The sequence below is a fragment of the Callithrix jacchus genome, chromosome 17 (assembly GCF_049354715.1).
Source record: "Callithrix jacchus isolate 240 chromosome 17, calJac240_pri, whole genome shotgun sequence".
NCBI classification, from domain to species: domain Eukaryota; kingdom Metazoa; phylum Chordata; class Mammalia; order Primates; family Cebidae; genus Callithrix; species Callithrix jacchus.
In genome coordinates, this window is record NC_133518.1 from 9427121 (window position 1) to 9668044 (window position 240924).

General features: G+C 43.6%; 1 protein-coding gene and 3 pseudogenes across 1 annotated transcript; 3 read left to right on the plus strand and 1 right to left on the minus strand.

The window, feature by feature from the left end:
• Positions 1–315: 315 nt before the first annotated feature.
• LOC103788701 (uncharacterized) lies at positions 316–121135 on the minus strand. The gene is made up of 8 exons (XM_078355020.1): positions 121031–121135; positions 120253–120322; positions 119026–119105; positions 118160–118574; positions 70065–70209; positions 10087–10215; positions 9756–9857; positions 316–8629 (listed from the first exon to the last, which is right to left on the minus strand). The coding sequence occupies exons 1-6, from the start codon at positions 121133–121135 to the stop codon at positions 10104–10106; spliced, it is 927 nt and encodes a 308-aa protein (XP_078211146.1). The 3' UTR covers positions 316–8629; positions 9756–9857; positions 10087–10103.
• LOC118148784 (adenosine 5'-monophosphoramidase HINT1 pseudogene) lies at positions 67814–68708 on the plus strand (annotated as a pseudogene).
• Positions 121136–178957: 57822 nt separating the features above from the next.
• Positions 178958–181289, plus strand: LOC100386720 (argininosuccinate synthase pseudogene; annotated as a pseudogene).
• A 36712-nt stretch (positions 181290–218001) lies between these two features.
• Positions 218002–229321, plus strand: LOC100387078 (NIF3-like protein 1 pseudogene; annotated as a pseudogene).
• The last annotated feature ends 11603 nt before the right edge of the window (positions 229322–240924 follow it).

Sequence of the window (240924 nt, forward strand, 5' to 3'; positions counted from 1 at the left end):
CCAACCTGGCCAACATGGAGAAACCCCATCTCTACTAAAAATATAAAATTAGCCGGGTGTGGTGGCGCACACCTGTAGTCCCAGCTACTCAGGAGGCTGAGACAGGAGAATCACTTGAACTTGGGAGGCGGAGGCTGCAGTAAGCTGAGATTGCGCCACTGCACTCCAGCCTGGGTAATGGAAGGAGATTCCATCTCAAAAAAAAAAAAAGAACGAAATCGCTCTGTAAAAGACGACCATAGAGGTCACCAACTCCTTCTTATTGCCATCTCACCAGAAAACACAGTAGTGCAATAACTGGGTTTAGCCACTCTATTTTTCAGCACATTTTGGGTTTTGTTTATTTTTGTTTTTGTTCTTGCCAATAAACAAGATATTTGGTGGCTGTCCCTGGCGCTATTATCCTTCCTGCGCCACACTGATTCCTTTGAACTGTTCCTCAGGGTGAGGATGACTGAACGATTCTTGATGTTTTTTCATTCCTCTCTCTTCTGTTTCTGCCTCAGTGCAGCTCCCAAATCCATATCTCACAAATAAGTTTTGAAGCTTAATAGAAACAGAGGATGCTGCCATCCAGCTTGTTTGCACAGCTAACCAAACATGCCTGTGTGATGTGCTCAGACCCCTCTGTTCTTCTCCCTGCTCCCCGGAGTCAGTGTCCTGGAGCTTGGAAAAGTCCAAAGTTCACTGCCCTAACTCCTTCATTTTATATGTAAATGCAGCAGAAAGGTTCTAATTGACAATGTGCTGCGGCATGCTCAAGGTACCTCTCAGCAGTTCTGTAAGGGAGATATCATTATAAATGAGCAAACAGAAGCCCAGAAGAGATGTGACCTTCCTGCAGTCACACAGCTGGCAGAGCTGGGATGAGAACCAAGGCCTGCTCATCCCTAGTCGAGCGTTCTGTTCTTGAGGCAAGTTTGCTGTTTTCCAGTTTTTCTGAGACTCTCTGTCCATAGTGCCACCATAGTGAAAGTGTCATCCATTTACAGCACAGGGGTGAAGCGATGTTAACTTTTCTCTCTGAGACTTTGTATCAGATAAATGTTTTATGGCCAATGCATGACTGACAGCACTTAGCCATCCAGCGAGGTCTCACACTGTGAAGCAAAATAAAGTCGTCCTAAGAGGTTCCCAAAGCTGTCCACACACTGACGCTGCACATTCGATGACACGGAAATTCTGCGCCATTGCTCTGGTCTCTCCAAGCGTGATGCGCTGGACCTGTGAGCTGGGAGCCCCGTGCAGCAGTGTGGGTGCCTGCGAGCAGCACACGTCGGAGGCTGAGCTCAGAATGGAAAATGCGAGGAGAAGATGGCAGGCGTTCTTACGAGCAACCATTTTCCTTGGGATAGATATATCAGAAAGAACCAATTACAGCCAGTCAGAGTCCACCAAGGGCAGAAAGATATGACCACTAGTGATGAGAAACTGGTTAACTGTTACCCCTAGCACCGTAAGGAGTATGCTACAGAACAATAAAATCATATAAACTCTCTACACATCTCACTGACATACTAGTAAGAGCATCCAGCAATTATAAGCCCCCAAAATCTCAGTTGTTCATGGAGACTATAAAATCAGAGAAGAACCTGAGGATTGGCAAGAGTAGAGTATCATGAGATTATTCACGTTATTGTTACCCTTAAACGTATAAATCAGTTCCTTCTCTAATGCGGGAATCTCCATAACAATATTCGCACCTAGGATGACATCGTCAAAGAGACCCCTTTTGACCCAGGCTGAAGGAAGCAGCATAATGTAGTTTCCCAAAGTGCAATACACAGTATTGCAAGTATTTTAGGAAACACAGGGATCAAAACTTATCATTCTTTGTTATATTGTACACGTTAGAAAAACACAACCAGCACTTAAATGCGTAATTTCACATCAATTACTATTTAGTATTAGAGTAATTTTTTTTAACTGAAAAAAATAAGTTGACTTAAAAATATTGAACACATAGAGTATAGACGGTATAGATGGTGCGTGGCTTTGGTGAAAACAGTGATTATTAAAATGACTAAAACTTGGGGAAACATTAGCGTTCTGTTTACAGAATGGGCTTTGGTTACATGATGGTTTTGGAAGTAGAGTGACTTGACTTTGAATCCTGGATCTGCTCTGCCATAATTTGGTGAGATTTAAGGCAGTTTCCCAACTATAAAATGATGACAGTGACACCAGCCTCAAAGGATGTTAGCAAAGATTTAATTAAATGAGATACTGTAGGTGAAGGGCCCAGCATACGTGCTGAGTGACTATCATTATTATTATTATAAGTTGAAATAAACCAAGTATTATCAAGAAAACTTAGTTTGTGTAATTTAGAGACGCACCACAACTAGACACTAAAAGGGAGATTGATCCTGCCTATAGTCTGCTTATTATCCTGCCCCAACTCCAGGACTACCACAAACCTCCCTAGGGTTTACAGCCAGCTCACAGCTACCATAGAGTTGAGTTGATCAGCTGGTGGACGCCATGGCTGTCATACAGAGATGCTAAAACCCTCCAGATGTAGGTGCCGATGCTTTGTAAAGCTGTCTTCCTGAACAGCACGTCTGTGTTCCAAGCACACAGCTGACAGCTCTGTTCCCTTGCTAAGCCAGAATGGCAGCAGCCTGCAACCTGACCACAGTGGGAAACATGAGCTGGCTCAGTCATGGCTTCCTTGCCTTGCCTTGCGCTTCAAACACTGCAATCCTGTGGGGATTTCTTCAACAACCTTGTGCTGGCAGAGGACTGCGATGAATTGAAGCAGCCATTACCTTCCCAAGAGAAAGCTTCTAAACAGGCAGACATCAAGCTCAGGATTGTCATCCAGCCACAAGGCTCAGCTGCAAAGCTGATGTCTGAGAGAGACAACCAAGGGCGTCCAGTCTCACCTGGCAGATTCAGGGGTCAGACTTACTGTCATTCTTCGCTTCTCATAAACATCACATGTACTCAATGAAGAAAACGTAAAAGGTACAAAATATTTAAATAATAAACTTTCCCAGATGCCACAGCCCAACAATTTCCTTCCAGACTTTTCCTATTAATTTTTTTTACAGTTGCAATTGCACTATTTATACATTTAACATTATGCTAGAATTTCCCTCATATCACTAGGTTTTCAAAATGTTTTTCATAATAACTAGATTATTGTGTCTTATAGTATATTAATACTAACTATAATGTCCTTGACCAATCCCCTGTTATTAAATGTTTAAACGTTTCGTGTTTATATTATGATAAATAATTCTGAAATAAATATCCTTCTGCATACATCTTTGTTAACATGTCAAATTAAGTGTGGAGTTACTGGATTAAATCGTATAAATGTTTTGAGTTTCTTGATATATACCATTTAATTGCTTCCCAGTAAGATTATATTACTTTGCAGGCTTACAACAGTCATAAGAAACTGCCATCTCACCAAATTCTTGCCAAAGATTTATCCTTTTAAAATTCTTTTCTAATTTAACAGACAAAAAGAAAATGTCTGCATCACTTTTCTCTGCATTTCTCGATTTCTTTCCATTTTCTTACATGTCTTTTGCCTTTTGTTTTTTCCTCTTCTGTGAACATTCTGGTCATGCCCTTTGCCCTTTAACTTTGACAGGTCTTTTTTTTGCTAAGATTTATAATTAAAAGCATTCTCACTTCACTTTCTCTCAAATCTATTATAACCAATTTTTCTCCCACTGAAAGAACAGTACATTGCATTGTCTTTTGTGGTGGGGTTAAAAATGGTTCCTCTGTCATTTTATTCCCGTGTAATTGGAATATAAAAACTTTTCTTTATGGAACGCAACCTGACACTTAAACTTGTTTAGGAAAATATATCATGGGTTATGCTTATTTTAAATTGCCTTGTGTTTATTACTGTTTGGGAATGTTTTACTTCATGAATTTAATTTCATAGACTAGACAGACTTTTGGTTTAAAGTACATGATTATGGTTTTTATGGAGATATTACAATAAGGACAGAAACATGGTCAGTTGATTTACTTTCAAAGATTATACCTCTGCATTAACTTCCCCCATAAACAATGCCTGAGAAGACCCAGGACAAAATACATTAAATTTTCCTTAGGTTGAATGAAACAAAAACTAACCGCCCCAACGTTTATAAAAGCAACATCTCCATACAGGTGACCCAGATAAACTTCTTTCTCCAGGGGGCCTCCTCCGAATCACACAGGCGGAATTCTTCTCTCCCTCAGAATACCCACAACTTACTGTCTGGGCTTCAGTGATGTTAACCATTAAAATCTACCTCACAGCCAGGCGCAGTGGCTCACACCTGCAATCCCAGCACTTTGGGAGGCCAAAGCGGGCGGATGACAAGGTCAGGAGTTTGAGATCAGCCTGGCCAACATGGTGAAACCCTGTCTCTGCTAAAAATACAAAAATCAGCCAGGCAAGGTGCTACCCGCCTGTAATCCCAGCTACTTTGGAGGCTGAGGCACGAGAATCACCTGAATCCAGGAGACAAAGGTTGTGGTGAGCCAAAATTGCGCCACTGCACTCCAGCCTGGGTGACAGAGAAAGACAATGTCTTAAAAAAAAAAAAAAAGAAAGAAACTACCTCAAACTGGCGATACATATGTGCATATCTGTCTCCTCCCATCAAGGTGATGAATTTCTTAAGGGCAGGAACAATGTTTCCCTCATCTGTGTATCCGTGTGTGACACCAATACGGAGCTTTTGGTGCAGTAGATGTTCAGTAAACATAGGTTGAGGTGAACTTTGAGAATCTGAGAAGGGGGCAATCAGAAACAGTAAAACCACCATAGGCTGTGGTGTCAGGACTCAGCTTGGAATCTGCCTCTGACACTTAGCAGCCATGAGACTCCAAGCCAGTTAACTTGGCCTCCTGAGCAGCTTGGTCTTCTAATGTGGTAGTGACACTGCCTATCGGGCAGGCCCTGGAGGTTGGCTACCCCAATACCCATCCCCAATGCATTTCACCCTTGCCCTCCTCAACCATGAAGACTAGAAGCTAAATCTCCCAGCTTCTCTTCTGCTGGGAAATTTATGGGCCGTACCTCTTGCCAATGACACAAAACTAGAAACAGTTGAGGGGGTCCAGGAAGGCTTTGCTCAGACATTCTAGGTAAAGTGTAATGTCACATGATCCCAGAGGTAGGTACACCATCCACCTCACAACCATGAGGCCAAAACGCGAAGACAATCCCCAGAGGGCAAAGGAAGACGGACTGACAGCCAGAGTCTGGGGCCTTTAGGGGCACCACTGAGAATGAATTTGACAGCTGCCCCCCTCTGGCTTCTTCTTCTGTAGCAGAAATCATATCTATATTTGTTTAAACCACTGTGAATGGGATATTTCTGTAATTTATCCCAAATACATTCCTAAGTGACACCTCTACCTTATAGGATTACTGTAACACTACACATAAGTCACCGATGTCAAGTGTTTAGCACAGAACCTAATGCATCGTAAGCATTCAATGGGGGTAGATTTAACAGCATGAGACAGAGGGTGACATTGCTTGTGGACCGCAAGGAATTCTGTAGCATGGGGTGGGTGAGAACTTCAAACAAGACATGGGAGCTAGCAGCAGGGAACGGAAAAGAAAGGACCCCATAAGCCACATTAAGGGTAGGAATATGTCCTGAGGGCAGCAGAAGGAAGTGAGTCAGGAGCGAGAATGTGACTGGGTGTGCTGGATGATCTCCTATTCTCTGAGCTCCCGGAAATGAAATCCCCTTTGGCAACCATCCACACCCCACCCGGACCCCACAGGGCTGGAGACTTTGCAAGAATACACGAGGTCTCACGTAAACTGTTCCTAAGCCAGGCTCCTTTAAAAATTGTTTTTTCATTCCAGGCTTCTCTTGAGTCTACTCATACTTTACTGCATCAGCCTCCCAGTGTCTAGTGCTCTAGGGCTGGGTGCACACCCCCAAAAACCATCCGTCTGTGGCTGGGTCCCCAGTATTACTCCCAAGTACAATATTGTCTCTGTCTCTACTTCTTCTGAGTACCTGCCTTCGGTACCCTCATTATGAAGGTACCCTCAATATGAAGCCCAGAGCTTCATAGACAGGCATCTTGGGTCCTTGGCTAACAAACTATGTGGCCAACCTGTCTTCTCCCCCTTCCAGATCCACTTTCTGAGTTTATATATCCCTAGAATAAGTTCCCGCTCATGGAACAAAGGATGCCAATGCTCTGGGATATTAGTAAGCACCTCATAACACGAAATCAAATCACAGTCAAATAAGCCAACCAAGTATGAAGTTAAACAGAGTTGAACAGATTTTTCTCCTACATAACTTCTCGGAGCTTCTGTGATGTTACTGCCTATATGTGAATACATAGAGACAAAGATAGTGCAATGTTTCCCATATTTGTTTGTCTGCAAATCTTTCAGTCCAAGAATATCTCAGGGGCTAGTGCTCCATGAGACATATCTGGGGAAATCCTGTGTTAGAAAAGCAGGCTTCTGAATTCCCACCCATAGTGGGACACCCCTCCCCTGCCCCTAAGTAGTCTCTTCACTCTACAGATTTTCCCTCACTCCTAGACACAGACTGGTCCTTACTTTTCTTCTCACACACACACATACCCACCACTAGAAGCCTCAAATCTATATTCCAGCCCCACTGGTTTTTTGCCACTGTATGGATAAGTCATGGTCCTCCCACCCTCAGGCCTTTCCACTAGTTATGCTCCCTACCTGGAAGGTTTACTCTACTAGGGAGGCTCTCGTTCACATTTCAAGGCCTGACTTGAACAGCAGACCCACTGTGAATTCTCCCCAGTTACTCAGGGCCAAGTTAATTACTCCCACCTCTATGGTTCAAGAGAACTTTGCAATTACTCCTACTGCAGCATTTATTACATTGGTTATACTGGCAGGCTCATCTTCCTTTCTGAGCAAGCTATTAATCCCCCAAGTCGTGTTTTTCCATAAGTCTGCTCCATGTAATCAGCAGATCATGAGTAAGCATAAGTTTAATGAATGAATGAACAAACAGCTACATGGAAGTCCACAGGGACTTCCTTCTCTATATCTTTATCAAGGATATTGTGGATTAAGGCCAGACTCATAACCACTGCAAATAATAAGGTCCTACTACAAGCCCAGGGAACAGGATCAGATGCCAAACTCCCGCAGCCCTCAATTATTTTGTTGCTTAAAGTGGAGAAAAATAAATAAATTTGTATTAATGGCTAACAGAGTAGAACAAAGCAATTCTAGTTTTAATATTCAATGGTAACATCAATAGCTGATCGGTATTTTACATGCCACATGAGTGATAGAGATTACCTTGTGTCTGGTCATTCCGTACAGACCATCTTCCAAAAAGGAACAGACCTTCTGCAAATATCCATGGAAAACAGCCACTGCTAAGTAGGCAAGGCAGTCAACTCCAGGCAGCTGCAACACTTGGACCCCAGCCTCGCCCACACCAATTACACCAGGAATGGGACAAATGCTTCCCCAGCTGTGAACACTGCGGTGGTGAATCATGTCATAAGCTCATCCTATCACACCAACCACAACCTCAAGGCTGAATCCCAGTCCCCAGTCCTGCCAACAAAGGCACTAATGCCTCTGAAATCATAAACACTTGGCTGACAGGATAGGCATGGAGGCAAGGTCCTGCCAGATCCATTCCCAACCCTTAGGGATGTGTATAGTGGTTCATGCCTGTAATGCCAGTGCTTTGGGAGGCTAAGGCAGGAGGATTGCTTGTGGCCAGGAGTTCAAGACCAGCCTAGGCAACATTAGTAAGACTCAAAAAAAAAAAGAAAAAATTAAAAATTAGCTAGGCATGGTGTATGCATCTATAGTCCCAGCTACTTGGGAGGATGAGGTGGGAGATTTTCTTGAACCCAGAAGGTCAAGGCTGCATTGAGTTTCGATTGTACCACAGCACTCCAACCCGGGCAACAGAGTGAGGCCCTGTCTCAAAAAAGTAAGAAGAAATAAAATAAAATCCCAATCCCTGATCTTGCTAGAAGATGGGCTGCTGCTCCCAGAATTTGGTTCTCTCCCCCGAGACAGATCCCCACCATTGCTAGATGGAAGCGTGCTGCCCTGGAATTCTATGGATAATAAGTGGTCAGACACCTGCTACGGGACCTGGCAATGATCTCTCTGGCCATTTGCCCTGACATAGCCAACAAAATGTTCCAACAATTTATTGTGTATTTGGTGACGAGGAAAATTGAGTTTGTCTGGTTGGTTATTTCCCTCTCTTCTTTGGTGAGAGAAGTGCCAGGTACACTAAGGAACTGGTATCCTCCTCTCCCCTGACAAAAGTGTGAAAGCTGGTGTAGAGGCAATGCCACCCAAGCAGGTACTGCCACCTTAAGAGTTAGGAAACCCAGCCAGGCACGGTGGCTCACACCTGTAATCCCAGCACTTTATGGGGCTGAGATGGGTGGATCACGAGGTCAGGATATCAAGACCATCCTGGCTAACATAGTGAAACCCCGTCTCTACTAAAATACAAAAAATTAGCCAGGCGTGGTGGCGGGTGCCTGTAGTCCCAGCTACTCAGGAGGCTGAGGCAGGAGAATCACTTGAACTCAGGAGGCAAAGATTGTAGTAAGCCACGATCGCGCCACTGCACTCCAGCCCGGCGACAGACCAAGACTCCGTCTAAAAAAAAAAAGAGTTAAGAACCACATTCACCATCTCCACTTCACATTCAATTTATTCATGCTAGCATTCACTGTCATTCACAACCACCAACACAGCACATCACAACCAAGCAGAGCTGGACTGGACTCTCCCTGAGAAACCCAGGAGCCCTCTGAATATGTAACAGGGAAGGAGCTGCACCAGGCTGACTGGACTTACAGACTTTGTATTCCTACTGACAAATAGAGGAGTTGATCTTTTGCACTCTCAATCACTCTGGAGGTTAATTTGCACCTCAGACTATGAAGTTGGACTCTGAATGTCGCATATTGAATCCCCAAGCAATATAATTTTGCAAAGGGAATGAAGCTAGCAAAATAATCATAAAGACAATTATTTATCCAGCACCTTCTATGTTCCAGGTCCTGCACTTAGCATTACTAAACGTTAGTCATTTTATCCCAAAATAGCACTTGCATATTTCTCTTCTGTTCTATGAATGGAGAAATTGAAGCTCAAGGAAGTTACTAGCTCAAAGTAAAAACAGCAGTGAGTGGCCAGGTGCGGTGGCTCACGCCTGTAACCCCAACACTTTGGGAGGCCAGGAGATCGAGACCATCCTGGCCAACATGGTGAAACCTTGTCTCTACAAAAAATACAAAAAAAAATTAGCTGGACGTGGTGGCACGCATGTGTAGTCCCAGCTACTCAGGAGGCTGAGGCTTGAACCTGGGAGGGGGAGGTTGCAATAAGCTGAGATCACACCACTGCACTCCAGCCTGGGCGACACAGTGAGACACCATCTCGCAAAAAAAAAAAAAAAAAAAAAAAAAGCAATGAGTTAAAAATAAAATGCACACCTCTCTGAATCCAAAATTCTTGAGCCTTCCTAAAATCGTAGCTGCTGGTATTAAAATCGTCACACTAAACTTACTAGAATATGAATTTGGGGGAGTTTTTGCCACAAAATTCAAATAACAGAATACCAGAGGCAAAACCTGAACTTTACCATTTTCTAACTGACTTTTCACATACCAGATTGTTATACGTCATTTCCATGCACTGGATTTACATGAATCTGTGAACCAAACTGCCTCCTTACGTGTCTTTTTCAGGATGATAATTTAATCAATGTGATCTTTACCTTTTTTCTTGTTGAAATCCAACGGATAGCACACATCTAAATAGCAACAGCAGACATGAAGGAAGGGAAACAGGAAGAGCAGCAGCAAAGTCAACCAGAAATCTAAAAACGGGAAAAACTGTCTTCACAAACATGTAAAATATATAATTAGAAATGCATGAAAACTTCTGAGATAGAGACAGTATCTCTGCTGATGTTAATTTGGTTGATGACTCATGTTGAAATAACAGCTGTTTACAACTCAATGCTCTTGTCCACGCTGTATTCTTTGCGTCTTTCTCTAATTCAAATCATTCTTAACACATCCTTCAGGACATAAGGTATCACTTACCAGGTTTCTAGGATGGGCTACTTCCATGGTTCTGTCACCACCAGGACTGATGAGGTTTCTGACCCTTCCTCGAACTGTGAGCTCCCAGAGGGCAGGCCCTTTGTTGTATCTTTCTTTCCTCGCCTGCAGCTGACACACAATGAAAAGCTGGATTAGCCACACTGGATTTTTTTTCATCTTTATAAATTAGTACTCAGACAAATGACATTTTAAAATGGAATTCAAGATTATGACTGGTTTAAGTTAACATTTTAATCTATCTACAGAAGACTATGCAGTTGCAGGTAGCAATGGCCAGCAACAAAACACTGAGAAGGCCTAACTCCATATTGTGTAAATTATGGCCATTTCACATATACACCATGGAATATTATGCAGCCATCAAAAATGATGAGTTTGTGTCCTTTGTAAGGACATGGATGAACCTGGAGACCATCATTCTCAGCAAACTGACACAAGAACAGAAAATGAAATACCACATGTTCTCACTTACAGGCGGGTGTTGAACAATGAGAACACATGGACACAGGGAGGGGAGCACTACACACTGGGGTCTGTTTGGGAAATAGGGGAGGGACAGCGGGGGGTGGGGAGGTGGGGAGAGAGAGCATGGGGAGAAATGCCAGATATAGGTGAAGGGGAGGAAGGCAGCAAATCACACTGCCACGTGTGTATCTATGCAACTATCTTGCATGTTCCTCACATGTACCCCAAAACCTAAAATTCAATAAAATAAATAAAAATAATTAAAAAAATTATGGCCACTTACACAGAATGAACTATCTCTCAAATGCCTGCCCAAGGGAAAGTTGATTCTGTTGCCTTTCTTATGTCATCAAACAAGAATTTTTAAGTCACACAAGTTTCTCAAATTATGTCAGCAGCTTAGTGTCACTCAGCACTTGCTGAGCACACTCTCCTTAGTTTTAAACGTCCCTAAATAATTCTAACCTCACCATTTTCTAACTGGTCTTTCTCTTTCCAGATTCTCCTGAAATCCGTTTTTCAGATCTGGGACTTTCTTCTGGAGCTGTGTGACCTTAAGCAACACTTAGCATCACCAACTCTCAGCTCTCTCTGTTTGAACATCTATAAACTCTGCCTTCATGTGAGAACACACAGAACCCAAGCACATGCCAAGATGCAGGTTGGCAGGACTTGTGCTGGGCTGATCCAGGCAGCAGCAATCCAGCTTTGGAGATTCCAAATATGAGTCCTGTAGACCAGAGAATATTTTATTCTTGAATACAAGTCCTTACGGGATGCTTGAAAATCTTGTCCATCAAATGTGAGCCAATCCTAAAAGATCCAATTTCCTATGAAGAAAAATTGGTAGAGTGGTAAATATAAAGGAAAACCTATTCTAAATCTCACTTGAGCGGTGGAGTGCACGAACAGCCGTGAGCGCAGAAAGCAGAAGGGAGACCAAGCACAAGGAAAATTACTCCCAGAACCTTGGGGAGCAAGGAAACGTACTAGGATCCTTTGGGAAGTCTTGTTTTGCTGAGTCAGTATTAGTTACTTCTGAGAATGTCCTAGAAGACTTTTTTTCCCATTAGTTCAATTTATTTCCCCAATGCTACAGAAGAATGTCAAAACACAGACAATTATTCAAAGGTCTGAAAGTCTCAAGTAACAGATCTGACTGCCACAACTCATCTCTTGAAACATGAATTTCATAACGCCACTCCCTTTTCCAGGACTTACGGCATCTCCCCCTGCTCTCATATCCATCAATCAGCTGATGCTAGCAGCATCCTGTTTGGTGCGCAGCCCTCTGCTACACACAGGAAAAACCCAGTCATTCGTTTTTTACTCATTCAAAAAATGTTTATTGCGCACCTACTAGGTGACAGAAGCCACATTGGACACTGGAGGGAGCATAGATGGATAAGGCTGGCCCCTGTCCTAGAGAAACTCAAACTTTCCTGGGGTTGGCACACAGGTAAACAACAATTACAAAACACTGATAAGTCAACAGTAAAAACATGTTCACAGAATCCTGCAAAGCCCTAGAGAAGGCATAGTGGAGAAAACACGCCAGCTGGGGTTTGAGGGATGAGCAGGCATTCACCAGAGGGCAGAGCAAGAAAAAGGTACCCCAGAGGGAGGGAACAGCGACCTGCTGTGTTGACCTAAGTCAAACACAGGAAATAATGAGAAAATCAGACTATTATTGTACATCATTCGGTGATTAATTATGTGATAGAGATTACATACGTTTTAGGATAGCAGAAATCAGGAAGTCAGAACTTGGGGTAAGAAGAGAAAAACCTCAGTCTTTTTCCAAGTTTTTTCGCGGCTCTCGCCGGGTAGAATGTTGAGGGGGCAAAGCACACAGATCTGAGAGAGATCTGAGTCAGAATCACAGCGCCACTAAAAAGTAGGTCAAGCAGGTTCTAACGAAATTAATAATGCAGGAATTTTCACAGCCTCCCCCAACTCACTCATTAAAACAGCTTCTTGCCTGACTTCTCTCCCCTTAGATCCCAGGAAAGTCTTTCTCTCCCAGACCAGTGGTTTCGGGCTTTGGAATGCAGAGTAGCGACTGGGCCCCCGGAGATGCAAACAAAGGCCCTCCAGCCAGTGCAGGGTGAGAGAAGTGGGAGATCACAGAAAGGAGAGGATTCCTCTTTGCGGCGTTCTGGAAACCCAAGGAAAAATTCAATTATTCTGAAACTCTCTTTTGATTATAGATGAATGTGGTTTTGTTGTTGTCTACTTTGTTCTGTATTTATTTATTTATTTTGAGACAGTCTGGCTCTGTCGCCAGGCGCCAGGCTGGAGCGCGGTGGCGCAATCGCGGCTCACTGCAACCTCCACCTCCCCGGTTCAAGCAATTCTCCTGCCTCAGCCTCCCGAGCAGCCAGGGCCACAGGCGAGTGCCACCACACCCGCCACCACGCCCGGCTAATTTTTGTATTTTTGAGTAGAGACGGGGTTTCACCGTGTTGGCCAAGATGGTCTCAGTCTCTTGACCTCGTGATCCGCCCGCCGCGGCCTCCCAGAGTGCTGGGATGACAAGCGTGAGCCACCGCACCCGGCCTGTTGGGATTTTTAACCAAAACACTCTCTGAGACTGGGCTGCACAGTTCGCGGCTTTACAGGCGCGCATCCCGTTAGCAGTGTAACGGCGGGGGTGAACTCTTGCTCTCCACTTTGCGTAACCGCAAAATGGGACCCTACGTATGGGAGGTTTCATGGAGATGAAAAGAAATAATTGATGTCGACTTCTAGTAACCAAGAAGGATACTTTCTTTTCCACTGCCCTTTCATTCATTTATTTATTCAATTCGTACATTTTGATCACCTGCTACATCCTCTGCTAAATTCTTTTTTTTTTTTTTTTTTTTTTTTTTTTTTTTTGCCTATAGAAATGCTGCCCAACTTAAGCATTCATGGTTGGGTTTTTTTGTTTTTTTTTTTCTGTCCAGCACCCTTTTCCCTCCTCTTAAGGAAACATCCCCATCTGGGGGTTGCCACAGCTGGCCCATCATGGTTTTTCTACTCGACCCAATACCTGTTCCGTGTGGTGGGCCCATCACCCCAGACAGGCCAACCAGAGTGATCCCTTAGCCTTTTTCAAACTGGAGCTCAGAGAATGACTTTTTTCCCTCTGGACTTAAGACTTTCAAGGTAGGAGCCTTAATTCCAGCCACAGCTTAGAAAATTCCAAGACAACGAAGAAAATAGAAGACAAAAAAAAAAAAAAAGAAAGAAAGAAAGAAAGCTCCCGCTTCAGTCATGCCCTGCTCCAACCCTGACCTCCCTAGGGCCTGATTATACAAGTCAATAAACGTAGCCCTATTTGCTAAGTTAATTTGAGGTGGTTTTCTCTAGGTGCTAATCAGAGTTCCAGCCAACACAGTACCTTCCCAGACCTCATGTCCTCATTCTATAGGCCAGCCAGACTTTCCTGGGGCGCGACTGCTGACACTATACAGCTTGCCTCTGACAATGTACGCTTACCATTGCTACGTGACTCTTTTCCCCGGACATCGCCCTTCTTCATACACAGGCCTCATTACTAATCATGTAGTAGAAACTCAAGTGTGTGTAATCCCAGCTACTCGGGAGGCTGAGGCAGAAGAATTGCCTGAACCCAGGAGGCGGAGGTTGCGGTGAGCCGAGATCGCGCCATTGCACTCCAGCCTGGGTAACAAGAGCAAAACTCCGTCTCAAAAAAAAAAGAAAGAAAGAAAGAAAGAAACTCAATTGTGTTGAGATAAAACGAACACCAACCTAAACTATAAGAGCTAGAAAGAGTCTTAGAAAATCGGTTTAAAATTCTCTGGGGCCAGGCGCGGTGGCTCACGCCTGTAATCCCAGCACTTTGGGAGGCCGAGGCGGGTGGATCACGAGGTCAAGAGATCGAGACCATCCTGGTCAACGTGGTGAAACTCCGTCTCTACTAAAAATACAAAAATTAGCTGGGCATGGTGGCGTGTGCCTGTAGTCCCAGCTACTCAGGAGGCTGAGGCAGGAGAATTGCCTGAACCCAGGAGGCGGAGGTTGCGGTGAGCCGAGATCGCGCCATTGCACCCCAACCTGGGTAACAAGAGCAAAACACTGTCTCAAAAAAAAAAAAAAATTCTCTGGAAACTCAGAAACATATAGTGATTTTTTTTTTCTTTCTCTAACAACATTTCCTGGGAGGAAGCAGAAAGATGGCCACATAAATGTGTACTGCAATTCTTCCTGAGTTACCTTAAAGAAGCGTCATATCAAAACAGTTCGCAGATAAACGTGTACGTGTAGAAATGCACCCAGCCATAACTTATTATAAGGGAGTATCACACTCAGGATTCCTGACTCCGAATGTAATTAATTGCCTCCAGAGACACAAAAGCATAACATATAATTTAAACTTTATGTGAATTTAGCAATAGATATTAAATCCTTAAGAAACCCACATACCTTTTAAACCAGCAATTCTGTTGCTGGCAATTTGCCCTAAGACAAGAATTTGGAAATGTTTAGAGATTTAGCCACATTAATTTTTATTCAAACATTGTGAAAAAATTGCAAGAGATTGAAAAATACCGAGTTAATCATTCATAGGGAATTAATTAGAGAAATTAATAACCTATTCATATAATGGGGTTCCATTTGAAAAAAAATCCTATTAGAGAATAATGCCCGCACTATTTTTAGGTGAAAAAAACTAGGTTGCAAAGTGACAAATATATAGAATGGTCCAATTTTGTATGTGTATATGTAAATGCATATAGGTATATCCATGAATGAACCAGAAGAACAGACAACCTAATGTTAATAGTGTGTATCTCTGGGTTGTAGCATTATACGTGAGTTTCACTTAGTCTTTTTTGCTTATTTTTATTTTGGGAGTTCTCCACCATAATCATTTATTTATGCAATTAGAAGGAAACAAGAAGGACTGTTTTTTAAATATACAGGAAAGTGTTCTAAGAAAACATCTAATCCCAATTCCTCATGTTGCAGAGGAAGAAACTGGGGCTCAGGGCAGTTCTATAGCTTGTCCAAGGTCCCACAGTTAGCAAATGACAAAATTGTCACCTTATGCCCAGGACAACGCTCCTTCCACCAGACCATTTGATCTCCACTATGGGTATTGCATTTCTCAAGTCCAGTTAGCCAGGAACAGTGGCTCACGCCTGTAATCCTAGCACTTTGGGAGGCCTTGGGTGAATCACCTGAGGTCAAGAGTTCGAGATCAGCCTGGCCAACATGGAGAAACCCGGTCTCTACTAAAACTACAAAAAATTACCTGGGCTTGGTGGCAGGCACCTGTAATCCCAGCTATTCAGGAGGCTGAGGCAGGAGAATTGCTTGAACCTGGGAAGCAGAGGTAGCGCTGAGCCGAGATCACACCATTGCACTCCAGACTGGGCAACAAGAGCAAAACTCCATCTCGAAAAACAAAGTCCAGCTAACTGCATTTAACTCTGCATTTGAAAAGGATCATTTTATGACAGCACACACATATACAGAAATGATAGCAAGCAGAAATACACCCTTGAATTTCATCTCATGCTTGGGTTTCAGTGCTTTACAAAAATAGTGCTGGCATTACCTCCTGGCATTGTATTATAGGATGGGGTTTATCACGAAGCTGGGACCAAATTCTTCAGTTTGGAACAATTAATAGGCATAACATAGGTTTAGAATTAGTGAAGTCATATTTTTGCAGCTGCTCGAGTTCTCAATTCTTCCACAGCTTAATTTGCTACCTTTGTGATTTTAACAAATGGAAAGATGTGTGTTCATTTGTAATAATTGGCTATAGGCTGCCACTAACTTAAAAAATTTGATGACTTTCAGGAATCATAACAGACCATGACCTGTGATTTCAATTTCCAATGGTAAAAATCCCCCGACCAGAGTGGATGTTGATGACGCGCTAATAACGTGTTCTGTAGCAATGTGTTTTGAGCACTGAATTGACCTGTAAGTGTTCCAGATACTGCCTGATGAAAACAGGTTTTATTATTTTCCATTAGTAGCTGCAGCAGCGAAGTGAACGGCCACTCCACAAGGGAAATAAAAGTGTTTCCCTCTTCTCAGTAGCCTCCGCTGCACACGCAAACAAAACTACCTTCTTGCTTCCCCTCCTCCCACCTCTGAAATCTCTACATTCAAGGACCGTGGCTAGTGAACCCTGCCTGAGTACCTGGCATCTAATTAAAGTACAATGGGCCACCTACTATGTGCTCAGCATTTTGCTGATGTGGTGCAAGGGTGAATGGAGAGCTTGCATGGGTAAGGAAATCACTAGAAAAAGTGGTCCCTGCCTTCAAAAATGTCATTAGACTTTCCAATCGGTTCCTTTTCATTAAAATGACAATAATAGTTCCATTAAGATAGACTGGACAAAGAAAATGTGGCACATAGACACCGTAGAATACTATGCAGCCATAAAAAACAATGAGTTTTTGGCCTTTGTAGGGACATGGATGAACCTGGAAACCATCATTCTCAGCAAACTGACACGAGAACAGAAAATCAAACACCGCATGTTCTCACTCACAGGCAGGTGTTGAATGATGAGAACACATGGACACAAAGAGGGGAGCATCACACACTGGAGTCCGTTGGGGGTGGCTATAGGAGGGATAGTGGGAGGGAGGGTGGGGGAGGGATAATGTGGGGAGAAATGTCAGGTATAGGTGATGGGGGGTTGGAGGCAACAAACCACCTTGCCATGAATGTACCTATGCAACAATCCTGCATGATCTGCACATGTACCCCAGAACCTAAAGTACAATTTAAAAATGATAATAATAGTTTACCATTGTAGTGGTCTGCTTTATCCTTGTTTCTAGCATTTATAAAAAGTTATTCAGTACCAAGTTTTCTTCTGCACAAGTCTTCTCTCCACTTTCGGCATTTGCATTCTGTGAAATTATGCTCTTTTTGGCAAATATATACACGCATATAGCGAGGTCCACAACCATTTCAAGAATTATTTCTCCAAGGAATTTTTATGTTTCCTCCCAGAGAGACAGAGAAAAATCTCACCAAGGTGTCACACAAAACAAACAAACAAAAACCCCTCCACATGCCCCTCCTCTTCTGGCATTTTTCTTGTTGCCTGCTAAATGAAGCCTTGACCCAATGTTCCTTTCCCTGCCCTCTTCTCTCTCACTACCATCTACGGTCTCCCCGGATGATCTCATGTAATTCCACAGCTTCAACACTCACACAGTACATGCGATTCCTAAATCCCTCTCATCACAACCTCTTTTCTCAGCTCCTAGTCTGCATTCTCAGCTGTCTGCCAGTCCTCTCCACCCAGACGAATACAGGATACAAGCCAGGAAGCACAAAGCCAAACCCTGTGTGCCCATCTACGTTCCCTTTCTGCTCACGGCACCAAGATCTTCCCAGTCTAGATCAGACAGGCAGACATCTTTACCTCTCTGTTCTCTCATGCCCTTTACTCGACTCTATCAATTCCCTCTATTACTTCATTGATATCTATTCCTTTCTTTCCATCTTCCTTCTCACTGTCCTAAAGTCTCTTATAGCTCATTTGAACTTTTACCACAACGTCCTAACTTCCCTATTTTAAGTCTTTCTCTATTCTAGTTCACTTTACACATCAGCGACAGATTAGCACAAATTCCAAAGTGTAGTTGTGACCATGCCTTCCCACCACTCACAAACTGTCCACAGCCACTGTTTACTTACAAAAGAAAGTACGCACTTAGAGAGGGCCTTCCATGGTTTGGTTGCTACTGACTTTGTTAGCCTTATGGCCCACTACGCATTGGAACAGTCCCACATTTCATTTATTTATTTATTTTTATTTTTAAAGACGGAGTCTTGCACTGTCGCCCTGTGCAATGGCACGACCTCGGCTCACTGCAACCTCTGCCTCCTGGAGTCACATGATTCTCCTGCCTCGGCCTCCCGAGTAGCTGGGATTACAGGTGCACACCACCACATCCAGCTAATTTTTGTATTTTTAGTAGAGACAGAGTTTCACTATGTTGGCCAGACTGGTCTCAAATTCCTGACTTTCTGATCTGCCCGCCTCGGCCTCCCAAAGTGCTGGGATTACAGGCGTGAGCCACCGCACCTGGCCACATTCCCATGTTTCAACTAAGCAAGACTATTCACCATGAACAACACAGGCTCTTTGTTCTCCTTCTTTCATTAATTTTCTTTCACATTCTTCCCTCACCTCGAAGGCCTTTCTTCCTTCACAGTGACATTTTAAAATTCACTTTACACATTCAGACCAACTCAGGTATCATTTGATGCCTGTGACTGCTTCTCCCTTACTTGTCCACTTTCTGAACTTTAATACTGCACCAGTGAGCTAATTCTGACTTCAAGTGATACTGTTCACTCCACATAAAGTAGAAGGACCTGCCTCTGGTTCATCTGCCTCCATTGCATCCTTCCCAAACTTTGTCCTATTTTGTCATATAGTTGACAAAATACACATTATAATTCCCACAAGACATGATTATTAATTTGGCTGTAAGCATTTCGATCATCAGTTAAAGACACCAAAATAATAAAAAAACAAGTCTTTACATTTGCTCACAATCTTAGTCTGTTTTGTGTGGCTACAATAGAATACCTGTGAAGGAGTAGTTTATAAATAAATGAGGTTTATTTAGCTCCAGGTTCTGTAGGCTGGGGAGTTGAAGGGCATGGCCCTGGCTTCTGGCCAGGTCTTTTATGCTGCATACTAACATGGCAGAGAAGGTCAAAGGAGAAGCGAACACGTGGGAAGAGACAAAACCAGAGGGTGGCCTGGCTTTATAACAACCCACGCTCCTGGGAAACTGATCCATTTCCATGAGAACCAATCGAGCCTTGTCAGAGCCAAAGCTCACTCCCCAACATGAGAATGGAACCAAGCCATTCCCAAGGAATCCACACACTTCCCACTGGGTCACTTCCCAGCACCACCACGTGGGGATCAAATTTCAACGTGAGTTTCACAGGGGACAAATTACAGCCAAACCATAGCACTCACATATTTCCATTTCTAATGCATTTAACCTGCACTAATTTTTCACCACCACGGAGGCAAATCCCTCCAAATACTCTACCAAAAGCCCCGTGAATTATGATGCTTTCCAGTCTGGCCAGCAGGAGCAGGAATAATATCAGCCTTGTGAGGACTCTGAAGATGGTTTCTTCTGCTTCTTTCAGGGAGTTCTTTCCCCAGCCTGAGAATATATTTCTCACACGCATGCATGGATTGGTATTCAGCTGAAGGCTCAAGGAGGGTCCTTGGCGGGTCTCCAGAGTCCTCTCTCTGTACAGTGCTCTCCTTTACAGCAACCTATCTGCAAATTCTAGTTGCCTTGGCCTCCTCAACTCAAGGTAAGTTCCAGGTTCTGCCTAGGGTCCCTCTCCCCTCTCATGGTTTGGACATTCTCTCCAGGGAGTAAGTCGGGATAATTACAGAGCTCAGTCACCTCATTTGTTGCCCATCTCTCAGGGATCACTGAGGACTAAAGTCTTGAAAACTGATTTTTTTTTCACATATTTGATCCATCTTTTCAGTTGTTTCAAGAAATAAGGTAAATTCAATTCCTTGGCTGGCAGGTGATGTTGTGTAGAATCACAAATTTAACGATTCGACTGTTACCTGGAGGAAATTTCTGAAAGAGTTGGATCCAGTTGAAGATCCAGGTGCCGGAAACAAGTAGCATACTTCACAGACAGTGCCAAAACGAGGTCTGATCTTATCTGGGGACTCCACAGTTGTCAGTGACAGTTTCTCTCAAAAAAAAAAAAAAAAAGTACACAGCTAAAAGTACAGAACTTTTGGAGACATACCCAGATAGAGCTTTGAGCCCTCAAAGCTATGAGATTCCTTTGTACGATCTGAGAACTTGAAGATTCATCTCCTTCATTACATACTAACTAGTTTTCTGAAATCACTCTTTCAAACACGTATATAAGAGGCTATCATACCTGTGATACATCTATTTTCCAATAAACCAGAATCCAGAAAAAAAAAGAGATTCTGTATATAGGTTCTATACAATGAAAGCAAACCTTCCTTCATTCCTTTACTAGCTCTTTTACTTTCTTCTTTCTATCTTTACACTTTAGTTCCCTTTCTTGTTCAAAAATTCTAACTCCCTAACTTTTTCCCCAAGCATGCCTGGGGTTGTTACAGTGAGAGAGTAGCATTCACAAATACGCCCTCTCAGATTCTATCCCTATCTCTCTGCACTCATCCTTCACTAAGCCAGCTTTGTAGACATCAAAAGATATATTCTTCAGTGAATGAATCAAGGAAAGAAAGAACTAAATTTTTCATTTCTGCTCAAATGGAAGGGGTAAATTCACCTGAACTGGGAGGAGGCTTATCTGTAGGAATCTTCTAATCTTTTCCAAACATAGAAGCAGAACAAAGAGAAACTGTAGGCCAGCTTTACATTAGAATGGAGGATTCGTGGGAAAATTGGGGCTGAGAAAAAAACATCTGACATATCTCCATTTTGAGTTTTATAAAAATAAACTGAAACTATATCTGATCAATGATAGTGGATCCCCAATTGATCACTTACTTAAGTTGGTGTCTGCAACATTATGGCCCCAGTACTTCTGGTACACAGATGTGAATTAGAGAAATTGTCATATAGCATTAAATAACACTGGATTACATAGTGAGATAGTTATTCCCTTTTAATTCTCTATTATCTGATTACATTACGATGAGAGAATTGCTTGTCGTTAGTATATCTTAACTTCTCCAACATGTGCTGGTCTTTTCTTTCTTTCTTTTTTTTTTTTTTTAAGACGGGGTTTCACCATATTGGTCAGGCTGGTCTTGAACTCCTGACCTCAGGTGATCCACCTGCCTCAGCCTCCGAAAGTGCTAGGATTACAGGTGTGAGCTACCACGCCCGGCTATTACTGGTCTTTTCATTGAGAAAAAAAGAGCTGTAGAGCATTAGGCAGAAAAAAATTCAGCTAGAATGTTAAGGTTTTTTTAATATTCTTTGGATTTATTTTATATATTTTTTTTTTTTTTTTTTAGACAGAGTCTCACTCTTTCACCGGGGCTGAAGTATAGTGGCAGGATCTCAGCTCGCTACAATCTCCATCTCTCAGTTTCAAGTGATTCTCCTGCCTCAGCCTCCCAAGTAGATGAAATCACAGGCATGTGCCACCACACCTGGCTAATTTTTGTATTTTTTTTTTTCAATAGAGATGATGCTTCACCATGTTGACCAGACTGGTCTCAAATTCCTGACCGCAAGTGATTTGCCCACCTCGGCCTCCCAAAGTGCTGGGATTATAGGCATGAGCCACATGCCTGTCCTATTTTATAATTATTTTCTATTTATGGCAAGTGATATTCCTTTTTCAACCCTTGATATTTGATAATATGAAGACTTTTTATTCATATTTATAAAATGTGCTAATTTGAAGAAAACTATCTCAATAAAAACCTTCCCTGAAATGCCAATATACTGTGTAATTTCAATCAATTAATGTTACAGGTGGGTTTTCCCGGAGGCAGACACTGAGACAGAGCTGAGGGGTCAGGAAGTTCATTAAGGATTAACACCCATGGAGGGAAGAATGAGGAAGGAAGATGGCTGCAATGCAACCTGGACAAGAGTCTGGCAGAATTTAGGGAGCACTGGAACAAGTACTACCATCAAATCAAAACTCTGTTCCATCAAACTGTCCCACGGTGGGCCCCGTGGCCAGGCCTTTCCACCTCTGGCTCATCTGGTCCACAGATGCTGGCTCCCTTAGGAAGGGAGAGACCTCAGTCACAGCAACTCTGCAGCAAGGGCAGAGCCTGAAGATGGCGACAGCTGGCAGTGAGGATGCCCACACTCCCCACAGCTGAACTGAAACTCCTTCCTTGAAAGGCTTTCTGGGCAGCGCGTGTACATGTCCCCCACAGTTGATCAACCAAAGATCTTTGTTCAAATCATTCTTTGGATCTCAGTTTCCTCATCTGTAAATGGAGCTGGTCTGGATTTGCAGATCTCATTCTGTGTTTCGAAAAAGATACTTTCTCCCCCAGAAAAACTGGATTATGGTTTCTCTTTCTACATGTAATTTTTAACCTTTAAAAACTATAACATAGTGGCCAGGCACAGTGGCTCATGCCTGTAATCCCAGCACTTTGGGAGGCCAAAGCAGGAATATCTCATGAAGCCAGGAGTTCAAGACCAGCCTGGCCAACATGCTGAAAACTCGTCTCTACTAAAAATACAAAAATTTGCCCGGCGTGGTGATGCGCACCTGTAGTTGCAGCTACTCAAAAGGCTGAGGCAGGAGAATCACTTGAACCCAGGAGGCAGAGGTTGCAGTGAGCCAAGATCATACCACTGCGCTACAGCCTGGGTGACAGAGCGAGACTCCGTCTCAAAATAAATGAAACTATAACTTATCAGTTATACATCAACTGTACTGCATAGTAAATTGTAAGGCATTGGAAATAACCAACACATTACTGTAGTACCTCATTAACCCACTGGTAAAGTGAGTGGATGCCGTCCAAATAACATGCAATTTTTAATTAATTTGACAGGTTTCAAACCCAACTGAAAAGTCCTGAAACCACTCTCTCTCATCTACTGCTTTCATGCTGTGAATCTAAGAAAAAAAGAACCATGGCAGAGACTTCGAATGCACAAAGCCACAGGCTCCCGCCATCTTAGTGAGAAGGCAAGGGATAAATGTTCAGAAAGATTAATAGCAAGAAAAGAAGGCCAGTGGAGGAGTGCTAATTACAACTCCCTTATGGCTTCAGAAAAGGGATGAAGGGCTTTACAGAGGAGGCACTTGAAACTGGAAAAAGCTGAGTAACCTGCCCAAGTTAACATATGCCAAGTGTTAAAATTCAGATTCTAGCCCAGTTCTCTTGCTTGCCGGAACCCATACATACACCAGACCATCCCCAGACTCCTTACTCTCGGGTGTACAGTGCCAGATGGTTTTAACTTTTAGACTCTCCAAATATTTATAAACGACAGTTGTGTGGACTACACAGTTCAAGTGGCCCAATATTGATGCACCGAGGAATTTTATGTTTTCTCTGAGTTTGGGTGGTGACGGTGGTGATGATGTTCTTAACGTGTGGGTTTAGGTGTGAGCCTCTGATTGTGGAGGAATCACATTTCTGGATAAAGTATATTCATTCAAAGGAACTCCTTTCTTTACCCAATTGCTTAATGATATGTCTTGAATAATAACGTTATCTCGGGACTGAAATGACATCACGCGAGGCGTAGCAGGCTCTTCTGAGTCATGAAGGAAGGTCTGAGAACTAGGAGTGAGGGGAACAAGTCTCCACTGAAAGCCACTGCAACCGGTGTCATTTAAACTACCCTGATTAGTGCCACATTTCTGTTTGCTACTACTTTGCTGATAATTCCAGGCAAAATCACAGTGCATTTGGAAAAAGAGAGAGACAGAAAGAAGAGAAAGGAAGGAAGGAAGGTGGGAGGGAGGGAGGAAGGGAGAAAGGGAGGAAGAGAAGGAGGCAAAAGCAAAGAAAGAAAAGGAAAATGAGAGAACAGATAAAGTCCTATTCAAGGTTTCAGAGTAAAAGAGAAAATCCCCAGGATCACAGCCAGTTGTCATGGGAGAAATTTTTCTTCCTGATCTATTTTTGGCAGTCAGTTCAATTCATGCATCATTGTTTTACTTATGGCATGTACAGTAGCCAGAGAGAAACCCATAATATCTTTTCTGTCTGGTGGAAATCTTGTATTCCTATGCACAGTGACAAATGGCTTGATGACAACGATTTTTTTCTCCTCTGGGCTTCGCAGTGTTTTAAATATCTCTAAATCCGTGGAACATATTTAAAAAGAATAAGACTCTTACAACATACCGAACACAGTAACCATGGTACAAATTAGCGCAGAGCATCGAACCGTTGGGATAGCACCGTTTTTACAGAGGCTGTGGATGAAGACGCAGCCATGAGGTGCGAGGAATGGGAACGAACAAAAGATACCCAGGCTGGAGAAGCATCCATTTGGAGGAATTTTTTTCCTCAAAGAAAGAATAATAAGAATCATGTTCAAATATTTAAGTAACAGCAGAAAATTAGATTTAATCGTGGGAAAAATGATTGCAAATGGCTTCAGTCAGCTGAAGACTTTCACCGCTCTCTCCTTTATTTTCATCTTAAGCTCCTGGAAATGGCCATGATTTGTGGCAGCAGCATTTCAATCACACCCATTCACTGCTTCAGTTGTTTTTATCCTTTAGTGGAGATCTTTCAAAAACATGAACTCCTCACAGGAAAATATCTGCGACATTAGAAACTGACTCACGTTTCCTAGTTTTTCATGAAACAATGACATTTTTTCCCTTTGATGCTCTCATCTAACTCCACAGGAAATTTTACTACGGAGCTGCTTTCATCTCTCCTGGTTTGAAGATAAATGATCCTTGGTCTCCTTTAGACCTGCATAAATCACAAAGCAATCTACTAAGAGATGCCTGTGGCAAGCAGCTTCAACTAGAATCAAAAGGACAGTCAGAAATATCCATACTGCTTACACAAGGAGTAACCGAGGCACACGAATCCAAACACTGCATCCCCTTTTCTTATACATACAAAGCCTGGCACACTGGGGCTGTTGAGAAACACGAATTCACCCATCTCTGACCAAAGCCTCAGTACCATAAGCTCTGCTACACGAAACTCAGAGTTCAAAGTTCTCTGCCCTTCTTCAGAAGAACGTGGCTTACTGGAAACCAAATTCTTATGAGAAGTACATCAAAGAAGGAAAGGTTACCACCTGTAGTCCTGGCATCCTATGAATATTTTATTTATTTTTTTTTTTTTTTTTGAGATGGAATTTCACTGTCACCCAGGCTAGAGTGCAATGGTGCAATCTCAGCTCACTGCAACCTCTGCCTCCCGGGTTCAAGTGATTCTCCTGCCTCAGCCTCTCAGGTAGCTAGGATTACAGGCATGCACCACCAAGCCTGGCTAATGTTTGTAGTTTTAGTACTGATGGGGTTGGCCAGGCTGGTTTCAAACTCCTGAGCTCAGGTGATCCACCTGCCTCGGCCTCCCAAAGTGCTGGCATTACAGGCGTGAGCCACCACGCCCAGCCGCGATGACTATTTCCATTTGCCTGTGAACATGTGTTATTTTTCCAAAAATAAAATGGCACCAGGTGATTATGTCAATATGTATTTAACTTTCATCCTGTTGGACCATGAGACTTCTAAAGACAGTATAGGCCAGGCGCAGTGGCTCACATCTGTAATCCCAGCACTTTGGGAGGCCAATGAGGGAGGGTTGCTTGCGATCAGAAGTTTGAGATCAAGCAACATGATGAAACCCCATCTCTACAAAAAAATACAAAAATTAGCCTGGTGTGTGGCACATGTCTGTGGCCCCAGCTACACGGGAGGTTGAGGCCAGATGATCATTTGAACCCAGGAGGTCAGGGCTGCAGTGAGCCATGACGGCGCCACTGCACTCCAACCTCGGTGACAGAGTGCAACCCTCACTTCAAAATAAATAGATAGTCCAGGCTCTGCAGTCAGACTGGGTCTGAATCCAAGTTCTGCCATTACTGGTCCAGGAAACTGAGGTTGGTTATCCTCTGTCTCTGGGCCTCCATTTTATCTGCATATAAAAATGGGAACAATGCTGGCACTCCCTTCAAAGGGTTATTGTGAGAAGTAAATGAGACAGCGCATGAAAAATCCTTAGTGTCATACCTCGGTCATCATAACCACTCAATAGATGTTGACTGTTTTATTATTTATAATAAATTCATTTTTAGCTAATACCATTGTGCAAGAAGATAAAAGGAAACCCTTCCATTTCCCGAACAGGGGTGAGATCTGACCTACAATCTTCTCACAGTTATGCAACTTCCCCACCCATCTCCTCTCTTTGCAGACACAGGGTTCATAGCCACAGCAGGGGATGGGGCAAGGCCCTGGGCTCTGATCTTGCATAAGAGAAACAGGGTCTGCTATTGGCCTAGTCACCCAGAACCACAGCACTGAGAGAGCAAACTTAGACATCAGCTATGCCCAACTGCCACACTGAGTTAAAAAGAAACTGAGGCCTTGAGAAAGGAAGAGATTTGCCTGAGGAAAGGGCTCAACCAGAGTCTCCCAACCCATCTGCCTTATTCATTGCTTGGGTGCCACAGCAAGTCTGGCCTCGTTTAAAGCACCTTGCAGCTTTCTACAGGAATTCATCCCATTAACTTCGCTTCCCAGCCCTGAAGGCTTCCGCGGTCTCCTTGCTTCTGTGCTTCTGTGGTGAGGTCACGTTTTCTGCAAATCCCTGTGATTTCTTTCCACAGCCCTCAGCCATGCATGTGGCAATGAGGTCAGCAGACGCCTTACGTAGAAATAAGTAAAATCTTGGCCTGAGCTCAGACAAAACCACATTCAAATCTCAAATGTCATTTTCTTATACTTCAAAAATAAAACATTGGGACCATAAGGCTCTCTTCTCTGTCACTCTCTTCTTTCTCTTTCAGCTGCATTCTGTATCTGAGTGCATTTAATTGTGCATTCTTTTCTTCTGGCACTAGAAGGACACACATTTTTCTAATAGATCATTTCAAAGCAGTTACAATTTGATCTAAAACAGGGAGTACTCAGTATTTCATAGTAAGGAAATTTATTCTCAAGAAGAAATCATAACATATCAGGGTGTTTTATTAAAGTATGAATGAGCATTTGAATTTCAGTTTATCTACAAATCTATCACTACTGTCAATCAAAACAAAACATGTTTTTGATAAAAAATTGTCATGTGAAGTAATCTTTATAAAAGCTTGAAAAATGGACTGGCCTCAACCCAGATGACCAGCTTTGCTCTACAGGTGTCTGTAGCTTCGCTTTTACACATCAGTGTGTTCAAGTAATGTGCTTTAGGCTCTGTTCATTTTTGGCAGAAGGACCCCAAGCTGTGTGAATGTAAATTTTTTTAGGATTTTAAAGAAAATTAGCTTCAGAAGCTCCTGATATCCTGCATCCACTAACTCAAATTATCGTAGTTGGGTGTTGCCAAGTAGAAGGAAATGAATGAAAATGATGTGCAATTGACCCGGCATTACTATGAAAATGAGTGCTTCAAAGAGCACAACATGCAGGGTTGTCTTGAAGAGGCTGATGGTTCACCAGAACTCAACCACAGCACGTTTCCACAGGTATCAAATGAGTGTCTGTTAATGTTGACTGGGTCTGCCTTTGTTCTTTTTATAACAGTGTTGGGTTTGTAGGAAACTCTTATTTCTCATGCTCACTCTTAGGAAGACTCATTCCTTCCTTCCTCTCCACGTGCCTCTATTTTCTACCATGCAGACGCATCTATTACCATTCCCAACTCACAGCCAGGGGAACGAAGCCCTGACCTGCACGGTATACATAAAATCAATACATATCCACCACGCAATCACTGTGTGCCCAATAGAATACAAGTTGCTATGAAGATGGAAAAACCTGTGCCTGACCCTGGGACTCACCATCTACGTAGTTCCTTGTGACCCGGTGAATCCAGCCCAAGTAATGAGCTCAGTGGGGCGTAGGGGAGAAGGCCTGCCTAAAACAACAGTGGGCTCTTTGCCAGGCTTTTCTGTCTTCCGGGGATCTGGAGCAGGTCAGGGCGGGGCCTGACTTTGAGGAGCCAGGTTCCAAGTCTTACACAGGAGCACCTCCCGATAGTAGCTGCCATTCACCACCCTCTTGCTTTGGGTCAAGCTGAGACATTCCGTTTTTTGCAACAATCTTACCATGCAGGTATTATGATTCCCATTTTACAGTTGTGAAAACTGTAGCACAGAAGGGTTAAATTGTTCAAGGTTAAATAGCTTTAAAAAGTGGCAAAGTCGGAATTTGAATTCAGGGCTACCAAAAATTCTTAATCAGATTCTAGTCACCTGCTTTGCCCGTATCCTTACCTCCACCCTCATCCATGCCTGCAAAATCCTTCCCACCCAGGAACATCAGACTTACTATAAAGAAACAGAAAGCAAAAGCTTTAAGCCAGAATGTAAACCTTAGTTATAGCCGTCAATAACCTCTCTTTTACTATTATTATTGCGCTAAGCTATATAACATGAAATGTTGTTGCCCAGAGTTGCACTAAAGATATATTGACTAAATATAAAACTAGCCCATTAACTTTTGAGAATTTTCTTCTCCAAATTCTATATGGAATGTGCAAATTAATTAAGCCCTGGTGCTATAAACTGAAAACAATCAGTCTTAACCAGCTGAAGAGCCACTACGTCACCCAGTAGTCAGAAACTACCAAATAATTAAGCAAATTCCTGATATTAGAAAGTACATAAACGTTTTATTATAAACTAACAATACTTTTAGCCAAATGACTAAATAGAGGTTGCTGCCTGATTCTCAATATTTTTTAACTCCGTATTAGGTCTGAAACTGATATTAGGTTTCCAGAGTCTGTCAGTTCCTCTGCTCCTGACTTAGCTGGCGAAAATGTCAGGGGAAAAACACTGTTCGCCTGATTTTCAAATGGATTATTCCTAGAAGATAATACAATAGCAATTATGCTACTCTAATTCGTTTGGTCACAAAGAGGATGATTTTGCTGTCCAGCAAACCTAGGTTTGTATGTGACCTGTATGATGTGGTAGCAAATGTTTTAACTTCTCCAAGCCTCATCTGTAAAATGGGGGTCATAAGGACTCTTCAGAGAGTCTTTGCAAAAGACTGCATGTGGGTACTGCATGTGGCACATCGTCTAGCGCACAGCGAAGCTCTTCAGTAAACAGGAGCTAATATTATATGGTGTTGACGGACAAGAGGAAAGCCGGTAGTGGGGGTTTTGAAGTTCGGGTTCCTCTGAAGGGCGTGGTATTCTCATCTTTCATTTTTTTTCAGGGGACTTGTATTCACTATCTCATTCATCACAACCCCATGCCCACGGTGTAGGCCATTCACACATGTGGTTCCAGCTCTGGTACGCCAATGGGGATAAGTTACTCAGTAGGAATTGCTGTGTTTTTATGTTTTAAGTGCTATCTTTTCCTGAGGCTTTCAGCATGTGCTCTATTTCAAAAACAAGTGGCTTACGTGTCTTGAAAACCATGTGCTGAGGATCACTGTCAGAGATTCTGTTTATTCACAAAAAGGTCATTAATGTGGAGAGAACCTTATTTTTACTCCAGGCTGGTGTGCATAACTCTGAAGACTTTGGGTGCTCAATGGCGCTTACTGCCAAGGTGTCCTGAGGTCAGCAATCCTTTCACAGCTCATTCATGAGCTTGACGGACATCACTGTGATATGCTGGTAAGAAAACCCTGTCAGTTCCCTAAGTAAATTACATCCATGTAGTACCATAGGACATGTACACTGAAACACTGAGGAAAAACTTGTTTTGTTATTCCTTCAGGAAAGACTTGTGACTTGGCTTTTTGGTCTCTAGACTGCTATTATCAAGGCCGGTTCCTACTTTATGGTCCAGAGTCTGCCCAAGCTAATTGCTGTATTGAGTAGCAACTCACTGAGGAACTCACCAGCCTGGGCAATAAGGAATCGCGGCGTCTCTACCTGGCCTGTGCCACTGCCCACTGTGTGACCTACACAAGGTACCCAAGCACTCTCCGCCTCTATTTTCCTATCCAAAAAAAACAACAACGTCATCTTTCAGATACTGCATCCCAGCTCTACAGCCCTACAATTCTCCACCTGTCCTTTTCCAATACACCTCTTTGTGATGTGTTTTGTTTCTCTAGTGATGACTAGTATAGAATAAATAATTGCTACCTAGAAGATGTAATTAAGTTCATATATTATTTTCTACAACGAATACACCACAGATTTTAATTTTATTCATAATTACTAACTTCAGGCTTAAAAAGTCTGTGTAGGCAGTGGGAATATTGCACCATTTTTATAGCCTCTTCTTCTCGTGTTAATAAAATAACGTAATAAAACGCCACCCACACAGATGATAAGCCTCCGTCTATCACCAGGAAGTATAATCAGCAAATTAAAGCACTGGACTTGCATTTACACTTAAAATCCAAGGTTTTGTTTCACTGAAAGCCTGTGGCCTAAACCACAGTGATTATAATATGGTGCTAGGTAAATAGCAGTCTGTCTGCCTTTCAAAATCATGCTTTAATTTCCCACTTTACGTTTTCCAACATGCAAGCTAGGTTTTGCTTACATTTTCATTTGACTTACTAAAGAGCTTTCTCCCATAAACTCTTCTGAAAACAGATGTGCAAGCGTACATATGACATGGATTTTTGCCTCCTGTAAGTGTTAGCTTGTGTCCAGTCTCTGCTGGTATCGTACACATTGAAATACCAGTGTTTTCAGTTGGGAGAATTTTAAACTTTCTCTACTATCTTCTTTCTTTGAAAGAAACGTTATTATGTTTAGTCTGGTTTCTTTGCCTGTCTCTGGAACAGCAGGATAAAAAAGTCCATTCTGGCGGCAGATCTCCAGAAAACACTGGCAATTCTGCAAAGAGGGGAGGCACAACTTCCTAATGAAAGTGCTCCCTCAAATCTAAAGGTCATCTGAACATTTTCATACATATACAATACAATGTATGTATTGTGTTTGAGTAGACGCAATAGAGGAGGCAGACCAAAGTTCAAATCCCACCTCTGCCACTTACTAGTTGTGTGACGTTGAAATCACTTACCAAATCTTTACAAGTCTCCGTTTCTTTATTTGTAAAATGAGAGAAATATTGCCTACCTCATAAGATTCATCCAAAAGTTAAAGAAGATAATGTACATAACATGTGGGCACCTAATCTTCACTGAGAAATGGTGTTAGTTATTTTTAATCATTGCTGTTTCTATTATTATTTTAGTATAATTATCACTGAATCAGAAAGAATGTGGCCCTGGGGGAGTGTGCACACCATGGTTTTGACCATGACCTTCAGTCAGCAACATGAGTTTCTCTCAGAGGGCTCTGCTGTGCCCAGGATAAGGGAATTGGAGCTTAATGACATGCAGAAAACTGACAGCATTGAAGACCTCTAAAGGATGCTCAAAACATGCTTCCCAGCCCTGCCTGAGGCTGCATTACTACCTACCAAACTTGTTTCTGCTCTCAGGCAATGCCAGCCTTCCCAGCTGACTTTGTGTCCCTTCTGCATTAGTCATTGTAACGCCCCAGTTCTGTGACAGATAAAGTGGGTAAGTCCCATTTGGTCCCTGCTCCTACAGTTGGAAGAAGAAAGGAATTAAGAAATGGACTCGAGCAGAGGCTAAGGTTAAACCCAGCAAGCCACGGACTGAAGCAGAGGTTAAGGGCTAAACCCAGCAAGGCACAGACTCAAGCAGAGGCTAGGGTTAAACCCAGCAAGGCACAGACTCAAGCAGAGGTTAAGGGCTAAACCCAGCAAGGCACAGACTCAAGCAGAGGTTAAGGGCTAAACCCAGCAAGGCACAGACTCAAGCAGAGGCTAGGGTTAAACCCAGCAAGGCACAGACTCAAGCAGAGGCTAGGGTTAAATCCAGCAAGGCACAGACTCAAGCAGAGGTTAAGGGCTAAACCCAGCAAGGCACAGACTCAAGCAGAGGTTAAGGGCTAAACCCAGCAAGGCACAGACTCAAGCAGAGGCTAGGGTTAAACCCAGCAAGGCACAGACTCAAGCAGAGGCTAGGGTTAAATCCAGCAAGGCACAGACTCAAGCAGAGGTTAAGGGCTAAACCCAGCAAGGCACAGACTCAAGCAGAGGTTAAGGGCTAAACCCAGCAAGGCACAGACTCAAGCAGAGGTTAAGGGCTAAACCCAGCAAGCCACTGACTCAAGCAGAGGTTGAGGGTTAAACACAGCAAGACATACACACACACACACACACACACACACACAAAATTAGGTGATTGTAAAACCAGTTTAGCTGATTAGTGACCAGTAGTAGTTTTCATGAAACAGAATAGAAAATATCAATATAGCCCCATGTAGTAAGCAAAGTTTATTTCATTAAACTTTTATTTCAGTTGTATGTGTGTGTGTGAATATTTGTGTTGGTGGGTAGATGTGTGTGGATTTTGCAGTATAAAATGTATTTCTGTTTTCATGTGGACTAGAAGACCTTAAAGGTCTTTTTTAACTAGATATAGTTAATAATTCTCCAAACTCTGTAGAACTGAATTCAAAACGTCAGTAGTTGCCAATGTTTTGGTTTTATTGGGTTGGTCCATCAAATTAGGAATTTTCTTCATAAGTAAATAAAAGTGTTAAAAGAATAAAACTAGAATCTACGCTCAATCACCCAGGAAGATGAGAGGTCTGCTGGGACTGAGATTATAGAATGAAATGAACACAGAGGTCAGAGCTTGAAGCCAGCTGTGGAGCCCAGGGCCAGTGGTCCGCTTCTGCACACAGCATCCATCCATGGGAAATGAGCCAGCTCCCGAGGATCTAAAGAGAGCAGTGACACTGCCACAGAGGAGGAGATGGGGGTTCTCTCCCAGCATGCACACACGCATGAGCTCCCACATTCACATAAACGTACATACAGAAGCCAGAAGATGTAAGGTGTGTCTGTGTGTCTCTCAAGCTTCCATGGGCTATGAAAGCACATTAGGGATAGAGAAAATGATAGAGCAGGCCTGAGTTTCCAGCCTTCTGAAGTCTGTTGTTCACTCTGTTTCTCCTTGGCACAGACTAAGTCATTTCATTCTCCCCTCTACCCAGACAGTGAGTTAATTTACATTGAGAACTATAACCGCCAAGTGGATGAACATGCCAAACAACAGTCAGTGAAGATTCTCCCTACTTGAAAACTTACATAGGAAACTTTCGTAGTTAGAAAGTGCTTTGCAAACATGAACTCAGAATGAGAGGAACTATCAGAGGATCTTACCTCCAAGCGGTCACAGCCTAATATTACCAAGCGGTTCCAAATGCTCATGCTGAGGTCCAGGCTCTCTCTCCATCTTCAGTCTCCTCAGCTCACCAGGCTCCCATTAACACACCTCCTGCTTCCCAGATAGTGAAATGTGGACAGCTAGGTTTAAGCCACCAGATTCCATTGTGCTACAGCGAGACCACGCCCAATCCACTTCAGCCTTCCTCACAAGTTTCCAAATCATGACCACATATGCATAAAACGACGTCTCTTCCATTGCTAAGAAAGATTGTTAGTCTTCATATTGGAGAACTTTCCATCTCAGCCCCCAGAGGGGTACCGTAATACAAAGTTCTGAGGATACCTCACCATGTGTGAACACAAAGCCAAGAAGGGGACCCCATCTTCTTTTTATCCTAGTTGATCTTGTGCCATAGGTTGCTACTAAGACCGCTATTTGCTTTCAGTTTAATTGTTATTCTAGGTTATTTTCCATATAAATAATGTATTAATCATTTGAACATGTGCCCTAGGAGAGTTTTGCAATTGGAACAATTCTTGAATCAAAGAAATAAATACAATAAACAAAGCAGTTTTTCAAGTAGCTTTCCAAGGCTTGTTGCAATTAATCACAGGCTTAAGAACACTCCTCCATTATCGTTCTCTCAAATGCACGTCACATGGGTTTGCGGCCATCATCTCAGATAAACACACCTCATTCTCCCTTGTAAGTCCTCAGTGTAGACAAAGGCCTCTGCTTCAGGAGTTTTGATTAGCAGTATGTTGATCATAATTTCCAAATGAAAAGTCTAGACACAGTTTCAAGATTAAATTTGGCCTAATGTTGTGAATTCTTATAAAAAGTCTCATCCAATCAAATTTTAGCGATTGTTCTGCATTTATTTCAATGTTAAAATTGAATTAAATCGAAATTTTAAGGAAAATAATTCTGACCCTCTGAAACAATTTCAAACTTATTTTAAATTTCCCAAGTGCATTCAGTAGCAAGTAGGAATAGTTACAGCTTCTCACCCCCATTACAGTCCATCACCTGTGCACTGCCCCTAATTTGGCAAGATTTTTAAAGTATAACATTCTTCGCCTTTACAGCTAAAACCACAGCACGTTCACAGACATAATCATATCAAATGTGGGCTAGCATGCACACGTGTCCTCATTAATCCCTGAATTCCTCAGCCTGTGACTCATTTTGTGTGTGTGTGACACAGGTTTTTATTGTATTATTGACCCAAATCATTTAGTTACTACATATCAAATACTGGACTTCTCTGTTATTTCAGTGATTTATGGAAACGATGGGTCAAAATATTTGAAGCTGAGGCTGTCTCAGAAAAAGAGACATATGGTGCACGAAAGAAGCAGGCGTCCCTCCGCAGGAGTGAAGGTACAACAGAAGGCAGGCCCCGGGCACCGGGTCCTGAGCATCAGGGAAGGCCCAGAGCAGCTGTCAATCAAAGGAGGGAGATTCCAGTGATCCTTGCCACCATCATTACATCTGTTGAGTACTTCTGCATGCAAGTATCATGCCAAGTACTTTCCGTGCACAATCTCGTTCGGCACTATACAAGCCCTTTGACACAGAAGCCTTTACTAACCCTGTAAGAGAGATGAGGAAATGAGCCAGAAGAGGCCACACAATCCCCACTAGACCCTCAGGAAGCTTCACACATTCCCTGGCATCCATTTTTACAACACTTACACCTGTCCCAGAATGAAGCATGTCTTGTGGGTACGAAAACTAGGAAAATATCTGCAGTAGGACAGGCAATCCAAAGACATCTCTTCATTTTTCTCCTGTAAATAATTGTCATAACTAATGCAATTTACCATTCCTGACTCCTCACACTTCCCCCCAACATGTTCTTTTTTGATTATTTATTATTATCATAATTAACATTTTTGGACACATCACTGTGCAAAATATGGAAAAAGACAGACTCCCCCATCCTTTTGGCTTATGATCCAAATATTTAGATCATAAACACAATGTTTTTGGCAGATTAACTCTGTATTAAGAAATAGAGCATTTGCAGGAAATGTCAGATGCTTATTTTACGATCAGAGTAAGGAGTAATTTACCCCACACAAAGATTTGGACTTGGCAGGCAAGCCCCTGTCCACCACAATTGCCAGGCAATGGACATTTTTTTTTTTTTTTTTTTTTGAGATGGAGTTTCGCTCTTGTTACCCAGGCTGGAGTGCAATGACTCGATCTCGGCTCACCGCAACTTCCACCTCCTAGGTTCAAGCAATTCTCCTGCCTCAGCCTCCTGAGTAGCTGGGATTACAGGCACGCGCCACCATGCCCAGCCAATTTTTGTATTTTTAGTAGAGACGGGGTTTCACGTTGTTGACCAGGATGGTCTCGATCTCTTGACCTCGTGATCCACCTGCCTCGGCCTCCTAAAGTGCTGGGATTATAGGCGTGAGCCACTGCTCCTGGCTGGCAATGGACATTTTTAACCCTCAGTAAAAAGCAGTAGCAACAAGGAGCAGGATTGGTGGTGGCTGCTGGTCATCAGGGCAGTTGGGCAGAGACTAGAAGAAATGGAAGAAATTGTGGTAAGTCTTTGCTTACCACTACTTAGAGGAATGGATAGATCCAGACCAGCTCTTGTGTGCTCAATGACTTTTAAGAAATGCAAGGAAAGTGACATAATTAGTCAACTTATCCCTTTTCCAGTGTGCATAATGAGGCTGGCAGTGCAGGAAGGAGGTCAACAAGTCACTACAGTACACTTGCTTGGAAACTTTCTGCTGATGTAGCATTTCTCCTTCAGAGGCAGGGTCTAAAGCCCAGACATTTAATGTTCCCACTTAAGAAATCGTGCCGATTTCATGTGACATGATATGGAAGATTATAAGATGGAAGAGAACACTGAATACCGGACACATTTTTTTTAGCTAATAGCGCTCATCCACGAGAAATGTAGATCTCGCGAAGGTTAAGCAAGTCAAGTCTCTGGGGTGACGCTGCAGAACATTCAGAAATCTCCACTGGCAGGAGACTCCACCCTCTCACAATTCAGAAAGCTGGAAGGTTTTATTAATTATCTCTGAGCAGGCATGAGTGTGAAGCTTAAATGAACTGTGGAGCAAAAGAGAATTTTCATCCAGTTCCTTCATTCTGTAGTTAAGTGGGAGAGCATGCGTGTTATCCACAGTCGTGCATCTGGCAAGCAGCAGAGTGGGGACATGAAAGCAAATGTTTTCGGTCATTTCATCCACAGTTCTTACTAACATCCATGCCATTCATGCTTGTTTAACCCATAGTACAAAAATATGCAGAAATGAACATGCAACGCCTGGCAATTCCCAGATTCAGTATCATCTGCACATCCTCCCAACCTTGGTGGGTTCAGACATTGAAGAACCCCAAATCCCAAGATGTCTCAGCAGAAGGCCTGGCAAGGCTTACATTCTGCCTGAGGTAAAGCATGCCAACCAGGATCCAATTCGATTGGTCATTTTGTATCTTACTTGCTGTTAAATAGTTTTAGTATCTCCTCCGCTTTTTGGGAGAGCCCGAAGGTACCAGGGCATCCAAATTTATACACAACATCCACTCCAATTGTATTTGCAGGAGTCAATATTTGTAGCTTGTTAAGGGCAAATTACTCAGGAAATACGGAGAAAATGTTAACGTTACTCTGAAGAAAGAAACAGACCCACCCTCTTATAGCTGTCTTCATTTTGTTTTGCCTTGGCTATAAATTCTGGTCACCTAAGCACACGGAATCTGGCAAAGGTAGACCTTCAAATGTTTGCTTTATGATCTCAAGTAACTATCAAAACCACTGTTGGAAACCATGAAAAGGACATGCTCTTTCCATCCTGTTCATCACATCATTCTGGCACCCTGTTTACTGCACTAACTGGAGGAATAAAAGAACAGCCCACTGGCTTATTCCAAACCTGATGTAGAATTCCATTATTGCACACCAGTTATTCAATTGAAAAAAAATCATCTAATCTCTCAGCCTATTGACGAAATAACGAACTCCTGCTGCTGTGTAATAAATATTGTACGTGTCAACTGCATTATAAGAGAGCCTGGAATTTTGCCCCTTGGCATCTGGCGTAGCCCTTCGGACTTAAGTTGCCCCATCTCCCTTTGCTGTAGCAAACTGCAATGTTGAAATCTAAGAGTTGACAGTTTTTAATTAGCCTCTAAGAATACACCCACAATATTGGCAAATGCCTCTCGTGGCAGGGGCCTTTTGAGATGATGTCACATTTTGCATGGTGAAAAATTGGTTTCTGCTGTGACAGTCAGATAATTTTTTTAATGGCTACTACATGAGTTTAGCAATTATGACTTTTATCATGTCTTATGCTTGGAACACCAAGTTTGCTTTTTCTTTATTCCTTGGAGTTTCATTGCTAATTTTTAATGACATGTTATTAAGTGATTATTTTTAGTTGCTTAATAAACACAGTATCTTCTTGGCATAATACGTGAGTGAGCTGGAAATGACCTGTCCCCTCTGCATCAGCCACCATGTGGCCTTGGAAGAGACCAGATGACCCTGCTCAAGGCTGAAACATGTAACTCCCCTAAGAGGTAGCCTAGCTTTTCATACCAGAGCATTCTCTAATACTAAAGTTATAAATGTTTCTTTTCGATCAGTAAATTCTATTTGCAAACTTACTGCATGTGTGAGTTTGCCTGCTAAAAGATATAATGACACTTCAGATTTTTAATCTATCTTCTATTTAAATCAGTAGCATTGTTCTTTTTTTCCACATAATTATCAAAGCAATGCTTAAGAGAATATCCCAAGAAAAGACTATCTAAAATGCATTTGAGAAAGGCTAAATGTTGGATCTCAATACTCCCTCCATGATTTGGGAAGGTGGGGCATCACTGCTAACTCTCTGAGCAGAACACTGCACAGCCTGTGTGGGTTATTTTCTAGCTGAATATTAGCCCAACTTCACCAAGCAATTCAGTTCTAAAGACCCGATTTAGCCCCAAAGAGTAGCCTAAATAGATACCCTACGTAAGAAAAAAGAAGAAAAAGAAAGCAAGGAAACCTGGTCAGTTTAAATTTTCTTAAAGGAAATGTTAATGTTCTCTAGTAAAAGAATATTTACAATGTGTTAAAGGAAATTTTTAAAACGTTGAGTGATGTCAACCCAAAGCGATGGGGGTGTGGCATATTGGCAGGAGAGCTCCTTTAAGAGTCCAGTGGTCTGGTCTCAGCCCTTCCATTAACTAGCTCGGGGATGTTGGGCAAATTACTTCCCTTGCTGGGGCTCAATTTTCTCATCTGCAAAATGATGGAGCTGGCCTTCGATCCCTAAGGTCCTATTCAATGCCAACACTTTTGAGGCCGCGTCTATAAAAGATTTGAGACGGCCAAAAAAGGAGCAGGAGGCAGATGGTATATTGGGCTCAAGAGCTATGACCAGGAAGAGCTCTGACTACTTCTTAAGAGTGATATGGTTCAAGAAGTGGAAAAAGAAATGCAACTTTGTATCCATAATGAAAGACACATGTTATATACATTTGTCAGAATCCATAGAATGAATACCAAGAGTGAACCTTAATGGAAACTATGGACTTTGATTAATAATGTGTTAAAGTTAGTTTGATTGCAATGTGTATTTTCTTTTCTTTTTCTTTCTTTTTTTTTTTTTTTTTTTTTTTTGAGTTGGAGTCTCATTCTACTGCCCAGGCTGGAGTGCAGTGGTACTATCTCAGCTCACTGCAACCTTCATCTCCCAGGCTCAAGTGACTCTCCTGCCTCAGCCTCTTGAGTAGCAGGGACACCACCATGCCCCATTAATTTTTAGTATTTTTAGTGGTGATGGGATTTTGCCATGTTGGCCATGCTGGTCTTGACTTCCTGATGCTATTTTCTTTTTTTTTTTTTTTTTTTTTTTGAGACAGAGCCTTGCTTTGTCACCCAGCTGGAGTGCAGTGCTACAATCTTGGCTCATTGCAACCTGTGCCCCCCAGGTTCAAGCGATTCTCCTGCCTCAACCTCCCAAGTAGCTGGGATTACAGGAACATGCTACCACGTGTTATAAATAAACCTTGAAGTCGTAAGGAAAACAAGCACTTAGACAAAGGGTTTTTAGCAAAGCAAATTTAATTCTGTGCAGAGGGTTGCCCCTTACATAGAACAAAGGAGGGAGCATGTTTTTATTCCTGATGCAAATCCTGCCTGTCCTTTTCCCCACTGGCTGGGGTCAGACTGCATAATCTGAACTAGACTTGATTGGCTAAACATTTAAACTTTTTTTCAGATAAAGTGGGCGCGTAAGGGAGAGAGGGGAGTGGGAGAAGGGGTTGTCTGTGGGGAGCAAGAGGGCCAGTTTCTTCTTAAATAAGGAAAGGAATGTGAGCTGGTTCTGATAACACCACGGTGCTGCGGCCTGCTTGGGTTGGGCATGTAGCAAAAGCAGAAAGAAGGAAAGAAAAAGAAAGTGGTGGGTACTGGGTATTAAAGAATCGGGCTGTGTGAAAAGAAGCCTTGCCATATCTCACAAACGCCCAGCTAACTTTTTGTTTTTTTAGTAGAGACGGGGTTTTGCCATGTTGGCCAGGCCAGTCTCGAACCCCTGACCTCAAGTGACCTCCTCGGCCTCCCAAAGTGTTGAGATTACAGGCATGAGCCACTACACCCGGCCACTACTCCCTTCATACAACACATCAATAAGCTTCTGGGGAGGGGGCGGGAAAGTTATAATAAAGGTATGATAAGAGATGTTATCTTAAAGATATTAAAGATGCGGGCCGGAGCGGTGGCTCACGCCCATAATCCCAGCATTTTGGGAGGCCGAGGGTAGATCACAAGGTCAAGAGATCGAGACCATCCTGGTCAACATGGTGAAACCCCATCTCTACTAAAAATACAAAAATTAGCTGGGCATGGTGGCGCGTGCCTGTAATCCCAGCTACCCGGGAGGCTGAAGCAGGAGAATTGCTTGAACCCAGGAGACAGAGGTTGCAGTGAGCCGAGATCGAGCCATTGCACTCCAGCAACTGGGTAAAAAGCGAAACTCTGTCTCAAAAAAAATGTTAAAGATGCATGAATATATTAATAAAAAACAATAATGAAAGACCAAAACTAATAACTAAGACTAAATTAAGCTTCCAACCTTAGATGGCTTCTTGTTGAGATTCACTCCACAAATTTGATTTCATGACTTCTAGAAGTCCAGGGACCCAGGTTAGTGCAAGAAAAGGTGTTTCTTTTAGTGGGCGGTTAAGGAATCAGTAGACTCTGAGCCTGCAGGGCCATGAGGAGGACAACCACAAAACCCCCTCTCATGGACCTGACAGTAGTTCCGTCTAGTGGGTAATAGGGGCATTTTATAGCTTGCATTTATGGAAGTATTTTATGTGCCAGGTTCTGTGTGAATTTTTTGGAGTATTTTTTACTTAGTTCTTACTATAACTCTACAGGTATATACTATCATTACTTTATTTTACACGTAGGGAAAGTGAGACACAGAAAACTGAAACGAATTACCCAACATCACAAGGCAAGTAAGAGACAGAGCCAAAACTCAAATGTGAGCCATATGACCCTGGAGCCTCTTGGCTTCTTCTTTGACACTAATAAGTCTTTAATAATAATTAATAAACATTAAAATAATAAGTACGTGGCCGGGCATGGTGGGTTACACCTGTTAATCCCAGCACTTTGGGAGGCAGAGGCAGGTGGATCACCTGAGATCAGGAGTTCGAGACCAGCCTGGCCACATGGTGAAACCTCGTCTCTATTAAAAATACAGAAATTAACCAGGCACAGTGGCACGCACCTGTAATCCCAGCTACTTGGGAGGCTGAGGCAGTAGAATAGCTTGAACCTGAGAAGCAGAGGTTACAGTGACCTGAAATCAAGCCACTGCACTCTAGCCTGGGTGACAGAGTGAAACTCTGTCTCTAGATAATAATAATAATAAGCACAGCAGAGAAAAGTCACCTGTCTTAGAGAGCAAAGGAAGGCCTCCCTGAGGAAGGGACCGGAAGAGGAGCAGAATTTAAGCTGCACAAAAGGGTGAAAAGCCTGAGGTGAGAAAGCTGCTCTAGGTTATTATCAAATAATTACCCTTTAATTTATTCACAAAAGCCATTGTACTGTTACCACACACATATGCCTAAAATAGCATTAAGTAAAGGCCATCTATCCATTATTACATACATTTGCAGAAAAGTGCACAGTTTTTAAAAATTATTTTAGAAAGTACAATGGAGTACAAAATTATCTTTTTATGTAAATTCAAGATTAGATGATTATTTCTATCTAGGCTGTGCTACAGAGGTATTCTCTCAGAAGCATTTCTGGATGCAGTTCCAGAAACCTGGAGATTCTGGTAATTAAACCTTCACTTCCAAATGACAGAAGTTGGGGGGAGCCAGGGAGATGGAGTTTTCGAGGTGCCCAGTTCAGTATAGTGAGAATCCAAGTCCTCTTATAAATGAACAAAAACCACCACCCCCCTCTAATCTCCTCCACAACCACTAGCTGGGTGCTTGCTAAGGGAATTGGGGGCAGGTAGGCTTCTCAGGCCCGGTTAAGGAGGAGCTCTCTAAATCAGGATGGAGCCATTCTTGGTCACAGAGGAGCAAAGGAAGCAGATGAGGTGGTCAGCCTCGGCCCTGCTCATCGGGGAGCAGCCTGCAGCAGGCTATGACTGATGGGAGCGTGGACGTGCCTGGGCACACATGGCTGTGCTGAGCCTGAATCCGATGAGCCTGAATCCAATAAGCCTGGGGGTTTTTGTGTGTGAAGAGACAAAATGGTACTCTATTTGTGTCAGGGCCGATATGTAAAGCTAGATCTAGAATCAATTCTAACACACATTATACAACTCTGAGTGCAGAACTGTTTTTATGCATTGGGCTCTTTCTTCCAGAAACTATTCTCCTATTCCTCAAAGAGAGAGAAAAGCTCATGTCCATAATTCTAGCCTTAGGTTTCTTTCTTAAAAGTTTAAATGACTGTCTTAGCCCAAGCATTCCTAGAACACTTTGGAAGTTATGACTTCCATTGCCAGCGATGAGTCTAGCAGGGACCCGTACAGTGTCACCTAACGACACTACAATGCCCCAGGACTCTACACATGCTTTTCCCTCACCTACCCTAGAGAAATCATCTGAGGTTGAATACCTACTTGGGGATGGAAGGGACAGGAACTTCTATTTGTTGAAGCCTGCTTTGAAACACGGACTTTCACATTTAGGATTGAACCCTCACACTGACCCCATCTCTCAGAGTCCCATTTTACAAAAAAGAAAAAAACACCATGGCTCAGCGGACCTCTATCTTGACATGATTCCCTGTTGCTAAGTAATTTTAGTACCTGTGCATTAAAGCAGGAAGAGAGCATCACGGAATTTCAGCTGGTTTTTTTTTTTTTTTTTTTGAGGAGTGTCTGTTGCCCAGGCTGGAGTGCAATAGCGCCATCTCGGCTCACCACAACCTCTGCCTTCTGTGTTCAAGCAAATCTCCTGCCTCAGCCTCCTGAGTAGCTGGGATTACAGGCACTCACACACGCCCGGCTAATTTTGCATTTTTAGTAGAGATGGGGTTTCTCCATGTTGGTCAGGCTGGTCTCGAACTCCTGACCTCAGGTGATCCACCCGCCTCGGCCTCCTAAAGTGCTGGGATTACAGGTGTGAGCCACCGTGCCTGGCCTTCACCAGCTCTTTCATGTGCTCAGCACAAATTGGTAGATGCTTCTAACAAAGTTACCAGGAGCAATGCAGATGCGTGTACAAAGCCCACCCTCCCTGGCCCAGCACAGGCTGCTGACTATATTGTGAAATGTTTGAGGATACAAAGGCCTCTGGGAAACCCACCAGTCTAACTTTCAAATTACAGATGTTCATCTACTTACCATGGGGTTCCGTTCTGATAAACCTACCCTAAGTCGAAAATATTGTGAAGTTGAACCATTTTAAGTCTGAGACTGCCTGTAGTAACATCTGTGTATCCTTCACCACTGAGCAACCGGACTTGAAATTAGGAGGAGGGGCCAGGTGCTATGGCTCAGGCCTGTAATCCCAGCACACTGGAAATCCAAGACAGATAGATTGCCCGAGTTTGAGATCAGCCTGGGCAACATGATGAAACCCAGTCTCTACTAAAATACAAAAAAATTAACCAGGTGTGGTAGGGCATGCATAATCCCAGCTACGCGGGAGGCTGAAACACGAGAATTGCTTGAACCTGGAAGGCAAAGGTTACAGTGAGTCAAGATTGTACAGCTGCACTCCAGCCTGGGCAACAGAGCAAGACCTTATCTCAAAAAAAAAAAAGAAAGAAAGAAAGACATTACGAGAGAAAGGTGGACGGAGGTGCCGGATGTGACAGCATAGCCAAGGAAGTTACGAAGAGGCATGGGGGCACATGGCAAGGGTGACAAGGAGGGTTGCAGACGGGACTGAGATTACTCTTCTGCAATGAGGCAAGTTGGGGAAAAGTTTGATGGAGTCAAGATGGGAAACATCTAAAATGCAGGGCTCTGCCTCTCCCAAAGGAAACTGCAGAGTGGATGATAATTGTCCTGTTAATTAATAATGAGAAAATTTACTTATTTGTTTCAGTTCCCAAAGACAAATAAATCAATAAATGGCCCAACCAACCCTATGGAGCTGAACTTGGCCTCGTATTCACCTCTGTCCCTAGATCCATCCTTTTATGTCCTTTTTCACCAACTTTGACATTTCAGTTATTAAAACATAACCCAAATAAAGCCTTAAGCAGCAATGATTCTTAATTCAGACTACTTTTTTTAAGTGTATTCATATGCAACATTTGTCTTAGTTCAACATTTTATTTCTTTCCAGTGAAGAAAGCAGCTTTTTTTCCTTTAAGAAGAAACTCACACACATTCCGAAAGGCTGTGCCTATTTCTTATCTCCTTGAGCGTGAGTGTAGTGCAAACAATAGAAATCAGTATGAGAACACGTGATTCCCCTCTTCAGTGGGGTCATAAATATGTTACAAGTAAATGCTGAAATAATGACTTTCTTTGGACATCTTTTTTAATTAGAGCTGAAAGAGTTTAGAAAAAATAATAACCACCTGGCAAGCCAGCTCCTCTTTGAAAGCTGAATTAAAATCAAATGAGAGAAATAATTAGGACAGCTGGAAATAATAAAAACAATAGATACCAGACATGTCTTTGACAAAACACAACAAACCAGAGAGACATTACAATGCAAAATCTTAATTGTGTCATAGCTCACGAAGTCTCTCTCTTTTTCCCCCTCAGTCCTTGATCACAATGAAAAAAAAAAAAAAAAACTATATTTCAAGATGTAAAGCCAACACTCTTATAACCTGAATGAGCATGACAGTAAACAGAGGTAGTTGTTTCAGAATATTTACCTTAATAGATACAATGCCACAGTTGGACTGAATTGTTGTTTCTCCTTTTTTGTTTCCTTGTAGAAGGTGCTAATTCTTACTTCTTGCAAATTCTGGATTAATATCTATTTTTTGATGTATGTGTAGTCTTAAATTTGGTTTTTCAAATATGAGGTTTTTTTGGATTCTGTTGTCCAGATTCAGAATTACTCCTGAGTAATTGCTAGACTGAAAAAAAAAAAAACCTCACCCGAGATGAATTATGCCACTTCTCTAGAATGCAGATGCTTTTTTTTTTTTTTTTTTTTATTGGATTATAGGTTTTGGGGTACATGAGCAGAGCATGCAAGACAGTTGCGTAGGTACACACATGGCAGTGTGCTTTGCTTTTCTTCTCCCCTTCACCCACATTTGGCATTTCTCCCCAGGCTATCCCTCCCCACCTCCCCCTCCCACTGGCCCTCCCCTTTTCCCCCCAATAGACCCCAGTGTTTAGTACTCCCCTTTCTGTGTCCATGTGTTCTCATTTTTCATCACCCACCTATGAGTGAGAATATGCGGTGTTTCATTTTCTGTTCTTGTGTCAGTTTGCTTTTTTTAATTGCATTTTGGGGTACATGTGAAGGACATGCAAGATTGTTGCATAGGTACACACATGGGAGTGTGATGTGCTGCCTTCCTCCCCATCACCTATATCTGGCATTTCCCCCCATGCTATCTCTCCCCAACTCCCCACCCCCTGCTGTCCCTCCCCTATTTCCCCCTGACAGACCTCAGTGTGTGATGCTCCCCTCCCTGTGTCCATGTGTTCTCATTGTTCAACACCCGCCTATGAGTGAGAACATGTGATGTTTGATTTTCTGTTCTTGTGTCAGTTTACTGAGAATGTTGTTCTCCAGGTTCACCCATGTCCCTACAGAGGACACGAACTCATCATTTTTTATGCCTGCATAGTATTCCATGGTGTATATGTGCCACATTTTCCCTGTTGAGTCTATCATCGATGGGCATTTGGGTTGGTTCCAGGTCTTTAATGCAGACACTTCTTTAGTCACTGCTGTTCTAAACAGCGTTTTTTTTTCTTTCTATTTTACAGGCCAGGAAAAGGCTAGATGCCAAAGTGCTAGTAGCGGTTTGCTTTGGGAAATGGGGTTACTGATGCTTTTTCTTTGTGTTTATGGTTTTGTCTGCATTCACTAAATTTCTCATAACTTAAAGCCAAACATAGTTTCGCGTTAATTCTTCAATCCTTTAAATGCATTCAAGACGGGGAAATGGCCCAGAAACATATTAACGACATTTAGCTATGGGAATGGAACACAGAGGAATGAAGTTCACCGACTCTGCAACTACATTAAAGTGCAAATCGCTTGCCCTGTAACTCAACTGGAAGGTAGGGAAAGGTCCCACAGTAAGTCAAGACCCTCACCAACAGCAGCGAGTGGAGCAGATAGCTCAGTGTGGATCTGGAAATCAGGTTATCTAGGTATTCTGTGAAGGACATCCTACATAGTGGTGTGAAAGCCACTTAATCTCCTCAGTCTCCTTGCCTTCAGACTATCTTCTTTTCCGCAGGCAAAGCTTCCGTTTAAAGCTAATGGAAACTGAGAGAATTAGGACACTCTGCCTTTACTTTTTCTCTCTGTCAAATGAAGATAAAGATTTTATTCAAACGTTTTATCTGAAGAGGAGCAGCACCTGAATGAAATATGGTCATGATCAGAAATCTTAAGAATTAAAAAATTTCCAGACACTCACATAAACGATACAATGCCTTAAAGAATGAAGGAGGAGCTTATTCTGTACAAAAACTGCTATATAAGCAATCTTCCTTGAAATAAAAAGGGTCCCCATATATATGCATTTATATAAGCAGTGTTAACCAAAGATTTAAAAAGTCAAAAAAACATTTTTAAGATTTAACTTATCAAAGTGATTCAGGTTTTTAGATTGCAGGACATTAGCAAATGCAATTTCTTTTGAATGGTTAAGGGCAGTTCAACGTTTTTTTCTGGAGGTTTAGTTTGGATCTGCCCCCTCTTTTTAAAAGCCTTCCTCCAGTATATTTAATAATTGGGTTTAATCTCCCCAAATCTGTCCAATTTGAAAGGCATAATTTTTTGCCCAATCCTGCAATTAATGAACAAAAATTAATGAGTAATCTTAAATAAGTTATTAAATATCTATGAACCACAGAGTGGTACTCACCACATATTTGTCTAATGAATGAATGATCAAATACGGCTCAGTGTTTTCATCTTGTCACTCAATGACTAACCTTCTGTGGCCTGTGAACTACAGACACAGTTCTCAAACACGAGTCAGCCAGCCAGCAACTAACATCAGGCTGTGATGAAATCTTTAACAGTTTGCACGGAGTGGGAGGAAGTAAATAAGGACAATATAGTTGGTTTGCATAAGGCTAAATCCTTTTAATTTGGAGAACTATTCTACAGTCTGTATGTCCTTTGCATTTCTTTGGACATTTTTTTGTTTATTTTATGAAATGATAAAAGAAGATAGTAATTGATAAAAGAAGATATTTACTTGGCAAAATATAAAATCCACACCTCTATTAGTCCTTGATTTTTTTCTAATTCTACTATTACACCAGCTCTCAAAGTCTGGGAACTACTGACTTAGAAAATGTGCATTACTGTCAGTACAAGAAAAAAGGCGCTTTCTCTTTTACCCCTTCCCACATTTGTATCCCCTAGGAGAATAGACTGACTGTGGTCTGTTGGCTCCTCTGCACCAAACTTCAAACTCTTCCATTCCCCACTCCTGTCTTCCCAAATGCAAAGAGGTAGCCAGATAACCACTTTCATTCTACACACGCACCATGTATTGTACAATGAAATGATTTCCCAAATGCAATTTCAGAGTCAGCCAACCTGCTTTCTAAACACTGACCAATAAGATCCTCTTTCTTCAAATCAGAGCAAACAGGACATAGAGATAGGCTGTGGTGGGTACTGAGCCTGAGGGGCTATGATGCAAACCTGGGGCCAATAGAGTCATGAAAGACGGGCAAGCAGGGAGAGTACAGCAGGAAAAACACCAGAGAGAACTTAAAGAAAGAAACAAACTCTTCAGAGATGGTGAAAGTAGCCACATTTCTGATTTCTAGTTCCCAGTTCCAGTTGGATTCTTTGAGTTTATTTAACCCTCATCCTCCACCAACTGCCTTTCTGTTCTCAAGCTAGTGGATTTCTATCCCTTGTCATTAAAAAAAAAAAGTCTCAGCCAGGATCAGGCCTGTAATCCCAGCACTTTGAGAGGCTGAGGCAGGCAGATTGCCAGAGGTCAGAAGTTCAAGACCAGCCTGGCCAGTATAGTGACACCCTATCTCTACTAAAAATACAAAAATTAGCTGGGGTGGTAGTGGGGACCTGTAATCCCAGCTACTCAGGCAGGAGGCTGAGGCAGGAGAATCACTTGAACCCAGGAGGCGGAGGTTGCAGTGAATCAAGATCACACCACTGCACTCCAGCCTGCGCGACAGAGTGAGACTCCATCTCAAAACAAACAAACAAACAAATTGTCTCAAATTGAAAGCACGGATTAACATTCATGTATTCACAGAAAAGAGATTTACCAGTGTTTTTTATCTAAGATTGTTTTTACTAGAGAATTTCCCTTCCTTATTTCTGCAGCACCAAAAATATGCAAACCATCAATCAGACTTCTTTCTTACGTTCCCTTTAAGTGCTGTGCAAAAAATATTTTTCAGGCATAAGGAAAAGCCCAGCTCTCAGCCCCTGTCTTCACCCTGCCTCTGCCTATCCCCATCATCACCATAGAGTAGGTTTGATCACATGTCCATCTGCAGCCTGGCCCCCTGCACAGACTGCATAATCTGCTTGCTAAGGCACAGCTCAGAACACCAGTGCCTGGTTCCCAAAGAGAGCACATCAGTGACCCCAGTGGGTGGAAGCACCTGTCATTGCCGTTTTCCCATTGAGATATAATCCAGAGAAGTGAAGGGATGATTTGATAACCTACAGGGAACAAGCAAGGGAAACAACATTTTATTTAACCTTCAGCCAACCTAAAAGATAAAGTATTATCCTAAAAGATAAAAATACAAACACACTGAACCTCACAAGGCTTGCCTATGCTTTACCAAAGGTCATACATCCAGTAAGAGGTGAGGCCTGGCTTTGAGTGAAACTTATTAAACTCTAAAGTCTATACTCATTTAATAATACATCCTTCTGCCTCCAAGTTTTTAGTGGTCAAAGCATATTTAAACCTAGATCACACTACTCCCAATGCCTAAACAAGGGTTCTCGCCAGTCATTTTTCTGGCGTTCTCCAGGAACAGCTCAAAGAAAAAGGTGTGGAGATGTAGCACTGGGCAGAAGACAAGAAGGAAGGCAGCTGAGGACCTTGTTGTTGCTTCAGCCCTCTCTCCTCTTTTTCTCTAACATTTCATCAAATGAGGGCATGATTTATAAGCCATCTCCAGGTGTGGCCCTGAGTCACTGTCCCTACCCAGTCCAGTTGTGGGGGAGGCAGCCTCTAAGATAGCCATCAGGCCAGGCGCAGTGGCTCACGCCTGTAATCCTAGCACTTTGGGAGGCTGAGGCCGGTGGATCACGAGGTCAAGAGATCAAGACCATCCTGGCCAACATGGTGAAACCCCATCTCTACTAAAAATTCAAAAAAAATTAGCTGGGCATGGTGGTACATGTCTGTGGTCCCAGCTACTCGAGAGGCTGAGGCAGAAGAATTGCTTGAAGCTAGGAGGCAGGGGTTGCAATGAGCCAAGATTGTGCCACTGCATGTCAGCCTGGTGACAGAGCAAGACTCCATCTAAAAAAAAATAGCCATCAACGACCCCCCACCTGCAGGATTCATACCCTGGTGTCATATGCTCACTGTACCTGGTTGGTCTGGGTAACCAACAGCATGTGGCAGCAAGACTGATAGTGGGTTAGTAAAAGCATGCAACTACCAACTTGGGTACTTTCTTTCTTTCTTCCTTCCTTCCTTCCTTCCTTCCTTCTTTCTTTCTTTGTTTCTGTCTTGGATCACTCGCTATGGGGAAAGCCAGCTACCATGTCTTGAAGTTGCTTAAGCCACTTCAGAGAGGCACACGTGATAAGTGAGGAACTAACATCTCCAGCCAAGAGCAAGCAAGGAACTAAAGCCTGTCGGCAACCATGTGCATGAGTTACAAAAGGATCACGCCCCAATTGAGTGTTCGTGTGAGACCACAACTCTGGCAACAGCTTCAGAGCAAACTCACGGAGACCTTAAACCAGAACAACCAGCTAAACTGCTCCCAGGCTCCTGATTCACAGAAAAAAGATGTTTGTTGCCTTAAGCTGCTAAGTTTGGATGTATTTTGTTACATAGGAATGGACAGCAAATTCACATCCTGGGAATTTCCTCCAAATACTAAACATTTCTCCTGCCTTGGCTTACTCAGATTATTCCTGTTGAAGTAAGTCATTTTCCTCTGTCTCCCTAAACACATCATTGGTGTTAATACACTGACTCCCCTTTCTGGCTGGGGAATAAACTCTGTAGCTATCTCACAAATACTTCACTTGAAATACACCTATGGTTCTGGGTGGTGACATCTTCAGAAAACCACTACTGTCTGCTTCCTTGGTTTTGCCATTTCTGTAATCCCTTTAGTTTTCTGAGTCTTTCCCTCACAATAAGTCAGTCAATAGAAACCACAGAATTTTAAGGAAGAGTTTGACTGCTCTCCTGGGCAGAATATTTAAATCATACATTATTGTTTGTTTTCAGGTCAACCAGTAAAATTATGCAACATAAATTCTTTTAAAGCATCTGGGACTTCAGTTCTATTTAAGATCCTGTGGGCTTTATTACCAGAATGAATGATTATAAAATATATGCATGCAAATGAAGAGATAAAAAAATTAAAGGGCATATGAAATTTAATGGCTGCTACTTGTAATTCCATACCAAAATTGTTGCAAAAGACAGTCGCTATGCAATACCATGTAAAACTGTGGTTTGTGGTATTTATAACTTGAGAATGTGGTTTTAATATTCTAGGGCCATGGATATATGTTGTAAAACAGAGTAGAGAATTAAGTTTCTGGTATGAACATGTGGGGGAGGGGAGAACAGTTACCCAAGGCTGTCGCCAATTTCACTGCCAAAATAATGAGCTTGTTTTGACTAAGGTGATTCACTCCAACAGCACACCACAGTGAAAGCTTTGTGAAAAATGGAGATTCTTTTTTTTTTTTCTTTGTTTTTATTCTAAGAGCTCAGTTGGGACTAATCTAATTCAGTCAATATTTATTAACTGCCAAAAATGTGAAAACTAATATATTCACAGTTCTAGGGGCTGGGAGTGGAGGGAGTTAAAACTGAATCTCACAATCTCCGCTGTTGAGAGAATCACAATCTAGAGAAAGCAGTGGGCAGGTGTGTGCATGAAGAATCTGAACCTGGGTTGTGTAAATTGTCAGAGGAGCCACGTAACAGGCTCCCACCTCTGGACTGCTCTCCTCTAATCCAGCATCCACATTGCTGCCAGAGTTTTACCCAAAATATAGAAACTTTTCTCCATAAAGTTCTCCATTGCTTATAAAATACAGTCCAAGCCAGGCATAGTGGCTCACACCTGTAATCCCAGCACTTTGGGAGGCTAAGGCAGGTGGATCACCTGAGGTCAGGAGTTTGAGACCAGCCTGACTAACACGGTGAAACCCCATCGCTACTTAAAAAAAAAAAACAATAATTAGCTGGGCGTGGTGGCAGGTGCCTGTAGTCCCAGCTACTCAGGAGGCTGAGACAGGAGACTTGCTTGAACCCAGGAGGTAGAGGTTTTAGTGAGCCGAGAGCGTGCCACTGCACTCCAGCCTGGGCGACACAGCGAGACTCAGTCTCAATAAAAAAACAAATACAGTCCAGATTCCTTAGTATCAGCTCATCAACATTTGGTCTAAAATTACCTTTTCCTACTCAAACAACACTCTAAAGAGAAATGCTTAGAGAAAAAACGACTCAGCTTGAAAAAACTAAGGCTTCCAGTACAGTTCTTCAAACAATGCATGGCATCCACTGCTTCTACAGGACTCATCTCTTTCTAATTTTTGCTTCCAATAAGAACAAACTTCTAAAGAATGGAGTCATGAGGCAACCAAGAAGTGGCTGGGACATTTTCTCGCAGGGACTGGTACAGAGGAAGGAAATAAAAGGGTGTGTTATTATGAGAGAAATTAACTGATATTAGCACCTCCTTTTCCTAACCCTTCTCATTCCAGTCCGAGACCCCCAAAGAGGGGAGTGTTGTATTTCTAAATGTCTCAGGTCTTTGGATACTTCACCCAGAAAGAGAAATTTCTTCACCCATGAATAGAGAAGGGTTGGTGAGATTTGGAGACAGAGAAAATTGCCTTATTCATTAGGCTGAGACAGCAAGATCGAACACAGTGGAGACAAAAGTTGAGGAGGTTTAGGATGGGAAGGCTCTTGTTTGTTTGGATCTGAGTTTTCTTAGTGGGTGGAAAGCTCCTCCATGATACAGACACAGGTTCTTCTTCCATGCTTCACCTCCGATCCCTTCACCACAGGATCCCTGTAGAAGGGATCACTGACAGCACAACAGGAGATGAGGTCACAGCAGTCAATGGGGAGCAAATGTCTGCCTCAACTCCCAGTGTCGCCAAGTGACCAGCCCCAACATCAGCATTAGTAGAAAGAGCAAGAGTCGAGCAGTTGCTACCGAGCTAGCTTTGAAATGTATCACTTTTTGTCAAAATACACGCTTCAGCTAATGCTTTCTTCCAGCCGGTTATCTTCCTGCCTGCCCTGTGTCGTAAAATGGGAGTCCCTTACCATATTATCAAGGGGAAGGCAAAACGGGGACGTCTAGCCCACAGGAAGTCCTGCACCACTGTCGCCTTCATACAGCTTAACTCAGAAGACAAAGGTGTTTTGGGTAAGCTGGTGGAAGCTACCAAGAGCAATTACAACCACAGATACGATGAGATCCGCCGTCACTGGGGAGGCGATGTCCTGGGTCCCAAGTCTGTGGCTCGCATCGCCGAGCTCGAAAAGGCAAAGGCTAAAGAACTTGCTACAAAACTGGGTTAAATGTATACTGTTGAGTTTTCTGTACATAAAAGTAATTAAAACAATACAAATTTTCCTTAAAAAAAAAAAAAGAAAAGAAAGCAAGAGTCAGGACAAGAGGCCTCACGACAGCCTAGAAACTGTGTCTCCAGGCCGGGCGCGGTGGCTCACGCCTATAATCCCAGCACTTTGGGAGGCCGAGGCAGGTGGATCAAGGGGTCAAGAGATCGAGACCATCCTGGTCAACATGGTGAAACCTCATCTCTACTAAAAATACAAAAATTAGCTGGGCATGGTGGCGCGCACCTGTAGACCCAGCTACTCGGGAGGCTGAGGCAGGAGAATTGCCTGAACCCAGGAGGTGGAGGTTGCAGTGAGCCAGGATCGTGCCTTTGCACTCCAGCCTGGGTAACAAGAGTGAAACTCCGTCTCAAAAAAAAAAAAGAAAGAAAGAAAGAAAGGAAACAGCATCTCCAAACAAACCTGATTTCTTACATAATCCCAAAAAGAAAGAGCAATCAGAGATTGAGCTTTCTAACAGTCGCATTAGCATGGGTTCAGAGCAAGTTAGATTTGATTTAGAGATACAAAGGAAAGTACCCGGGATCATATTCTAAAACCTTTACTAAACATAGTTCAGAAGCTGTTTCCAGATAAGAACGCTCAGCCCATGTGTTTCCAGATTCCTAGAGACGCTTTTGCATGCTAAAGCCCATACGCATGGGTCCACAGAGAACATTCCATCACACTTTAAGGGAAAAAACATTTCCCCGTTCCTTCTTCCTTATTTGTCCCTTTTAAAGGCACTCTAACGGGGTTTACAGACTTGGCCACAGGCTAACTCCAGCCCACTGACTGTTTTTATACAGGCTGGGAGCTAAGAGTGATTTTCACATTTTAAATGATTGAAAGGTCATAAGAATATTTTGTGACACATGAAATTCAAATGTCCACAGTCCCTAAATAAGGTTTCATGGGCACATCCATGACCATCTCGTCATGTGTCATCTATCGCTGCTTTCACTACAATGGCAGTCAAGTCGTTGTGACAGAGACCATCGGCCCTTTGCAGAAATGTTTGCTTTATCCATGTCAAGAAAGAGATGATTTCTAAGACTTAGGAAGGAGGGCCCTGCTTCATATTAGTAACCCCAGTGCCCAACTGAGAGGGGGAAAGCAGACTGTAGGCCTAGTCCAGAACTTTCTCCTTCACCCTGTGTCAAGTGAGGAAGGAGCAACAGCCCCCAAATTTGCCTGGCTGAAGAGCTTCTGTCTCCCATGCAAGGACCTAGAAATGCGTAGACAACAGAACAGAAGGGGAAACATTTGCAAAGAAACCAGAGAGGGACTAACCCATCCCCAAACCTGCAGGCCTATCTGCTTCACAGGAACAACCAACCAAGGAGCCAGCCTCACAGGGGAGGAGGCCAGCCAGCCAGGCTGCGAAGGGGGGCCACAGCTGCCAGCCCCTTAAAGCCCACCTCTCTCCTCACCGTGGAGGTGTGGAGATAAAGAAGGAGGACAGTTTCAGATGGACAAAATGACATTTTAACTGAAAAATAGGGGAGGATGGCAGCAGGAGAGCAGCCTCCTCCCCAGGCTTCAGAGAGTGCTTTTCAGAACTGAAATAAGACCAGGGACAAGAGTTCTAATGGAACATGCCCTCCCAGCTGAGCAAAGCAGAGCTTGCTGCTGTTCCTCCGCAACTCCATTCCACTGAGACTGCAGCTAGTGTAAACATCTGGGGCAGAGGGAGAAGGAAAATGATTTGGCAATTACAATGTATACCTCAAGAAACTGTTTCAAAACATGTTTTAAGCCTTGCCTTTTAACTGAAAACATTAGAAATTGATGTGAATTCACACTAACGTCACTTTCCATGTGCCTCACCTGGTCATCTTTTGTTTTAAATTGAATTAGGAAAGCTGCTGAAACAGAACAATACCTAATTGCTTTTGCTATCCCTTTCACTCTACCAACATTTATTAAGCACTTACTGTATGCAAGACACTGTGCCAAGTACAAGCAGGGAAAAAACAAAATGAATAATACCAGCCCCAGAGAATTGCAGTTCCCTAGGAGAGATATAAAGTATGATTTAAAATCACAAATATTTAATACTGCATATAAATGGCATGCGTATGTGTGCATCTGAAGTGTAAAGCGTCAGAGATACTGGAGCTGTGAAAAGTGAACAGTTGAGCCTGAATAACTCAAACAAAATGAACCTTCCCCTCACTGTCAGTATGCGCTGGTAGAAGGTTTTGGAGGCAGCTGCCTAGGTCAAGATTTTTCAAAGCCTGCTGGAGGAGCTTCTCCATCAGAATAACCTGGGACATTTGCTAAACGGCAACAAGTCAGTGCTGCCAAATCTGAATCACCAAGACAGGACCCACGATTCTGCCCAATTAACAAGCTCTCTCAGGCGGCTTCTCAGATACTCTCAAGTTTGCGACAGAGGGCTGGATGACTAGCCCTTACATTTTGCTATTCATCATCATCACCTGAACCCTAAACCAATTCAATGAGAGTATCTACGGTGAGACTCAGGCATCAGTAGCTTGTGACATTCTCCAGGTGATCCCAATATGCTACCAAGTTGAGAACCACAGTGCTAATGTCATTGCTCCATAACTTTACACAAAGAATAGTAGCTCCGTTTCAAGAGGAAAAAAAAGGGTCATACTTTTCTTTTTCGTTCATCTAAGTAGACATCATCATTTAACCTGAAGTAACCCATTTCTTCCTTCTGCTTCATACGACCTCTGAGATCTTGGGCTTTATAACACAAACTAGGTCCATTCATGTAGCAGTCACTGCAAGTGTGTATGTGGACATGTGCTTGTGTGTATGTAGGCACGTGTACATGTGGATGTGTGTACATGCACGCATGCATCACACACCACACGAAGAGCTAGAGAAGAGATGAACAATACAGGCCAACAAGGTCCCTAGGAAAGCAACAATGTGAAAGTGCTAACATTCAGTGTCCTGGCCTTTGGGGGCACAGAAGTGTCTAACCAGCCAGGAACTGGAGGTGACAGGGGTAGTCTGGGTGGGAAGGTCATTGCAAAGGCATCTTAGAGAAGGGGATGCCCATTGAGTAATGAATAGAAGTGAGCCTCACAGAGAAGGGACAGCCAATTATAAAGACACAGCCACATCCAAGTTGGGAATATCTGGAGTATGATGTGGCTGTGGGGTGCCTCTAGCCTGTAGAGAGCATGTGGGCCATGCTACCAGTCTCTTCAGGGCCAAGAAAAGCCATCATTCTGGCCTAGTGATTCTCACTCCCAGCACGGATTAGAAACATGTGAGATATTTTAAGTACCACTGAAGTCCAGGCCTCACCCCCAGAGATTCTGATTTAATGAGACTTGAGCATCTCTATTTTTAACAAGCTCCCATGTGATTGGAGCGGGTGGGTCTAAGTCACATTTGGAGTCTTAGTAAACAGACGGCTGGCCTTGGCCACTGGGTACATGGATTCTCCTGGTTGGGCTGGAGCAAGCTGGGACTGGAGTCTGCAGGCTGCCTGCCCCATCCCTCTTCCTTCCTGCCTAGGCATGTGGCCACTTTATTGCCTTCAGAGGGAAGAAACCCAGGCTGCAGAGTTTTCAGGCTGGCTGCTCACCTGGTACAGAGGCAGTTAAGTGATGCCTGGCCACTCCCAGGTGCTCAAGTTGTTGCTCCAGCATCCCTGCATTCCTGCACTGCTGTGAGCATTTCTGCAAGCACAAGCACATCCACATGGGGGGAGCAGGGGATCAGGATTATTGGGAGTAAAGGGGAGCCATGTGGTACACACCCTAGATGTATCCCCAGGAATACAAAGTCAGTACTTGTCAAAAGCCTAGATTCATGAAATTTATCATAGTACATAATAGAATTTCTCCCATTAAACGCAGTGAAATGAACTAAAACATTGTAATTAGATGCATAATGAAAATAACAGAATATGTAAGAAGAAATCAAAAGAGTGAATTTGCATGGCAGGGCTGCTGGTCAGTCAGCTAAGTGTTCCACCAGCTAAGTGATTCCCGGGCCACTGCAGCCAGACAGCGTGTGATTCAAATCTGTGCTGGAGCAGAAGAACAAATTGCTCCATGTCATAAATCTTCTGGGTCATCTGCAAATAGTGGAAACCAGGAATGTTAAATCTGTGAATGCCAAGGGTGCGTTCATACATCAAAATAAACATTTGTACAGACAACACAAGTCCAAGTGGGAGAAATGTGTAGTTGCTTTTATGCATAAAAGGAATAGCTAAGAATCTATCCACTGAATCTTTGAAACAATATTTCTATATCCCCTCCCATATTTCCAAGTCAGCTGTAGGTACAATAAACAGATTTTTCTGAGTCAAAATCAGGACATGTGAGTGGGGAAAATACTTTTTTCTGAGTTGTAAATGTATTTATAAAGAAATATTGCCTTGGGCTCCTAGGAGGACAAAAAAAGCAATGCTGAGAGACGTGCTAAGGCTGGGACAAGTGCCATGTAGCAGAAGAAGGCGGGAGGTTCCCTTCACACAGCAGCAGATGAGGTTGTATCTGAGCAGGTTTCTCACCCCAGGGAGCCCTGGGAAGCCCATTGCTGTCCTAGACTGTCCAGGTGGCCATCAGAGAAGGTGTCTGGAGTGACAGGACAGCAAAAGTCCAAGACAAGTCACGAGGAGGCAGACAGTGACCTCCCCTGAGGACAGTGAGGCAGTTGCATAAACATCTAAGAGATTAGCATATACGCCAGGAAGGTGGGAGGGGGGACTAAAAAGATCAGAGGGGAATTTTAACATGAATGTGACTGAATTATAAACCTGAACTTGCATAGAAAATTCTGAACTAGATTGAGTTTACTTGGAAATGACTAAAATCAAAACTTTCTGCAGAGTCAGAAATTACATTTACTATAAAAAAATAAAGATTACAGTTCTGCATATCTGAATGTGAGATTGAAAAGGACAAAGCCATGCCATATGCTTTCCTTTATTTGCTCCTCCTCATGTGGGCAGGGTCCCTTCTTTCATGGAGGCCTGGGCGGGAACGTGGCCACTCCCTCAGACCCGCTTCCCAAGCCACTGGTGTGGGAGGTGGCAAGACTGAGGCCATTAGCAGAGGCAGGTGTATCTAATCATTTCTTCATTCACTTCTTCAAATGCTATTTTCTTTGATTTCCACTCCCTGAAGCCTTGGAATTCTGGGTCACAAAGTCAAGGGGAAGTTTGGGTAGCCAAGAGCAGTAATGCCAGACTCTCCTCTATAGGAGTAGCCCCCTTTAAAAACCTGCCTTAACAAGAGTTTTTGTTGTTGATGTTTTTGGGTTTTTTCTTTTTTTTTTTTTTAATTAGAACACCAGGGATTGGTGTCAGTTCCAGAAAATGCGCATAGGCACCCACCCCTATACTGGGAATAGAGTATAAACCTGATGAGACTTTTTTCTGGCAGGCAACTGGATATTATGTTTCAAAAAGTCTTTAAAATGTGCATACCCTTTTAACCAGAAATTCCAGTTCTACGAATCTGCTTCAGGAAGTAATTTAAAGATCAATGTGGAGCAGTGGTTAAGAGCCAGTCCTTGATGTCAACAGAATCTGGGTTCAGGTCCTGATGTCACTCAACAAAACTTTGACCAAATTACAGAACGTGAGCTTTAATGACCTGGTAGGTGAAATAGGGGTAACAGTCATGCCCAACTCACAAGGCTGTCATGAGGTTACAATGAGTTCAAACATGTAAATGCTCAGCACTATGCCCAGCAAGGTATGAGAGTCTGATAAATATCACTGCTGGTCTTGATCTATATTGATAGTACTGAGAGGGGAGACCCCATTCCCCTGTCTGTTCCTGCTCGAGCTGTATATGAACGAGCAAATTAATAAAGCCAAAACATTGTAAGGTCAGATGTCCAGCCAATGGACAATGGCATAGTTTCACCTCAGTTTCTCCTTTAGCATTGTAAGCCCACAAAAGCGGAAAGAAGCTGCTTCTCAGGGAGCTCGGTGAATGAGGCTGTAGCCCCCCTCAGCTCCCAGCCAAATAATAAGCCACTTCCTTCCTCAGTCTGGTGTTTGAGAGGTTTGTGTCTCACCTTTCCTGCTTCAGTACAAGGATGGGCATCACACCTAAGTGTGCAAAAAGGACAAGTGAAAATCGAACCAAAATATCTAGTAAGTGATTCATTTAACAAATGATTACATTCATAGAATAACCATTAGGCCATCCTTTAAAATGATGTTATGGAAATGTATCTATTGCTATAAAAAGATGTTCACAATGTATCATTACGTGAAAGAAGCAGGTTTTCAAACTAGCATGCATGGCATGATCTGCTTTTCGTTAATACATGCATAGAGATGCATGGAAAAATAGATGCTAAGATGTTAAGATGGTTGTCTCTGGGTGAGATTATAGGTTTTTAAAACCCTACTATCTTTGGCTTTTTGTTTTTGTTATTGAATTTGTGTTTCATTTGTAATACGAAAAAAAGTGTCTTAATGGAAATGTCACAATTAAAGTATAAATGCTCCTTGGGAAGTCACAGGTAAATTTTGTCAGGTAATTCTCAAAAATCAAGATTGTCCCTTCCAGAAGAATTCCAATTCTGTCAGAAGGGGAAAAGGGAACAGAAAATGACTGTCAGAACAGCTCTGGGCTAATCACCACCATGGACAAGCTCCACCAACAGATGCTGAAATTCATGGATGAAAGCTGGAGGAGCAGCTTGAACAGTCTCAAGGTATCTCTCCCAAGGTAGTTATGAATTATTAAGGGGAAAATAGTAACTTGGCAGTGGAGGACTCTGGCAGTCAGCCACATAATTTAGTGGTCAAGGTTAACGTCACCAGCAAGGAAACACATCAGCATCACGAACCCCTGATATGATGCTCAGCATGAGAAACACACAAAACTTTAATCTCACCACAAGAAAACAAACTCAAATTGACAGTCTCCAAAATACCTGACCAGTGTTCTTCAAGAGTGTCAAGGACATGAAAGGCCACCAAAGACCACAGATAGGAAGTAACTAAGGAGACATGACAACTAAGTGTAACACTGGGATCCTGGATTGGCTCCTACAATGACTAAAGAACGCTTACAGAGCAACTGGGAAAATCCAAGTCAAGTAAGTAGTTTGGTAAGAAAAGTATTGTCCTAATATTAATTCCTAGTTTCCATACTTGTTATATGGCTACTAAGATATTAATGTGAGGGTGAAGCTGGGTTAAAGGAATATGGGAACTGTATTATTTTTGCAATGTTTCTATAAATTTTAAATTATCTCAAAATAGGAAGTTTAAAATATAAAGAAGACTGGACGAGCCTAGGTCCTTTGGGGTAGGCATCATTGGGAAGGTCCTGAAAAGGGCCCCGGCAGGAAAAGTCACAGTCCTCATCTCCTCATATTTGAATAGAAAATGTTACTTTTACAGCTTGTTAGGCTAAAATTAGATTCACACAAACATAGGGGAAGGCAGCATCTCAGTTTTCAGCATAAACCACAGAGAATATTCACAGATATTATCAAAGCACAATGTTTCTCTTTTGAATTGTCACTCTTCATAATATCCCCATTCCAGCATTGGTTCAATTCTTTTTTAATCTCAACGTATCTCTTTTTTACACGTCATACCTGTAAGTCAACAATAAATTTAAAAGATCAGTGATCTTTGAGTTTTAAATATCCCAAAAGATGTCTTTATTATTGCCCCATTTCTTTTGTTTGCCCTCTCAAAATCGATTATGAAATCTTTGTGTTGGCCAGATGGGGTGGCTCACACCTGTAATGCCAGCACTTTGGGAGGCTGAGGCAGTGGATCACCTGGGGTTAGGAGTTGGAGACCAGTCTGGCCAAATGGTGGAACCCCGTCTCCACTAAAATACAAAAATTAGCTGGGCATGGTGGCAGGCACCTGTAATCCTAGGTACTTGGGAGGCTGAGGCAGGAGCATCACTTGAACCTGGAAGGCGGAGGTTGTGGTGAGCTAAGACCATGCCATTGCACTCCAGCCTGGGCAACAAGAGCAAAACTCTGTCTCAAAAAAAAAAAAAGAAAAATGAAGAAATGTTTGTGTCCTTAGTGCCTTAGAAATTGGTATGGGATACAGGAAGGCTGGTAGACCTCGTGCCTCCTGAGAGAGCAGATGTTTAATCTCCCATTCCAAGCCTCTTGGTAATTAAAACAAGTAGCAACTACAAACACAATGAAACTTATTGGAGTTTACTATGTATTTACTTACATTATCTCATTCATTCCCACAACAATGTTCATCTTCATTTTACAGTTGACAAAACTGAGGCCTAAGGAAATGAATTGTTTTTAAGGACATAGAATAAGTGGCAGAAGCAGGTAGTTCCCAGATGCCAGATACTCTATGATTTATTGAGCATTTTCAAAAATTGTGAATATTCATTGATGACTACCACTGGAATTAGAGGTCTGCCTAGAAGCTTCTGGAAATCTAAAACTATGGGTTGAGGAAAGGATACGTATTGCATGAGAGGGCCTGCTGGGAGAGATCACCCTTTCTATCTCATATAAGGTAACTAAAAATATGTAGATCTGATGACAACAGGGGAAACAGAAACTGCGCCATGCAAATCAATTCAAGGACAAGCAGGAGCCTACTAATCCAGGATTTCTCCTTAGCTATACAGGGATTCCTTTCACATTTTAATATGCAAAATTTCAGTTGACTTAGGATGAAGACTTCATTTGCCAATCACTATAATTCCACAGGTGGAGACTTCAGAGGGAGTACCACTTTTTTGTGAGTACGCTCTTCCCTTCCATAAAACATCCTACATACATCTGCCAGATTAATCTCCTTAAAATTACAATCAATTATTCCTCAGCTGAAAAACCTTAAATGGCTCCCCCTGCCTTTGAAATATTATCCTCAATAGTCTGGCTCCAACTTTTCTTTTCAATAAAATGTTATCATTGGTTAGGATATTTTTGTAGCAACTAACAGAAATCCCAAATTAAACTGGCCTAAACAAAAGGAAAATTATTTTCTCATTTAACCAGGAGGACAGAAATAGAATAAGGTTTCAGGTTGCAGTGGTTCTGATTCCACGTCCCTAAGAGTCTCAGCCTGCCCCCCGTGTGTGTGTGTGTGTGTGTGTGTGTGTGTGTGTGTGTGTGTCTGTGTCTGTGTGTATGCGTATGTCTATTTCTCCTTGCAAAGCATTCTATATTCCAGCAAAATGAAAACACAAAACTTTGCTGTTCACACCCTTTTCCATGGGATACACCCTTGCCAGCATCGCTACCCATTCTCCAAGGCCCATGTCTTCCACAATCCATCTCACATATCACTTATGATTGCAACTAAAGCCTCGTTACAGCAGGTGGATCCAAATCATCCCTTGACTCTCCTGAGCCAGAGTGGCCAACATAACACCAAATTTTGGGGGTTCCCATGCTGGTGGACACATGGCTGAGAAAGGTAACTACAAGTGCTGAAGAGGAGATACCAGCTCTTCCATCATCACCATTCATTCAGGAATTGATTCGTGACCCAACACCTTTGAGGAGCTTCCAATTGCCAGGTTCTCTGCCCCTGAAGAGCTAAGAGTCAGGGAGATGGAAACATAAATTAAAAACTGCCACATACTAAGATCAACATTATGATAGCAATAAGCACAGAGTGAGGACACAGAGAGAGGAAGTGACAAACTCTGCCTGAAGAGTCAGAGAAGGCTCAGAAAGAGGTAACGCTGGATCCATGAAGGATGTAAATACCAAAACTATTCCAACCCATAAGCTGTTTCCCAAACACCTAAAGTCAATGCAAATACGATAAGATATGTAAGTAGTTCCATTTTAAATACAGGAATTGTTGGGAAAGGACAGGTTAGGACTTTTCAACTAAATATGGGGATAAATTAATTGCGTAAAGACAACCCAATCATTTTTAAATGGCAATAACAGCTTCTTTCCTGAGCTTCTTTCCCTTCTCTGTCTCCAGTTCCCTGTTGTTTGCAGGTAAATATCCACCCACTATTTTACAATAGTCTTGCTTCATTGGCAACCAGCTGCCTCTAAGAAATAAGATATTATGTTCAAATGTAAGTATTATTTTCCACCCCCTCTTATCATTGAAAAAAAGACTGACTGAGTACAGGAAATACGTTCTTAACATAGCATCTTTACAAAATAAAACAAGCAACGTGACATAAAGTTCATGCTGAGGATTCTCTCCCTTTTCAGATGTCAGCTCAAGGTAAGCAAAGACTGTGCGATCATGATTTGGTGAGTTTTATCGCATTTCCCAAAGCAACAGGGCCAGTGCTCGTCATACTTCAGTGGTAACTTTTAAATTATAGAATTAGCTGCTCCCTGAATTACCTGTCTTGAGTGTGTTTTTACTAAAAATCTGTATGGCCCTTGAAACATTTGAGACTCTTCAGTAGAGAATTTTTCTAGTCTGGGAGCTGGGTTTCCGGGCAGTTGGATGCTGCCTCCCTGCTCATTATAATGTTGGCCACGAGTGCCAGGGAGCAGGAGCATGCTGGGACAGTGCCCTGCATACATGGTTGGATACAGGCATGAGTAAGACCACCATGACCGTTAAAGGGAGGAAAACAAAAACTCAAGCCATCACTAATTAAACGGCAGCCCTAAGAAATAGGGAAAGCCCAAAAGCAAATAAATGAATCATGAAATTCCAGGCACCTCAGTCAATGGATTGGAAGAGATTTGCTGGCAGGCGACAGGATGGGGGAGGGAGTGCTACTGAGTGTTGCTTGCTAAGTCAACTCTGCTTCTCGAAGTTCCTGTCACTAACATTCATGTTAACAAATGAAACAATACAGCCATGCACTGTATTCCAACAGTTCAGTGAACAATGAACCACATATATGGCGAGGGGCCTACAAGATTATAATAGAACAGAAAAATCCTATTGTTACAGCATCCTAGCACAATGCATTAGTCATGTGATTTTAGTGATGCTGGTATAAACAAACCTACCACACTGCCAGTTACATAAAAGCATAGCACATACAATTATGTACAGTACATAACACCTGATATTAATAAATGGTTATGTTACTGGTTTATGTATTTATGATCCTATAGTTTTACGGTTAGAGTATATTCCTTCTACTTATTGGAAAAAGAGAAGTTGGTGGGGTGCAGTGACTCACGTCTGAAATCCCAGCACTTAGGGAGACAAAGGTATTTATCACCTGAGGTCAGGGGTTCGAGGCCAGCTTGGCCAACATGGTGAAACACCGTCTCTACAAAAATACTAAAAAACTAGCCGGGCGTGATGGCAGGTAATCCCAGCTACTCAGGAGGCTGAGGCAGGAGAATTGCTTGAACCTAGGAGACGGAGGTTGCAGTGAGCCAAGATCATACCACTGCACTCCAGCCTGGGTGACAGAGTGAGACTCTGTCTCAAAAAGAAAAAAAAACGTTGAGTGTAAAACAGACTCAGGCAGGTCCTTCAGGAGGAATTCCAGAAGAAGACATTTTTATCATAGGAGATGATAGCTCCGTGCATGTTCCTGCCCCTTAACGCTTTCCAATGAGACAAGATGTGGGGTGGCAGGCAGTGATATCAATGATCCTGACCCTGTGTAGGCCAAAGCTAGTGTGTGTGTGTGTGTGTGTCTTCATTTTTAACAGAAGAAATTAAAAAGTTAAAAAATTGAAAAATTATAGAAAAAAGACCTAAGGAAAAAAATATTTTTGTTCAGCTATACAACGTGTTTGTGTTTTAAGCTGTGTTACTAGAAAACACTCAAAAAGTTTTAAAAAGTAGCTTATAAAGTAAAAAACAACTTACAGGAAGCTAAGGTTAATTTATTATTGAAGAAAGAAAAATGGTTTTCAAAAATGTAGTAGCCTAAGTGTGCAGTGTTTATAAACTCTGCAATAGTGTCCAGTAAAGCCCTAGGCCTATTCACTCAGACACCAGAGCAACCTCTAGTCCTGCAAGATGCATTCATGGCAAGTACGCTATACAAGTGTGTACCTTTTTTTAATTTTTTATACCATAGTTTTGCTGTACCTTATCTATGTTTAGATACATAAATACTTTCCACTGTGTTATAATTACCTACCATAGTCAGTACAGTACCATGCTGTACAGGTGTGTAGCCCAGAATCAATCAGCTATACCATATAGCCTAGGCTTTCACATCTGGGTTTGTGTAGGCACACTCTGTTGTGGTCACACAACGATGTAATCACCTAACAATGTATTTCTCAGAACATATCCACATCCTTAAGTGACACATTACTGTAGTTAATTCTTTCATCTGGAAAACATCAAGACAGCAGAGTGAGGCCCAAAGAAATTCAAGGGCCTTCTTTTGGTCCCACAGAACTTAATCCTATAAGAAACTGCATAGTAACATATCAGAATGAAGGTGGAAATTTCCCTACAGGCAGCTCTGGTCCAAGGCATCGTTCTGAACTTGAGAGAGGGCATCAAGAAGTGTTTGTAGGAGTTCCCTCCAGGTCACCAGAAAAACCATGACAAAGTTTATCATTTTGTAATTCGAGATAATCCAATAATGTTCAATTTTATCTTTTTCTTTTCCTTTCTTTTCAGACAGAGTTTCACTGTGACACTAGAGTAATGGGCAGTCTCGGCTCACTGCAACCTCCACCTCCCAGGTTCAAGCAATTCTCCTGCCTCAGCCTCCTGAGTAGCTGGGATTACAGACATGCACCACCACGCCAGGCTAATTTTGTATTTTTGTGGAGATGGGGTTTTACCACTTTGGCAAGGCTGGTCTTGAACTCCTGACCTCAGGTGATCCACCCACCTCGGCCTCCCAAAGTGCTGGGATTACAAGCATGAGCCACCGTACCTGACCAATTCTCTCTTTTTACAGATGAGGAAGACAAGGCCTGAGGGAATACAATGACCTCTCTGAAGCAACACAACTAACAACGTAAATGAAAAAGCTAAAAGAGGTTTGATTCCTCTGAATCTAACTTCAAACTATATCCAATGGAAAAAATAATAATACTGATGATGATTATGCTGATGAGTAAAATCCAGAAAAAATAAAACCTCTGCTTTTTCCAAACATAGGGAATGTTCCTGCAGACATGTCAGATTCTGTGAAAATCGGTCTTGGATTTATCGCCCTGAACTCACCTGCATTCCTTAGCTCTCACCGTCCTTGGTGAGTAGCGTTTGTCTGCTGCCTGCTCTGTAAAATTATGCTTCTTTCAATAAATACAATATAAATATATTTATATATAAATATAAAGCAGGCCTATAGTCCTGGCTTTCCAGGGTTGTTCCGCATTCAACACATCTATATCTTTCTTGGTTTTATAAATTCACTAGATACACTAAAAAATGTCTTTCTTCTCAGAAAATCTCTCTGAGATTACAGCCCGGTGCACTTACAGCACCGTGAGGAGAGAGACGGAATGGACGCCAACTGGAAATCAGCGCATGCGCCTCCCTCGGCGCCGCCCCTCCCGCTGCCGCCTCGTATTTGCTCTTGGTTTTGGCGCATTTCCACTTCCTGCCACCTGCTTCCGGGCCTCTGCATCCAGAAGAGCCCGCCCCCGGTTGAACACAGGAGGCTGTCAGCCATCATCCTTCCATCGTCCCTAGCAGGTGCCTTGTTTCCTCTCTGCCAGCTTCCTGATCTCTCCCTCCCTGCCGTGGACTTGCAGCCACCACACCTCTGTCGTTGCTCCTCCTTAGCTGTCCTGAGTGAGAGGGATGACCAGCTCCTAGAGAAGAGCTTCACGTTGTAGGAATATTTGGAGTAGGTTTTTTTAGTTGAGTCACCACATTTTTGTTTTGCCCGATAAAAAGCTGCTACCATCCACTAGCGTCATTACTTTAAGTAATAATAATATTTTTGCAGGTTCTGTTTTATAAATAAATGTTAATTCAGAAAGAGTTTAAAGGGCATTATCTTGTTATTGCAGCTTAGCTTGATTTTTAAATTTCGATATTTGTCCTTCCTTTTCTTATTTATCCTCAGTTGGATGAAAATTTTGTCACAGACCTGCATTGGAGAGCAAGTGCCTTAGAGTCTAGAATTCAAATACCTTCGAGACCTGGGACATTGCAGATGGCCGGCTCTGCATGCAAGGCAGGGACCAGCGTTCCTGCAGGAAAGTGAGGCATTGGCCTTCGGTGCAGAATTTTAGGAGGTACCAAAAACTCAATAAACAAGATAAATAACATTTTCATAAAACAAAATTAATGTCAAAAATCTGTGTTTTTGTTTGTTCATTTGTTTGAGATAGAGTTTCACTCTCGTTGCCCAGGCTGGAGTGCAGTGGCGCAATCTCAGCTCACTGCAACTGCCACCTCCCAGGTTCGAGCAATTCTCCTTCCTCAGCCTCCCGAGTTGCTAGGGTTACAGGCATGCACCACCGCACCTGGCTACTTTTTTGTATTTTTAGTGGAGATGGGGTTTCACCATGCTGCCCAGGCTGGTTTTGAACTTCTGACCTCAGGTAATCCACCCACCTCGGGCTCCCAAAGTGCTAGGATTACAGGCGTGAACCACCGTGCCCGGCCAAATCTATGTATTTTTAACAAACTATCAAATTTTTAAATAGAGACCGGATCAGTAGTATACTTATTTTACCTTTATCACAACTCCAGTGTGGCTTCGCCTATACTGACTGCATGTCCCTGGTGAGAACAGTGGAAATTAGAGAGCACGTGTCCTGAAAGGTTTCACATTTATGAAACGCTGTACTGACTGAACTCTGGGGCCAAATATGCAACCTCCAGCCCTAATGTGGCCTATCAGGATGTGAATATCGAGTATCTCAAAAGAAGCCTTACACTGTGTGCGCCTCTCAGGAATGTAGGTAGGTAGTTCAAGGTAGACGAGCCAGAGTTTTCTTTATAAAAGGAGTTAAAACACATCATGCGAAATGAAGGGAACTGAAAAACTCAGGTTTGGAAATTCTCCAAGGAGGAAAATGGGGCTACCCCTTCAATGCCTGCTGTGGATGCCAAATGGAGAAGCTGTCCGTTCTGGAGAAATAAGAGGTCAAGCTCAATAAAGGGATCCTGTCTGGATGTCAGCAAGAAGTATCCATGACTCATGGGGGCATTCTGATAATCTTCCTACCGCTGAAAGAAAGAGAGAGGGCAGCCTCCAAGGGTTCCTCCCTCCTTCTGAGCCTCTCCCTTGGCAGAGATGGCAGATGAGATCACCAAGGCTCAGGTTGCTCAGCCTGGTGGCAACACGATCTTCGGAAAGATCATCCGCAAGGAAATCCTAGCCAAAATCATTTTTGAGGATGACCGGTGCCTTGCTTTCCACAACATTTCTCCTCAAGCACAACACATTTTCTGGTAATACCCAAGAAACATATATCCCAGATTTCTGCAGCAGAAGATGATGATGAACGTCTTCCTGGATACTTAATGATTGTTGGCAAGAAATGTGCTGCAGATCTGGGCCTGAATAAGGGTTACTGAATGGTAGTGAACAAAGGTTCAGATGGTGGACAGTCTGTCTATCACGTTCATCTCCATGTTCTTGGAGGTCGGCAGATGCATTGGCCTCCTGGTTAAGCACGTTTTGGGGATAATTTTCCCTTCTCTAGGCAATGATTAAGTTAGACAAATTCCAGTATGTTAAGTGACACATTTGTTTTTGCCTGTGTATGGAGAGATTCAGTAAATAATTTTAAAAGACATTGTTGCATTGTTAAAAAAAAAAAAAAAGAGAGAGAGCAAACGAAAAAGGAGCAATATGTCTCTCAGAAGGCGCTTCGACGGCAAAGCCACTGTTTGTAGTCTAACAGCAATGGTTCATGTTTATTGAGTATTCCCAGTGCTAAGCACTTTATATACAGTAACTCGGCTGGGCACGGTGGTCTACACCTGTAATCCCAGCACTTTGGGAGGCCAGGGCAGGAGGATCACTTGAGCTCAGGAGTTGATGATCAGCCTGGGAGACATAAGGAGAAAAAAAAAGAAAATAATAAAAAGCATTACCTCACGTCATGTTAAGAACATCTCTATGAAGTATTTATTGTCCTTTATCTTGATAAAGAAACTGAGGGTAATAGTAGCAGAGATGGGACTTGAACCCAGGTAGCCTGATTCCAGAGCCTGCATGTTTAACCACTCACTATACTGCCTCTTAGGAGTTAAGACAGGTAGAAAGCACTTGCCTGAAATAATACTGATGGAAAGGTGCCTGGAGAATCTGCAGCCTGTCAATCCTCCCAGACATTTCAAATTTAAGCTTTGATTCAAGCAAGAGTACGAGCGAGCCGCACAGCCATCAGCTTGACACTGAAGGACAGTATAATCCAACACTGAAGGACAAAAGGAATCTAACACAAAGATGCTGCTGAAGGCATCATCCTCTACATTGACACAGTGTCCGCCTTCCCCAAACCCGCGGGGAAGCATTTATTGTTGCCATCAATGTCAAGAAAAGCTGCATCCTTAAATAGTTGCTTTGTTTTTAAATGTGAACGTAGTGAATTCTATACCTATTTGGTTTCCATCTTTGTTATGGCTGCTAGGAAGTTTTTTTGTGTGTGTGAGCCAGGGAAGGGGTGTCTCTCTGTCACCCAGGCTGCAGTGCAATGGCCAATCTCGGCTCACTGCAACCTCCACCTTCTGGGTTCAAGCAGTTCTCCTGCCTCAGCCTCCCAAGTAGCTGGGATTACAGGTCCCCACCACCACACCCAGCTAATTTTGGTATTTTTAGTAGAGATGACATTTCAGCAGTTTGGCCAGGCTGGTCTCGAACTCCTGGCCTCAGGTGATCCACCCGCCTTGGCATCACAAAGTGCTGAGATTACAGGTGTGAGCCACCACGCCCAGCTGGCTGCTAGGAATTTTTAAGCCAAATTTATATCCCACATCTAAAAACTCTGCAAGGCCAGATGTCTGCAATATGCCTTTTGGTATCCTATGCTCACTCCTTGCTTTATTAGTTTCCCACCCACATCCTTCTTTGTTACTGATTTCTACAGCTATGTATTTTATCTTTTCCTTCATTTGTTATACTGCCTCTAACATCTTACAGAATCAGGTGCCAAAGTGAATGAATGAATGAATAGTATTCAAACAAGAAGTTGCCTTTTTATGAATTGGAAGAGACATGTGACACCCATTCCAGCCTCTTCATCTCAATCAGAGAAAAGCCCAGACTCAATCAACAAGGCAGTGTTTATGGGAACCCAGTAATTAAAAGACAGTAGCAACACAGCAACTAGCAAAACTGCAGTATGGTCAGAAAGTGTGAATGATGACCTCCTGTTAGCCAAGAGGAACTTTAATGATCACCGCAGAGAGTACCTGAACCATGCTGGGGGGCCTGCCAGTGAGAGGAGAACTTTGGAGGACTGAGTTTCCGTTGATAATGCCAGTAAAAGCTTGAATCTAAGCCTTCTGTTAGCAGGACCCACACATTCTTGAATCCATCCTTCCAGATTGCCACGTCCTATAAGACACAACCATATACATGTAAGAGCTGGCTATGTTTTTGCATTGCTTTGCCTCAGTGACTTGCAGTGTGTAGCTTCAGATCATAATTAAGCTTTTAGGTCCGAAGTTGATCCTGTGTCTACAAGTTATTAAGTGATTTCACTTTCAAGGGCCCCCTTAATGTTCCCCAATGTTCCCCAAGCTTACCCCTGTTCGAGTCATTCAACTTTTTATTGTCGATTCCATAACACAGACCTCGAACAGCCAGGCTGATTGGTCTGTCCTAAGTGGTCAGCAGAGGAAAGGGACGCATGAGAAAAAAGTAAATTTGGATGGGGGAATCATATGAGAACAGGTCTCGTCACTGTCTGACTCAGACTGTGGAAGGAAATGCACTCTAAATTCCGTGCTCAGGAGTCCCCCATTTGGATACTGATTGACAGACTGAGGAACACTTTACCCCATGCCTATGCAGTGATTGGAGCTTGAGGATACATGGTCACTCCAAAGCTCTTTCTAAATGATCATACCTGCCATGGAAATTTTCCTATGCTACAGGGAACATCTGTAGAAGACCTTCATGTTTCTGAATCAGTCAAGCAACGAACAAACATTTAAGTGTCATCATCCATTAATTCATTATTGTGGTAAGTTTATGGGTGAAACCCCGTCCTCCCCCCACACACAAACCAAGATGTGATTGATGCCCTCAAATAACTAACTCTTCGGTTGAAGATATAAGCTTATTACAAATTATGGTATCCTTATAATCAAAGCATTTAGTATTAACAGTAAAAGTTCAAAGAAGGAATAGGACCCTGAGAGTGGGCTTTGTTAGAGTAGAGAGAGAACTTTAGTTGAACGTGAAGAGGAGGTAAAATGTAATGATGAGCATAAAATGACGGCACTTATTCCAGTTTGGGGAAAAGAGGAGGTAAAATGTAAACACAAGTAGCTGTAGTAGTTTTGAGCTAATACCAGCGTTCTCACACGTCTGTGGTTGACTTAAGAGATACCATCAGGTTCTCCAGGAAAGGAAGAACAACCCTTCCAAGACCACACAACTTAAACCGTTTTGCAGAATCAGTTTCAGGTTTTACTTTCTTTGTTTACCCGTTTTGACTTGATTTGATTATTTTCCCTTCCAGGTGTGTCTTACTTTCCCAGTTATATTTTGAGCTACAATATTGAAAACACATTTATTGGGGTTGGTTTAAAAAAATATTCAAAATATATTTGCTATGTCTTTTTTAATGGAAAGTATCATCCTTCCAGATAGCTGTGCTGCGAGTACTGTTTATCACTTGCTGTCCTGGGATGAGGGTACATCTCCTGATTATAAAAGTAATGTAATGCAGCTCCACCCTCCCCAGTCTACTTCCGGCTACCTGGGAGGCCTTCATTTTCCTTGGAGATGGTGATGGAATTATCTAAGGAAGGGGAGAATACAGCTTATCCTTGGGGATGGGGGCAGGAAGATAATTGATTCACAGCAAGTAGACAGTTGTCTCAAAGCAGCCAGAGATGTTCCTGAAGCCACTAGAACTAGATGGAGCCTACATTCTCCATTCTCCTGTCAAGCTAAGGGCTTTAGAAACACCAGGGAGAGGGAAGCAGCACGTGTTGTTTCTTTATAATAAATCTCCCATCTTATTGCCTGAGACATTTTGCTCTCCTGAGGACACAGGCCCTGCTTCTTAGCCTTTTCCAATTGAGCTCTTCCTTCCCTACCCCCCATTTCCATTAAGATGGTTGACTGGGATTCAAAAGAGGCAAGCTGCCACATCAAGCTTTTTATTTTCTCTGAATCCCCTCCCTCCCTCCCCTCCAATCTCATTTAGACCTTTTTCCTTTTCTCTCCCTTCCGCACCTCCCCACCCTTGTCTTCTTCAGTCACCCATTATTACCCATGGGGTCTCATTCGATAGGTCTTCAGAGAGAAATGATTCTTGGATTACATTTTGAAGCAGAGCATTAGGAGACAAACTCAATCTCAATTACTATTTGGCACTATGTTTTATGAGCGAAAAATGCAATAAAAGAGTGATTTCTAAATTTAACTAGCATTGTGTAATGCAATTATTTATTACAGCGGGCTATTGTTTATGTATCACCTGAGCTATTGGTTAGCATGAAAAAGGCAGTGTACAGGAAGCCCTAGAAATCGGTCATTATCTAAAGTGGGTAATCAAATACCTAATCTGTTTCCATGAATTTTCCTCCAGTAACCATGTGGCGTATCACACAGTGTGCCAGTGGACTATAATTCAAATCCGCATATCAAAACCAGAACAGAACGCAGGAAATGCAAAGGGGTGACTTTCTCATTCTGTTGTTGGAAATGCTAGAAGACAATGAATGCAGAGTAAACTATGTTTTTCTCCCACTCACCCACCCTCACTTTGCTCCCTCCCCTAATAACCATGAGCTGAAACCACTTAAGGATTACAATTATCTGTCATCATTACGGCCCCTATTATGACTAGGCCACTACCCATTGCTTCTGCAAATGAAGGTTGCTCTTCAGAGAGATTTTTGTTTGTTTGTTTTTAGCTTTATAGGCTCCTTCAGGCACAATGCGGGAGGATGTTGGGGGAGATGGAAATTCAGTCGGAAGACAATTAACTAGCGCAGCTTCACTGCACAGTAACATCAAATCATACAGCAATTAGAGCTCTGCAAACCCCTGGTTTGGTTTCACGCACATTTAAGGATGAAAACCGATATGTACGCTGAGCTGATGCTGGACTGCAAATGAAAAAATCAAAGAGGTAAACATTGTAAAATTTCATTCTCTGCTAACCACATTTCTGGAATGGTGATTTGAGCTGAGTATTTTCAGTCTGTGCACAAGAAACGTCACCTCTCTCCTCCAGCGTCAGTAAATTGCTAGAGGACTGTCCACCATTCCTCTTCTTCCACATTAAATATAAAACATTAATTTTTGCCAAAAATATATTATACTTGTCAACAAATAAAGGGGTTAACTAACCCATTATTCCCACAGATTATCTAGACCTTGATTGTTAAATCCAGAAAAGAAATAATTTTAGCTTCAAGAAAACAGCAAGATGGAGATGTTTTTTGATTTGTTGTTAGTTTGTTTTTTAAGTCCCAGTGTCGCTCTGTCGCCCAGGCTGGAGTGCAGTGGCACAATCTTGGCTCGCTGCAACCTCCGCCACCCGGGTTCAAGCGATTCTGCTGCCTCAGCCTCCCGAGTAGCTGGGGCTACAGGCACATGCCACCACACCCCGCTAATTTTTTGTATTTTTGGTAGAGATCCGGTTTCACCATGTTAGCCAGGATGGTCTCGAGCGCCTGACCTCGTGATCCACCCGCCTCAGCCTCTCAAAGTGCTGGGATTAAAGGCGTGAGCCACCGTGGCCGGCCACTGAAGATATTTTTAAAAGTGAGAGAGATCCACCAATTCTTGTATTGTTGAGCTTTACCATGCAAAAGCAAGTTACCTTTATCTGATGAACAAGCCAGTGTAGACTACGTGACCTGCCAAACATTCATTTTCTCTTGACTTTTTTTTTTATAACTGAGTGCCTTTGTCTTGGACGGTTTTTGGCATAGTACAATAGGACTTAACTTGTAAGACAGAAGGCATTCCCCAATGCAAAGCAATCTGCACAGGCTCATTTTTTCCTGTCTGCCTCTAAACATTTTTCCATCATTTGACCATGGGTTCAAAAAAGAAACAAAGTGTAAGACATCTGCTTCCCTTTTTATTTTTTGAAGGAAAATGTATATTATTTTAATTAGTTGTATGTACAGAAAACTCAACAGTGTACATTTGACCCAGTTTAGTGTCAAGTGCTTTAGCCTTTATCTTTTCAAGCTTGGTGATGTGAGCCACAGACTTGGCTTCCCTTATTTTTCAAAAATAAATTATTTATTTTGCAATAATTATAGATTTACAGAAAAGCTGCAAAGTACCACAGAAAGATCTCATATACCCTCTCATCCAGTTTCCCCATTTTTTTTACATCTTACATGACTATAGTATAGTCGTGAAAACTGACACTGGTCAGGTGCAGTGGCTCATGCCTGTAATCCCAGCACTTTGGGAGGCTAAGGTGGGTGTCAGGAGTTCAAGACCAGCCTGACCAACATGGTAAGACCCCATCTCTACTAAACCCTCCTGATCTAAGGTCAGGAGTTCGAGACCAGCCTGGCCAACATGGTGAAACCCCATCGCTACTAAAAATACAAAAAAAAAAAAATTAGCCAGGCAGGGTAGCAAAAACCTTTAATCCCAGCGACTTAGGAGGCTGAGGCAGGAGAATCACTTGAACTCAGTAGGTGGGGGTTGCAGTGAGTCAAGATCGTGCCAGTGCACTCCAGCCTGGGCGACAGAGCCAGACTCCATCAAAAAAAGAAAAAACACTAAGAAACTGACATTGAGAGATTACTGTTAATTACACTCCAGACTTTATTTGGATCATTTTACATAATGATCGTCTTTCTCTTCCAGGATCCAACCTATGAACATGTTACTGAGTTCCGTGTCTCCCTGCTCTGTGGCAGTTTCTCAGTCTTTCCTTATGTGTCATGACTTTCCCTCTCGAGTACTGGTATTCGCAAGGTATTCTGTAGTATGTCCTCCAATCTGGGACTGGCGGTTGTCTTCTCATGAACAGAACGGTGTTATGGGTACTTCGAAAAAGTAACAGAGGAAAGTGCCCTTCTCATCACTTCTTATCAAGAGGTATATAATGTCCTTATGATGTCACTGGTGACATTATTCTTCATCTTTGGCTAAAGTAGTATGTGCCAAGTTTCTCTACTGTAAGTTTACTATTTTCTCCCTTTCTTTTATTTATTCTTTGGAAGAGTCACTCAGTCTAGCCCACACTTAAGAGGGGTGAGGGTCAAGACCCTCCTGGAGAAGAAAGTATTTACATGTATTCTTTGGAAGGGTGAATATCTAGGAATTATACCATGAGAAATACTTGTCCCTGCTTCCCAGTTTATTAACTCAATCAGTTGCATCCCTTAATTTTAAAATAAGAGAGATCATTAAAATGATGAACATCTTACCTATACAAAGTAGTAAGAAAACATATTAGGGGTTTTAATTTTCGAAGCAATATTTTTGTTTCTAAAGCCTTTTCAATAAACTGAGTTATATTCACTAAAATATGCCAAGGGGAAATGTATACCTGAGGTCAAAACCCATTTGCCTCCCCACACCAGGACCTAGTGTGAATTATACAAATTAGGCTTATTTCTCCGAAGCGGTTTATGAAGACAAGAAGCCATTTGAATTTCTGGCTGAAACATTTTGGTTCCCTAACAAATATTCCAATCACCTTTCAACCTTACCTAGCCGAATAACGATCTCAACAGAAAATCGAGGAAGTAGGTATTCAAGCCCTCACTGGAAGGCCACAGTTGGCGTGCTGTGGCACTCTGGAAACAGCACGTGGGCCATCTTCTGCATCAGTGTCCTTCGTTTCAATGACTCTCTGTCTTCCACTATTCATGAATTCACCACTCTTACCTTCACCAGATATTTATAAAACACCTACTATATGGCAAATGCTGAGCTTTGGACCACAGAATGGAAGGAAAGATTGCAGTAACAAATAAGGACCTTCAAGAAGAGCAGATTCCAGGTGAGACACTTGGATGGGCGCTAAGGGACCCAAAGGAGCAAGTGCTTACCCTGTCTGAGAGGGGAAAGAATGAATGAGTGCACCAAATGCATCCTAAACTGTGTCTCAGAAGCAATTTCTTTCAAATAGTTCAAAGAAATGATACTACCCTGAACTCCTGCACTCACCAAATTCACGCAGACTCATCAAACAGGAAGAGATCATTTGAATTTTCCCAACACAAAGAAATGATCAATATTTGAGGTGATGAATGCCAGTTACCCTGATTTCACGTTACACATATTGTGTACATATATCAAAATCACACATCGTACCTCAGAAATATGTAAGATTATGTGCTGATTAAAATGTAAAAATAAAATCAAACTTAAATTTTTTTAATAGCTATTTACCAGGTATAACACTCGAGTAGAAAAAGGCATGTGAGTAAAGAATGATTCAGAACAAATGAGAACCTTGCGCAAGTCAATGAAAACTGAGCATTGATGACATGAAATCACAGTCCTTCTGTGAGCAGATGATGAGGGATCAACTATTTCTAAGGGGACCCTTGGAAGAGCCACATCCCCTGGAAGAGTCCCTGATTTGCTCCCTCCTTTCGGTGGTTTGCAGAACAGAATAATATACCAAATTATGCATGAAAAATACCTCGAAATTATTTATTATATGAAAGTGCTAAAAGATTACAGCCCAAATCTTGCCCAATGCAGAAGAGAAGGAAACAGAATAAAAAACGTATTTAACCAACAGGTATCAACCTTCTGTCAACTCCAAGCATCGTGCACCAAATGCATCCTAAACTGTGTCTCAGAAGAAGACCTTACAAACAGTCTCTCATCTTCTGAGACAATGCTTATATTTTCACTATTTTATAGATGAGGAAACTCAGTCTTGAAAGTCAACGTGGCAGGTTACACAGCTGGAAAGCAGGGAAAGCAGGATCTGAGTCCAGTTCTACTGTATTCTAAGACTCTTCCTATAGTTGCGTTCTGCCTTTCTACAGACGATGAATTTAACAGAATACCAGTATCTACTATACTCCTAAAGAACAATAAGAGTTCTTCATATAGCCTGGGCTGGCGTCACCATGCTGAGAGCCCCGTGATACCTGCAAGACCATTGCGGTACCTGGCAATTCCAAGTGTCTTTGTCTGTTTACGACGTATTGATGCAGAAAAGAAGCGGCGACGTGACTTTCACAGAAAAACTTCAGTGAGAATGAAGGCGGAGGCCATCCTGCAACAGGCTGAGCGTCAAACAGTGCAAGAGTCAAGGTAAATAAGAGCTAGGCTCAGACCCCAGAAAACAAGGCTGGTAGGAACAAGGGAAACTGCCCCCCAAACCACAGACACCTGAGAGGCTAACAGGGCTTGTCCCTTTTTCTTGAGTGTTTGTGCCTTCTTTAAAAACAGAGAAATCCAACAGCAACATTAGCTACTCTGAAACAAAGAGCTAAGAGATAAATAAACAAATAAGTCAAAGAAGAACTACAAATATTCATATATGCAGCCGGGCACAATGGCTCGCGCCTGGAATCCCAGCACTTTGGGAGGCCGAGGCAGGTGGATCACAAGGTCAAGAGATCGAGACCACCCTGGCCAACATGGTGAAACCCTGTCTCTACTAAAAATATGAAAATTAGCTGGGCATGGTGGCAGGCACGTGTAATCCCAGCTACTCGGGAGGCTGAGGCAGGAGAATCACTTGAACCCAGGAGGTGGAGGTTGCAGTGAGCCAAGATCATGACATTGGACTCTAGCCTGGGTGAAGAAAGTGAAACTCCCTCTCAAAAACTAATAATAATGGTGACAATAATAAATATTCATGTGTGAATATTAATAACGTTTTCAATGTGAAAAGAAATGTTTAACTAAAGGTGGCTATTATAAGAACATGCTTTCTTTTCCTGCCTTAGCTTGTAACCGACTGACAGCTGGACCCAGGAGTCAGTGAGAAAATGAACATTACCACTGATAAAGCAGATATTCGGGATTATAGCTTCAGCAATAATCTTAAGTTATTACGTCAGCAATGGCAGTGGGCCAGCTAATGCTGTACTTCAGAAGTTGACTTTCCTGACTACGGCAGTGCTCACAACTCGCAGGCCTTCAACCTGGGGGAGGGATATGCGCTATAAAACGTAAGCATCAGAGGATATGTGCATTTTCAGGAAGGGGGCAGATTCAAGAAGGGTGAAAGATCTATCTCTGTTCCCAAAGTCGCCACTCAGGTGAGTGGATGGTCCAGTGGGAGTCCAGGGGTATTACTACAGCAGAGGTCCCCAACATGGAAAATATGAAGACTCGTATATAAATGTTTTCCCAATACTAAACACGACACCAAGGCATAATCTATTTAAAATATATATATATATGTGGGCCCAGGCATGGTGGCTCATGCCCGTAAACACAGCACTTTGGGAAGGCTGGTGGATCATGAGGTCAGGAGATCGAGACCATCCTGACCAACACAGTGAAACCCTGTCTCTACTAAAAACACGAAAAATAGCCAGGGGTGGTTTCACACATTTGTAGTCCCAGCTACTCAGGAGGCTGAGGCAGGAGAATGACTTTAACACAGGAGCCTGAGCTGCAGTGAGCACCACTGCACTCCAGCCTGGAAAACAGAGCAAGAGTCCGTCTCAAAAAAGAAAAAAAAATGACTAGATTAAAAAACTTAAATGTCTACATGTGAAGAAAAAATATGTACACAGTTGATTCTCATTCCTCACAGTAGTCATGTCTGAATTGGTGAATATTGAACCATTGTTCCCAGGAAAACAGAGCACTGCCTTCCTACAAGCCTCAGATCCCAACGTTTTTATCAACCAATTGATACTTTGTTTTATGTGTGCTTCTGTTTAAAGACACCTTTCTTATTTCATGTTGTTGATTCATTAACATTTAACTAATGCCCACCAGCACGGTAACGCATGCCTGCATGAAGCTTACCTAACCAAGGCACATCACAGCCTTCTGGAGCTTAGGGTCACAAGACATCACTTTAACACGATGCTTAGGGGCTATTTGAAACAATGAAGCCACCAACAAAAAGCAAAACTGTGGAAAATGTGGCACTAAACAGACCAGGAACAAAAGCCACATGTTTACCATATATCAGATTAAACGAAGGTAAAGCGTCCTTGTTCTGCTTTAGCCGGGAACACGTGTCAAGCAACACATACTTTTCACAGCTCTGTGCATGTCCACATATAACCAAAAAGTACAATAAATATGGATGTCAAGTTAGAAATAAATTTTGGTGGCCAGGCGTGGTGGCTCACGCCTGTAATTCCAGCACTTTAGGAGGCTGAGGCAGGCGGATCACAAGGTCAAGAGATCGAGACCATCCTGGCCAACATGGTGAAACCCTGTCTCAACTAAAAATACAAAAATTAGCCGGGCGTAGTGGCACATGCCTGTGGTCCCAGCTACTCGGGAGGCTGAGGCCGAAGAATCACTTGAAACCCAGGAGGCGGAGATTGCAGTGAGCCGAGATTGGGCCACTGCACTCCAGCCTGGCGACAGAACAAGACTCTGTCTCAAAAAAAAAAAAGGGGGGGACTCAAGATGGCGCTGTGAGAACAACCCAGGATTGGAGCTCTCATTGTGTCCGCGGAGAGGTGAGTCTGAGCTGCATTTCCAGACTGATCTTTGTTGCCCATGGAACGGGGAAATTCCCAAGTGAAGAGGAGACGCAGGACGCCAGGCAGAACCTCCGCCTGGCAAAGCCGGCAGCCGGGGTGGCGGCGGCCGGCCCTGACCAGCGCTCCCCACAGGGCGCGCTTGTCTGGGTGCCCTGTTGAACCGGCAACCAGAGACGTCAGAGGGCTGGACTTGAGACTGAGCTAGACTTGGACAGTGGGCCAGCCCAGGGAATTGCAGGGACAGAGCGTTAGGGGTGGCCTAGTGGGACGAACAAAACCGCGATTTCAAACAAGCCCCGTGCAGACGGCCCAAGACGCTCTGTGGGGGAGGGGCGTCCACCATTACCGAGGCAACCCGCCCCAACTGAGATACACGCCCATTGCTGACGCAGCCAGCCGTTGCCAAGGCAACCCGTCCCTACTGAGATACACGCCCACTGCTGACGCAGCCTGCCGTTGCCGAGGCAACCCGCTACAACAGAGAGACTCCGCCGCAGGGCGTGGCAAAGAACAGCAGAACAGCAGAGCCAGGGCGAGCCTCACGACAGCAGGGCGGAGCCTCGGCAGGCAAACAGTGGCTACTCTGCGTCCTAGCTGGGCAGGACCTCAACGGACATCCAAAAATAAAGCCCAAACCCCTCAACACAGAGCATTTGAGAAAAAAAAAGGGTTTTTTTAATGAGCTCCGTTGCAGCAGAATCAAACATAGCAGCCTAACAGCCCTGAATGAACAACAGAGCTCACAGCTCAGCAATTAAGCCCCTATAAAGTACAAACTGTCTCCTCAAGCAGCTCCCTGACCCCTCTATATCCAAAAGACTGACATTAGGCAGGCATCATCCTGGGACAAAGAGAGCAGAAAAAGAAACTGGTGCATCCCTCGCTGTGCCACAGCAGCTAGAGGTGCACCCCAGACAAGCAGGGTCTGGAGCGAACCTCAGCAGTCATACAGCGAAGGGGCTAGACTGGTAGAAGGAAAACCAAGCAACAGAAATACTTCATCATCAACATTCTGGGTGTCCACTCAGAGACCCAATCGAAAAGTCAGCAACTACGCAGACGACCAGCGGACAAATCCACAAAGATGGGAAGAAACCAGCGCAAAAAGGAGGAAAACACCCAAAACCAGAACACCTCGCCTCCTAGAAAGGACCAAAACTCCTCCCCAACAAGGGAACAAAGCTGGACGGAGAATGACTGTGACGAAATGACAAAATTAGACTTCAGAAGATGGATAATGAGAAACTTTTGTGAGCTAAAAGATCATGTATTAAATCAATGCAAAAAAACTAAGAACCTTGAAAAAAGAGATTCGAGGAAATGATAACAAGAATGGATAACTTAGAGAGGAATATGAATGAATTAAAGGAGCTGAAAAACACAATAGGAGAACTTCGCAAAGCATGCACAAGTTTCAATAGCCGAATCGACCAAGCAGAAGAAAGAATATCTGAAGTCGAAGACCAACTCAATGAAATAAAACGAGAAACCAAGATTAGAGAAAAAAGCGCAAAAAGGAATGAACAAAGTCTCCAAGAAATGTGGGACTATGTGAAAAGACCTAACCTACGTTTGACAGGTGTACCAGAAGGGGACGAAGAGAATGAATCCAAGCTGGAAAATACTCTTCAGGACATCATCCAGGAAAACTTCCCCCACCTAGCAAGACAGGCCAACACTCAATTGCAGGAAATACAGAGAACACCACAAAGATATTCCGCAAGAAGAGCAACCCCAAGGCACATAATCGTTAGATTCAACAGGGTTGAAATAAAGGAGAGAATACTAAGGGCAGCCAGAGAGAAAGGTCGGGTCACCCACAAAGGGAAGCCCATCAGACTCACAGCAGATCTCTCGGCAAAAACACTACAAGCCAGAAGAGAGTGGGGGCCAATATTCAACATTCTTAAAGAAAAGAACTTTCAACCCAGAATTTCATATCCAGCCAAACTGAGCTTCAGAAGTGAAGGAAAAATAAAATCCTTTGCGAACAAGCAAGTACTCAGAGATTTTGTCACCACCAGGCCTGCTTTACAAGAGCTCCTAAAAGAGGCACTTCACATAGAAAGGATCAACCATACCAGCCATTCCAAAATCACACTAAATGCTAAAGAGCATCAACATAATGAAGAATCTACAACAACTAACAGGCAAAACAGCCAGCTAGCATCAAAATGGCAGTATCAAATTCACACATAACAATATTAACCCTAAATGTAAATGGGCTAAATGCACCAATCAAAAGATACAGACTGGCAAATTGGATAAAAATCCAAAACCCATCAGTGTGCTGTATACAGGAAACCCATCTCACATGCAAGGATACACAAAGGCTCAAAATAAAGGGATGGAGGAAGATTTACCAAGCAAACGGAAAGCAAAAAAAAGCAGGAGTTGCAATTCTCATCTCTGATAAAATAGACTTTAAAACAACAAAGATCAAAAGAGACAAAGAAGGCCATTACATATTGGTAAAAGGATCGATACAACAAGAAGAGCTAACGATCCTAAACATACATGGACCCAATGCAGGAGCACCCAGATACATAAGGCAAGTTCTTAACGACTTACAAAAGGACTTAGACTCCCACACAATAATAGTGGGAGACTTTAACACTCCACTGTCAATATTAGACAGATCAACCAGACAGAAAATCAACAAGGATATCCAGGGCTTGAACTCAGACCTGGAGCAAGCAAACCTGATAGACATTTACAGAACTCTCCACCCCAAATCCACAGAATACACATTCTTCTCAGCACCACATCACACCTACTCTAAAATTGACCACATAATTGGAAGTAAAGCACTGCTCAACAAATGCAAAACAACTGAAATCATAACAAACAGCCTCTCAGACCATAGTGCAATCAAGTTAGAACTCAGAATTCAGAAACCGACCCAGAACCACACAGCTTCATGGAAACTGAACAACTGGCTCTTGAATGTTGACTGGGTAAACAATGAAATGAAGTCAGAAATAAAGAAGTTCTTCGAAACCAATGAGAACAAAGATACAACGTGCCAGAACCTCTGGGACACATTTAAAGCAGTCTCTAGAGGAAAGTACATAGCAATAAATGCCCATATGAGGAGAATGGAGAGATCCAAAATTGACACCCTATCGTCAAAATTGAAAGAGCTAGAGGAGCAAGATCAAAAAAACTCAAAACCCAGCAGAAGACAAGAAATAACTAAGATCAGAGCTGAGCTGAAGGAGATTGAGACACAAAAAACCCTTCAAAAAATCAATAAATCCAAGAGCTGGTTTTTTGAAAAGATCAACAAAATAGACAGACCACTAGCCAGATTGATTAAAAAGAAAAGAGAGAACAACCAAATAGATGCAATAAAAAATGATAAAGGGGAAATCACCACAGATTCCACAGAAATTCAGACCATCATCAGAGAATATTACAAACAACTCTATGCGCATAAACTAGTAAACCTGGAAGAAATGGATAAATTCCTGGACTCCTGTGTCCTCCCAAGCCTAAACCAGGAGGAAGCTGAAACTATGAATAGACCAATAACAAGGTCTGAAGTTGAGGCAGCAATTAAGAGCCTACCACACAAAAAAAGCCCAGGTCCAGACGGGTTCAAAGCCAAATTCTACCAGACACACAAGGAGGAGCTGGTACCATTCCTTCTAAAACTATTTCAAACAATCCAAAAAGAGGGAATCCTTCCCAAATCATTTTATGAGACCAACATCATTCTGATACCAAAACCCGGCAGAGACCCAACGAGAAAAGAAAACTTCAGGCCAATATCCATGATGAACATAGATGCAAAAATCTTCAATAAAATATTGGCAAGCCGATTGCAACAGCAAATCCAAAAACTTATTCATCATGATCAAGTAGGATTCATCCCGGGGATGCAAGGCTGGTTCAACATACGCAAGTCTATCAACATAATTCACCACATAAACAGAACCAAAAACAAAAACCACATGATTATCTCAATTGACGCAGAGAAGGCATCTGACAAAATTCAACAGCCCTTTATGCTAAAAACCCTCAATAAACTCGGTATCGATGGAACGTATCTCAAAGTAATAAAAGCTATTTATGACAAACCAACAGCCAATATCATACTGAATGGGCAAAAACTGGAAGCATTCCCTTTGAAATCTGTCACTAGACAAGGATGCCCTCTTTCACCACTCCTATTCAATATAGTACTGGAAGTTCTAGCCAGAGCAATCAGGCAAGAAAAAGAAATAAAGGGTATTCAAATAGGAAAGGTGGAAGCCAAATTGTCTCTATTTGCAGACGACATGATAGTATACCTAGAAGACCCCATCGCCTCAGCCCAAAAACTCCTGAAACTGATAAGCAACTTCAGCAAAGTCTCAGGATATAAAATCAATGTGCAAAAATCACAAGCATTCGTCTACACCAATAACAGACTTAAGGAAATCCAAATCAAGAACGAACTGCCATTCGCAATTGCTACAAAAAGAATAAAATACCTTGGAATACAACTCACAAGGAATGTAAGAGACCTCTTCAAGGAGAACTACAAACCACTGCTCAATGAAATCAGAGAGGACAAAAACAGATAGAGAAACATTCCATGTTCAGGGTTAGGAAGAATTAATATCGTGAAAATGGCTATACTGCCCAAAGTAATTTACAGAATCAACGCTATCCCCATCAAGCTACCATTGACTTTCTTCACAGAACTGGAAAAAACCACCATGAACTTCATATGGAACCAAAAGAGAGCCCGCATAGCCAAGTCAATTCTAAGCAAAAAGAACACAGTGGGTGGCATCACACTACCGGATTTCAAACTATACTACAAGGCTACAGTAATCAAAACAGCATGGTACTGGTACCAAAACAGAGATATAGACCAATGGAACAAAACAGAGGCACCGGAGGCAACACAACATACATACAACTATACAATCTTTGATAAACCTGACAAAAACAAGCAATGGGGCAAGGATTCCATGTTTAACAAATGGTGTTGGGAAAACTGGCTAGCCATGTGCAGAAAGCAGAAACTGGACCCCTTCCTGACACCTTACACTAAAATTAACTCCAGATGGATTAAAGACTTAAACATAAGACCTGGCACCATAAAAACCCTAGAAGGAAATCTAGGCAAAACTATCCAGGACATAGGAGTAGGCAAGGACTTCATGACCAAAACACCAAAAGCATTGGCAACAAAAGCCAAAATAGACAAATGGGACCTAATCAAACTCCACAGCTTCTGCACGGCAAAAGAAACAGTCACTAGAGTGGATCGGCAACCAACAGAACGGGAAAAAATTTTCGCAGTCTACCCATCTGACAAAGGGCTGATATCCAGAATTTACAAAGAATTCAAACAGATTTACAGGAAGAAAACAAACAAGCCCATTCAAAAGTGGGCAAAGGATATGAACAGATACTTTACGAAAGAAGACATACATGAGGCCAACAATCATATGAAAAAATGCTCATCGTCACTGGTCATCAGAGAGATGCAAATCAAAACCACATTGAGATACCATCTCACGCCAGTTAGAATGGCGATCATTAAAAAATCTGGAGACAACAGATGCTGGAGAGGATGTGGAGAAAAAGGAACACTTTTACACTGTTGGTGGGAGTGTAAATTAGTTCAACCATTGTGGAAGACGGTGTGGCGATTCCTCAAGGCCTTAGAAATAGAAATTCCATTTGACCCAGCAATCCCATTACTGGGTATATATCCAAAAGACTATAAATCATTCTACTATAAGGACACATGTACACGAATGTTCATTGCAGCACTGTTTACAATAGCAAAGACCTGGAATCAACCCAAATGCCCATTGATAATAGACTGGATTGGGAAAATGTGGCACATATACACCATGGAATACTATGCAGCAATCAGAAATGATGAGTTTGTGTCGTTTGTAGGGACATGGATGAATCTGGAGAACGTCATCCTCAGCAAACTGACACAAGAACAGAAAATGAAACACCGCATATTCTCACTCATAGGTGGGTGATGAAAAATGAGAACACATGGACACAGAAAGGGGAGTACTAAACACTGGGGTCTATTGGGGGGAAAAGGGGAGGGCCAGTGGGAGGGGGAGGTGGGGAGGGATAGCCTGGGAAGAAATGCCAAATGTGGGTGAAGGGGAGAAGAAAAGCAAAGCACACTACCATGTGTGTACCTACGCAACTATCTTGCATGCTCTGCTCATGTACCCCAAAACCTAAAATCCAATAAAAAATTTAAAAAAAAAAAAAAAAGGAGAAATAAATTTTGGTGAGCAAATTTGCAAATACAGAATCCATGAATAATGAGGATTAACTGCACACACAAAAATATACATAAACATTTCAAAGGCAAATGACAGAATAGGAAAATTCCTTCACATACATCAGATAAATGATGTATTCATTATTATGTAAGAAGATAGCATAATTGAAAAGAAAAAGCGTATATCCCATGCTGTGGTTTAGACACGGTTCGCGGTTCGCTTGGCCCCGCCACATCTCATGCTGAAATGGGATCCCCAGTGTTGGTGGTAGCGCCCCGTGGGAAATGCTTGGGTCAAAGGGGCAGATTCCTCATAAATGTCCTGGAGCTGTCCTCACAGAAATGAACTCTCACCCTATTAGTTCCACCCAGAACTGGTTGGTAAAAAGAGCCTGGCACCTCCCTCTGCTCTCTCTTGCTTCTGCTCTTGTCATGTGACATCTGCACACTCCAGCTCCCCTTTCCCTTCGGCTATGAGTGGAAGCAGCCTGAGGCCCTAACAGAAGCAAATGCTGGTGCTACCCTTTATGTACAACCCACAGAACCTAAGCCAAATAAGCTTCTTTTATGTATTTATTTGTTTGTTTTGAGATGGAGTCCTGCTCTGTAGCCATACTGCAGTGCAGTGGTGCGATCTCGGCTCACTGCAACCTCCGCCTCCCAGGTTCAAGCGATCCTCCTGCCTCAGCCTCCTGAATTACAGGGGCACGCCACCACGCTCAGCTAATTTTTGTATTTTTAGAAGAGACGGGGTTTCACCATGTTGGCCAGGCTGGTCTTGCTCTATTGACCTTGTGATCCGCCCGCCTCAGCCTTCCAAAGTGCTGGGATTACAGGCGTGAGCCTCTTTTCTTTTTGAATTACCCAGCGTCAGGTATTCCTTTATAGCAACGCAAAGACATCCCAGTAGAAAAAAATTTTTTAAAAAGCCAAGAGACTTATTCAGGCAATTCATGCTTAAAGAAATGCACATGCTTTCCGGAGAAAGAAAACTCTTTGCAACTTCTAAATGACACAACATCCCTTTCTTCATATAATCTTGCGCACTGAGGGTAGGAGTATACCCAGTCATGATTATTCCAGAAAGCTGTTGGCAAACCTTTAGAAAATCCATCTCATTGAACCAGTAATTCCAATTCTAATAGTAATCCTAAGGACATAAGTTAGGGATACGAGCAAAGACGTACAGTCTGTCCATTGATATTCTTTTGCATTTTTTAATAATAGTGAGGGGAGATGTAGGGAAATCTTGTATTTCTAAAAACAAAACACTCTGGGACGGGCAGATCACCTGAGGTCAAGGGTTCTAGATCAGCCTGGTCAACGTGATGAAACCTCCATGCCTGTAGTCCCAGCTACTTGGGAGGCTCAAGCTGGAGAATCGCTGGAACCCATGAGGCAGAGGTTGCAGTGAGCCAAAATCACACCACTGCACTCTAGCCTGGGTGACAGTGAGACTCCATCTCAAAAAATAAATAAATAAATAAATTAGCTAAATAATTATATATTTCCAGAAATTAAATACTATACATTTAAAATGTTAAATTATGCCTTGATATGATACAGTAGGTATACTTTTATGTATGTGATTTATTTTAATTAATTTAAAAATACATATTATCATGGAGAATTGTTCACAGTATCTTTATAAGTGAAAAAAAAGTATAAAACAATATTCACAGCATCAACCCATTGTTGTGGGCCCACAATATATTCACCACAATGTTAAAAGTTATCTTTTAAGGGAAGAAATATTGGCATTTCTTAAAAGCTATTGTCTTTATTTTCTAGTTATTTCTGCAATTACCATGTATAGCTTTTGAAACAAAAAAACATTTCAACATGAATGTCATATATCTGCAATAATCTTAGCATTCTCAATTTTCAAAGGAAAGCTGATCCTTTCCTCAGTACTTGCGCAGTTTTACGGTCTCAAAGAATCCATTGAGCTAAACAGATTAATTGGTTTGATAAGAAAAATGACCTTTTTATGGCTAGTTTGTCAGAAATTGTGGCTGTCTTTGAATTTTGCTTTCCTGCCTTCAGACATATGCCCTGTTCACTTTGATTTGAGCTGTGGAATCTCAGGCTACATGTAGGCTGAGCTTCACACACGTGGGATAGCACATGTGTAGGATGACATGGTAAGTGGGATTTTCCTGCTCTACCTGCAGAGCATGATACAATCCAGCGGTTCAGTGTGCTATGGGGCTTTTGTCGGTTTGCAGTGTGTTGCTGGCAGCCCTTTACTACAAGGTTACCAGTTTAGCTGTTGGTGAAGGTGTGGTAATAGAAGACGTAGCCTTGTGCTCTCACCATCTGGAGCTATTCTACAGAGTGTATGCCCTGCCGTTTCGCTATTCATAAAGCCATGCTGCTTTTTCCTCTATGCTGTTAGAGCCTCTTTAAAAATGATTTTATGCAAATGTTTATGCAAGTATTCTGAGTTCCAGAGCTTCTCCTTTGTGTCATCCTTGCTGGGCATAATCTATACCTTAATTTTAAAATCTAGAGTAATCGATTTTTTATGTCAATATAATTAGCCCTCCATATCCACTGGTTTTGCATCCACAGATTTAACCAACTATAGATGGAAAATACTTAAAAAAATAAAAAGCAAGAATGTAACAAAAAATAATACAAACTTTAAAAACACTAAAGTATAACAATTACTTGCATAGCATTTACATTGTATTAGATATTATGCTTAATCTAGAGATTATTTCATGTCTGTGAGAGTGTGAGCACAGGTTATATGCAAATACCACATCATTTGATGTAAGGGACTTTGTCTTTGCCTTGGAGGAACATTTTATCCAAAGGGGAGCTCACGATCTTCCTGGGTTAATATCTTCCCTGTTTATCTCCCAGGCTGCATATTTCTTTCTGTTGAGACACTGAGAACTTACCTCAGAGCTTTCAGGGTTAAGGTTTATCGGAATAAACACTCTCAGAGATCTGCCTGGCTGTCACATACATGTAGCCCTTGGGCATTTTCCTAGACTCTCCTGAGCCCAAACTCTCAAGCTCTAAGGACATTTTCGACCCTGGGTGGGCTCTCCTCCTCAGGATGCCTAAAAATCTGTGGATGCTGAGTGTATTCATTACCACCATATGGAAAGATGCTGAGAAATTTTCTCTCCAACCAAATACTAGCAGGTGGCATGTATACCCAGATCCAGAAAAGTTCGTATTTTTGTAATTAATTTGGTGGCTGGGAGATTGCTACAATATTATATGTTGTTGAAATAAAATGTTTAACTGGACACAGTGACTCACGCCTGTAATCCCAACACTTTGGGAGCCCAAGGCAGGTGGATAACCTGAGGTCAGGAGTTCAAGACTAGCCTGGCCAACACGGCGAAACCCCATCTCCACTAATACACAAAAATTAGCCGGGTGTGGTGGTGCACACCTATAATCTCAGCTACTCAGGAGACTGAGGAGGGAGAATCACTTGACCCTGCTGGGAGGTAGAGGTTGCAGTGAGCCAAGAGGGTGCCACTGCACTTCAGCCTGGGTGAGAGAGGGAGACTCTGTCTCAAAAAAAGAAGAGGAAGGGAGGGAGGGAGGGAGGGAGGCAGAGAAGGAACACAATTGAAAAAGAAAAAAAAGAAATGCAAAGAATCAAATAGATAATGACAGAGTACGATGTCGGCATCCTTATATATGGAAGTCAGAGTAACTCCGTGTAATAAACACAGCTTCACAGTCAGGCAGATGAGATTTTATCTCCTGTCCCACTCCTTACTAGTTCAGTGATACTGGGAGTGCTACTCCACCTCTCTGAGCAGTTTTATAAATGAAGGGGCCAATGAAATAATACCAAGCTAAGTAAATTACAGTAAGATTAAATTAGATAATACACACAAAGTGTGCAGGAACTCAGTCATACCTTTTAAATTTTTGAGTGACTTTAAAGGAGAAGAACTTTCTGCTTTACCTAGAACTGCTGGTACACGGTGATTCATGTACCAAGTAAGCTTTATGAACTGCTACTAAGAGCCAGGCTGACATAATCACCGGGTTATTTGATGGGTGACAGACAAGGAACCTTTGATGGCATGGAATTCATAGTCTCACAGTCTAGCAGAAAGGGACAAGCATATTAACAAATAAACATGGTCCATGGGTTAGGCTATGATAGATGTATTACAGACAGAAACTTACAACAAAGGCTGATGAATGTCTGACTGATGTGTTCAGGTAGGCCTTCAAGAGAAGCTAAAGTGTGAGCTGCTTCTTAAAGCATGAATAAGTTCCCAGATGAGGCAGAAAGTGAGTTTCTTTAAATTATTTGATAATGAACAACTGATGGGAGCCCCTAATTTAGCAAAATGCTACACACATGGTAGACACTCAACGAATATTGACTGAATACAAACATGTTCACCACATAGACAACATAGAGGTACATAGGTAAGGCCAGGCACAGTGGCTCACACTTGTAATCCCAGTGCTTTGTGAGGTGAGACGTGAGGTTCGCTTGAGGCCAGGAGTTCAATGCTGTAGTGATCTGCAATCATGCCATTGCACTCCGGTCTGGACCACAGGGCAAGACTGTCTATAAAAAAAGAAAAAGGTAGATAGGTAATGGGTAATAGTTTCACGAATCTCAACTCCTGGGATGCAAAAAACAAAATCTTTTTTTCCCCCAAAAAGACCTATCTTTGTGTCTTTGTCGAGCCTAGTTTTTGAGGAAGGAAATTTGATCTACTCACTTCCAGCTCACCATGTCCAGTTAATTTATGTTTTCCTTAGTCAATTAGTAATTGTATATTCTACCTCCTCCCCAGCCCTTTGCGACAATGCTCTTTCTTATCTGTAAAATGGGGCCAGTTATACCCACATTGGTGTTTTAAAGATGTTTGTAAATCTACTACTATCAGGAACAGAGTATGCACTCCACAAGTGAGAACAGACGGCGTTACCCTTCTTCACCCTGATGTGAGTCAAGGACACTCCTAGCACCCTCTCGTACCATTTTTTAAAAGTCCCCTTTTTATGCAAGGAAAATAAGTTGTAATGGGTTATAGAATGGCACATAGAAAGTACAGTTTTCCTCCTACCCCTGATAACTGGATATCCAAACCCTGCAATTGCACGGCCTACACTTAGCCAGCGCTACATTTTCTCAGCCAGAGCTTTACTTATTATGCTGCTTGGAAAAGAACTAAGCTACAGTTGACTTAGGTAAAAGTCTCTCTTTGAAAGTACAGCGTAATGAAACAAATTTGCTTAACACTTCTCTGAATAATTACAAACTTTAAATCAATAGAATTTCAACCACAAAGATTTTATCTAATCATTTCGGTGGATCCATTCAATATTTTTATGGAATACCCCGTAGTCGTGAAAACTTCTGAAATTTCCTAATGAGTTCCTTAAACTTTCTGGACTCAAGAAGTCCAATACTAACAGAAATAAATTAGTACAAGGTCATTGGCTGTACTTTGATCTGATGATATTAGAGTAACCTTAAAATCGGGCGAAGCAGTGGCATTCATAGATAACCCTAGGCTATATCAGCAAACAGCCAAGTCATCATAAAGTCAGGTTCATGGAGTAAGACTCATGTAACTACTTTGCAAGCCTCACAGTCTTCAAGTAACCCCACTATAAGATACTTAGTGTGTAACTAGGTGGTAGAAGACCTAAATAGAGCCTGTTAAGTAATAATGACGAATGAAACTGTTGGGAAACAGAAAATGAGCCACAGCTGACAAATCCAGGAAACTCTTCTGCATTCACATTTTATTCAGTCACATGATGGTAAAGAGATGACTGTGGGGAGTGACCAAAATAATATCAGAACTTTGGGATTTTCTCCAGGTGCCACACAACTGCAGCTCGGCAGGCTCCAGGCGTGGGAAATCTCAGGTTACGTAAGTCTTTGTAGCCTCATTGAGATCGTGTTGAAGCTAAATTTAAGGGTGAGATCTTCCTTTATTTGCATGACCTGTCCTGCCTCACTCTTCCTTGCCCAGATTCCTTTTTCTATGACTCAGAACTAAAAGGGAGGAAAAAAAACATGGGACCGGTGCCTAGCTCAGGAGCTGTGCCTGCTGACGACCTAGCCCTTCCTGCCATTTCAGCCCAACACCCTAACAATAGGATGATTTTACACTGGGCACAGTCCTCTGACCCCTCTCTCCTTCTCATGTGTTCAAGGGAGAAAAACACGAAGTTCTACATAAATCAAACCTACTGAAGTCTAGTAACTTGAGTCCTTAGGGAACCATACAGTGTCTTTTGCAACCACCCATGTTTTTTCAAAGGGTGTGCAGTAAGAAACAACTAGTTCTTTTTTTCTCTCTCTTTCTCCTAGACCTATGAAGAGGAAGAATTTTAAAACAGAAAATAAGGGTGAAAGGTAAGGTCTACTCTACGACCCTTTACATAAAACACCCTTTACCATGAGAGGCAAACGTACCTGCCTTCCTTTGCTCTTGCCTTTAAACTTCTTACCAGGTTACTGAAAAGCTACTTCTGGATAAAATAACCATTTTGACATGGAATCTGAGTTAGAATCATGTCATCCAGGAACACACACACACGTTCGAACACAATCTGTTCTGTAGAAACAGCATGTGAAAAAGTGAAAAGGCTAGAATCTCAACCTAAATAAGAATCATTTCAGTACTAGAATTACTTGCAAGCACTGAACATGTAATACCCAGATACTCCTGCAGTAAACAGGTGATTCTGAAAAAGTCATTGGTACCATATAGATCTATTACTCTGTACTCCAAGTATTAAGTTCTTTTTTTTTTTTTTTTAAGACGGGATTTCACCACGTTGGTCAGGCTGGTCTTGAACTCCCAACCTCAGGTGATCCACCCGCCTTGGCCTCCAAAGTGCTTGGATTACCCTGTAATCCAAGCGTGAGCCACTACGCCCGGCCAAGTATTAAGTTCTTTATTCAATGTTGACTTATTAATGTTATTACTTTCTAAATCTCCACATCTGTCCCTGTTGATTTAAGGGAAGTACTTGCTATAATTCAGACCCAAGGTACCCTGAAAACAAAAAGAAGTGCGGATTGCCATCAGACAGAAGCCAATTCTTTGTTGTACTTTAAGACAGTTTCAGAATGTAATTGAACATTTTCCTGATCTGAAGAAATAGCAAGGAATAATGGGAATTTTTAAAGGAAAATGCTGTACAACGTTCTCATCAATATTTGTATCTTCTAAATATCAAGAGCATGAATTTTGGCTCTAAGATATTCAAATTCAAGCAATCATTACTATGACAAAGATAAATTACCTCAGACATTTCCACATTATGCTCCAAAAATTGTTTGTTAAATTAGATGCGTGCAAGTTGAAAATATTTCTTTTTTCATTTAAACAAGATTTTAAAATGTCACTTCGTCCCCTTGGGCATCCCTGTAGAAGTTAATTTATATACTGCTGCTGAACTATTCGACATCTTAAAAGCATTAGCTAATGGTACCATATTTACCACTGAAATAGTATAGTAGCTACACGATTCTATCCAATCTCATGATGTAACTAGGCATAGAACGTTCCACTGCAGACAACAATAACAAAAATCATTTGTATTTCTAGGAGGCATGGTGGGTGACATTCTTTTTTGGACTTTTGCATTTTTAGTTCTCTCATAATGACAACTTGGCTGAATATTAAAATGTTGGCTCCTCCCGGCATGGTGGCCCACACCTGTAATCCTAGCTATTCAGGAAGCAAAGGTGGGAGGATCACCTGAGCTTGGAAGGTTGAGGCTTCAGCGAGCCAAGACTGGGACACTGCACTTCAGCCTAGGTGACAGAGTGAGAGCTTATCTCAAAAAAGAAAACAATTCACTAACTATACCTTCTCAAATCCCACAGGTATTATTCTGTGGGGTTTTTTAATTATTTTTTACCACTGACATACTGGAAATCCAAAGAAGTTTGCATTTCAATCCTTTGTAGGCAAGCCGTTGTTATTGCTGTGGTTGTTTAATGGGGCAGGGATGAGAGTGAAATGAAGGTCAGGATGCCTATGGGAAGCGGTGTAAGAATGTACCTGTGTGTTAGTTTTGCAATATTCAAAGGGGCAAACTCAGGTCTTTCTTCAGCTGAGAAATGTGGTTTTGTTTTGTTTTGTTTTGTTTTTTGAGATGGAGTTTCGCTCTTGTTACCCAGGCTGGAGTGCAATGGCGCGATCTTGGCTCACCACAACCTCCGCCTCCTGAGTTCAGGCAATTCTCCTGCCTCAGCCTCCCGAGTAGCTGGGATTACAGGCACGCACCACCATGCCCAGCTAATTTTTGTATTTTAAGTAGAGACGGGGTTTCACCTTGTTGACCACGATGGTCTCCATCTCTTGACCTCGTGATCCACCCGCCTCGGCCTCCCAAAGTGCTGAGATTACGGGCTTGAGCCACCGCGCCCGGCCAAGAAATGTGTTAACTGCATTATATCTTTAACTTTTTTTTCTTGAGATGGAGTCTCACTCTGTTGCTCTGGAGTGCAATGGTGCCATCTCGACTCACTGCAACCTCTGCCTCCCAGGGTCAAGCAATTCTCCTGTCTCAGCCTTCCGAGTAGCTGGGATTGCAGGCATGCACCACCACATCCCACTGATTTTTTTATTTTTAGTAGAGATGGGGTTTCACCATGTTGTCGAGGCTGGTCCCAAACTCCTGACCTGAGGTGATCCACCTGCCTCGGCCTCCCAAAGTGTTGGGATTACAGGCGTGAGCCACGACACCCGACCTATCTTTAACTATTTTATGTCTATTTCATTGAAGAGATGTAAGCAGAGAGGTAGCATAGTTAGAATTTACTTCATGGACATTTTTGTGGCAGTGCAGGAAAGCAATTTTGAGCAGGGCAAAGAGAGATACTGGAAAAAACATTACAAGTCTCCTGCAAAACAGTAAAAGATACAGAGGGCACTACTAACAACAGGAGAGAGAAGAGGAAGTAAATGAGAGAAACATGGAAGAAGTAAAATCTGAAACTACCTAACTTCGTGATTAATTAGATATGAGCGAATAGGAAAAATTAGAGTCAATGCTCACATAACGTGTGGGTAACAGTGTCACCGACACCACCATTAATTACGATTAGACACATAGGGGAAGAAACAAGTTGAGGTGTCTGTGTTCTAGCTATCTATTGCTGTGTGACAAACCACCCCAAAACTCAAGGTTTTAAAATAGCAGTCATAATTATCTTACCACTTTGCAATCTGGGCAGAGCTCAGTGGGGAAATCTCACCTTGGCTCCATGCGGTATCAACGAGGGCAGCTTGACCCGAAGCTGGACGCTCCACTCCCAAGATAGCTCACTCACGCAGCTGGCAAGTTGGCGCTGGCCACCTGCTGGGACCTCTCCCAGGCTGTCTGCTCAAACACCTATATGTGGGTTCTCGGTGTGGCTCTCTGACTTTTTTACAGCATGCTGTCTGAAGTCCAAAAGCAAACATCCCCAAAACACACAAAGTGGAAGCTATCACCTTCTCGAGGCTTGGACCTGGCACCACATTACTTGCAGTATAGTCTACTAATCAAGCAGTCATAAAGCCCCTAACTCAAAAAAGAGAGGCATAGACCCCACTTCTCAATAGGAGGCATTTCAAATTGTTTTACAGTTGTGTTTTAAAACCTCCATACTGTAGGACATCTTAAGTCCTACTGTGAGACAGATACCTTCAATAAATAATTTAATTTACAAATCTTAAAGAAACTTTAAGGAAAGAGGTCAAAAAATATGTTTTGGAATATTCCAACTTGAGAAATGTAGACAGAGACACATTTACTGTAATTTTAATGAAGTTTATGTTTCATGCCTCTTACTTCCAAGATGAGGACTTGTACTTAATTTTATATTTTTTTCTTAAAGAGAAGCTCCAAATTCATATAAGCTTCAGACTCCATAAAATCATATATACCCCTGGGTGAAATTTAAATCATAAGAGTAGATGAGATTTTCTGAGAAGACTGTATAGAATGAAAAGAGCAGGGGTGTAAGAATGGAAACCCTCAAATGTCAATATATTCACACCACCAGGAGGGAAACAGGAAAGGGATTAGAAAGGAGATATTTCAAATATAATAGAAGAGTTAGGAGGATATCAGAAAAGGATTTTGTCAAATATACCAAGCAGTAGAAAGTTTCAGAAAAAAAGTGGCTGGCAAATAGTCTCAAAATAAAGCATAAAGTTTAAAAAAGAAAAAAACTAAAAAATAATCCTGTTGAGTCAGCATCATGAGCATTCATTTGCAACCTTCTCAAAGCAACAGAAGCTAGTTTTCAGCAAGTTGAGAGTAAACGTGAATTGAAAAAAAAATGGTGATAGCAAGAAATTTGGCTGACAAACATTAGACACAGATACAGGAGTAAGAGGTTGGGAACCAGAAAAATACATCTTTCGGAGGCTGCTTTCAGCAAAAATACGAAGTCTTAATAATGTTATAACTATTAAAGATGTTAAAGCAGTGTCTTAAGTGTTTCCACAATGGAAATGCCAGTCTCAGATGGCTTCATGCAAACATGCTCCCGATCTCTAAAGAAAAAAATTATCTGTCTTACATAATTTCTTCCAGGAAATACGCCACCCAGATCATTTGACACAATCAGCATAAAACTCAGACCAAAATCATGCAGGCATTAGAAAAGCGGTACATTTTTGCCTTTTTAATTCATAAATAAAAATGCAAAAATTTTAAGTTACTGTAAAAGCCAATTGGAACAGTATGGATAAAAAATAATACGCCATAATCAAGTTGCAATTATCATTTCAGGAATGCAGGAATGGTTAATATTAGAAAAATCTATAATATGGCCCAAGGCATTAACAGAATAAAAAAGAAAACCATGGCCAGATGCAGTGACTCGTGCCTGTAATCCCAGCAATCTGGGAGGCCGAGGGAGGTGGATCACCTGAGGTCAGGAGCCTAGCCAATGTGGAAAAATCGTGTCTCTACTAAAAATACAAAAATTAGCCAGGCCTGGCGGCAGGCACCTATAATTCCAGCAACTCTGGAGGCTGAGGCAGGATAATCGCTTGAATCCAGGAGGCAGAGGTTGCAGTGAGCCAAGATGGTGCCACTGCATTCTAGCCTGGGTGACAAGAGTGAAACTCTGTCTCAAAAAAAAGAAAGAAAAGAAAAGGAAGGAAGGAAGGAAGAGAAAACCATGTAACCATTTTAACAAATGCAGGAACAGAATTTGATAAAATTCAACATAATACAAACTCATAATAACGCAACAGAAGGGATCTTCTCAGGCATAGTACCTATTATCAGAAAATGTCAGTGGTATCCTCTTTAAAATTAGGAATAAAACATTATCATTACTTCTCATCGGCATCATATCGAAGGCTCCATTTACACCAAATGCCTAAGTACCCAATCTTCCTTCAGTTTCTGTGCTAATCCACCCCTCAGTCTGCTTTACTAACTTGGTCTCTACCTGACAGCCACAGAGTATCCAGTTCCTCCAGCTCTTCCTCTCAATCTGAGCTGTACAGTGGAATCACCGGTCTTGAAATTTACAGATGCTTAGCCAGCCACAGTGGCTCACATCTGTAATCTCAGTACTTTGAAAGGCAGAGGTGGGAGGACCAGTTGAACCCAGGAGTTCCAGACCAGCCTGGGCAACATAGAGAGACCTTGTCTCTACAAAAAAATAAATAAAATTAGCTGGATACAGTGGTAGATGCCTGTAGTCCCAGTTACCCAGGAAGCTAAGGCAGGAGGATCCCTTGAACCCTGGAGGTTGAGGCTGCTATGAGCCAAAGTTACACCACTGCACTCCATCCTGGGTGACAGAAAGAGACCTTGTCTAAAAAAAAAAATAAAAGAAAGAAAAAAGAAAAGAAATGTATGGGTTGAGTGCAGTGGTTCATGCTTGTAATCCCAGCACTTTGGGAGGCCAAGGAGGGCAGATCACCTGAGGTCAGGACATTCAAGACCAGCCCGGTCAACATGGTGAAACCTCATCTCTACTAAAAATACAAAAATTAGCCAGGTGTTGTGGCAGGTGCCTGTAATTCCAGTTACTCAAGAGGCTGAGGCAAGAGAATCATTTGAACATGGAAGGCAGAGGTTGCAGTGAGCCGAGATCATGCCATTGCAATCCACCCTGAAGGACAAGAATGAGACTTTCTCTCAAAAAAAAAAAAAAAGAAAGAAGAAAGGAAGGAAGGAAGGAAGGAAGGAAGGAAGGAAGGAAGGAAGGAAGGAAGGAAGGAAGGAAGGAAAGAACGAACCTTATGAAATATTGAGTTCCATCCTTAGAAACTCCTATTTGATTGGTCTGGGCATAGCATCAGGATCTGAATTTTCTGTATTTCCCCAGGCAATTCTAACGTACAGCTCACGTTGAGAATCACTCGATTAGAATAAAAATAGGAGGGAAGGAGGATAAAAAGAGAAGCCAGGGAAGAGTAGAGCAGTCAGCTATTCTCAAACAAGGCTGCACATTAAAATCACCTATGGATCTTTATGCAACCCTGATGCCCAGATTCCCTTCTATACTGATTTTGAAATCAGAATCTGTGGAGGTATGATCCTGGCATGGTATATTTTAAAAGATTCCACAAAGTTTTCTTATATGCTGTCAAGATTGAGAACAACTGCTTTCCCCCGCCACCCTGAGACAGAGTTTCACTGTCTAGGCTAGAGTGCAGTGGTGCCATCTCAGCTCACTGAAACCTCTGCCTCCTGGGTTGAAGCAATTTTCCTGCTTCAGCCTCCCGAGTAGCTGGGATTACACGCACACACCACCACGCCCAGATAACTTTTGTATTTTTAGTAGAGACAGTGTTTCACCACGTTGGCCAGGCTGGTCTTGAACTCCTTACCTCAAGTGATCCACCAATCTTAGCCCTCCCAAAGTGCTGGGATTACAGGCATGAGCCACTGCACCAGGCTGGCACAAACATTTTAAATCCAACTGTCAACTCTGCGTCTTCTTTCGTAAGTCATGTGGCTGCCGAAAGACCCAGGGCTTCTCCTCCCTCACACCTGTGCCCACACTCTCACTTCTGCCCACAAGGCAGCAGGCTCCACAAGTGTAAAGGTTGTGACTTTCCTGTGTGTTATACATGAGGGCTGAAGCAAAGTTTCTCAAATCCTCCCTTAGCTAGAAATCAGATTGTTTCCATATTACTGGCATATCCTGCAAACACAAATGAAGATTAATGGCTAATAAGAGGAAAGATACAGGAGCAAGAACCCAGGGAAGTGTTGATATTTCAATTTTAAAAGATATATGGGGGTAAGTGGGAAACAGCACAAGATGGGAAGGGTCAGTTTAAAGTGAAATATGCACTAGTAATAGACCAGCCCTCTCACCTCCAGAGGCACAAAACAGATGGCAAAAAGAGTCTGTCTCCAGTGCCATCAAGCTCTGCACTACATTGACCAGAAGTGACTTTTCCCATGCTTTCTTTCCTTTCGTTTCCATCTGTACTAAAGGAGTGGGCCGGGCGCGGTGGCTCACACCTGTAATCCCAGCACTTTGGGAGGCCTACACGGGCAGATCACAAGGTCAGGAGTTCAAGACCAGCCTGGCCAACTAGGTAAAACTCCATCTCTACTACAAATACAAAAATTATCCAGACATGGTGGCAGGAACCTGTAATCCCAGCTACTCGGGAGGCTGAGGCAGGAAAATAGCTTGAACCCAGGAGGTGGAGGTTGCAGTGAGCCGAGACCTCACCATTGCACTCCAGCCTGAACAACAAGAGCAAAACTCTGTCTCAAAAAAAAATAATAAAAATAGGCTGGGCACGGTGGCTCACACGTGTAATCCCAGCACTTTGGGAGGCCAAGGTGGGCAGATCACAAGGTCAAGAGATCGAGACCATCCTGGCCAACATGGTGAAACTCCGTCTCTACCAAAAATGTAAAAATTAGCTGGGCATGGTGGCGCACGCATGTAGTCCCAGCTACTCAGGAGGCTGGGGCAGGAGAATTGCTTGAACCCGGGAGGTGGAGGTTACAGTGAGCCAAGATTGCATCATTGCACTCCATCCTGGCACCTGGCGACAGAACGAGACTCTGTCTCAAAAAATAATTAATTAATTAAAAATTAAATAAAGGAGTGAAAAGGGACTCCCCTAATCCTCATTGCCACAGTCATGAGAAAAGAAATCTTTTCACACCCGACAATCCACATAATAAGAAGGGGCTTTCCTGCCTACATGACAAGATGGGAATCCCCTGTCACAGAAGCGTCTAGAGAGTAAGGGATGGCCATCCATAAATAGAGTATGTACCTCTCAGCCAAGGAAACCAGTCTTCCCTGAAGAACAGCTCTATCTACATGTTTCATACACCGTCTCACTGAATCTGCTTTATCATTGCTATTTTACAGATGAGGAGTCTCACGCTGTCCATGGTCACAGAACCCGCGAGTGGTGGAACCCAGCTGTCAGCCAATATATGTCAGAAAACTTCCAAAATCATTGTTTTTTTCTAGTGTAAAATGCACTAATCTGTGCTTGTGGTCAACTTATTTTTTTTCTATACGTGAGGCAACAGGCAAAGAAGATAGTTTCATGTTTTGGGGGGTTTTTCTGAGACGGAGTCTCCATCTGTCTCCCAGGCTAGAGTGCAGTGGAGCAATCTCTGCTAACTGCAACCACAGCCTCCCAGGCTCAAGCGATTCTCCTGCCTCAGCCTCCCTAGTAGCTGGGATTACAGGTACACACCACCAGGCCAGGCTAATTTTTGTATTTTTGGGAGAGATGGGGTTCCACCATGCTGGCCAGGCTGGGTTTGAACCGCTGACTTCAAATGATCCACCCGCCTCGGCCTCCCAAAGTGCTGGGATTACAGGCGTGAGCCAGTGTGCCCAGCCAAGAAGACAGTATTGAAGGGAGAAGTAAAACAAGATAGTAAAGGCTGAGAAATTGTTCTCAAATATTTCCAAACTGTCCCTCACCGTTTGAGACAGAAGGCACTCATTGCTGATCTCACGCTAAAGCAGCACAGAATAACACCATCAACTTTTTCCACCTGCCATTACCAAGATCAAGGCACCTGGGATTTGTCTTTGTAAATAATCCGTCACTGACAAACTCCAGGCCAGCTGGGGAAACCCCTTCACCCACAGCCCTGGGGAACACACTTAGCCCCTGCTAGGATCGCCAGCATTCTCGGGTAAAATCGAGCTTTCCCCAGGCAAAGGGTGAAGGTGCACAGGAGGGCCAACCGTGCTTATGAGACTGCCAGACAGAGCCGCCTTCTCACACCTGCTCACCTGGAGCTGAAGTGCAAACACGGGCGTCACGTGAAAATAGGCGGAAAGGCTCTGCAAGTCCCAGCGCAGCTGCGCCCGCTCTGCGGTTGCTTCCGCTGGAATCACTCCCTGACTCACTGCTATGCCAGTTTATTTTATTGCTTATATTCATTAGATGAAAATGATTTAATTAGGTAATTACGTGCGGGCTTGGTCGGTGGGCTTCACTCCTGCATTTTTTGGTTGTGTCCACGTATTTAAACCTCAGGGGAAGGGAGAATATTTTTATTCCCATGGCACCCTTCTAGGACAAATTAAATATTGTTTTCTCTTGCTCGCCCACCTCATGATCTCACTGCTTTGGGGCTGCATCAAGGGAAAGAAACCATTTCAGTAATTGGCATATTGTGAAGAGCTGTAGGGAACGTTATGGCTATCGTGTCACAGTACTTAAGTTTTAGTTTATAGGTCTAAAAATAGTAATAGAGGAGTGTCCACAAATGCCTTTGACTATCTGTGCCTACTTGATAAAAAGTAGCCAAAGATATGCACATAGAGTGTGACTCCTCTTTTCTCATCCGTGCGCATTTGGGAGAAGCAACTGTAAACATGAAACATGGCAAAAGCACAGACTCTTTCAGTGCCTTGCATACAACTGATGCTCAAAAAAAAAAAAAAAAGAATAAGAAAAAGTAAAATACTCGGCTGGGAGTGGTGGCTCGTGCCTGTGGTGGCTCATGCCTGTAATCCCAGCACTTGGGTAGACAGGCGGATCACTTACGGTCTGGAGTTCGAGACCAGCCTGGCCAACTTGGTGAAACACCGACTCTACTAGAAGTACAAAAATTAGCCAGGTGTGGGGGCACACGCCTGTAGTCCCAGCTACTCGGGAGGCTGAGGCAGGTGAATCACTTGAACCCAGGAGGTGGAGGTTGCAGTGAGCTGAGGTTGCACCATTGTGTTCCAGCCTGGGTGACAAAGCAAGACTCCATCTCAAAAAAAAAAAAACTTGCTGATTTGATTTTTAGTATGATTTCCATTCTAGGTCTTTTCAAATGCCCTCAACATTAAAGACTAATGCTTCTGAACAAAAGCAAGCTCTCTTATTCCCCAGGAGTCCCCTCTGTACTTTCCAACTCCTCCCCCTCCAAACCACTCCTACAATACTTCAATAATTTCTCTCAGGCCCAATCCTATACGTAAAGTATCATCTTTGTGATTAAGATCTCACACCTTATCATTTAGTAGCTCCTGAAATCCCTGGTCCTCCTAATCTGTCTCCCATACCCACACACACTGGGAGGAGATTCCTATCATTCCTCTTCTGACAACATCTCACAAAATCAATGTACTTCTTTGCCTATAGGTAACAAAGACTTAATTTCACATGTCTGCTCCTTGTTGTTCAATTGCTTTCCCCCATAATGACACAGCAGTGACTACAGTAAGAAAACGGGAATCCATCTGCTGTGTTGGAGGCAATCTCCATACCCAGTTTGCTCCCTGTCTGCAGTGATACTTAGGATGACATTTAAGAGCGCCTAGGGAGAAAAATCAGACTGGAAACTTGCTATTTTGGTAATCACAAGCAAAAACAGGGCATCCTGCCTGCCTGTCTGTCCTCATTGGTGTCATAGGCGCAGGTTACACTCGTCTATGCCCATAAGAAAATATCAGAAAATGACTGAAGAAAACCATGATCACTTTTTAAAACTGTGATTCACACATCATGCATATCACATGAAAGGCTTCATTCAAAGCCTCTTTGCCCATGGCAGTGAGGCTCTGGGGCTTTTACTTCGCTGTTGCTGCTGTATTACCTTGAGTGTTTATAAAAGTTTCCTAGTAAACCAGCCACTTCTGCTCCACTCGTGAATTTTGCAGTTTACTGGGTTCTAGCTCCACGTCAAACGGTGGCTATATAAACAATCTCCTCTACACATGTCCTGTGCATGCACAGGGGAGAGCCTGGCTGGTACGGCCTGCCATCCATCCATTCAAAATATCTTTATTAATGGCTTGCAATGCGTTGTTCTGGGCATTGAGGATACTACCCTAAGCAAGGCGGACAGGAACCAAACTATGAAAATTACCCTGTGGGATAGAGGCCCCTTCCTTGACCTCTAGATGAAGTCCCAGAGGAAGCCTGGCTGTGCCCTTTTATAGACTTTTTACATGCTTAGCTGGGCGACATCTGCTCCACTGTGAGGTTTCTGTTCCCCACTGCAGCACTGGTGAATCAGAGAGAGTAATCATCGTTGGTTTGCACAGTGCCATTTCTAGATTTTATTTCATAAACCTATGCCCAGTTCACATCTAGTAACAGAACACGCTCAGACACTGTGACTGCCATGCCAAAGCTGAGACTTTCCTAATTCAACTGGATAACATCTTAATGTGTAAAAATCGTGGCTTTTTAAAGACAAGAAGCATGTTAAAAGAATGCCTGATTCTAGCCAGTTCAAAGGTGACAAGAGCTGGATGCAAAGATTTACCGTTTAAAGTTCAAGATCTTAAGATTTGCAATCTTAATGATTTATATATCTAAAGAGCCAAAAAACTGAAAACCCGTGCCTCCTGCCCTCGCCTTAGCTTGGTATAACCAGATATTGCAGATTGCATATCTAAAACCTGGTTAAGTAACAGACTTCCCTGACAGACAAAATTAGGAAAAGTTTCAGTCGAATCTAGTGAACATCTGATCACCCCGAATGGAGCCATTTACCCCGTAACTATGAAAAGAGGCCTGCCAGACCATTTTAGTCCAACATGACGCTCTACTCACACCCAGGCCATCTTCGCCAGACAGGAAGCGCCTTCAACAAGCCAAAAACACAACTCCCAAAATCAAGTAGAAAGGTGGCAAACTGAATATTTTTGTCCCTCCAAAATTCAAATGTTGAGGCCTAAATCTCCAATGTGATGGAATTTTTTTTTCTTTTGAGACGGAGTCTTGCTCTGTCACCCAGGCTGGAGTGCAGTGGTGCAATCTTGGCTTACTGCAAACTCCACCTCCCAAGTTCAAGTGATTCTCCTCCCTCAGCCTCCTGAATAACTGGGACTACAGGCACGTGCCACCATGCCCAGCTAATTTTCTTTCTTATTTTTTTTCTTGTGGAGACATGGTTTCACCATGTTAGCAAGGATCGTCTCGATCTCCCGATCTTGTGATCAGCCCACCTCGGCCTCCCTAAGTGCTAGGATTACAGGCACGGGGCTACCTCGCCAGGACAATTCAATGGTATTTGAAAGGTGGGGGCCTTTGGTAGGGAATTATGAATGGGATTAACGCCTTTATAAGAGACATTAGAGAAATGATCTCTTTGTCCACCAAGAGAGGGTACAATGAAAACACTGTGGTCTGTAAACCAGGAAGACGGCCTTTACCAAGCCCCTACTATGCTGGTGCATGATCTTAGATTTCCAGCTCCAGATCTGTGAGAAAATTTTCTGTTATTTAACACACCCAGTCTATGGGAATTTGTTATAGCGGCTGGAACTAAGACAGACAGCAATCCCCAACATTCATCAGAGTAACACATTTGCTTCATAATAGATAAGCATCTTTTTTTTTTGATGTTTTTACAGAGACATGGTCTCACTGTGTTGGCCAGGCTGGTCTTGAACTCCTGGCCTCAAGTGATCCATCTCAGCCTCCCAAAGTGCTGAGATTACAGGCATGAGCTGTCATGACCAGCCAGATAAGTATCTTATAATTCCCATAAATTTTGGAAATTGAGTTGATAAATGTTTAATAAAATGAATCTTGTAATCTTTATAATTTTGTTATTAAGGGATTTGTGAATATTTGGAATTTAGTCATATGAGACTTTGGCCTCTTCATGTAACAGTTCAGCCCTGTAATTCCAATTTAAAATATATGATTGAGTTATTGATTTAGAGTTGTAATTTTAATTATAGAATATTGGAAGATTTAAGTGATTTTTAGTGTTCCCATAGCTGAACTTGATTTGTTAGATTTACAACAGTTATTTAAGTACTTAGAAAGGGTTCTGTTAGTTAAAACAAACAACCATAGTCTATAAAAGGAAAACCAAGCACATTTAAATTATAAATGAAATTTTAAGTGTTCCAGGCTGTTTATTTAGGTTTGTAGAAAGGACCAAATATTAGTCAACAACCCCCTTAAAAATGATTGTTAAAATTAGCTGTATTTATAAACAGAAAAATAAGATTTATAAAATGAACTTCAAAGCTTAAAAAGGACTACACGTATGGAGTTGTAACATTAATTAATTGATTATTAATTTTTAAAACAAAAAAATTCAGTAATCTTTTCTGCACATAAGAACTACCTTGAAGGATATTTTTAAAGCAATATTTAACAACATTCTTGGGAGCTCAGTGAATGAATGAGAAAGAAGAATTACGCTCACAAAGAAAAGACAGATAAAACATATTTTTTGAAATATGGCCCAGAGTTAAAACTAAATAGTATGCTTTCACTTACCCTCTCCTATCTTCCAGTAAATGAAGGAGAAATGCTTCAAGATAATGTGGATGAAGCAAAAGATCAGAATTATTCAACAATTAATTATTATTAAGTGCCTAGTCTGCATTTCACACTGGGGAAAATGCAAGAATATGTGATGTTTATAATCTAGCGAGGCAGGTAAGACTCACAAATCTGAAACAATCAGAGGACAGAACGATTCAGTTCAATAAACACTTACTGAGAGCCAGCCTTGCAAAACATCCAGTGACTGGCTCCAGGGAGGAGGCGGGGCCGGGCTCAGAAACAAACAATAAGCTTTATAATCAAGTGCTAAACTGCGTGTTGCAGAAGTCAAATGAGAAGCATTCAAAGAGAGATACCAAAGTCTGTTGGAACAGCTAAGATTTATGGATGAGGTAAGAATTGATCCGGGCTTTGAAGGATGGAAAGGACTTCAATAGGCAAAGAAGGCGGAGCTGGAGAAGAGGGGCACTATGCATCTAGTGTGCAAAGGGAAGCAACAAAAGAGACCAGCAGAGATGCCACACGTTGAAAGACAGTGGAATTAGACCATAGAGCCGTTTCTAAATCACACAAAACTAAAATTAAAACTAGTTACTAGACTAAGCTACTAAGGACTAATGAAAGCAATAATAATCACTAAAAAGCAATAATAGTTACTACATTGAGAAGAGGTGGCAGGAAATAAGATAAATCCTCATCTGCCATAGCAATGTCAGTAGGTACTATTTAAATTAGATTAATCATAAAAACATTATGAGCATATAGTACGAAACCTTTTGTGATAAACACCGAAGGAAAAATAAAGCTAAAATAGCTTGTCTCTGGGGCGGGAACTAAGGATGAGGAGGGTGGGGACCAGAGAATGTTGTTCATCCTAAGCTTTAAGGCACAATCGGAGTTGATTCCACATGAATGTATCACTTTGATCCAAATATGAAAATTCAAAACAAATAAACTCAGCTATTAGGCCGTGTTTGTTTGACCCAGAGGCAGATTTACTACTAAGCTAATAAGCTCAAGCCCTAATTCCTTCCAAGACCTACATCTAATTTTGTATTTATATACTTTCTATTTTTTTTTTTTTTAAAAAAGAGGCCCTCTCACAGTCATATAAGCACTAGACCCTGGATGACCCTGGTTTGAACTAAAATCTTTTTCATTTCTCACAGTTCTCGAATGCCTTTCTTCCTAGAAAGGACCTAGTCTCACTACTTTCAATGTCACTTTTAATCAAGGCGTATGGTTTTAGTTATGCTAATAAATAAATCTCGCTTCAAAATAAAAATCCCTACTTGATTCAGTAAACAATACCCAGGCACTTAGATTTTTTTGTGTTATCGTCCACGAAAAGAGTATATTCTTTCCTTTTTGTTCATATGTGTTGTTTCAACTTTCAATAAAAAAATAATAAATCTGGTTCCTTAATCATAAAAACTTCCTTCACACATGATTTACATGTTGCCAAACTCCATATAAAACATCATGAGGATGTGACTGACTCTATGGATAGTGCCATCACACGGAAGGAGGAGGGAGCTAATCCAGTAACATACACTGAAGGATTAAACTGTAGATATGCACAATGTGTTTGGCACTACTCATTAATATGATAACACCTTCCTCTCAAACACAGGGATTCTTAAGCATTAATCACAATATACCAGAATTTGCACTTAGATTCTTAAACAAAGAAATGAGCAGGCCAGGAGAGGTGGCTCACGCCTGTAATTCCAACCCTCTGGGAGGCCGAGACAGGCGGATCATGAGGTCAGTAGTTTGAAACCAGCCTGGCAAATATGGTGAAACCCCCGTCTCTACTAAAAATACAAAAATTAGTCAGGTGTGGTGGCCCGCGCCTGTAGTCCCAGCTACTAGGGAGACTGAGGCAGAAGAATCGCTTGAACCCAGGAGGCGGATGTTGCAGTGAGCGGAGATCACGCCACTGCACTCCAGCCTGGGTGACAGAGTGAGACTCTGTCTCAAAAACAAAACAAACAACAACAACAAAAACAAAGAAATGACCAAGGGGGGAGTGGTGATCTAAAAAATCCTCTTGACAGAGTTTGCATTGAAGTTGACAGGGCCTGGAAGCACAGGCCCCAGTTGGGAACTGTTGCAGTAATTGCTTGGTGAGATATAAAGGCTTGGATCAGCTGGTAATAGAAGGAAAACGAGACAGATGCAGGGGGCATTTTAAAAAGAAATTGACCAGGTCTGCTTACCAGCTGAAAAGCTGCCCCACAAATAGTCAGTTAGGATCCTTCCAAGTTACATGCTGGGACAGAGCTTGATTTTTCAGTCTTCTTTTGGCAAATTTCTCACAGGCTTCAACTGAAAAGCTGACCAGTAAAGCCAATTTGAATGAATACAGCCTGCCAGTCCCTCTGTAACTCTACTCAAATATTTATGGATGGAATTCTACCAGCAACTTTCTTTTAATAACAAAATCATGAATTGTCTGGCCCTGGATATGTATTCACATTCTCGTACACAGTCTTAGCATCATGCACTGATGAGACAGGCTAATGAATGGATTCAATTAAAACAGCCGACAGTCTTTCGGACCAAGGGAGTCCTCACTTAGACACAGTTTCTATAGCTGCCCATGTTTTTACTGCAGCAGATTCCTAACTAGCGCACATCCTTGAAAAGGAGGCACCTCACAAAACTGTTCCGCAAAAGTAAAGCTATGTGGCAAACAAACCCCAAGCTAAAGAATTTGGGGGAGAACATCTAATATTTTCTATTGGCCTTGTGACTTCTATTTCTTAATGTAGTTACAGTATATTTTGAGTTGTGTGTCTACAGCATGAGGATTCTGCATACATAAACTGTTGGTCTTTGAATTTCTCTGTGGAAATAAGAAATTTAAAAACATGTTTGTATGCAGCCAACCCAGCACAGCTGACCTGAAAAGTGAAGCCAGTTAATGCTGCACCTGGGTTGTGATTGGTTGATGACTGACTGATTGATTGATTTGGCTGTGATGCATCTGGAGAAATTAGCAGCCAGGCTTGAAATTTGGTAGGAACTGCTTTATCTTTCATCCTCTGTCTTGGGTTGGTTTTTTGTTTTCGGGGTTTGTTGGGCTGTTTTTCTTGTTGTCTGTCTTACAAATGGAGCCTAATGCTCTAATCTTTTGTTTTTAAAAAAATAACTGGTTGCATCAATAAATACTAAAATTCCCAGCACTTTGAGAGGCCGAGGCGGGTGGATCACGAGGTCAACAGATCGAGACCATCCTGGTCAACATGGTGAAACCCCATCTCTACTAAAAATACAAAAATTAGCTGGGCATGGTGGCGCGTGCCTGTAATCCCAGCTACTCAGGAGGTTGAGGCAGGAGAATTGCCTGAACCCAGGAGGCGGAGGTTGCGGTGAGCCGAGATCGCGCCATTGCACTCCAGCCTGGGTAACAAGAGCGAAACTCCGTCTCAAAAAATAAAAAATAAACTAAATAAATAAACAAATAAATACTAAAATTGTGCTTACTAACCATAATGCCTACTAAGTGCAGAAGTTGAGTTAAGAAATGGAAATACAGGCCAGGCACAGTGGCTCATGGCTGTAATCTCAGCACTTTGGGAGGCCAAGGTGGGTGGATCACCTGAGGTCGGGAGATCAAGATCAGCCTGGCCAACACGGAGAAACCCTGTCTCTACTAAAAATACAAAAAAATTAGCCTGGCGTGTTGGTGCATGCCTGTAACCACAGCTACTCAGAAGGTTGAGACAAGAGAATTGCTTGAACACGGGAGGCAGAGGCTGCAGTGAGCAGAGGGCGCCCCACTGCACTCCAGCCTGGGCAACAGAGTGAGACTCCATCTAAACAAACAAAAAGTGGAAATACAGAGCCGAATATGTGAAGTGTCCCCTGCAACAGCTCCAAAACTCGTGAGCAAATTACACAGAAAACCACCCTGTGGGTGCAGTGATGAGACATTTGTTTCCATATTCTATTCTCTCTCTTTTGTAAAAAGAAGTGGGGGAGACTTTCAATGCATCATAAATTTCACTCCCCTCTGGACTGCAACCTTTCTGACATTTTCGCCCCTTCCCACTATTATTTGTCCTTGGTGTGTTCACAGCTTTAAGCTCTGCCTCTCTCCTGGCTCCTTGCCATCATCAGCATTATCAGTATGCTGACGCAGCGCCCATCTCATATATATCTATCTATTCCTCCATCACAACACAATCTTTATCAAAAGGTTGTGTCGGTCGGGCATGGGACACATGCCTGTAACACCAGCTACTCGGGAGGTTGAGGCAGGAGAATCACTTGAACCAGGGAGGCGGAATTGTGGTGAGCCAAGATCGCGCCATTGCACTCCAGCCTGCGCAGCAAGAGCAAAACTCCGTCTCAAAAATGATAATAATAATAAATAAAAGGTTGGCCACACCACCCACTTTCTTCTCACCCATTGTAGGTTCCTACCTGTTACTTCTCTCCAGAAACTGCTTTTGCGAAGACAGCTGCTCATCCTTTTAGGCCCATGCAATGCTTTATTTCTGTGATCTGTGAGCTGTTTTCACACTGTTGAACTCTCTTGCCATCCTTAACATCCTTGCAAAATAAAAAGCAAGCAAACAGAAATTTCCTGATTTTCACTCTTCTTCTCTGGCTATTTCTTCCCCATCTCTATTGCTGGTGACCCTTTTAAGTATTAGTTTAATATGATCCCTGGGTTTTGTTTCCTGGCTCTCTTCTCTTTGTACACAGGCTCCTGTGATCTCAGCCTCTCCAATCACTAACAGAACACATTTCATTTAAAATGATTTCAAGTGTCCTAGACTGAATTTCTCAGGTATACCTTAAAATGGACCCAAATCCCTAAGGTGTCTCCAAAATGAGACTGACTTCTGAAGGCCCTCAGTATTCTCATTGGTGAGAACAGATTAATGGCCAGGAGCAGGGAAGACTGGCTTCCCTCCAGAGGAAAGCCCCAGAACTACAAAGAAGAAAATGCCATTGTAAACAGTGCTGCACCGTTTACAATAGCAAAGACTTGGAACCAACCCAAATGCCCATCAATGATAGACGGGACAGGGAAAATGTGGCACATATACACCATGGAATACTATGCAGCCATAGAAAACCATGGGTTTGTGTCCTATGTAGGGACATGGATGAACCTGGAAACCATCATTCTCAGCAAACTGACACAAGAACAGAAAATCAAACACCACATGTTCTCACTCATAGGCGGGTGTTGAACAATGAGAACACATGGACACAGGGAGGTGAGCATCATACACTGGGGTCTGTCAGGGGGAACTAGGGGAGGGATAGTCAGGGGTGGGGAGTTGGGGAGGGATAACATGGGGAGAAATGCCAGATGTAAGTGACTGGGGTATGGAGGCAGCACACCACATTACCATGTGTGTTCCTATGCAACAATCCTGCATGTTCTTCACATGTTCCCCAAAACCTAAAACACAATAAAATATATGTTACAAAAAAAATAAATAGAAAATGCAAGTAAAGACCAAAAGAGCATGCTGGCTTACCAGCAATCTCCTTTAGAAATTTGTGGCTTGCTTTTGTTTGTTGTTGCTTTTGTTTGTTTTGAGACACAGTCTCGCTCTGTTGCCCAGGCTGGACTGCAGTGGCACGATCTCAGCTCGCTGCAACCTCCACCTCCCAGGTTCAAGTGATTCTCCTGCCTCAACCTCCCAAGTAGCTAGGACTACAGGCACCACGTCCGGCGAATTTTTTTATATTTTTAGTAGAGAGAGGGTTACGTCATGTTGGCCAGGCTAGTCTCGAACTTTTGATCTCAGGTGATCCGTCCACCTCAGCCTCCCAAAGTTCTGGGATTACAGGTGTGAGCCAACTGCGCCCGGCCTACTTTGAACTATTTTCTTCCAAACAACAACAACCTGAGAAGATGGTTTGTGCAATGGAGGATGAAGGGTGAGGACAAACAGCTGCCCACACCTAGGAAGGAATAAGAATCGTTCTTCACCTCAGTCTATGGTAGAGGGAAAGCATGGGTGAAGAAAAGCACAACCGTGTCCAGGTTATTCTCACCAAAATTATGCCAGTGGAAAAGGAGGAACCAAGCAAGCGAATGACATCCTGAGCTAAACTGTAGCTATGAGAAAGGCCAGTGCTGTCGATGCCAGCCTAGCCGCCAACCACCGGCAGCCCCACGAGGAGCCAGAGGCTCCCAGCAAAGATCCCCCTTGCAGTTCCTAAGTGGAACCCTAACAGACAGCTCCTTAGAATGGGCCACAAAACACAACTGGGCCTGTAATTCAAACATGGTATGTTATTAGTACAATCACTGCCTACACCGACCTCCACATATTTCCTGTTTTGCAAGAACCCAGAACTGACTTTTTTCTAGGGGAGCCATCTTCAAACTGTGGGTATATGAAGACTTTCCAAAGGGTACCCAGAAAAGGACACTTTTAAGGGAATCTATTTCCTCAACTTACATGCATTCTATCTGAGAAAGTGCTTAACATCAAGGTGATCTCTTTATCTCCTGCCTTCTACTTCACTGAAGAAATGCATATGTTTTACCCATTCCAAATCTCACTGTGGTGCATGGCCCCAACCATGAGCACCAGCAAAGGAAGAATTAAGTCTCAAAATCAGTGTGGAGATGGTGGAGATGGCCAGGTGTGGTGGCTCACACCTGTAATCACACCACTTAAGGAAGCTGAGGCAGGCAGATTGCTTGAGTCCAGCAATTTCTGACCAGCCTGGCCAACATGGCAAAATCCCGTCTCTGCAAAAGATACAAAAATTAGCCTGGCATGGTGGTGTGCAGCTGTAGTCCCAGCTACTTGGGAGGCTGAGGTGGGAGGATGGCTTGAGCCAGGAAGTCAAGGCTGCAGGAAGCCAGGATCACACCACAGCACTCCAGCCTGGGTGACAGAGCAAGACACTGCCACACACACACAAAAATAAATAATGAAGCCAGGATCACACCACAGCACTCCAGCCTGGTGACAGAGCAAGACACTGCCACACACACACAAAAATAAATAATGAAGCCAGGATCACACCACAGCACTCCAGCCTGGTGACAGAGCAAGACACTGCCACACACACACAAAAATAAATAATGAAGCCAGGATCACACCACAGCACTCCAGCCTGGTGACAGAGCAAGACACTGCCACACACACACAAAAATAAATAATGAAGCCAGGATCACACCACAGCACTCCAGCCTGGTGACAGAGCAAGACACTGCCACACACACACAAAAATAAATAATGAAGCCAGGATCACACCACAGCACTCCAGCCTGGTGACAGAGCAAGACACTGCCACACACACACAAAAATAATGTAGAGGAAGAATAATTCCAATGACTTAAAGTAAGTATTTGTGCTCATCAGATGGCTTCTTATTCTTTGCTCCACAAGACTAAAATAGGGTTTAATCACAACTGACTTCTGGCAAGCCATGAGATCTTTGGTAAATGATTCAAAAGGAGTTTGGAGAATCTATGGACAATATTGCTATTTAAAAAACTACTGCTATCACCTATATCTGTGATCAAGTTTCTTGAGTATGTCTGTGTACATGCATGTATATATGTGAACAATAAATTAGAAACAGAATTGATGCTGAACTTTTTAAATTTAGTAATAGGTAATATGAGTCATCCGTGGCTACAGAACCTAATTGGAAGAAAAGCCATATTCACCTCACTAAGAGATATATTATCAATAAAAATTAACACTTTAGCAGGGCGAAGTGGCTCATGCCTGTAATTCCAGCATTTTGGGAGGCCCAGGTAGGCAGATCACTTGAGGTCAGGAGTTCGAGACCAGCCTAGCCAACATGGTGAAACCCTGTCTCTACCAAAAATACAAAAATTAGCTGGGCATGGTGGTGCGTGCCTGTAATCCCAGCTACCTGGAAGGCTGAGGCAGGAGAATCACTTGAACCCAGAAGGTGGATGTTGCAGTGAACTGAGGTCACGCCACTGCACTCCATCCTGGGCAACAGCATGTGACTCCGTCTAAAAAACAACAAAAGTTAACACTTAGAGCCACATGATCACACGTAACTTTTTAATTAAAATTTGTATTTATTTTGTTGATGAGATGTAAGTATGGCTACATCAATTCAAGGAGAAAAACATGATGTCAAACCAGCCAGTGTTAAAGAAGAGCTTGCTCAGGAATTTTTTAAGTGAACGATGATGGGTATCCAATTGCTGTGGTATTTGGATTCCATTGGATACATTTTTTAAAGTGATGTTATGCTAAAATGTCAGCCTTTTGCAATATACTAGATATTATGTCCTTTGCAAAAACTTCCACTCAGGACGCCAAACTGTAGCTGTCATTTTTAAAGAGATCCCTGGATTCATTGCTTTTCAAGATTTTTTTAGGGGGTACATGCACTGACAACTATCATGGAGTAGCAGTCCCCCAACCTTTTTTTTTTTAATAAGAAAGTATCCCTTCTTGAACATTTTAATAATAAAAGCAATCATAATGTTACTTTCTATACTTATTAACCAAGAAAAATCAAGTAACAAAAAAATGGTAGGTACTCAATAACACGTATAAATTATTTTTTATTTTTTTAATTTTTATTTATTTATTTTAAGATGGGGTTTCACCATGTTGGTGAGGCTGGTCTTGAACTCCCGACCCCAGGTGATCTGCCCGCCTTGGCCTCCAAAGTGCTTGGAATACAGGCGTGAGCCACCACACCCAGCCATGTATAAATTATTAAATGAAGTTTTATATTCGTCAAAATAACATCTAAAGGTTTTAAGCCATACAGATGTGAGGTAAATGACCCACTTATCTAGAGAGTATCCCGGACACCCAATGGCTCACAGCAACTCCGCGCTATACCACAGCTTCCTGTCTCGGAACCACGCTGGATGGGTGCCATTGACCTTTGCGAAGTGGTCTTTCCCTGTAGGAAGGCTAGAAAAATACCCAAGCAGTTCATTTCAAGTGGCTATCCTGCTAAGGGATACACAGATTCCAATGCTTTTTGCAGTCAAGCAGGTAGCTTAAATGAGTGAACCTGCCTATAGATAAGAAAGAGGGAGGGGCTGGAACTGTAGCCCGCAGAAGGCTGAACGCCGGCTTCAAAGGGGCAGCTGCTATTCAGCCCCACCCAGTTATTGACAAGGTTTGTGTTGCCCACAGCTTTTGACATTTCAGGAAAAGCTAGATTTTCTGTGAATCCTCTGGATTTGTAATCCAATTTTTCTAAAAAACTGTTCAGGCCAACCTAAATACAAATGGGAGCTAAACCGAGGTTGAGCGTCTGCTGCAGTGAGACTCAAAGTGTGGTCCCAGGAGCAGCAGCGGTTCCTTGCGCTCCACAATGAGATGTGTGTCGCAACTGACAGTAACATTTAGAAATATCCAGAACAATTTCACAGGGTAATGTTGTCATCTAATCATAAAAAAATTGGCTTGTATCTTATATGTTTTAATTTATTTTTCTGATTTTTTAGAAGCAAAACCGTCAGTGGGCACTGGATTACAAATCTTGCCCACAGCCAGTTTAAGAAGCATTGCCATGGTCTTAAGCGTCAAAGAGAGGGGTCCCTTGGAGGATGCTGTATGTGGTAACTGAATGTCGCGTCTGGAATCATCACATGGACCACCTAAAGAAGACAGGCCTATGAATCTAAATGCAGCCAGTTCTTTCCAGCTCACAAATATTTGGCAGTGAAGGCTCAGAGAAATGGGGGAAATAGTGTCACTCCTGGGCCGCTCCTAGCCCATCAGATTACCAAGGTTCCTCCAGGGCCTGGATGTGGGAGGAACAGCCTGATGCCACGGTCACCTGGAGTTTCTTCTCCTTCCACTAGCATAAGAGGACCAGCCCCTTAGAGGCCCTCACTCAGGCGGTCGTTTCTGTGCCTGCCTGTTCCAACACACTGAGCTTCTCCAGGGCAGAGAATCCTGCTCCTCCATCCCCCCACATGGCTCCTCTTCACTGAATTCTCTCCCCCTTTGTGCCATATAAGATTCCTCGCTAGGCAAAGAACCTTGTCAGCCTCTAGTTTGGGGTGCTAAACTTTGACAACTGGCAGCCAGCCTCCTGCCTATCAGGTTCTACCCAAGCTGCTCCTCCCGACTTTGTCCTCCCCTGCTTAGGGAGAAGCTCCAGGATAGGAAGTCGGTTGCCCGATGCTGCAGCTCAGCACCCAAAGCGAGGTGGCCCATGTCCTTGCCTCACAAGGATCCCTATATTGGGCAGTTGTGTCCAAGAGGGGCTTAGGCAAAGACCAGAGGGTCCGCTGGGCTAAAAACCATTAGTGCTTAGAGACTGAAGAGTTTCGGCCAGGCGCGGTGGCTCACGCCTATAATCCCAGCACTTTGGGAGCCCGAGGTGGGTGGATCACGAGGTCAAGAGATCGAGACCATCCTGGTCAACATGGTGAAACCCCGTCTCTACTAAACATACAAAAAATTAGCCGGGCATGGTGGCGCGTGCCTGTAGTCCCAGCTACTCGGGAGAGGCTGAGGCAGGAGAATTGCTTGAATCAAGGAGGCTGCGGTTGCGGTGAGCCGAGATCACACCATTGCACTCCAGCCTGGGTAACAAGAGCGAAGCTCCGACTCAAAAAATAAAAATAAAAAGACTAAAAAAGTTCTGCATCTTGAGAAGTCAAGAGACAGACCCTCAGGTCCGCATGTTCCTCTCTAATAAGCTGATGGAAACCCCCTAGGTAAATAGTTCCCAGTTGGAGGTGAGTGCCCCACCCTTCCCCACTTCAGCAGCTTCAGCCGCCAGCCCCAACACAGGCTGGACCATCTTGGAGGGCTGGTGCTCCAGGCCTCCCCAGCTGCCTGCGCCTCCGAAAGGGGAAATGGGTGGGGGGGTGGGAGGGACAGGCCTGGGGAAGTGATTTTAGAAGTGCAAGTCTGGTGGGAGCCTTTTCTTTCAGACCATCTGGAGGGAAGTAGTCATAATCTACTACAAGTTCTCCCAAAATGATCAAGTACACATAGAGAAATTGTTACATTGTTGAGAAATATGCCTGCTTTGCTTCCTCCTGGGGAGCTCTAAGGACTTGTATCAATCAGAGGTCACTCCCTACCTGAGGTACAGAGATTTAGAGGAGGCTGAAGAACAGCTCTCTCCCCTTGCAATTCTCCAGGTAGCCAGTTTTCAGCCGGCTGCCATTTTTTGCAACTTAAGATGCTAAGAGAATTTAAGTAAGATCAGCCCTGTGGGTGTAAAGAAGGAAATAGCCTGTTTGGCCAAATAGAAAAAGTACCATGTTTTATGAGTTCCTACCTTTCATGTTTTTTAACTGGGGTGTGTGTGTGTGTGTTTGTGTGTGTGTGTGTACAGAACAAAAGTACAGTTGTCTATACAATTAATTAGTTATTTAAGCTATTTCAAGTACCATTACAGCAAGGGGGAGGAGAAGGAACATCTAAAATACATAAAATTATTTTTAAAATCTCGTTCTAGAAAAAAGGAAATGCCAGAGTAGTAAGATAAGGAGTCTTAATTAGCAACAAATTCATCTGTTTCCCTCCTCTAAAAATGAGACAGTCTTCTAAGGCAATTTGCTTGGAGATAAGTTTTGCACCATGAATCTGGAACATGTTTTTCATGTGTGTTTGCCCTGTGTGAGGCTTAAGAAAAACACAGCAACCAAACCATCCAGTTTAGCCCGGAGGGAAAGAGAAGATCTAGAAGACCTAATCACCCGTGATGGTGATTACATAACAGAGAATCGCGGGCACCCGCGCGCGCGCGCGCACACACACACACACACACACACGAGTCTCGGGGAAAAAAAGAAAGAAAAATCAGCCTTTGGGCTTCCTGTCATAGAAAATGTCTCCTTTTTTCCTTTCTGAGGATCACTAAGAATGCTTCTTAAAGACCAAGTGGATGTCTCTGGTAGAAATAGAGGTCACTTAAGGATGATTTATAAGTGCACCCCAAGCCAAAATGAAGCATGTATCGATATCTAAAGTGCATCTGCATTTAGTGCAACAAAAACTCTTAATCTGTTTCTAATTTGTGCCCTGTAAATGCTCTCCCCACTAGGAAAAGGCCTGGCTCTGAGCAGCCGCCCCTCCCCGAGGCCGCCAAGCTCCCAGTTCAGGCCCTTTCTTGGGCAGCCGGAGTGCTCCTCTCTTAGATAATGCCAGGTACTCTGGAAAGTAGCCGTGTAATAATACACAAACCCCTGATGATGTCAGCGTGTTATTGACTTTCCAAGTCTGAATGACTGAGCAGAGGAGCGGGGGTGGGGCGCAATCCATCCGGCTGCGCGGGGACCGGCCAAGCAAAAATGGGCTTGCCGGCCTGGTGGGGGAGGGGCGGCTTGCAGCCGCCGCCGCCGCTCGGAGCTCGGGCTCTGCCGCCGCGGCGTCGGGGTCCCTGACGCCCAGCCCAGGCGGGGGCTCTGCTCCGGCTCCTCTGATGTTTACGTTTGGTCAAAAACTCCTCAGGCAGAAATAACTAATGCAGCCCCCCCCTCCCCCGGCCCCCTGGAAGCTTTTACCACGTGGCAGAGCTGGGTTACAAAGGGGGAGTTGAGGCGCCAATGGGGAGGAGAAGAAAGGCCTCCGTGTTCCCTCCCCCACCCTGCAGGGGCCTCCCTGTTAGGCTGCAGAGCCGAGGGTCGCCCTCTGGGGTGGAGTTCCCTCTGCAGAAGCCCCCTTGGGAAATTGCAGCTCCGCAGTGGTGACATTTTATGGGCCATGATTTGCTGTGTTTATGGCTCCGGCGGTGCAGGTGCAGAGTCGTGGGCTCCCGTTCTCGCCCTGCAAATTGCTCACCGTGCAATCCGTCATCTTCAAGGCTAGGTGTGAACCGGGCAGGGCTGCCCTTAAAACGAATTGCAGCGAGAGGCCGGGATCTGGAAGGAAGCGCTCCCACTCGGGGCGTGGCCTTCCCCGCAGGGTCTGGGCCTTTCCCTCCGGCCCCGCGGTGCGCGCCCACCCGCTTAGCGGTCGCTCGTCGGGGGTTCTGAGTGCGCAGGCCCGGGCCCGCCTGCAGAGCTCCGGTCCTGCCTGTTTCAGGCCTGCGGAAATCCTCCAGCGAGCAAGGCCTCGCGCCGGCCTCTGCCCCACCCAACTGTGAGGAGCGGCTCCTCCTCCGAGGCCTGTAGTTTTTCTCCCGCGGAGTGGGCTGGGTGGGAGCACCGCGTGGCACCAACGGCACGGGGGCTTGGGAACCTCCTGGACTTGAGCCCTACCCGTCGTGTTCGCTCTGAGTGTGGAGAGGGTGCTTGCCCTCTCTGCAGCCCGCGTCTTAAAATGGGAGTAGGAACAAGCGCCTCAATCGTGGTTCTGAGGATTAAGTGAAACTCAGATTTCATAAGACCCCCTTTTTAAGGTAGGCGCTCGCCTTCCAGAGTCAAGTTCCACTCGGCTCAGAGCCCCTGTGGTTTTCTGAAAACGGTCAGCAAAAGTGCTAGACCCATTGTTTCCTAAATTCAGCCCTTCCCCCTACCCTCCCGGCTCTGTAGAGCCCGCAGCCTCTTCCAACCCACTTCCACCTTCACCCACACCCACAGGCTAACAGGGCAGAACTGTTTTGTTGACGGGGTGGGGGTGGGGGTGGGTGGGGGCGGGGAGGTGGAAACTGTACCTCTGACCTAAGCTTGACCATTCACAGCCCTTCTCAAATTTCCCTCCCCCACCTTGCCACAGGGGATTGGTCCCAGCGGGAAGACCTGACATATTTGAGTCCAATCAGAAGCCTTCTTGGGAAATTTTGAAACTGGAAGTAAAAAGTCAGTTTCTCCCCAGGGCTAAAACGGCAAGATGTTATAATGCATGCCCATGTTTCCCAGGGTCAGGAGAGGAGAGGCCAGTCTGAAGGCAGAACTCATGATAGGGACAGGGACAGAAACAGATAGAGATCTAGCAAAAGACAGAGGTAGAGCCAGAGCCAGCCAGTCTGGGGGAGAGGGCCGAGGCCAGCAAGAGTCTGATGTCACTGGCAGCACCGGTTCCGGGGTCCCTGCTACAGCCCCGCCTGCCCCCGGTTCCTTGTGACAACCCATTATTTTTAACAACAAATTCTTACTGTTTAACTTAGTTTGTGTTTTTGTTGCTTGTAATCCAAAAATCCCACCATGGCCTTTACTAGATTAATTTACACAGTATGTCAGCTGAGATCAAGACAAGCTCCCCATCCCCTATCATAAACCCCTAGAGACGTCTTTTATCCTCCACAGTACAGGCCAGTGCCCCGTAACAAGGTGCTCAATACATGCTCTTCAGATCGCACTGAGCAAGTTGTGAGTGGACAGGAAGTGCCCTGGTGGCTGCTGAAAGTGGTTAACTTCAACTGGTTAATTTAAAGGGAAAGCATCACCAATTGCCGCAGCCTTCTAGAAACCCATTTATTGTACCCTGGTGGTAATCAGGGCTTATTCAAGAGACTAGAAAGAGAAAAGAGAAGAAACTTTATCCCCTCTAAATTGCATTTAATAAAATTTTTGGAGAAAGTGAGTGAATCGTCAGGCTTAATAATTTCCCCTGGGCCTTTGTTGGAGGGAGGCTGAGGAAATGTACACTATTCCACATTTATAGGACAGGAGATCAGCATTTTATCTGAGAGTAGAATGCAGTCGTGGCTTACCCTCTTTTTTTTCCCCCCTCATTTGTTTCCAAAGGGTTTTTTTCCAGCCCATGAGTCACTTCCAGTCAGATTCAAAGACAAAAGCCGGCTAATTGTGTGTTCATGAGACAGGGTCCCACCCTGCCTTATCTGAACACCCTTTCTAGCTCAGAGAAGACAGAGCAGTTTGCAGCCTATAAGGCCCTGGGTTGAGCCTGTGACACGCCGCTTCTGGGTAGGGCTTTTTAGGGAGCAGTCTAAGCCCTTCGATCTCCCTCTGGCATCTGGCAGCTGACAGTACCTTGGGGCGTTTCCTTGCCAGTGTTATTTTCAGTCCAGAACTGTGCAGTCTCCTCTGTTCCTAAGGCACCCTGTTGAGCCCAGAGAGATAAAGGTGAATTTAAAAGGAGGCCCAAACCCTCTTGCAATTTATCAAATAATGAAGGAGAAAGGCAGAGAAGAAGCAGCTTTGAGGGCGCCGGAAGAGTGATTTCTCCACGCCATCCCCTTGCCATCTCTCGGCGGCATTTTACCTCGTGACTTTCCAACTACTGGAAACACTTTATCTGGAGACTTCTCTGATGTTACTTTCTTGTCTTCCAAGCAGTTGTCTATTCCCCACCCCCACTTATTCCCTGTCTTCATGCCTAATTCTCCTTCTTTCTAGATATCTTTCACTTCCAGATAATGGTACCATATCACATCCACCTGGCTGCTCATGACAAAGAGGTGATTCCTGATATATATATATATATATTTTTTTTTTTTTAATCAATTTATTTATTTTTGAGACAGAGTCTTGCTCAGTTGCCCAGGCCGGAGTGCAGTGGCATGATCTTGGCTCAGTGTAGCCTCTGCCTCCCAGGTTCAAAGGATTCTCAAGCCTTAGCCTCCTCAGTAGCTGGGATGACAGGTGCCCACCACCACACCCAGCTAATTTTTATATTTTTAGTAAAGATGGGGTTTCCCCAGGTTGGTTAGGCTAGTCCCAAACTCTTGTCCTCAGGTAATCTGTCCACCTCAGCCTCCCAAAGTGCTGGGATTCCAGGCGTGATTTGTTCCCTTCTGTCATTCACTACCCCCAGTCCATCAGCTGGTTTCCCTCCAGAATTGTCTGTCTGCATGCACTCCTCCATCTCCACTGCCACCATGCAGCAAAGACGTCGCATCTCTCCACGGCTCATGGGCCAGAACCTCTGCCGGAACCCCAGCACACTTCGAGCACTACTGAAACTCCTTGTCTAGGCCTCCCATGCCTTCTGTCATTTGCTCCCTTTATTCCTTCCCTCCACCTTCCCCCAGTTGAGGCCACCGCTACCACTGGAGACCCTTTTCTCTTCTTCCACCACTTCACTTCTTTCCACTAAGGCCTCTGCTCAGTTGGTTCCCCCTGCCTGGAAGACTGGCCCTTCCTGACCTGGCTCCTCTATATCTGTCTTAAGACAGTTAAGGCGCTAGAACAAAAATACCATTGATATGGTTTGGGTATTTGTCTCCTCCAAATCTCCCATTGAATGGTAATCCACCAGAGTTGGAGGTGGGCTTGTGGGAGGTGTTTGGATCACGGGGGCAGATCACTCATGAATTTCTTGGTGCTATTCTCACAATAGTAAGTTCTCAGGAGACCTGGTTGTTTAAAAGTGTGTGGCACCTCCCTGCACTCTTGCTCCCGTTCTCACCATGTGACATGCCTGCTCCCCCTTCACCTTCTACCATGATTGTAAGCTTCCTGAGACCTTCCCAAGAGCAGATGCCAACACCACGTGTCCTGTACTGTCTCACAACCAGGTTCCAATTAAACTTCTTTTCTTTACAATTTACCCAGCCTCAGGTATTTCTTTATAACAATGCAAAAGCAGCCTGATACAATCACAAACAGGTGGCTTAAACAATAGAATTTTTTTTTGAGAGGGAGTCTTACTCTATAGCCCAGGCTGGAGTGCAGTGGCTCAATCTCGGCTCACTGCAACCTCTGCCTCCCATGTCCCAGTTCAAGCAATTCTCCTGCCTCAGTCTCCCAAGTAGCTGGGATTACAGGCACACACCACCATGCCCAGCTAATTTTTGTATTTTGACTAGAGACAGGGTTTCACCATCTTGGCCAGGCTGGTCTTGAACTCCTAACCTTGTGATCTGCCTGCCTGGGCCTCCCAAAGTGCTGGGATTACAAGCATGAGCCACCACACCTGGCCAACAACAGAAATTTATTTCTCACAGTTCTAGAGGTTGGGAAGTCCAAGGCCACAGCTAGCAAATTCAGTTCCTGGTTAGAGCCTTCTTCCTGATTTGTAGGTGAACATCTTGCTATATCCTCACATAGTAGAGAGAGAAACCATCTTTCTTATGTCTTTTTTTTTTTTTTTTGAAGGCAGAGTCTCACTTCATTGCCCAGGCTGGAGTGCAATGGCACAATCTCAGTTTACTGCAACCTCCACCTCCTGGGTTCAAGTGATTCTCCTGCCTCAGCCTCCTGAGTAGCTGGGATTACAGGCACGCACCACCACACCCAGCTAATTTTTGTATTTTTACTAGAGACGGAGTTCACCATCTTGGCCAGGCCTCAAACTCCTGATCTTGTGATCTGCCCACCTCAGCCTCCCAAAGCATTGGGATTACAGGCGTGGGCCACCACACCTCGCCTCATATCTCTCTTTTTTTTTTTTAAGACAGTCTCATTGTCGCCCAGGCTGCAGTGCAGTGGCACAATCTCGACTCAACTGCAACCTCTGCCTCTGCCTCCTGGGTTCACGTGATTCTCCTGCCTCAGACTTCCAAGTAGCTGGGACTACAGGCACATGCCACTACAAACAGCTAATTTTCGTATTTTTAGTAGAGACAGGGTTTCACATGTCGACCAGGATGGTCTCAATCTCTTGACCTTGTGATCCGCCCACCTCGGCCTCCCAAAGTGCTGGGATTACAAGTGTGAGCCACCACACCCTGCCATGTCTCTTCTTATAAAGGCACTAAGACTATTTATGAGAGTGTCACCCTCATGACCTAATCACCTCCAAAGACCCCATGACCCCACCTCCAAATACCATCACATCAGGGTTTGGAGCTTCAGTATAGGAATCTGGTAGGGACACAAACATGCATTGCATGGCAGCATCCTTCAGGTTTCAGTTCAGTGGTCAGCCCCCTAGAAAGGCCTTCCATGACCCCTACATCTCACATTCCATCACACACTCAGTTTATGGCTGGCACCCAGCTACCATAATCTACAGTAATCAGTTCTTCCACCTGTTTGTTTATTTCCGTCTTCCCTGTCTTCCCATTGGAACATAATCTCCAGGAAAGCGGAGAGAGATCTTATCAGGCTGGCTCATTGTTCATTAATGAGTTCATTGACTAGAGCCTTTCATAACAGGTACACAGTAAGTCTTTTTTGATGAATCAGTGCAGATAGTAGAGAGAGGTCAGTACAGACATGCCTGAGTTAACTCCTCAAGAAAACGTGGAAGTTCACCAGGTGAATGAGGAGAAAGGCATTTCCGAAAGGCACAAAGGTATGTGTTCAGGGAAGTCTCTCTTGACCCCACTGCCCCTACAGCTGCTGCCTCATTGCTCTGCTAGCTAAGCAATGCTCTGAAGGGTTATCTAGGCTCACTTTGATCATTCCTCTTCTCCCTTTTTCTTCTCTACTTCTTGCCAGGCAGGCATGTTCCCCCACCACTCAGCCAAAAGTGCTCTTCTTAAGGTTAATAATAACCTCTGGCCAGGCACAGTGGCTCATACCTGTAATCCCAGCACTTTGGGAGGCCAAGGCAGGCAGATTACTTGAAGTCAGGAGTTCAAGACCAACCTGGCCAACATGGTGAAACCCTGTCTCTACTAAAAATACAAAAATTAGCCGGGCGTGGTGGCATGCACCTATAATCCGAGCTACTGGGGAGGCTGAGGCAAGAGAATCACTTGAACCCGAGAGGCAGAGGTTGTAGTGAGCTGAGATCATGTCACTGCACTCCAGCCTGTGCAACAGAGCAAGACCTCGTCTCAAAAAATAAATAAATAACCTCCATATTGCCAAGTCCAGTGGTCAGTTTTTAGCCTCATCCTATTAACTTATCTGCAGCATATGATACAATTTTTTTGTTGCTGTTGTTTTTGTTTTGTTTTGTTTTGTTTGAGACAATGTTTTGCTCTGTCGCCCAGGCTGGTGTGCAGTGGCTCAATCTCAGCTCACTGCAACCTCTGCCTCCCGAGATCAAGCTATTCTCTTGCCTCAGCCTTCTGAGTAGCTGGGACCACAGGCATGTGCCACCACGCCCGGCTAATTTTTGTATTATTAGTAGAGACGGGGTTTCACCATATTGGCCAGGCTGCTCTTGAACACCTGACCTCATGATCTTCCCGCCTCAGCCTCCCAGAGTGCTGGGATTACAGGCATGAGCCACCATGCCTGAACGCATCTGATTTAGTTAATTACAGTTCCTTCCCGAATCACTTTCCGCACTTGGTATCCGGGATGCTGCTCTATTGATTGTTCTCCTCCCTCACTGACTGCACCTTCTCAATCTCCTTGCTAATTCCTTTGCTGCGCCCATTTTCTGTCCTCTGAATACTGGAACACTCCACACTCAAACCCTACCGCTGGAATGTTAAAATAGATCCCTAATCTGACTGCCTCTTACATCTCCACTGCTAGTCTAAACCATTAGACTTGTTACTGCAATAGCTTCTCTCCTGGTTATTGCAACAGCTTCCCAACTGATCTTCTCACCGATACTCCACAGCAGCCACGGGGTCCTTTGAAGACAGCAGATGGATCATGATACTCTGCTGCACAAAACCATCCAGTTGCTCTGTTTCATGGGGTCAGAGCCTAAGTTCTGACGGTGCCACAGAAGGTCCTACCATATCCAGCCCCGCTGCCCAGCATCCACCCCTCCCAATCGCCTTCTGTTCACTTGCTTTCTCACTGCATTTCAGCACACCAGCCTTTTAGCTATTTCTTATTTTTCTTTCTTTCTTTTATTTTTTTTTTTTTTGAGACGGAGTTTCGCTCTTGTTACCCAGGCTGGAGTGCAATGGCGCGATCTCGGCTCACCGCAATCTCTGCCTCCTGGGTTCAGGCAATTCTCCTGCCTCAGCCTCCCAACTAGCTGGGACTACAGGCACGCGCCACCATGCCCAGCTAATTTTTGTATGTTTAGTAGAGATGGGGTTTCACCATGTTGATGAAGATAGTCTCGATCTCGTGACCTCGTGATCCACCCGCCTCGGCCTCCCAATTACTGTTTCTTAAACACAGATGCCCCTTCCTGTCTCGAGACCTTCCAGATAATCGTTGCTTCTGCTTGGAAAGCTGCTGCCCACGGTGTTTGCATGGTTTGCTCCCTTTGCCAGCTAGCTGTCGTTACAATAACGCTGCATAGGGATGCATCCCGTCTCCTTCTCTGAGAGGGCTGTCTAACATCAAATGCAGCCCCCGTTCCCACTCCCAGCACAGCTCACTGCGGTTTTCCTGTCGTTCTCATCACTTTCTAATACGTTGTATAATGTTCATCATTCATTTCCCTACATTGTAGCCTCCATTTTATTCACCGGCATATCCCCAGCTCTTTAAACAGTGCCCGATACTCCTCAGTCGGCATGCGTGAATTGTTTGCTGAATAAATATCAAATCTAAGAATGACAGTTTGCAGCCTGGAGCCTAGAGTTTTGCTATGGAAGAGTGGGCATTTGTCACAGCAGAGACGAGACCAGAGAAATAAGAGGCCAGAGTTTCCCAAAGGCCTTGTATGTCGTGGACACTAAGGTGTCTGGGTTTTACCCTGCAGGCAGTGGCAAAGCCGAATCTTTTAAGCAGTGAACTGTCGTGATGGTGAAGGTGCCTCACATGGCTCTGGAGACGTCGGGGAATACAACAGGGTACAGCCTGGTGGCTCGGAGCCCAGGTCACCGGCTCTGGAGACGTCGTGGAATAGAACAGGGTACAGCCTGGTGGCTCGGAGCCCAGGTCACCGGCTGTGGGCGGTTGCACTGATGAGCAGGAAGCTTTATTTGAGTCTCTGAATGCAAGCTGTGTGAGCAGTTGCTAACTTCGCTCACTGGCCTACCTGACAAGGACTCCCCGAATGTGCCAGAAAGAAAATATGCAACTCCAGTTGGGAAGGAAGCCCTCTTAGCCAGACTTCTTTCAACCGATGCTCAACCTTCGGGTATCACCTGAGTGCGTGTTGTAAGACTAACAATCACTTACCCTTATGTAGCACCAAAGAGCTTACAAAGGATTTTCCCGGCCATTTCATCTAAGACTCAAAGATCCAAAATACTCTAGCCAGTATGTGTAAGTAGCTACTTCACTGGTTAAGAAAGGAAGTAACACTTCTATCCTGAAATACGCCAGAACAATTTCTGGTGAATTGCTACAAATACAGTTAAAATACAACGGGGACCTACTTTTATGCTTCTAACAAACACTGTGTCGGACCTTAAATTTTCAGAGATCAAAGGTTAGTGCTATGTTCAACCCGCTCCTGTGGGTCTTTACAAGCCATCAAATGACTCTGCTCCCCACAGTTTAGTCACTTAAGGAAATGAACAGGGACACACATAAAGGTACTAACAGGTAAAGTAGGTGCTTTCCCCGGTTACTGCTACATGCAGTAAGGGATCATACGTTACTTCCCCCAACCACTGAGAAAGCATTCGGGCTTATAAGAATATTTATAGGGCTATGAGGAGTTCCCCGTTTGTCCCCCAAACCTTTTACATACCCCTGAAAAGGTTTGTTTCTACGTAAATAGTCTTTATGCCCATACCCTTCTTTCTTGGCAGAAACCCAAACTGGTCATGCCTGTATTTGAATGTTACAGCCGAGCAATTCATTTTATATAGATACAGACTTTCCTATCTATAACAGCTTTAGAAATGATGAATGTGTCTAACCTGTTCATTTTCCTCCTGAGAAAACTAAGGCTCGCCAAGCAAAGGGCGGGAACAAGGAAAGAAAACCTGATGCTTACTAAGCTACCGCCCTGAGCAGGCCTGGGGCAGGCAGGGCTCCATACATGACTGCCCTTGTTCCTCCCTGGGGCAAAAACTCTGTGGCATAGATATATTAGTCAGGGTTTTGCAGAGAAACAGAACCTATAGGATTGGTGTACAAGATTTACCCTAAGAAACTGACTCACTCAATTACAGAGGCTTGGCAAGTCCACCATGAACAGGGTCGCCATTAAGCTGCAGACCCAGGAAAGCACGATACTGAAGACCAAGTCCATCTGCTAGCAGAATTCTGGCTTGGGGAGAGCTATTCAGGCCATCAACTGATTGAATGAGGCTCGCCCACATTGCAGAGAGCAATCTGCTTTACTGAAAATCCACCAGTTTAAATGTTAATCTCATCCAAAAACACCCTCATAGAAACATCCAGAATAATGTTTGCCCAAACCTGAGTTCCACTGACCAAGTCAAGACATATAATTAATCATCACAGTCGATAATATAATCTTAAAACTGAACCTCAGAAAGTATGAACGACCGAGTCAAGGCTGAGACTAGAACTCAGGAGTTTGAAGTCCCAGTAGATCCTCTTTCTACTAAATTATGTTTTGTTCTCAAAAGAAAACAACACTGTTTGTGTACCTAATATCCTGATATTTGCCAGGTTTTGTGTTACGTAGCTTGTAAGTTCCCATTTAATAGAGCACCGTTGTATAGAAAAAGAAATGGAATTCTAGAAAGGCTGAGTAACAAGCCCAAAGTAGGAAACAAGTGCTGGAATTGGAATCTACGTCTGTGTGGTTCTAGCATCTCCTGCCATCCAGCATTTTTGTTTGTTTGTTTAGACAGAGTTTTGCTCTTGTTGCCCAGGCTGGAGTGCAATGGCATGATCTTGGCTCACGGCAACCTCCGCCTCCTGGGTTCAAGCGATTCTCCTGCCTCAGCCTCCCGAGTAGCTGGGATTAGAGGCATGTACCACCATCCCTGGCTAATTTTTTGTATTTTCAGTAGAGACAGGGTTTCTCCATGTTGGTCAGGCTGGTCTCAAACTTCTGACCTCAGGTGATCCTGCTCACCTCAGCTTCCCAAAGTGCTGGGATTATAGGCGTGAGCTACGGCATCGGGCTGCCATCTGTCATTCTTTAATTATATATCTCCTGCTACTCTTTTTTTTTTTTTTATTTGAGACAGAGTCTCACTCTGTTACCCAGGCTAGCGTGCTGTGGCTCAATCATGGCTCAACGCGGCTTCAACCTCCCGGGCTCAAAGGATCCTCCCATCTCAGCCTCCCAAGTAGCTGGGACCGCAGGCATGAACCACCATGCCTGGCCTACCACTCATCTTTCTCTAAGTTTGGCAGGATGAAATTTCTTTCCAGTTTTTTTTTTTTTCAATGTCCTAGAGTCTTCCTCAGCTAAGAACATTCCTTCAGTTCAAAGTGAGTTTCAAATATCAGATGTGCATACATGATGAGGAAACTGGTTGTAAAGAAATATATACCCTCTTCCACGTCAATATGAGTATTGTCTCAAATAAAAAGCTACCCCAGGCAAGGAACACTCATTCCGTTACTCAAAACTTTTCTGTGGCTCCTTTTTTGAAATTGCCTTCAGGGTCTGTATTCTTTGCTTTTCGGAAGTAGTTTTAATGTTAGCAAATGTTCGTTCTTTGATTTCATTTTTGGGAAACAGCCCAAAATCGTCTGGTGCCAACTGTGGTGAAGGAGACACAGGATCAGGCTAATACAGTTTAGATTGAGTTTTAAAACAAGGTGTGACTGTGAAAGAACAAGTTATTTTCTTTATATGGCTTCAAGGATAAACCAGTCTCATTCTGAGCATAATAACAGAATAATTGTTTGAGTTGGAGAGGTTGCTTCTCAAGTGACTACACAGAACAGACAATAATCTATCTGGTTTATCCTGTTACTTTATGTTCACTCCACATGTTAAAGTTGTTTTAAAAATAACATTTCTGGAAATGTTTTGGAAGGAGATCCTCGTACGTACTGTCACTGGTTGGTTTTGGCCGGATGAAGACCTCCACAATGATGTCAGCGTTTATAATACCTCAGCAGTTGTAACTCAGAGACAATGATTGAGGATTTTCCATTATGTTTTTGAATCCCAATAATGCAAAGAGCTAATCAGACAAAGGGTTTTTCTTGGAAGTTAAGTATTCTCTGCTTTTTCACTAAGCACAAACAAAGGGTATGGGAGAACAGACCTCTCCCCCAAAAAGAAATGAGAGAACTGCTGGTCTTTGAAAGTTTATAAAGGAGTGTCTTCCTGCTCCACAGCTGTCTTTCTTAATGTCCCCTCATTGTACCCCTTGTAATCCATACACGGAAATCCCCTTGGATTCCACACATAATTAACACTTGGCAGAAACAGCGTGAGCCTGAGGCTCTCTTCAATTACATTTAAGAAATTCAGATTTCCATGGGAGTGGTGAGGGGAGGGGAATTTAGGCCCCGCCACTCTCCCAATATTCCCAGTTGCATGAATGTATAAAAGTGTCTTCAGCCAGTCCAGAGGTCTTTACTGAGCATCTGCTATGTACAGGGCATTGTGTACGTATCGAGTGAGCCACAGAGTGATGTCAGACAAGTTCCAACTCTTGTTCATTTCACTGAGGTCACTCCAGGTCCCAAATCTGTGAAAAGGGTACAAAATGAGTGACAAGTTGGAAGGGTCACAAAAGGCCTCACAGAGTGGTGAGAGATGAGCTGTACTGAAGCATGGTTAAGATACAGAGGAGCTAGAGTTGGGGGAAGGTACCTTAGGCCAGAAGAATAACAAGACACCAGCGGTGGAAATGGTAAATATGTAGTCAAGATACAGCCCATGGAGACTGAACGGGAGGTCTTACAAGACAGGCTAAGGACAGAGCTTTGGGAAGCTGCAGAAGTCTGTCTGATATTCAGCATACATTTGGGGAGTTTTATGCTTAGTTTTAAGCACTGTTTTGGCTGATCATTGAAATTTAAGAAGTCTGGTTTTTTAATTGTATATATTTGAGGTATATAGCATGATGTTTTGACATACTTAAATAGTGAAATGGGCACTATAGTTAAGGAAATCAACAAATCCCTTCTCTTGTGTAATTTCCCTTTCATTGTCGTTGTTATTATAAAGGCACCAAAAATCTACGCCCTTAGCAAATTTCCAGTACAGGATGCGTTGTTATTACTGCAGTCCTCCTGTTGGACCTCAGCTGTTAGACTCACTCATGTATATCTGCAGCTTTGTACGCTCTGACCCTGCGTCTCCCCATTTCCTACCTCCAGTTTTGTTCTCTTTCCCTCCGGCCCACCCCGGCAACCACTATTTTCAGATTCCACACACAAGTGAGATGCAGTATTTTTCCTTCAGTTTCTGGCTTATTTCACTTAGCGTAATGTTCTCCAGGCTCATCCATGTTGCCTTTTGATTGTTCAGTTTTCTCGCTGAAGTAAAGACAAGGTCATCGGTTGAGACTATGGCTTGGGGAGTAAGTGTTGCGGCTGTTTAATTTGATTCTGACTAGACAATACTTGTGTATGGTGTAAAATCCAAATGGTGTGGAAGGACAAAGAGATAAATCTCTCTTCTGCCCCTGGCAACCAGCTAGCTCCACCTGCTTCCTGAGAACAACCAAAACTCCGCTGTCGAGAAGGTCTCTTCAAGCAAAGTGCCTAGGAGGCACATTTTTTTTTTTGAGACAGAGTTTTGCTCTTGTTACCCAGGCTGCAGTGCAATGGCACGATCTCCGCTCACCGCAACCTCTGCCTCCTGGGTTCAAGCAATTCTTCTGCCTCAGCCTCCCGAGTAGCTGGGCCTACAGGCGTGCACCACCATGCCCAGCTAATTTTTGTATTTTTAGTAGAGACGGGGTTTCACCTTATTGACCAGGATGGTCTCGATCTCTTGACCTCATGATCCACCCGCCTCGGCCTCCCAAAGTGCTGGGATTATAGGCGTGAGCCACTGCACCCGGCCTAGGATGCACAATTTAAGGAGGCAGGTCTCAGGTGCTAACTGAGAGTGCGGGCGTCCTAAAATTCTGCACCACCTCCCACCTCCTTCAACTCTGTAGTAGAAGCACGTAAAAGAGGCACGGAGGCTCAAAAAAGGTTTTTCTGCTGTTGGTCCTGTCTGCCTCATAGGTATCTTTTGAAATGTACATGAGAAAAAAAATAGATAAATGTGCTGGTGCAGTGCTATATAAATGTGAGCTGATGCTAAATCACTACTGTAATTTTCATTGTACTACTGTTACTAGCAAAGATACATGTATGTATGCAATAGATGTTACAGTTGTTTGAAGAATTTAACTGAATAATGTATATCGCCATGTTGAAAGTAACCCTTTAGGATTGACTGTTTTCCTAAGTACAAATGATAAACTTTGTTAAAGTTAAAAAACAAAACAACAACAAAAAAACCAACCTCTGAGTGGAAGACGGGCATAAAGCAAGCAGTGAGTTAACTGAGAAGAATCTGAAGAATCACTGACGTTCGTGGCCTTTCATCCTAGTTTGTCAGCTGAATTTCTACCCAGAATAGCAATTGAGAAAGTCTTTAAACCTGCTCTTGTCTTCATCGTCACAGAATTTTACTTTTTCATGCATAGCTGTCGTATCTTTATCCTGCCTGTTTGTAAAATTAAAAAATATTTTGCAGGAGCCCTTTACCCAACACCTGTTACTGCCTCAGGTCAACACCTGAACTTACCTTAGGTCAGTTCCTCCAGGGGAACCTGGAGCCTGGCCATTTCTGGGCATGTCCCCTTGTGAGCTGTGTGCAAGGAGCCCCAGAGTCCTGGAATCATATGGGCGGAGACTGGTCTCAGGCCTAGCCCCAGAGGAGAGAGCACAAAGCTAGTGAAATAGGCAGGTAGATCCGAGACCACGCCTACTCTGCTAAATAAATAGCCGGGGGAAAAAAACCCTCCAATAATAATGATGATGATTTATTTGAACATTGTAGATTTACTACCTCTTCTTTGCCAGTGTTTCATGAAGTTTCCAGGGTAGAATATGTGACTTAAATAATATATTTTCTCCTCATTTATCAAACTTCTTGCACTCAGCATTGTTAATTACATTGTGGAGGGGGAGGAACATGAGGTGTGGTGATATATTATGATCCAAATACCACACTAAATAAACATCTGGAAGTGAATCATTTATAACACAACTGTTATAGGTTAGTGAGTGTGTTTCAGGGTAAACCAGGGAATACACATCTGCATACAGCTCACCAAAAAATACCCTTAGAATCATAAACAAGTGACATCCTTGTAGTTTCGTCCTCGTTATCAGTAACAGGCCCTTTTCATGTGAATCCACAGTCGTCGCTTACAAAGAAGTGCTCTAAAGCTGAGCTCTTTTATATTGGCATTATAATTTTAGACTGACTCCTGAGCTCCGAACCACTTAGAAACTTTTTACCAGCTCTGAACTAGATAGTTGGGCAACACTCATTTCATTCCTTTGCACAGCAATCTGACGACTGAATATGCTTCAGAGATTCTTTTAGGACTAGCTGAGGAATGAAATCAATCATAGCGCGTAAATTACAAGAAAAGTGCTGTTGCTGTCAATTACCTAAGCCCTGCGAATGTAAGTCTTCTGATTTCCTGTTAAATCAGTAATGTTACCAATCTTACTCTATTATTTTAAATAGGACTGTAACTGCAGTTGCTAGGAGTTGAATGAGGGCAGACAAAAGTGAATAGTTAACGAGTCTCAGCAACTAATAGCAAGTTGAAGGTGTCAATAACAGGGACCTTAAAACAGGACTCTCAAAGCGCCACCCTGCTGTCTACAAAAGAAGGTTTAATTCTTTGTTTTTTGAAGTTGTGCCCCTGTATCCTCCCTGCATCCACGTAGTACACAGCAAATGCCAGGTGTGAGCGTAGGTGCTCCTACTGCGTATTGAGTTCCTTACCTTCCCCCGAAGAGAATGACCCTGAGTTCGCGCAGGGAGTCTTGGCTGCACTTTCCCTGGTAATCTTCCCACCCCCACTGCTAGCGGCTGCATTTCACTGACTCATAATTTCCAAGTATGATCAGCATGCTAACAGGAAAGATACAGCCACTGGGCAAAGCAGCAGGCCTGAGGCACCGGCCAAAGCCTATCCAGTAACCGCCACCATTGATGGCATAAAGGAATTAAGGACCACAACAACAATGACCCAAAAACCTAGAGTACAGGAACAATTCCAGAATCAAACCCCTGCTGTGTGTCGCTTCCCCGGCACACCCGGTGCTTCCCAGAGCGCAACAAACTGGATAGGGGAGTGGGGTTTGATTTATCATCTGGCTATCAGTTCACTTCCTATTCTCTAAAAAGAATAAAATCAGTCCACGGCGTTTCACCGAATAATATTACAGGAATCAAACTGGCTGGGAGCCAAATTACGACTGAGGTCTTACTAGGGCTGGACTTGAGTCCGGGGTATCGAATACTATGTGCTTAGGTTTTGCAGTGCGTTGCAGACTTCCTGTTACGAAACACGCTCACCAAAGGCACTACCCTATTCAGCCAGTACTTACACAGGAAACAATTCCACCCTTCTACTTTCTGCGGTAAAGCCTTATCTTTGAGTCAAAGAAATGTTAACTCTCTATATCCCCTCTGCTCCTGTTTACTTTGCATTCCTTTGTTTGTCCGCATCTTGCAAATTTGCAGGTACCTACCGTTGCCTATCTCCATTCTCAAGTGCCCTGTTTGCCCCAATTTCACTCTCAGCATACTTGACGAATGAGGAAGGATCCTACGACAAAGGATAACTATTTCTGAGTCAGTTGTCAACCTTTCAGATGAACCAACTAGCTAAATTCTAAATAGATTTAAATCTATTTTTAGATTTGAAGAGTTCAAGGAAAGTCAGGTCTTCAAAGTTATATTTAGTCACTCGGTCAGTTCTCTAATTGCCTCACAGGCATTCTCAGAAGACAAGTTTGCTTTAGCACGATGAGATTTAAATGTAAAACAGAATAAATAAATAGATACTTGAAATGGAATGCAATAGACTCGAATGGGAAGAAAGCTGCCCACGTCAACTCTAATACAACTTGTCACTATGGGAACATTTGTTGGAACTGGAGATTAAGGCCAAGGAAACTGGCAGATCTCCCAGTACAGATTTCCTAAGCTGAGAAAAGGCCACCGAGATCCTGTATGTGGCCCCGGTCTGTCTTGAATCACAAGTAAAGACACTGCTGTAGAGTAGGCTAAAACATTGAGAATTCTGACATTCATTTGACAGAATTAGAGGGAAACTCACAGGAACAGACTCAACTTGCACATGTGGAATCTGGATCACAGTGAGATCCCGGGGGTGTGGAAGTCCATTAATGATGGACTGAAGTCAGGACCCCCTAGTCCAGAACCCTGCCCTGTTCTACTGCCAGTCTACCCACATCTGCTTCACTTTACAGATGATAAGGTACTTAGTGCTGATTAGTTATCTGCCTTCAACCTCTGTGACTGCAAGGGAGATTAGAAAGTTTGTATGACGGGAAATTCTATTGGGCATCATGTGATACTGAGAAAAGAAACACACTTATGATAAAATCCTTCCCGACACAAATACCTCTGCAAAGGAATTGAAGAACGTCAGGTCCACACACATGGTGATCTTATTATTTGCCGAGACTCTAGCTATGTTTATATATCCAGTCAGGTGCAAAGGGAAAAAAACACTAAATTCCTCAAGAAAGATTTACGTACTGCATAGTCTTTCACTCAGAAATTGACTTATTTCTTGTTTCAATACAAAACTGACTATTTTTATGAAATTATCATTTCAGAAACATGCCTTATCAGGGAATGTTTTAAGATTTTCCAACATCAAAAAATGCTCTGGTGGATTAATCATGGGCATTTTGAGTGGAAAAAAAACCTTTCATAAACTCACTATCGGGAACTATCACTGCTCTTGTCACTGGTATTCTTATTTTCCCAGAAGTATCCTATGACAGTTATTCAGAAATTTTGGTTGGAGTGAACAGGTCTCAGATCATAGTAGCCTAGTTCAAAGTCTGAAGGTTGTGTGGGCTGTTGCGTGAATTTAAAAAGAGAGAAGGGAAAGGGTGAGGTGAAGGAGAGCCTGGTTACTGTGAACTGCTTTACTGCTGGAAACAGCCACCTTTGCCCAGGCATAGCTTGTCCTGTTGTGAGCCTTCCCCACCATCAGCCAGAAATATGACGATACATCTGTAAAGAACGATGAGCTTTATGAGCCAACGTTTATCATGTGCTTGCCACATGTCAAACCCTGGGCTAAGCACTCTGTATAGGGTACCACCTTCCAGCAACTGGGACAGCCGGTCCTATTACTATCCCCATCTTACAGATGGGGCATCTGAGGCTAAGAGAGGTGAGGTAACTTGCCCGGGGCAAAGGGATGGCAGATTTAAAGGTAAGTAGACAGGTGGGCCAATCTGTCTGCTAAACAGTCTCCTAGAGACTAGTGGAAGTCAAAGGCTATGGCCTTGAAGAAGTCGTAATTTGGAGAGTTGTTTTCTCAGTGTAGGGAAGGGTGATTAGATTATGTAAACTTCTGCTTCCTCGATGGGACTTGAAGTTTGAAAGTTTAATTCTATTATTTAGCGTGAAGCTAGCTGCTGAAGCAAATCTCCAAACCTCAATGAATACAATAAAAGTTTATTTCTTGGCTGAGCGTGGTGGCTCACGCCTGTAATCCCAGCACTTTGGGAGGTCAAGACAGGCAGATCACCTGAGGTTGGAAGTTCGAGACCAACCTAGCCAACATAGTGAAACCCCATCTGTACTAAAAATACAAAATTAGTCAGGCAAGGTGGCACATGCCTGTAGTCTCAGCTACTCGGGAGGCTGAGGCAGCAGAACCCAGGAGGCAGAGCTTGTGGTGAGCTGAGATTGTGCCACTACACTCCAGCCTGGGCAACAGAGCGAGACTCTGTCTCAAAAAAGAAAAGTTTATTTCTCATTTATATCACACCCCAGTGTAGATCAGCAACTCTGCTCTTCACAGCCATTCAGTAACCCAGGGTCCTTCCATCTTATAACTCTGCTCTCCTCTAGATCTGTGAAGTACTCTGAGTTCAAAAGTTGGGCAGGAAAAGAGAGTGAAAAAGGCACATGAGGGTTTTTCAGGGAAGACCTGTTCATATTCCAGTGGCCCAATTTCAGTCACATGATCACACCCAACTGCAAAGGTTACTGGGAAATGCAGTCTAGCCGTGGCCTTAAAAGCAGCAGAGAACATGGACACTGGGAAGAATTCGAGCCTTTGCCTCAGGAAGCACAATCTTCATTGAACTCTTATGTAATTATTTATTTCTCTGCTGCCCAGCAATTATTTTTTAATGGTTTTAAGGAATAGCATCCACAGAAGATTTCTTGAAGTTGTCTACAATTCACTTATTTCCAAATAATCCAGTGTACACATGGGCCCATCGTTTTTCTCCCACACTCAATATCCTGGAAATGTCTTTTCTGATATGCATGACTTGTGCCTTTGACTTGCACTGAGGAATATGAGACACAGCTGTATGAAATTCACTGTGATCTCTGCTAAGATGTTATCAAGGAAGAAACTTCTCTCCAGTTTTAGTCTGAGAACAAACTACGTTTCTCTTGAATTGGTTTGCTTTAAATCTGACAAACATTCTGAATCTTATAATAGATCATATTTCTCCCTTTGCTGAGGCCAATAAGAAACTCTCAGCCAAATTTTTCATTCTTCTCCAAACACAGAATAAGGGTTTTATAATATTTATTTCTGTGTATCAGTTTTACCTATCTGCATTATTTTTCTATCAAAAACAAAACAATGTTGCCTTCATCCTAATTGTTTCTATTGTTATTTTTATATTTTGTATATAGAGAGAGAACCTCACAAACCATTGAGGTATAAGATGGGTAGAAGTAAATAATCTCGTAGTGGTTACTGGAGGTGGGAGAGGGCAGGGAGGGGGTAGCAGAAAGTTGGTTAAGGGATACAGAAGTATAGTTAGACAGGAGGAGTAAGTTCTAGTGTTCTTCATACAGCACTAGAGGGTCACTATAGGTAACAATTGATAGCATATTTTCAGACCAGCTTCGGTGGCTCACGCCTGTAATCCCAGCACTTTTGGAGGCCAAGGCGGGCAGATCACTTGAGGTCAGGAATTCGAGACCAGCCTATCCAACATGGCAAAACCTTGTCTCTACTAAAAATATAAAATTTAGCCTGGCATGACGGCATGCACCCGTAGTTCCAGCTACTCGGGAGGCTGAAGCAGGAGAATAGCTTGAACCCGGGAGGCAGAGGTTGTCGTGAGCCAAAACTGCACCACTGCAACTCCAGCTTGGGCAGGAGTGAGACTCTGTCTCAAAAAAAAAGTTAACAATTAAAAATTTAAAAAAAAATTATGGCATATTTTCAAATAGCTAGAAGATCAGATTTCTAACGTTCTCAACACAAAGAAATGATAAACGTTTGAGGTAATGGTTATGCTCTTGTTGTCCTGATTTGATCAGTACACATTGTATCCATGTATCCAAATATCATGTGGTACCCCATAAATATGTACAATCATTATGTGTCAGTTAAAAACAATAATGAAAGCAAAACATAAAAATTAATTAACACAAAATAAATAAATAATCTCATGCACTGTGGGGTAGCACACATGAATTTGATCATATTTGCAATTTGGAATCTGTGCCAAATGCCATCTCAGTTATGAGGGTTATTCAGAAAGACAAATGGGACAGATACTCCCCAGCTGTCGCGCTGCCTTACTGCACAGGAAACCCTGTGAGCAGCTGACCCTCCAAGCTGACCTCAGGCCAGTGGTATTCGTGGTGGTATCGTCCCAGTATCTTAGAGGTGAAAAGTGCTGGGTACAGCATGTGAGACAAAACAGCTCTCTGAGTTAGGACCTTTGCGAAACGAGGAACTGCAAATACATAGGACCTGTGGGAATACTTTAGGAAGTAACCATGTGCTCACAATGCAGATGTACTGTAGCTAACTAGCTGAGTGACCTTGAGCAAGATACTTAACCTCTCTAGATCTCTCATGTCCTTATATGTAAAATAAAGACATTAGCCATTAGGCTAGATAGTCTCTAAAACCTCTTCCAGCACAATAAATCTGTGATAAATTCTTTAAACAAATTAAAATATAATTTTGAAAGTTCCCCCAAGTCCTTCTTTTTTTTTTTTTTTTGACATGGAGTTTTGCTCTCTTGTTGCCCAGGCTGGAGTTCAATGGCATGATCTCAGCTCACTGCAACCTCTGCCTCCCGGGTTCAAGTGATTCTGCCGCCTCAGCCTCCTGAGTAGCTGGGATTACAGGCATAAGCCACAACACCAGGCTAATTTTGTATTTTTAGTAGAGATGGGGTTTCTCCATGTTGGTCAGGCTGGTCTCGAACTCCTGACCTCAGGTGATCCACTGGCCTTGACCTCCCAAAGAGCTGGGATTACAGGCGTGAGCCACAATGCCAAGCCTCCCCCAAGTCTTTCAGAAATAAATGACTATGTCTAGAGAAAAAGATCTAAATGGGCAAACTACAAATGAGTAAATCAGGCTAGTAGCAAACATATTCAGGAACCACTGTGATAAAACGTGGCTGCTTATCTTTCCTGTTTGAACAGGAGGTCACAGTTTTGCTATATAGAGTTGAAAGGTTGTAAAAACAGGATGTGTTCATTTGAGTTAGAATTCAGCTGGGGCACCTGGACAGTTAATCCATCTCTGGACTTTAGGAATCCGACACTACCCTAAGAACACTGTGGTAGAACTCACAGGCCATGCTGGACATGAAACAGACTTGCTCCATTGGTGGTGGGGCATGGAGAGGTTCATGTCAACCCCGCACATCCCCAGGAACTATACTAGTTCCCTTATTGCCCAAGCCAATATCTACCATGCAAAGCATCTTTCAACTGTAATTCAGGACTATGAGCCTGCCACCCGAGTTTTTGCATACAGTTCAGAACTAGTGCTAAAAATGCATTTTATGGTGAAACAAGGGATTAGCTAATCTTTCAGGCTAACAGAGGGCCGGCTACAAATGTTTCCTGCGTGTATTGTGAAACTCTGAGATAACAGAGAAGTTCCTTATTGCTCTCTGAATTTCCCTTCCCCCAGGACCTCCACTGGTCACACAAGCCATTATCTGAGGCAAGCTGACCAGAGCATGATGCTGTGACTTTTTTTGGTTCATACTTCCAAATTAAATCTGGTTAGAAAAAGAAATGACTAGAAAGTATTTAAATCTTGTAACGAATTCTGGAGGAGTTTGATTATTTTTATCTGTTGGCCAGTCTTTAAAAAAAAAAATTATTAGCAGGGCGTGGTTGCTCAAGCCTGTAATCCCAGCACTTTGGGAGGCCGAGGCAGGTGGATCACGAGGTCAAGAGATGGAGACCATCCTGGTCAACATGGTGAAACCCCGTCTCTACTAAAAATACAAAAAATTAGCTGGGCACTGTGGCGCGTGCCTGTAGTCCCAGCTACTCAGGAGGCTGAGGCAGGAGAATTGCCTGAACCCAGGAGGCGGAGGTTGCGGTGAGCCGAGATTGCGCCATTGCACTCCAGCCTGGGTAACAAGAGCAAAACACCATCTCAAAAAGAAAAAAAAAAAAAATACAAAAAATTAGCTGGGCATAGTGGCGCGTGCCTGTAATCCCAGCTACTCAGGAGGTTGAGGCAGGAGAATTGCCTGAACCCAGGAGGCGGAGGTTGTGGTGAGCCGAGATCATGCCGTTGCACACCAGCCTGGGTAACAAGAGTGAGACTCTGTCTCAAAAAATAAAAATAAAAATTACTATTTTTTGAAACGGAGTCTCACTCGTGTTGCCCAGGGTGGAGTGCAATGGCGCAACCTCTGCTCACTGCAACCTCCACCTCCCGGGTTCAAGTGATTCTCCTGCACTCAGCCTCCCGAGTAGCTGGGACCACAGGTGTGCACCACCACACCAGGCACAAAATTTTCGTAATTTTAGTAGAGACGAGGTTTTATCATGTTGGCCAGGCTGGTCTCGAACTCCTGACTTCAGGTGATCTGCCCACCTCAGCCTCCCAAAGTGCTGGGTTTACAGGCGTGAGCCACTGCACCCAGCCAGTCTTATTTTTTATTAACAAGCTCATTCTCTGGATATTCTGGAGAGAAAAGCAAAACACCCAAGAAAATGGGCACTTAGGCAGTAAGAACTCAGACCCCTGCGGTTTGATGCTCAGAGCACAGAGGCCGCCACCCTTAGGTTTCACACATGCTGTCGAGACCAGGGGTCACTTTGATGACTAATACTTTGAATGGTAGTATATGCATTTAATATCCTCTGGGGCCTTACTTAAAAGAGTAATTTTCTTTTTTTTTTTTTTTAGGGTAAAGGCATGGGAATTTCCCAACCACATTGTTCCACTTCATAATTCATATCATCTTCTTTCTCTTCTCATTTGATTTTCACTGCAGACCAGAGCGAAGGCAAATGTGTATTATTTGGTAGCTTCTGAGCAGCAAGGAAAAACTGACTCGCAACCCCCAAAGCAAGAAGTGAAGCCGTAACCACTAGAACTCTCACATTGACATGTTCCTGACTAGCGAATGTCTAGGCATCAAACATCTGCCTTCTTACAGCTATGTTTTATTATTACGTAAACACGGCTACAAGATTTCTGACATAAAATAGTAGATGACTCAGTGTCTTCAAATGATTAACTGCTGGTTTTTTGCCTGACCTCTTTTTTCATTTCTTCAGTAATAAATCTATTGTCATGCATTTAATTAGGGAAGACTGCAGCGCCCAAACGCAGGTCCTGAAAATCACTCGCTCTCTCCAACAGCGTGAGGGGGTTTCTCATTAGTTTCATAAGTGCCATGTAAATTTCAAAATGATACCAAACGAGAATATTTTAAATTTTATCACACTACCAGCTAAGAAATCTGTAAGCACATTGTTAATTCACTTATATTCATCACACAGCCAAGCAAATGCGGCATCTCAAAACTGAGAAAGTTAAAGCCCCATTTGAGAATTCTATAGCCACGTTTCTTGAGTCCTGTTTACATATCTCATTTGTTAACTCAGATTCCTCGTGGAGCGCATCTCTCGCCAAGGTTCCTGTTAGATTTCATTCCGGTTCATGTCTTTGTGGAGGCATGTCTGTCTGTAGCCAAGACGTAGAGGGCTAGGCTGGTTGTAACACAAATCAGAAATTTCTGCCTTGCAGCTGATGGGGAAGTAACACTTAATTGAGCGTGGAGCTCTGTGTAGACCCTCAAGACTAAGTTAAGAGGCAAGGTTTGAGGAAAAATGTTTAGAAGCTGCATACCACACAGCTGGAAATAAAGGGCAGAGCTGTTTTCTGGGGAATTTGAATTATGTGTACATCCAATCAAGAACAATCAATGAATTTGTGTCCAGCAATAATAATCCCTCACTTATAGTTAATGCAGCACTTCCCATGAATTCTCTCTCACTGAGCCTCACAACAGTTCTGTGCAAACAAGGCTGTTAATTGCAAGCCATTTTATTTTATTTATTTATTTTTTGAGAAGTATCTTCTCTTCTTTTCTGTCGCCCAGCTGGAGTGCAGTGGCATGATCTTGGCTCATTGAAACCTTCGCCTCCCAGGTTCAAGTGATTCTCTTGCCTCAGCCTCCCTCATAGCTAGAATTGCAAGCATGTGCCCCCATGCCTGGCTAATTTTTGTGTTTTTAGTAGGGATGGGGTTTCACCATGTTGGCCAGGCTGGTCTTGAACTCCTGACTGTAGGTGATCTGCCCACCTTGGCCTCCCAAAGTGCTGGGATTACAGGCATGAGCCACCACACCCAGCTGAAATGTCATTTTAGAGATAAGAACACCAAGGCTGCAGGAGGTGACATAGTTGGCCCCCTTTTGAACTAGATGTGAGTGGCAAGCTGGGGCTCACATTCAGGTTTTCTGAGGGTCCTTTTTACTAAGCAGGCTGCCTCTGTCCTCAAATCCAGGCACTTGATTAAGGAATCCACCCCCTTAACCAGCTTTCCATTTGACAAAGTGAGAGTCCTATTAATCTAATATTGAACTTCCGTTAGTCCATTTCCATTGTACTGAAACACAAAAGACAAATGCCCATCATTAAGAAAGTTGCAACAAGGGGGAAATTTATGTCTCTTTCCCCCTCCTGCTTTGTATTCTCTTTTCATTGTTTCCATTGCTTTTGTAATTCAGATCGTATTAGAAATTAGAGGAAGGTTGAAACCAGGTATATGGTAACCAAGGTGTGGAAGATGGAATTCATCCTTTTTTCTCCAGGTTTTTTGAGTGGAAGTTCTGACCGTAGGAACAGTTGTGTCACTGTGTTCTACGCAGTGTCATTTTATTTTCCTGAAAACATTTGTCGTCGCTACAAGTAGATTAGAGGTTAGAATGCAGGATTGGCAGGCAGGATTTGTGGTTTCTATTATTAGACCTGCCATAATTTCATCGCACAAGGGTGAGTCCTAAGCTGTGTGGTTTATTGGAGAGAGAACTTGATTGGAACTGGCCCTTCTGTGAATGAATGATAGATACTGAGCACCAGAGCTGAGCATCAGCCGAGAGGCTGGGTCCAGACTAACGTGAATCCCCCGTCACTGAATGCAAGCATTGCTATGTCTAACGTGTGAGAGTCACTCCTCTGCAGGAGGAGCTGCAGAAGAATCACACTGGGCCTCTTTCCACAACTTTCTACAGTGGGAACAGAAGCCACTCTTTTAAAAGGGTTCAGCCAAAGGAAGGAGAAGGACCTTGAGTTGTTGTTTTTTTTTTTTTGTTTTTGTTTTTGAGGCAGAGTCTCACTCTGTCATCCAGGTTGGAGTACAATGGCACAATCTCGGCTCACTGCGACCTCCACCTCCCAGGCTCAATTGAGTCTCATGCATCAGCCTCCCAAGTAGTTGGGATTATAGACCCGTGCCACCATGCCCGGCTAATTTTTGTATTTTTAGTAGCGATAGGGTTTCACCATGTTGGCCAGGCTGGCTTCAAACTCCTGACCTCAAGTGATCTGCCCACCTCAGCCTCCCAAAGTGTTGGGATTACAGGCGTAAGCCACCACGCTCGGCCAACTTTGAGTATTGTATTCTGAATATGCTTCAGGGTCTGTGCATAGACCTGCAGGTCTCCACTTAGTGAGAATGAAAGAGAGAGATAGGGAGAGAAGCAGGTCAAAAGAACAGTACATTAGTTGAAGAAGCAGGAATGGAGTGCGGTAGTATGTTTTTGGATGATCGCTGGTACTTCCTTGACTTCAGATAACGTGATTTAGACTGGGCCAAATAATTTAGAAAGCAAAGGGGAGAAAAAAATTATGGTGCACACTCAAACTCCAAAAAAGACTTATCCTAGCCTTCTGAGCTTAAAGGAATGGATTGAACCAAATATGGTCAATAGACGTTGGGTCAGCCCTGCACTGTTCCCAGATAACATAAACCCAAGACCTCTTCGTACTGTGCAGCGTACCTGAAGACCCCCATGTTCAGGTCTAATTCAATCTAGGACCTGACAGTAGCTCAGCCAGGAGAGACAAATAACTTTGGCCTGGATTCTGAGTCTCAGCATCTACGGCTCTACTCTCCTAACCCCGAGCCATCTTTATTAGATAATTGTACATTTGCCTTCTTCTCCATCAATGAAGCCCAATGTAACCTAACCTGGTCCCTCTCAGAATACACGCAATGAAGTTGAGTTCATTCATTTCTTCCATCATTTATTCACTCAAGATATATGTATGTATGCTTATTATGTGCCAAACACTGTGCTGTGCCTGTGGATACGGTGGCAACAGCAAACGCCACAAAGACAAAAATGCACGATCTTTGCCTGATGGGAGACAGGGCCAAAAAGAAATTACACATATAGGGTATATAATTACAACCGAGACAAGTGCTAGGAAGGAAAAGGCAGGCTGCCATATGAGCACTGAAGCCCCAGAAACGTGGTGGAGGATGGGACACCTGAAGATAAATACCCTGAATGCTAACCACCTGCCATCCTGGACTTCCAGGCGTGGCCCACACTCAGTGTTTATGTTCCCTCCACTCCTGAGAAATTCCTCCTGGAACATCCTCTGGGCCACCTCCCTGGAAAATGCTGGCCCTGTCTTCGTTACAGCCTGCCTTAGCGCCCTCAAACCACAGTGATCTCATCTGAACTCAATGACGAAATTCTGACACAGACTTTCTAAAGTCTAAAGTCTAAAGCTTTTTCTTGCTGGCCCTACTGCAAGAAAAAGCTTTCATTCTTTTTTCAAGATAAATTTTAGAGCAAAACTAATCCTAAATCAGTGGGAGCGGAACAGATCTGTCTGAGAACAAGGGGAGCATCCAGGGCAGCACAGGGCTGATGCTTGGTGGCTTCCCGCTGTCCTCTCTGCCCTTTGAGATGGGGCGTAGGGCAGGTAGAAAACACTGCTCTTGGGGTCCGGAGACCTGCATCCTGGCTTATCCATCTCTGGGGGTCCCTGAGAAGGTTTGATTTGCTTAAGTTTGAGGTGAGTGTATCCATTGCACGCATCTACTGGCCCTATTTAAAAGCTGAAAATTTAACAATTTGTTTTTTAGGCTGTATCAAGATGTCGCTTCTCTGTCAAAATGACTATGTCTCAGTGCCGTGTCCACTTTGTGTATGCTCGGTGACAGTCCAGCACCCTGTCACTCTAAGCCATCACTCTGGCTCTTGGGTAACAAGCCGGATAACCCAATAGGAAAGGATCAGTGCTGAATATAGAAGGACATAGTTGTAGGAGGGGACAGTCTGAGATTTTGTGTTTAGCTGTGAACCCATTTTTTTCTGGATTTTTCCTGTTGGTATTAATGACATTCTATGCCACTGAAATGAATATTTAATGAACAATAGTAATGAACCAGGCACTTGGCAGGATCTGGGAATAAAATGATAAATAAGATTGCCCAAGCCTCAAAGAGCTTAGAACTGCCCAGAGAAAATACAATTAAGTATATAATTACAAGAGGGTATATTCAATCTCAAAGGTAGAATCCCTAAGGGGCCTCCATCCCAGATACGGGAAACAGAGAAGGGCTTATCTTAGAAGAAGGGATCTCGGTTAAGGCTGCTGTTACCTACTTACTTTTTCTTTTTAGTGGCAGTTGAATGGCATGAGGTTGATGGTTCATAATTTATTCAAACATTCTTCAGTTGTGAAAAATTTAGACTTTTGTGCTCAGGCTCTCTGGCTCTTTTTTTTCTCTGTTCCATTGTAAATAATACTGTCATTAGCCCTAGCAGGTCATTTGTCACTCCAGTGGGCCTCATTGTTACCTATCAAATGAGTTGGGCTGATGGAGTTTAGGAGAACTCATTCATCTCTAAACCTCTATGAAATGCCACGTTACGTAGATGGCTTCCCTTTGCCCGTTGTAAACAGGCAAAAATACACATCTGTGGACCACTTCTCTCTGACACGCAGCCTGTAATTTTTATATATTTCTTCCTTCCAGTAATCAGTATATATGGAGACTGAATTAATTGTAGCTCTCATTTAAATAAAGCATAATTATAATAGTAAATCTTCACATGGTTTCATGAAAGAAAATCATATAATGCATTCTGAGATCAAATATAAATTATTTGGAATTAGCTGCCTTTTTAAAAGTAGCTGTGTCCTCGTTCCTTGAGTAGAAACGGTTTGGTTATTATGTATGGTTTCTATTATCTATGTTTTTTTCTCCACTGGGACATAGAGTAATTGAAAGTTGAGTGCAGACTTTACAATTACGTTTTGAATTGATCAAATCATCTTAGAGTTGCTTTGTAAAGCTTAACTAATGCTTTTTAAATGCTTTAAGATCTTATTAAAGGCATCAAAAAAAGTTTTATTCTGAATTCTGAAATATTAGACTTCCACATTCTGTCTACAAAGAATATGAGATCTCTTTTATGTCAAAATCTGCTAAAGCAGAGAAGGAAAGAATTGAGGAAGTGATATTCTCCAAAATAAAACATAAATGATGACATTTCCACTCTGCTCTTTGGTGCAATGCATTGCCTAAGAGAATCATTTCAAACTTCAAAGCTCTTGTAATTTACATCTTGGAATTTATAATGCCTAGATTCATTGTGAGCTACACTTACCGAAAGATGACCTTCAATATTCAATCAGAGAAGTTTCCTGTGCAATTTACTCTAAGCCTGTAAGCACAAAGGAAAAAAAAAACCATAAAATGCACTATTCCTAGCTGGGCACAGTGGCTCAGACCTATAATCTCAGCACTTTGGGAGGCCGAGGTGGGTGGATCACCTGAAGTCAGGAGTTTAAGACCAGCTTGGACAACATGGTGAAACCCCATCTCTACTAAAAAATACCAAAAAAAAAAAAAAAAGAAAGATAAGCTGGGCGTGGTGGTGTACACCTGTAGTCCCAGGGAGGCTGAGGCAAGAGAATTACCTGAACCCAGGAGGTGGAGGTTGCAGTAAGCCAAGATCACGTCAATACACTCTAGCCTGGGTGACAGAGTGAGGTGCAGTGGCTCAGGCCTGCAATCTTCTCAGCACTTTGGGAGGCCAAGGTGAGTGGATCACCTGAGATCAGGAGTTCAAGACCAGCCTGGCCAATATGGCGAAACCCCGTCTCTACTAAAAACACAAAAATTAGCTGGGTATGGTGGTGAGTGCCTGTAATCCCAGCTACTTGGGAGGCAGAGGCAGGAGAATTCCTTGAACCTGGGAGGAGAAAGTTGCAGTGAGCTGAGATTGTGCCACTGCACTCCAGCCTGGGTGACAGAGCAAGACTCCATCTTAAAAGAATAAAGAAGAATTCATTTAGTTGCCTCTATGCGCTAGCCATTGTGCTGGGCACCGCCAGCATTTTCTGGAGTTCTGCTGCAATGCAATCCAGGCTCTTACATACACAGAGCTCAGCACAAGCCCAACAAACGTATAATAGGAGTCTAATAAATTTTTGCTGTATAAACAAATAAAGAATTATCTAAAGAATCACATCAGCAGACCGGGCGCCGTGGCTCACGCCTGGAATCCCAGCACTTTGGGAGGCCGAGGCGGGTGGATCACGAGGTCAAGAGATCAAGACCATCCTGGTCAACATGGTGAAACCCCGTCTCTACTAAAAATACAAAAAATTAGCTGGGCATGGTGGTGCGTGCCTGTAATCCCAGCTACTCAGGAGGCTGAGGCAGGAGAATTGCCTGAACCCAGGAGGCAGAGGTTGCGGTGAGCCGAGATCGCAGCCATTGCACTCCAGCCTGGGTAACAAGAGTGAAACTCCATCTCAAAAAAAAAAAAAAAAATCACGTCGGCAAACAGGTGAGGCTTTTGGAACATAGAATTAAAAGCATACATGTTTGGGTTTAATTGGCATGGCTCAGAACGTTGCACTTGATGCCTGAAAACTGGGTGTGCAGAACCAGCTTTTTAATTTTGTCCTTCTCAATACCATACCCATAACTTAGTCACTTGGGAAAATTTAGCTTTTATCACCTCCTGAATCTTAACAATTTCTAAAAATCAAAGCAAAGTGAAGGAACCAGCAAACGGTTTGCAGGAATTACAGTAAAGAACCTTTTCTACTCAAAAAGCCATAGCATGAAAAATGAGAATTTACACATGAAATTTAGAAAAAAATGTTTACAGAAGCCTTAGCCTTAGTAGTGGAAAACAAGAGGCCAGGCACAGTGGCTCATGCCTATAATCTCAGCACTTTGAAAGGCTAGGCGAAGGCAGGCAGATCACCTGAGGTCAGGAGTTCGAAACCCCAACTACAAAACTACAAAATTAGCTGGGCATGGTGGCACAGGCCTGTAATCCCAGCTACAGGGGAGGCTGAGGCAGGAGAATTGCTTGAACCCAGGAGGCAAAGGTTGCAGTGAGCCAAGATCACACCATTGCACTCCAGCCTGGGCAACAAGAGCAAAACTTTGCCTCAAAAAAAGGAAAAGAAAAGAAAACCATATTTATGAACAGGATGATAGATAACTTGTGCTATCTTCATATCAAAATAAAAAGAAATGAACAACCACGAATGCAATGCAACAATGTGCATGAATCTCAAAACATCATGTTCAATGAAAAAAGCCAGGCACAAAAATACATACTGATTGATTTCACCTGTGTAAAGTTCAAGAAAAGGCAAAACAAATCTATGGTAATGGAACACTGGTCACCGGGGAAGTGGAGAGAGAATTACTGGGAAAAAACAAAAGAGAACTTTCTTACTAAAAATACAAAAAATTAGCTGGGCATGGTGGCACGCGCCTGTAATCCCAGCTACTCGGGAGGCTGAGGCAGGAGAATTGCCCGAACCTAGGAGGCGGAGGTTGCGGTGAGCTGAGATCGTGCCATTGCACTCCAGCCTGGGTAACAAGAGCAAAACTCCGTCTCAAAAAAAAAAAAAAGAGAGAGAACTTTCTGTGATGATGGAAATGTTCTGTGTTGTTTTGAGTAGGAGATTTGTGGGTGTATACAATCGCCAAAGTTCCTGAAAAAGAACCCTTCAGGTCAGTACCTTGTATGTAAATTAAACCATAATTAAAGATTTTAAAAGCCTTATGCATTCTTTTTTTAGTTTTTTGCTTTGGTTTGGTTTTTTTGTTTGTTTTTTTTTGCAAGGGAGTCTCCCTCTATCACCCACGCTCTAGTACAGAGGCGTGAACTCGGCTCACTGCAACCTCCACCTCCCAGGTTCAAGGAATTCTCTGTCTCAGCCTCCGCAGTAGCTGGAATTACAGACACCCATCACCACGCCAAGCTAATTTTTTAATTTTTAGTGGAGAGAGGGTTTCATCATGTTGGCCAGGATGGTCTCCATCTCTTGACCTTGTGATCCACCCGCCTCGGCCTCCCAAAGTGCTGGGATTACAGGCTTGAGCCACCGCGCCCAGCCCCTTTTTTTAGTTTTTTAAAGGGGTCTTGCTATGTTGCCCAGGCAGTGGTGCCATTCTAACCCACCACAGCCTCAAGCTCCTGGGCTCAAGCAATCCTCCCACTTCAGGGTTCCAAGTAGCTGGAACTCCAGGCAGGCACCACTGCACCTGCCATATTCTAATTACATTGCTTTTCTAGAATTTGTATTTAAAAGATGGCCTTGGCCGGGCGCGGTGGCTCAAGCCTGGAATCCCAGCACTTTGGGAGGCCGAGGCGGGTAGATCACGAGCTCAAGGGATCGAGACCATCCTGGTCAACATGGTGAAACCCAGTCTCTACTAAAAATACAAAAAAATTAGCTGGGCACAGTGGCGCGTGCCTGCCGTCCCAGCTACTCGGGAGGCTGAGGCAGGAGAATTGCTTGAACACAGGAGGCAGAGGTTGCGGTGAGCTGAGATCCTTCCATCGCACTCCAGCCTGGGTAACAAGAGCGAAACTCCGTCTCGAAAAAAAGGTAGTCTTAGAATCCCAATCTTCATTTTGCAGTGTTTTTTATGCTTTTTTTTTTTTTTTTTTTCGAGACGGAGTTTCGCTCTTGTTACCCAGGCTGGAGTGCGATGGAAGGATCTCAGCTCACCACAACCTCTGCCTCCTGTGTTCAAGCAATTCTCCTGCCTCAGCCTCCCGAGTAGCTGGGACGGCAGGCACGCGCCACCGTGCCCAGCTAATTTTTTTGTATTTTTAGTAGAGATGGGGTTTCACCATGTTGACCAGGATGGTCTCGATCCCTTGAGCTCGTGATCTACCCGCCTCTGCCTCCCAAAGTGCTGGGATTATAGGCATGGGCCACCATGCCCAGCCTAATATGCTTTTTAAAATTTGCATTATTTTTGTAAATTACACCACAACATGTGTTACATTATGGGTGAAATGATATCAGCTTCTCTTTAAAAATTAGAGCAATTTGGCTTGCTGTATTTCTGCTTTGTGAATTAGTTTACATGGCAGCAGCGTGCTCTGTCCTTCATAAGCATAAGAACTGCAGGGATGTCAACAGGACATCGGTTTCCTTTTAGTCGTGGTGGTGGTGAGGCTTTGTGCTGACCCATTCACACACTCTCACCTGGCCTCCAGCAACCCAGCACACGTGTGAAACAGTTGGTGAGAGTTAGGGATTGAATCTGTGCCAACTGGAGGTGAAGTTCTCTCACTAAGTGTATTTGACTGTATGGAAATGAGGACCGTGACCTTGGCCTCATTAGCACTCTCTTCTAAACAGCTAAGTGCATCCGCCACTGGCACATACCAATAATAAACTGCAAACATGTTGAGTTGAGAGTGATATTAAGGTGCACAATCATGCATTCTCCCTTTCAGCCCTTGGTGATAGGATGCAAATTCTCAAGCGTTCTAATACCCAGAATCCAACTCCTACCACCGCCACTGTCCTGCTTTTTTCTTCTGCACCCACAAATATACAAGTGAGAGGTGTGACTTTTACTCCACAAACAAGAGTGTATGAAAAGCGTTGCAATACTTCATTTTGGTTGAAGATCAACATACAGCCAGGCACGGTGGCTCACACCTGTAATCCCAGCACTTTGGGAGGCCAAGGTGGGTGGATCACCTGAGGTCGGGAGTTCGAGACCAGCCTGACCAACATGGTAAAACTCCATCTCTACTAAAAATACAAAAATTAGCCAGGCAGAGTGGCGGGCACCTATAATCCCAGTTATTCGGGAGGCTGAAGTGGGAGAATAGCTTGAACCAGGGAGGTGGAGGTTGCAGTGAGCCAAGATCATGCCACTGAATGCAAGCTTGGGTGACAGAGTGAGACCCTTCTCAAAAAAATAAATAAATAAAAATACATTTAATGATAAGTCCTCATCTTATTAGGCCTTCCAATGGTGTGCAAAAGCCTCCGGGAACTTACCCAGAGCACCCCATTGGACCAAGCCTCTTGTCCTCAGTTCATAGCGATCACCGCATGTGTGCTCGTGTCCAAGCTCCTGTGATCCTTTGAGGTCAGACAGCCCTGTTGGTTCCTGCCAAGCCCGGCACAGAAACCTTTGCCAGGGCTGAAGGATTCCACATCTAATATTCAGCCTCTCTAAGTACAGCACACAGTCGTTCCTTCCAACATGCTTCAAGAGTGCTGGGTACGGGTCTTTCCTTGAAGAACAAGTGGGAGACCAGCATTCTTTCTTAATCTTAAAGAGTCTCTCCATTCTCTGCTGTTGCTATCCCTCTTCCAGCACATTCTTGGGTTAGGATCTGGAGCTTGCTTTCTTCCGAAGCAAATCTTGGGTTAGGATTTGGAGAGGGGAAAAGGAAGGGAGAGAAATAAAACAAGAAAATATAAATATCTCAGTTACGTAAACATATGCACACATTGTAACGATATCACCAATATCAATATATCAATCAAGATAGCTGGTTTTGGTTTGAAACTCTATTACTGATGAGCTGTGAGAACTTAGACAAGTTATTGAAACCCAGAAAGCCTGACTTTCCTCATCTACACAACGAGGCTGAGCATGAGCCCAACTATTTTACAAGCCTGGTTTGAGGACTAAAGTAAACAGCAATAACCCTGTACATTTGTAGTTTGTTTTCCATTTATTTAATTCATATACTCTTCCATATAATCCTTAAAAGATGCGACAGCATTTTATAATTAGCAAAGAAGGGCACAAAAATTATATAATGTTGAGTTTTTTAAATAAAGACCCAGCAGTCACATCTGGATTTTGTTAGAGTATCTTCCATGCCTGCCCCATCTACCGTGTTACGTGTTGCACAGTCCCACTTTCTATTACTTGGGAAGAACTTTTTTTTTTGAGACAGAGTCTCGCTCTGTCACCAGGCTGGAGTGCAATGGCGCGATCTCAGCTCACTGCAACCTCTGCCTCCTGGGTTCAAGCGAATCTCCTGCCTCAGCCTCCCGAGTAGCTGGGGCTACAGCTGTGAACCACCACACCCGGTGAATTTTTTGTATTTTAGTAGAGACAGGGTTTCACCAAGTTGGCCAGGATGGTCTCGATCTCCTGACCTCGTGATCTGCCTGCCTCGGCCTCCCAAAGTGCTGGGATTGCAGGTGTGAGCCACCATGTCTGACCCTCGAAGAACATTATTTTAATTATTTTCTCAGTATTTCTCAGGCCCAGCCCAGGCTTCTATATGATAGTTCTATATTCTGGCAACTAGTAATTTAAGCTTTTTTCTCTACACCAATTTTTTTTTTTTTTAACTACCAGAAGACACCTTTATCATCTTGTCTCAAGGCTATGTTGAGTCTCATGTCATAATCTAGTGTGCAGGGATGTTGATTCTACGAGAGATCAAACTGGTCCACGGCCTGGGGTACACCATGACAGCTGGATGTAAGGAGCAGTAGGTAGTGTGTATGTCAGGCGCCTTGTTAAGATACAAGCTTGTCAGAAGGTAGAAGTTATAGCGCATGAAATCCAGAAGCCAGCTACCTGAGTGACGTTTCTACGGATCTAACATTCTGGATCCTATTAAGATATTCCCACAAAGTGAAAGGCAAGTCGGTACTGTGCATCAACTATAAACAAGAAAGATTGTCAGTGTTTGATGAGCCTCTACATTGGAGGCGAGATACGGCACATTTGAGTATCTGACCAGTTTAGGGTAATATTAATACAATGAGAGAGCTAGTCCAGAATGCGGACTGTAGACGAATCCAGCGCCAGCGCGTGCAAGGCATGGGCCCTGAGGCTGGCAGATGCAGCGGCACCGGATGTTTCTGTAGTAAACAGGGATGCCGTGTGGAGCCGACGGCAAACCTTGAGAGGATGACCACATGTGTCTTCCCAGCGTTTGAAGTTAAAGGCGTGCCCTCTTTTCCAGATAACCCTTTGCCTTTTAAGAAACTTCTGCCTTGTTATTGAACTTTCTTTTTTTTTGTTTTTTGAGACAGAGTCTTGCTCTGTCGCTGGAGTGCAGCGGCATGACCTTGGCTCACTGCAACCTCCGCCTCCCAGGTCCAAGCAATTGTCCTGCCTCAGCCTCCTGAGTAGCTGGGACTACAGGCGCACATCACCACACCTGGCTAACTTTTGTATTTTTGGTAGAGACGGGGTTTCACTATGTTGGCCAGGCTGGTGTTGAACTCCTAGCCTCAAGAGGTCCATCCTGCTAGGCCTTCCAAAGTGCTGGGACTACAGGCATGAGGTACCACACCCAGCCTCTATTGAGCTTTAAAAAGACTGAACACCTGGCCGTCAGCTGAGCTGCCCGCAGTGGACTAGATGTTATTGGATTCATTAGGCCACACAGTTAAGCATGCATGGCAATACTTCGTCAGCAAGAGGAAACAGTACACATGAAACCAGACTCCAGCAGATCCTGGAGCAACAACGCAGTCACATGTCCTGATGGCTTGGGCTCCTGTGGCACATTCTTCTGCTGCTTTGCGTCATTCTTTCATCCAATGGTAAGTTTCTATGGCAATCTCCCTTTGAACAGATCACCGAAGAAGAACCTGGTTTATCGATTCCTTTTTTCCCAATACACTGGCAAGCTGGAAATAGAGCATTATAGCCACGATCAGAAGTGTGCTAAAACAAACAAACACACTAACAGAGAAATCCTGGCCAGGCACAGCAGCTCACGCCTGTAATCTCAGCACTTTGGGAGGTGGACGCAGGTGAATCACTGGAGGTCAGGAGTTCAAGACCAGGCCGGCCAACATGGTGAGACCCTGTCTCTACTAAAAATGCAAAAGAAAATTAGCTGGGCGTGGTGGTGCATGCCTGTAATCCCAGCTACATGGGAGGCTGAGGTAGGAGAATCGCTTGGACCCAAGAGGCAGAGGTTGCAGTGAGCCAAGATTTCTGCCACTGTGGCCCAACCTGGGCGACAGAGTAAGACTCTGTCTCAAAAAAAAAAAAAAAAAAGAAAGACCTGTCCTCAGAGAAGAGGTAGAATGGTCTCCCAGCAATCAGGTGAGAGAACACCTGTGGGGTGAAATCACTATCCTGTGAGACGCAGTATATGCACTTAAACCAGTGACCAATACGTCCTGCTTCTTTCCCCATAGCCAGAATCTATGATTCTGAAAATAAAGAGGAAAAAATGATAATAGTTGCTCTCACTTTTCCTCCTAATAACCCACTTAGAGAATTTTTGCTTCCTATTCCCATAGCTTTGTGTTCCACTTGTTAGAGAGCTTAGTTCCTAAAGGAAGACTGATTCTAGCAGGGGGAACAACAATTGTTCTATTGAATTGAAAGTTGAGATTACCATCTGGCAATTTCGGTTCCTTGTATCACTGAACCAACAGACAGAGGAAGAGGTTACCCCACTGGTTGGGGGGATTGCTTCTGTTTAGCTGTGTTGGCTGCTGCACAGCGTGGCCGGGGCAGACTAGATCTGGAGCTGAAGGGACTCTCTAAGGCATCTCTGCAATTTTTATGTGCAAGAAAGATAGGGCTTTAGGCCGGGCGTAGTGGCTCATGCCTGCAATCCCAGCACTTTGCGAGGCCGAGGTGGGTGGAACATTTAAGGTCAGGAGTTTGAGACCAGCCTGGCCAATATGGCGAAACCCCACCTCTACTAAAAATACAACAATTAGCTGGGCATGGTAGCGCCCGTAATCCCAGCTACTCAGAAGGCTGAGGCAGGAGAATCACTTGAACCTAGGAGGTGGAGGTTGCTGTGAGCCAAGATCTCGCCACTGAACTCCATCCTGGGTGACAGAGACTCCATTTTAAAAAAAAAAGTGGGGAGCTGAAAAGAAACTCAGACCCTTCTTGATGACCTCACCAGATAAGGAATATTGACCAACTGTCTGAAGGCTAGGGAAATGTAGAATAAGCAGTAGAAAAGGGAATTTGTAAATATCAACTGTGGCTTTGTGACCAGTTCTAGAAATAAAGTAGCAGATATTAATACTTTTGTCTTTGTTTGTTTCTCTTCTTTTTTTCCTCCTTTCAATTACTTTATATATAAACAGTGTTGGTGATAATTAACTTTACCATATATAAAGAGCATATACATACGCTATACATACATATATATATATATATATATATTCTTTTATGAATAAAAACAAAGAATTAACATCGCCCAGATATGAATGTGAAGAGTGTTAAGAGATTTATAACTCCATTTTGGGGGGAGAAGTTGAAAGCATGTTTCCAAAGGGAAGTTACAGCTTGTTACCAGAAGCACAAAGTTACTATTGCATAGTCTAGAAGCCTTCACATGGGAGCCAGCAATGCTTACTCACCTCCTGTCTCTCAGCCCCAGTCACAGATTACACTGTGCTCTGTGATGTTGGGGTTAGAGATATGAGAACCACATTTCTTTCTTTTTTTTTTTTTTTTTTTTCTTTCTCGAGAAGGTGTCTTGCTCTGTCGCCCAGGCTAGAATGTAGTGGCATGATCTCAGCTCACCACAACCTCTGCCTCCCAGGTTCAAACGATTCTCCTGTCTCAACCTCCCAAGTAGCTAGGACTACAGGCACATGCCGCCATGCCGGGCTAATTTTTGTATTTTTTGTAGAGATGGGGTTTCACCATGTTGGCCAGGCTAGTCTCGAACTCCTGACCTCAGGTGATCCGTTCACCTCGACCTTCCAAAGTGCTGGGATTACAGGCATGAGTCACCACTCCTGACCTCGAACTACCATTTCTAAGACTCTTTACCAACTTTCTCTAAATTCTGCCAGTGAGAGGCATTGAGGGAACTCCAGAAGGAAGAAGAGGTACTTTTCTTTCCCCTGGCCACCATCAGCATCTCTCCAGCACAGAGACAGAAAGCCTGTAACATCTTTTGGCACCTCGAGGATGGCCAGGCCAAATCCCCTCTGGGTCTGGACACCAGCTGCACAATGGCCTCCCAGAAGCCCCCGCAGTTCCTGGCTTAGCCATGGGGCAACTCTACGGAGGACTGAGCCGGCTGGGCAGGTGCTCTCAGTGACTGAGCACAGCTGCATCTCAATAACAACTAAGCCGCAGCCTCTCCCCAGACCCCACTCTGAGGCAGCGGCTCCTCACAGCTGTAAGGATGGTAGCTGCTTATGATTTCAATAGCCTCTGGGTTAGTGCACTATCCTTTTTTTTTCTTCAGGTGAGGAATTCCTTGTATTAACCTGCCTCTGTTTGAAACACCTAGTATGATTTCTTTTTCTCCTAACTGGATTCTAACAGACACCCGCATACATTTTTTATGTTGATAATAAAAATTTTAAAACACACACAGCATCCAAATAAAAATATTTAATATGTAGGAACATCTTTTTTTTTTTTTTTTTTTTGAGACAGAGTCTCGCTCTGTTGCCAAGCGCCAGGCTGGAGTGGATCTCGGCTCACTGCAACCTCCGCCTCCCAGGTTCAAGCAATCCTCCTACCTTAGCCTCCCAAGTAGCTGGGACTACAGGTGCACGCCACCATGCCCAGCTAATTTTTGTATTTTTGGTAGGATGGTCTCGATCTCTTGACCTCGTGATCCACCTGCCTCGGCCTCCCAAAGTGCTGGGATTACAAGCCCGGCATGGTACAGTGGCTCACGCCTGTAATCCCAGCACTTTGGGAGACCAAGGCGGGTGGATTACCTGAGGTCAGGAGTTCGAGACCAGTCTGACCAACATAGTCAAACCCGGTCTCAAAAAAAATTAAATAAATAAAATAAAATAAACAAATAAATGTATGAACATCTTTTATTAGTTTGAGTTTTAAAAAAATCCTCCTCCAGAATTCAACCTCCTTCCATTGCTAGACAATGTGAGACCTCAGTTTCCCTTGGGGTCACATTACCATATGTTAGTCTTCCTAATGGCATTTTGCCCAGCTTCTAGTCTTCCCACAAACACAGGAACCAGATATATTGCCCCTCCTAGAGTGCTGAGACCAAAGACTAAAAGCATACTTAGATGTGAATATAGGGAAGTCAAAACGATGACTTTTCAAAATCTGCAGCCTCGGCACGTACCCATTACACAGAATGCTGTCTGCTTCTCAGTTCACGTGGCAGTGACCCTGCCTGTCTTTGGAGATGGGGTCACGTGGGCCAGTCTTGGGACTGACATGTGAACTTCCTAGTCCTGTCAAATGTCATGAGGAGAGAGGTGATTCAAGCAGACATGCATACCAGTGCGACGTGGAAGAAAATTTTTAAAGCACTGGCTCCTAAGAGAAGCATTCTTCCCCGGGAATGTGAAAACATGTACAGGCTTCCAAGAAGTTCTATACAGTTGGGGCAATTTCAAAATGAGACAATGAGCTGAAAAATTACAGAGCATCCCTCCTTTGCCTTCCATTTTGTTTCTGTGGCCCCACCCCGGAACCGAGGGAATCTTTGTAAGCTGAAATGAAAAAAGCATCTATAATAAAATGAGAGCTTCCACTGCCACTGGTATTGAAATTCCTACTGTGTCTAAACAAGCAACAGCAAATAGTTAGAAATATGCTTCACTATCTCCCTTCAGTTCATCCACAGGAATGGAGACGTTTCCACTGCACTTGGGAGAACAGGGATTTCATGCATGCAGATGGGCCACAGGCACGTATAAGATAACGTGCTCTTTCTGAGGTTAAGAGTTGGAGCCCATCCTGGCCAACATGGTGAAACCCCATCTATACTAAAAATACAAAAATTAGCTGGGCATGGTGGCACGCATCTGTAGTCCCAGCTACTCAGGAGGCTGAGGCAGGAGAATTGCTTGACCCTGGGAGACAGAGGGTGCGAGATTGCACCACTGCACTCCAGCCTGGCGACAGAGCGAGACTCCATCTCAAGAAAAAAAAGATAATGTGCTCTTTCACACTGCTGCAAGGGACCTCCCCACAACATATTCCGAAGGGCTTATAATTTCAAAGGAGGCTCTTGAATTTTATAAAGGCCTCCTCTAGGTGGTAGTGAGCCGAGATCACGCCACTGCACTCCAGCCTGGGAGACAGAGCGAGACTCCATCTCAAAAAAAAAAAGAGAGACTTCCTCTAACTTAAGTCCTGTTACCAATCATACCAGCTTTAGTAATTGTCAGAAGGTACAGAAGGAAGATGGAAAGAAAAAAAATAGTCCAGCGATTTAAAAATATTTAGAAGTGCAAAAAAGGGAGATCATGGCATCATTTTACATGGGACATGCTATTTACTATAAGAAAAGACATTTTGTCCATTGCCCCGCAGATGAGGTAGAAGATGGAAAATAGTTTTTGCATGTGAAAATAGCACAGGAATATTAAGAAAGTTGTGTTGTTTCTTACTCCTAAGAAAATCTTTCACAGTCTCTTCTGCCAGTCTTTCTAGATGTAATTGGTCAAGATTCCCTCCTTTCTGCCCCAAACCATCGAGGCAGAATAAATTGCTCCACTAAGAATGGAAATTTGAGATTCGAGAGGAGTAGAGGAAGCATTGAAATGCAGAAGAAATGTCACCTCTCCCAGGAAGAGTCAGCTTCTCCTTCCTTTGTGCTTCCGCATTCACATCTGTTGTAATTATTTGATTGGACTCTGTCTCTTTGCTGGCAGGCAGGCAGGACACACGTCTTCTTCAGCTTAGTATTTCCCCAGCCTTAGCCAGGACCTAGCACAAGAGGGTTTAATAAATGTTTAGCAAGTAGTGATTGAACACAGGAAGGCATGCTTTGAAACCAGATCTTGAACGAACCTCAGTAATGAACCTGCCTGGATAGTCAGGATAATGAAACATGCTTCATTACCCAAAGCATCAGGATTTTAGCAACAGGATGAGGAATGATCTCGAATCTGGAGGCCCCAGGTCAAGAACAGAATGAAGGAAAGGGAAGATAGTGGGAAGGGCATCCTATGGAGACCACGCTTCTGAAGGCCATCCCACAGCACCCTTTGAGCGTTAGGATGTCAACTGCCGAGATGACCCCAAGCGCATGATGAAGCACACACTCTTAGATTTGCATAAAATTTAATGTCTTTCCTGTCAAGGTGTCAGCCTTCTGGCAATGAGAACTATTTCTTAAATTATCTACTGGCAAGGAAAAAAACAAATCTCCAGACAGGAAGCGGTGAGGAAAAATGGTGAACTCCTGAGGTCCTGAAAGAATCAATTCAAAATGATTAATGTCTGTGATCTAGAAAGAAATGCACGTCTATGTCTCTGGATAGGACGCAGGCTGTCGTGGACTGCAGATGAGGTTCTTGCAGTGATCCCCGCAGTCCCTTGATACTAACCAGCTCTGGAGACCAAGACCCCGGTGACTAGCCAGGAATGCGCACTTAACGCTGCTCCAGACTGGGCTCCTTGTTCTCAGGATGGGCATCTGATGTGATTCTGATCGTATTTTGGCCCGTTTCCCCCTAAGGAACTAGTGCTCTGTGCCTATCTCAAAAAGGTGATGAGGGCCTTCTGAGATGGCACCAGGTTTCCTAACATCAAATACCACCCTCTTAGGATTCCCTACTCTTTAATCCTGTTGCCTTTACCTGTCAAAATAATCCACAGAAAGAAAGCAAGAGAATTCACTTATTTATGGACTTTTTCTTTTTTTTGTATTTTGTTGTTGTTGTTATTGGTTTTTTTTTTTTAATGTTTTATCATGTTTTAGGTTTTGGGGTGCATGTGAAGAACATGCAGGATTGTTGCATAGGTACATGCATGGCAATGTGGTTTGCTGCCTCCATCCCCATCACCTATATCTGGCATTTCTCCCCATGTTATCCCTCCCCAACTCCCCACCCCCCGCTGTCCCTACCCTAGTTCCCCCCCACAGTCCCCAGTGTGTGATGCTCCTCTCCCTGTGTCCATGTGTTCTCATTGTTCAACACCCGCCTATGAGTGAGAACATGCGGTGTTTGATTTTCTGTTCTTGTGTCAGTTTGCCGAGAATGATGGTTTCCAGGTTCATCCATGTCCTGGAAACCTACAAAGGACACAAACTCATCATTTTTTATGGCTGCATAGTATTCCATGGTATATATGTGCCACATTTTCCCTGTCCAGTCTATCATCGATGGGTATTTGGGTTGGTTCCAAGTCTTTGCTATTATAAACAGTGCTGCAATGAACATTCGTGTGCATGTGTCCTTCTAATATATGGACTGTATATTTTTTAAAAGCCTATATAAAATTGTGGCCAATCAAATCTAGTGCTACAGATTAAAATGATACACAGTTAGGAAACGTAATAATGGCTGGATCTGACTCTAACACCTGAAATCACTTATCAATACCGAGATCACTAAAAGTAGGACAACCAAATTTTATGTGCCTTGTCGTGTGGTACAAAATCAAGGATACAGAACCATGTGTGGAATAGCCTTGAAGTTTAATGTAATCAAGCCTCTAGGTCTAACCATCAGTTAATAGGAAATGCAGTGGAGAAGGATGTATTCACGACCACAGAGACGCAATCAACCAACTCTTGAATATAGAGATGCACTGAATGACCCCATTTCTTCAACAAAGCATGAAAAAATGAAAAGAGAGAGCCGTGAGACTACTTCAAACCAACAATTCAAAAAAAAACCCTCAATATTTGAGCCAATTGAAGAAAATTGAACTTAAGTCATTAAGTGACCCTAAGAGATGATTATTGATTGGCACTTTTGCTACATGTGATAATGGTATTATGTGCTTGTGTTTAAAAAGTTCTGATTTTGGGCCAGGCGCAGCGACTCACGCCTGTAATCCCAGCACTTTGGGAGGCAGAGGCAGGTGGATCACCTGAGATTGGGAGTTCAAAACCAGCCTGGCCAACATGGCGAAAACCCGTCCCTACTAAAAGTAGTCGTGGGTGCCTATAATCCCAGGCACTCAGGGAGGCTGAGGCACGAGAACTGCTTGAACCTGGGAGGCAGAGGTTGCAGTGAGCCAAGATCACGTCACTGCATTCCAGGCTGGGTGACAGAGGAAGACTCTGTCTCAAAAATAAAAGTTCTGATTTTGGTCAGGAGTGGTGGCTCACACTTGCAATCCCAGCACTTTGCAGGGCCCAGGAGGGTGGATCACCTTAGGTCAGGACTTCGAGACTACCCTGGCCAACATGGTGAAACCCATCTGTACTAAAAATACCAAAATTAGCTGGGCAGTTGAGGCAGGAGAATCTCTTGAACCCAGGAGGAGTAAGTTGCAGTGAGCCAAGATAGTGTCACTGTACTCCAGCCTGGGTGACAGAGGAAGACTCTGTCTCAAAAATAAATAAATAAATAGTTATGATTTTGTGGGTAAAATGGTACATTTCTAGGATCTGCTTTAAAATACTCAACTGAGGCCAGGCATGGTGGCTCATGTCTATAATCCCAGCACTTTGGGAGGCTGAGGCGGGTGGACAAGAAATCAAGACCATCTTGGTCAACATGGTGAAACTCCATCTCTACTAAAAATACAAAAAGATTAGCTGGGCATGGTGGTGCTTGCCTGTAGTCCCAGCTACTCGGGAGGCTGAGGCAGGAGAATTGCTTGAACCTGGGAGGCAGAGGTTGCAGTGAGCCGAGATTGCGCCACTGCACTCCAGCCTGGGTAACAAGAGCGAAACTCCATCTCAGAAAAAAAAAAAAAAAATACTCAACCAATCAAGGAAGAGGAAAAGGACAGATGAAACAAAAATAGTGATAATTACTGAATTTAGGTGTAGGTTACATAGGATTCATTATGTCATTCTCTAGACTATAGAGTATGTTTGAAATTTCCATAACTAAAACAAGCTATAATTAACACCAGAACCAAATAAGGGGATTTCTGGAAATGCAGAAATGATTTGACATTAAAAATATTTTACCACGACGAAAAGTTAAAGGAGAAAAGCCATTTAATCAACTTAGTAGATGTTGAAAAGGTCTTTTTAAAAAGTCAATATATAGTCCTAATTTTAATAACCGAAAAAGGAGAACTACCGAGGATTTGCTAAATATATTAGGGTACCTACACCTGACAAAAACCATGCATTTGTTTAAAATGATGTTGTGGAAAAATGACTAGTAACATGGAAATATGTTCATGAATTTACTAAGTGAAAAAAATGTTTACCCAAAAGAGAAATGTATGATTTCATTGGATGGTAATATGTCTACAAAAATGCTGAGTGGTTAGATGTGGGTTTGGGTTTGAGTTTGCTTGTGACTTTCGTTTTCTTTTTTGTACTTAGCTGTATTTTCCAAAATGTCCATGGAGAGCCTATGGTTTTAATCAAGGGAAAGCACACGATGTTATTTTAATTTTGAAATTTCAGACTCCTGTGGTCATTTCTGCAGTTATGAATACACTGATGAACTCTCATGTTACCAACAATTTTTTAATTTTGTCCAGAAGTCTATCCCCAAGAGACTTGTCAAATGCCTCGTCTGAATTAAAATCCATAGTGTCTGCAATATTCCCAATGTCATGTCATAATTGTAATAAAAATCAGAGGCCCTGTTGAACAATAGTGTTCATAGTTGCTATGGTTTGAATACCCCCTTTGAACCTCATGTTCAAATGTAATTGCCAATGTAACCATGTTGGGAAGTGGGGCGTTTAAGAAATGATTAGGTCATTTCTTCTAAGTGAATTAATCAATGCTATTATCACAGGAGTAGGTTAGTTATGCTGGGAGTGGGCTCTTGAGAAAAGGATGAATTTGGCCCCATACCCCCTCTCTGTGTTGAGCGCTTGCTCACTGTGTGATGCCTTCCACTATGGGATAAAACAGCAAGAAGGACCTCACTAGCTGTCAGCGTCATGTTCTTGGACTTCCCAGTCTCTAGAACCATGAGCCAAATAAACTTTTCTTTATAAATTACCCAGTCTGTGGTGTTCTGTTATAGCAGCAGAAAAGGGACTAAGACAATGGTCAATACCTGAAACCACTCTGCAGTGATTAAATTATATTGATTGTATTTTCCAATAGTTTCTATGTTACAACTGCATCCATATGGCACAAGGTCTGAGAAAATACAAAAATAGAATCCGTTTTCATATGGCAGGGGTTCAGGAATTCATTTTGTTTTTCTTATTATTGAGACAGGGTCTCACTTGGTCACCCAGGTTGGAGAGCAGTGATGTAATCATGATTCAGTGCAGCCTTGACCTACTGGACTCAAACGATCTTCCCACCTCAGCCTCCTGAGTAACTGTACCACCATGCATGGCCAATTTATTTTTATTATTTGTAGAGAACCTCCCCCTGGGTTCAAGAGATTCTCCTGCCTCAATTGCCCAGCTAATTTTTGTATTTTTAGTACAGATGGGGTTTCACCATCTGCGTTGCCCAGGCTGGTTTTGAACTCCTGGACTCAAGTAATCCTGTCATGTCAGCCTCCCAAAGTGCTTGGACTATAGGCATAAGCCACCATACCCAGCCTTATTTTTTTACTTTTTAATGATATCATAAAGAACAATAAATGACATACTGCATTTTAGAATAACTTCTAGCCAAAGTGAATTAAAATTTCAGTAAAAGGGGTAGTTTAAGTTCTCAAAGAAAGGTAGTACTTCATGAGATATGACTTTGCTTATATAAGAAATAAACCCATAATTTTTTAACTAAATAATAAATGAATTACTAGAAAACAGAATTAAGTTTTATTGTGAATTGTGTTGCTGAAAATATCATTGTATGTACCATGCACTGATATTTAGAAGTACTGAAAAGACAAAAAAAAAAGGCAGCTAGAAGAAATCAGCATCCTCCTCAGCTGCATGTTTTCCACAAAGCGGTCATGGAACCTGACACTGTAGCTCCATTCGTAAATAAGATCGAGCTTCTCTCTATAAGTAGATTTGGTTTATTTTCAGTCTAATTATTAAATTTCTGTGGTATATATAAGCCTACTTACAGAAGAGCATTTCCTAAGTTAAAGTTTTACAATTCATCTTTAAAAATAAGTTCCAGAGGCCAGGGGCAGTAATCCCTGGCCCATATGGCCCATACAGGCCCAGTATGCCTGTAATCCCAACACTTTGGGAAGCTATGGTGGGCAGATCACCTAAGGTCAGGAGTTTGAGACTAGCCTGGCCAACATGGTGAAACCCCATCTTTACTAAAAATACAAAAACTGGCCTGGCGTGGTGGCCCATATCTGTAATCCCAGCTATTCAAGAGGCTGAGGCAGGAGAATTGCTTGAAACTGGGACGCACAGGTTGCAGTGAGCCAAGAGCACACCAGCCTGGGCAACAGAGCAAGACTACTCTGTCTCAAAAATGAGATTAAATAAAATAAATAAAAATAAAAATAAGCTCCAGAGGGCCAAGCATAGTGGCTCACGCCTGTAATCCCAGCACTTTGGGAGGCCAAGGCAGGCAGATCACCTGAAGTCGGGAGTTCAGGAACAGCCTGACCAACATGGAGAAACCCCATCTCTATAAAAAACACAAAACTAGTCGATCATGGTGGTGCATTCCTGTAATCCATCCCACCTACTCGGGAGGCTGAGGCAGGAGCATCACTTGAATCCAGGAGGCAGAGGTTGCTGTGAGTCGAGATCGTGCCATTGCACTCCACTCTGGCCTGGGCAACAAAAGCAAAACTCTGTCTCAAAAAAAAAAAAATCACTATGGAGACATTATTGAGTTGAAGGAACAATATATAGACTCTATCCTCATTCAATAACTAAACCCACTAATTGTCACAAAGACTGTTGTGATTTCAAGGGGAGTTCAGTCTGATGAAGGTCAGTTGGACTGCATGCTAAATGAAATGTAGAAATATTACTTAGCACTGACTATTGACCTGTCTGCTATATTTAGTTTTTTGTATCCCTAAAAATATAAAATGGTCTTAAACATGCTCATTTTCCACATAACCAGGGCAGACTTGATGTAACATGATCCTTGGCCTCTGTGGACTGGGAACTATAAGGTACTATGTTCTGGATTTTTCCTCTAATAATAGAAATACATTGATCCAAGTGCTCATGTAATCTAAATTAAATATATCCAGGCCGGGCGCGGTGGCTCACGCCTGTAATCCCAGCACTTTGGGAGGCCAAGGTGGGAAGATCACGAGGTCAAAAGATCGAGACCATCCTGGCCAACATGGTGAAACTCTATCTCTACTTAAAAATACAAAAATTAGCTGGGCATGGTGGCACGAGCCTGTAGTCCCAGCTACTTGGGAGCCTGAGGCAGGAGAATTGCTTGAACCCAGGAGGCAGAGCTTGCAGTGAACCGAGATTGCGCCATTGCACTCCACCCTGGCACCAGGAGACAGAACGAGACTTTGTCTCAAAAAAAAAAAAAAAGTATCGACTCTCTGCATAAATCGTTGAACTGTTATTTTAATGAATATGTCTTACCCTACATGCTCTCATCCTTTTGACACAACTTCCAAACCACAGATTGAAGAAACATATAAAACTGAAAGTGAGAATTTATAATACCGAAAGTTTCAACTTGAGCAAAGTTTTGACTAATACCATAAGACTTACATTAATAATAGTATCATTTATCATTTAATTCCAGTGACTTCAAGAGCTACACGATATATCAAAGACTTAAACAAACTGCCATCTTTTTTCTTAGTCTTATAAAATGTTTGATGTATGTTACACTGGTGTGCAATCATGCAGTTTTAGAAACTGGGAGAAAAGGCCAGGCAGGGTGGCTCACACCTATAATTCCAACACCTTGGGAGACCTGCTGAGGTCAGGAGTTCAAGACCAGCCCAGCCAATATGGAGAAATCCCATCTCTACTAAAAACTACAAAAATTAGCCGGGCATGGTGGCTCACGCCTCTAATCTCAGCTACTCAGGAGTCTGAGGCAGGAGAATCACTTGAACCCAGGAGGTGAAGGTTGTAGTGAGCCGAGATCGCTCCACTGCACTCCAGCCTGGGCAACAGAGCAAGATTCTGTCTCAAAAAAAAAAAAACAAAAACAAAAACAAAGAAAGAAACTGGGGGAAAGCAGAACATTTAGCCTACTTTTCTTTTTATTGTAACAATTTTAAGGCGAAGTTATAGATGCTAGTCTAAAGTATATGGTAGGATATTATAAAGCATTAGTCTTTAGGGTTAACTTGACATTTTTGTGTTTTTGTTTCTTGCCAATGTAAAATTTATTAGGGGAGATGAAAGCAGACACACACACACGCACACACACACACGCACACACGCACACACACACGCGCGCGCACACACACACGCACACACACGCACACACACACACGCGCGCGCACACACACACGCACACACACGCGCACACGCGCGCGCACACGCGCACACACGCGCACACACGCGCACACACATGCACACGCACACACACGCACACACATGCACACGCGCGCGCACACACACACGCACACACGCACACACGCGCACACACGCACACACATGCGCACACACGCACACATATGCGCACACACACGCACACACATGCACACACACGCACACACACACGCGCACACACGCACACACGCGCACACACACACACGCACACACACGCACACACGCACACGCACACACACACACACACACACTACAGCAAGTAGAGCCCAGTGGTAACATCAATAAATTCTTTTACAGCAAAAGGATTGTTTCCATTACCAAGTTATTCTCATTTAATTTATTTGTGAAATTTGAGGTAAATGGTTCCCTTCAGGTCGGGCACAGTGGCTCATGCCTGTAATCCCAGCACTTTGGGAGGCCGAGGCAGGGGTATCACCTGAGGTCAGGAGTTTGAGACCAGCCTGGCCAACATGGCGAAACCCTGTCTCTAGTAAAAATACAAAAAGTAGCCAGGCCTGGTGGCGGATGCCTATAATCCCAGCTAACCAGGAGAATCACTTGAACACCAGGGCCAGAAGTTGCAGTGAGGCAAGATTGCCCCATTTCACTCCAGACTGGGTGAAAGAGAGAAACTCCATCTAAAATTAAAAAAAAAAAAAAAAGTTCTTGTTCTCTTCAGTTAAGCACTCTCCTGGAAGATTTTACCCAGAATCTGTAGTGCCAGCCATCCTCTCTCTCCTGAACTCCAGATCCATATTTCTACCTGCTTCCTGATCATTTCCATCTAAACTGTCCACAGGTCATGTGCAAACTCAGAACTCATCCACCCAACCTATGCACTCCTAAGCTCAGAAAAGAGCATTGCCATCCACATAGCCATGCGGTCGTGAGGGTGGGAAATTTCGTCTCCCTGCCCATGCTTACTTAGGCACCAAGTCCCACAGAGCCTATGAAACATCCCTCAAGTTTATATACTCTGTTATGTTACCAATGGCTTCATCCTATTCAGGTCATCCTTTCCTCTCAAGAATAACATATTGAAAGATGCTCAACAGGGCGGCGGCAGCGGCTCACACCTGTAATCCCAGCACTTTGGGAGGCCGAGGTGGCTGGATCATGATGTCAGCAGTTCAAGACCAGCCTGGCCAACATGGTGAAATCCCATCTCTATTAAAAACACAAAGAATTGCTGGGCATGGTGGCAGGCGCATGTGATCCGAGCTACTGGGAGGCTGAGGCAGAGAACTGCCTGAGCTCCGGAGGCGGAGATTAGAGTGAGCTGAGATTGCGCCGTTGCACTCCCGCCTGGGCGACAAAGCAAGACTTCGTCTCAAAAAAAAAAAAAAAGATGCTGAACAGACCTCTGTTTCTGGCCCAGATGAAGTAATGCCTGGCAAATTTTAAAGTCTGATGTAGAGATGGAGTCTTGCTATGCTGCCTAGGCCCTTCTCAAGCTCCTGGCCTCAGGAAATCCTCCAGCCTTGGCCTCTCAAAGCACTGGAATTACAGGCAAAGCATATATATTCTTTATAGGTACACATAGCTTTGTGTTGTTTTGTTTTGTTTTGTTTTGAGAGAGAGTCTCACCCTGTCGTCCAGACTGAAGTGCAATGGTTTGAACTCAGCTCACTGCAACCTCCACCTCCCAGGTTCAAACGATTCTCCTGCCTCAGCTTCCCGAGTAGCTGGGATTACAGGCACACACCACCGTGCCCAGCTAATTTTTGTATTTTTAGTAGAGACAGGGTTTCACCATGTTGGCCAGGCTGGTCTTGAACTCCTGATCTGGTGATCCACCCATGTCAGCCTCACAAAGTGCTAAGATTACAGGTGTGAGCCATCATGCCCAACCTAGCGCACATTATCTTCACAAATATCATCCATATTCTGAGCCATAAAACAAGTCTCAACAAATGGAAGAGAATTTACATTATACAAAGTGTGTCTTCTGATCACAATGGAATCAAATTAGAAACTAATAACAGAAAAACCTATGGAAAATCCTCCAAAATTTGGAAATGAAATATGCTGGTAAATGTCTTCTGGGTCGAAGAAACCAAAAGCAATCTAAGAAATTATTTTGAATAAGAAAATGAAAAAACACAACATTGAAAATAAATGGAGGGACTGGTACAGTGTCTCACACCTGTAATTTCAGAACTTTGTGAGGCTGAAGCAGGAGGATCACTTAAGGCCAGGAATTCAATACCAGCCTAGGTGACATAGCAAGATCCCATGTCTACAAAATAATTTTTAAAAACTTTTTTTAAAAAGAAAATATATGGATTGCAGCTAGAGCAGTATTTAGAAGGAAATGTACAGCACCAAACACCTGTGTTAGTAAAAACTAAAGGTCTCAATGCAATGACCTCAACTTTCCTATAAGAGACGAGGGGCCAGGCACGGACTCCTGCCTGTAATCCCAGCACTTTGGGAGACCAAAGGGACAGATCACGAGGTCATCACATGGTGAAACCTGTCTCTACTAAAAATACTAAAATTAGCTGGGCGTGGTGACTCGTGCCTATAATCCCAGTGCTCAGGAGGCTGAGGCAGGAGAATCACTTGAACCAGGAAGGCAGAGGTTTCAGTGAGCTGAGATCAGGCCATTGCACTCCAGCCTGGGAACAGAGTTAGACTCTGTCTCAAAAAAAAAAAAGAGACTAGGAAAAAAAAATGAACAAAGACCAAAATAAGTGGAAAGTAAATAATAAAGATTAAAATCGATATAAATGAGATTTAAAAGAAAAAGAAAGGAAAGACAATAGTGAAACCAAAGTTCGTTCTTTGAAAAAATATAAAAATTGATAAACATCTAGAAAAATTGATCAGGAAATAGAGAAGAAAGATATTACAATATCAGGAATGAGACAAAAATAAATATTGGTTTGGGAGGCCAAGGCAGGCAGCCACAAGGTCAGGAGTTTGAGACCATCTTGGCTAACATGGTGAAATCCCATCTCTACTAAATATACAAAAATTAGCTGAGTGTGGTGGCACGTACCTGTAGTCCCAGATACTTGGGAGGCTGAGGCAGAAGGATTGCTTGTACCCAGGAGGCGGAGGTTGCAGTGAGCCAAGATTGTGCCACTGCACTCCAGCTTGGTGACAGAGCAAGACTCCATCTCAAATAAATAAATAAATAAATAAATATTTGAAGAATTTTATGCTAATAAATTTGACAATTTAAATGAACTGGACAAATGCCTTGAAAGACACCAACTAACATAGCTCACTTAAGATGTAATAAATAACTTGAATATCCCATTATCCAATTAACAAAATAAATTTGTAGTTAATTAATGGGTGCTCTTATCAGTTTAAGAAATTTTCCTTCTATTCTAATTTCTTAAGAGTCTTTACAGGGCCAGGCATGGTGGCTCATGCCTGTAATCCCAGCACTTTGGGAGGCCGAGGCGGGTGGATTATGAGGTCAAGAGATCGAGACCATCCTGGTCAACAGGGTGAAACCCCGTCTCTACTAAAAATACAAAAATTAGCCGGGCACGGTGGCGCGTGCCTGTAGTCCCAGCTACTCGGGAGGCTGAGGCAGGAGAATTGCTTGAACCAAGGAGGCGGCGGTTGCGGTGAACTGAGATCATATCACTGCACTCCAGCCTGGGTAACAAGAGCGATACTCCATCTAAAAAAAAAAAGAATAGAAAAATGTCATAAGCATATGTAAAATATCAGTTTTTCAATCAGAATAAGAGTGAAGTAAAAAAGTCAGAAAAGCACATTGTGTATATCTTGACGAACCTAATCACAAATCACTTTTTTTGCCCAAGATTAAAGGAAATATTGGGTATTTGATCTGATATTTCCAATAAGATACATTAGCACTGGTATGCCTTAATATATATATTGGCCATTTTTGTTTGTGATAAATGAAAACAAGCCAGGAAATAGGCTGAATTAGAAATAAAAATAATTTATTACTCTCAGTGAATAAAAACACCACACCCTGCTTATACTGCCAAATGGAAATATCTAATTCTTCTTAGGAGGCCTCTTTCACACTTTTTTCTTTTTTTGTACTAATGGTGCAAAAATGGTGTAATAAGTTCTGTGTAATGGCCTTTCATATCGTATACTGAAATCAAATGCTCAGTTTTCAATCTCTACCTCAGATTTGAAATGATTATGCTGATAAGTAGGAAAGAAAATAGATCTAGAAGAGACACCTCTAAAATAAATATGATACATTTATTTTAAAATAATGAGTCCTGAAAAGAAACACAGCCAAAACATCCTTAGAACCTGGCCGTAAATCTCAGCGGCTGGTTCTCTGAACTACAGTGGTAGGAATGTCTCTATGGTAAAAATTTAAGTCCTGCCTAACACTGAGTTGAGAAGATCATTTCATTAACACAGGTGTGACTTAGGATGGCAGCAGAGCCAAACCTGTGCACATTGAAACTGCCATTCTCTGCATGTAAACATAATCTTAGGTTCTGTACCAGCATTCCGTCTCAAGCTGATATTTACAAATGTTTGTTCTCCAACTTGGTATCTCACTACTCCATTTCTGCAGCTGTAATTGAGTTTCAAAGTTACACAGCAAGAATTATTTTATAGAAATTTTTATTACAGTAGGCTAAATGAATGCAAAAGCAGAATACTCAATTTATAAACTAAAATTAAAATTATAGACACTATATAAATGGTTTCTTTTTAAAACTCTTTAAGTACTGCTTCTACCCAGACCAAGAATATTTTGAAAGTGTGAATGAACTGAAAAGCAAAATCAATGTCAATGAGCTTATTTTACTTTTTTTTTTTAACGTTTCTTTTTTTCAAGATGGAGTCTTGCTTTGTCACTCAGGCTAGAATACAGTGGCGTGATCTTGGCTCACTGCATCCTCCATCTCCCAGGTTCAAGCAATTCTCCTGCCTTAGTCTCCCCAGTAGCTGAAATTACGGCTCACTGCAACCTCCATCTCCCGGGTTCAAGCAATTCTCCTGCCTCAGCCTCCCCAGTAGCTGAGATTACAGGCACGCACCACCGCACCCAGCTAATTTTTGTATTTTTAATAGAGACGGGGTTTCACCATGTTGGCCAGGCTGGTCTCGAACTCCTGACCTTGTGATCCACCTGCCTCGGCCTCCCAAACTACTGGGATTACAGATGGGAGCCACTGCTCCCGGCCTTATTTTACTTTTTATGTATGAGGGTATGACATCTGACATCTGACATCTAGACTCATGTGTCAATTGCTTTTTTAAAATATGTATATTTAAAATGGAAGGATTACAAAATTCAATAATGTTATAGACTAAATAAATAAAAATTTAGTTTTAGGTTTCAAAATAGAACTCATAAGCAATAAATTACTTTGGTTTTTTTTTTCTTTTTTCTGTTTCCCTAGCCTCGCCCTCCAAATTATTTTGTTTGAATGCTTTAGTTTTAAGTAGTATTATAAATAAAGTTTACTGCTGAATCTTACGGTCAAAGTTTTTATATTTCTTCTTTTCAGGTCAGTAAAGAAAACATTTTTCATGCCTATGTTTTGAAAAGAATCATAATCAAAATTGGAAACAACAGTGCAAATCTCTTGAAATCCAAAATGAATCATAAAAATTAAAGTATGATTAATGCTATTAACTCTTTATACTGCAAGAATTATTGGGCACTTAGCCAATGTTTACAACAACATACGGCTATGTGAGAAACTGAGTCATCTGTTTTTAGGTGCATAAATGTCTAAACCTATTCATTCTCAATGAGAGCTAAATATAGAATAAGCTAAAAACATTTTTCAAACTAGCCACAATCCCTCTCTCTATCAGACTAGAGATGGGGAAACGTAAATGCTTGGGAAAATGTCTAGCTTCATCAGAAAGTTACCCCCTCACCTTGCTAAACCCCGCCTAAGGACTTCTCCTCCAACCATCTTTATGATGATCTTCCACAAATAAAGATTCAGTAATAATAATCACAATAAAATAATGGCAACACCTTGTGTTGAATGTTACTCTGCTATTTATAAAGTCCTTTCATTTAATTATTTCATCTGACACAATAGCTCTATGACATAGTCATGGTGGATAAAATCAACTCATTTTACAGCTGAGAATTCCTTTCACTTATTTGAAGGAAAATATATATATGGGATGTAGATATATATAGTAGCTGGAATTACAGGTGCGTGCCACCACACCCGGCTAATTTCTGTATTTTTAGTAGAGATGGGGTTTCAACATGTTGGCCAGGCTGGTCTCAAACTCCTGACCTTGTGATCCACCTGCCTCTGCCTCCAAAAGTTCTGGGATTACCGGCGAGCCACTGCTCCCAGCCTTATTTTACTCCCATTACTAATGCTGTCCTTTCTTCTCACTTCAGCAAACTGCAGGCCTCTCCATTCGCAGACCCTCCTCCTCCCTTCACAACGCATGGCCTTTCCATGGGCCACATCTGAAAGCATTGAAACTATTGAAGGGATATACATATATTTATATATATATATATATGAGATTGTATATATTTATATATATATGAGATTGTGTATATATATATATATGCACACATTTGGAGGGATATATATATATATATATATATATCTCCTTCCAATAGTTTTAGCTATATATACTAGAGCTGGGGCTAGAATTTAAGATTATCTGATGCTCAGTCCAGTTCTCTTTCCCTGTACAATACAGTTTTCCTGAATTTTTTTTTTTTTTTAGACAGAATCTCGCTCTGTCGCCAGGCACCAGGCTGCAGTGCAGTGGCGCAATTTCAGCTCACTGCAACCTCCGACTCCTGGGTTCAAGCAATTCTCCTGCCTCACCCTCCCGAGTAGCTGGGATTACAGGTGCGCACCACCACGCCCAGCTACTTTTTGTATTTTTAGTAGAGACAGGGTTTCACCATGTTGGCCAGGATGGTCTTGATTTCCTGACCTTGTGATCCACCCGCCTCAGCCTCCCAAAGTGCTGGGATTACAGGCGTGAGCCACTGAGCCTGGCCTGAATTTGTTTAAAGTTGTTTTAACTTAAATACCAGTCAAATTCTTCATTTAGTTTCCTCTGATACAATTCCAATTTCTGGGTTAAGAATTCTGAAAACATGAAAGGAAATAAAATGTGAACAAAGCGTAGATTTACGAACATTCTTCGGCGTGAATTCACCAAAGGCAACGCAAAAGGAAAAAGGGTGTAACCTAATTCTGTATTTCAAAAAGTAGTAATTACAGAAAGGAAGACAGTCTAAGAGAAACAAGAGACAGCTGGTTTAACTCTGCTGTTGAGCCGAAGCTCAGCTCCCCCAAAGTCATATTAGCTTCTTAAACAGAAGAAGCTAGGCGAGGTGGCTCATGCCTGTAATCCTAGCACTTTGGGAGGCCGAGGCGGGCGGATCACCTAGGGTCAGGAGTTCGAGACCAGCCTGACCAATATGGTGAGACCCCATCTTTAAAAATAAAAATAAAATAAAATAAACAGAAGAAAAAGTCCTGACATTCAAGCCCTTGCCCAAGAGAAAATCTCATTGAATACAGTGGGAATCAAGTCAAGAAGTCTTCCACATCTTAACAGAGTCAAGCGTGAACAGAACTGAGCAAGCAGGAAAACAATGAAAATAAATGCAATGGAAGCTCTGAAAACATACTATAGGAAAAGAGAGAAGGAAAGGAGAGAGGGGGAGGGAAGGACAGAGGGAAAGAAGGACAGGAAAAATCAACTTGAAGATCAGAAGGAAATTATTAACATTTGTTTCATGCCATAGCATACATTAATGAGACTATTAATTCAATAAAGATGATACTGAAACTGTATCATGTTAGTACTAATCAATAAACTAGAAGACGGCAAGGAAAAATAGATACCACTGAATATAAAATTATAGGGGCGCAGTGGCTGTAATCCCAGCACTTTGGGAGGCCAAGGCGGGTGGATCACCTGCGGTCAGGAGTTCGAGACCAGCCTGACTAATATGGTGAAACCCTGTATCTACTAAAAACACAAAAATTAGCTGGGTGTGATGGCAGACCCCTGTAGTCCCAGCTACTTGGGAGGCTGAGACCGGAGAATCACTTAAATCCAGGAGGCGGAGGCTGCAGTGAGCCAAGATCACACCACTGCACTCCAGCCTGGGTGACAAATAAAGATTCTGACTCAACCAAAAAAAAAAAAAAATTAAGCCTTTTACTTTCTCCCACTTGAAACATACATGACTGCAGCCCATTAGTGAGCCACACCTTGTCTTCAATGAGACTGTGTGGGCCATGATACTAGGTTTGAACACTAACTCTCATTTCTAGGTTTGAATAGAAACGTTGGTTTAAATACTGACCCTTTGAAATGTAGGCTTGAATACTGATTCTCATTTTCTAGCTGTGTGATTTTGGCAAGTTCTTCTTTCTGATTCCCAGGACATATGACCATAGAACACAGTATGTGATGGGAAGAATGAAAGGGACAACATATGTAAGTAAATTGGTACATATTAGATCCTTGGTAAATGGTAGCTATTATTATTTTCAAAATAATTAATTATTTCATTAACTCAAAAGGAGGGACTTGGAAAGAGGACCAAATTGGAAAACGTTCTGGAAACTTCTCCAAAGGCAACTTTCCCCACTTCCACGACATATATGACTTTTTCGTTGTCTATGGCAGGAGTATGAGGGCCCTTTCCAGGGGGGCTGAGGATGGACAGTTTCAGCAATGAAAACTGGTAGTAGAGTCTCTTTCCTCCTTGGCACTGTGCAGACCCACACAAAGCCTGGCCCTTTCTGGACTCAAATAGAAGGAGGTCTGTGCTCATGATTTCATGTTATCAGCTTTGCAGCATCACGCGTCTGGATTAATTTTTATGAGCCCGTAGAGTATATCATTTACCAAGCTGTAATTGCAATCAGGTTGCCTGACTTCCCAGAAACCAGGTTCTTGAGATAGTGCTTAGCCTTTCCGGGTGAATGAATGACCAAAAGGAAAGCCTTCCTAGCCCTTCACTGAACCGTGGCTCTCGAGTGTGTCACTGTACATGTATCACTGGGCCGCAGAAATGCTTTCCAGTCCAGCTCACAGTGCTATGCACGCAGCTCCCCCTCTCCATCTCAGGAAGGCATTTATAGGGCACACACAGCTGTCCAAAGAGGAATGACTCCAGCATCGCACTTTCGGCTTGGCTTTTGTGAGAGAAAGGTGAACACAAGCTCGGGAGTTAAAGATAAGAAACTATTGCGACCTCACGACAGGTCCAAGTCCAATCTCTCACACTCACAGGGCCCATCCTCGGAGTCATCAGCGTGCAGCTGACCAGTCCTTACCAGTCAGGGCATTCTCTCAGGCCCTGATTCTAATCCCAAGTTAGCCTAGACAGCATACTTGCCACCACCAACTTCGGCTTCAGGAGCTGATGGGCCAAATGTATATCGGGTCCATAATTGCTGGGGTGATTTTTTCCCATTCACTCTGGACCTTTATCTTCTATTATTTAGAGAGGACAGAAGGGCAAGGAATAACTGCACTTTACACCGCTCTATCAGGCACCCTGCAAAAAAGTGCGAACTCTCAGTTCAGTGTCAAAATCTGATGTGGGCCAGGCTGCAGGTCTAAGAATCAAAAATTGGGAAATGCTGAAACCAACCCAAATGCCCATCCAATGTAGACTGGATAAAGAAAATGTGGCACATATACACCATGGAATACTATGCAGCCATAAAAAAGGATGAGTTCATGTCCTTTGTAGGGACATGGATGAACCTGGAAACCATCATTCTCAGCAAACTGATACAAGAACAGAAAAACAAACACTGCATGTTCTCATTCATAGGTGGGTGTTGAACAATGAGAACACATGGACATGAGGAAGGGAGCATCACACACTGGGGTCTGTTGGGGGGTGAGGGGTAGGGCAGGGACAGCAGGGGGAGGGGAAGTTGGGGATGGCTAACACTGGGAGAAATGCCTGATGTCGGTGACGGGGGGATGGAGGCAGCAAACGGTCATGGCATGGTGTCCTATGCAATAATCTTGCATGATCTGCACATGTACCCCAGAACTTAAAGTGCAATAAAAAAAACTGGGCACTACTTCCATGAGCATTTACTTACATTTCTCTCACTGCACACATCTCCCCCAAGCGCAGTCCCTGTTTGATTTGTCTTAAGCTGTGCAGTGCCTGGCACTAACAGAGCCTCAATAAATGTTCAGTGAGTCAAAGAATAAAGGAATTATTATATTGGAAAAAATAAGAAAAAAGTAAAAAATTAACAAAGAAAGAAATCAAGAATAAAGGAATGAATACAGAGATAATTAAAATAACTTTCCAGACTGACTCCTAATCTCAGTCTTCCCCTTCCAAGTTACTCTATGTGGCACTGCCGGCTTCCTCCCTTTTGAATATCTCACTCCTTCATTCAAAACTCAGTAACAGCCGTTTGCCTACCCAGAAAAAGCCCAACTCACTAGCCTGGCAATCAAGGCCATACAAACCTTTTCCAACAGCCCATTTTTATATTTCCCTTCCTATTTCCTGGGTACCTATCAAACATGCCCATTCCCTCCTCATGTCCCCACACAACCCCGTAGGTCCCCACTACAAAAAGAGAACCCCCTTTCACTCTATTCCTACACAAATACATTTCACCTTGCTGTGTTTGAAAACCTCTACAAAAAAAGGTCCTCAATAAATGATAAATCATCTCTGATATTTGGGAAATTAATTTCTTCTCTTTCATTATACTCTTAAAGCGAAGGGCTATGAACACCAGCAGCACCCATGATTTAAGAAGAGGTCTCGGCCAGGCGCGGTGGCTCACACCTATAATACCAGCACTTTGGGAGGCTGAGGCGGGTGGATCATGAGGTCAGGAGTTTGAGACCAGCCTGGCCAAGATGTTGAAACCCCATCTCTACTAAAAATACAAAAATTAGCCGGGCACGGTAGCACGTGCCTGTAATCCCAGCTACTCAGGGGGCTGAGGCAAGAGAATCGCTTGAACCTGGGAAGCGGAGGTTGCAGTGAGCTGAGATTGGGCCACTGTACTCCAGCCTGGGTGACAGAGTGAGACTCTGTCTCAAAAAAAAAAAGGAGAGGTCTAAGTGGGAAAAATCCATATGACACTTGATGGTAGGAATAGTTTCTGTATCAGTTTCCAGAGAAACAACCACCCACAACATGTGCAGAGACCAGAAGAGAGAGAGAGAAGGAGGAGGTGGGGGTGAGAGAGAGAGAGAGAGAGAGAGAGAGAGAGAGAGAGAGAAGGCACTAGCTCATGAAATCATGAGGCTTGGTAAAACCAAACCCTGTAGGGTAGGCTGACAGCCTGGAAACCAAAGGAAGAGGCCAGAGGCAGTTTGCTGGCAGAATAACTTCCTACTCCGTCTTAGTTCCTTTAAATTCTTCAACTGATTGTATGTGGCTCACCGAATTATGGAGGGTAATCTACTGTATTTAAATTCCACCGGTTTAAATGTTAACCTCAACCAAAAAAAAAAGCCTTCATAGAAATATCCAGAATAATGTTTGGCCAAATATCTGCGCACCATGGCCCAGCCAAGTTGGCACACAACATTAATCATCACAGTTCCCGAACACCCACCAGAGGCTCCTCCCATCAACACCACTACCTTACCAGCCACGAAAGGGGAAGCTTCTCCTTAAAATTCTCTCATTTTTTCACATCAAATTAAAAAGCTTCTGCACAGCAAGGGAAACAATGAACAAAGTGAAGAGACAACCCACAGAATGGAAGAAAGTATTTGCAAACTATCCATCTGACAAGGGATTATTAACCAAAACATATAAAGAGCTCACTAGGTGTGGTGGCTCACGTCTGTAATCCCAGCACTTTGGGAAGCCAAGGTGGGCAGATCACAAGGTCAGGAGTTCGAGACTAGCCTGACCAACATGGTGAAACCCCATCTCTACTAAAAATACAAAAATTAGCCAGGCGTGGTGGCACGTGCCTGTAACCCCAGCTACTCATGAGGCTGAGGCAGGAGAATTGCTTTGAACCCAGGAGGCAGAGGTTGCAGTGAGCCAAGATCACTCCATTGCACTTCAGCCTGGGCAACAGAGCCAAGACTCCATCCCAAAAAAACTAAACAAAAAACAAAATATATAAAGAGCTCAAACAACTCAACAGGAAGAAACCAAATAATCCCATTTAAACATGGGCAAAAGAGGCCGAATGCGGTGGTTCATGCCTGTAATGCCAGCACTTTGGAAGTCTGAGGCAGGCCTATCATGAGGTCAGGAGTTCAAGATCTGTCTGGCCAACATGGTAAAATGCTGTCTCTACTAAAAATACAAAAATTAGCCAGGCATAGTGGTGGGCACCTGTAATCCCAGCTACTCGGGAGACTGAGGTAGAGAATTGCTTGAACCCGGGAGGCGGAGGTTGCGGTAAGCCGAGATTGCTACCCTACACTCCAGCCTGGGAGAGAAAGCAGGACTCCATCTCAAAAAAAAGGGGGAGGCTGTGGGGAACAGAAGATCCCAGTAGACATTCCTCAAGCAAAGCCATAAAAATGACAGGCACATGAAAGGGAGCTCAGCATCACTGATCATCAGAGAAGTGCAAATAACAACTACAATGAGACTCACCCCAGTCAAATGGCTTTTATCAAAGACAGGCAGTAACAAATGCTGGTGAGGATGAGCAGAAAAGGGAACCCTCATACACTGTTCGTGGAAATGTCGTGAGTACAGCCACTATGGAGAATAGTTTAGATGTTCCCCAAAACCCTAAAAATAGAGCTATCCTATGAGCCAGCAGTCTTACTGCGGGGTATATATCCAAAAGAAAGGAAATGGGTATCTTAAAGGGATGCCTGCACTCCCATTTTATTGCAGCGCTGCTCCCAGTAGCTGAGACTTGGAAGCAACCTCAGTGTCCATCAACAGACAAATGGATAAAGAAAACGTGGTATGCAGACATAACAGAGGACTATTCAGCCATAAAGAGGAATGAGATTCTGTCTTTTGCAACAACATGGATGAAACTGCAGGACATTATGAAAACTGAAATAAGCCAGGCACAGAAAGACAAACTTCACATGTTCTCACTTATTTGTAGGAGCCAAAAATTAAAACAACTGAGCTCATGGAGATAGAGAGTACAACGATGGTCAGCAGAGGCTGGAGAGGTAGTGGGGTGGGGGACTGCACGGGAGTGGGGATGGTTAACGGGTACAAAAACATATTTAGATAGAATGAATAAGAGCCAGCATTTGATAGCACAAGATGACTACAAGACATCATCAGTAATTTATTGTACATTTAAAACTAACTAAAAAGAGCTGAACATGGTGGTTCATGCCTCTACTCCCAGCACTTTGGGAGGCCTAGGTGGGTGGATCACTTGAGTCCAGGAGTTCAAGACCAGCCTGGGCAGCATAGCCAGACCCTGTCTCTCTAAAAAAGGAAAACTTTTTCTAAATAAAAATGATCCAGGAACGAAAGAGTATAATTGGATTATTTGTAGGCCAGGCATGGTGGTTCACGCTTGTAATCCCGGGACTTTAGAAGGCTGAGGTGGGTGGATCCCCTGAGGTCAGGAGTTTGAGACCAGCCGGGCCAACATGGTGAAACCCCATCTCTAGTAAAAACACAAAACTCAGCCAGATGTGCTGGTGCCCGCCTGTAATTCCAACTACTTGGAGGCTAAGGCAGGAGAATCACTTGAACCCAGGAGGCAGAGGTTGCAGTGAGCCACTGCACTCCAGCCTGGGTAACACAGCAAGACTCCATCTCAAAAAATAAATAAATAGCCGGGCGCGGTGGCTCACGCCTGTAATCCTAGCACTTTGGGAGGCTGAGGCGGGCAGATCACCTGAGGTCAGGAGTTCAAGACCACCCTGACCAATATGGCAAAACCCCGTCTTTAAAAAAAAACAAAAAACAAAATAATAAATAAATAAATAAACATTTAAAAATAAATAATAATAATTGGATTGTTTGTAAAACAAAGGATAAATGCTTGATGTGATGATACCCCATTTACCTGATATGATTATTATGAATTGTATACCTGTATCAAAATAGCTCATGTTCCTCATAAATATATACACCTACTATGTACCCCCCAAAATTTTAAAACATAAAATAAAATGAACCAAGGACTTTAACAGGTGCATACTAAAGAAGATTTAGGCTCTATCGCCTGCCACCACTGCCCGGGCCCAGACGGTTCACTGAGCTGTGAAGACAGATTCCAGACACCGTGAACTCACGCCTCCAATCCCAGACGCTGTATCCAGCAAAGGCTCCGTGGTTCTGGCCCACAGCGGCGGTCTTGACCCTCCTGCATCCTCTTGTGGCTGAAGGAACGAGGCTATGACATCATTGCCTACCTGTCACCATCAGAGAGAAGGAAGACTTCAAGGGAGCCAGGAGAAAGCACTGAAGCTTGGGTCCGAAAAGGTGTTCACTGAGGGTGTCAGCAGGGGGTTTTGGAGGAGTTCATCTGACTGGCCATCCAGTCCAGTGCGCTGTATGAGGACCACTATCTCCTGGACACCTCTCTCCCCAGGCCCTGCATCGCATCGCCTGCACATAAGTGGAAATTGCCCAGCAGGAGGGAACCAGGTAAGTATCCTCTGGCGCCACGGGAACGGGCAGTGATCGGGTCCGGTTGGAGTTCACCTGCTACTCGCTGGCCGCCCAGATAAAGGTCATTGTTCCTGGAGGATGTCCTAGTCCTACAGTCCATTCAAGATCCGCAGTAATCTGATGGAATACACAAAGCAACACAGGGTTCCCTTCCCAGTCACTCCCAGGAACCCGTGTGGCACGGATGAGAACGTCATGCACATCAGCTGGAATCGTGAAGAGTCCCAAGAACCAAGCTCCTCCAGGTCTCTACAGGAAGATCCAGCACCCCTGACATTCTTGAGATTGAGTTCAAAAAAGGGGTCCCCATGAAGGTGACCAACGTCAAGGATGGCACCACCCAGCAGACCTCCTTGGAGCTGTTGGTATACCTGAATGAAGTCGCGGGCACCACGTGGGACGTATTGACATTGTAGAGAACCGCTTCATTGGAATGAAGTCCCAAGATATCTACCAGACCCCAGCAGGCAGCATCCTTTACCATGCTCATTAGACATCCAGGCGTTCACCATGGATAGGAAAGTGGACAAAATCAAACAAGGCCTGGACTTGACACTGGCTGAGCTGGTGGACACCGGTTTCTGGCACGGCCGAGTGTGAATTTGTCCACCACTGCATCGCCAAGTCCCAGGAGTTGGTGGAAGGGAAAGTACAGGTGTCGTCTTAAGGGCCAAGGGTACCTCGTCCGCCAGGGGTCCCCACTGCGACTCTACAACGAGGAGCTGATGAACATGAATGTGCAGGGTGACCAGGAGCCAATCGATGCCATCGATGCCACCGGTTTCATCAACATCAATTCCCTCAGGCTGAAGGAATATCACCAGAGCAAGGTCACTGCCAAATAGACCCTGTCCAGTGAGGAGCTGGGGCATCCTCACTCTGCAGATCCCCCAAGTACTGACACTAATTGTGATAATCTGTAATTGTAACTTGTTCTCCCCGGCTGGTAGCGGAGTGGAGCGGCCAGGCCCCAGTTTGGTCCCTGGTCCCCCTGAAGCCTGCAAAAGTGGTCAGCGAAGGGAAGGGTGGGGGTAGCTGCAGTGAGCAGCTGTGAAATGACAATTTTAAAAAGATACATTTAATAAAGAAGAAGATTTACAGGAAGATAAGCATATGACAGATGCTCCTCGTCATATGTCATCAGGGAAATACAAATTAAAACAACGAGATACACACCTATTAGAATAGCCAAAACCTGGAACGCTGCAAACACCAAATGCTGGCAAGGATGTGGAGCAAGAGGACGCTCATTCACTGCGTGCGGAAATGCGAAATGGTACAGCCACTTTGGAAGACAGTTTGCAGTTTCCAACAAAGCTAAACACACTTTTACCTCACAACCCAGCAGTCACGCTCTTGGGTAGCTACCCAAATGAACTGAAAACTTACAACCACACAAGAACATGGCTCACTGCAACCTCTGCCTCCCGGGTTCAAGGGGTTCTCCTGCCTCAGCCTCCCCAAGTAGCTGGGATTACAGGCATGCACCACCACGCCCCCGTATTTTTAGTAAAGACAGAGTTTCACTATCTCAGCCAGAGTGGTGTCGAACTCCTGACCTCAGGTGATCCACCTGCTTTGACCTCCCAAAGTGCTCGGATTTCAGGCATGAGCCACTGCGCCCTGCCAAGATGTCTTTCGGTAGGTGAATGGATAAATAAACTCTGGTACATCTAGACAAGGGAACATTATTTAGCTCCAAGCAGAAATGAGCTATCAAGCATGAAAAGACATGGAGGAGGCCGGGCACAGTGGTTCACGCCTGTAATCCTAGCACTTTGGGAGGCTGAGGTGGGTGGATCATCTGAGGTCAGGAGTTCAAGACCAGCCTGGCCATCATGGTGAAACTCCCATCTTTAAAAAAAAAAAAAGACATGGAGGAAACTCAAATGCATATTACTAAATGAAAAATATCAATCTGCAAAGACTACATATTGTATGATTCTAACTATATGACATTCTGGGAAAGGCAAAACTATGGAGACAATAAAAAGATTAGTGGTTGTCAGGAGTTGGGGGTTGGGGGCGAATGAACAGGCAGAGCACAGAGAATTTTTAGGGCAGTGAAAATAATCTGTATAATTCAATAATGCTCAGTAATTCAAGGCATGTCATGCATTTGTCCAATTTCACAGAATGTGCAACACCCAGGCCAGGCACAGTGGCTCACGCCTGTAACCCCGGCACTTTGGGAAGCCGAGGTGGGCAGATCATGAAGCTGGGAGTTCGAGACCAGCCTAGCCAACATAGTGAAACTAAAAATACAAAAATTAGCAAGGTGTGGTGGTGTGCACCTGTAGACCCAGCTACTCTGGAGGCTGAAGCAGAAGAATTGCTTGAACCAGGGAGGCGGAGGTTGTGGTGAGCCGAGATGGTGCCAGCCTGGGTAACAGAGCAAGACTCCATCTCAAAAAAAAAAAAAGAACATACAACTGTGAACTTTGGGTAACAATGATGTGTCAGTGTAGGTCCACCGATGGGAACTACTGTTCTACTGCGGTAAGGAATGTCGATAATGGATGAAGCTGTGCATGTGTAGGGGAAGGAGGCATATGGAAAATCTCTGTACCTTTTTTTCAATTTTTCTGTGAACTTAAAAATGCTCTTAAAAGGCTGGGCATGGTGGCTCACACCTGTAGTCCCAGCACTTTGAGAGGCCAAGGTGGGCAGATCACGAGGTCAGAAGTTCAAGAACAGCCTGGCCAACATGGCGAAACTCCATCTCTACTAAAAATATAAAAATTAGATGGGCGTGGTGGTGGGCACCTGTAATCCCAGCTACTCGGGAGGGTGAGGCAGGAGAATCACTTGAGCCCAGGAGGCGGAGGTTGCAGTGAGCCAAGATGGCTCTGCTGTACTCCAACCTGGGCGACAGTGAGACTCTGTCTCAAAAATAATAAAAAAACAAAAACTAAGTAAAAGGATATGATTAGAGAAAATTCAAACAGCACAAGACATCAAATTCCTAAAGAAGTGATTCCTGGTCCTATAGCTGCCTATCAATGTGTTTCCGTGGAGGTGTGGAGGCCTGGTTACACCCAACACCTACCTGGGAGCCAAAAAATTCCCACCAACGAATTCCTCCTTTTAATTCCTAGAGTTGTCGCTGCTTTTCTTTCCCACGTCTTTTTTCACTACCCCCCTCCTGGAGGAGGAGTTGAGACATCGGCAGACAGACCTTATGGGGAAAGTAACCAGCTCCAGAGCGGAAGTTTAAAGTCCAGCCCAGGCCCTCGTCCTTATCTCATGTCAATTGTCTTATACGGAAACAGTCCAGCCTACAGTGCCTTTTCTTCCCTCAGATCATGCGTTGTTTCCCTACAGATCTTTTCTAACCAGTCTTACCCTTATAATAGACACTGAAGAGCAAACCTCTGCCATTCTTGTTGTGAGATGGGGAAGATTTGGAGGTAACGAAATGAGGAGTTTCCATTAAAATGTAACCGGGAGTGGTGGCATGCCAGTAATCCCGGCACTTTGGGAGGCTGAGGCGGGTGGATCATCTGAGGTCAGGAGCTCGAGACCAGCCTAACCAACATGGTGAAACCCTGTCTCTACCAAACACAAAAAATTAGCCAGCTGTGGTGGTGCATGCCTGTAATCCCAGCTACTTGGGAGGCTGAAGCAGGAGAATCACTTGAACCCGGGAGATGTTGCAGTGATTGAGCCACTGCACTCCAGCCCGGGCAACAGAGTGAGATCCCATCTCAAAAAAAAAATGTAATCATTCTCCTCATATATTTGAGCATAAATACAACCAGCATGGACTTGGAGATCTGCTGACAGGCCTCTATAATATGTGCACAATATGCCCATCCAGAATGCATAAATCTGGAGTGCATACCTACAGAATTACCTGCCTAACACGCCTTTTCTAAGAATTTATTTCCTCCCCACCCCCACTCTCACAACTCCCACTCAGGTACATTTTTATCGTAGGAGTCACCCTACCTATACCTTAGGGCCCTGTTCCCTGGCCATTGTTCATTCATCCAGGTCAGCACTGGACTTAAGCTGGGCCACAGTCCCTCTTCGTGGCTCATAGCCTACGGGTGACGGGCAAGCTGGACTAATCTCTCTTCACTGGCTCCACATTTATTAATAGATATGAACTCACATGCTTCTGGCACGCATGGCCTCCGTTAAGAGGAGAAAGCCACTCTGAAATGAGACTGAAGCCAACATTCAGAGGGGAACATGAGAAGAATTCTGACAGCCTTCTAGTGTCTGGCTCTCAGCTGCAACTCTGCTCTTCCTGTGTCTTGATTATTCAATTATTCCTAGAATTCTATTTAAAAAAAAAAAAAGATCAAAAGAAAACACTGGAATCAGCTGGGTGCGGTGTCTCATGCCTATAATCCCAGCACTTTGGGAGGCCGAGGTGCTTGGATTACTTGAGGTCGGGAGTTTGAGGCCAGCCTGACCAACATGGAGAAGCCCCGTCTCTATTAAAAATACAAAATTAGCCAGGCCTGGTGGCATGCAGCTGTAGCCCAGCTACTCAAGAGGCTGAGGCAGGAGAATCGCTTGAACTCGGGAGGCAGAGGCTGCAGTGAGCTGAGATCACCACTGCACTCCAGCCTGGGCATCAAGAGTGAAACTCTGTCTCAAAAAAATAAAAAGAAAGAAAAGAAAATACTAGAATTCTTGCGATCAATTGCGCTTCTGGCATGAGGTAGTTTATGTTGGGTTTCTAACATCTATGACAAAAAGTTCCTGAAAATTCTAGAATGTGGTGCTTTTCAATGCTCAGATTGTGTACTAACGAAGACGTCGCCTGATTATTGGGAGAAGAAAGTGGTATAATGAATGTAGGAATGCTTTGTCATCTACAAAACATGACTCATTGGTGTGACTCTTCTGAGGCTCCTACGTTCAACTGACGGAAAATAAAAATTGCTGCTTAAAGACCGGAGGCTTTGCCATGCTTTATCATCTTCTTACTTTTTCATCAGTTTTGTTGATATCACTTTTTTTGAAATCTTGCGAATTACCTAATACTGTCTCCTTTAGATTAATAGAACTTTGAATACCAACACAGCGCATGTTATGTAGGCACAATAATACCATTTGTAGAATGGCTTACTGTGGAACTTTCCCAATACCAGACTCTTAGGGATTTGTGAAGTGGGCAAGACGTTCCAGCGCTATTTTACCATTTAAAAATCTCTAACGACAATTGTACGTGCACCATATACCTATTTATACAAGTCAGCCATAGCATCATATTTCTTTGCTCTGGGCTAAAATTAGATCAGTTCAGTCTGCCAGCAGACTAGTTCATGTTGCCCAAGTCCTAATTGGCTGTTGATGACACCTCCGGCATTGCTCTGGTGAAACCTGTGGATCAGACTGTTATCAGGTGATAATATCTAAACAGTACCAAAGCAGAACAGCCCAGCAGGGGAGCACAGGGGCGGGAAGCTGAAATTAAGGAACCTGTGCCAGCGAATACTGCCCATACATTGCTGTTTACGTATCACTGTGAATGAGATAAATATGGTTCTATTTGCTAAGAAAAGGTGTTCAAAACATGAGACAAAAGGAGAGAGCAGGCCAGGTGTGGTGGCTCACACCTGCAATCCCAGCACTCGGGAGGCCGAGGCGGGTGGATTACTTAAGGTCAAGAGTTCAAGACCAGCCTAGTCTCTACTAAAAATTCAAAAACTAGCCGGGCATGGTGGCACATGCCTGTAATCCCAGCTACTGGGGAGCCTGAGGCAGGAGAATCGCTTGAACCCAGGAGGTGGAGGTTGCAGTGAGCCACATTCATACCACTGCACTCCAGCCTGGGCAACAGAGCAAGAAAAAAGAAAAGGATAGGGTAGGATGAGAGAACAACAAAAGGGCCCTTGAGTGAGTAATGGTACCTTCTGGTCTATAATATTATCTGACGCCTAAATAGGATGGCGTCTCCTTTGGTGTGCTCCCTAGAATACAGATTCTGGGGTATTTATAAAGAGAAGAGTCACGTGTGTTTTAAAGGGGTCCATTATAGTTGGCAACACTGAGCCAAACCAATTTGTTTGTTTACTTGTATGATTTCTCAGAGCCGTTAACACCTTGTACTTTGTGACTCTCCAAGAGTGTCTCCCAGACTTATCTGACCACAGAACCCTTCTTGTTTGAGGCATTTAATAAGACTAATATTCCATGAAATAGACTTTGGGAAGAGCTGGTCTAAAAAACGCTCATTGAGTGCTTCCTATTTTTATGACCTGGCCCACACAGACACTGATAAACAGAGCTGGCTCCGTCAGCAGAGCCACTTCACCTACCGCCCGCAGAGCTCCTCCACCTCCCATCAAACCGCCTTCTTTTCTGTCACTAAAGTGCCACTTCGGCCTGGCGAGGTGGCTCACGCCTGTAATCCCAGCACTTTGGGAGGCTGAGGCGGGTGGTTCACCTGCGGTCAGGAGTTTGGGATAAGCCTGGCCAACATGGTGAAACCCCGTGTCTACTAAAAATACAAAACTTAGCGGGGCGTGGTGGTGCGCCTGTAATCCCAGCTATTTGGGAGGCTGAGGTCGGAGAACTGCTTGACCCTGGGAGGCAGAGGCTGCAGCGAGCTGAGATTGCACCACTGCACTCCAGCCTGGGCCACAGAGGGAGACCCCATCGCAAAAATAAAATAAAATAAAATATAAAGTGCCATGTCTGGTTTTTTGCTAATAGTTTTGTTAATGGAGTGCCCAATATAGACACTCCTCAGAAGATGAGCAAATGAGGCCAAATTTCCTCAATCATTTCCAGGGGAAAAAAATCTCTCTAATAGGAGATCAGAGTGAATTAATAACGCTGAGTGAACTAAGTCTGCAGTAGCCAGATGCTCAGCATTTCCACGTCTCCAGCTGCATTTAGCATTTGCACGAATCCAACATCCTATACCATAATATATCCGTTTGCTTTAATATACTGTTGTTTGTTTTTTGAGACAGAGTCTCACGTTGTCACGCAGGCTGGAGTGCAGTGAGATCTCTGCTGACTGCAACCTCCACGTCCTGGCTCAAGGGATTCCGCTGCCTCAGCCTCCTGAGCATCTGGGATTACAGGCGCCCACTGCCACACACAGCTAATTTTTATATTTTCAGTAGAGACAGGGTTTCACCATGTTGACCAGGCTGGTCTCAACCTCCTGACTTCAGGTGATCTGTCCGCCTCGGCCTCCCAAAGTGCTGGGATTACAGGCATGAACCACCGCGCCTGGTCAATACACATTATTTTAAATGACTTGGCAGCAAACAGAGTTAGTACTGTGAGAATATGCAGCAAGTCATAGCCTGTGGCTGTAGGTAACCCTGTGACACATTGTACAGCTGGCTGAGGGACAGGCCTTGGGGAAGGGGCATGGGTGAGACCTCAAGGAGGATGTCAGCGTCCCCGTGAGAGGGGAGAGACACTGGAAGGGGTGGTAGGTCAGTAACAAGGCATGGGTACAAAGCGGGAAGATGGCCAGGCACGGTGGCTCATGCCTGTAATCCCAGTACTTTGGGAGGCTGAGGCAGGTAGATCACAAGGACAGGAGTTCAAGACCATCCTGGCCAAGATGATAAAACCCTGTCTCTACTAAAAATACAAAAATTAGCCCAGCATGGTGGTGTGGGCCTGTAATCCCAGCTACTTGGGAGGCTGAGGCAGAGAACTGCTTGAACCAAGGCTCCATCTCAAAAAAACAAGGCAGCAGATGTGTCTGTCTGTAATTGTGTGCAGCCTCATTTGAGTAAGAGGTGGCAGTGCCCAGCCAATACTTGAAGCAGTAACGGGTCCTCCCTCCGCAGACTCTGTTTCCCTTTCCTCCTTCTGATAAGGAAGACGCTCTGTGCCCACAGTAACCTTTCTCGAGACTTCCTCTTTCCTTTTCTATTCCTCAGCCTCATTTTTGTTACCACCCCCACCCATTTTCTTTATTTTCTCTTCTACTCTCTGCCAATCCGTGTAAGAGTGACTGTTGTCTAGGGGTGGGGGGTGGGCGGATGGGAGTGACCAGGATCAAAGATTTCCCGTCTCTTTGTGAAGAAGAAAACAATTCCGGTTTCTTTAATTTCACGCCATAAAATCTAAATGGGGCCGGGTGCAGTGGCTCACGCCTGTAATCCCAGCACTTCGGGAGGCTGAGGCGGGCGGATCATCTGAGGCCAGGAGTTCAAGACCAGCCTGGTCAATGTGGTGAAACCCCATTTCTTAAAAAAAAAAAAAAAAAAAAAAAAAAAGATAGTAACACAATAGTGAAGGGCTAGGGGAATTACATTCAGCCCCTTTTCTTCCACTCTGTAATTAATGGTATCGATGCCAGTGTTGGAGGTGGCTTTCACCATCATCAAGTTCTGGTGGTTTTTAAGCTTTTGAAATTGAGGGACACTGTCAAATCAGCTTATTTGTTTTGTTTTGTTTTTTGGAGATGGAGTCGCACTCTGTCACCCAGGCTGGAGTGCAATGGCACAATCTTGGCTCAGGGCAACCTCCACTTTCCAGGTTCAAGCAATTCTCCTGCCTCAGCCACCTGAGTTGCTGGGACTACAGGCACCCGCCACCATGCCCGGCTAATTTTTGTATTTTTAGTAGAGACAGGGTTTCACCATATTGTCCAGGCTGATCTCGAACTCCTGACCTTGTTATCCACCCGCTTCAGCCTCCCAAAGTGCTGGGAGGACAGGCGTGAACCACTGCACCAGGCCTAAAATCAAGTTACTTGTAACAAAGAAAAATCATGTCTGTATTTTTTAAGTGTATAGATGTGACCATTATATTAAATACTCAGGACCCATGAAACACAGCAGAAAAAAGTCTTCATCCGTGTCTCCCTTCTGCCCCTGCATGCCCATTCTCTGAGGCTGCTATTTCTCCTCCTTTGGATGCAACTTAGTGCCAGCTTTTTCTGATCCCTCTCTTAGATCTAAAAAGGAAGACGGATGGCCAGGCATGGTGGCTTATGCCTGTAATCCCAGCACTTTGGGAAGTCGGAGTGGGTGCATCACCTGAGATGAGGAGTTCGAGACCAGCCTGGCCAACATGGAGAAACCCCGCCTCTACTAAAAATACAAAATCAGCCAGATGCGCTGGCACATGCCTGTAATTCTAGCTACTTGGGAGGCTGAGGCAGGAGAATCGCTTAAACTTGGGAGGCGGTGGTTGCGGTGAGCCAAGATGGCACAACTGCACTCCACCTGAGCAACAAGAGTGAAACTCGGTCTCAAAAAAAAAGGAGAGAAAAACAAAGTCCTTCGCCCAGCATTCCCTCAGTTTCAGTTCAGTTATTAATCCGATGCATCCAGTGGAATGAAAATTCTCAGTTCCTTGCAAAATTTATGCTTCTCTGCTCCCCAGTTAGCACTGCCTCAGGTTAAGCTCCAGCAAAGAGAAAGGAAAAGGGCTTTGGGCTATTTTTTTTTCTTTTCTTCTTCTTCTTTTTTTTTTTTTTTGATACGGGGCCTTCCTCTGTCACCCAGGCCAGAGTGCGGCAGTGAGACTTTAGCTCGCTGCAACCTCTGCCTCCCAGGTTCAAGCCTATCTTCTACCTCAGCCTCCTACAGGCTACGACACCACACCCAGCTAAGTTTTGCATTTTTTGTAGAGATGAGGTTTTGCCATGTTGCCTAGGCTGGTCTCAAACTCCTGGGCTCAAGCAATCCGCCCACCTTGGCCTCCCAAAGTGCTGGGATTACAGGTGTGACCCACTGCACCTGGTCTAGAGAGTGCCTTTGGTACATGCCAGAAACTCTCTCTTCCTGGTTTACAAACTATGTCCCCAGTAAAGCTCTCCTTTCTGCTATTTAGCCATTAGGATGGTGTTTCCGAAGATAACTCTTCCTCCCGTGGGTTCTTGGGAGACTCTCACTTCTATGACTTTCATTTGCTGGTTTTCTGACTTTCATAAGTGGATGTCTTCAAGATGGGTGACTTGAGTCTTCCATCAGTCCCTACCTTGATCTTTCTCAAACTCCTCACTTTATTTATTTATTTATTTATTTTTGAGGCGGAGTTTCACTCTTGTTACCCAGGTTGGAGTGCAAAGGCACAATCTCAGCTCACTGCAACCTCTGCCTCCCAGATTCAAGCAATTCTCCTGCCTCAGTCTCCCAAATAGCTGGGACTACAGGTACACACCACCTTACCCAGCTATTTTTTTTTTGTATTTTTGGTAGAGACAGGATAGTCTCTATCCTGTCTTTCACCATGTTGGCCAGGATAGTCTAGATCTCTTGACTTTGTGATCCGCCCACCTCAGCTTCCCAAAGTGCTGGGATTATAGACGTGAGTCACCGTGCCCTGCCCAAACTGGTCTTGAACTCCTGACCTCAGGTGATCCACCCACCTTGGCCTCCCAAAGTGCTGGGATTACAGGCGTGAGCCACTGCACCCAGCTCCTCCAGCCTTTCTCTACTGGGGTCTCCTTGCTCTTCTAGGTAGCTCTCTGAGGTAGCATCTAAGGCAAGCCCCCCACCTTTCTCTTTCTTACAAAGGGTATGCAGTTACTTCCTCATTCACAGTGCTCCAGGCCATGTGCACAGCCCCCTGCTCCAGCCTTCTCAAGATAAAGTCAGTCAGATCCTGGTGCACTGGTTCCCCTCACACTGCAAGGGACACAAATCAAGCACTCTAAGTGGTCAGGGGAAGCCCTTTCCATGGGTCATAGGGTAAGAGAAAGCACCCCCTCTTCCCTCCTTTGAGGGTAAAGGGTACTAATAGCACACTGACAACTCTCTATAAAGATCTAGCAATCTTCCCATTTCCAACCATTCCTGGCCTCTTCAACTCCAATCTTGTTTCATTCCAAAGTGGGTGGCGGATTGCAAAACTAGTTTTCAGGCTGGACATGGTGGCTCATGCCTGAAACCCCAGCTCTTCGGGAGGCCAAGGCAGGCAGATCACCGTGGATCAGGAGTTCGAGACCAGCCTGGCCAACATGATGAATCCCCATCTCTACTAAAAATACAAAAATTAGCTAGCTGTGCGTGATCGTACACACATGTAACCCGAACTACTCAGGAGACTGAGGCACATGAATCACTTGAATTCGGGAGGCAGAGGTTGCAGTGAACAGAGAGCGTGCCACTGTACTCCAGCCTGAGTGACAGAGCGAGACTTTGTCTAAAAAAAAAAAAAAAAAAAAAAAAAAAACACTAGTTTTCAACATCTTTTTATTGGTTCTGCCTAATAGGTTTCTTCTACAATATGTTTTGAGTTCACATTATAACATTCGAACTAAGATAATGTTTAGATGAACTCTAAACATTTAGGAATTTGAAAATAAGAGTTAAGAATAATTATTGCCAGGCATGGTGGCTCCCACCTATAATCCCAGCACTTTGGGAGGCTGAGACAGGAAGATCACTTAAGACCAGGAGTTTGAGACCAGCCTGTGCAACAAAACATAGCCCTGTGTCTACAAAAAAAGATATTTTAAATTAGCTGGACGTGGTGGTACAAGCCTGTAGTCCCAGTTACTCTGGAGGTGGAGGCAGGAGGACCCCTTGAGCCCAGGAATTTGAGATTACAGTGAGTTGATCACATCACTGCCCTTTAGCCTGAGGGACAGAGACTGTATCTCAGAAAAAAAAAAGATTGCTGTGATCAAAGGTCAGCCTCCACCTCCATGAAATCAGCATTTGCAGAATCTTTGAAATACCTGCGTAGAGTCAGCCCTGTTGACAGACACCCATCTTGTTCAGGCTCTTGCGATTTGAGATGAGTGACCTGAGGCCTGGATGAGTGAAGAGATTTACAGAGGACCGCGTAGTGACAGGCAGCAACATCACGACCACACCACGGGGCCTGGATGCCCATTCTTGTACATTTATTGCCACTTGTGGCCAGATCGCAAGACTCTTAGAGAAATGTATGAAATTTGTACATGTTGGGCAGGCCCTGGGGCTCTGCGATCGGAAACCTGGCTTCAAATCCTACCTCCTTCATGTACCCTGAGTGATCCTGGGCAAATCTCTTCTCCTCTTCTCTAAGTCTTGGTTATCTGCCTGTAAAATGACATGGATACTGGTATGAAGAACAAAATGGGTCATTTAGAGAATCTACTTTTTAAGCTTCTATGCCTTAGGTGAATGCTATAGTTGTCATTATTATTATTACTATTTTTGAGACGGAGTTTTGCTCTTGTTACCCAGGCTGGAGTGCAATGGCACGATCTCGGCTCTCCGCAACCTCCACCTCCTGGGTTCAGGCAATTCTCCTGCCTCAGCCTCCTGAGTAGCTGGGACTACAGGCACGCACCACCGTGCCCAGCTAATTTTTGTATTTTTAGTAGAGACGGGGTTTCACCCTGTTGAACAGGATGGTCCCTATCTCTTGACTTCATGATCCACCTGCCTTGGCCTCCCAAAGTGCTGGGATTATAGGCGTGAGCCACCGCACCCGGCCATGTTGTCATTATTATTATGGTGTTGGCAGTGGAGATGACCATGCTTTGTTCAAGACAACCTTGGTCTTAGAATTATTATGAGATTTATTAGAAGATCACTAATTTGTAATGGTGTTTAGTCACAAGGAATACATAATCTAGGCGGGCTGCAGTGGCTCACACCTATAATCCTAGCACTTTGGCAGGCCTAAGCAGGCAAATCACCTGAGGTCTAGAGTTTGAGACCAGCCTGGTCATCATGAGGAAATCATGTCTCTACTAAACTTACAAAAATTAGCCAGATGTGGTAGTGGGCACCTGTAATCCCAGCTACTCAGAAGACTGAGGCAGGAGAATGGCTTGAACCCAGCAGGCAGAGGTTGCAGTGAGTCAAGATCACACCACTGCACTCCAGCCTGAACATCAGAGCAAAACTCCATCTCACAAAACAAAACAAAAAAACAAACCAAAAAAAATACATAATCTAAGTTCCAAAAGTTAGTTTTCCACGTAACTTTTATGCAACTGTAAGTCTATACAAACTTGCGTATTAAAAAAGAATTCTAACCTGGGTGTGGTGGCTCATGCCTGTAACCCCAGCACTTTGGTAGGCTGAGGTGGGCGGATCACAAGGTCAGGAGTTTGAGACCAGCCTGGCCAATAAGGTGAAACCTCGTCTCTCCTAAAAATACAAAAAAATTAGCCGGATGTGGTGGTGAGTGCCTGTAGTCCTAGCTACTTGGGAGGCTGAGGCAGGAGAATTACTTGAACCCGGAGGTGGAGGTTGCAGTAAGCTGAGATCATGCCATTGCACTCCAGCTTGGCAACAGAGCGAGACTTCATCTCAATAAATAAATAAATAAGAATTTTAAAGAGAGTAGAAAGCATGTTCCACTAATATTATGTTAAAGAACAGTAAAGGAAATACACATTTTGTGTATATTCAAGAGCTGAGTAAAACTGCTAGATAAATAAACAAAAGATTACAAGATACCATGAAACAAGGCACGGATGTCACCATGGGCCTGGGCAAAACAGTATCCAAAACAAGAAGCCATCTGCCTGCCACAGGCTGTGGAAGAGGACACAGTCTTTCTCTGAGGAATCTCTGCAACAGGCCACGACGCACCCACTTCAAAGTCACATGGTGCCCGAAAGTCTTTCTGACATGCAGAGGAAAAATACACACCAGGTGGCTCCCGCAACAGGAGTCCCTGGAACTAATCAATGTCAAAGGCACGCAGAAAGTCAGGGCTTGTCAAGGAGCCTCTTACTAAGGCTCAGAGGGGAGGCCGCCGGCAGAGCCTTCTTCCCCGGGCAGGAAACCACGCCCTCTACCCCTGCTTGACCGCTTCGGATTGCAACATATATGCAATGCTCTTGTCTGACCTAAGAGCCCTTCAGAAAGAGGGAAGGGTGGGAGGGAGGAGGAGCACTCAACAGGGGAAAAACTTTAATCTTCTTTGTTACCATTTTCGGAGAGAAGTAAGAGAGATCAAAGGCAAGGGTTTCCCTTAGACTGGAAAGCTGTAGGTCCCATCCACTTCCAGCCTTCTGCAGGGGAGTAAGTGGCCAATCTTAAATTCGTTTTTATTTACGTTCAGTAAAAGCAAGAGAGCAAGTTTGGACTTAACCGTGGGCAGTGACCTAAATGATCCGCCTGTGAGAGAGGCATGCTTGTGCAGCATGATGCAATGTTACACAGGTAACCAAAGGGTGTGGTTAACTCTATGGCAGCCCCGGTCCCTTTGTCTCTGCTGCTTAAAGCTATTTCATCTTGCACATCTTCTCAACATAATCATACGTGTATATGCTAAATCATTTGAGTTGGCTACTACAATTTAAAAAGAACATGCTCAAAGGAGGCACGCCGTCTTTATTTTATTTTTTATTTAAAAAGTCTTTTCCTGGCTGGGCGCAGTGGCTCATGCTTATAATCCCAGCACTTCGGGAGGCTGAGGTGGGTGGATCAGTTGAGGTCAGGAGTTCAAGACCATCCTGGCCAACATGGTGAAACCCCGTCTCTACCAAAAATACAAAAATTAGCTGGGTGTGGTGGCGCGTGCATATAATCCCAGCTACTTGGGAGGCTGAGGCAGGAGAACCGCTTGAACGGGGGACGCAGAGGTTGCGGTGAGCTGAGATCGCATCACTGCCCTCTAGCCTGGGTGAAGGAGTGAGACTCCGTCTCAAAAAAAAAAAAAAAAGACTTTTCCTTCAGTACTATGTTAGAGAGGCTCTGAGGGACCATCTCTCCACTAGTCTGGTCATCCACAGGTCTAGTCATTCTACTCTGAAAGGCTAAACTGGGCTAATGTGAAGTTCACTCAGTGCATTTGGGAGAGTCCTGAGCACCCAGGCAGGACATGAGTGTGATTGAATGGAAACGGGGAGAGCAGTGGACGTCCTGGAAAGTGGCCTTGAGATCAAATCTGTGCTGAGTCAGCATCAGTCTGCCAAGCTGGGAGCAAGCTCTGGATATCCTCTGGATTTTACAGCCTTCACCGAGCCATGGTCCTCTCTTCGTGACTATGAGCCTCTCCACTGGAGACCCGTGCTCCCTGGGAAAGGAACCGAGCTCCGGGAACATAGTACTGGCTCAATAGACACCGAACTGTTTGATCATCAAATTCTAAATGTATTTTTTATCTGACCGTTTTCCCTTAATTTACTTCTTATCTCCCCAGGGACTAGTGCCATATAGGCAGGAATGAGTGAATGAATGAATAAATAGATGTGTTAATAATCATGCTATCTATTGTCTGATTATACATAAAAGCATTTGTATACTTTGTGAATGTAACAGTGTTTTCTTCCTAATGTTGTTTGCCTGAATATGGTGCCATTATTCATTATGATAAATGTATCTTTACGTTTTTAAGACTGTGCTATTTACCAAACACTTCACATACATTATCTTATTTAATCCTCACAGCAGTGCTACAAAGTAGATATTATAGCCTCGCAGTTTAGATAAGATAGGTGATTTGTCCAAAGTACACAGCGAGCACAGAGCTGGACTTGAACCCAAGTTTTGCCACAGACGTCGATAGCAATCCTTTCCCCTATATTGAAAGGTGAGTAGGCAGGCAAAGGTTATATCCATTTGTAAACAGATGCTTGTTTCTAGAGATACAGTATAGCATGCACTGTCTAAATAGGGGAAGTGGCATCTCTAAACTCCTGGCAGGCTCTCCCATCAGGCACCTGGCTTGTCGCTGGGTACACCTGCTTTTGAATGCACAGCTGGTCTTACGCCCAGTCACTCAATAGAACTTACATCTGGCTATAGTAAGTTCTGATACCAAAACAACCAGTGAAAATGAAGAAAATTCAGCAATTAACCGGTTATTATTTTGTCTACACAATGACAAACAATCTTCGTGGTGATTTTTTGTCTTTAAGTTGTGATATTCATGGAAACAGCACAGTTATTTCTTCTCCACTTGAATGCCAGCCCACAACAAGGAAGCCAGCAGGCTGGAACAGCAGGAGACCCATTTAAAAGCTGGGTCTCAAAATGTAGCCTGCGTCCTAAGGCTCCTGGTGCTCTTTTCTGCGCTAATGATCTCTGTTGTTGGCACGGCTGCTGAAGACACACTTAGTATCCTAGAGCTGTAAGGACCTTAGGAATCATTTAGTGCAGTCATTTTCAATTTTTTTTTTAAATCGTACTGAATATTTTACTTAAATGAAATCTAACATAGAAGCCCAACCAGGAAAGCAAATCCAAGCAGGTTTGCTCTGGCTGAAGAGGAGATTGTGATAAGCCTGAGGGAGGCTGCTGTAGTTTGGATGTTTGTCCCCTCCAGTTACCATGTTGAATTTTTTTTTTTTTTTTTTTTTTTGAGACGGAGTCTCTCTCTGTCGCCCAGGCTGGAGTGCAGTGGCATGACCAAGGCTCACTGCAACCTTCACCTCCTGGGTTCAAGCGATTCTCCTGCCTCAGCCTCCTGAGTAGCTGGAACTACAGGTGTGTGCCACCATGCCCAGCTAATTTTTATACTTTTAGAGAAGGGGTTTCACCATGTTGGTGAGGCTGGTCTCAAACTCCTGACTTTGTGATCCGGCCACCTCGGCCTCTCAAAGTGCTAGGATTACAGGCAAGAGTCACCACGCCCAACCGATCATGTTGAAATTTCATCCCCAAGATTGAACATGGGGCCTAATGGGAGGTGTTTGGGTCATGGGGAAGATCCCTCATTAATAGATTGATGGCCTTTCTTGGGTAGGGTTGGGGGTGAATGATGTGTTCTTGGTGTATGTGTCCCTGTGAGAGCTGGTTGTTAAGAAGAGCCTGGCACCTCTCCCTCTCTCTCATTTCCTCTCTCACCACGTGACCTCTGCACACTGTTTCCCCTTAGCCTTTGGTCATGAGTAGCAGAGGCTGGGACCCTCACCAGAAGCAGATACTGGCATCATGCTTCTTGTATAATCTGCAGAACTGTGAGCCGAATACACCTCCTTACTGCATCTATTACCCAGCCTCAATATTTCCTGTTTTTGTTTGTTGTTTGTTTTTTGAGACAGTCTCACTCTGTTACCCAGGCTGAAGTGCGATCTCAGCTCACTGCAGCCTCCACCTCCCAGGTTCAAGCAATTCTCCTGCCTCAGCCTCCTGAGTAGCTGGGATTACAGGTGCCCGCCACACCTGGTTAATTTTTGTATTTTTAGTAGAGATGGGGTTTCACCATGTTGGCCAGGCTGGTCTCAAACTCCTGACCTCAGGTTATCCGCCCGCCTCCACCTCCCAAAGTGCTGGGATTACAGGCATGAGCCACCACACCCAGCCAGTTATTCCTTCAGAGCAACACAAAGAGATTAAGGCCTTCTCCCCTTCAGAACAGTCCCGTGGACATCCACCGGGGCCCTAAAACTAGACTAACCCCTTCCTTTTACAGATGAGGAAAAAGAGGCCTGGAAAGCAAAATAACTCAGATAAAGAACTTAGACATCCATTAATGTGGTTCTGCTGCTCTTTGAATTTCTGTTTCTCATCTCAGTTTCACTTTCATTTCCCTTCTCCTCTAATATCCTGTCCTAAGGTTTTCTTTTGTTTTGTTTTTTGTTTTGTAAAGACGGGGTTTCACCATGTAGGTCAGGCTGGTCTTGAACTCCCGACCTCAGGTGATCCGCCTACCTTGGTCTCCAAAGTGCTTGGATTACAGGTGTGAGCCACCACGCCCAGCCCAATCCTGTCCTAAGTTTTAAGTACACCTGCTCTCTGCATACAGAAGTACTCCAGCAGTCTAACATGACCGCCACTGCTTAGAAAACACAGTATTTCCCAAATGTCCCTGGTCAAAACAATGCACAGGAGCCCTGGTTAAAGATGTTGAGTCTTAGATTCCCTTCTTTGCAGTTCTGAGTCAATTGGCTTGGGATGAACCTCAGGTTGTGCTTTTGACCAGTGAAGTGTGGGAAACACTTGCTGGATGGAATGGGCTAGTGATGTTCTTTCACAGAGCAGGTAAAGAGTATCACCAAATAGGCCATTCATCGCCTGTAAAGCCAGAGAAGATCTTCCTTCTTTTATTTTTCATTTATCTATTTATTTTGTTTTAAAGCCAGAGAAGAGCTAAGTGTTCTCTCTTCATAATCCAGACGTGTCTGTTATAAAGGGGAAAAAACAATCCATTCCTTTTTCAGCCCACAGGTTTGTAAAGGTGTCACTCTGTAATGTTGTGCCTGACTTGCTTTGGTAGGCATATGGCTTTAAGATGTTGATCTCGGAGGACCGACTCAAGATGGCGCGGTGAGAACAACCCAGGATTGAAGCCCTCGGTGAACTTGCGGAGGGTGAGTCAGGGCTGCATTTCCAGACGGATCTTTGTTGCCCACAGAACGGGGAAATTCCCAGGTATAAAAGAGACGTGGGGTGCCAGTGCAGCGGTTTTGGCTGGTGCAGCCGGTGGCTGGCGCTGCAGAGTAGCGGCACTCCACAGCGCTCCGCACAAAGCGCACGGGTCCGGGTGCCCTGTTGAACCGGCAATCTGAGACTTGAGAGGGCAGATTGGCATATCCATCTGATTGAATGGGACTTGGACAGTGAGCCAGGCCAGGAGATTCCAGGGAAATGGCGTTTGGGCCAGGGCAGTAGGACAAACAAAATGGCGATTCCAAACGCTCCGGGTGGAGAGTTTCACTGTGGGCACAGCTGAACCCAGGACAGTGCAGCTCGGTGGGGGAGGGGAGTCCGCCATTACCAAGGCAACCCGCCCCACTGAGGTACACTCCCATTGCTGACGCAGCCTGCTGTTGCCAAGGCAACCCGCCACAACAGAGAGACTGCGCCGCAGGGTGTAGCCCGTGGCAGCAGGGCGGAGACTGCAGCAGCAGGACAGAGCCTGCAGCAACAGGGCGGACCTCACACCAGCAGGGAGGAGCCTCGGCAGGCAAATAGTAACTAGACTGCCTCCTAGCTGGGCAGGACAGCACAACAGACACTCATAAAGAAAGCCCCAACCCCCCCGAGACAGAGCATCTGAGGAAAAAAGGGGATTTTTTTACGAGTTCTGCTGCAGCAGAATTAAACATAGCAGCCTAATTAAACGTAGCAGCCTAACAGCCCTGAACAAACAATAGAGCTCACAGCCCAGCACGTGAGCTCCTATAAAGTACAGACTGTCTTCTCAAGCAGCTCCCTGACCCCTCTATATCCAAAAGACTGACATTTGGCAGGCATCATTCTGGGACAAAGATAGCAGAAAAAGAAACTGGTAGCATCCCTCACTGTTCCGCAGCTGCTATAGGTGCACCCCAGACTAGCAGGGCCTGGAGTGGACCTCAGCAGTCGTACAGTGGAGGGGCTAGACTGGTAGAAAGAAAACCAAGTAACAGAAATACTTCATCATCAACAATCTGGGCGTCCACTCAGAGACCCAATCGAAAAGTCAGCAACTACGCAGACAACAGGTGGATAAATCCACAAAGATGGGAAAAAACCAGAGCAAAAAGGAGGAAAACACCCGAAACCAGAACACCGAGACTCCTACAAAGGACCAAAACTCCTCCCAGCAAGGGAACAAAGCTGGATGGAGAATGACTATGACGCAATGACAGAATTAGACTTCAGAAGGTGGATAATGAGAAACTTTTGTGAGCTAAAAGAACATATTTTAAATCAAGGCAAAGAAACTAAGAACCTTGAAAAAAGATTTGAAAAAAGATTCAAGGAAGTGATAACAAGAATGGATAACTTAGAGAGGAATATGAATGAATTGAAGGAGCTGAAAAAACACAATACGAGAACATCGCAAAGCATGCACAAGTTTCAACAGCCGAATTGACCAAGCAGAAGAAAGAATATCAGAAGTCGAAGATCAACTCAATGAAATAAAACGAGAAACCAAGATTAGAGAAAAAAGCACAAAAAGGAATGAACAAAGTCTCCAAGAAATGTGGGACTATGTGAAGAGACCTAACCTATGTTTGATAGGTGTACCTGAATGTGACGAAGAGAATGAATCCAAGCTGGAAAATACTCTTCAGGACATCATCCAGGCAAATTTCCCCCACCTAGCAAGACAGGCCAACACTCTATTGCAGGAAATACAGAGAACACCACAAAGATATTCTGCAAGAAGAGCAACCCCAAGGCACATAATCGTCAGATTCACCAGGGTTGAAATAAAGGAGAAAATACTAAGGGCAGCCAGAGAAAAAGGTCGGGTCACCCACAAAGGGAAGCCCATCAGACTCACAGCAGATCTCTCGGCAGAAACTCTACAAGCCAGAAGAGAGTGGGGGCCAATATTCAACATCCTTAAAGAAAAGAACTTTCAACCCAGAATTTCATATCCAGCCAAACTGAGCTTCATAACTGAAGGAAAAATAAAATCCTTTGAGAACAAGCAAGTACTTAGAGATTTTGTCACCACCAGGCCTGCTTCACAAGAGCTCCTGAAAGAGGCACTACACATAGAAAGGAACAACCAGTACCAGCCATTCCAAAATCACACTAAATGCTAAAGAGCATCAACATAATGAAGAATCTACAACAAGTAACGGGCAAAACAGCCAGCTAGCATCAAAATGGCAGTATCAAATTCACACATAACAATATTAACCCTAAATGTAAATGGGCTAAATGCACCAATCAAAAGACACAGACTAGCAAATTGGATAAAAATCCAAAACCCATCAGTGTGCTGTATCCAGGAAACCCATCTCACATGCAGGGATACACAAAGGCTCAAAATAAAGGGATGGAGGAAGATTTACCAAGCAAATGGAGAGCAAAAAAAAGCAGGAGTTGCAATTCTCATCTCTGATAAAATAGACTTTAAAGCAACAAAGATCAAAAGAAACAAAGAAGGCCATTACATAATGGTAAAAGGATCGATACAACAAGAAGAGCTAATGATCCTAAACACATATGGACCCAATACAGGAGCACCCAGATATATAAGGCAAGTTCTTAATGACTTACAAAGAGACTTAGACTCCCACACAATAATAGTGGGAGACTTTAACACTCCACTGTCAATATTAGACAGATCAACCAGACAAAAAATTAATAAGGATATCCAGGGATTGAACTCAGACCTGGAACAACCAAACCTGATAGACATTTACAGAACTCTCCACCCCAAATCCACAGAATATACATTCTTCTCAGCACCACATCACACCTACTCTAAAATTGACCACATAATTGGAAGTAAAGCACCGCTCAGCAAATGCAAAACAACTGAAATCATAACAAACAGCCTCTCAGACCATAGTGCAATCAAGTTAGAACTCAGAATTCAGAAACCAACCCAGAATCACACAGCTTCATGGAAACTGAACAACTGGCTCTTGAATGTTGACTGGATAAACAATGAAATGAAGGCAGAAATAAATAAGTTCTTCAAAACCAATGAGAACGAAGACACAACATGCCAGAATCTCCGGGACACATTTAAAGCAGTCTCTAGAGGAAAGTATATAGCAATAAGTGCCCATATGAGGAGAATGGAGAGATCCAAAATTGACACCCTATCGTCAAAATTGAAAGAGCTAGAGGAGCAAGATTAAAAAAAACTCAAAACCTAGCAGAAGACAAGAAATAACTAAGATCAGAGCTGAACTGAAGGAGATTGAGACACGAAAAACCCTCCAAAAAATCAATAAATCCAAGAGCTGGTTTTTTGAAAAGATCAACAAAATAGACAGACCACTAGCCAGATTGATTAAAAAGAAAAGAGAGAACAACCAAATAGATGCAATAAAAAATGATAAAGGGGAAATCACCACAGATTCCACAGAAATTCAAACCATCATCAGAGAGTATTATAAACAACTCTATGCACATAAACTAGGAAACCTGGAAGAAATGGATAAATTCCTGGACTCCTGTGTCCTCGCAAGCCTAAACCAGGAGGAAGCTGAAACTATGAATAGATCAATAACAAGGTCAGAAGTCGAGGCAGCAATTAAGAGCCTACCACACAAAAAAAGCCCAGGTCCAGACGGGTTCACAGCCGAATTCTACCAGACACACAAAGAGGAGCTGGTACCATTCCTTCTGAAACTATTCAAAATAATCCAAAAAGAGGTAATCCTTCCCAAATCATTTTATGAGACCAACATCATCCTGATACCAAAACCCGGCAGAGACCCAACAAGAAAAGAAAACTTCAGGCCAATATCCATGATGAACATAGATGCAAATATCTTCAATAAAATATTGGCAAGCCGATTGCAACAGCAAATCAAAAAACTTATCCATCATGATCAAGTAGGATTCATCCCGGGGATGCAAGGCTGGTTCAACATACGCAAGTCTATAAACTTAATTCACCACATAAACAGAACCAAAAACAAAAACCACATGATTATCTCAATTGACGCAGAGAAGGCATTCGACAAAATTCAACAGCTCTTTATGCTAAAAACCCTCAATAAACTCGGTATCGATGGAACGTATCTCAAAGTAATAAAAGCTATTTATGACAAACCAACAGCCAATATCATACTGAATGGGCAAAAACTGGAAGCATTCCCTTTGAAATCCGGCACTAGACAAGGATGCCCTCTTTCACCACTCCTATTCAATATAGTTCTGGAAGTTCTAGCCAGAGCAATCAGGCCAGAAAAAGAAATAAAGGGTATTCAAATAGGAAAGGTGGAAGCCAAATTGTCTCTATTTGCAGACGACATGATAGTATACCTACAGGACCGCATCGCCTCAGCCCAAAAACTACTGAAACTGATAAGCAACTTCAGCAAAGTCTCAGGATATAAAATCAATGTGCAAAAATCACAAGCATTCCTCTACACTAATAACAGACTTAAAGAAAGCCAAATCAAGAGCAAACTGCCATTCACAATTGCTACAAAAAGAATAAAATACCTTGGAATACAACTCACAAGGAACATAAGGGACCTCTTCAAGGAAAACTACAAACCACTGCTCAACGAAATCAGAGAGGACACAAACAGATGGAGAAACATTCCATGTTCATGGTTAGGAAGAATTAATATCGTGAAAATGGCTATACTGCCCAAAGTAATTTACAGAATCAACGCTATCCCCATCAAGCTACCATTGACTTTCTTCACAGAACTGGAAAAAACCACCATGAACTTCATATGGAACCAAAAGAGAGCCCGCATAGCCAAGTCAATTCTAAGCAAAAAGAACACAGCGGGGGGCATCACACTACCGGATTTCAAACTATACTACAAGGCTACAGTAATCAAAACAGCATGGTACTGGTACCAAAACAGAGATATAGATCAATGGAACAAAACAGAGGCATCGGAGGCAACACAACACATCTACAACCATACAATCTTTGATAAACCTGACAAAAACAAGCAATGGGGAAAGGATTCCCTGTTTAATAAATGGTGTTGGGAAAACTGGCTAGCCATGTGCAGAAAGCAGAAACTGGACCCCTTCCTGACACCTTACACTAAAATTAACTCCAGATGGATTAAAGACTTAAACATAAGACCTGGCACCATAAAAACCCTAGAAGGAAATCTAGGCAAAACCATTCAGGACATAGGAGTAGGCAAGGACTTCATGAACAAAACACCAAAAGCATTGGCAACAAAAGCCAAAATAGACAAATGGGACCTAATCAAACTCAACAGCTTCTGCACAGCAAAAGAAACAGTCACTAGAGTGAATCGGCAACCAACAGAATGGGAAAAAATTTTTGCAGTTTACCCATCTGACAAAGGGCTGATATCCAGAATTTACGAAGAACTGAAACAGATTTACAGGAAAAAATCAAACAAGCCCATTCAAAAATGGGCAAAGGATATGAACAGACACTTTACAAAAGAAGACATATATGAGGCCAACAATCATATGAAAAAATGCTCATCATCACTGGTCATTAGAGAGATGCAAATCAAAACCACATTGAGATACCATCTCACACCAGTTAGAATGGTGATCATTAAAGAATCTGGAGACAACGGATGCTGGAGAGGATGTGGAGAAAAAGGAACACTTTTACACTGTTGCTGGGAGTGTAAATTAGTCCAACCATTGTGGAAGACAGTGTGGCGATTCCTAAAGGCCTTAGAAATAGAAATTCCATTTGACCCAGCAATCCCATTACTTGGGCATATATCCAAAGGGCTATAAATCGTTCTACTATAAGGACACATGCACACGAATGTTCATTGCAGCACTGTTTATAATAGCAAAGACCTGGAACCAACCCAAATGCCCATTGATGATAGACTGGATTGGGAAAATGTGGCACATATACACCATGGAATATTATGCAGCAATCAGAAACGATGAGTTCGTGTCATTTGTAGGGACATGGATGAATCTGGAGAACATCATTCTCAGCAAACTGACACAAGAACAGAAAATGAAACACCGCATATTCTCACTCATAGGCGGGTGATGAAAAATGAGAACACATGGACACAGGGAGGGGAGTACTAAACACTGGGGTCTATTGGGGGGAAAAGGGGAGGGCCAGCGGGGGGTGGGGGAGCTGGGGAGGGATAGCCTGGGAAGAAATGCCAAATGTGGGTGAAGGGGAGAAAGGAAGCAAAACACACTGCCATGTGTGTACCTAGGCAACTGTCTTGCATGTTCTGCTCATGTACCCCAAAACCTAAAATGCAATAAAAAAAAAAAAGATGTTGATCTGTGCCAGGCGTGGTGGCACGTGCCTGTAGTCTCAGCTACTCAGGAGGCTGAGGCTGGAGGATCTCTTGAGCCCAGGAGTTCTGGGCTGTAGTGCATGCACTATGCTGATCAGGTGTCTGCACTAAGTTCAGCATCAATATGGTGACCTCCCAGAGCAGGGGACCACCAGGTTGCCTAAGGAGGGGTGAACCGGCCCAGGTTGGAAATGGAGCAGGTCAAAACTCCCGTGCTGATCAGTAGTGGGATCGCACCTGTGAATAGCCACTGCACTCCAGCCTGGGCAACATAGCGAGACCCTGTTTCTAAAAAAATAAAAATTAAAAATAAAAAAAGATATTGACCTCTGCTCTCTCACTGACCACCAGCTCCTGACCGTCCACTTCTGCTCAGACATTCCCATGCAACCTTGCCAAAAGGGTCTATTCCAAGTCCTTGGTTCCAAATTGAAAATGTACTTTATCCAACGCCCCATTCCTAGCCTCCCAAAGCAGCCTGGACTCGAGGATCAGCTACATTCACCGTTCACTCACTTGCACGCTCTAAACTCACCGTCCTGGTTTGTCTACCTGTTTGTGTACACATGGGATGTTCCCTGGAAGCTCCCAACCTTCTCGTCTGCTGGAGTCACCGTTTCCCTTGATATTTACGTAAACAGCTTGAGTCCCCTCCCCACTTCTAAATGAGATTTGTACCCAGCGCTCCACGAACACACACACTTTGTTATAGGAAAGGTAAGTAATTAAATATTTATCTTTCAAACTACGGGGCCCATCTCATTTCCATCCTAGAGACCATCTGGCTATAACCTGTCTCCTCAGTGACCCTGACTCCAATCAATTCTGACTGGGTTTCTGGTTCCCCTTTTGCTTGCCATGGAAAAATAAAACCATACTTTCATTTGAAATAATGCGTCACTAGTGACGACAGCATCAGAAAATGGAGTCCCAGAGAACACCAGGCTTCTCAGCATCACACCCTCCCTTAGTTCCCTGCGTATTAGTAACAAGACTACTTAATGAACAGACTGTCCGGGATGCTGGAAGACAATTAGTGGGAACGTATCTACACCCGGATGCTGAATTTGATTGTTTCGAGTCCAGGGAAAGGGCATTTTACACCCCATGATAGGGCTTTCCTTGTGGACAAACTCCAGTCCCCAGCTTTGTTTCTATCTCCTGGAATCTTCAGAGGGAGTCCCCTCCACAATTCTTCACCGCATGAAAAGGACCCTCCTACCCCATAGATTAAATATATGTACCCTAGAATTTGTCCCTACTGCACCCTCATTGCTCCCCAGTACACACATCGGCACACACACACACACACAGAATCTGGACAATCCACAGCATAAATGATCCATAGCAGCACTCTGAGAATATCACCAACAGTGGGGAGCACACGGACATGAAGACCATTTGGGGTGGCTCCAGGGATCCATAGCTCTTCTATTTCAAGGTCATTCTGCAAGTATAAGATGAAACCACACCTCTTTATTCCCTCCCTCTGCTCCTACTTATCTCAGGGTCATTTTTCTTTTCTTTTTTTTTTTTTTGAGATGGAGTTTTGCTCTTGTTACCCAGGCTGGAGTGCAGTGGCGTGATCTCAGCTCACAGCAACCTCCGCCTCCTGGGTTCGAGCAATTCTCCTGCCTCAGCCTCCCAAGTAGATGGGACTACAGGTGTGCGCCACCATGCCCAGCTAATTTTTATACATTTTTTCTTTTCTTCTTTTTAAACTTTTTTTTTTTAAAGATGGGGTTTCACCATGATGACCAGGCTGGTTTTGAACTCCTGACCTCAGGTGATCCACCCACCTCGGCCTCCCAAAGTGCTAGGATTACAGGCGTGAGTGAGCCACCATGCCTGACCAATTTTTATATTTTTAGTAGAGACGGGGTTTCGCTGTGTTGACCGGGATGGTCTTGATCTCTTGACCTCATGATCCACCCACCTCGGCCTCCCACAGTGCTGGGACTATAGGCATAAGCCACTCAGCCCAGCCCTCAGGGTCACTTTTAAACAACATACACACATATACACACATGCACACCTCTCAAGAGGAAACAGAAACATTTTCCTAAAGCCAACCTAGTCTGCAAAAATATTTTTAACCCTAAGAGAAAAATATCCCTTTGTACACTAAGGCAGAAAAATGACAGATGCCTTCAGCCCAGCCTCCTTTCCTGCAACTCCTGCCTTCCTAGCCACAGCTATCAGGCTGAGTGGATTGCCATCAGTGGCACCACAAAAATAGAATTAAAATCAGTCCTGTGCTTTTTCTACTGGGTTTTCCTTTTATCTTCTCTCAAGTACTCCCAAGACAAGGCATATTGCCTTGTATTTAGCATATTGCCAGTCCCTGTATTTAACTGCGTTCCACCTAAGCGTCTGTAGCAGAGAATGCCAAAATACATTGGCTTCAATAAGGCAGATGCTTGGCTGGGTGTGGTGGCTCACACCTGTAATCCCAGCACTTTGGGAGGCAGAGTCGGGTGGGTCAACTGAGGTCAGGAGTTCAAGACGAGCCTGGCCAACATGGTGAAACCCCGTCTCTATTTAAAAAAAGAGAGAGAGAGAGAAAAAAAAAAGTAGATGCTTGTTTCTTTCTCCGTAGACGTCTGGAAATAGGTAGTTCATCTCTAGCTTTTTGTTTGTTTGTTTTGAGATGGAGTCTGGCTCTGTCACCCAGGCTGGAGTGCAGTGGCATGATCTCGGCTCACAGCACCCTCCGACTCTTGGGTTCCAGTGATTCTCCTGCCTTAGCCTCCAGTAGGTGCTTGTTTCTTTCTCCGTAGATGTCCAGAAATAGGTAGTTCATCTTTGGGATTTTATTTTTGAGACAGAGTCTTTCTCTGTCGCCCAGCCTGAAGGGCAGTGATATGATCTCAGCTCATTGCAGCCTCCACCTCCCGGATTCCAGTGATTCTCCTGCCTCAGCCTCTCAAATAGCTGGGACTACAGGCACGTGCCACTACCCCTGGCTGATTTTTGTATTTTTAGTAGAGACGGGGTTGCACCATGTTAGCCAGGCTGGTCTCGAACTCCTGACCTCGTGATCCACCCTTCTTGGCCTCCCAAAGTGCTAGGATTACAGGCGTGAGCCACCACGCCTGGCTGTCTCTGGATTTAAGATGCCTGCTTTTGTTCTGTCCATCTCATAGCCAGCAGGAAGAGAGTAAAGGGTCAAGCATACACAATCTTTGTAAGGGCAAAGCTGAGAACAAGCCACCTATCACCTTCTCAACATTTCATGGCTAAAACTTAGTCGTATGGCCACCTCTAGCTGCAGGTGTGGCTAGGTGAAGCAGTGGTCTTTAGTTAGGTAGCCATGGGCTCAGTGGAAAGTCTATGTGGAAGGGGAGGTCACAAAACATTTTCTGGAAGCAATGCTTTCTTTCTCTTTAATAGGTTCATCAGATAATTTGCTGGCTTGAAATTTACAGGCAGAAAACTTGTATCCAACAAGGATAAAAGAGGCTTTACAAATACACAGAGGAAATGGAGGATCCAGGTAATGAGAGCTAGTTGCTATGGACTCAGTGTCTGCACCTCCCTCCCTCGATCCTCTCCGAGAATCCTGCTAAGGTCCACTTGCGAATGAAAGTGAAACAGTCTTATCATAGCCAACCAAAACACAGGGAGGCAGAAATTCGATTTCAAGCCATCATTCTTCACTCTCCCCAGGAAGAATAAATCACCATTTGACAGCCCTATCCGAACTTCATCCGAAGAACAGATGTTATTAACTCTATTTTCTAATTTGCTTAAATAACAAACAATAGCAAACTCATAAAGCATTTGGTGTATACCACACAGCATTCTGCATGATTTTCCCATATTAACTCAGAAGTCTGAGTTAAGGTAGGTATAATTATTTTTCCCATTTTACAGACAGGAAACAAAGGCACAAATATATTTTATATGCCTGTGAGTAGAGTAAATATATTTTGGTTGGCATAAAAATGCCATCTTCTAGAGATTCTTTGTGGATGGTGTGCTGAATGACAATGGTTATGAAGTGGCTTCACTCATCAGTTCTCTCCCACCTAAAATTGCACTCCTCTGAAATTAACCTGCTTCCTCAGCAGGCAAAACTCTCTGACTATTCTGAGCTAATACGCAAAAGGCAGGTTATCCTCAGCTGGATCAACTGTTCTTCTAATCAGGAAAGAGTGTCTCCATGTTGTATAAAACCAATTTCAGTGTTGAAAATGTTCACCAAGTTGTTCATCTCTTTATTGTAACTCCAGTTTTTTTTCCTTAGAACAAATTTTCTTTGTTTATTGCTATATAATGTTCTTAAGCACTAAAGTACTGCCAGGCACAGTGGCTCACACCTGTAATCCCAGCACCTTGAGAGGCCAAGGCAGGTGGATCACCTGAGGTCGGGAGTTCAAGACCAACCTGACGAACATGGAGAAACCCCATCTCTACTAAAAATACAAAAAATTAGTTAGGTGTGGTGGTGCATGCCTGTAATCCCAGCTACTCAGAAGGCTGAGGCAGGAGAATTGCCTGAACCCAGGAGTCAGAGGTTGCGGTGAGCTGAGATTGTGCCATTGTACTCCAGCCTGGGTAACAAGAGCAAAACTCTATCTCAAAAAATACTTATTATTATAATAATACAAAAAATTAGCCAGGCATGGTGGTCAGCACCTGTAATCCCAGCTACTTGGGCGCCTGAGGTCAGAGAATAGCCTGAACCCAGGAGGCGGAGGTTGCAGTGAGCCAAGATCACACCATTGTACTCCAGCGTGGGCGACAGAGTGAGACTCTGTCTCAAAATAAAACAGACAGACAAATAAAGCAACAACAACAAAAATGATGTTGGCCAGACGCAGTGGCTCACGCCTGTAATCCCAGCACTTTGGGAGGCCAAGGCAGGCAGATCACAAGGTCAGCAGTTCGAGACCAGCCTGGCCAATGTGGTAAAACCCTCGTCCCTACTAAAAATACAAAAATTAGCCAGGCATGTTGGCGCACGCCTGTAGTCTTAGCTATTCAGGAGGCTGAGGCAGAAGAAACACTTGAACCCGGAGGCAGAGGTTGCAGTGAGTCAAGATCACGCCATTGCATTTCAGCCATGGTGACAGAGCAAGACTCCATCTCAAAAAAAAAAAAATAATAATGTAAGTGGATGCCGTTGGCTGGGATTCTTAGGTAACCTCTTTTAAAAAAAGCATACTCTCAGCTAACAGATATTTTCTATTGCCCTTTCTCTTCTGTCTTTGAGAGCAGACATGATGGCAGAGGTGATGCAGGGAGCTTGTGCTTAGGAGGCAATAAACAGACACTAAGGATGGCTGAGGGGAAGCACAGAAGGAGCCTGGACTGGAAGCCACATGCCAGCCCTGAAATGCCTAGCTCCAGACATCACATAATGGGAAGAACACGCCGGGGGCAGTGGCTCACACCTGTAATCTCAGCACTTTGGGAGGCCAAGGTGGGTGGATCCTGAGGTCAGGAGTTCAAGACCAGCCTGGCCAACATGGTGAAACCCTGTCTTTTTAAAAAAAAAAAAAAAGGAAGAACACAAAAGCGTCTTCTTTAAAATTCTGTTTTTCTGGTTTCTTTAACAGCCAAAAGAAATTTCTAAATTGCCAGTGATTAGATAAATAGCAGCAGAGGCTATAAAGCTTTTCAATATCCTGAAGCTTAAAAATTGGGATAGGTCTACAAAGCATGGTCAGACATTCTGTTCTACAGCCACTAGGTATTTTCAAACAGTACCTGAAATGGAATCGTCTGTTGGTGAATCAGATCAATCATTTGAAAATAAGATTCAGTTATTAAGAAAGAAAAAGCACTAATGCTACTATCCTCTCTCCATTTATTTCAGTAAAATTAATTTGGATATAGAAAAGAAGACACTCACTGATGTTTTTTATTTTAAAATTGACAAGAAGTACATAAAGTATTTTGATTTTTTTTAAAATGAAGAATTCCTGTGGTTAGAAATATGCACATTGGTAGTATTGCTCACTCAGTGGAATGGGTTTTAGCTTTAACAAAGGAAGCAGTAGAAACTTCTCAATTGTAGAACTGAATGAGATTTTAGGCCGGGCCAGTGGCTTATGCCTGTAATCCCAGCACTTTGGGAGACAGAGGCAAATGAATCACTTGAACTCAGGAGTTCGAGACCAGCATGGCAAAACCTCATCTCTACCAAAAACACAAAAAATTAGCTGGGCGTGGTGATGTGCCCCTGTGGTCCCAGTTACTCAGGAGGCTGAGATGGGAGGGTTGCTTGAACCTGGAGGCAGAGGTTGCAGTAAGCTGAGACTGTACCACTGCACTCCAGCCTGGGCAACAGAGTGAGATCTCATCTCAAAAAAAAAAAAAAAGAGAGAAAGAGAGATTTTAAAAATATCTACCAATATATATTTCATAATAATGATAAGCTACTATTTAAATGTACCAATAACAGGCCAAGTTCTATAGCAGATCTTGGCACTTGGAGACAGGCCTTTTGGTTTACACCCAAATCTGGGCTTTATTTCTTTAAATCACTGGTGAGAGCATAAGAATCCTGTATTTGAAGAAATGTATTCAGTGGATTCAATGATGCATTGCTGAGTTGTTTTCTTCTCTTCTCCCATGTCTTCAAGAAAGTCTTCATTCCAAAAAGGGATGAGATTTTGAGAGGCATTTTTATGCCACCAAGAATTTTCTTAGTAGCTCCTAACCACAACTGTGTCATGTTCTATATGTGTGTAACAAATTACCACTAACTTAGTGGCTTAAACAATCCCCACTTATCACCTCAACCTTTCTGTAAGGTGAAAGTTTGGTGTGGCATGCTGGGTACTTGCGTGGGCCTCACAAGGCTGAAATCAAGGTGTCGGTCAAGCCATGTCCTCATCTCAAGATTAGGACTTTCTTCCAAGCTTCCTTAGAGGGCTGGTAAAAGTTCAGTTCCTTGCAAGGTAGGACTGCAGTCCCCATTTTCTGGCTGGCTGTTGGCCAGGGTGTATCCTCAAGTAACATGAGATAACCCACAGGTTTCAGCTATGCGACAGCCTTCTCTCACAGCCTGGCAGTTTGCTTGTCTTCAAGCCAGCAGGAGAGTATTTCACTGATGCATCACTTTATTTATTTATTTATTATTATTATTTTTTAAATGGAGTCTTCCACTGTTAGGCTGGAGTGCAGTGGCACCATCTCGGCTCACTGCAACCTCCGCCTCCTGGGTTCAAGTGATTCTCCTGCCTCAGTCTCCTGAGTAGCTGGGATTACAAGTGCACACCGCCATGCCTCGCTAATTTTTGTGGTTTTGTTTTGTTTTGTTTTTTTGAGAAAGGGTCTCCCTCTGTCACCAGGCTGGGGTGCAACGGCACAATCTCAGCTCACTGCAACCTTCGCCTCCCAGGTTTAAGGAATTCTCCCGCCTCAGCCTCCCAAGTAGCTGGGACTATAGGTGCGAACCACCAAGCCAGGCTAATTTTTATATTTTTAGTAGAGACGGGGTTTCACCATGGAGGCCAGGATGGTCTCGATCTCTTGACCTCATGATCCGCCTGCCTTGGCCTCCCAACGTGCTGGGATTACAGGTGAGAGCCACCGGCCCGGCCCACCTTCTTTTAAAGAGCTCATTTGATTAGGCCAGGTCCTCCAAGGACCATCTCCCTTGTGATAAAGTCAAGGTGAACCAATTAGCAAGCTCATCGTGGGGTCCTGGGAATCACCGACTCTGATTCCATCACAGTGACTTTTCCCAGTCACACTCCAGGGAAGGGGGTTTTACCGGGCACGTGTATCAGGGAACAGAATCCTGGGGACCATCTCCAAATCCTTCTACCCCAATAACCTAGAGCATTTTGTTGCTTGAAGTCATCATGATTACTTTAAATTCACAGCCCTTAAGAGGGAGGCCGTGCCTAGATTCTTACCTAATTATCTGGAAGTGTCACTGTCAACCACGGCACTGTCACCACTGTTTTGAAGTTAGATATTCGGCCGGGCGCAGTGGCTCACGACTGTAATCTCAGCACTTTGGGAGGCCAAGGCGGGCGGATCACCTGAGGTTAGAAGTTCAAGACCAGGCTGGCCAACATAGTGAAACCCCGTCTTAAAAAAAAAAAAAAAAAAAAGAAGTTATATATTCAACACTTGAGGACGGCTATTCCTTCAAACTAATAAGCAGAGACGCACTGTTGCTATTCCATCCTTCTGTATAGACGTCATAAGCAATGCACTTTCAGACCTCCACCCTTGGGGCTGGCACCCGGGAGTTTTCTCATCAGGCTGGTTCCGCTGCGTGGTCTGGAACTGGCAGCAACAGTGGCAACTCTCTCATCAGGGCAGTGCTTCAGGATGGCTCTAGACCGTATTTATGGAGACTTGGCCGTTTACCCAGCCTTCTCAATTATCCCGTCAACTACCTAACATCTTTTATTAAATCTATTTCAGCTAAAATTAGCCAGAGTGAACTCTGTTATTTGAAAACAAGAGCCTTGACCAATGTAGTAATTAATAGCAGATGCGGTGATGGGCAACAGACCTTTCAGGAAATGCTTATGTGATGTGGTCAGGTTAAAAAGCAGCGAGGATCCAGACCACCGCAGCAGGGAGAGACGGTTACCTAAATGATCACTTGGCCATGTGGAATGAGGAACTTATCAAAGACAAGCATTTCAGGGACAAAATAATCATGAGAGTAGAAAGGCATGTGGAAGATGGAGCTGGATGCTTTTAATTGGGTAAGAACAAAAAAGGCAGTGGGATGGTAATGTTATATGCCATTGCTAGGTTACAGTTCCCAAATATTTGTCAAATGCTAGTCTGGATGTTGCTGTGATGGTTTTCTGTTTTCGTTTTTGAGACAGAGTCTTGCTTTGTCTCATGCAGGCTGGAGTGCAGTGGCACAATCTCAGCTCACTGCAACCTCTGCCTCCCGGTTTCAGTAATTCTCCTGCCTCAGCCTCCCAAGTAGCTGGGATTACAGGTACCTGTCACCACGCCCAGCTAATTTTTTTTTTTTTAAGACAGAGTCTCGCTCTGTGGTTCAGGCTGGAGTGCAGTGGCACGATCTCAGCTCACTGCAACCTCTGCCTCCCGAGTTCAAGCGATTCTCCTGCTTCAGCCTCCCCTGTAGCTGACAGGCATGCATCACCATGCCTGGCTAATTTTTGTATTTTTAGTAGAGACAGGATTTCACCATGTTGGTCAGGTTGGTCTGGAACTCCTGACCTCAAATGAGCCACCTGCCTCAGCCTCCCAAAGTGCTGGGATTACAGGCCTGAGCCACCTCGCCCAGCCTGCTATTAATAATTTCAAGGGTAAACCAGAACTGTGCTAAAGAGATGAGCCTTACAATCACCTTAATACTATGATTTACTTACTAGCATTTGCTGCTTAAATTAGTGAGAATAGACTTACCTGTTTTTCACTAAGAACCCTAACCAACATAATTTAGGATTTTTAGTATTATAAAATTATTTAATAAGATAGACTAAGTACAGTGGCTCACTCCTATAATATCAGCATTTTGGGAAGCCAAGGTGGGAGAATTGCTTGCGGCCAGAAGTTTGAGACTACCCCGGGCAACATAGCAGGACACTGTCTCTCTTACATTTTTTTTTTTTTTTTTTTTTAGACAGAGTCTTGCTCTGTTGCCCAGTCTGGAGTGCAGTGGCACTATCTCAGCTCACTGCAACCTCTGCCTTCTGGGTTCAAGCGATTCTCTGCCTCCGTCTCCTGAGTAGCTGGGATCACAGGCGCGCACCACCACAGCTGGCTTTTTTGTATTTGTAGTAGAGACAGGGTTTCACCATGTTGACCGGGCTGGTCTCGAACTTCTGACCTCAAGTGATCCACCTACCTCAGCCTCCCAAAGTGCTGTGATTACAGGCATGAGGCACCACACCTGGCCCTATCTCAAAAATTTTAATGGCAAATTACTTTGCACCAACCTAATATATAGGTGGACCATGTTCACTATGTTGTGTCTACAACACAGGAGAAAATATTCTAGTCTACATTTTCATAAAGCAAATTCAGATGAATTTAAATTCGTAGAATTAATTACAGCAATAATAATTAACTTATTGTAGCCATATCTTTGTTGCCTAAAGAACTGTGACTCACACTGAGGTTATGTGTTGTTAATAAAGCCTACAAAATGGAAACAAAGTATCTCATAATGTTTTTACAAACGGATTCACTGACTATACATGAGTTGAGGTTGTTAAATAAAATATTAGGCCAGGCGTGGTGGCTCAGGCCTGTAATCTCAGCACTTTGGGAGGCCAAGGGGAGTGGATCACCTGAGGTCAGGAGTTCAAGGCCAGCCTGGCCAACATGGTGAAACACTGTCTTAAAAAATAAATAAATAAATAAAATATTAATAGGCCAGACATGGTGGCTTGTCTGTAATCCCAGCACTTTGAAAGGCTGAAACAGGATGATCATTTGAGCTCAGGAGTTCAAGAACAGCCTAGGCAAAATAGTGAGACCCCGTCTTTAAAAAAAAAAAAAATTTTTTTTGGCTGGGCGCAGTGGCTCAAGCCTGTAATCCCATCACTTTGGGAGGCCGAGGCGGGTGGATCACAAGGTCAAGAGATCGAGACCATCCTGGTCAACATGGTGAAACCCCGTCTCAACTAAAAATACAAAAAAAAATTAGCTGGGCATGGTGGCGTGTGCCTATAATCCCAGCTACTCAGGAGGCTGAGGCAGAGAATTGCTTGAACCCAGGAGGCAGAGATTGCAGTGAGGTGAGATCGCGCCATTGCACTCCAACCCGGGTAACAAGAGCGAAACTCCGTCTCAAAAAAAAAAAAAATTTTTTTTTTATTAGCCAGGTGTGGTGGTGCACACCTGTGGTCCCAGCTACTTGGGAGTCTGAGGTGGGAGGATTGCTTATGTCTGGGAAGTTGAGGCTGCAATCAACCATTGCACTCTAGCCTGGGTAACAAAGGGAGACCCTGTCTTTAAAATATGTATATATATTACTAGGACAAAATGTATACTTTAAGAAATCTATAAGTTGGTGTGTATTAAAATTGTCACCATCTAATTTCTGTGCTGTAAATATAAATTATTTTATGATACATATATAGCTCTATGTGTATTGTTCTATGCTATAAATATAAACATCTGTCCTATAATACTATTAATGTCAGAAATCCAAGAAGAATTAAACATCAGTCTTATTTATCATTTCAATGTCTTCATTGAAACCATGTTACTGAAGACTCACTGGCACTTTACTTCCTCTTTGGCAATTCATATAGGCACTGCTCTTAGCTGAGATGATAGTGAGCAAAACAGACATGATCCTTTGGACACAATTGTGAGCCTAGCGGTCTCAAAAAATGCATTAATTAAATTACAATACAAATAAACACAACTACAAACTGTAATGAGTTCCCTGAGAAAACTGCTACACGCTCCGGGTGCTAGATTGCACAGGGAGTCAGGGAAGATCTTCTTGAGGATGTGGTATTAGAACTGAGGCCTGAAAATGACTAAGCAATGTCTGAGTGTTAGAATGTATAAAAGAGCCTGCTCTAGACACGGAGGAAAGCATGAAAAAGCCTGTGAAGCAAAACTGGGCTTTCGTTTTAGCTCAAGGCACTGAGAGGAGACTGTGTGACTGCAGCGAGAGCAACAGAGAAGGGGATGAGTAGGGGCTCTAGAGGCAGCTACCACCGCCACCAGGCACTGCAGAGGCCTTGCCCAGATCCTCTCACCCATCCTGGGGGATTGGACAGGTCATCACAACACTAAACACAATAGCAAGAACAGAATTTAGGTTCAGCCATGACAGCCAGTGCAGGAATTCCATCAGAAACAGTAAAAGCAAGGAGAATGGAAACCCAAGCCAAAGTCCTTGTGCCACAGCCAAAAAGTAGCAGTCCGGACACAGAAACAGCAAAACCAAAGACAAGCACGAGCTTTAGATCAAGCTGTCAGACCAAACGCATCTATCTATCTAGGCTTCTCTCCCAAATCCCTTTAACCTACCAAAAAAAAAAAAAAAAGTTTAAATTTTCCTTTGGCTGGGTGTGGTGGCTCACATCAGTAATCCCAGCACTTTGGGAGGCTAAGACAGGTAGGTTGCTTGAGCCCACGAGTTCAAGAACAGCCTGGGCAACATGGCAAACCCCCCTCTCTACAAAAATGTACAAGAAGTAGCCAGGCAGGGTGGCATGTGCCTGCAGTCTCAGCTACTGGGGAGGCTGAAGTGGGAGGATCACCTGAGCCCAGGGAGGTGAGCCATGATTTTGTGACTACATTCCAGCCAAGTAAATAGGGTCAAAAAAAAAGGCCAGGTACAGTGGCTCATGCCTGTAATTCTAACAGTTTGGGAGGCCAAGGTGGGTAGATCGCCTGAAGTCAGGAGTTGGAGACCAACTTGGCTAACATAGTGAAACCCCATCTCTACTAAAAATACAAAAAATTAGCTGGGCTTCATGGCAGGTGCCTGTAATCCCAGCTACTAGGGAAGCTGAGGCAGGAGAATCGTTTGAACCCGGGAGGCGGAGGTTGCAGTGAGCTGAGATTGCACCATTGCACTCCAGCCTGGGTAACAAGAGGAAAACTCCGTCTCAAAAAAAAAAAAAAAGAAAAGAAAAAACATTTATCTTATAAAGCGCAACCTTATAAAGGGTAATTGTGCATAAAAAAAATATATTGCACCATCATCTGACCAGAAATTTGAGGAAGAAATAAAGAGATGTGAAATTAAAGGGAAATAGCCAATAACCAAAAAGAAAACAAAAAACCCACCCAGTTCACAGCACAGACACAAGAGTATTTCAGCGAATTTGTATTTTACAAGCAAAAATTGTTTATAATTTGCATTTACAAGGTATTTATTTTCACTGCAGTCTTTCGGCCATTTAAAATGTTGTACATGATGTGTGTATTACATTGGGAATGGTTTCAGGAGGCCCAGCTGGGTCTGCTGGAGGGTTAGTACACCTGGAAAAACAACCCTGGGCAATTGATCTCCAATTCTCCTCTTCTGACAGTAGGCATTCAGGAATGTGCTGCGGGTCATGAGTTAGTTTGCATCTGGTGACCATTAGAAATGTAACCAAAGGATGCAGGACAGTTGAAAGTGATCAAGAAGTGAAGCCTCTGAGAGAATGGCAACAAGAGCTCTTAAAGGCCCTGAAGATTCTATCCATCAACCGGTGGTGCTGCCGGCAGCAAGACCCCTCCGTGGGAGAGGACAGCCAGGTGAGTTTCCGCTCCAACAGGGAGGTGGCTGCTGTGCCTTTTGCTCCATATAGCTGTCTGAATGTAGCAACCTATACCTTTTCTACTTCCGTTCAAGGTATTCATGTTATTTACTTGGCACTTTACTATCTTCCAACTAACACAATCATCTTTACGAAAACTTCATAGTTACATTATTTTTAAAAATAAATGAGCCGGCTGCGGTGGCTCATGCCTGTAATCCCAGCACTTTGGGAGGCTGAGGCAAGCAGATTACAAGGTCAGGAGTTTCAGACCAGCCTGGCCAGCATGGTGAAACCCTGTCTCTACTAAAAATACAAAAACTTAGCCAGGCATGGTAGTGTGTTCCTGCAATCCCAGCTACTCGGGAGGCTGAGTCAGAAGAATCACTTGAACCCAGGAGGTGGAGGTTGCAGTGAGCCAAGATTGCACCACTGCACTCCAGCCTGGGTGATAGAGTGAGACTCTGTCCCAGAAATAAATAAAATAAAATAATTTTTAAAATGAATAGGCTGGGCACGATGGCTTATGCCTGTCATCCCAGCACTTTGGGGGGTCGAGGTAGGCAGATCAGTTGAGGTCAGGAGTTTGAGACCAGTCCGGCCAACATGGCAAAACCCCATCTCTACTAAAAATACAAAAATTAGCTGGGTGTGGTGGCACATGCCTATAATCCCAGCTACCTTGGAGGCTGAAGCAGGAGAATCGCTTGAACCTGGGAGGTGGAGGTTGCAGTGAGCCAAGATTGTGCCACTGTACTCCAGTGTGGGCAATAGAGTGAGACTATGTCTCAAAAATAAGTAAATAAATAAATAAATAAATATCCTTGAAGAGTTCTTGGGAATAAGGCCATGTGGCAGACAGCCATAAGCATCCAGCACAACTGATTTTTCCTCAACATTGGAACAGACATTTCTTTAATTAAACACCTGATGGAAACTTGCTTAGCTTATATTTAGAAGCTGTGCCATAGAAACAATGCTATATCTCTAATCATTATTGTCATATTAAATGTGGTGAATGCTTTTACTACAAGAGGCTCATGCTCATTCTGGGACAAAACTCATTGAGTTGAATGACAGGCAAAATCATCTGCCACATTTTAAAACTTATTTTTCAAAAATTTTACCATGTAATCTAATTGAATTCTGAAAAATTAAATGAGTATAATATAAATTCACTTTAAAATGAAGAGTCATAAGCTGGGCTTGGTGGCTCAAGCCTGTAATCCCAGTACTTTGGGAGGCCAAGGCGGATGGATCACTTGAGGTCAGGAGTTTGTGACCAACCTGGCCAACACGGAGAAACCCCATCTCTACTAAAAAAGTACAAAAATTAGCTGGGCATGGTGGTGTGTGCTTGTAGTCCCAGCTGCTCAGGAGGCTGAGGCAGAAGAATCACTTGAGCCTGAGAAGTGGAGGTTGCAGTGAGCCGAGATTGCACCACTGCAGTCCAGCCTGGGCCACAGAGCAAGATTTCATCCCCCCTTGCCGTCAGCTGCAAAAAAACCATTCCAGGTATGCTCTAAGCTCAGAGGCAACAAAAATGAAAAGTAGAGGAGCTTTAACATAATCATCAGAGTAATTCATTCAATTGTGAGTTTTAGATAAGCTATGTGAGTCAGAGTTTTCCTCTTCCGCTATAATTAGTACAGGGTCGCCGGGCGCCGTGGCTCGCGCGTGTAATCCCAGCACTTTGGGAGGCCAAGGCGGGTGGATCACGAGGTCAAGAGATGGAGACCACCCTGGCCAACATGGTGAAACCCGGTCTCTACTAAAAATACAAAAATTAGCCAGGTGTGGTGGCATGCGCCTGTGGTCCCAGCTACTCGGGAGGCTGAGGCAGGAGAATTGCTTGAACCCAGGAGGCGGAGGTTGCGGTGAGCCGAGATTGCACCACTGCACTTCAACCTGGCAACAGACTCCGTCTCCAAAAAAAAAAAAAAAAAAAAAAAAGGTAGCTACCTCTGCTTTCCCCCACTACCTAAGGTGATGGAGCTGCCTGGAGTGTAAGCATAACGAGCGTTGAGCTGGAGAAAGAAGAGGACTGAAGTGACCCCAGACCTCCACAGTGAGGAAAGGAAGAGAGGGAAAAAGGAGAGCAGATAAATCAGGCATTCATCTCGTGGATGAATTTTAAGATACGAGGCCAGCTGCTGTGGTTCACCCCCGTAATCCTAGTACTTTGGGAGGCCGAGGCAGAAACTCAGGAGTTCGAGCATGGGCAACACAGCAAGACCTCTTCTCTACTAAAAACAAAGATTGAGGGCCGGGCGCGGTGGCTCAATCCTGTAATCCCAGCACTTTGGGAGGCCGAGGCGGGTGGATCACGAGGTCAACAGATCGAGAACATCCTGGTCAACATGGTGAAACCCCGTCTCTACTAAAAATTACAAAAAATTAGCTGGGCACGGTGGTGCGTGCCTGTAATCCCAGCTACTCAGGAGGCTGAGGCAGGAGAATTGCCTGAACCCAGGGGGCGGAGGTTGCGGTGAGCCGAGATTGCGCCATTGCACTCCAGCCTGGGTAACAAGAGCGAAACTCTGTCTCAAATAAAAAACAAAGATTGAAAAAATTAGCTGGGCATGCTGGCATGCACCTGTAGACTACCCAGCTACTGTGGAGGCCGAGGTGAGAGGATCACTTGAGCCTAGGAGATCAAGGCTGTAATGAGCTATGATCACACCTCTGCACTCCAGCCTGAAGTGGAGTGCGAGAGAGAGAGAGAGAGAGAGAGAGAGAGAGAGAGAGAGAGAGACCCTGTTTAAAAAAAAAACCCAAAAAAAACAAAAACCACTATGGTTTCTGGCTTTTTCTCTTGAAATACTTGTTATAGGTGAAGACTGTCAGCATTTCATGAGGACACTCAATTAGCTATGCAGAGTAATCGCTGTGGAGAAGAACTAAGGCCTTTCACCAATAATGGGCCCCATTTTGTCAGCATGTGAGTTGAGCAACTCAGAAGCACTTCTTTCCAGCAGCAATAAAGCCTTCAGACGACTGCAATCCTGACTACACCCTCACCATAAGCCCCAAGGCAGAAATACTCAGTTAAGCCACTTGCAATTTCCTGATCCCATAGAAAGTGTGATTTTTAAAAAATGTCTGTGTGGCTGGGCACAGCGGCTCATGCCTGTAATCCCAGCAGATTGAAAGGCTGAGGCAGGAGGATTGCTTCAGCCCAGGAGTTTGAGATCAGACTGGGAAAGATGCAAGACCCCATCTCTCCAAAAATTTTTTAAATTAGCCAGACATGGCTACCCAGGAAGCTGAGGTATGAGGATCACTGGAGCCTAGGAGTTCAAGGCAGCAGGGCGCTGTGATTGTACCAATGTACTCGATCCTGGGCAACAGAGCGAGATTCCATCTTTAAAAAAAAAAAAGGCCAGGCGTGGTGGCTCACGCCTATAATCCCAACACTTTGGGAGGCCGAGGCGGGTGGTCACAAGGTCAAGAGATCGAGACCATCCTGGTCAACATGGTGAAACCCCGTCTCTACTAAAAATACAAAAATTAGCGGGGCATGGTGAAGCACGCCTGTAGTCCCAGCTACTCGGGAGGCTGAGGCAGAAGAATTGCTTGAACCCAGGAGGCAGAGGTTTCGGTGAGCTGAGATCGCCCCATTGCACTCCAGCCTGGGTTAACAAGAGCGAAATTCCATCTCAAAAAAAAAAAAAAATTGGCTAAGCTGTATGGCTTACTCCTGTAATACCAGTACTTTGGGAGGCTGAAGTGGGTGGATCACCTGAAGTCAAGAGTTCGAGATCAGCCTGGCCAACATACATGGTGAAACCTTGTCTCTACTAAAAATACAAAAAAAAAAAAAAAAAAATTAGCTGGGCATCATGGCACATGCCTGTAGTCCCAGCTACTCAGGGCCGAGGCAGGAGAATTGATTGAACCCAGGAGGCGGAGGTTGCAGTGAGCGAAGATCAAGCCACTGCACTCCAGCCTAGGTCACAGAAGGAGACTCCATCTCAAAAAAAAAAGTCTATTGTTTTCACACACTAAGTTTTGATGTAATTTGTTACACAGCAATAGATAACTCATACAGATTTTAAAGCTTACACTTTATTTTCGGGAAAAAAACCTTTTTTTTTTTTTTTTTAAGACGGGGTTTCACCATGTTGGTCAGGCTGGTCTTGAACTCCTGACCTCAGGTGATCCATCCGCCTTGGCCTCCAGAGTACTTGGATTACAGGTGTGAGACACCACACCCAGCCTGGGAAAAAACGTTAAGTAATATGGGCAGCTAGCTAAATAATCCTGCTAAGTCTATTGTCTTTGTGTCTGGCACTTGAATTTGAAGTCTGCAGGAAAGGCATTGGAAAAAAAATACTGGGGTGTGGGGAGTAAGGACTAATTAGAACCCACAATTATAATCTGGATGAACTAGCAGTTAGACCCGTCGCTCCCCACCTCCAAAGTTAATGAAGAGTTTTCTGCAAAAGAAGTTACCACCCTTTGTCAGGGACCTAAACACACAGTTGACCAAGAGTCAGAGAAACTGAAGGAGGACCAGGGGTAGAGGAGGTAGGGCAGCAGCCTGCCTGGCTGTTGACCCAGACCAGCAAGGTAAGCCGGCAGTTTGTACTAGAGACAGAGGAGACTTGACAACAAAACTAATCACCACGACAAAGTTAAACGTTATACTCAAAAACTGCCGAACAGTCATTCTTTTTTTTTTTTTGAGACAGAGTTTCGCTCTTGTTACCCAGGCTGGAGTGCAATGGCGTGATCTCGGCTCACCGCAACCTCCGCCTCCTGGGTTCAGGCAATTCTCCTGCCTCAGCCTCCCAAGCAGCTGGGACCACAGGCGCGCACCACCATGCCCAGCAAATTTTTGTATTTTTAGTAGAGACGGGGTATCACCACATTGACCAGGATGGTCTCGATCTCTTGACCTGGTGATCCACCCGCCTCAGCCTCCCAAAGTGCTGGGATTACAGGCGTGAGCCACCGCGCCCGGCCAAAGAGTCATTCTTTATAAAGGTTTATGGTATGTTCACCACAAAAGAGCCTATCTGGGCCACATCTCAATAAATGTTAAAAGAACAAAATCCCACAGAGCATGTTCTCTGACCACAATGAAATTAAACTATAAAATGACAACAAATAGATATGTGAGATATTCTCAAAGTTTTGGAAATTAAATAACATGTTTCCAAACAACTTAGGGGTCAAAGAAGAAATTGGGAAGGAATAGAGAAAGGTATTTAAACTGAATTATAATAAAAGCATAGTATGTCAAACTCTTTAGGATGTAGCTAAATCAATGTGTGGGAGCCAGGTGCGGTAGCTCATGCCTGTGATCCCAGAACTTTGGGAGGTTGAAGTGGGAGGATTGCTTAAGGCCCAGAGTTTCAGACCAGCCTGGGTAACCGCATCTCTACAAAAAACAAAAATAAATAAGGGTGGGTGTGGTGGCTCACGCCTGTAATCCAAGCTCTTTGGAGGCCAAGGTGGGCAGATCACCTGAGGTAGGGAGTTCAAGATCAGCCTGACCAACATGGTGAAACCCTGTCTTTAAAAAAAAATAATAAAATAAAAATAAATAAATAAATAAATAAATACGTAAGTAAAATTAATGACAAAGGAGAAATGTATAGCTTTAAGTACATTAAAAAGTGAAGTTCTAAAACAGTCATTTAAGATTCTATCTTATGAATCTAAAAAAAGATGAAATAAAACTTAAAAGATGTGTCGTTTGTAGGGACATGGATGAATCTGGAGAACATCATTCTCAGCAAACTGACACAAGAACAGAAAATGAAACACCGCATATTCTCACTCATAGGTGGGTGATGAAATGAGAACACATGGACACAGAAAGGGGAGTACTACACACTGGGGTCTATTGGGGGGAAAAGGGGAGGGCCAGTGTGAGGGGGAGGTGGGGAGGGATAGCCTGGGGAGAGATGCCAAATGTGGGTGAAGGGGAGAAGCAAAGCACACTGCCATGTGTGTACCTACGCAACTGTCTTGCATGTTCTGCACATGTACCCCAAAACCTAAAATGCAATAAAAAAATTTTTTTAAAAAAACTTAAAAGAGAAAATAAGTCAGGTGCCGTGCTCATGCCTGTAATCCCAGCACTTTGGGAGACCGAGGTGAGCGCATCACGAGGTCAGGAGTTCGAGACCAGCCTGACCAACATAGTGAATCACTTAAACCCAGGAGGCGGAAGTCACAGTGAGCGGTGATTGTGCCACTGCACTCCAGCCTGGGCAGCGACAGAGTGAGACTCCGGAAAAAAATAATAAAAAAGAAGTGCATTTCAAAATTGCAAAGAAATACAAGTGACGTTTATACAATGAATAAAATATTTAAAAATTGAAAATCAGTTGGCAGAACACAGGAGGAAAACCATGATCGTATCAATAGCTGTAAAATAAGAATTGACAAAATACAATACCTATTCACGATTTTAAAATGATAATTCAGGAAACTGGAGAGGGAAAGTAACTTCTTAAATTTGATAAGACAGCCCTCAGATAACGTTAAACTTAATGATAAAAGATTTATTGTGCTCTCCAAGTTTGAAAAAAGGCTAAGATGACAATTCTTACAATTTCTAGTCAACAATGTGCTAGGGGATCTAGCTTGGTAATAAAATAAGGTAAATAAAGTAAAAAAGCATGTAACTTGAAAAGAATTAGGTAAAACTGCCTATTTGCAGATGACCTAATCAGGTATTTAGAAAATCTGAAGGAATATTTTTTAAAATTAATAGAACTAGGCTGGACTTGATGGCTCACGCCTGTAATCCCAGCACTTTGGGAGGCCGAGGCGGGTGGATCATGACGTCAAGAGATCGAGACCATCCTGGTCAACATGGTGAAACCCCGTCTCTACTAAAAATACAAAAAATTAGCTGGGCACAGTGGTGCGTGCCTGTAATCCCAGCTACTCAGGAGGCTGAGGCGGGAGAATTGCCTGAACCCAGGAGGCGGAGGTTGCGGTGAGCGGAGATCGAGCCATTGCACTCCAGCCTGGGTAACAAGAGCGAAACTCCGTCTCAAAAAAAAAAAAAAAGAGCTGGTAAGTTAATTTGGCATAGTAGCAAAATACAGGTTGATATACTAAATTCACATGTATTCATACATACTAGCGCAAGTGATTGGAAAATGAAAAGTAAATAAAACCATTTCAAATATCACCAACACACATAAAATGCTTAGAAGTATTTGTAAGACCTATATACTGAAAACTGTAAAACGTTGCTGAAAAGAGATTAGAGAAATCCTAAATAAACAGAGAGGTACGCCATGCTCATGGCTTGCAAGATTAAATACTGTTATGATATTAATTCTCCCCAAGATACTTAGGGATTTAATGCAATCTCACTTTTATTATTAAAAAAAAATTTTTTTTTTCCTTTTTGTGGAGAACAGAAATTATATCTCATTATATTGCCCAGGCAGGTCTCAAACTCCTGAGCTCAAGCTATCCTCCTGCCTCTCCCTCCCTAAGAGCTGAGATTACAGGCATGAGCCACAGCACCCGACCAATTTAATGCAATCTCCATCAAAACCTGAGAAGATGTTTTTGCATAAATTGACAAGCTGATTTTTAAATTTATATTAAAATGCTAAAGATCAAGAATCACCAGAAAATAGTCATTTCGAAAGAAAAAATTAAGAGGACTCATACCAACTTGTTTCAGGACCTACTACAAAGCAAAAGTAGTAATCTCAGCACTTTGGGAGGCTGAGGTGGGCGGATCAATTGAGGTCAGGAGTTCGAGACCAGCCGAGCCAACATGGTGAAACGCCTCTCTGCTAAGCATACAAAATTAGCCAGGCATGGTGGCATATGCCTGTAATCCCAGCTACTCAAGAGGCTGAGGCAGGAGAATCACTTGAACCTGGGAGGCGGAAGTTGCAGTGAGCAGAGATCACATCACTCACTGCACTCCAGCCTGGGTGACAAAACAAAACTCCATCTCAAAAAAAAAAAAAGACTGGTGTAAAGATGGGCCTATGGACTTAATGAATCCAGATTGAAAGTCTAGAAATAGATCCACAAATATATAGTCAGATCATATTCTTACAAAGTTGGGCCGGGCGCCATGGCTCACACCTGTAATCCTAGCACTTTGGGAGGCTGAGGAGGGCAGATCACCTGAGGCCAGGAGTTTGAGACCAGCCTGGCCAACATGATGAAACCCCATCTCTACTAAAAAGACAAAAATTAGCCGGACGATGGCAGGTGCCTGTAGTCCCAGCTACTTGGGCGGCTGAGGCAGGAGAATCACTTGAATCCAGAAGATAGAGGTTGCACTGAGCAAAGATAGCACCCCTGCCCTCGATCGGGGAGACACAGACTCTGTCTCAGATAAATAAAAGAAAACTCTCATCTTGCAAATGAAAAAAAAACTGTCTGTGAAATTCAATAGGCGGGATAAATATAGAGTGGACTCAGTTGGAGATCAAATTAGTTAACTAAAATGTCCAAAGTAATGTTTCTTAGCCAGAAAAGAATACTTGATTAGCAATATCAAGCATTATAGAACAGCTGAATATTCAGATAATTAAAAAGTTTCATCAGCAGCTCTAGAAAGAGGAAACAGAAATAAAGAATATGGAATTTTTTAGAAGAAAAGTACAGTTCCCCAGAGTTGAAGAAAGTCAAGGAGCTGCACACTCCAAGTACCACTGGCTGCAGACCAAGCAGAACAAATTTAAAAAAATTTTTTTTGTTGTTTGAAATGGAGTCTTTTTCTGTTGCTCAGTCCAGAGTGTAATGGCACCATCTTGGCTGAGCACAACCTCCATCTCCCAGGTTCAAGTGATTCTCCTGCCTCAGCCTCCCAAGTAGCTGGGATTACAGGCACGCACCACCATGCCCAGCTAATTTTTTGTATTTTTAGTAGAGATGAGGTTTCTCCATTTGCTCAGGCCGGTCTCAGACTCTTGACCTCAGGTGATCTGCTCACCTCAGTCTTCCAAAGTGCTGGGATTACAGACGTGAGCCACTGCGCCTGGCCAAAAAAAATTTTTTTAACCACAGAAATGCTGGTTGAATTTCAAGATTCTCAGAAAAAAAACAAAATTCTAAACACAGTCTACAAAGGAACAAGGATTTGACTGGAATCAGATTTACATTGGCAACATTGATTATTAGAAGTTAGTTAAGCAGGCTGGGCATGGTGGCTCACACCTGTAATCCCAGCACTTTGGGAGGCTGAGGTGGGTGGATCACCTAACGTCAGGAGTTCAAAACCACCCTGGCCAATGTGGTGAAACCCATCTCTACTAAAAATACAAAAATTAGCTGGGCGAGGTGGTGCGCGCCTATACTATCAGCTACTTGGGAGGCTGAGGCAGGAGAATCACTTGAATCCAGGGGGCGGAGGTTGCAGTGAGACGAGATTGCGCCATTGCACTCCAGCCTGGGCAACAAGAGCAAAACTCTGTCTCAAAAAAAAAAAAAGAAGAAGATAGTTAAGCAATGTCTTCAGTATTCTGAGACCAAATGTGTCATGATTTGAAGTCTAATTTTTTTCTTTTCTTTTTTATTTTTGGAGATAGTCTTGTTGCGTTGCTCAGACTGGCCTCACACTTCTGGGCTTAAGTGATCCCTACCGAGTAGCTGGGACTACAGCTGTGCCCACTGTACCTGGCTGAAGTCTAAAATTTTGAATCAAGTCTGAGCAGCATTTACTTACGATGGCAGAATAAAGATCTTTTCAGACGTACAAGATCTTCCCATCCCCACGTGCTTTACTGCCACCTGATCGCTCTGCTTCCGGTCTTGTCTCAGCCCATACTTCCCTACTTTGCAGGTGGATGATCTTTTTATCAGGCAAACTGCATCGTTAACTCCTCAGGGAATTTATTTTCCACACTCCGCTCCAGTCACTCTTTTTTCCCCACCAGCTACTTCTGGTCTCACGGGAGCCCTTCCTTCTCCACCCTTTCTTTCTGAGTCTCTAGAATGTAACATGGTCCCTTCTGATTCCCTCTGCAAAAGATGCCCTTCTCCTGGCTCATTCTTCATCTTCCTTCAGGTCTTCGTCTTGATATTCTTTCCGCAGAAAAGTATTCCAGGACTGTCCGGTTTATAGATGCCCTGATCTGCATTTCTTCCCATTCCTTCGTGGATGTGAAGGCTCTCCTTTCTTCCTTGAGTGACTTTGCATCCCTCTCCTTTGCTGAGAGTTGGGACAATGTTGGATTCCTGGTGGAACCAAGCCCACCACATACTGTAAATCCCCTCTTCCTGACGAATGACCTGACTGAGGACGTGATGGAGGAGGTGCTGCAGAAGAAGGCAGACCTCATTCTCTCCTACCATCCACCTATCTTCCGACCCATGAAACGCATAACCTGGGACACCTGGGAGGAGCACCTGGTGATCTGGGCTCTGGAGAACAGAGTGGCTGCCTACTCTCCTCACACAGCCTATGATGCCGCACCCCAGGGAGTCAACAACTGGTTGGCTAAAGGGCTTGGAGATTGTACCTCCAGGTCCCTACATCCTTCCAAGCTCCCAGCTACCCTACAGAGGGAAACCGCCCAGTAGAATTCAGCATTAATCGCAGCCAAGACCTGGATAAAGTCATGTCTACAGTGAAAGGAACTGAAGATGTTTCTGTCACTTCTTTTTCTGCTAGGATTGATGATGAGGAACAAACACGGATTAGTTTGAATTGTACTCAGAAGGCTTTGATGCAGGTGGGAGATTTCCTTTCCCAGAACAAACAACTTTATCAAAAGACAGAAATTCTGTCACTAGAGAAGGCTTTGCTTCAACATACTGGAATGGGACGGTTATGCACACTGGATGAATCTGTCTCCCTGGCAACATGATTGATCGAATCAAAAGGCACCTAAAACTATCTTACATTCGCTTACCCTTGGGGTGGGAGAACCTTAGAGTCCCAGATCAAAGTTGTGGCCCTGTGTGCTGGTTCTGGGAGCAGCGTTCTGCAGGGTGTAGAGGCTGACCTTTACTTCACAGGTGAGATGTCCCATCATGATATTTTGGATGCTGCTTCCCGAGGAATAAATGTCATCCTCTGTGAACATAGCAACACTGAACGAGGCTTTCTTTCTGACCTTCGAGACATGCTGGGCTCTCACTTGGAGAATAAGGTAAAAATTATCTTATCAGAGACTGACAGGGACCCTCTTCAGGTGGTATAAATGCAGAAACATCAAGATAACACATTCTACTTGCTAACTTGAATTTGTAAAATGAGTCAGTGGAGGGCCGGGCGCGGTGGCTCACACCTATAATCCCAGCACTTTGGGAAGCCGAGGCAGGTGGATCACGAGGTCAAGAGATTGAGACCACCCTGGTCAACAAGGTGAAACCCCGTCTCTACTAAAAATACAAAAAATTAGCTGGGCATGGTGGTGCACGCCTGTAATCCCAGCTACTCAGGAGGCTGAGGCGGGAGAATTGCCTGAAGCCAGGAGGCGGAGGTTGTGGTGAGCCGAGATCGGGCCATTGCACTCCAGCCTGGGTAACAAGAGCAAAAATCCGTCTCAAAAAAAAAAAAAAAAAACTGTAATGTAACTATCATATTAAATAACATGTATTTATTATAAACTCTAGGAAAGATTGAATAAAATCTGTTTACTTAACATTCTTAAAAAAAAAAGAAAGAAAGAAAAAGAAAAGTATTCCACGGACCCTCACTCCCATTCCCATCACTCCAGCAGATTAGGTTCAACTCCTCTGTTAGGGACCCTAATGGCACCTGTGCTTATAACTATAGTAACTGTATATACAGCTATAATTTGTATAATTATTTATTTAACGTCTTTTTTCTCAATAGGCATTAAGCTCCGTATATGTAGCCTCATTTAACCCAGAGCTCCGTGGGTGAGAATGCTGTCTGTCTGTTCCCAATGTCTAATTTCTTTTTCTTTTCTTTCTTTGTTTTCTTTTATTTTATTTTTTGAGATGGAGTTTCGCTCTTGTTACCCAGGCTGGAGTGCAATGGCGCGATCTCAGCTCACCGCAACCTCCGCCTCCTGGGTTCAGGCAATTCTCCTGCCTCAGCCTCCTGAGTAGCTGGGATTACAGGCACGCACCACCATGCCCAGCTAATTTTTTGTGTTTTTAGTAGGGACGGGGTTCACCATGTTGACCAGGATGGTCTCGATCTCTTGACCTTGTGATCCACCCGTCTCGGCCTCCCAAAGTGCTGGGATTATAGGCGTGAGCCACCGCGCCCGGCCTTTGTTTTATTTTTTATTTTTGGAGACGAAGTCTTACTGTGTCAACCAGGCTGGAATGCCATGGCGTCATCTCAGGTCACTGCAACCTCCACCTCCCGGGTTCAAGTGATTCTCCTTCCTCAGCCTCCTAAGTAGCTGGGATTACAGGCATGCACCACCACGCCCGGCTAATTTTTAGTAGAGTCAGGATTTCACCATGTTGGGCAGACTGTTCTCGAACTCCTGACCTCAGGTAATCCACCCACCTCAGCCTCCCAAAGTGTTGGGATTACAGGCATGAGCCGTAGCTCTTGGCCTTCTTTTCTTCTGAGTGCGTGTGCACGCTCGTGTGTGTGTGTGTGTTTGACAAGGGCTCGCTCTATCACCTAGGCTGGAGTGCAATAGCACAATCAGTGCTCACTGTAGCCTTGAGCTTCTGGACTGAAGCAATCCTCCAGCTTCAGCCTTCTGAGCAGCGAGAACTACAGGCATAAGCCCCCACATTCATCAAAATTTTTAATATAAAAGAGGGCTCCCTATGTTGCCCAGGCTAGGCTCTAACTCGTGGGCTCAAGGGATTTTCCTGCCTTGTCCTCCAAAAGTGCTGGGATTATGGATGTGAGCCACTGCTCAGCCCAGCCTCAATATATGTTTTCCACTCTTCCAGTAACAGACGAGATTTTCCAGTCTCTCTTGGCTATGTGACTAAGCGCTGGCTAATGAGGTGTGAGCAGAGCAGCATGTACAACTTGTGGGGTGTGTCACTAAAGGAAGTATGTTTGATCTTCACTTCTTCACCTCTCCTTCCTGCTGGCTAGTTAACTATTACCAACCGTACTAAGGTAGGCCAGGTGCTGTGGCTCACACCTGTAATCCCAGCACTGCGGAAGGCGGAGGTGGGTGGATTACCTGTGGTCAGGAGTTCGAGACCAGCCTGGCCAACATGGTGAAACCTGGTCTCTGCTAAAGACACAAAAATTAGCTGGGTGTGGTGGGACGTGCCTGTAATCCCAGCTACTCAACTTGGGAGACTGAAGCAGGAGAATCAATTGAACCCAGAAGGTTGCAGTGAGCGGAGATAGAGCCACTGCACCCCAGCCTGGGTGACAGAGCAAGACTCTGTCTCAAAAAAAGAAAACTTGACTAAGATCAATACCACCTTAGGGATGAATGGTCAATAACACAGGAACAAGTATCTCTGATTGAGAGGCCACCTCATACCTGTCCTCAAATAATATTCTTAGGCCAGGTGCAGTGGCTCATGCCTGTAATCCTAGCACTTTGGGAGGCCGAGGCGGGTGGATCATGAGGTCAGGAGTTCGTAACCAGCCTGGCCAACATGGTGAAACCCTGTCTCTCCCAAAAATACAAAAATTAGCTAGGCATGGTGGCAGGCACCTGTAGTACCAGTTACTCGAGAGGCAGAAGAATCGCTTGAACCTGGGAGGTGGAGGTTACAGTGAGCCAAGATCATCCCACTACACTCCAGCCTGGTGACAAAGTGAGACTCATCTCCAAAAAAAAAAAAAGAAATATAGATAGATAGATAGATAATAACATTCTTTTTTCTTTTTTTTTTTTCTTTTTTTTTTGAGGTGGAGTTTCTTTCTTGTTACCCAGGCTGGAGTGCAATGGCGCTCGGCTCACCACAACCTCCACCTCCTGGGTTCAAGCAATTTTCCTGCCTCAGCCTCCCGAGTAGCTGGGACTACAGGCATGTGCCACCATGCACAGCTAATTTTTGTATTTTTAGTAGACAGAGGTTTTCACCTTGTTGACCAGGATGGTCTTGATCTCTTGACCTCGTGATCCGCCCGCCTCAGCCTCCCAAAGTGCTGGGATTATAGGCATGAGCCACCGCGCCCGGCCAATAATAACATTCTTGAACTACTTGTTACATGAGTTTCAAAAAGAAAATACTCCAGATTACATTGCCAGAACCCAGCCTCCCTTTTGAAAAATAGCATCCTTATCCCCAAAGAAAAAACTCTAGAATCACCTCTCATTTCACTGATGGTTCTTTATGTGCTTTTCCCTCTCACTCATGGGTACTATAAATATTTATTATATTCCATGATCTATTTGTATAGCCTCTCAATTTTTTATTATCCAGTTATCTGGATGCCCTCTATAAGACCTGCCGCTTCCATGTTATTAATCTTAAATTATAATGGAAAAAGAAGATATACCTGCAAAATGCCTTCTTACAGTTATATTTGGAGTCCTAAAGGTGTCCTATTCCAAGGAGAGATGGGCCATCCATGCCGAAACAAGCAAGATACAAGTCAGTATGGAAAGTTTCTTATTGTATCTCGAGTTTCAAGAGGGATTGACAAGGACAACTTCACATGTACTTTTGGTGGTCAGTTGCATAAATCTAAGTACGTATAGACCATTACACTGGCCTCTTCACTCATCTACCTGTTTCCTGTGAACCCCTCAAATCTGTCTGCCAGAAAGTTCTTTCTAAAATGAAAAGGATCAAGTCACTTACCCTGCTTAAAATTTTTTCTTTTTCCGAAAGAAAAAAAAAAAAAAAAAAAAAGCTGGGCGCGGTGGCTCACGCCTGTAATCCCAGCACTTTGGGAGTCTAGGGCAGGTGGATCACAAGGTCAGGAGTTTGAGACCAACCTGACCAATTTGGTGAAACCCCGTCTCAAAGAAATATATATTTCTTTTTCTTTTTTTTTTTTTTCTTTGAGATGGAGTCTCCCTCTGTCACCAGGCTGGAGTGCAGTGGCACGATCTTGGCTCACTGCACGCTCCACCTCCTGGGTTCAAGAAATTTTCTGCCTCAGCCTCCCAAATAGCTGAGATTAGCAGGGATTCCAGGCACTTGTCACATCTGGCTAATTTTTGTACGTTTAGTAGAGATGGGATTTCACAATGTTGGCCAGGCTGTTCTTAAACTCCTGACCTCCTGAGTCACCTGCCTCGGCCTCCCAAAGTGTTGGGACTGAGGCGTGAGCCACCAAATCCAGCCCTTTTTGTGTGTGTGTGATGGAGTTTCACTCTTGTCACCCAGGCTTTAGTGCAATGGCGTGACCTCAGCTCACCGCAGCCTCCACCTCTTCTATTCAAGCGATTCTCCTGCCTCAGCCTCCTGGGTAGCTGGGATTACAGGCATGCGTCACCACTCCCATCTGATTTTTGTATTTTTAGTAGAGACGGGGTTTCTCCATATTGGCCAGACTGGTCTCGAACTCCTGACCTCAAGGGATCTGCCCACATTAGCCTTCCAAAGGGCTGAGATTACAGGAGTGAGCCACCACACCCGGCCATCAGGCTTCATTTTTATCTGTAACTACCAACAATATGAAAGAGCATTGTCCCTATAAAAATGTTAGGCAATGGTTAAACGTTACCTGTCTCTACTTAAAATACAAAAATTAGCTAGGTGTGGTGGTGCGTGCCTGGAATCACAGCTGCTCGGGGGCTGAGACAGGAGAATCGTTTGAACCCAGGAGGCGGAGGTTGCAGTGAGCTGAGATCATGCCACTGCACTCCAGCCTGGCAACAGAGTAAGACTCCATTCCCCCCCCTCAAAAAAGTTAGGGTACTTGTGTACATGATGTCCTGGAGTGCAAACTCAAATGTGGCAAAAGAGAGGGAGAGGCTTACCTGAGGGCCGAGCACGGTATGGTAGTTACGAGCTCAGCCTTTGGAACCCAGCTCTCTGGTTTTGAATCGCTGCCCCGTTGTTTAAAAAGCTGTTATTCTTAGGCACTTTCCTGTTTTCTTTTCTTTTTTTTTGCCCCGCCCCCCAACTTTCCTGTTTTCTCTGTGCCTCAGTTTTCCCAGCTACAACACAGAGCTAAACAGTGCCTCATAGGCTTACGAGAATTCAATCATTTCTCTTTAGTAAAGGGCTTCAAAGATTGCCTGCAAGAGGACAAGAGCAACATAGATGTAAATAAACAACACGCACTTCATGGGAGCTGCTGTTCCCAAAGAGGTGAAACTATATTACTAGTCACAGTAGTCAAGTATTAGATACGTAAATGCCACTTCAGAGGGTATAGGTCCAGGCTACGCCCTTCTCACCATTCTCAATCCATTGTCGTGGGTTAAGGAATTGTGTCACCAAGGCTTGTTATATATAGATGTTTTCCAGTAGCTATAAACAGGGAGCTATTACCACACCTTTAGCAAGGTCCAAGTGTAAGGTCTAGGATGATTCATTTCAATATACAGGAGTCAGAAAGAAGTAGTTCATTTAGGGCGGGACACAGTAGCTCAAGCCTGTAATCCCAGCACTTTGGGAGGCCGAGGCAGGCAGATCACAAGGTCAGGAGTTCAAGACCAGCCTGGCCAACATGGTGAAACCTCGTCTCTACTAAAAATACAAAAAATTAGCTGGGCATGGTGGCGCGTGCCTGTAATCTCAGCTACTCAGGAGGCTGAGACAGGAGAATCACATGAACCCGGGAGGCAGAGGTTGTGGTGAGCGGAGATGGCGCCATTGTACTCCAGCCTGGGTGACAGAGCATGACTCAGTCTCAAAAAAAAAAAAAAAGTAGTTCATTCAGTCTAACAAATACTGACTGAGAACGTGTGAGATTGGCTAGCTGTTTCCCATTCTGCTGGCTTGCACAGCCCAGGCACCTTGAATCTAGGAAGGAACCATGAGGCGCTCTCTCCAGTGCGCTGTGAGTGACTGACGGGAGGCACTTTCGGGCCATGGCAGTTGACAGGTGTGTTTTCTACAGGTGCTGTCCTTTATCCCTTATCTGAGGCTCTGTTGGAGGGCTCCGATGTCCTGGGTGTTGCAAAAACTTCAGAAAGAAGGTCTCTAAGTGACTGCACAGAACAGAGCCTCCACCTCCCCTAATTCCAACCTGAGGTTTCTCTTCGTTATGTGAATTTAAATTGGAGTCTCCGAGTCATTTTAATGAGGCTTCATCACTAAGCAGCTCGATAAATGCTATTACTATGTATATAAAACTACCTTTGGGCTGGGTGTGGTGGCTTGCGGCTGTAATTTCACCACTTTGGGAGGCCAAGGCAGGTAGATTGCTTCAGCACAGGGGTTCTAGACCAGCTTGGGAATCATGGCAAAAGCTCATCTGTACAAAAATTACAAAAAAAAAAAAAGAGCTGGCATAGTGATGCATGCCTTGTAGTTCTTCTAGCTGCTTGAGAGGCTAGGTAGAAGAATCACCTGAGCCCAAGAGGCAGAGCCTGCAGTGAGCTATGATCATGCCACTGCACTCCAGCCTGAACGACAGAGTGAGACCCTGTCTCAAAAGAAACAAAAGGCCAGGCATGGTGGCTCATACCTATAATCCCAGCACTTTGAGAGGCCAGGGCAGGAGGATCACTCGAGGTCAGGAGTTCAAGTGGCCAACATGGTGAACCAACATGGTGAAACACCATGGCCAACATGGTGAAACTCGTGTCTCTACTAAAAGTATACAAATTAGCCGAGTGTGGTGATGAGAGCCTGTAATCCCAGCTGCTTGGGAGGCTGAGGCAGGAGAATTGCTTGAACCTGGGAGGTTTGAATGTAGACAGAGCTGGGATTATAGGTGTGCACCACCAAACCCGGCTCATTTTTGTATTTTTAGTAGAGACGGAGTTTTGCTGTGTTGGCCAGGCTGTTCTCAAACTCCTGACCTGAGGCGATCGCCCACATCAGTCTCTCAAAGTGCTGGGATTACAGGTGTGAGCAACCATGCCTGGCTGACTCACTATATTTCAAGGGTCCTTTTCTCAAAGACATACCAAAAAAAAAAAAAAAAAAACCCACACACAATTACTACCATGTTACTTCTTCCACACTCCCAGGATTACAGGAGAAAGGAGCAAAGCTGGCATGGTTTCTCTCTGCTTCATTCACTTGAGAAGGAAGGTCTCTGCACTTTAGGGGAATTACGGTAGTTTCTCCTCACACAAGGGGAAGAACTTTTGGTCTATGGCTTCCTAACTTCATGATAGTCTTCTTTCTCCCTGTGGAAGGAGAATTAAATCCTAACCCTTCCACTCCAACCCCTCAAATAGTAAATTGACGCTATCAAGACAATTCCAATTCTAGATTTCTTTTTGCTATGAGGGTTTAAATTGGAGCCCTCGAGTATACTTTTTTTTGCTGAGTATTATGAATGATTTCATATTTAACACTAGCTTCGTTATTGAGGCTATAAATGACTCTCAGCAATAGCAACCTTTGGCACCTCTATTCTTGAATATCTCATTTTAAGTAAAGTACAACCTAGAAACCAACTCAGCACCAGGCTGGGTGCAGTGGCTCATGAATCCCAGCACTTTGGGAGGCCAAGGCGGGTGGATCACGAGGTCAGGAGATCAAGACAGTTCTGGCTAACAAGGTGAAACCTGTCTCTACTAAAAGTACAAAAAATTCGCTGGGCGGTGACAGTACGTGCCTGTAGTTCCACCTACTTGGAGTTTCACTCTTGTTGCCCAGTCTGGAGTGCAATAATGCGATCTTGGCTCACCGCAAACTCCACCTCCCGGGTTCAAGAGATTCTTCTGTCTCAGCCTCCCAAGTAGCTGGGATTACAGGCACCCGCAACTGTGCCCGGCTAATTTTGTGTTTTTAGCAGAGATGGGGTTTCTCCATGTTGGTCAGGCTGGTCTTAAAGTCCTAACCTCAAGTGATCTGCCCACCTTAGCCTCCCAAAGTGCTGGGATTACAGGCATGAGCCACCACACCTGGCAAGTTCTACTACAGAGATTTAGATTCAAAAGTTGTAAGTCGTGACCCAGGAACATAAATTAAATTTATCTGATAATTCTGATGATCATCCAACCTGCTGCATCTCCACTCAGTTCAGTTCTTCCATTCTACAGGGCAAATGACCAGAAGTGGCTTTCACAAAATTAATTAGTAATCAGAACTGAGATTGGAATCCAAGCATCCATATCCCATGGATTCCCTTACCCATGTTCCTTCAATGTTACCATACTCAAGGAAGAGAGGAATGAAGGGCCCATAGGCCGAACAGTGAGAAACACAGAGGCCCTAGCTACATGCCTTTACCTTGAATAGCCCTGAGAGCCTGTTCTGAAGAATCTGACTCAGCAATTCCATTGGTATTATGATAGCAAAAGTAGGAACAACTTAATTGACCAACAATAGGATACTGGATATATAAATTACAGTCCACAGTTATGGTACAAGGTAAAATATGCGGGCTTTAACAATGAGCTTGATGCCTACCCTCACTCCCTGATGTGTGATGTTGAGGCTACTATCGTAAGTGTAAAAAGAGTTTGGCTTCGCTACGTGTTCTGTCATCACTGTTGTACCAAGGTACGAATTTCAATGAGGAATGAGAATTAATCTGTGTAGCCTCCATGGAGTTTAATTTGCATTATCTTTTTTTTTTTTTAATAAAGACGGGGTTTCACCATGTTGGTCAGGCTGGTCTTGAACTCCCAACCTCAGATGATCCACCGACTTGGCCTCCAAAGTGCTTGGATTCCAGGCGTGAGCCACCACACTTGGCTGTTTTATTTGCATTATCTATGCGTTTGTGATTTAGACCTTTAACAATTATGCATCTGTATTAAAGTATATAGATGTGTATTTTTAGCATGAAAATATAGTCACAGGCTGGGTGTGATGGCTCAAGCCTGTAATCCCAGCACTTTGGGAGGCCGAGGCGGGTGGATCACGAGGTCAAGAGATCGAGACCATCCTGGTCAACATGGCGAAACCCCGTCTCTACTAAAAATACAAAAAATTAGCTGGGTATGGTGGCACGTGCCTGTAATCCCAGCTACTCAGGAGGCTGAGGCAGGAGAATTGCCTGAACCCAGGAGGCAGAGGTTGCGGTGAGCCGAGATCGCGCCATTGCACTCCAGCCTGGGTAACAAGAGCGAAACTCCGTCTCAAAAAGAAAAAGAAGAAAATATAGTCACGATACACATACACACAGAGAAAAAATTTCTGAAGTATATACCTCAAAATATTGACAGTGGCCGGGCGTGGTGGCGCGTGCCTATGGTCCCAGCTACTCGGGAGGCTGAGGTAGGAGGATTGCTTGAGCCCAGGAGTTCTGGGCTGTAGTGCGCTATGCCAATCGGGTGTCCGCACTAAGTTCAACATCAATATGGTGACACCCCCGGGGGCGGGGGACCACCAGGTTGCCTAAGGAGGGGTGAACCGACCCAGGTCGGAAACGGAGCAGGTCAAAACTCCCGTGCTGATCAGTAGTGGGATCGCGTCTGTGAATAGCCACTGCACTCCAGCCTGGGCAACATAGCGAGACCCCATCTCTAAATTTTAAAAAATAATAATAAAAATATTGACAGTGGGCTTCTGTAAGTAATTGAGATCATAGGAATTTTTTCAAAAGTTTACTAATCATATTTCACATATTTTTCACAACAAGTAATCCACACATACACACAACACATTCACATATAAAACCAGAGGTTTTTATGGTTTTGGCAATTGGTTACAGTTCATTGATTCTTTGTTGAACCAAATACCTATCCAAACAAGAATAAAGATGATAAGAAGATCCCAGGCCTTTTCCTTTGCCTGCTTTTCTGTGAGCACTTCAGGGGTTCATAAAACTGAGATAAAATTATGCACCATGTCTGTATTTGAATTGATTGTATATTTGTTGGATGTCTGTGCTTACGTGAAGACTCTTCCTAGCCTAAAAATGCGAGTATCATAATAAATGTTCATTTTTCTTTCCCTTGGGGATTTGATTAGTGGTTTAGGAGGACATGGTACAGAGGGCTACAGTAATGAAAAGGTAGAGCAGTTTTTTGTAAGAAGCAAGGAGTGAGATTCTGTAATGGACCCAATATTAGAGCTACAGCTTTACCAAAGACCTTGCTGCCTACTGCGTTTTATTCATAATTTAGCTATAGTGGTACACAAAGGAAGTGGTTTCTGTTTACTGAGAAAATATTGAAACCTCCATTGAAGATAAGGTTATACAGTCTAGCAATAAAAATGTATGCATGTGCAATATGTTACTGTTTTCCGAGCTGACTGCAGCTCTAGTAAGTCAAAGGTGGTTATTTCTTCCATGAGACAGGCTTGTGATGGAAAGAACATTTGCTGATTTTATGATTCTAATCTTGTCTCTGCTACTGACTTGTTCTGTGATCTTGGGTAATAGCTACATTTAAAGTTCAGGGTTCAAAACGATCTGGCTCTCTCTATAGAAAGTGCGTTTAGATATGCGCGTATTTCTACAAGTTTAAGTACATGTGTATATATGGGATATTTAGCCACAAGAGAAATGTACAAAGTTCTTATATTCATCTACTGGCTGGGCGCAGTGGCTCATGCCTCTAATCCCAGCATTTTGGGAGGGGGTGGATCACAAGATCAGGAGTGTGAGACCAGCCAGGCCAACATGGCAAAACCCCATCTTTACTAAAAATACAAAAATTGTCTGGGTGTGGTGGCAGGCACCTGTAATCCCAGCTACTCAGGAGGTTGAGGCAGGATAATTGCTTGAACCCGTGGGGAAGGAGGTTGCAGTGAGCCAAGATTGCACCACTGCACTCCAGCCTGGGCGACAGAGCAAAACTCTGTCTCAAATATATATATATATATGTATGTGTGTGTGCGTGTGTTTACACACACACACACGCACACACTCATATACTAAGAATTTCAGAGTCCATGATCTAGATGTCATTTTTTTTTTTTTTTTTTTTTTTTTTAAAGACAGGGTCAGGCTGGTCTTGAACTCCCAACCTCAGGTGATCTGCCCACCTTGGCCTCCAGAGTGCCTGGATTACAGGCATGAGCCACTACACCCAGCCTAGATGTCATTTTCTTAAAGGTCAACTAAAAATAGAATATCTTTCATTAACTCAGAGCCCTGGAACATTAAAAGTTAAACATTAAAAATATAGGGCTGGACAGATTACAGGCACAGGGGCTCATGCCTGTAATCCCAGCACTTTTGGAGGCTGAGGCGAGAGGATCACTTGAGGTCAGGAATTTGAGATCAACCTGGTCAACATGGTGAAACTCTGTCTCTACTAAAAAATACAAAAAATAGCTGTGTGTGGCAGCGGGTGCCTGTAATCCCAGCTACTCAGGAGGCTGACACAGAATTGCTTGAACCGGGGAGGCGGAGGTTGCAGTTAGTCGAAATCGCACCATTGCACTCCAGCCTGGTGACAAGAGTGAAACTGTGCCTCAAAAAAATAAAAATTAAAATATGTAGACGTTGCACTGCAGTAGCTTTGAAGAAAGAAAAAAAGAAATATATATAGGGATGAAGTCTGGGTGCAGTCTCATGCCTGTAATTCCAGAGCTTTGAGAGGCTGAGACAGGCAGATCACCTGAGGTCAGAAGTTCGAGACCATCCTGGCCAACATGGTGAAACATCTCTACTAAAAATACAAAAATTAGCCTGGCATGGTTGTGCATGCCTATAGTCCCAGCTACTTGGGAGGCTGAGGCAGGAGAATCGCTTGAACCCAGGGAGCAGATGCTGCAGTGAGCTGAGATGGTGCCACTGCACTCCAGCCTCAGCGACAGAGAGAGACTCCATTCCCCCCATATATATATATATATTTATGTGTGTGTATATATATATATTTTTTATGTGTATATATACATGTATATATATATAGAGAGAGAGGGAGAGAGAGAGGAATGACAACACAAGGTGCTTTTTTTTCTTTTTGAGACAGAGTTTTGCTCTTGTTA

Bases quoted from the DNA above. Each gene is read 5' to 3' on its own strand.
- LOC103788701 (XM_078355020.1), bottom strand. From the start codon at position 121,135: ATGAGCCGTGGAGAGATGCGACGTCTTTGCTGCATGGTGGCAGTGGAG. The intron at 120,323-121,030 runs GTAGTGAATGAC...TGGGCTCAACAG, and splicing joins AACCAGCTGATGGACTGGGG to GGTGCCTTAGGAACAGAGGA. The intron at 10,216-70,064 runs GTACTCTCTGCG...ATTGTGTGTCAG, and splicing joins GGCCCCCCAGCATGGTTCAG to CTGCAGGCGAGGAAAGAAAG.